The sequence below is a fragment of the Pecten maximus genome, chromosome 13 (assembly GCF_902652985.1).
Source record: "Pecten maximus chromosome 13, xPecMax1.1, whole genome shotgun sequence".
Taxonomy (NCBI): Eukaryota; Metazoa; Mollusca; class Bivalvia; order Pectinida; family Pectinidae; genus Pecten; species Pecten maximus.
The window spans coordinates 12,806,440-13,088,245 of NC_047027.1; the positions used below are offsets into that span (position 1 = coordinate 12,806,440).

The following is a 281,806-nucleotide window of genomic DNA, read 5'->3' on the forward strand; positions in this document are numbered from 1 at the left end:
AATGACCATCTAGATTTTAATTAGATTGCAATCATGTGAATTTGTCATTGCTCTAGCAGTTTCATTCCTTAAGTGATTTGGATCAAACTTCAGACACTTGTTTAGTTTGGTTTGGTTTATTTTGTTTAACGTCCTATTAACAGCTAAGGTCATTTAAGGACGGCCTCCCGTTCAAGAGAATAAACCAAACCAAACCAAACTACATTTCGTACTTAGTTATAACATTATGTATCTTATTCCACAAAAGTCTTAGGACATCTCATTTCTATAATCTGCCTTATTGACTTGTGTAATTCTAGTTCTGAGGAAGAAGCCAAAGCAAAGAATGTGTCATATCGAAGATGGATTGTGCTGACATCGGGGTTTTTCGTTATCTTTCTGTGCCATGGTTTTGCCTTCCATTTGTCCGTCCTCTTTCCTGAACTCCTCCGTACATTTGGGAGGAGTAAAGCAGAGACGGCTTTGGTTCAATCAATCACGGCAGGACTGCTTTTTGTAGCAGGTATGTTTACTACAACGATGACCAAACACATTTGTCCTTACTAGAGCGAACATATCCCATGATGCTATTTCATCAATTGATAAAATTATAAATATCCTTAGACTATTGATAGTATCGTTTGGTCGTGTTTAATGTTTTATACCGATGTCGATGTCGTTGTTGATCGAGGGTTGAGGGAGGTTTTACCAGATTTTGGAATCACTTGGTAGGACAAGAAAGATGCCATCTTCTCTGAAACCTGGGTACACTCAACTTACAAACTAACCTTGACAGATCCATCACTAAACCCAGATTGGCAGTGGCGTCATATCATCGACGATTCAATGGCTGTTTTTTTTATACAACTTCCAACCTTTTCATTGATGTTATCGAGGCACCTGTTAGCATAGTAACAGTCTCTCTCAATTTGAGTACCCATAAATATTAGAACATCAATACGAAACGCAAAGGATAGGGTGGGGCTGACAAAATATAGGCGCGCCTTAACGTTCAGAACACCTTAACTCTGCGTGTAAAAATTCTTATCAAGAAGGGCCAAGTCACAATTTGTCTAAATGCGACTGCGGATAAAATCATGTGGACTTACCAAATATCACTGCCATCTGGCTACATCAGTCAGCACTTCAATGATAATTGTAACTTAACGATATCTGGATATATCGGCACTCTTAGGACATCGTAGGATGTCAGATTCACTCATGGCACAGGAATTGTGTGAAGTACAATGGTTTGATACAGCATTACAGCTCTGACACCATTAATCAATGATGTTTATTTTGAACGTCCATTTAAATCATGAAATAACTGTGATATTAATTGCTGTTTTAGTAAGATTAACAATTATGTCTTAACAGTAACAGTGATACTTAGTTCATCTTTATGTGTTTGCTGTGATGCTACCATGTCTCTACCATGACTTTTACTAACAGAGGACGCTGTAGATGATTAGCTTTGCTCAACAGGTTTTATATCCGCAATTATAAAAGTTTATTATTATTATAATCCGATTATGAATTCTTATTTCCAATGTCTTACTACTGGACGGCGAGCCATGATGTATGTGTGAATCAACGTAAATCTATCATGTAGCATTCTTGTTAGAAAATTGAATCAGCAGGTGCATGAACATTTAATATCGGGGAACGTTGCGGCTGGTAGGGCGTAAGAATTGTACCTGCTGCCCCCATTGCATGATCGTAAGAGGCGACTAAATTTGGGATCTTCTCTTTTCTCTTCTTTCTTGATAACTTTCTTCTTCCTAATGTCTCCCTTGACAATGCCTCACTTTTTGCCTTTAGTTGAGCGTTCGCCGCTGTGAGGAAGGTTTTGGGTTCTGTCCCCTAGCCGAGACATACCAGAGTCTTTAAAAATGGTAGTTGCTACTCCTGCTTATCGCTCAGCATATTTGGAGTGGGACGACTGGTTGGCCCGTTGTCAGTATAATGTGACCGGGTGGGGTGTGCTGCTGGGTGTCTTCGGCAGTATGCTTCAGTGAGATAGCACTTTAAATCGGCAAAAGTTCCGGCCTATCACAAGGAGACTTAATACGAACATACCGCAGCCTTCCAAAGTTCACATACGCACTCACCACACTCATACATGTCGCACGTACGGGAGGCCGTCCTTAAATGACCTTAGATGTTAATAGGACGTTAAACAAAGTAAACCAAACGTTGCGGCTATTTTGAAAGTGGCAATGTCAGTATTGTGGGTTTATATGTGAAATATTCCCTGTGTACTAAAATAATAAGTATAAACATTGTATTTCGGTCACTTTCTATGCAAAACAAATGTTCCTCTATGCTCATTTCTTTTTTTATAATTACATAGCAACATTGTAAATCATTGCTGTGAGGAAGGTTTTGGGTTCTGTCCCCTAGCCGAGACATACCAGAGTCTTTAAAATTGGTAGTTGCTGCTCCTGCTTTGCGCTCAGCATATTTGGAGTGGGACGACTGGTTAGGCCCGTTGTCAGTATAATGTGACCGGGTGGGATGTGCTGCTGGATGTCTTTGGCAGTATGCTTCAGTGAGATAGCACTATAAATCGGCAAAAGTTCCGGCCTATCACAAGGAGACTTAACACGAACATACCGCAGCCTCCCAAAACACACATACACACTCACAACACGCATACATGTCGCACGCATGGGAGGCCGTCCTTAAATGACCTTAGATGTTAATAGGACGTTAAACAAAATAAACCAAACCAAACCTTTGCACAAAAGTCCTAATTACCTTTTTTGGCACTTTATTGTTTACTGTTTTGGGATGTTTTAAAGCACATTAGCACGAATGTTCTGCAATAGGAAGTTGCATTTTGACCTTCAGAAAAATTTACTTAAGTAAAAAGAGCATGTTTTTACTAAAAATCCATAATATTTTATCTCGTGTTCCTAATCCATTAAACAAGAGGCCCACGGGGCCTGTATCGCTCACCTGGTTGTGATTTGACCAAATGTCAAAATAGTGCTCATGTTCAATTCGTTTTATTTGTCAACCTCAAACAATGCTTTATATGCTTAAAGTATGGGGATCCCAACTGCTTTAAAAAAAATAACAAAGTCCAGACTCTCTAAGTTTGCAACATGCATTCATAACTCTATGACTAGTAGCATTTTAAAGGAATTACATTTATTTCCCCTATGGGGCCCCAGAACTTTGGCCAAAGTCATCATTAAATGCAAAATCTGTTTCACTTTCCCCAAGGATGTTTCTGACCAAATTGGGTTCAAATCCATTCATAACTTTCATAATTTCCCCTATTGGGCCCCACTCCTTTGGCCCCTCGGGGGTCAGAGTCACCATTTATGCAAAATCTGCTCCCCTTCCCCAAGGATGTTTCCGACTAAATTGGGATCAAATCCATTCATAACGTAAGACTAGTAGCGATTTTAAGGATTTACCTCTATTCCTCTATTGGGCCCCACCCCTTTGGCCCCTGCAGGTAGGGCGTAAGAATTGTACCTGGTGTCCCCATTGCATGATCGTAAGAGGCGACTAAATTTGGGATCTTATCTTTTCCCTTCTTTCTGAACAACTTTCTTCTTCCTAATGTCTCCCTTGACAATGCCTCACTTTTGGCCTTTAGTTGAGCCGAGACATACCAGAGTCTTTAAAAATGGTACTTGCTGCTCCTGCTTAGCGCTCTGCTGGGGTGTGCTGCTGGGTGTCTTCGGCAGTATGCTTCAGTCGGGTAGCAATATAAATCGGCAAAAGTTCCGGCCTATCACAAGGGGATTTAACACGAACATACCGCAGCCTCCCAAAACACATATACGCACTCGCGGCACTCGCCACACGCATGCATGTCGCACGCACGGGAGGCCGTCCTTAAATGACCTTAGCTTTTAATAAGACGTTAAACAAAATAAACCAAACCAAACCAAAGTCATGATGTTAAACGTCCATATCATGTTTACACAGGAACACCGTGGGGGAAGTCTGTGTCCAGGTACGGAGCAAGAATTACCGGGATAACTGGAAGTCTGTTGGTCACACTTGGTCTGGTCTTTTCTTTCTTTGCTAAAGGCATCCCTGATCTGATTGTAACGCTCGGTGTAGTTTCAGGTAAGTAACGTAGATCTAAATGATTAATATGTTCGTAAAAATATATTATTCGAGAAATATGGATTTATTCCTCTTAATTTCAACTAGCCCTGCTGATACAGCAAACACTTTGTTCTCAACAGCTTTGTTATCTACCCGCGTAGTAACGTAGGAACCTGTAGGCTTCTTTCACCATTAGCTCTCATAAAGCCTTCTTCATAAGGGTTTTCTCCAAAGTTAATTCTATTTCAGTTATCTCATTTTTAGCCCATGGTGATGGTGGGCTATTCAAATCGCCCTGCGTCCGTGGTCCGTCCGTCCCTCCGTCCGTAAACAATTTTTGTTAACGCTATTTCTCAGAAAGTGCTGAAGGGACCTTTCTCAAATTTCATATGTAGGTTCCCCTCGGTGCCTAGTTATGCATATGGCATTTTGAGACTAATCGGAAAACAACATGGCCGACAGGCAGCCATCTTAGATTTTGACAATTGAAACTTGTTATCACTATTTCTAAGAAAGTGCTGAAGGGATCTTTCTCCGATTTCATATGTGTTTGTTTATGTTTTACGGCCCATCGACAACTAGGGTCATTTAGGGCCAAACAATATACTAACATGTTTTATTTTTAAAATTAAAATCAGATAAAATTTGTCATTTTTAAAAGCATCCGTATTGTACATTTAAATCATTATGATAAAAAAGTTTGTTAAAAATGGTAAAATATGTATATGTACGAATAGATTATGTGAACTTTGTTATATAAATAGAACGTCAAAGACAGTAACGTAAAAGACATCAAAGTCTATAAAATAGATCGATTTCTTTCAAGTAGCTAAATATTGTTTTCGAATCCACGGAACTGAAAAGGGTTTTCATATCCGGGACTCGAAAGTATTTATCACGAATGTGCTTGAAATCGGATAATTCTATTAAAAAATGCTCCACTGTGAATTGAGCTTCACATGCATAACACACCGGTGGATGCTCTCGTTTCAAAAGGAACGAATGAGTAGGATATGTGTGCCCGGTACGGAGCCGAGATAGGACTACACTTTCATATGTAGGTTTCCCTCGGTGCCTAGTTATGCATATTGCATTTTGAGACCAATCGGAAAACAACATGGCCGACAGGCAGCCATCTTGGATTTTGACAGTTGAAGTTTGTTATCGCTATTTTTCAGAAAGTACTGAAGGGATATTTCTCAAACTTTTTTGTAAGTTCCCCTTGGTCTGTAGTTCTGTATATTGCATCTTGGGACCAATAGGAAAACAACATGGCCGACAGGCAGCCATCTTTGATTTTGACAATTGAAGTTTGTTATCGCTATTTATCAGAAATTGCTGAAAGGATCTTTCTGAAATTTCATTTGTAGGTTGCCCTCTGTGCCTAGTTATGCATATTGGATTTTGAGACCAGTCAGAAAATAACCTGGCCGGCAGGCAGCCATCTTGTATTTTGACAATTGAAGTTTGTTATCGCTATTTTACAGAAGGTACTGAAGGGATCTTTCTCAAATTTCATATGTAGGTTCCCCTTGGTCCCTGGTGTTGCATTTTGGGACCAATCCGAAAACAACATGGTCGACATACAGCCAGTATCGCTTAAATCTTAAATTTTATATATAGGTTCCCCTTGTTTGAAAAGTACTAGAGGGCTGTTTCTGAATTTACACAGATTAGTAAGACTTAGAGGAAGGGAAACGTAGAGAAAAGATCAATCTGACATGGAACCTATAAAGATCATTCAATGGTGGGCGCCAAGATCCCTCTGGGATATCTTGTTTCTATGAGGTCTCTGTACTCGCTTTTTCAAAGAACTCTTTACTCCCTCCACGGGATATCCCCTTTCCCTAGTCTGGAAAGTCTCCGTTGATGATTTGATTTAAACATATTTTATTTGTCAAAACACAAATAGGATTAGACACAAGTATAAAACTTATAATCCGTTTTTCCCGTGAATGCTTTCGTACTATTCTCACTTAATATATTTTACACTTATTGTTAATAATTTCCATTCTGTCACGTGCACTGCGAATATAATTAGAAATGGACGTAAGACCAGTAGCCCTTGTGTGCTTCCAAACACGGTGTCCTTAGCAGTAGCCTATGCATCAGTGAGATAGCGCTATTGAGTAAGCGCAAGTACCCAGATACCACAAGTAGGCAAACACGAATATAAAACAAGTATTCGGCACACGCATGTATTTCGCACACAGGAAATGACCAAAATTGTTGATAGGACGTTTGGTTTGGTTTACTTTGTTTAACGTCATATTAAAAGCTAAGGTCATTTAAGGACGGCCTCCCGTGCGTGCGACATGCATGCGTGTGGTGAGTGGATATGTGTGGTTTTGGAGGCTGCGGTATGTTCGTGTTAAGTCTCCTTGTGATAGGCCGGAACTTTTGCCGATTTATAGTGCTACCTCACTGCAGAATACTGCCGAAGACACCAAGCAGGACACCCCACCCGGTCACATTATACTGACAACGGGCCAACCAGTCGTCCAACTCCTTGTATGTTGAGCGCTAAGCAGGAGCAGTAACTACCATTTTTAAAGACTCTGGTATTTCTCGACCAGGGACAGAACCCAAAGCCTTCCTCACGAGGGCGAACGCTCAACTAAAGGCCAAAAGTGAGGCAGTGTCAAGGGAGACGTTAGGAAGAAGAAAGTTGTTAAGAAAGAAGAGAAAAGATAAGATCCCAAATTTTCAATGGGGGCAGCAGGTACGATTCTTACGCCCTACCTGCAGGGACTGATAGGACGTAAAAGTGCAAACCAACTAAACCTGTATTATGTTGGGTGTTTTTTGTCTAGTAGGGTTTAACCTCTGTTTTACCTAACCTTTTCTAGGAACCACAATTTATACAATATTGATAAAATCGCTAATCACAAAGGAGGACACGTTTTGACTGGAGCCTTACGACACTCTTCGATGTGGCATTGATGAATTGCGTGTCATCATCAAATGTCCACCTGAATCACGATCAAGGCCGGTTAGGGCAAGAATGAATTAGTGTTTTGCTTCGTCATTTATGTTTCCATGTTGCGTTTGCCTCAATTTCAATTGTGACTTTACTCGGATTGATACTTTTCAGGAAAATCAAAAAATCAATATTTATTTGTTTATATATTGACTTCGTTCTTAATATATTTTGAGTTTGAACTACGGTTTCGTTATCATACGGTATTCGGTGATGTTTGTTTGCATGCATATTAATCATATCTGAACAAATTACATCATTGTTGGTTCGGAGGCGAAACGCGTGAATTTGTTATCGTGATTGTACTGTGGCTTATACAATAATTCATGTATATATATATATCTTCATATTAATTTAAGTGGTTATTTATTTTGAAATAATGCTCCACATTTCAAAGCTTCTTATTCTTATCAATGAAATTTCATTTAAAACAGGAATTGGCTTCTCTGCGACTTTTATATCCGCATCAACAAGTATCGGAGAATACTTTGAAGGGAAATCTAAATTAACGGCTTTGGCTTTCCTTACATTTGGATCAGGATGTGGTGGAGTGATAATCCCATTTATGATGAAAACGCTCATAGACGAGTATGGCTGGAGAGGCTGTTTACTCATAACAGGAGGACTTATGGCAAACATGGTGTGTTTCTTTGCTGTTTGCAAGCCAGTATCGGTTGGTATTTCACATATTAAAGCAAATGACTTTGACGAGAACTCCAAGCAGAACAATTTTACTGCTTCGCTTAAATCACTGGTCGCCAATAAGGTTTATATCGTACACGTAATAGCAATGTGCTGCACAATTCCGGTTATCAACTCTTCATTGACGTTCATGATCGATTTCTTGATGACGAAAGGATTTGACTCGGAGACTCAAGTTATACTGTATATCTGTTTAAATGTAGGGGTTGCGTTTGGTGGAGTGTTACCAGGACTGCTTAAAAAGTACATACCTCACACCAGCGTCCTTTTTATTCCCGCATTTTTCACGCTCGTTGGAACAACAGTATATTCTTTCCTTCCTAGTGCAGAAACGTATACCCATCATGTGGTCCTCCTAGTCACTCTTGGGGTGGCATTAGGTGTCAGTGTCACCACAGTGACAATGACGACAATGAAACTCGTTGGACTACATGACTACACTGTTGGACTAGGAATCTTGATGACGCTCCTTGGTATCAGTAACAGTATTGCCGGGCCAATTGCAGGTAAAAACGACTTGATCGGATGCGTTAAACTCTTATATTCAGATAGTTCTTTAAAGATATTCTCTTTAATTACTGTTTGTTCGATAAATAGCATATCTAATGGCATTCTTACAAACCTATAAATCACTTTTCTGGTGCAATATTACAGACGTTATTTATTTGGTTATTGATATCATATTTTACATTGTAACCATTTTATTGTTCTAACAAGTGTGTATAAGATCTTAAAGGAGCAATTTGGCAGGTCGTACATATTTTATAAATAACAGTGTTTGAATATTGAGCTTTTTCATGCCAATTTATTTCAGCAGGTAAGCTACGCATGCGCGAAACAAGTGTCCAACAGTATGACCCTTAATACAGATGTTCAGTGATTGGTTATTTTATGTTTTCATATATTTGTTATTATTTTATATTGTAGGTTTGTTCGCAGATCTGACTGAATCCTACACTCAGCCATTCCACGGATTTTCCATAGGCCTTGGCGTGGCATCTTGTCTGTTTGTGTTTGCTGGTATACTTAAACGGAGGACAAGGACAACACATCACTGCGATAATGAACTCAATATCACTCCGGCTGTGATATCAAATATCTCCTCTGAAACGAGGACGACCGATTTCAATATTCATCACACTGCGTTCATTTAGGGAATAAAGCTCATGAGGCATGAATATCTATCATCAGCGTTATAAATAACCAAGTGTGATTCAATTATTAAATAAAGAGTCCAGCTCAACCTTTGTGACCTTTTTTATAAATCAAATTGTCCACATGATTTAACAGAAAACTGCATTAAGAATACACTTCACACACCTGTCTTATTACAAAGGATCAGAATGACCTATAGCCAGGTGCTTCATTCGTCGTCGTGCGCCGTCTGCGTTAAATTTTATCTTTTACTTCCAAAATGCTACTCCTCCCTAACCTCAAAGCTGATTACTGCCAAAGGAGCAGGGGCAATAAGGGTCAATTTTGGCCTATCCACTGAAAATTAGGTTATTGGTAATTCAAAAAGACGTATTTTTTTCAATTCATGCAAAAACAGACAGCGAGGCAGACATTCAAAACGAGGCTCTGATTTCTGATAAAATGGTCCTAAAACAAACCTAGCCTTCAACATTAACGATACGTATTTTACATATTAGTATTTATCCATTTCATTCAACCACAGTAGGTGATAGTTTTCTCCATTCTCTTGATATTTGGTGATTTCATGAGTCGAGTTGATGAAAAGATGTAATGGTAACCATGGAAACGGACACCATATTGCTATTTTTATTAAAATACATTAAATGCAATCTAATTAAAATATAGATGGTCATTCTCACTACGTTACATGTTCATGTAATGTAGTGAGAATAACCATCTAGATTTTAATTAGATTGCATTAAATGTTATCTTTTAGGACAAAGCACATCTATTTGTCATATACTGATATACAGTATATATATGTGTGTGTATAATCATAAAGCCCCAGGCAAATTACACCTTTGTGCTACATCAGCAATAACAATGCATGTACAGCATAATACGTAGTGGACTTACATTACCACAATGGTACAACAGGTGTTTTTCAATAACTTAGAGATATCCGAACTTTTGGTTGCACAAACATAAATAATGGTTTCCACCGCGACATTTTTGTCCCCCAGACGGCGCTGCTGCACTAGGGGGTATCACTCTCCTGTAAAGGAGGCGCGATCTTGTCTCTGTGATGTAGCCGCCGGTCCCTTTTACTATCGCATAGGCTTATAGGAGCCTAATCCTAGTCTAGATGGTGAAGTACCGCTGTGTACCCGAGTGTACTGGAAGCGGGGGACATAAATTCCCCCGTGATTCTAGTCTGCTGCGCAAGTGGAGGGTGGCAATAAAGAGAACCGACTTTAGAACGAAAGGGCTTTGGTCACCGTCAACGGAAGACGTTGTGTGCAAAGCACACTTTCAACAAAGTGATTACAAGGAAACCTTATTAGGTATGAAAAACGGCAATCATTCGATTTTCTTATTTTCTATTTCTGCAGCGAACAGTTCAGTCTCTATACGGTAGGACTAAATTAAATTGAGCTTGAGTTGTTTAGAAGTCCCAACTCCACGTACATACGATATCTTGACTTGGAACGAATATTCAATTCATATCCTATACTGAACACTGCAGTACAGTTTTGGTAAAACATCATGATTATGTAATAGTAAGATCTATGTTATTGAAATAAAACTGAACCCATTTAGACAGCTGATATCGCATCATTGTTCGTTTACACTGTCGTTTACACTGTCGTGACAAGAAGGTCCTAAATTCGTGGATCCTTCAGAAGGCCAAGCCAGATAAATATTGTTATCGCAGTAATAACTCAATTTTGAGCATGTTTTTACTGACAGAAACTATTTATAATTTACAAATAATGTGTCTTATGACTGTTCAGATAACATTATGACTGTCAAGTCATAATAAGGTTAACAAACAACTCAAGCTTAATATAATAAAAAAAACTGTTTGCGAATTGTAGAATTGAATAACCATATCCTGTAAGAATTAATACAGGAAATTGCTATACTTCTTTACTCGGAAAACACAAACAAATTTTGGATCTAGTTCCTGGCTTGCTGAATCTTGAAAGGATACAATACAAAGAGAAAAGATATGATACGAATACTTGATTTATTAATGTACTACCTATGTATACATGTATGGCACAGTCCAGAGTTCATGATGGCATGTACATGATAAGTAGTACTTTCACAATATATGATTTTTTTTAATACAGATAAACAAATCTGAACACAACTAATGGGTATACCAGTATAACATTACTATATATATAGATTGTTCATGAGGGCTTACATAATTAAATAAAAGCTATCCAACATAAAAGACATGCATGATATCCCCTCCTATATAAAATTCAATTAAAGACCCAGTGTGGCAATGAAGTAAAGTAAAGATACAGTTTTTGATAAACTAACATTAAACTGTTGTTGTTCTATGATTTATTTGTTATATTTGTTCGTGTTGCTTTGTGGTTTTTCTTCTTTTGTTTCCAGTGATACAGCAACATCATCAGAGAGAAGAGGTAGGTTAATCTACTATTGAATCAAGTATATAAAAGGTGAAAAAAATTGTCTAGCAGGTATGTTCAGGAGTTGAAATGAACATAAAATTTAGGAAGTGGTTGCAATAGATGGATGAGAATTTAGAACTAATCTGTGATGTTGCTGAAAAGTATACATGTATCAACACAACAAATACTGTAACCATTTGTCTGGCAACAGTGGATAAGTCACTGCTTTTATAGAAATAGTATATACTGGTAATTAAGAAGTCCAGATTTCAACTTCGCATTCCAGAAACTTATTGTGAAAAAAAAGTGTTACTACAATGTATATTTCTTTTGTAAAGTATGCAACTTTTTCAAAAGTAAATGTGGTAGCAAATCTGATTCAAGTGAAAATAATGCAAAGCAAATTATTTTCTGTTGGGGAAATGCAAAGAGTATGCGCATTCTCTAACTAAGATAATTGTACATATCAACACTTAATTCTAAACGAAGGCACGAGTTGGCATATTATAGGACGATGAAAAATTATTTACATATATGTATATGTATTTCTATTTGACATATGGGACGTATTGACGGGAAAATAGTGTGATAGCATACACTGATACTATTTCAGGAGAACGTGGCCGTCTTAAGGATGAAGTTGTGCCTTCAGTGTTCCCTTTTAGGCCTACATCTGTAGCAAGTCCAAGGGAAAAGCGACAACAAAAGAGGGTTGAGAACAGCAATTCCCCTGGTAACGGCACCATTTTGGACAGTTTAATGGGTGATGTACAGCAGGAGGTGGAACTGCCACCTGGAAATATTGATGGCATTATTGAAATTCCTGGTGACGACACTGTCACAGAAACATTTACTAGCACAGGGGCTCAATGCAACATAATTGGTGATTGTCGCATTCGGAACTACTCTAACAATCCAAAAGGTGTCCAGTATTGGACTGGCTTTGCTAACTATCATCATTTCATGTTTGTCTTTAATTGCCTTGATCCTGCTGCTAGATATCTAAATTACAAATGTACATCCCTCTCAGCAGAAGATCAGTTCTTTTTGACAATGATCAAACTACGTCAAGGCTCTGATGATTTTGAGCTTTCTGAGAAGTGTAGTGTTAGTGAGACAACTGTTTCCAAAGTAGTTATCACTTGGATCAACTTTTTGTACTTTCAACTAAAAGAGCTACCTATATGGCCTACTAGGGATACTGTTACAGAACACATGGCCATAGATTTTAGGAAAAAATTCAAAAGCACTGGAGTTATCCTTGATGCTACAGAGGTTCCTATCCAGAAACCTTCCCATGTACAGGCCCAGAGTTTGTCTTGGTCCAGTTACAAACATAGAAACACTGTCAAAACAATGATTGGCTGTACACCTCATGGTGCAGTTTCCTATGTAAGTCAATCATATGGGGGTTCAGCAAGTGATCGCCAGATAATGGAAAACTCTGAACTGTTAGATCCACAGAGAAACTTCTTTGAAAGGGGTGACAGTATTATGGCAGATAGGGGAATCATGGTTCAGGATTTGTTTGCTACTCATGATGTTCATGTTAACACCCCATCAATGTTGAAGGGGAAAACACAGTTAGAACCAGAGGAAGTGGTAAGAGATAGAAGAATAGCTTCTAAAAGAATTCACATTGAAAGAATTATTGGACTTGCTAAAAGATACAAAATTATAGGAACACCACTGCCAGCTAGCAAACTCAAACTTGCATCAAGAATTATATAAATTTGTTTTTCACTTCTAAGTTTCAGAGCACCCTTGGTAGACAAAAATGCATAGCTATAGCTGATACATATTTCTTCTTCCTTGACATAAACTACTGTCCATTTTCCAAAAAATATTGAAAAGGGCAATGTTCAGAAACCCCTAAGCACACCACTCATCCGATTTAAATAGACACTAGATTAGGGCAAACCAGTTGGCATTAAATACCATGAGGAGATATTTATGAAACTTACTTGAGCTAAGACAGTATATATTATTTTTAGAATCTAGGAGATCTTATCAACAATCATGATACATTATATAATGTTCATTATGATGAGATACATCTCATTGTTTGGCAATGTCGCTTTGGGAATTATATTTGTAAATGCATACTTTTGCTTGAAAAAGTGAGGTAAAATATTTCTAAAAGTGTAATCTAGTACATATTTTTAAGTATCAAGATACCTTAATCAAGGAAATATATACATGTATATGTAGTCTTGATATAGAGCTATGTGTCTGATATAATCATCACATTTCGGAAATTGTCAGTTTTCTTTTACATATGGGATGCAATGTAAGACCTGAAGTGTTTCACATAAAATAGGTGTAGTTTGGGTAATAGACTGAATTTACAGTACTCTGCATCAAATGCTATCTTCTGAACAAACATGTCTACAAAAGTAAAACCAACAAAATAGCAGTACTTCCTTTTAGAAAGCAGCATCTGTCCTTGAATTTGGTCATAATACTGGTCATAATGCATGTTTAAACAAATATGTTTGTTGTCATCATATTGAAGGAATGGAAACATCTTCCCAGGCAAGATAGGTGATGTGCGACCTGCATATGGACACTTAATTTCCAGGATGCCATCTTCATCTATAATTCCATCTGGTGAAGCACCAAGATATGGGTATTGTGTGTCCACAAAAAGTCCTGCCCTTTTCACCTTTAACATCATGGTGTTTTCAAACTTCATTACTGCCTTCTTTTTATAGTTTTTACCATGTTCCGTTGCTTTCGTATGAAGTACGCTAGATGAGAGAAGACTCTCGCACAGTTTTCCATATTCCTTCCACATGTTGCATGTGTAATATCTCTAAACCTAGATGCGGTCACTCTCCACTTTCTCTCTTCGACCCATTCTTGCATTTGGCTTGACATTTAGTGCTAGTCTCCAAATCTAAAGCATCTTCTTCAGTAACCTGCAATAGCAATTACATATACCCGGTATATATAGGTTTTTAACTATATCTATGTATATAAATTCTCATTTCTGTGAACTACAAAGTGGGTCATAATCATTAAAACAGACTTTAATAATGATATCATTCCCCTGTACCTCATGATCTTTGTCAGAAGGTGTTACGACATTATGACAATGTTAGAAATCTTTTACCAATTTAACTGATTTGCTCTTGAAAGTAGATCACAATAAACTTAATAACATAATCCCAGCATGCTACTGGCCAAATAGTATGACGCTGTACCTCTTCGATATCAAAAAATTGAAAGATAATAGTTGTACATGAGATGGATGCCAGATGCTGCATGTGTCTATACTTTTTTCTTTACTGTATGAAATCTCGCTCATTTTGAAATAATAAATGATTTTGAGAGATTTGGTAGCATTAAATTTGTCCCAAATGTCAGCAGCTATTAAAACTATATGTATAATTAAAAGCTAATTAGTACATTTGATTAATTGAATTGTAGTGAATATAGGACTGTTTTGATAGCATCACTGGACACTAACTTGAAGCATACCATGTGCATGCTAAGTTAAATGGATGTATACATTTTCTCAAGCCAAAACAGTAGTTGATACATACCTTTGTTGCTTTGTCTACTAAGTACTCTGTGAAGGGAAGTGGTAGATAGTCATGATCCAAAGCTGCTGCCTGCCATACAATGCAAATTTTGGTGATAATTATAGTAATAACTATTCATTGATTTTAATGATACAATGTAGTCAAATTTTCCATGAAGAGGCCCAGAGGGTCTGTAACTCTCATCTGGTAATTTAAAGTTATAAAAGTCATCTCCCTTTTCTGAACATTACCACTTGAATCTTGATAATGTGAGCTAACAAAATTGTAGTTTATTTCTATATCACCCATATCAAATGATAGCATTTTTTTTCACACTAACACAGTGAAACATCCCAGATATTTACTTTTTATTTACATAGTATTTGCCCAATTTAATACCTGTATATCAGCAGATGGGTGAAGAAATCTCATAGCCATGTCCTGTGAATGTTGAGCACAGTGATTTACCATCATGTTCCTTACAAAGTCAGGGTAGCCATCATTTTTGCGATATTTGTGGGGACGAGGATCTTCCAGAAGATCTTCATTAAATTTACGTTTAGTTGGCATGTCTTCCACAGGAACAGGTTTACCTATGCATTATATATGATTGTCATTCATTGTAAATGTTGTTTGATCACATACATTTCTAATCAATAAATCATGAAGCTTAGAAAATGAGATGTCCTAAAAAAGTCTTGGGCATAGAAAATTATGGTCTGTATAGGCATTTTGATAAATTGAATTCTGTATTTCTTTTTTTTTCAATTTCACGAATGATTCATCATATTCATCTTTGTCACTGACCATTTTGAATTGTAAAGTTCAGACATGGACAAAACTAGTAAATCCTTATTTCTTTTGGGTCATTTTATCTTTATCATTGTTGATGTATAAATGTTTGAATGAGATGCTTATTGATATTAGTCATTTTCTCAATCAATACTATTACACTGTACTTCATGGTATAAAGGGATGTGGTTGCACACATTCTTAATATAACTATGATTTATTTATTAAGTTGTTTAGTCAATTAAAACAAAAATACATAGTTAAGTGCAAATAAACACACTGTATACTATGAAACATTTCTTATGATACTTCTAGATCTGTGTACGTACTTACCATCATAGATGGACTTTGGCTTGTGAAAGCTCTGCAGGTTTTCTGTACAGGACATTTGTACTTGTAGGGTACCATTTGAAATAAAATGTTCAAGCATGAGAAGCACTGAAGCTATGTGCTTGCATCTACCATGTGGTCCTTTGCCAGCTGGACATTCACACGCTGAATTAACAGGATCCCCACTCGTCTCCTCGAGGCTTATCTTATAGTTGTATGATACCTATATATGCACAAGTAAATATAAGGTTATTAGAGATAAAATTGAAATACATGTACATTTCCTCTACAAGTCACTTTGTATACTTGACAAGAACAAATTATGTTCATGGGGCTATGAACACAATTGGATCTGTGTTTTGAACTGCAATCTAGAATGGCAAACAAACCATGATATGTCTACATTTAAACCAGATATAGATCTGTTCAATTTTACAATTAAAAAAAAGATGCATACATCTCCAATTTAGATAGATACAATTCATCTAATTTTGGTGAGTGGACCCAAATCCATCATCTAATTTTTACCTAATGATAATTTATTACAAATACATGTAAACATGTTTTGTAAGAATCTGAATAAAAAATTGCTGAAGATTTGAACTTTACTCAAATGATCACAGAAATATATATATCAAAAACAAACCCCAAAAATATTATGGATTTACAACAATACAGAAAATGCCAGTAAAATCTTGTATAATTAACTGGTCACTGGATCAATGGCTTAGAAAAACAAACATGTACTATACATATTTCTCCAATGAATGATATTACTGATTTTCTAGAGTTAAATACATTATACATTGTCTTGATATAATACAATACATAATGATGTGCTTTGTATATATTAACCTTGTTCTTCATGGCAGCACCAACAATTCCAGTAAAGAATATATGTCCATTTTTTTCAATAGGGAACATGCTAGGATTCTGTTTCCTGCCAACATGTCGCCTCCTTTCTGCAAGGCCTTCACGTCAGATGTGGCTTGTTTGTCTCCTGAAGATCAACAGATTAGAACAAATTTTGTTGCAATGCCAGTATTGGAATTATGAAGCAGAATACTTTTGTTTAACTGGCATTATTCAAAAGTATTTTACCATCAAGAAATACATTTATGTACAATTACATAAAGATATATAAATAAATTGATTAGACAACAGGCTAAGCCTATACATGTCCTTTAACTGGTATAAAAAAACTCACTTTTTTGTTAATTTAGGTACATTGCAGTTATAATACATTTCAATCATTTAATCTGAAGGGTAATATCATATGTACCTGCCAGTCTGTACAAAAAGTACTCCTCTATCTGCAGTTGTGTTAGTTTTGGCAGGATGATTTTATGATCTTTGACCAACTGCTGGAAGCCAACAAATGGCCAAAACACATCAATGGCATCAGGAATCTCCAATGCAGAATGCCTAAAGTTCCTATTTCTTTCATAGGACTTTAATCTAAAAATAAGGAGATGGATCTACATATAATTTAGTGTATGCAGGGACGTATCTTATTATATGTCCCTGGTGTATGTAATGAATTTGAAACGTTTTCCACAAATTAGGCATGATGGATGATAACAGAAATTATTTCTATATAAAGAAAAAGTGCACAATAGAAAAAAAACATTTGTCTACTTTCAGTATACCAATTGGAAATTTTATATCATTCTTTGTGAAATTTAGTTAGCGGTGTGAAAATAAATCCTAGAAACCAAATGTTCTGTAAACATGCCTTGTTCAACAAGATGAAGAGGATTTAATCTTTAATTACAATGCATGAATAAGAAATAAATATGTAACTAAATTTAATTTCAATTGTTCCTCTTTGATCTTCTGTAATAAATACTAAACTATAGCAGTTAACTGTCGTCTGTTCTACTATTTATTGTGTGCATTCAATGCTACAGTATTTAACTAAAATAGAGCAATAACATACTTAGTGAATATTGATAATATTTCAATAAATTAATAATAATATGAAACAAATGATATGACTATAATTTTACCATGTCTTATGTGTACGGAGCATTAACAGCCGTTTTTGAAGTTTAACACTGTAAATGCCACTTTTACGGCTAGATAATGTACTTCACGATGTAATTCTCACGATATATATAGACGTAACACTTCGCTCCCTGTGACAGCCAGAGATAATCATAAATACAATGTATCCGATTCGATCGTGTGGGTTGATAAGATTATTTGATAGGAGCGAAGACCATGTGAATAACGATACCTAGTTCCTACTTTAACTTTCTCCCGATGACGGACGGTCTGATTCGTCAGCCGAAGGATGAGAGAAATGTAGTCGGAAAAACAATAAATGGAGGTATGTATTGAATAGAAAATATGCATTGTGTTACCTTTCAACTAAATCAGTCTTTCTGCCATGGGTTGCAGCACTCCGTTTTCTCAACTCTGTCTTCAGTTGTGGTACCGACCAATGCTGAAAGCAGCCCGCCATCTTAAAAACTGGCGTCGGTAGTTACCCCCTAGTACACATGCGCCCCCTGGTGAGTAGTGTCGTGGCGGAAATCATTGCGATAATTTTAATCACAATCTGAATTGAAATTAAACACATTTGATGACGAACAGGAACAGTTGAGATTAACTCGTATAAAACCTAACTGTGTCATCTATAATCAATTAGATTGACTTGTAATACATGGTAAAGCAAATATGGTACATTCTAAGAGGAAACATGGTGGTTCACTGTATGCAATAAAACACGAAAATATAATATGAACAATCAAACATATTCTACAATACGTCTTTACATAAACACATTTCAGTAACATTAAAACACTATCAAAGTAAGATAATTACCTCATGAACTTTCAAACATCAAGCCAAATACATGTTTTGTATATTTTAATGATCGTCAAACAACATATATGTATTTATATCGTCAATGTACGTGACAATATGTGACCATTGTATCTGATTAGTAAATAATTTTAAAATAGTCATTGATTTATTTCTTCCAAGATTATCATGGTTTCTTGATACATCCTTCTAGGTCCGTATTTAAATCATTTTCTAGAGATTGTTTAAGTTTTACCAACTGAAACGTTCCTTAGGTAGATATGAGGTGTTGTTGTAATACAAACTTATTCACCTATCACATATAAACATTTAATCATGAATCAAATCTTAAAGTATTTAATGCTAAACTGCTAACCTTTTCTAAAACCATTAGGATAGCGTACACAATCGCAACAAATGCAAATCGTTAAAACGTGATGTCATTGATATAACAGATGAATAAATAACTATAAGTATACATTCGAGTAATAAAACAACACAAATAGATTCCGGAGGAGAGGAGAAAATGTTGAAGATAAATGGCACTCTCATGACTATCGTCCTTTATTGTTATCACTCCTCAGATATCTTCTCGTCACTCTCATCGACACTGATTGGTTCTGGACTAGCTGTACCCAGGAGGTATTGGGACCAATCTTTTCCTAAGTGAAATTCAATGTCTGAATGCCTCGCAATTCCTAAATACCAAACCACCGATGCAACATGTGCACAAGAACCTACTGTTCTAGCACCAGTGCGGCATTTGCAGTACCATCCTTGAACTGTACATTCATCAAACTGAATCCAGAGTTGGTGGACTTTCGAACTAACGTGCCTATTCTGTATTTTTGCACTGATAGTGTTACTCTCCACTTTACATACAAAAACTCCTTACCCGCCTGTGCCATTCAGATGCTCCTTTGTGTATCCTCTAGCCAGTTTTAGTTGGTACACACCAAGCGTGAGATTGCGCAAGTCCTCTTCTGATAACACTGGGAAATTGAGGGAAGCACTATCATCAATTTTGGCCCATATACTTCTTTTAGATGCGAACTTTCTTCAATCCTATTCTGGAGAATTTGTTTTTCTGTTTTGACAGAAAAAAAATCTTTGCTCCCAACAGCTGATCACTTTGTGCGTCGCATGTGCTAGGATCTGATTGGTACTTCTTGCAAATGGCACACACTGTCCTCACCATATCGCCAATGGAGGGGATCTGTGAGTTGGGTACTATTCGGTCCAAATAATTCCACGTCTTCATGCGACCTTTCACAGATTACACAACCCATCTGGAATTCAACAAAACATATCAAAATTAATTTCACTTTGAAGAAATTACCAAAAATATGTTTGTTGAAATGATTTCAATTTCGCATATGATGGAAATGTATTTTACTACAGTCTGGAATTACAAAGTTGAAAATGTGAAAATTCTGAAATCAGGTGATGATTAATTCAAAGTATATTGACAAGTGTGCTTTGGGGAAGGGTATAATAAAAGCTGTATTTAAATAACAGTTAAACGCAATATAATCTTGAAGAAACATTATTTATGAGAATGATTACATAATTTTTGTCACAATACGGGATGCGTTACTTTCCATTGTTGTGTGTTGTCTTTTCTTTGAAAATGCTGGCATCTCTGTATGGATCCTGAGCTCTTCCAACAGCTCAACAGAATCCCTGAACCCCCTATCAACTATTTCCACGTCATTTTCTGTCAGCCAATCAGGGATATCCTCAACATTTCTTAGGATATGATTGAGGATGCCTGCATCATTGTTTTTGCTGTCAGCAAAGTAGGGACCGATGACACTGACAATGTACCCAGTAGTTGTTACAAACATCATTGGCTTCACAAGTGGTTTGTGTTTATGCAATCTAATTAAAATCTAGATGGTCATTATCACTACGTTACATGAACATCTAACAACATCCCATAAGGGGTCACGTTCTGATGACCGCTGAGATGTGTGTATTTCACTTTCAGTGCGAATTGGCATTTTGTCGATGTCATCGAAGCAAAACATTTCGTCACAGCATGCATTCGAAGCAAACCATTTCGGCACAGTATATAGCTATATGCTTTATGGGATAGCTATATGCTTTTTGGGACGAAATAACTTGAAACAAATTGATAGATTATACAAGCTATGCACTCTAGTCATGCTAATTCGGACATATAGGGACCACGGAACCAAATGATTTCCCATAGACGGTAATGTTAACGTTTATCACTGTACTGCTTAAATGGAGTTTTCAACACTGGTCCAGTAGCCATAATTTTGAAGTATGTCATCTCGGAAACCTCTAAATGGAATTATAAAAAATTCTACCAATTTGAACTTTTTTTATATGGGGGCCGCCATCTTGTATTGAATTCAGCACCAAAAAGTCATCTAAATTAACAACAAAATACACACTTAACTCCCCCTGACAAATACAGGCTAGCAAAAAAATAACTGTTTTTCTATATATTTTACATCTACATGTATTGCCCAACCCACATATTAAAACTTTGGAAACTTCTCTCACCTAAATATCCAATCAGTAGGCCCCGATGTATTCACCTTCCTATTAAATCTTCTGCCGAAACGGGGAAAACCCACATTCTATTTTTGATTTGGTTCTGTGGTCCCTATAGAATTCACTTCCAAGATTCTGGATGTAGTCATATATATAGTATAGATATAACAGTGATAGATATAACATCTGGATGTAATTAAATGACTATATCACTGTTAGTGATTATCTCCCTTAAGTCTCAGTTCATTATATCACAGATCTCTGATTAAATACACTAGACGTATATTTTTTGTTATCTATCTAGCATATATAGTCTTAATGAACATATTTTTTTATTTACTTTTTTTATGGAGGAGACCGGTAATACCATATATACTTATTCTTTGTTTTGTATTACATGTAACTTATGTTTTGCTTTTGTTCTGTATTACTTGAATGTGTATGAATGTGATAGACATATATCTTGCCTTAAATCTTTTGTTAATATCAACTTAATGTTTTGTATTTTTGTGATCGAAATACTACTTACTTATTATGTCAGGTAACATACATATCAACCCAGTTCTATCCTCAACCTCTTCTGAACAAAAACACTACTTCTGTGATTTGTCATACTTACATTTAAATGTAAGATCTCTTCGGAATAAAATTGATCTAATTGATAGTGAATTCTATGATACTGATAGTTTCTGTTACTGTAACATTCTAGTATGAATGTGTGACTGAATGTGTGAGTGAATCCTTGTTGATCATTTTATTACATTCAAATCATCGTCTATAGACCTTACAGAAAGATGCTGTGCTTTTACTTCACTAAAGATTAATGCTACTTTTATGAATCTAAGCAATATCATTGGTGTATTTAATAAATTATACCTACTAGTTATGTAGTGGAAGGACGTATGTGGTTCCTCTCACCGTCTTACTCTTGTATAGATACATTTGTAATAGGACTGTATAACCACCTATAAGGTACAGTAATAGTTTTTCAACCCAGGTTCGGTATTTGACCTAAGGTTCCGTTGGAATATAGTGAGAATATAAGAACAAACACAAGAAATTTGTTACAGGGTGGTTTATTGCACCCGCAGATGCAGATATATGAATTGTAACGACGTCAGAACAATGGAAGGTACAATAATACTGAAATATATATACAAAATGACAACGCTACCGCTGGTTAACGCTATATCCACATGGACAACTGAAGTTTGGGAATACAGACCCCCCAACCCCACAGACGAAGTAACATAGAAAGTAGTAGAGAGAAGGATGGGCCTACCAGCAGGTCAGTGCTATGCAGACTGCCGAACAATCGAAACCCCGGGACTTAAATACCAGTTACACAATAGAGAAGGAACAGCCAATCAGAATCTCCGTTACGGTTACTAAAATGAAAGTAAAGGAAGTGAGTCTAGAGAAATGCCCGGATGACGATGAAAACCAGCGGTAGTAAACAAAGCTTATTACAAGGTAACATTAGATGAATTAACTACATTTTAACTTAACAATGACATGAAACTATACACTCACACTCTCAGACTTATACACGACCGGTTATCATTCAGAAACATCACTCCTTCCACACTCCTCCCCCCTTTGAAAAATAGACAAATGTTACCATACATTTGTCTGCATACAGCGATACTCCACTAAAAAAAATGAATAAATCAACAAGGATAAAAAAAACTAGAACATAGAACACAGATACATAGAAATATAGATGTTATATACATATATGTGTAACAAATCAATAAATAGATAAATAAATAAATGTAAAGTGCAACAGAAACGCACGTATAAAGTATGTATTATCAAAAATATGTACATATATATTGCATAGTAATTCCAAACACATGCAATTTAATTAATAACATACCAAAACAAATTACAATGTATATACAACATCACACATCCATTACATTTTACTACCAGGTAAATAGAGAGAAATATAGGTATACATATATATATATAGAATGAGTCCAAGGGAAGCATCTCAGTCTCCTTTAGCTATGCCTTGGACTAGGAAAACAAACAAATGAATATATAAATAAATAATTAACAACCCTAGCTCCTGTAAACATAGGTGAACACTTTATAACTACTTTAGATATTTACATTAACAAACAACAAAGAGCAAAGAGCAGTCAACCATTTATATTCACACCCTGCATTCATGTACCAATTTTTAAGCAAAAAAAAAAAAGAAACTTTATGTATATATATAAAAAAAAAAAGAGGTTGGACATGCCCTTGACATTTGAAATAACAAAAACCACAATAATTCAACAGCAACACCAACACAAACATACATGTAAATGTCACCTCTAATATTTTTATGAATATACTGTAATTACAATGAATAAATGAGATATGTTATGAATGTCTCTTAATCTTCAGGAAACATATCCATGATATCCTGATACTCCATGGAAGGCCATGAGCGGCCAGACTCCTCCCCTCGGAAGCGAATTCGTTCATCACGCGGCTGGTGCACTGAACTACGTCCAAAGTCTACAATGTTATTTCTGACTTCCTGTCTTTGCGCCTCCCGTACCCGCTCCCTGTACTGCTGAGCGCCCTCTGAAGGGGGACACACGGGCATCAGTATCGTTCCCGGATGAATTGCTGGTTCACCCTCTCTACTTCCTGTATGTTCCCCCATAGCTTCCGCCACCTGGGGTGGGCTTAGCCTGTGGCGACTAGCCAGGTGCCTTCTGATCTGGTTTCGCTGCCGATTCCAGAAAACACAGCGAGGACAAACGACTGCGGTGAATTCCGATTCATGTACCCTCCTCCAATGCCGGGCAAGTAATGTGTACCTCTGGAAGATGGTGTCTCCGCACCCAACCACAGGACAGGGCATACCCTGTGGTTGCCACATGGGGCGAAGGTCCCTATCCAGCTCCCGGACATCAGCCTGGGCAACCTTGATTTCTAGGAGATCCATTCTAGCTAAAATTAGAGAATGTACATAATAAGTTATTTTTTAAATAAATTATAATTGCAATTGTCCTTGATTTTTTTTTAAAGGTTAGTTATTTCAGAGATTTGTCTCCCTTATAAGTTATATTGCTTAGCTATACAATAATGTTTCATAAACCAAATATCAAAGTATTTACTTTAATTTGCATGAGTATAACTATAGGTAGATGACAATTACAGCAATGACATTACATGTTATACACAGATTTATATTTCACAAAGACAGGTTGACAGATTACAGACAGAAGGACAGAAGAGGTCTGTAGAGTTGGGGGCTATGGTGAATATATTTCCCTTGGTTTGACAACCCTCCCCGTTCTAGTTATTACTACTGGCTGAGGAGTTCCACTTCCCGACCCTTCAGTACTAGACTCTGCAGCCTCACCGGACACCGAAATATCCGACCATATGGAATCGGACTCCGTCCCCCCATGTGGAAGGTGGTAGTCTCCCCTGATACGGCTTCAAATGATCTACGTGAACGGAAACAGAATTAGCGGATGGGGTTTTCTGGACAATGTATGTGTACTTAGAAATAATTCTTATTATCTTGTAGGGCCCTTCCAACCCTTACCTAACTTGCAGGATAAGGCAGGTGGATACCACCGCCACGCATAGTCCCCTACACTGTATTGTCTGGGTTTTAAACCGACATCATAATAGTTCTTCTGCCGTTGTGCGGTAACTCCTGTATTTTCCCGAACAAATTCAAAGGAACCCCGCATGCTATTCCGTAACCATTCTACATACTGGTTTTTACAGACTGCCTCCTGTGAAGGGGGTAATCCCATCACAATATCCAAGGGGCAAGTTGTTATCTTTCTGAGGTTTAGCAGGGTTCGCTACGCTACCCCCCATTGACTGGACCTGAAGGTGAAGGCCACTGGACTCCACAGCTTGGTTCACCCCTACAGATGTAGCATTTTTCTGGGGTTCATTTGCTTTTACTATGCTATTCTCTATGGTAGATAACTTATACTGATAATAATGTGGACAATCAGATCTCTTACATACCCGACTTGGTTTCCGGGACAGAGCATCGGCATTGAGATGCTGACTACCTGGCCTATGTTCTATCTTATAGTCAAACATGTCGATGATGCTTATCCACCGAGCTAGCATGCCCTCTGGTTCTTTAAAGTTTCTAGGCCAGATCAATGCTGCGTGATCCGTGCGAATCACAAACTTGACTCCACCCAGATAGTGTTTAAAATACTTAAGGAAGGTGACTACTGCTAGAAGCTCACGGTGTGTGGTACAATAGTTCCGCTGAGCCTTACTAAGTATTCTACTGGCATAACTTATAACCTTTTCCTCCCCTCCCTGGATTTGAGACAGTACCGCCCCCATGCCCACATTACTGGCATCTGTATCCAAAATGAAACAATCTATCTCATTGGGGTATAAGAGTATAGGAGCAGTTGTCAACAGTTGCTTTAACATCCCAAATGCCTGATCACATTTATCATTCCAGTTAAAACAGCGATTCTTGCGAGTGGGCTTGGTGAGGGGTGAAGCTATATGGGCGAAATCTGGTATAAAGCGGCTATAATATCCCGCCAAACCTAGGAAACTCCTTACTTCCGATACATTGGATGGGCAAGGCCAGTTCTGTACGGCCTTGACCTTTTCAGGGTCACAACTGATCCCTGTCTCAGAAACTTTATGACCTAGGTAAGACACCTCTGTCTGGAACAGAGTACATTTCTTAGGCTTAAGCTTCAGATGAGCCTCTCGAAGACAATCAAAAACATCCCTCAAATTTGACATTGCTACCTCAAAAGTACCACCAAAGACAATTATATCGTCCAGGTAACACAGACACTTGGAATAAGCTAAACCACCAATGACAAGGGACATAAGTCTGCTAAGGTAGCTGGGGCATTTGACAGGCCGAAAGGCATAACATTGAACTCATAAAGACCAGCATGTGTTGTGAATGCTGTTTTATGTTTATCTGCCTCGGCCATGCGGCACTGCCAGTAACCACTAGCTAGATCTAAAGTAGAGAACCACTTGGCCCCTGCAAGCGCGTCTAATGCATCATCAATTCTAGGGAGTGGGTATGCATCTTTCTTTGTGACTGCATTACGCTTCCTGTAGTCGATACAGAAACGAATACTACCATCTTTCTTGGTAACCAGCACAACAGGTGCCGCCCAAGGACTAGTACTTGGCTTTACAACACCCTGTTTAAGCATGGTATCTAACTCCCGCTCAACTACCTCTTTTTGTGAGGGTGAAATTCTACGGGGATGCATTTTAATTGGGGTAGTACCCTGTGTATCAATGCAGTGTTCTGTGATATCTGTTTGACCTAACTTCCCATCAGGACCTGCAAATATATCCTGATAGTTCGACAATAGATTTTCTATCTCCACTTTCTGTAACTCTGTTAACTGATCAGAGGTCCTCTCCAGGACTTGTACTAGATGTGGAGGGAGTTTACTAGTGTGTTTATCCTCATCCATCACCTCTACCTGATGTACTGTATCCACTGGCTGTACTTTACATATGAATGTATTCTCATGTATTTTAATATCAGAACGGGTAAGATTCAGAACAGATAATGTGAACTTCTTCCCTTTCTGAGGAGAGATAAGTGTCCTGGCTAACAGTAAACCCTGACTGGTCAACAACTGAGCTGGTTCAACTAACCCCGATTCTCCCTCAATATAACCATCTAAATACCCAGAGAAATAACATTCTGAGTTACTGGGAATAGAAAGAGTTTCAGACATTCTTATATGTGCACACTTAGGATCTACCTTTGACCCCTGACTCAACTGCACTACTTTACTACCTAAACTCAGGGTCTTCTTACCAAAATTCAATTTCCCTTCATGAATAGTTAGGAAATCGATACCTACTATACCTTTAAGACCCTCAAGCTTAGCAACAATAGCTACCTGGGTACATATCTACACCAACTATGGTGACAGAGGAACCTGAGTCTATCAAAAACCTAACATCAGACTTTCCAACATTAACAGTTGCAAATAGACTAGGCTGAACCATACTCAAAATAACTGTAGGCCCTGTCTTCTGACAATTCTCCTCAGTAACAGGGGCTGTAACTCTGGGCCCGAGTTCAGCCCGTTCTAATTTCCCTGGGCCTGATTCCCATTATTGTTCAGACTGTCTTTCTTGGGACATGTATAACTCATATGGCCTGTTTCCCCACAACTATAGCACTTCCTCTGTGACACAGGGAAATAGTTTTTGCTAGAACCCTTGCGCTGAGACATTCTTTTATTTAACTGCTCAAATTGCTCCAAGATAAGAGCTGCTAAGTCTTTCTCAGCTGTACCATCGGTTGATTGTTTGGTACTGTTTACAGCGTGTACAAAGGCAGGAGCCTCAGGGTTTAGGTCATGGGGTTTCCTACTCTGTGTCTGTCTATTACTGACAGCTTCAAACTCTATTGCTGCTCTTACAGCTTGATCTAGACTACCGGAGTGACAAGGCTGTACATGTTTCCCCAACTCAAAATTGCAAACACCATCTACAAACTGATCCACAGTGTCACTCTCTAACAGTGCAGCATCTTTAAAAGGAAAAGCCTTTCTAGCTAACATTCTCAACCTTTCCCCGTAGTCAACGAGTGATTCCCCTGCCCCTCTGGACCTATTCCTAAACTCAGATTTGTATGCTGACTCCCTACCAGGTGGATCAAACCTCCTAAGTAAGGCATTCTTTACAGCAATATAACTGGACATTTGTCCAACTGTGAGTTCTGACAGAATGCGCTGAGCAGGACCTCTCAAACACATAACTAGTTGTTGGGCCTTCTCTAAATCATTCCACCCATTCCAGTTAGAAATATGTTCAAACTGGATAATAAAATCCTGAAAACTATGTTTCCCCTCAAATGTTTGCAGGCTCTTTTCCTTACGCCGTGCCTATGAAAAGCTTGGGGCTATATGTGTACCGAAGTTTGGAGTATTTGTGTACCCAACCCCCCTTCCCTCACTAACAGGGTAACCTAAGTCCACAGGGACCTCAGAATGCCTAGCATTTATGTCATTACAAAAATGTGTACCTGAATATTGTCCACTCAATATATTTCCTACTGGAGTACTTGTCCCTAACTCTCCTGGTTGTATCTCAAATGAAACTGGCCTACTGTTCAGCGCCCTAGTCAGCCGGCGTGCATGTGTTTATGTCCATGCTATGCTGTATCGGGGCCTGTGGAGTACACGGGGTCATCGGGGTCAAAGAGAATGCATGAATTTCCGGTGCACGTGCGCTCGCTTCCTCATCGTCTCGAAAGTTAATGAGATTATGACATTGCTCATTCGCCTGTGTTTCGACCCCTATGCTATCCAGAAAAGGATTTCTATTACGCCGCATTCTAGGAATGTAACCGGCAGTTGATGTAATGTGCCTAGGGCCCACGTGAGACAGGTACGTGTTAGTAACAGTGGACACTGTTTGTGTAACCGGCATGACCGGAGCAGGCAGTCTTGGGCCAGACAACCTAGTCGGAGCAACAAATGTACCCCCAAAAGTATTAGACATAATGAATTCAAAATATAGAAACGGATTACTCAGGTTGTTATCACGGCACCATTTTGTAATAGGACTGTATAACCACCTATAAGGTACACTAATAGTTCTTCAACCCAGGTTCGGTATTTGACCTAAGGTTCCGTTGGAATATAGTGAGAATATAAGAACAAATACAGGGAATTTGGTACAGGGTGGTTTATTGCACCCGCAGATGCAGATATATGAATTGTAACGACGTCAGAACAATGGAAGGTACAATAATACTGAAATATATATACAAAATGACAACGCTACCGCTGGTTAACGCTATATCCACATGGACAACTAAAGTTTGGGAATACAGACCCCCCAACCCCACAGACGAAGTAACATGGAATGTAGTAGAGAAGGATGAGCCTACCAGCAGGTCAGTGCTATGCAGACTGCCCGGGACTTAAATACCAGTTACACAATAGAGAAGGAACAGCCAATCAGAATCCCCGTTACGGTTACTAAAATGAAAGTAAAGGAAGTGAGTCTAGAGAAATGCCCGGATGACGATGAAAACCAGCGGTAGTAAACAAAGCTTATTACAAGGTAACATTAGATGAGTTAACTACATTTTAACTTAACAATGACATGAAACTATACACTCACACTCTCAGACTTATACACGACCGGTCATTCATTCAGAAACATCACTCCTTCCACACATTTACCTTCCATACTTTACAATTATACTTTAGCATCAAAAGAGGGAGTGTAACATCTTTCTGTCAGGTCTAACCCGATGTTATTCTAGAAAAAGACTAATATAGTTAACAAATTGAGGAGTTATCTCCCTTGATTGGAACACAATATAATTAATAAATTGAGGAGTTATCTCCCTTGATTGGAACACGATTCCTTGTCAAAGCTTTCGAACCAATTTGACGTGCTTTCATAACAGTATAAAAATATAGCACAAGTATGGTGTTAGGGAATATAGCAAGATTCTTGTTTCCCGGGACCTGGTCTCCTAAAGATAGCCAGTCTATTAAGCCAATCTAATTAAAATCTAGATGGTCATTCTCACTACGTTACCGTAGTGAGAATGACCATCTAGATTTTAATTAGATTGTCTATTAAGCATTAAGCAAGGGAAACCAGGAACTTGTTATTTATCTCTCCATCCCATACTATACGCGTTTTATTATATCCAGTCATTTAGATGACAATGAAACCAAACTTTCAAGTGAATTAAAATGTTCTTGCTATTGCGCTTACATTTCATTTCAAAAACTCGCAGGAATAACTGCATGCCCAGGGATTTAACTCGAGTAATTTGTCGGTGGGTATTCTGTTTTCATATACGAACAGGGACTTATGTCATTTCACTTTCCGAGTTTAAACTTCCCTTGATACTGAATTTAACTGTCTGATATATCTTAGTATCAAAACTGTGAAAGTACTAAAAAGGGAAGGAACTGTCGCTAAGCTCCCGTCTGCATTGGCAGATGATAGCCAGTTCTTTCACAAGATCACCTCTAACTCGATTGGTTCGGCAGAAACGGTTTGGTTTGGTTTATTCACATTATACTGACAACGGGCGAATCAGTCATCCCACTCTTAATATGCTGAGCGCTAAGCAGGAGCAGCAACTACCATTTTTAAAGACTCGGGTATGTCTCGGCTAGGGGACAGAACCCAAAGCCTTCCTCACAGCGGCGAACGGTCAAATAAAGGCCAACAGTGAGGCAGTGTCAAGGGAGATGGTAGGAAGAAGAAAGTTTTTAAGAAAGAAGAGAAAATATAAGATCCCAAATTTAGTCGCCTCTTACGATCATGCAATGGGGGCAGCAGGTACAATTCTTAAGCCCTACCTGCAGGGCAGTGGTAGAAACAGCCGAGCGCAGGTATGATTTAGTTCCCAGACTAACACATATGACCAACAACAACTAAGCGAAGGGATATAAAATAATTTAAATCAATTACTTTTATATAAAGTACAAATGTATGTTAATATACACACAATTTTAATCGGTCACTAATGAACGCTTGTGCTGTGACTATAGACCAATCAACCTATTGCGCGGAGCAATGATGTAAGCGGCCTTCCGGTTAAAACTTCCGCCTTCCGTAGTGATGTGTAACCAACATGGCGGTCAGTGTCTGCTAACAGCGTTTGTACCAGAGGAATTTACTATAATATTTGTATATTCGTACTATTTTGATATTTATTGCCGTTTGTTTATGTAAATCAAGCATTTTATATAACTTTACAATGGATGCTGGTGATCAAAGTCTCTCGTTAAATGAAGTATCACTGTGGAAAGTTGAAGCGTTAAAGGATTACTTGTCGCAGAGAGGTTTGGCTCGCAGAGAGGTTTGGCTACCAAAGGCAGCAAAGAGGAATTGACTGCGTTGTGTGTTGCTACTAAAAAACTGTGTATAGATAAACTACCACTGCTATAGAAGCGCAGGCTAGGACTAAGCTGGACTATGCAAAATTACTTAAGATAGGAGAGACCAAGATCAGGGACCCCTTCCAAATATTTGACGGGTGGAAAGATGAGAAGACAGCCTTGTCCCAGTGGCCCCCTGTGTTTTGCTCTGATATTGTAAAATTGTTCATGTTATCATCTGATTCAATTACCACAGAAAAATATCTTAATGAATATAAACTTGGTGAAGCATACCAATATTTTTCATCGTTATGGTTGAAGGAAGTATTTTATCAGCTAGTGACTGATGACCTTTGTCTCTTGCGTGCACATTGTACCCCGTCGCAGCGACTGAATAGCACAGACCATAGTGTGTGGGTGTGTGTACAACAGTCTACAGGAAATATCAAAAGTGCATATTGTTCATGTACTACAGGGTAAGTAAAATTATGAATTATTTTCATTTGATGAATACAAATAGGCAAGAAAGATAAACAATAAATAAAATAAATATTCATTTCACTAAACAAATGAATACAAATAATTTACATAGATAGATGGAAACTCCAGATATGTAAGTTGTAGGGTACATAAATAGTGTTACATTATAATGACTATTATGGTGTAGAAATGATATTATGGAGTAACTACCTGTCCCTGTATAATATGTACATGTACATGTAATTTGAATTTAATGTCTCGATAAAATGATTATAACCTAAACTGAGTATCGCACCCCAGTACCAATTGTATTGAGATTTGTACCTGCAAACATATAAATATACCGTACAATGACTTAACAGCATGACAGAGTATTGACATCTTCATGTGTGAGTTTGATGTAATATCATTGTATTAAAATCTATTTTAGGCTTGGTCAAACATGTAACCACATCGCTGGACTCCTCTTCAGAGTGGAAGCAGCAAATAAGATGGGGGTTACATCATGTACATCTGCCCCTTGCAGCTGGAACATACCAGGCATGGGCAAGAAGATAGTGCAGCCATTGCAGGTTAAAGACATGCAGTTAACTAAGACAAAGCATAACACAAAACCAGGTACATTTATTTTCCAAACAATACAGCATACCAAATATTACAGGTATAAGTTTAAAAAAAAGGGAAATTAATACTTCACAGATCTTCAAACTGCAACATCATGTATGTGTATTATAATGTGGTTCTATTATTTCCACGAAACATTGTGAGTGTAAGGCATTTGAAGAAAGTTCATTGCATAGTGAATCTCCCAGGTAAATGATAGAATATAAAAGTATGTTGAAGATTATTTTTTTACAATATAGGAAAGAGAAGACCATTCATTATGAATGCTACAAATACAAGCTTCAATCCAGTATCATCCACTCCAAATATATCACATCTACAGCCACTGACAAACCAATTGAGGAAGGAAATTCCAACTGCTTGTATTTTCAAAGGTAAACAACAGTACTTGTTAAATACTTGATAGATTACAATTTAAATGTGTTATGTTGTTTAGTCATTCTTATCAAGAAAGTTATGGTTTGTTTGATTTAGTGTGCTAATTGTATGAAAAGGAAAATAAAAACATTTTTATGGTTGGGAGAATGGAGATAGAATATGACAAGATGAAATTGATGTATTTACTCTGTCCTAAGTTCTAATGCAATTATAAAACAATTCCTGATTAATTCATCTTCGTTAACTTATGTACAGTACTAAAAAAAAATGAATAATTCAATAATTAACTTTTGTACAGAACTAAAAAAATAAATAATTCAATATCTGGAATGGGATTACTTACCCTTAGACCAATATGTAATGTATACACCTGAACCTTGACCAAACATCACATGCATGAATTTAAAAAAGGTTTTTGACCCTTATTTTGGGCCAGAAATTCCATTCCTAATGCAAAAATGATTGATTTTTTCTGAAACTTTTATCTGAAATCCTCATTTGGAAAATGTGAAAAAAGGTATGTTAGAATTTGAATGGTAATGTAATAGACAACAAAACAGTGATCAAATTGTTTTGTTCACTAAAATAAAGTGCAACAAAACTAACATGATGAACTAACTTTTGTTGTAAAATACTGTTCCTTATTTGTTAAGTCAAAAAGAATGTTATCATGTTATTTGTGACATTGGTTACAACTTATATGACCTACCACAGTTACAAGTGAGAGGTAGTTATACGCACAACACTATGTTATGGGACCTACCACTGTTACAGATGTAAGTGAAAAAATAAATGATTTCACCATATATATAGCAGGTGTATTCATAAATCAATCATGATAGTTTTTTAATCTTCAGGTTTGATCATGCAACCACACATTCTCATGTAAATTTCCACTTTTCAGGTTTAGATATGCCCATAGAAAACCCTGCACCACCTCAAAAGTCTTCATTTGACATGTCGATATATACCATGAACACCATTGCTGCAAACTTCAAGGCTATGGCTACACAACAGTTTCAAGGAGGTAAAAATAACAATGGAGAACATTATAGGTTGTCAACTTCCTTGGAATTATGTCCCTTTTGGATTCAGGAATGTTAAATCACAATAATTTTAAGAAGACAAGGTCTGATATTACTGTATTATAAGTATTTTTGGCTGTTGAAAAATCAACTTTCCACAAGTAATTGAATTGTTCACAAATCAATTTTAAAGGGCCATCCTTCGTTTGAATAAAGTAAATGTAATCAAAATTAAACATACTGGAAAATATGTATTATTCCCAAGTACTAAAAGTTATAATCTTTACGTTAATAAGGCAGTTTTACTTTCAAGATGAAACTAAGTTATTCGAGTATTATGTCCTGAATGAAAATTCTTAATTTGACCCGAAGTATCACTAATTACCACAAAGACATACAGTAATTGTATATATATGATACACCTTTTTCCTGTACATGTTGACGTTACTTTCATAACATGTAGGCACAAACACTCATATAATCATCGTTCAGACATTGAATTCATCAATAGAAAAAGTGAATGTTTCTGATGTGTAAAGGAAGGAATGCCCCTTAAGACATGTACATATGATAGCAAACAAACAAACTTTATCTCTCACAGGAATGAAGTCATGTAGCTATTGTACTACACCTATATACATGTAGTTACATTTGCAGACAGCTAGGTTAAAGTATAGATATAAAACACTTTTGTGTTATTACTAATAAGGATACAGCTTTGGTGTTTCTACTACATATGCATACCTGCTGACCTATAATGTGACCTTTGACCTACTTTTTGAAAATTTTGTTTTGAATTTCAACCCATTCGGTGACTTATGTTGTTTTCTTACAACTCTTGTTCCTTAACAAAACCTATCTAGATAAGCTGAAATAAGAGTGGCAGTTACATATAGTTAGTATACTTTGTTTAGGCTGGGTAGTCATACGGGGGCCGCGGTGGCCGAGTGGTTAAGGTGTCCCGACACTTTATCACTAGCCCTCCACCTCTGGGTTGCGAGTTCGAAACCTACGTGGGGCAGTTGCCAGGTACTGACCGTAGGCCGGTGGTTTTTCTCCGGGTACTCTGGCTTTCCTCCAACTCCAAAACCTAGCACGTCCTTAAATGACCCTGGCTGTTAATAGGACGTTAAACAAAAACAAACAAACCAAAGGGTAGTCATAAATGTACATTGGCCCTAAAACATTCATGACATACTGCGTATATTTGGTTATTATCTGACAAACATAAACATTGTTTAAACTATTTCATTGCAGGTGAAGACCAATTCATCAACTCCATTCCCAAAGTCTCTCCTTCAGACATCCATACAATAGAAGAAGAAACAAGAGGCCAAAGTACAAATGATGATTGGAAGGCCTTGCGCAAAGGAAGGATCACTTCTTCCAATTTTCATTCTGTTCATACCAAAATGAAAACATTACAAAGGGACCCAACTGCAGATGTCAATTCCCTGTGCAATACCCTTCTTGGCAATACTAAAATGCCCCTTGATCATGTAAGGTCTATTAAACATGGAAGAGAGACTGAACCTTTAGCCAAGAAAGACTTTGTGAAGTCATTTTCTCTTCAACATCAAAACATCACTTTAGGGAATGTGGCCTCATCATGTGTCAAAAATATCCATTTCTTTCTGCCTCTCCAGATTTGGTGATATCATGCTCATGTTGTGGGCATGGGCTTTTAGAAGTGAAGTGTCCTTTGATCACAAAATGTAAAACTTGTACACATTTTTGTGTATGCACTCTTCCTAAATACTTAGAATTTTCAGATAGTGAAATAGTACTGAAGAAGAACAGCGCATATTATGCCCAGATTCAAGGCCAATTAGCTATAGCAGAAAAGGAGTGGTGTGAGTTTTTTTGTATATACACCAAATGGAAATTTCTGCCAGAGAATATTTCCTGATGCAGAGTTTTTTCAATATATGTTATCTAATCTTGTTTTATTTTTTAAAAGATACATGGTCCCCAGAATCTTGTGTTCTAATGAAGCATCAGAAAAAGATTGTGAACCCATGGATATTGATGCTATTGAAGTTAAACCTACTGATTCAGAAGTGCATGATGAAGTAGGAGTTTGTTTCTGTCCAGTATGCCAGAACATTGTTCAAGAAGGGGAAAATGTACAGAGACTAAATGATCGTAGTGTTTGTTGTGATTCCTGCAACAGATGGTATCATTACTCTTGTGTGAAAGTCACACAGTCTCAGTTGAACCAGATGACCAGTGGCTGGTATTGCGCTGCATGTAAAAGTTGACCATGATAATTTAAGGACCCGAAAATAACTGTTCGGATATTTGTTGAAAAATCATTTTCAGATTTTGTGAAAGTTAATATAGATAAATTCCCCAAAGTTACTGTATATTGGCTTACCAATTTATAATGTAAATGTACTTATAAAATTGAACACATAAAATGCAAGACCATAACTTAGGAATTTAAGTATGGCATTTCATAATTATCAAATTTGAAATACAAGGTGGTTTTTTCCTTTATGGTCAGTATTTTTACTTAACTTACTTTAGTAGCAGTAAATATACCTTATGTCTACTTAGAAACATACCTTAGAAGAGGGGGATACACATTGCAAAGTCCACCTGCTATTTTGATAATATCATCAATGTGACATAACATGATCAGAGGCAGTTCATATTTCAAAACTCTGAAACATTTGAGTCGTCTTATTGCTTGCTCTACATATATTCTGCGATTGGCTATTTCTTTTGTACCTAGAACCTCCGTAGATGTCATCTGTGCCACACCTCTTCTCCCTGGAGGGATAAGAAGGTGGCAGTGACGAAGTGCGAGCTCCTCTCTTATGGGGAATCCTTTATCAGCCATAACTGTGTCATAGGCCTCCAAAATATCGAGAAACCCCCGAGTTTTCAGTAACAAACTTGTCGCTTGCCCTTCCTCCCCAAGCATTAGAAATGAAATTTATCATGCCAGAAGGGCTGATGCTAATAAGAATCTTTAATGTGTGGTGATGTTTGTAATCACTCCAAGTGACAGCTTGCATTTGAAAACTGCTAGGTTTCTCAATAAACACTTCGGAACAATCAATTATGTGGCGGACATTGTTGAATTTGTTACTTTTAAAGGAAGGTGGTAAATTGGCTTTAACAACATCTTTCTGTGGATTAAAAACAAGAGAGCCTATAACTTTCCCAAGGATTCGAAGCCACGTGGATATTATGTTTGAAACACATGTTGCAGAAACACCAAAGCGATCCCCTAAATCTTGATTTAAAAGACCTAATCTGATTTTCATCATTGTCATAATGAGCTCTTCCTTCTTTAGACTGCGGACCTTGACTCTTTTAGGTTTAAGTGGATTGGCTGCTACCCTACCTGGACCTTTCCAATATATGATTTCCTTGAATGTTGTCACTATATAAGTATAAACAATCATAAAAGCATTAACTGTTGGAAACCCTGTGTAAAATTTCATCTTTTTGTCAGATTTTGTCACTGCCTGAACATTGAAAGACTTCTTGGATTTCTTATGGATAATTGCCTTTAACTTCGCATTTTCCTCTTTCAGAGCTTCCATTTCCTTTTTCATTACATCTATTATCGAAGACTTCGTAAGACATTCATTACATTCTGTATACCCAGACTCTCCCTCAGGAGCAAAATAAGTATGGTCTACTTGTACATCAACTGGTGCATTTTCTGGTATATTTCTGAATACATTTGCTATATTTTCTGGTGTGGCAGAGTCATCATTCACATCACACACAGTCACAGGTCCTGTATCGGTGGATAGTTTTTGAAGTTTTGCTTGATCATTGGCAAATGTATTTGTTGGGACAAATAATCGACGCCTTGGTGGAGGTCTTGCCTTTGGCTCTTTTAGAGGGGTATACCCAAGATTCAGAGTTGGATAAGGGTTATCTCTAGTTGGAACTTTGTCAACAAAATGATCAGAACAAACTCGAGAATCTTCTTTTGGGAGCCAGTTTGCTGAATTATCTGAGCACTTTCGATGAATAAGTTGAGCCCATTTAAGTCTTGTTTCAGGATCCTTTTTATTTGTTGGAAAAGGAATAAGTTTAAATGGTCTTGGGCATTCACAATCACGTTTTAAACATTGGTGTGTTTCACAAGCATGATTCAACCACTTTTGTAGTTTGTACCCATTGTTTTTGCAAGATGTAACAGCACAAACTCTGTTTGACATGCTGCATGCCTCCAAAGAAATACAAATGGAAACAAACGTTAAAACTCTAATCATTGCTTTCCATACCCAGCAGCAAAAATCTGAAAAAATCATTAGGAACATTCACTTTCTAAGTTAGTAACAGCCCTTCACCATAAATTCTTTTTCTAATTAAGAAAAATAAAGCATTTTATCATGAATTTTTATGCATGCATTTATGTTAATTGATTAAACAATGCAAACAAATGTAATAAGTTAGTATCAAATGTAATGAAACAAAACATTTGTTATGGAAGTGTCAAGATTAATTTACATATTTGGAAGAATTTATACTTTGGATATACATGTACAGCTAAATGAATAAGAATGCAGATCTACAGGGCTTGATATAAATGTTGCTATTAAGCAAACATGAGAAAACAAGGAAATAAAATGTCTGAATACTATTTTAAATATAATATTTTATTACTGGTTATAGCAACAAATTATATGATCAGCATAGCAGGATTCATGAAGAGTCTTGCAATATCATATGAAGACAAAATAATACTCATCCAGAAAAAAATACATGGGTAATTAATAATATAATAAGTTTAAATAGAAATGTTAAGTAAACACATGTAATACACTTTGTATGTTACTGCTTTATACTTAATTAACATTAATCATTTGTGAATGTGTGTCCAAGAGACATAGTAATACATGTACTCAAATGTTTTTCTTTCTCAATTTTTCCCTTTTCATCCAGGCTTACAACTAAATGTAAATATTGTATGATGTTGATGTTCAAGAATTACTAAAGATGTTTGTACTTTGTATTTTGAATATAATTATCACACTAACATTTATGATAGAACATATGGTGGTACAATATTGTATGGGCTGTGTACATACAGCACAGTGACATGACTAAAACGCCAATATTTGTAACTATTTCAAATAGTCCTAGTCATTCATAAAATCAATGTGTATAATTTCAGAATGATATCAATTTTGTGTTGTCCACATGAAGGAAGAAATAAAAGATTTAAAATGAAAATTTGTATCCTGCTATCACATTGTGTTATGCTCACAAGCTGGTGTATGCCTATGTTATGGACATATGTAATTCCTGAGATGATAAGTGGTGACCTGATTAGTCTATATAAAATGTATGTCTCTGGTCATAGGCCGTTAAATAACAGCAAGACCACCATTGGTTTAAACTTTCGTTTATTCAGGCATTTCAAAACATGTTTAGTTACAAAATTGAATGTACAGAATAGGAAATAGAAACAAGTATCTCAGACACTAAACAGCAAATATATTGAGGATGGACAACATATTATTTGCAATATAAGACCACATAATAACAATGAATAACAAAAGTTTAAGCAAGGGGAAGAAAAGGAAAAGGGAATACTTGGTGTAGAGTTTAGGTTGTTGATACAGACAACTTGACTTTAAGTACAAAAACATGCTTTAAGGATAAATAAAATTTTATGAAAACCTGTTTGTTTTAAATATATAATCTTGAACAGCTAAGTTGATGACCTTATTTTCTTGTAGTAAAAGTGTTTGGTTCCCAAATAGAAAGATATCTGTTGTAATATATTAAAAGGTAAGGAATTATGAATACTGCCTTCTTATGTCGTTGTACCTGGAACATTCTAACAGGAAATGGGTAGCGTTTTCAACTTGGCAGCAGACAAAGCCGAGATTGAACAATGTTTTATTATATAAATAACTGCTTAGGGAACTAGATTCCATTCGTAGACAAGCTTGATAAATAGTGACTCTTGTCGGGTTCCAACTGTGTAGTGGATAGGTATTTGTCTGTTTTTAGAGCAGAAACATATGGGTTTGATCGAACGTGAGGTGGAAGTTTATTCCTTTGACCACCATTCGCAAGAGCAAATATATACAAGTCCTATAAGTTATCATAACTATAGCTTGTGAAATAAATAATACATCTATTTCAAAATACTGATTAGCTTGAAACAAAGAATATCCACAACAGCAGGCGGCAATGAAAAGTCCATCGGACACTAACACAGTAAATATTTCCTAATAAATGGTATGGAGGGACACGCCCCCTTTTGTGAACTACTGATGTTATTCGGTATAATTATTGTTCAGTCTACGAGTCACTTGTGTCACAGATGTGCAAGTTATGTAGCTTATATTGCTTCAACATGGTGAAAAAAAGTCCATACCAATTCATATTGTGTAGTATAATAGCCGGTTCAAAACATGCATGATCGTCACAGCATCAAGGCGTTGTTTGAAAAATCCCGCGGAATGACGCAACGCTGCTTTGGTTTTCACCGATTTTTAACCGAAAGGTCGCTTACGCTCACGAAGAAAACAAAATGGCGGCGGTTACGGTTGATTCGTCTATTAAGGTCAATAATCATGGTATATTGTAATGTATACATATATAATATTTTACATAGATATATTTCGGCTTATATTCTTTACCTATGTAGTAATTTAATCAAACATGTTACATTTTAAGATATAATTGATTTTGTGATAACCAGTAGTAATAATGTTTGTGACGTTCAGATAAAACATTTTGAAAATTTGTTTCCGAAACTTCCGTTTACAAACAATACAAAACATTTTAGGGATGGCAAATCTGTTAATTTTGCTAAATTGGCTCATTGCTTTTATGATTATATGCCCTAGGCTGGTTTGACCCCTTAGACCATGACTACATGTACAAACCCATTTTTGTTCTTATACTTTTACGGCGGCTCCCTAGAGCCTGAAAGTCAAATGGAATCGTTCTAGGACTTTTGGCGTGTTGGATAAAGTTGTTTAAATGATCAAACAAATTTGACCCGTTTGACTCTGAAAACTGGTTCAGGTCATTTATCTTCAATTTTTAGCTCACCTGGACCAAAGGTCCGGTGAGCTTATGTCATGGCGCGGCGTCCGTCGTCCGTCAACATTTGCTTCAAATCGCTACTAGTCAAAAAGTTCTTATTGGATTTTGACCAAATTTAGTCAGAAACATCCTTGGCAGAAGGGGATTAGATTTTGCATAAATGGTGACTCTGACCCCCAAGGGGCCTGGGGGGCGGGGCCCAATAGGGGAAATCGAGGCAATTCCTTTAAATCGCTACTAGTCATAAAGTTATGAATGGATTTGAACCCAATTTGGTCAGAAACATTCTTGGGGAAAGGGGAACAGATTTTGCATAAATGGTGACTCTGACCTCCAAGGGGCCAAAGGGGCGGGGCCTAATGGAGAAATAGAGGTAATTCCTTCAAATCGCTACTAGTCATAAAGTTATGAATGGATTTGAACCCAATTTGGTCAGAAACATTCTTGGGGGATGGGGAACAGATTTTGCATAAATGGTGACTCTGACCCCCAAGGGGCCTGAGGGGCGGGGCCCAATAGGGGAAATTGAGACAATTCCTTAAAATCGCTACTTGTCATAAAGTTATGAATGGATTTGAACCCAATTTAGTCAGAAACATCCTCCAGGGAAGGGGAACAGATTTTGGATAACTGGTTACTCTGACCCCCAAGGGGCCAAAGGGGCGGGCCTAATGGGGAAATAGAGGTAATTCCTTCAAATCGCTACTAGTCATAAAGTTATGAATGGATTTGAACCCAATTTGGTCAGAAACATTCTTGGGGGAAGGGGAACAGATTTTGCATAAATGGTGACTCTGACCCCCAAGGGGCCAAAGGGGCGGGGCCTAATGGGGAAATAGAGGTAATTTCTTCAAATCGCTACTTGTCTTAAAGTTATGAATGGATTTGAACCCAATTTGGTCAGAAACATTCTTGGGGAAAGGGGAACAGATTTTGCATAAATGGTGACTCTGACCCCCAAGGGGCCAAAGGGGCGGGGCCTAATGGGGAAATAGAGGTAATTCCTTCAAATCGCTACTAGTCATAAAGTTATGAATGGATTTCAACCCAATTTAATCAGAAACATTCTTTGGGAAAGAGGAACAGATTTTGCATAAATGGTGACTCTGACCCCCAAGGGGCCTGAGGGGCGGGGCCCAATAGGGGAAATTGAGGCAATTCCTTAAAATCGCTACTTGTCATAAAGTTATGAATGGATTTAAACCCAATTTGGTCAGAAACATCCTTCAGGGAACGGGAACAGATTTTGCATAAATGGTTACTCTGACCCCCAAGGGGCCAAAGGGGCGGGGCCTAATGGGGAAATAGAGGTAATTCCTTCAAATCACTACTAGTCATAAAGTTATGAATGGATTTAAACCCAAATTGGTCAGAAACATTCTTATGTGAAGGGGAACAGATTTTGCATAAATGGTGGCTCTGACCCCCGAGGAGCCAAAGGGGCGGGTCCCAATAGGGGAAATAGAAGTAATTCCTTTAAATCGCTACTAGTCATAAAGTTATGAATGGATTTGAACCCAATTTGGTCAGAAACATTCTTGGGGGATGGGGAACAGACTTTGCATAAATGGTGACTCTAACCCCCAAGGGGCCTGAGGGGCGGGGCCCAATAGGGGAAATTGAGACAATTCCTTAAAATCGCTACTTGTCATAAAGTTATGAATGGATTTGAACCCAATTTAGTCAGAAACATCCTCCAGGGAAGGGGAACAGATTTTGGATAAATGGTTACTCTGACCCCCAAGGGGCCAAAGGGGCGGGCCTAATGGGGAAATAGGTGTAATTCCTTCAAATCGCTACTAGTCATAAAGTTATGAATGGATTTGAACCCAATTTGGTCAGAAACATTCTTGGGGGAAGGGGAACAGATTTTGCATAAATGATGACTCCGACTCCCAAAGGACCAAAGGGGCGGGGCCTGATGGGGAAACAGAGGTAATTCCTTTAAATCGCTACTATTCATACAGTTATGAATGGTTTTTAACACAATTTATTAAGAAATATTCTTTGGGAAAGGGGAACAGATTTTGCATAAATGGTGACTCTGATCCCCAAGGGGCCAAAGGGGCGGGGCCTAATAGGGAAATAAGAGGTAATTCCTTCAAATCGCTACTAGTAATAAAGTTATGAATGGATTTAAACCCAAATTGGTCAGAAACATTCTTATGTGAAGGGGAACAAATTTTGCATAAATGATGACTGACTCCGAAAGGACCGAAGGGGCGGGGCCTAATGGGGAAACAGAGGTAATATCTTTAAATCGCTACTTGTCATAAAGTTATGAAAAGATTTGAACCCAATTTGGTCAAAAACATCATTGGGGAAGGGGACCAGATTTTGCATAAATGATGACTCTGACTCCCAAAGGACCAAAGGGGCGGGGCCTAATGGGGAAACAGAGTTAATATCTTTAAATCGCTACTAGTCATAAAGTTATGAATGGATTTGAACCCAATTTGGTCAGAAACATTCTTGGGGGATGGGGAACATATTTTGCATAAATGGTGACTCTGACCCCCAAGGGGCCTGAGGGGCGGGGCCCAATAGGGGAAATTGAGGCAATTCCTTAAAATCGCTACTTGTCATAAAGTTATGAATGGATTTGAACCCAATTTAGTCAGAAACATCCTCCAGGGAAGGGGAACAGATTTTGGATAAATGGTTACTCTGACCCCCAAGGGGCCAAAGGGGCGGGCCTAATGGGGAAATAGAGGTAATTCCTTTAAATCGCTACTAGTCATAAAGTTATGAATGGATTTGAACCCAATTTGGTCAGAAACATTCTTGGGGGAAGGGGAACAGATTTTGCATAAATGGTGACTCTGACCCCCAAGGGGCCAAAGGGGCGGGGCCTAATGGGGAAATAGAGGTAATTTCTTCAAATCGCTACTTGTCTTAAAGTTATGAATGGATTTGAACCCAATTTGGTCAGAAACATTCTTGGGGAAAGGGGAACAGATTTTGCATAAATGGTGACTCTGACCCCCAAGGGGCCAAAGGGGCGGGGCCTAATGGGGAAATAGAGGTAATTCCTTCAAATCGCTACTAGTCATAAAGTTATGAATGGATTTCAACCCAATTTAATCAGAAACATTCTTTGGGAAAGAGGAACAGATTTTGCATAAATGGTGACTCCGACTCCCAAAGGACCAAAGGGGCGGGGCCTGATGGGGAAACAGAGGTAATTCCTTTAAATCGCTACTATTCATACAGTTATGAATGGTTTTTAACACAATTTATTAAGAAATATTCTTTGAGAAAGGGGAACAGATTTTGCATAAATGGTGACTCTGATCCCCAAGGGGCCAAAGGGGCGGGGCCTAATAGGGAAATAAGAGGCAATTCCTTAAAATCGCTACTTGTCAAAGTTATGAAGGGATTTGAACCCAAATTGGTCAGAAACATTCTTATGTGAAGGGGAACAGATTTTGCATAAATGGTTACTCTGACCCCCAAGGGGCCAAAGGGGCGGGGCCTAATGGGGAAATAGAGATAATTCCTTCAAATCACTACTAGTCATAAAGTTATGAATGGATTTAAAACCAATTTGGTCAGAAACATTCTTGGGGATGGGGAATAGATTTTGCATAAATAGTGACTGACCCCCGAGGAGCCTGAGGGGCGGGGCCCAATAGGGGAAATTGAGGCAATTCCTTAAAATCGCTACTTGTCATAAAGTTATGAATGGATTTGAACCCAATTTAGTCAGAAACATCCTCCAGGGAAGGGGAACAGATTTTGGATAAATGGTTACTCTGACCCCCAAGGGGCCAAAGGGGCGGGCCTAATTGGGAAATAGAGGTAATTCCTTCAAATCGCTACTAGTCATAAAGTTATAAATGGATTTGAACCCAATTTGGTCAGAAACATTCTTGGGGGAAGGGGAACAGATTTTGCGTAAATGATGACTCCGACTCCCAAAGGACCAAAGGGGCGGGGCCTACTGGGGAAACAGAGGTAATTCCTTTAAATCGCTACTAGTCATACAGTTATGAATGGTTTTTAACACAATTTATTAAGAAATATTCTTTGGGAAAGGGGAACAGATTTTGCATAAATGGTGACTCTGATCCCCAAGGGGCCAAAGGGGCGGGGCCTAATGGGGAAATAAGAGGTAATTCCTTCAAATCGCTACTAGTAATAAAGTTATGAATGGATTTAAACCTAAATTGGTCAGAAACATTCTTATGTGAAGGGGAACAGATTTTGCATAAATGATGACTCTGACTCCCAAAGGACCGAAGGGGCGGGGCCTAATGGGGAAACAGAGGTAATATCTTTAAATCGCTACTTGTCATAAAGTTATGAAAAGATTTGAACCCAATTTGGGCAAAAACATAATTGGGGGAAGGGGAACAGATTTTGCATAAATGATGACTCTGACTCCCAAAGGACCAAAGGGGCGGGGCCTAATGGGGAAACAGAGTTAATATCTTTAAATCGCTACTAGTCATAAAGTTATGAATGGATTTGAACCCAATTTAATAAGAAACATCCTTTGGGGAAGGGGAAGAGATTTTGCATAAATGGTGACTCTGACCCCTGAGGGGCCAAATGGAAGGGGCCCCATATGGGAAATAGAGGTAATTCCTTTAAATCACTACTAGTCATAAATTTATGAATGGATTTGAACCCAATTTAATAAGAAACATCCTTTGGGGAAGGGGAACAGATTTTGCATAAATGGTTACTCTGACCCCCAAGGGGCCAAAGGGGCGGGCCTAATGGGGAAATAGAGGTAATTCCTTCAAATCGCTACTAGTCATAAAGTCATGAATGGATTTGAACCCAATTTGGTCAGAAACATTCTTGGGGGAAGGGGAACAGATTTTGCATAAATGGTGACTCTGACCCCCAAGGGGCCAAAGGGGCGGGGCCTAATGGGGAAATAGAGGTAATTCCTTCAAATCGCTATTAGTCATAAAGTTATGAATGGATTTCAACCCAATTTAATCAGAAACATTCTTTGGGAAAGAGGAACAGATTTTGCATAAATGGTGACTCTGACCCCCAAGGGGCCTGAGGGGCGGGGCCCAATAGGGGAAATTGAGGCAATTCCTTAAAATCGCTACTTGTCATAAAGTTATGAATGGATTTGAACCCAATTTGTTCAGAAACATCCTCCAGGGAAGGGGAACAGATTTTGGATAAATGGTTACTCTGACCCCCAAGGGGCCAAAGGGGCGGGCCTAATGGGGAAATAGAGGTAATTCCTTCAAATCGCTACTTGTCATAAAGTTATAAATGGATTGGAACCCAATTTGGTCAGAAACATTCTTGGGGGAAGGGGAACAGATTTTGCATAAATGATGACTCCGACTCCCAAAGGACCAAAGGGGCGGGGCCTACTGGGGAAACAGAGGTAATTCCTTTAAATCGCTACTAGTCATACAGTTATGAATGGTTTTTAACACAATTTATTAAGAAATATTCTTTGGGAAAGGGGAACAGATTTTGCATAAATGGTGACTCTGATCCCCAAGGGGCCAAAGGGGCGGGGCCTAATGGGGAAATAAGTGGTAATTCCTTCAAATCGCTACTAGTAATAAAGTTATGAATGGATTTAAACCCAAATTGGTCAGAAACATTCTTATGTGAAGGGGAACAGATTTTGCATAAATGATGACTCTGACTCCCAAAGGACCGAAGGGGCGGGGCCTAATGGGGAAACAGAGGTAATATCTTTAAATCGCTACTTGTCATAAAGTTATGAATGGATTTGAACCCAATTTGGTCAGAAACATTCTTGGGGGATGGGGAACAGATTTTGCATAAATGGTGACTCTGACCCCCAAGGGGCCTGAGGGGCGGGGCCCAATAGGGGAAATTGAGACAATTCCTTAAAATCGCTACTTGTCATAAAGTTATGAATGGATTTGAACCCAATTTAGTCAGAAACATCCTCCAGGGAAGGGGAACAGATTTTGGATAACTGGTTACTCTGACCCCCAAGGGGCCAAAGGGGCGGGCCTAATGGGGAAATAGAGGTAATTCCTTCAAATCGCTACTAGTCATAAAGTTATGAATGGATTTGAACCCAATTTGGTCAGAAACATTCTTGGGGGAAGGGGAACAGATTTTGCATAAATGGTGACTCTGACCCCCAAGGGGCCAAAGGGGCGGGGCCTAATGGGGAAATAGAGGTAATTTCTTCAAATCGCTACTTGTCTTAAAGTTATGAATGGATTTGAACCCAATTTGGTCAGAAACATTCTTGGGGAAAGGGGAACAGATTTTGCATAAATGGTGACTCTGACCCCCAAGGGGCCAAAGGGGCGGGGCCTAATGGGGAAATAGAGGTAATTCCTTCAAATCGCTACTAGTCATAAAGTTATGAATGGATTTCAACCCAATTTAATCAGAAACATTCTTTGGGAAAGAGGAACAGATTTTGCATAAATGGTGACTCTGACCCCCAAGGGGCCTGAGGGGCGGGGCCCAATAGGGGAAATTGAGGCAATTCCTTAAAATCGCTACTTGTCATAAAGTTATGAATGGATTTAAACCCAATTTGGTCAGAAACATCCTTCAGGGAACGGGAACAGATTTTGCATAAATGGTTACTCTGACCCCCAAGGGGCCAAAGGGGCGGGGCCTAATGGGGAAATAGAGGTAATTCCTTCAAATCACTACTAGTCATAAAGTTATGAATGGATTTAAACCCAAATTGGTCAGAAACATTCTTATGTGAAGGGGAACAGATTTTGCATAAATGGTGGCTCTGACCCCCGAGGAGCCAAAGGGGCGGGTCCCAATAGGGGAAATAGAAGTAATTCCTTTAAATCGCTACTAGTCATAAAGTTATGAATGGATTTGAACCCAATTTGGTCAGAAACATTCTTGGGGGATGGGGAACAGACTTTGCATAAATGGTGACTCTAACCCCCAAGGGGCCTGAGGGGCGGGGCCCAATAGGGGAAATTGAGACAATTCCTTAAAATCGCTACTTGTCATAAAGTTATGAATGGATTTGAACCCAATTTAGTCAGAAACATCCTCCAGGGAAGGGGAACAGATTTTGGATAAATGGTTACTCTGACCCCCAAGGGGCCAAAGGGGCGGGCCTAATGGGGAAATAGGTGTAATTCCTTCAAATCGCTACTAGTCATAAAGTTATGAATGGATTTGAACCCAATTTGGTCAGAAACATTCTTGGGGGAAGGGGAACAGATTTTGCATAAATGATGACTCCGACTCCCAAAGGACCAAAGGGGCGGGGCCTGATGGGGAAACAGAGGTAATTCCTTTAAATCGCTACTATTCATACAGTTATGAATGGTTTTTAACACAATTTATTAAGAAATATTCTTTGGGAAAGGGGAACAGATTTTGCATAAATGGTGACTCTGATCCCCAAGGGGCCAAAGGGGCGGGGCCTAATAGGGAAATAAGAGGTAATTCCTTCAAATCGCTACTAGTAATAAAGTTATGAATGGATTTAAACCCAAATTGGTCAGAAACATTCTTATGTGAAGGGGAACAAATTTTGCATAAATGATGACTGACTCCGAAAGGACCGAAGGGGCGGGGCCTAATGGGGAAACAGAGGTAATATCTTTAAATCGCTACTTGTCATAAAGTTATGAAAAGATTTGAACCCAATTTGGTCAAAAACATCATTGGGGAAGGGGACCAGATTTTGCATAAATGATGACTCTGACTCCCAAAGGACCAAAGGGGCGGGGCCTAATGGGGAAACAGAGTTAATATCTTTAAATCGCTACTAGTCATAAAGTTATGAATGGATTTGAACCCAATTTGGTCAGAAACATTCATGGGAGAAGGGGAACATATTTTGCATAAATGGTGACTCTGACCCCCAAGGGGCCTGAAGGGCAGGGCCCAATAGGGGAAATTGAGGCAATTCCTTAAAATCGCTACTTGTCATAAAGTTATGAATGGATTTGAACCCAATTTAGTCAGAAACATCCTCCAGGGAAGGGGAACAGATTTTGGATAAATGGTTACTCTGACCCCCAAGGGGCCAAAGGGGCGGGCCTAATGGGGAAATAGAGGTAATTCCTTTAAATCGCTACTAGTCATAAAGTTATGAATGGATTTGAACCCAATTTGGTCAGAAACATTCTTGGGGGAAGGGGAACAGATTTTGCATAAATGGTGACTCTGACCCCCAAGGGGCCAAAGGGGCGGGGCCTAATGGGGAAATAGAGGTAATTTCTTCAAATCGCTACTTGTCTTAAAGTTATGAATGGATTTGAACCCAATTTGGTCAGAAACATTCTTGGGGAAAGGGGAACAGATTTTGCATAAATGGTGACTCTGACCCCCAAGGGGCCAAAGGGGCGGGGCCTAATGGGGAAATAGAGGTAATTCCTTCAAATCGCTACTAGTCATAAAGTTATGAATGGATTTCAACCCAATTTAATCAGAAACATTCTTTGGGAAAGAGGAACAGATTTTGCATAAATGGTGACTCCGACTCCCAAAGGACCAAAGGGGCGGGGCCTGATGGGGAAACAGAGGTAATTCCTTTAAATCGCTACTATTCATACAGTTATGAATGGTTTTTAACACAATTTATTAAGAAATATTCTTTGAGAAAGGGGAACAGATTTTGCATAAATGGTGACTCTGATCCCCAAGGGGCCAAAGGGGCGGGGCCTAATAGGGAAATAAGAGGCAATTCCTTAAAATCGCTACTTGTCAAAGTTATGAAGGGATTTGAACCCAAATTGGTCAGAAACATTCTTATGTGAAGGGGAACAGATTTTGCATAAATGGTTACTCTGACCCCCAAGGGGCCAAAGGGGCGGGGCCTAATGGGGAAATAGAGATAATTCCTTCAAATCACTACTAGTCATAAAGTTATGAATGGATTTAAAACCAATTTGGTCAGAAACATTCTTGGGGATGGGGAATAGATTTTGCATAAATAGTGACTGACCCCCGAGGAGCCTGAGGGGCGGGGCCCAATAGGGGAAATTGAGGCAATTCCTTAAAATCGCTACTTGTCATAAAGTTATGAATGGATTTGAACCCAATTTAGTCAGAAACATCCTCCAGGGAAGGGGAACAGATTTTGGATAAATGGTTACTCTGACCCCCAAGGGGCCAAAGGGGCGGGCCTAATTGGGAAATAGAGGTAATTCCTTCAAATCGCTACTAGTCATAAAGTTATAAATGGATTTGAACCCAATTTGGTCAGAAACATTCTTGGGGGAAGGGGAACAGATTTTGCGTAAATGATGACTCCGACTCCCAAAGGACCAAAGGGGCGGGGCCTACTGGGGAAACAGAGGTAATTCCTTTAAATCGCTACTAGTCATACAGTTATGAATGGTTTTTAACACAATTTATTAAGAAATATTCTTTGGGAAAGGGGAACAGATTTTGCATAAATGGTGACTCTGATCCCCAAGGGGCCAAAGGGGCGGGGCCTAATGGGGAAATAAGAGGTAATTCCTTCAAATCGCTACTAGTAATAAAGTTATGAATGGATTTAAACCTAAATTGGTCAGAAACATTCTTATGTGAAGGGGAACAGATTTTGCATAAATGATGACTCTGACTCCCAAAGGACCGAAGGGGCGGGGCCTAATGGGGAAACAGAGGTAATATCTTTAAATCGCTACTTGTCATAAAGTTATGAAAAGATTTGAACCCAATTTGGTCAAAAACATAATTGGGGGAAGGGGAACAGATTTTGCATAAATGATGACTCTGACTCCCAAAGGACCAAAGGGGCGGGGCCTAATGGGGAAACAGAGTTAATATCTTTAAATCGCTACTAGTCATAAAGTTATGAATGGATTTGAACCCAATTTAATAAGAAACATCCTTTGGGGAAGGGGAAGAGATTTTGCATAAATGGTGACTCTGACCCCTGAGGGGCCAAATGGAAGGGGCCCCCATATGGGAAATAGAGGTAATTCCTTTAAATCACTACTAGTCATAAATTTATGAATGGATTTGAACCCAATTTAATAAGAAACATCCTTTGGGGAAGGGGAACAGATTTTGCATAAATGGTTACTCTGACCCCCAAGGGGCCAAAGGGGCGGGCCTAATGGGGAAATAGAGGTAATTCCTTCAAATCGCTACTAGTCATAAAGTCATGAATGGATTTGAACCCAATTTGGTCAGAAACATTCTTGGGGGAAGGGGAACAGATTTTGCATAAATGGTGACTCTGACCCCCAAGGGGCCAAAGGGGCGGGGCCTAATGGGGAAATAGAGGTAATTCCTTCAAATCGCTATTAGTCATAAAGTTATGAATGGATTTCAACCCAATTTAATCAGAAACATTCTTTGGGAAAGAGGAACAGATTTTGCATAAATGGTGACTCTGACCCCCAAGGGGCCTGAGGGGCGGGGCCCAATAGGGGAAATTGAGGCAATTCCTTAAAATCGCTACTTGTCATAAAGTTATGAATGGATTTGAACCCAATTTGTTCAGAAACATCCTCCAGGGAAGGGGAACAGATTTTGGATAAATGGTTACTCTGACCCCCAAGGGGCCAAAGGGGCGGGCCTAATGGGGAAATAGAGGTAATTCCTTCAAATCGCTACTTGTCATAAAGTTATAAATGGATTGGAACCCAATTTGGTCAGAAACATTCTTGGGGGAAGGGGAACAGATTTTGCATAAATGATGACTCCGACTCCCAAAGGACCAAAGGGGCGGGGGCCTACTGGGGAAACAGAGGTAATTCCTTTAAATCGCTACTAGTCATACAGTTATGAATGGTTTTTAACACAATTTATTAAGAAATATTCTTTGGGAAAGGGGAACAGATTTTGCATAAATGGTGACTCTGATCCCCAAGGGGCCAAAGGGGCGGGGCCTAATGGGGAAATAAGTGGTAATTCCTTCAAATCGCTACTAGTAATAAAGTTATGAATGGATTTAAACCCAAATTGGTCAGAAACATTCTTATGTGAAGGGGAACAGATTTTGCATAAATGATGACTCTGACTCCCAAAGGACCGAAGGGGCGGGGCCTAATGGGGAAACAGAGGTAATATCTTTAAATCGCTACTTGTCATAAAGTTATGAAAAGATTTGAACCCAATTTGGTCAAAAACATAATTGGGGGAAGGGGAACAGATTTTGCATAAATGATGACTCTGACTCCCAAAGGACCAAAGGGGCGGGGCCTAATGGGGAAACAGAGTTAATATCTTTAAATCGCTACTAGTCATAAAGTTATGAATGGATTTGAACCCAATTTAATCAGAAACATCCTTTGGGGAAGGGGAAGAGATTTTGCATAAATGGTGACTCTGACCCCTGAGGGGCCAAATGGAAGGGGCCCCATATGGGAAACAGAGGTAATTCCTTTAAATCACTACTAGTCATAAATTTATGAATGGATTTGAACCCAATTTAATAAGAAACATCCTTTGGGGAAGGGGAACAGATTTTGCATAAATGGTGACTCTGACCCCCAAGGGGCCAAAGGGGCGGGGCCTAATGGGGAAATAGAGGTAATTCCTTTAAATCACTACTAGTCATAAAGTTATAAATGCATGTTGTAAACTCAGAGAGACTGGACTTCATTATTTCTTTAAAGCAGTCGGGATACCCACGCTATAACCAAATATAGCATTGTTTGAGGTTAACAAACAAAAGGAATTGAACATGAACATTATTTTGACATTTGGTCAAATCCAACCAGGTGAGCGATACAGGCCCCATGGGCCTCTTGTTTAGGGTTTCTTTTCCAGACGACACTTAAAAGAGAGGAAACCAGATATCGTGATTCAAGGACTTGGAATGATCAATACAAGTCGTTTGAATATTTTGACATCTAGAAACCTACAAGACGAATATCGTTAATCGAGGCCTCTTAGTTTGAAAGTGTCCAGTCCTGTGGTATTTTAAAACAGGATGCAGTGTATACACGTCTGCGCAGATTTTTTTTAATATTCATCCATCCCTTCCTGTCACTGGCTGTTATTATACCATGACTTTCCATACTACGTCGAACCTGAACACCAATAACACGTAAGTACCAATCAATTGATATCCTTTTTGGAAGGTATGTGTATGGAAATCCTCGCGAGAGATGGAGGGCATGTGTAAGGATTGTGTGAGAATGTATGTGTGTTGTGAGTGTGGGTTCCATTTTCAGCTATAAAAAGAGGCCCTTGTTTGGCAAAAAAAAACAAAATCAATTCAAATTATATTTGCATGTTTTAACAAAGTATATTAACGCATGATTATAACGGTCAGAGTGATAATCAAGTGTTTAGTGGAAAATTGTTGGGAGTCAATATCTTGAAAAAGCAAATGAACATAACTCATCATGCGTCCTGTTTAAATCGACACAGCTAAACTTTTAGTCGTGAATACAGAGCATTTACAAGTGTATAACCTTAGTAACAAATATGTATATATGGGGTATGGGGTGGGTGTCTATGGTCCACTTGGATGAGGATGGTTCATAGTTGTATAGGTGGATTAATCTAGAATGCAAGCTGCGTGTTTAGGGCATGGGCTTTGAAAGTTAGTAAACAGGTCGAGCGAGTAAAATATTTATTCAAGTAACGTGTGCATCGTACTGTGCAATTTAGTTTGTTATGACCCCTACACGGTAACAGGATAGCTGTGTTCCAGTTAGCCCTTTGTATACATGATAATTTAGAACTGTGTTTGCGTTTGCTGTGATATTGGTTTGTACTGTAGTGTTCAGTGTAGATGAAATAGTCTACGTGTTCGTGTTCGTTTGGTTTGGTTTATTTTGTTTAACGTCCTATTAACAGCTAAGGTCATTTAAAGACGGCCTCCTGTGCATGCGACATGCATGCGTGTGGTGAGTGCGTATGTGTGTTTTGGGAGGCTGCGGTATGTTTGTGTTAAGTCTCCTTGTGATAGGCCAGCACTTTTGCCGATTTATAGTGCTACCTCACTAAAGCATACTGCCGAAGACACCCAGCAGCACATCCCACCCGGTCACATTATACTGACAACGGGCGAACTAGTCGTCCCACTCCAATTAAGCTGAGCGCTAAGCAGGAGTAGCAAATACCTTATGAACAAATGTACCTAATAATTTGAAGACTTATTTATCCAATTCAGGAATTTACCTGCAAAGGACGACATGAGAAATGAGAATGGAACATTCCACCCGGGTACGCGCATGCATCCTAGATTCCTCCCAGAAATGAGAGTTAACATTTTTGACAGTTTACATGAAAGCTATCATCATTTCCAGATGAAGCCATTATTAGACCCCTTTGTGGAGGCTATAAGGTCACCTCTCGGTCCATTCATTAGTGTACGATCATGCGAAGTTGCCTTTGATCTAGCGGTTTCATTCCTAAAGTGATTTGCATCAAACTTCACACACTTATAAAGGATCCTAACAGCTAGTAGGGTCGTTAAGGGACATTTTTTTACGTTATCAATACTAACGAAAGATCCTCTTTTGTACTTTCCGATGTATCACAATGTTTATTTTTTTTTATTGTTCAAGACTTACAATTTATTTATTCCGTCCAAATTTCATACCATTTGCACGGGCAGTTCATCAATCAGGCAAGTACTCTTATATTTCATACTTAGTTATGAAAGTATGTTTCCTCATTCCACAGAAGTCTTCATCTCATTTCTATAATCTGCCATATTGACTTGTATAATTCTAGTTCTGATGAAGAAGCCAAAGCAAAGAATGTGTCATACCGAAGATGGATTGTGCTGACATCGGGGTATTTCATTATCTTTCTGTGCCATGGTTTTGCCTTCAATTTGTCCGTCCTCATTCCTGAACTCCTCCGTACATTTGGGAGGAGTAAAGCAGAGACGGCTTTGGTTCAATCATTCACGGCGGGAATGCTTTATATAGCAGGTAGGTTGACTACAACGATGACCAAACACATTTGTCCTTACTAGAGCGAACATATCCCATGATGCAATTTCATCAATTGATAAAATTATAAATATCCGTCGACTATTGATAAAATCTAGTATCGTTTGTTCGTGTTTAATGTTCGATGTCGTTGTTGATCGAGGGTTTAGGGAGGTTTTGGCAGATTATGGAATCACTTGGTAGGACAAGAAAGATGCCATCTTCTCTGAAACCTGGGTACACTCAACTTACAATCTAATTAAAATCTAGATGGTCATTCTCACTACGTTACATGAACATCTAACAACATCCCATAAGGGGTCACGTTCCGATGACCTCTGAGATGTATTTCACTTTCAGGGCGAATTGTCAATTTGTCGATGTTATCGAAGCAAACCATTTCATAACAGCTTGCATCTGAGGCAAACCATTTCGGTACAGCCTGTATATGCATGTAGGTATATGCTTTCTGGGACGAAACGACTTGAAACAAATTGACAGCTTATGCAAGTTAGGTACTCTAGTCATGCTAATTCGGACCAATAAAATTCACGTCCGAGATTCTGGAAGTAGTCATTTGATTGGCTTATCCAAAAGGTCACCCCGACGTGACCCCTCATAGGAGTAGCAACTACCATTTTTAAATGTCGCGGCAAGGGGGCAGAACCCAAAGCCTTCCTCACAGGGGCGAACGCTCAACTAATGGCCAAAATTGACTCCTGCTAAGCGCTCAGCATATTTGGAGTGGACGACTGGTTCGCCCGTTGTCAGTATAATGTGACCGGGTGGGGTCTCCTCCTGGGTGTCTTCGGCAGTATGCTTCAGTGAGGTAGCACTTTAAATCGGCAAAAGTTCCGGCCTATCACAAGGAGACTTAACACGAACATACCGCAGCCTCCCAAAACACACATATGCACCCACCACACACATGCATCCACCACACACATGCATGTCGCACGCACGGGAGGCCGTCTTTAAATGACCTTAGCTGTTAATAGGACGTTAAACAAAATAAACCAAACCAAACCAAACCCCTCATAGGATGCTGTTAGATGTTCATGTAACGTAGTGAGAATGACCATCTAGATTTTAATTAGATTGACTCAATTTACAAACTAACCTTGACAGATCCATCACTAAACCCAGATTGGCAATGGCGTCATATCATCGACGATTCAAGCAATGGCTGGGTTTTTTACAACTTCCAACCTTTTCATTGATGTTATCGAGGCACCTGTTAGAATAGTAACAGTCTCTCTCAATTTGAGTACCCATAAATATTAGAACATCAATGCGAAACACGAAGGATAGGGTGGGGCTGACAAAATATAGGCGTGCCTTAACGTTCAGAACACCTTAGCTCAGCGTGTAAAAAATCTTATCCAGAAGGGCCAAGTCACAATTTGTCTAAATGCGACTGCGAATAAAATCATGTGGCACATACCCAATATCACTGGCATCTGGCTACTTCAGTCAGCACTTCAATGATAATTGTGGCTTAACGATATCTGGATATATCGGCACTCTTAGGACATCGTAGGATGTCAGATTCACTCATGGCACAGGAACTGTGTGAAGTACAATGGTTTGATACAGCATTACAGCTCTTGACAACATTAATCAATGATGTTTATTTTGAACGTCAATTTAAATTATGAAATAACTGTGATATTAATTGCTGTTTTAGTAAGATTAACAATTGTGTCTTAACAGTAACAGTGATACTTATTTCATCTATATATCTGTTTGCTGTGATGCTACCATGACTTTTACTAACAGAGGACGCTGTAGATGATTAGCTTTGCTCAACAGGTTTTATATCCTCAATTATCAAAGTTTATTATTATAATCCAATTATGAATTCTTATTGCCAATGTCCTACTACTGGACAGCGAGCTATGCAAAACAGATTTTCCTCTATGCACATTTTTCTTTTAATAGTTACATAGCAATATTGTATATCATTTTCAGTTACTTTACACAAAAGTCCTAATTACCTTTTTTGGCACTTTATTGTTTACTGTTTGGGGATGTTTTAAAGCACATAAGCACGAATGTACTGCAATAGGAAGTTGCAATTTGACCTTCAGAAAATTTTGCTTAAAGTAAAAAGAGCATGATCTTACCCAAAATCCATTACATTTTATGTCGTGTTCCTAATCTATTAAAATATGTAACTTCTTGTTTGGTAAATGATATGTAACATGTTATCAATAACATGTCCATGTTTAGTTTTCTCGAAAAAAGTGAAGAGCTGACATTGTCGGGTATCATACTTTTTTTTATTTTTCGCACAAAAAGGGCCTAATAATCCTGCGTATGTAAATGATTGGACTTAAAACATCTATTTGTAAACATAGCACTAAAGAGGCTTCCAATAACATACAAGCTATCGTATTTGCTTCTTAGGCCATTTTGAAAACCAACCTTTTGCTTCTTAGTGATTCCCTTTGGAGTCATGGTGTTAAACGTCCATATCATGTTTACACAGGAACACCGTGGGGGAAGTCTGTGTCCAGGTACGGAGCAAGAATTACCGGGATAACTGGAAGTCTGTTGGTCACACTTGGTCTGGTCTTTTCTTTCTTTGCTAAAGGCATCCCTCATCTTATTGTAACGCTCGGTGTAGCTTCAGGTAAGTAACGTAGATCTTAATGAATATGTTCGTAAAAATATATTATATTTAGTATTCCTCTTAATTTTAACTAGCCCTGCTGATACAGGAAATACTTTGTTCTCTACCCGCGTAGTAACGTAGCCACCTGTAGGCTTCTTTCACAATTCGCGCTCATAAAGCCTTCTTCATAAGCGTTTTCTCCAAAGTTAAACGCGGTGTGTCCTTAGCAGTAACTTTAGAGTAAGCGCAAGTGACCAGATACCACAAGTAGGCAAACACGAATAAAAACAAGTATTCGCCACACGCATGTATTTCGCACACGGGAAATGACCAAAATTGTTGATAGGACGTAAAAGTGCAAACCAACTAAACCTGTATTCTGTTGTTGGTTTTTGTCTAGTAGGGGTTAACCTCTGTTTTACCTAACCTTTTCTAGGAACCACACCTTCAATTTATACAATATTGATAAAATCGCTTATCACAAAGGAGGACACGTTTTGACTGGAGCCTTACGACAAACTTCGACGAGGCATTGATGAATTACGTGTCATCATCAGATAACAACCTGAATCACATTCGAGGCCGGTAAGGGCAAGAATGAACTAAAACTGTCGCCAGGATGGCTGACTAATACCCCCACAATCTGCACGAGTCAATGGTGAATTGGAACTGTTCATTAGAGGCTAACTAAGATAACCCAGTAATATAGTGACCAGTTGCCATAACAACTATAATTTTGAAAAAAAACAAAGTGTTTAGGAGGAGTTTTCCGGACAAACTTAAAGTTGATATGGTTCTTATCAGAAAACCTGTTTATAGTGACCAGTTGCCATAGCAACCATAATTTTGAAAAAAAAGAAAGTGGCATGCACATCTACACATTGTCCACTATATTTGTGTGAAGTTTCATTGAAATCAGCCCTTCGGTTTAGGAGGAGTTGTCCGGACAAACTTAAAGTTATGGTTCTTATCAGAAAACCTGTTTATAGTGACCAGTTGCCACAGCAACCATAATTTTGAAAAAAAGGCATGCACATCTACACATGTTCCTCTATATTTGTGTGAAGTTTCGATGAAATTGGCCATTTAGTTAAGGAGTTGTCCGGAAAAACTTAAAAGTTATTTTCTTATCGGAAAACCTGTTTATAGTGACCAGTTGCCATAGCAACCATAATTTTGAGAAAAATAAAGTGGCATGCACATTTACACATGATCATTAATATTTTTGTGAAGTTTCATCGGAATGGGCCCATCGGTTTAGGAGGAGTTGTCCGGTCAAAACGCGTCTACAAACGGACGGACGGACAGACAACCTGATTCCAGTATACCCCCCTAACTTCGTTGCGGGGGTATAATTAGTGTTTTGCTTCGTCATGATTTATGTTTACATGTTGCGTTTGCCTCAATTTTGTGACTTTACTCGGATTTATACTTTTCAGGAATTTACAAATCTATATCGGTTTGATGATATTTTGAGTTTGAATACGATTTCCTTATCATATCGGAATTCGGTGATGTTTGTTTGCATGCATAATAATCATATCTGAACATATTACATCATAGACAGTACGCGTTGTTGGTTCGGAGGCAAAACGCGTGAATTTCTTGTCGTGATTGTACTGTGGCATATACACTTATTCATATAAATATATCTTCATATGAATTTAAGTCATTAATTATTTTGATGATACGTTTTTGAAATAATGCTCCACATTTCAAGGCTTCTTATTCTTATAAGTGAAATTTCATTTAAAACAGGAATTGGCTTCTCTGCGACTTTTATATCCGCATCAACAAGTATCGGAGAATACTTTGAAGGGAAATCTAAATTAACGGCTTTGGCTTTCCTTACATTTGGATCAGGATGTGGTGGAGTGATAATCCCATTTATGATGAAAACGCTCATAGACGAGTATGGCTGGAGAGGCTGTTTACTCATAACAGGAGGACTTATGGCAAACATGGTGTGTTTCTTTGCTGTTTGCAAGCCAGTATCGGTTGGTTTTTCACATACTAAAGCAAATAACTTTGAAGAGAACTCCAAACAGAACAATTTTACTACTTCTCTTAAATCAGTGGTCGCCAATAAGGTTTATATCGTACACGTAATAGCCATGTGCTGCACAATTCCGGTTATCAACTCTTCATTGACGTTCATGATCGATTTCTTGATGACGAAAGGATTTGACTCGGAGACTCAAGTTATACTGTATATCTGTTTAAATGTAGGGGTCGCGTTTGGTGGAGTGTTACCAGGACTGCTTAAAAGGTACATACCTCACACCAGCGTCCTTTTTATTCCCGCATTTTTCACGCTCGTTGGAACAACAGTATATTCTTTCCTTCCTAGTGCAGAAACGTATACCCATCATGTGGTCCTCCTAGTCACTCTTGGGGTGGCATTAGGTGTCAGTGTCACCACAGTGACAATGACGACAATGAAACTCGTTGGACTACATGACTACACTGTTGGACTAGGAATCTTGATGACGCTCCTTGGTATCAGTAACAGTATTGCCGGGCCAATTGCAGGTAAAAAAGCCTTGATCTGATATGTTATACTCTTATATTCAGATAGTTCTTAAATACATTCTCTTAAATTACCGTTTGTTTGATAAATAACATCTAATTGCATTCTTACAAACTTATAAATACCTTTTCTGATGCAATTTAAAACACGTTACTTGTTAGGTTATTGATGTCATATTTTACATTGTAACCATTTTATTTTTCTGACAAGTGTGTATAAGATGCAAAAGGAGCAATTTGGCAGTTTGTACATATTTTGTAAATATCAGTGTTTCAATATTGAGCTTTTTCATACCAATTTATTTCGTGTCGAACAGTATGACCCTTAATACAGATGTTCAGTGATTGGTTATTTTATATTTTCATATATTTGTTATTATTTTATGTTGTAGGTTTGTTCGCAGATCTGACTGAATCCTACACTCAGCCATTTCACGGATTTTCCATAGGCCTTGGCGTGGCATCTTGTCTGTTTGTGTTTGCTGGTATACTTAAACGGAGGACAAGGACAACAAAGCACTGCGATAATGAACTCAATATCACTCCTTATGCGATATCAAATATCTCCTCTGAAACGAGGACGACCGATTTCAATATTCATCACACTGCGTTCATTTAGGGAATAAAGCTCATGAGGCCTGAAGATCTATCATAAGCGTTATAAATATCCAAGTGTGATTCAATTATTAACTAAAGAGTCCGGCGCAATCTGTGTGACCTTTTTAAATCGTATTGTCCACATGATTTCATAGAAAACTATATTAAGCATACACGTCACACGCAGCTGGCTTATCCCAAAGGTTTGGTTTGGTTTGGACCGGGTGGGGTGCCCTGCTGTGTGTCTTCAGCAATATGCTTCAGTAAGGTAGCACTATAAATCGGCAAAAGTTCCGGCCTATCACAAGGAGACTTAACACAAACATACCGCAGCCTCCCAAAACACACATACGCACTCAACACACGCATGCATGTCGCACGCACGGTAGGCCGTCCTTAAATGACCTTAGCTGTTCATAGGACGTTAAACAGAATTAAGCAAAACCAAAACTTCATCAACAGAACGTCAATGTATAATATTGATAATATCAAACGCATAGAAGTCATGATGCAGACACAAACGTTGGGTCTCGATGGATGGACAAAGCATGGCGTAGTTTGGTATTTTTTTTCTTCTGGATGATCATTAGCCGAATATGCCACACGAAAAATGGCTGTTTTTAGATACTTGGGCATCAAACTGTCTTTCACCATATTGTCTTCCTCGGTGTGTCTCTTGTAGCCCAGGTACCACTGATCATTGGCTACATGGACGCAGAATCCCACAACACGTGCCTCAACTGTGCACGTACAATACCACACAAGAAATTCTCTACATTCTGATGAGTACCTAACCAAAAGTGTGCGTGAGGTATTGTTTGAGTGGCGCGACTGAATTTCGACTCGGTAAATCTAATGTGGAAAATGTAACGAATACACTAGTCTGAGTACAACAATTGTTCGTACAACAATTGTTCTAATAAACATGAGAGTTTAAAGTATACATTCAATGATGTAAAACATTTTGAGATAATATTCTGATGTCCATTCAAAAAAGATATATTACTAAAGTGTAAATGACTACTCACCAACATTTTATAATTACTAACCATGATTTTAACTGCTAATTCACATCAAATCTTCATTTCTTACCCTTTAATTTCTATTTGTTCGTTTGTAAAAGATTGAGTCTGTTTGACCTCGTACACAAAATAAATCAAAGTAATCTTATAATGATAAAACATTTGTTTTTCATCTAAGAATATACCAGATATGTGTATTCCTTATTTTCTTTTTAATTAAACTAAGAAGCCATTGCAAACAATTTGCTGAAAACTTTTGTAATTTGTGTGGTATTCGTTGATCACATGGTTGAATTTCTCTTCCATTTACAAAATTAAGAATTGGAAATATATATAAACGTGTATAATTAACACAGATATCTGATTCAACATTGCAACATCTTGAGTATCCGGGTTTATGCTGGCTATTGGTCTCTGGTATCGGTTCAAAACTGCATTGGTAATTTTACAAAGTCCCCAATGCGGGGGACGAAGGTGTTTGGCATAACTTTATCAAACAGCCTAAACTGTTTTAACCTGCCGTTAACGTTTTCTACCAACCATCGAACATGTAACTATAGAAAATGCAGACATCAGTCAAATGTGGGATGTTAAGTTGTTTAGCATGATATTTTTCTATATTATCTACAGTTCACTTAAACTGAGGACTATGATCTACTTGATTAACTTTGACAAAGGCGTATACGTCAAAATAGTTTTGATATTAATTTTTTTTTAAGAAAAAAAAAAAAAAACCACCCAAAGTTAGGATTTGGACAGAGTTCAGTAGTATAAGGTGATAATGATTTAATGAAAAAGTGTAGGTATATGACTCTGGCTGTCATAGAACGTTAGTATAGAACAAAGTAAATCGAAAATGTTACCATAATCAGCCAAGTAGGGACCCAGAACACTCAACATGTACCCATCACCTTGTGTATGACTACTTTTGAAACACGACGTTGACACTTTGCTGTATACACAGGTATGTTCCTACAAAAAGTAACACTTGTATTACCCTTTTTGTACACTACGTATATTTAATTGGAACTATGATTTGGTAGTCGGGGTGTTTTGGTAGTGGGAAGACAAACTACTTTTTAAATGCAAACTAGGTTTTAAATAGAAGATTCTATTGACTGGTTCTTTCACAACTTTATAGTTCCTCATTTTAAGATTAAGTATTTACAGATTTGTTTTTGTTTCGTGTCAAGGAACATGAACACTGTTACTTTCATAGTAAGTAAAGCTGGACATCATTATGATCATAATACATACCTAATTAAGGTTTGGTTTGGTTTCGTTTATTTTGTTTAACGCCCTAATAACAGCTAAGGTCATTTAAGGACGGCCTCCCGTGCGTGCGACATGTATGCGTGTGGTGAGTGCGTATGTGTGCTTTGGGAGGCTGTATGTTCGTGTTAAGTCTTCTTGTGATAGGCCGGAACTTTTGCCGATTTATAGTACTATCTCACTGAAGCATACTGCCGAAGACACCCAGCAGGACACCCCACCCGGTCACATTATACTGACAACGGGCGAACCAGTCGTCCAACTCCTTATATGCTGAGCGTTATGCAGGAATAGCAACTACCATTTTTAAAGACTCTGGTATGTGTCGGCCAGGGGACAGAACCCAAAACCTTCCTCACAGCGGCGAACGCTCAACTAAAGGCCAAAAGTGAGGCATTTTCAAGGGAGACATTACAGGTGCGGATCCAGGAATTTGAAAGGGGGGGGGGGGGGGGGTCCAGAAATTAAGTGGTAATGCTCGCGCGACATTTTCCTCATCCGAAAAAGGGGGGGGTCCACTACTCTTGCTTTGCACATTTTGGGAGTGGAAGGACTGGTTTGCCTGCTGTTAATATAATGTGCCCGGGTCAGGTGTCCTGCTGGGTATCTTCGAACATAACACAGCCTCCCACAACAAACATCCGCACTCACCCACGCAGGCATATCACACGCACGTCCTTAAATGACTTTAACAGCTAATAGGACGTTAAACAAATAAAAACAAGCCATCTTCAATTAAAGCATGATTCTCAAATAAAACGTCATAGAATGCGTTTATATGGTTCTATAAAATGCAATTTTATGTCCATTTTACAAACATCTTAAAAAACGTTTACATGTCCATATATACATAGTAGGTCGTACTTATCTGCCGATATGAATTATTTAATTATCCTCATTTTAGATCGACGCTTGCGAAAATGTACATAATTTTTTTTTCCAACATCCGATAAAAGTATGTAAATATTGACAAAATTATAGTTGCATTATGAAAACCGGTAAAGGAATGAATATTACAATAAGTGATAAACATTGAAATAGATTTGGATACATTGTACAAGAGTATTTCGTCTGATATGTGCCTAGAGACCTTACAGGTGGTCGCGTGTCTATACAATAAGCTTTTTAGGTCATCTGACCCGAAGGGTCAGGATGACCTATAGTCATCATGTTTCGTCCGCCGTCCGCCGTGCGCCGTGCGTAAACTTTTCACATTTCAAACTTCTTCTCAAGTTCCACCAGTGGGATTGAGCTGAAACTTGCCTGAAATGATCCTGAGATGGTCCTGACCAAGTGTTGTTACTTTTCGGGTCGATCCGAAATCCAAGATGGCCGCCATAGCCGCCATTTTGAAAACACATTTTAAACTTCTTCTCAGGTTCCACCAGTGCTATTGAGCTGAAACTTGCCAGAAATGATCCTGAGATGGTCCTGACCAAGTGTTGTTATTTTTCGGGTCGGTCCAAAATCCAAGATGGCCGCCATAGCCGCCATCTTGAAAAACACATTTTAAACTTTTTCTCAAGTTCCACCAGTGCTATTGGGCTGAAATTTGTCTGACATGATTCTGAGATGGCCCTGACCAAGTGTTGTTATTTATCGGGTCGGTCCGAAATCCAAGATGGCCGCCATAGCCGCCATTTTGAAAACACATTTTAAACTTCTCCAGTTCCACAAGTGCTATTAAACTGAAACTTGCCTGAAATGATCCTGATATGATCCTGACAAAGTGTTGTTATTTTTCGGGTCAGTCAGAAATCCAAGATGGCTGCCATAGCCGCCATCTTGAAAAACACATTTTAAACTTCTTGTCCAGTTCCACCAGTGCTATTAAGCTGAAACTTGCTTGAAATGATCCAGATATGATGCCGACCAAGTGTTGTTATTTTTCAGGTCGGTCCGAAATCCAAGATGGCCACCATGGCAGCCATCTTGAAAAACACATTTTAAACTTATTCTCCAGTTCCATTGGTGCCATTGAGCTGGAAATAGGTGAGGATGTCAAGGAAGGCGAGCCAACATAGTGTTGTTATTTTTTCGGCCTCGTAAAAACTTTGAAATGGCAGCAATGGTGGCCATTTTGTAACATGATTGCGCAATCATGGTTTTCCTGAACAACACCTATTTCAAACTTCTTCTCAAATTCCATCAGTGGGATTCAGCCCTAACTTACTAGAAATTATCCTGAGATGGCCCTTACCAAGTGTTGTTATTTATCGGGTCGGCCAGAAATCCAAGATGGCCACCATGGCAACCATCTTGAAAAAACATTTTAAACGTCTTCTCTAGTTCCACTGGTGCCTTTGAGTTGGAAATTGGTGAGGATTTTAAGGAAGGAGTGCCAACAAAGTGTTAATATTTTTCCGCCTCATAAAATCATTGACTTGGCAGCCATGGCGGCCATTTGTAACATGATTGTGCAATCATGGTTATCCTGAACAATGCCTATTTTAAACTTCTTCTCAAATTCCCCCAATGGGATTCAGCTGTAACTTACCAGAAATGATCCTGAGATGGCCCTAACCAAGTGTTGTTATTGATTGGGTCGGTCAGAAATCCAAGATGGCCACCATGGCAAACGGTGCCACTATATACTTGCTACAGAGAATACATACTACAATTATATAAGGTTTTTAATTTAGAGTCAGATGACCGTTAAGGCCCCTGGGCCTCTTGTTATTTGAACTGTTGTGTCAACTGCTAGATTTGGAACTATTGGCGGGTTTTCACCTTCTTCACGACGGGGTATAGTGCAAGAGGCACACCATCATGTGCAACAAGCCAGTACATTGTTTTGTATCATAGAAACAATGAATATTAAAATTAATCTATCTCGTGATGCCGAACGGGATTGGGACACCTGTATCACTTCGACGTAGCCAGATATTGTTTGGGGAAACACATGAACGTTGAACCAGGATCCCGTCGGTATTTTACCATACTAACAGGACAGCCGTAAAGATGATAACCGCACAATTCCTGCTCGTTTTTGTGAGTATTATTGTATTACTACCATGTAACACTTTTTAACGCGAGTAAATTACCTCGTTTTGCACTTCAAGTTCATCTTAATATTAATTGATTCAGATATTTTAAACGCCTATACATCACTGCAATTTATAATAAATGTACCTTGATTAGTTGTTAGTATGAATCATGACAAACTGTTGACTTGCTTTTGACATGTAATCTGTTAAGTTGTTCAACAAAACATGAATAACACAATTAGCTCATGTGTATCATCTATCTATTGCACAAATAAGCATACTGTTATACTCTCGTGTATATATGTTCGACCGGATTTTACTTTATACAGTTAAGCACCGATTATATTTTGAAGCCATTTTATTTAATATTATCCACAACTGTCATTTGCATTTCAATGTCGAAATAGAATAAGTGTATCAAGTTAAATAGGTCGGGCAAATGCCCCTTTTTACATTATCTACACTTCGAGCATAACGGAAAGGTTATTTTGAGAGTTTTTATTAAACATGTGCCTTATAATTGTCCACTGCTATATCTCACCACAAATTAAACTTTACTGAAGAAACTGTCAGCATCAACAGCGGCAGTTGCTTCAGTGAGGTAGCACTATAAATCGGCAACAGTTCCGGCCTGTCACAAAGAGAAAACCCCAAACATACCTCCTAAAGCCTCCTAAAACACACATACGCACGCATGCATATCGCACGCACGGAAGTCCGTCCTTTAATGACTTTAGTCGTTGAAAGAACGTTAAACAAATAAAATCAAGCCAAATCCTTATTGGAAATTTTAAATGAAAGAAATTCCTTACGTTAAGGAACATTGGTGAAATTGGCCCAGAAGCAGAGATAGATGATATGTTAAAAATCCATCTCTTATCGATGTTCATGTTGTTACGTAAATACAATGTAATAAGCTGTCAGTACCACTTGCGTCGTTTTTTTTTTTTGTACAATGACATATTTAAATGGCCTTCGGTAAATACATGATAACATGAAGCACTCTACAAAACTAAATAAGTAGCACATTTCTGGAAAGTTTAGGACAAAGTATCTTTTTCACATGTCTGTGTTGTCAGCTTTCCCCCCGTCTCGATTCCTGCAGTCAACGGGTACATCTACGCCTGCTTTCTCGTTTGAATGTGTCACACAAATTTATGAAATGTGAAAAAATATCTTTATCTTAGATGTATTGAAAATATTTTCATCCATAACCATGATACTCAGGAATCTTTTAGAAACTCTTTAATACTAATTTGTAGAGATGTAGAGAGATAACTGCATATTTTGATAATTGTAATATAATGAGCCAGCTTCTCAATAATTATCTCGAAAATGTTGAGCCTGAGGAAACGATCCGGTTTTTTTCAATTAAAAAAAAATGCTTACAATGTACATGTAAGTGTAAAACGATTTTGATATTTTGTATAGTAGCAAAATAATTGCTTTTTCTTCAAACTCTTGTTATAAGATGGCTACTACAAATCTTTTAACAGGGAAGATTTTGTATTAATGCCTTGAATAAGTCAAAATCCTGAAAATATGTCTGTACTTCAACACTGAGTTATTCAGCTACCGTTAACAACCACTATGATCACTTTATCACAATTTATCTACGGTAAGGTATTGAAAATCCCGAAAAATGCATGTCTTGTTTTATCCATTTGGATAGCGGGTTGAGTAAATTATGTTTCTGCTGTTTCGGGTCCTTTACCCTCTGCCAAGAAGTTAATTCATCGTGCGTGTGCTGAAATTTACTTTCATTCGATACTAAACATCGGACCTCGATGACATACCGCAGCCTCCTAAAACACACATACGCACTCACCACACGCATGCATGTCGCACGCACGGGAGGCCGTCCTTGAATGACCTTAGCTGTTAATAGGACGTTAAACAAAATAAACCAAACCAAAATCAATGAAATCTCTTTTAGTGTATATGTAAACCGTTTGAATAATGCGAGGAATCAGAAAATGCTGAATGGAGAGGTGTTCGCTGCCATCTAAATTAGCGATGCTATGTTTTAGTTTAATTCAAATGTTGGGAGGCAATTGGGTATGAGCAAGTTTCAGAAATGCAGGGTTTATTTTGTTTTGAAGAACATTGATAATTTGGCGTTGTGGTGAAGGAAATGGCTGACTAGCGGAAATACTGCATGTACTAAGTTAAATAATACAAAACAAATTGTTGGGAAATTCGATATCAATATAGAGATGAGATACTGAAACAATATGGTATCTGATGAGACATGAACACAAAGAGAAAGCAACACTTAAACCGTGGGATGAGGTTTGTGTGTGTGTGTGGGGGGGGGGGGGGGGGGGGGGGGGGGGGGGAGATGTTTGGTTATGTTGGCATAACCTTTAACATGACAGAAAAAAACGAAACACATAAACTATCATAGATATGCATAGTACCTGGATACAAAAAAATATATAACTACATCGTACAGCAGTTACACCATGTATACTCAAGAATATCTAAAACTCGTGAGTAAAATATTGGGATGAACATTAAAACGTCGCAATCCAGAAGGACAGATAGTGAGTTTCTTTCGGCCTAGATCAATAGTACGGGTTCACCTATCACATAATATAAATTGTAATTCGCTAAGTTCAACCGAACATAAAGCATTTATCATATACATTTGTACATGTGCAACTCAATACATTTATATGGGAGTGGCCTTTGACAGTCAACCGTTCCATTGAAACAAAAGTTACATAAAATAGAAAGGGGCATACCTGATTCTCTTCTGGGTTTTTTTTATTCCTGAATCCGGATCTTGCCAAACGCTTGGAATTCCTAACCCATAATTTTCCGTTGAGCTAGTGCCTGTCTCGAGGGAAAATGGGAAATTCCATAATTATTGGACCTAACAAAAGGAAATGTACTTGCTTAACTACTGAGTTAAACCGTCAATACTCGAATGACTGTACCCCTCAGACTATCAGTAATGACACCCTGTAACCCGTGCGGCCACACGTTACCTGTCCAACCTCACGCCTAACGAACTCTACCACATCATCGAAAAATGGAGGCAGAATACAGGTGAACGACAATATGGAGTGTTGCCACCACGTTTACACCTGTTTTATACTTCAGTTTTCAGTAGGATTCGCTGTTGCAGTCGTTCCTACCGACATTTCAGGCCTTACGTATGGTAAGTAAACAAGAGAAAATATGAGAGAACATTGTCCGTTTTGTAATGTAGCTCCTCTTGTAGACAGAAGCAATAGATAACAAATACAACTGAGTTTATTATGTTTATTAAAATATGTTCATTACACTTTATATCATATATCATGAGGATTCCACTCCTACGAAATCAAATTTGAGTTGTCTTCGACTGAATGCCCCCATTCAATTGCTCGTTTGTGTATTCATGTCGAATATACAGTGTTGTACATTGTTGCAACTTAAACGTTCCGATGACGTCACTAAGCTTACTGTAAGGAAACAGGAGGATGAATAGAAAGAAAACTGCCAGCCATTCCTGTGAAAATGCCTGATTAAATGATGAATCTGGAAGGAAATGAGAAAATTAGGCAATTAGGTCCTCTTATTTACACCGCGGAATACATGTGGATTCACAAAAATATTTGGAAGAATCGACGAGAGACGGATTACGAAATAGGAAAATATCTGTAATGTGATTCAAATGATGCAGGACTTGTAGGATACAGGTTTAAGTAAGGACGAGATACATGTATATTCATATAGCCGTTTTATCCGGCACTAGGGACGAGATACATGGATATTCATATACCCGTTTTATCCAGCACTAAGCTGTTACTTGGGAGTATGAGCATAAAATGGCCATTTTCATACACAGATCAGCGCGTCCTATTTTACATTATAACGTACGTATTAACAATGTTATCACGATTATCTTGCTAATTTATTGTTTTCTGTTTCTTGTCAGATTGCTTGCCCGACGGAATTATCCATATCCACGGAGTTCCTAAAGGATATACAATAACAAGCCTCCTTGGGGGATCTAGCTGTCACGTGACACAGATAGACACACATGACTATGCCTTGGGTCGTTCCTGCACGGTAATCTCAACTTTAGAATCAATTAGGGATTGTTGTTAGTTAATTGGTTGATGAGCTGCTACTGCATCGTTATTAAAGAACAAATTTCAATCACTGAAAAAGTATGTTTTAACCAATGATCTCAAGTCACCTGAGGTTTCTTCTAATTTTATTTTCTTGAACGGAATCTTACCTCAGAACTACTAGATTACTACTACATTTTCTGGTTAATCAATGGTGACGTTGTAGTCTATGACGAATTTTTAAAATTTACATATGAGCAATAAGGTAATTTGGGCTAACTGCTATTAATCTTGTATAATGGAGTTTATTTTGATACTTTATACATTTTACATAGTAATCTACTTTAATAATACAAACACTTCAATTATGTCGTTGTCTTTTAATCTGCACTGCTGTTGCGCTCAAACGTTTTATACGCTCGTCAAAATTATATGGGTGTGTTATATGGTGTAAGTCCGTCTGTCAAGTGTACATTTTTGTTGTTCCGGAGATCTACAGTTTTCAAACGATTTTTGACGTTTTTTGGCACTGTAGCTTCGTTTCAGTTATATTGGTACCACAATCCAAGAGAGTATAAAAATGTTGATTTTTTACCATACGACTACATGTACAGTTTAATATCCAATATACTGTGATATTGAAGAAAATATTGTTTGCTGTGTGTTGATATCGGTTTGTTACATATAATACGTTTTAACAATCTATAATCTATAAAGTTCTTCGACACCATGTATTGAAATATGCATCACTTATATAACATGCAATAGGCCAGTTTTGCAATAACGTTTATAAATTATGGTTTCATAAAGAAGGACTTACCACAGTCGATGAGCATACACCTGGCAACAGAGTGCGTCAAGTAGGCTTTAAACCAGTAAATAATTAACTTATTGTTTAAGAAAAACAAGTAGATTTAGAGAAATAGAAGAAAGGGAAAATGCCTAGAAACATGTTTAAGTGAAATGGGCTATCGGCAGTGATAGAAATACATATCAATTTCATAAATTAAGTATAATAAAAGTTTTAAAATTATTAAACAGCTTAAAAGTGAAAATGATGTTTTTGATTCATTACTTGGTGAGTTTTATCAAGAAATATTTATTACATAGTCGAAATTACATTATTAGTTGGAATTTGATTATGATGTTCAACATATTTAACCTACATATTGTAACCCTGTGGTTATTGTATAAAAACGAAGTAAAAAAATCATTACATATTTTTTTCACATATGCAGGTTAAATATTGTTTAACATTTTACTTTTACGAATGTGTCATTGGGAAGGATACTTTAATCATCCGATGCTTGTCGTTATTGAGATATTTATGTATTCCTGCTAATGGGAAAAGATGTTTGACATACTAGAAATGTTGATAAAACATTTTTTATTTATATGTGATTATTTATATTGTTATACTTAAAGTGGAGCTGGTACCTTATTTTCCGAACTAATTACTGTAAAAGGAAGTTTTTTAGCATTGGTATTATACATATTAACACCCCATTTAGGTATCAGTAGAAATTTCCCACATTTTGTAACCGAAACTTGCTATGCTTTATTACCATGATTTATAGTTGTCTAATTTGTTCTTTGTTTACTTCAGTATTATGATTAATCATCATACATTGTATGTAGTTATTTCCCTGAAGGCATTTCCATTCAAATATTTTTGAAAAGGTTATTGTTTATTTCCATATTTGAATCTTTCAAACGGTTTACTCTGAAATTAACAGAATATAAAATTGTGTTTTCAAGAGTGGTAATTTGATTCCAATATGATGAACAGTATTGTTTTCCTAGCAATATTTTGATTTGTCGAATTCTGTAACTGTTATGATTAATATCAATTGTTTAACTTATAGAAGGTTGTTGAATTACAGCAATGGACTTATCATAGCTACCCGGACTACACATATATGTACCAGGCGGACGTACAACTCAGTCATTCTTCTTCTCACGTCGTCGGAGGCAGCGGGTTCAGTCCATTCCGCCTGATATGTGACAAAGTACACTCCGGGGGACAGGTGTTCAAAGTCCGCGACATCATAACTGTCCGAGATAGGTATGATGCGATTTGATATTGGCGTTAAATAAATCCTGCGCCTAAAGGACATCCAGAACAATACTATGATTTCGGAACTTCACTGAAGTAGTCAGCAGTTACATTGTTCATTGCATGTATACCTGGACAGAATCTTGTCTGGACAAATCTTTCAACTCTTTCCAACTAACTGTCTCAAAACCTATGAGGTCAAATCATTGATATTGTGTATCTGTATGTACTGTTCGATATTCTATTTTGACCCTTTTCTAAGTGTTAATGCTTGAGCCAGAGTGGGCCTCAGGGTATATTGCGGAATGGGAATTTTAGCAATCCTTCTAGTTTTGTTTATCGTCCTATCAACAGCTAGGGTCAGTTAAGGACGGCCTCCCGTGCGTGCGACATGTGTGCGTGTGGTGAATGCGTATGTGTGTTTTGGGACGCTGTGGTATGTTCGTGTTAAGTCTCCTTGTGATAGTCCGGAACGTTTGGCGATTTATAGTGCTACCTCACTGAAGCATGCTGCCGAAGACATCCAGCAGGACACCTCACCCGGTCACATTATACTGACAACGGGCGAACCAGTCGTCCCACTCCAAACATGCTGAGCGCTAAGCAGGAGTAGCAACTACCATTTTAAAGACCCTAGTATGTCTCGGCTAGGGGACATAACCCAAAGCCTTCCTCACAGGGGCGAACACTCAACTAAAGGCCAAAAGTGAGGCATTGTCACCTGAGACATTAGGAAGAAGAAAGTTGTTCAGAAAGAAGAGAAGAAATAAGATCCCAAATTAAGTCGCCTCTTACGATCATGCAATGGGGCGTAGCGGGTAGAATTCTTACGCCCAACTTGTAAGGCATGGCGTTGAGAGAGCACTAAACTGGCCTTTACAAATCATGTATTTGAAGCTTTTAAAAGTCGCACAAAACGTCATTAAAAATGTTTTATTTTGAAAAAGACGTATAGAAATAAGGATTCTTCTCCAACGATTGTAGCGTAACTGGATTTGACTGAGCGCCAGTAGCCATGTAGTTCAAATGTTGAGAGTGTCCGTCTAGAATTGTGTGTTCGGGCTCCAAATCTTTGTCAAAGGATTCAATGTATCAAAACTGGACTGGGCTAAACGCCTGAGGGCAGGTACCTCAAAGGTTAGAGAGTCCGTTTAGAGTTTGTATGTCCCGTATTCGAGTGCTGGTTAGGTTGTTATTTCTCTCCTATTACACGATTACTAATTTACACACGATTTACATAATGCTCCTCCTTACAGGTCAATATATTCGAGTGCTCTACCGACATTAGCGTATGCCAGGAAATTGGAAAACAATAGAAGATACTATAACTCGCCGCAAATGTCTTTCTCGCGATCACAATATTCAACTCAAAATATTTATAGTGACATTTACTCGGGAAACCTCATTTATCTTCATATTCGTAGCGGTGACTCACGTAAGTAAATAAATGTGTACATTTCTTTATTTATTACATAATGCATTTGTATTTTTCTAAGCACAATCTATGTGTTGAACTATCGCACGGTCACGTGCGAACTATTGAACACTTGTGACGTGTCGTAATTTCTTCCTATCCTTTCAAGTGTCTCAAGTCACTCAGATGTCATAACTGCTGACGACAGTCGTGGTGACTTCTAGGCCTACAGGAAAGTGGAGATTTTAGTGATTCTAAGTGTGTTTAGTGATTATGTTATAAAACAAGTATATCATTGGTGTCTGTAATATAGTCCAGAATATTGCACAGACACCTATGATATTTGTATGCTGTTACTATCCTTGTTTTGTACTGGGGTTCAGATAAATCAAATAGTATTGTCATCATTTAAACACTTACAGAAACTTTATTCTCTCATATCTCGCCATGTTGGATAGAGTTTGCCCATGTATGATAGCTATGTATGATAAATCTATCTTACATAGCATTTCACGCGCGCGGAGCAATCTGCGTTCAAGGGGGACAACTCTTACAACGTCGTCTGCTTGTGTTTAGTTATATCCGACAGTCCTTATGGTCGGTGTCAGAAATACATACATTCTGAGATAAATATATATCATACCAACAATAAACCGATAGGGCTACACACTTAAACGATTAGACATTTCATCTGAGCGAAAATATAGCCTAACTCCGTTACTGTAAACTAGGGCTACAGTACGGCCCTGTTATAACACTAACAGTTACGACTGTACAGTACAGTACTGTACAGGCTGGTCTACCCTACAGGTTTGTCATTTGCCATTAAAACATGCTAATACACAATCACCTGACAATGATAAGAAGTTGACTAAAAGGCCATAAATAAAAAAAAAGTTTATAAAAAAGAAAATGTCAAACATCACAACCGATGAAATGGTTCCGTTTGCGTCAGCACAAGGGGCCTGGAATTTGTTTACTCTACAGTACAGTAGGGCTACTCATTACCTTTGTAATTGGAAATTGGGAATTGGCTCTTAAAAGAACAAACATTCGGTAAAAATGACACCCCTCGATGTTCATATAAAAATAAATATTTATTTTAATTGTAACACATAGTCTAGTCTCTATTTGTGTAGAGTAACCGGGATAACTAGCTGTCATCTTAGCCTTCCATCGTTATCGACGGACCTACCTTCATCATTCCATCAAGAAAACCGGTTAAACACATATAATCCTACATTTGTATGTCACAGAAAAGATCGAATACTCGTATCGAGTCACTGTTCGCTGGTTCACACATGAAGTTGCCAAAATCACTGTGAATTTAAAGCTACCACCCACGAAACATGGCGATCGAGATCGACATCACTCTCAATAGCCTTGAACTATGAATGGAATTCCAATGACAGTCGTGACGTCATGTAGTGACGTAGTATTTTATAAAAGAATGTGACTTGGCAATAAAAAGTACATTGTGTTCCGTGAAATGATCAAATATGTCGAGGTGCAAATCAAATTATATGTAAAATTGGAAAACTCATTTCAGAGTTGGATTTTTCAAGTTATTGTTGTTAGAACTACTTTTTCTCGGATGTTGACAATTTGATCACGGCCACGTCAAAAGTCGGTCAAGTTAAAGCATTTTTTATCGGCGAATTTTGCATTCGTTCATCACTTAACCACAAAAGGAATGGAATTTGGGTGCAAACTTAGTTTGCCAAAATCGGGTATGATCTTTCAGAATATCATAAGTATTTTTAGTAAAAACGTCAAATAAAGAACCCTCGGGATCCAAAATGTGGTAAAACCCTCGGCAAGCCTCGGGTTTCACCACATTTTGTGACCCCTCGGGTGGAATATCCCTATCCTACATACACACATATGAAAGAGTCTTATAATATTCGTATCATTCTTTTCATTTTTCGTTTAAACGCATTATGACAAAGTCAGACATTGACGATGAAATTGTAACGGTGTTGTGATCAAATGTGTATTTTTAATTTGTAGACTATGCGGTACGACCAGAAAACTGTACTGCGAAAGATAAAAACTCGTATTATGGTTACCATGGAGAGTCAGTTGAACTATGGGATGTAACACAAGACAGGTATTTATTTATCCTTTATGGAAATTTAATTTCTGTAAGATAATTTAATATGTCCCACAAAGTTTGGCCACAAATTGCTTTTTTACTCTCAGAAACTGGTAGGCAGATCATCTTGAAACTACGCAGACATACTCCGTGGGGTGTGAATTTGCGCAACGAGCTGTTTATATTGACTGGAAATCAAAGATGACCGCCAGAGCCACACTCGGTTTAGATATGAATTATAATGCCTGTTCTAGTGAACCGATTCTGATCAAATTTTGAAGTTAATAAAGCCTTGTATATTAAATGAACAAACTTATGTTTGATTAAGGCGAAAATTGGTACATGGAGGATCGGGGAGATGAAAAATGCTGTGGTAGCTTTGTCTCGATAACAAAATGGATTCCTCTGATTGGTCGTAATTTATATAGTATTTAATTTGTAGTAAACATGATGTATAAGGGCTTAGGAACAATATTTCCACATTCTCCCAGCATGAGGTTTCCAATATATGTCTTGAAACTGTACAGCGGAATTCAACTTTTGGCATGAATATTTGTGTATAACGAGCGGTGCGCAAGTGTTTTCATTTTTCGATCGGTCGACCAGGTTGAGTCATCTGCCTGCATGGTCGATTTTTTATAAAGTTTGGTATATATGTGTAATTTGCTATAACTAAGGGGAATATTCAAATATTATTAATACATAAGACCGATTTTCTAAACAAATATGGTATTCATTCCATCACAGTTAGGCACAAATATGAGTGAAAGCATATTATACAATATATATATATTTCATAAATTACTGTGCAACTCCTATCTGTAGTCCATACAAAGGGATGACCCTTAAAGTGTTTTTCTGCAGTTGTGTTATTTCTAACATTGAATCTAAAAGATTTTCGATATATCCTAATAACATAAGATTATTTAAATAGGTAAAATCTGTTACAAAGACAAAAACTACATTGAAATTTTCGTATATTTTCTAGATGTGTGTTGGAACCATATCTCATGAACAAATTCAGCAGCATGGACGCGGACCAAACTGTGGTCACTGCTCCTGTGTATGCGTTTCACTTCGGAAACTATCCCAGCAGCTATTACTCTCAAGGTGTCTTTTTTGAGTGTTCTGTACGTGTGTGTAGTCGAGGATCATTCAGCTGCACTTTGGTAAGTATATACTCCCATGACAGTTTAACTAGCTATGTGAAGATATATCCGATTTACACTGTCTTATTCAGAGTATAAGTCATCGCCTGTGTGGTATTATCTCGATATAGGTATTTTGCCGATTTTTTGAATAACTAAAACGTTATTACCCTTAATGCATCAAAAGAGGTCTTCAATATGTGTATGTCTCGGTAATTGGTGGCAGACCTGAGGCCTCTTTGTGCATTAAAATCCTAAAATGTCGCTAAGATAACAAAAACAACAATTAAAGTTTGTTTTTTTTAGTTGGTCTGCGCTAATCAAATATTATAATTAGTTCTTTATCATTGTTGTCTTTTTCTGCTATTTGATAGTTTTGTAAAATAACAAATTAACTTAAACTCGGCGTCTCGTTCCTTCCATGTAAGTTCATTAGAAGCTCGAATACTTGTAAACCTCTTATCTGTGTTTTCCTGCTTTATATTCTCAAGGATGTTTTCCTTAAAAGAGCCTTTATTTAAATGAATTGGTCTCTAGTCGCCCCCCCCCCCCCCCCCCCCCCCCCCCCCAACCACCGCCATTTGGTTTCTGTTTCCTCAATAGAAACGCAAAGATGTTGCGTATCCCCCATTCTTGAACGTTTGCCCCCTCTGAGGAAGGAATTGGTTTCTGTCCCCTAGCCGAGACATACCAGAGTCTTTAAAAATGATAGTTGATAATCCTGCTTAGCGCCCAGAATATTGGAAGTGAGACGACTGGTTTGCTCGTTGTCAGTATGATGTAACCAGGTGGGGTGTCTGCGGCAGTATGCTTCAGTCAGGTAGCACTATAAATCGGCAAAAGATCCGGCCTATCACAAGGAGACTTGACACAAACATACCGCAGCCTCCCAAAACACACATACACGAATGCATATCGCACGAACGGGAGGCTGTCCTTAAATGACCTTAGCTGTTGATAGGACGTTAAACAAAACAAACAAACAAACCCTCTGGCTGATTTCTACTTTGTAGTGCTACCTCACTGAAGCCTACTGATGAAGACATCCAGCAGGACATCCTACCCAGTCGTATTACACTCATAACGACAAACCAGTTGTCACAGTCCCAAAAATGCTGAGCGTTACGCTAGAGTAGAATCGCTCAGACGCATAACTTATGGACAAATGTGAGGAGCAGAGTCGAGGAAGGACAAAGTTGTTTAGTATGAAAGAAAAGTTCAAAATTTAGTCGCCGTTTACGATAGTGCAATGGAGGTAGTAGCATAATTCTTACACCCTACCTGCAGGGCTGTCTGAAGGGGGTTGATTGGCGGAACTTAATAAATGAGGTCAAAATAGATAATATATCTTGAGTTCTTTCTCCTTCACCCAAGTCTACTTTAGACGAAATCATTTCATTTCTACAGATGATTAAAAGAATTAGAATTATGAAGAACGCGTATTTGTTTAAAACCACTGACCTAGGTTGACCTATATAGACAGAAAATGGTATATGGTAAAGCCTCATAACCCTTTCTTTGCTTTTTCATACAGGTAAATACCAAGGTTATTATTATGAGACTGACATCTAGATGGACAGCAAAGAAAAAACAAAAGAAAGGCAAAAATGAGAATATATACGTACAATTCAAACAACAGATTTTGCTCTCTGTGTCACGTCAGCAGCTCAGTTTGTTAGATTGTTCGTTTTGCGTTTGGACCTTCCGATTTTAAATTTCGATCGGATATCTGTTTAAGGGTATTTTGTCATTGGCTTCGAATGGATTGGATCTTTTCCCCTCATTTCGTAAGAGTTTAGCTTAATAAGTATGAAGCCATTTCATTATCCGCCCTGAAAAGCATAACTTTGACATGCATACCGTATTACGACTTTATTTTATTTTTTCATCTGAACAAATATTTCAGGATGTCTGTGACGACGTCAGGCGGGAAGGGAGAAGTGCTGAAGAAGAAGACGGGGATGACTATGATCGTCACCTGATCTCGGCAACACTTACAATACGACAGAGTGGCTCAGTCAGAGGTAGGTACTGTGGTCAGTCAGAGGTAGGTACTGTGGTCAGTCAGAGGTAGGTACTGTGGTCAGTCAGGGGTAGGTACTGTGGTCAGTCAGAGGTAGGTACTGTGGTCAGTCAGAGGTAGGTACTGTGGTCAGTCAGAGGTAGGTACTGTGGTCAGTCAGAGGTAGGCACTGTGGTCAGTCAGAGGTAGGTACTGTGGTCAGTCAGAGGTAGGTACTGTGGTCAGTCAGGGGTAGGTACTGTGGTCAGTCAGAGGTAGGTACTGTGGTCAGTCAGGGGTAGGTACGGTGGTCAGTCAGAGGTAGGCACTGTGGTCAGTCAGAGGTAGGTACTGTGGTCAGTCAGAGGTAGGTACTGTGGTCAGTCAGAGGTAGGTACTGTGGTCAGTCAGGGGTAGGTACTGTGGTCAGTCAGAGGTAGGTACTGTGGTCAGTCAGAGGTAGGTACTGTGGTCAGTCAGGGGTAGGTACTGTCTTCTATATCTGGAGACGCTCAAATGGATATTAAGTTTGAATTTCTAGTTAGCCCTTGCAAGGAAAAAAGAAGGGTTTAATCAAATTTCGTTCAGAAATCTGAAATGGTAAAACAAATTGCTTAAGTCAATAAAATCTGCATGGTTTTGTTTAATGCTTAAAAGAATATTCTTAACGATAAACAACTTAAAATGTCTTAAATCTTCACCCAACACGCTTATCGTCGCTAATGGCCTCAGCAGTTTGCAAGGTTGTTAAGACGGGGGAAAAAAATCGAGAAAAGTTTGACTCACTCCAACATTTTGATGCGTTGGAAGATTATCAAAGATTTAGGTGTGACAGTGAGGGTATTCATTTCATAATCGATAATGTTAAAGAAGACATTGTGCCTGCCATGGGAAGAAACCATATCTTACCTCCACACTTATAGTGATACCATTGATATATTTATATCATTGCTGTCTACTTCCTGAGATCGGATCGCTCTGACTCCCCTTTCATGTGTAGGTTGTTTCTTTTTGTTTTTACTTCATCCGAGTGGCTGACATTGATAGCACTAGCGACCTTTCTCCACGTCTCCCGTTTCTTTTGGGTCGTGTTTTTGGATCCAAACTTCGACCTCAACATGTCTTTATTTTCCTCAACCAGCTTTGTGACGTACAGACATTCGTCGACTCCATATTTTTGTTTCTGTTTTTTTTTTTCGTCAAGCACTTTCTATTGGATTGCATTGATCTACAACTTGCAAGAGAGAGTTTTTACAACAGCATGGCAAGTCTGAAGACTCTGTTCGAGTCTGTTAGTATATACACAATTTTGAACTATTTGAAAGTTATTGGTCTTTATCACAAGATTTGACTAACCATAGCCACTTTTTTATTTTAAACCTATCGTGAGTGTACCAATATATATCTACATTTTTTTTTAAATTTCGTTGATTTATGTCATTTTGTCTCTTACCCTTTTTGCTCGTATTTTTAATCACTTATTTTGGTCCTAATGACCTTTGTAGTGTTGATGGGCCGTTAAGCATTTTAACTAACTTTTTCATGGTGCCTCCCTAGTTATGAGGCCATTTTCGCAAAATTTCTATTGTGAAGGCCACATACGACCGAGCACGTGTTTTTATCCACATGAATTGGTATGCCACGTCATTGGTAACAAGTATTTTAAGAAGGTTGCAATATACTTCACAAAGAACAACCAAGTACGGTACTACTTAAAATATTGATGCAGCGGAAATTAAGCAAAATGCTTATGAAAACAGATTAAAAATGAACTTAAGAAAATACTTACATATCGTATGCATACGATTCCTGCTCCAAAATTATATCGTGCTTTTAATAACTTTTTTCCCCAATTTTATGATTTTATAGTTGTATTTTATCTTGTAGAGCGGTTCTCTCTCACCACAACCCTACTAGGAGGTCTTGCTGTGATCTTTTGCCGGAAACGTATATCCATGTGATGCATTGAAAGGTCTGTCCAATACGTGAACTATAAACTCATTCCCATACAGGAACGACCACTTGTGTGAGGAAATTGGTCAACTAATGCATTCTGCGACGTTATATTAGAGCGCAACAAAGACAAAATGTAATAAATAAAATATATGGCAATATTGACTAGTTGTTCTTGAATCAACACGAAGGCACACTAGCTCATTGGATAGATCATGGGACTATGTTAACTCCTGAAGATCCGAGGTCAGTGTTAATAACCCTATCCGAACGGTTTGTGTTTACCATGGAGGGTGATATCGAGTATTATGTCCGTAGGCATAAAGTGACCAAATTGGTTACGTTGAAGATTACCAGCAGCGTTCAAGGTCTTATGAACGCCGGTTTATACTCTTAACCTGCTGATCAAAGATACTCGAACACATCACAAATAATACAAGCGCAGTACATTATTTCAATGTTCAAAAGAAAATGTCTGCTTTTCAAAAAACATTCGACGAGACGAAAGAAAAAAAAGAGCAAATCATTATTCATCGTCACAAGGGAAAAATTAATTTCATAATTTAACTAGAATGGCCGATAAAAAGCGAAAAACGAGTCAAAGAAACAGTAACAAAACATGATTAGGAACAAAATATTAAGTTCAACTTAGACTGGCTGGATAATTGAAGGAAATATGGAAAAGTCGTAATAATACTTTAGTATAATAGTATTGTTTCAGTGTAAGAAAATTTGAAGAAAAAAAAGTTATTTAGGAAATGCCCGAAATGGAAGAAGCAATAAATCCCTCCCCTAAAAATAGTAATAGTGACCATCACCTTGACCCTGAAACTAAACTCAAACTCTTATGGGATATTATGGTCTGTTTTATTTGCGTAAAGTTTGATGAAAATCCCCCGCTAGAATGCTGACAACGATTTTCTAAAAATAGTAATGGTGACCTTGAACTTGCCCCAACAATCCTGAAACTCAAACTTGTCCAAAAATATTATGGTCTTTTGTATTTGTATCAAATTTGATCAAAATAGCTCAAGGAATAAAGCTGTTTAGTGTTGTTTTAATGTCGCGTTACTTATGTACATGAAGTCTGAACAACCGAAAAGACAATTTAATAAAACATGAGATCGCTGAGGGATCTTGGCGCCAGCCACCGACTAACTTTTACTGGATCTCTGTCAGATTTATCTTATTCTCTACCTTTCTTCTCTTCCTCCTTATCTGTTGAAAACAAGCTAAACCAGCATATCAAATCCAAGATCCATCAAATACTCTCTATGAAGTAGGGTTAACAAATATCAAGGCCGGGCGGGCGCACGGACGAAAAGTGATTACCGGGTATATCAGCCCACCATCTGATGATGGTGGACTACAAAATGTAAAAGGAAATCTTCCCATATTGCTGAAATTCAATTTAACATTTGACATTTGAACTTCAAAAGTAATTGCATGTGGAAGTAATATATATATATTGATGTTACTCCTGTCTCATTTTGCCTCCACATAATTACATGTTATACTTGTTTGTAAAGCTTTATTGATTTGTTTTACCTACAAAAATCCAGTGACATCTTCAGAAATTAAGTCTTTAACCAATCATCAGTTGACTTAATGTTTAATGCCAACCATCTGTGCTTATTATGCATATCTTCATAAAATGTTTATTAGTGAAAAGATAAAAAAAATTAGCCCTCGACTTGACAAAATGACCTTGACCTGTTGTCAGATATATACAAATATAATTCCCACCAAGTTTGCTTTATATTTTATAATAAAAATGCAATATTTGAGACCATGACTTTGACTTCTAATCAGTTGACATGTTTAAATCCAAAACAAGGATATATATACAAAATCAAGCCCCGTTTACCCACGGAGACTTCAGGATACATTGTTATTGAGTTATCACGTAGATATCTACCTAGAATTCAAGAGATGTGGATGAAAACCTTAGTATCAGAATGAAGTATCTATAAATAATTATGGTAATAAGCGTCCAACGATAAACAGTTATCTAGCAATCTGTATGTAATTGATATGTCTAATGCTGAGTAGTATTACTGTAAACTTCACCTACTGCAACTTGTCTTACAATTTGTAATTTTGCAATTGTTTATGTACCACTCAGTCCTTTAAGTCAAAGGACTTTCACTTGATAAGAATTATGATAATATGTCTGTACATACAGTTCAATGTAGACTAACCTCTACACCCTAGTGGTAGTAGTGCAAAACAATGTTATCAATGAAAGTTTACCATTGACCTGCTTGCTAAACATGTTTCGCCAATCAGAATACACAGACGTTACGTACTTCATATTCTTGTAAGATAACCCAATGTCCCAGATGTAAAGAAACGGTTAAATTCGGGGTTACTTCGCCTACTCAACATTTACTTATGAGAATTGACACTGTTGGTCCTTAGCGTTACCGACGACTCACAGAATTACAGAGAAGATGTCACACTTGTTTAGTGATTACCCTTCGATATACCAAGTAGTTCCGTTGTCACCACCTTAGTTTTCATTTTGAGAATGATATTAATCATGATTCGACCGAAGTTTATATGGAGAGAATCGTCGAGGAAGAATTAATAAGACGCTCACTCTACCGGAACGTCTGGTTGTATCATCCTTATACTTGTTAAATGGTACCCACACAAATCTATATAGTTTGCCCTCGATTATCGATTTCTAAATGATGCGATAAATATTATATCGCCATTCTTTTATTTTAATATATAGATATATATCTGCGTTTAAAATGTATTCTTTAGCTTATTTCATATTTAATTCACGAGGGTATCCGATATGAAATATCCCAGTGTGTGAAGTAATTACCTTAGATGTGGATAGAACGTTATTAAAATAACACTAAACCAAACATTTTTGTCATTACTTGGTTTGAATTAAGTCGGTATGATCCCACCAGAGTCACCACGACTGGACTTCTCCTACAGGAGTACTCAGTCACGTTAAACATCGATAAAACGGGGATAGTTTTAATGATATGAATTGGAATCAAAATTAACTTGTAATCATCCATCAAAATTTAATTAATCGATCTCTCAGATGTGAAATATGATGAAATGAACTGCATGTTGTTTTTCATGTGTAGATTTTAGCTCGTCACATCGTAAACGAAGGGGAGTAACTCTGACAGTCATACTCTACACGAGGAATACAAGAATTGACGGTAGAAACATGTTGCACAGTGATGTAATTATATCGGAAGTAGCTGTATATATATATATATAATTATGTAACCACTAGTAGCTACTATTAACATACTAACAGGTCTACACAATACATGTTGTTGTCAAAATAAATTCAATTCAAAAATTATTTTATTATTCCAAATATATACAAATACATGTTCAATATACATACAATCAATAAACCTAATTATATTAGAAATTTAAATATTATTTATGTATAATATTATCATTTGTTAAGTGTTTTTTTTTTAATATTTATATATGTGAAATAATAGGATCAGACAACAGGATTACCCTATATTAGTCTTTTCCATAGACCGGTTGCAGATAGGTATAATTATTATACATAGTCTAAACAGCACACCTTTCACACTCACTTCCACACAATTTCATAAAGGAAAGACATGGAAAATAATGATGAGCAACATAATCATAATAGTTGAAATCTTTTAGTGCTCTTTATATATAAGTAAACATGATTTAAGATATATAGGTTAATTTCTTGAGATAAATCTATATCGCCACATAAAAGTATATGTAAATTAATAAATCCCACACGATTGTATATAGAAGTGATATGATGCCTAAAGGTAGAATATAGTGGGCACTGGAAGAAAAAATGAACCAAATTTCCAAAGTCTGCTCCACAAATGCATGAGCCATAAAGAACTAGATGATCTATTAGCTTATCAAAATTTAGGTTACTGGCATTATTACGCAACTGACACAATAGAATATTTAATGCTCTAGGCTTACAGTCAAGAAAAACATCAGAAATAAAAACAGGGAATACATTTTAAAGCTTATTTTCTAGGCTAGAGATAGATACAGAATCTCTAATAGAAGGATCTAAAGAGTTCCATAAGTTCATAGAACAGGGGAAGAGACTGTTTTGATAGGAGCTAGTTCTAGAAGCAGGTATATTAAAGTATCTTTCATTTCTAAAATTGTAGTTAGTATTAGTATTAATATATGGTTGAATAATGTCATGGAGGTAGCTGGGAGTGTAGTGATTAATAATTTTGAATAAAAATAATATTTTTTGACATTTTCTCCTTGTTTTTAATGTTTCAAATTGAGTTTCATAATATAGTTTATAATGAGAAGTGCCCCTTCTAAGACCAGTGATTATTCTCATGGCTTCCACCTGGACCGATTCAAGTAGGTCAGATTCAGTTTCCGTGCAATTATCCCAGACTATAGAAGAATATTCAAGAATAGGTCGAACATATGATAAATATAGAGTTTTCAATGTATTTCTATTTACTTAAAATAAATACGACCACATATATCGGTACACCTGTGCGAAATAAGTCACACACTGGTAAATACAATGATCGTCTATAAGCGACTTTGAAGAAAACAGAAATAAACCTTTCCGTTCTTATTATGTGTTGGGTATAGCATTTCAAACGTAAAATTAATTAGGGACGCATTATATCAGGGACGAACACATCTACATGTACGTGTACGTCTCTGATTAAATCGGTGGGTCCCCGTATCCGTATGCTAATAGGCCTAGGCCTAATATGCGTTTTAGTTAGACATGCAGGTATTCTGTTTTTAGTATAATAGACTATAAATGCCTATCAATACGTGTTTTTATTTGCTCTCACATTTATAATATGTAGAAGCAATTAATTAAACCAGCACGTCAATCTTAAAAAAAAAATCAAAAACTTTTAATCACACGAACTCAAATGTTTCAACATGTTCTTTATAATTAGAGTTCCTGCTGTTTTAAGTTGGCGAATAATGTAATGGTAATCAGATGCACATTAGACTTTTTTAAATCTAAAAATAAACTTCAATCGATTTGGGAAATTCCCTTGCCTCGCTTTGACATTGACGGGAGTCCCCCAATGTCAATTGGACGAGGACATCCCCTATGTTGACGTAATAATACAATCCTGGGGTATACCCTCTGCAGAGATTTTGAGCTGAGTAGCAAATATGCAGCTCTGTTCTTCGTGCTTGTGAGTGGCTGCGTTGGACTCAACGCCAGGCAGTATATGGGAGAGAAAACAGGCGGAGGGGAGATCGGTTTACATGGTGCAGCCTCTGATTGGTTAACTGTATGGCACATATCACATTGAAGTTAATTTGGTACCGGCTCGGCGAGACTTTCGACAAAATGGCTGCCGCAAGCGAAAACATCACGGCCTGGCTTGACTGGGATGACCACCTTTTGGATTTTTTGTTGATTGGATGGATAGGATGGGCAGCTTTAGTTGTTGTGGTGGTCAACTCTGTACTGACCTTTTTCGGCCCCCTCCAGCCCCGTGGAGACTTTGTAGTTCGGACCAAGGAGGGGGCGACTGGGGCGAAAGTAGTAGCTGGAACCGGAGGTGCGGAATCGTGTCAGTGGCTGAACTCGGCACTCAACTGGTTCTATCTTCACTATGACAAATTTCCGGAATTTGTTGATGTGTGGGTGAAGGCACTCAATGATCAGAGTGTGAAGTTAGGGGTAAGTTGTCACGTGTATTTTTTTTTATAAACTGCACATGCAAAGACTAAAAACCTCAAAATTGTCACATGTCATTAAATTTCACGTGCATTTATTATGCATAAAAAAATCCAGGTGTGACATCATTTCACACCAGAATGACAGCATGGTTTTGAGGTAAACAAAGAAAGCAATGTCACCACTAGCATTGCCAGGCAATTATAAACACTGTGTTGACCAAACATATTCTGTAGTGTCAAATCGGGTCATGATCAATCTCCAGAATGAAACCAGTGAGTGTGACTGGTAGAAAGTGACTCAATTTCAATAGTTCTGTGTTAAAATTCCTTGTTTATAGCATTATTTCTTTAAATGCCTTGCCCCTTAGTTATATATAAAAGCATTTTTCTGTATATATACTAGCAGTCCTGTTCCACTGTAGTATTTTCCTTTTAATTTCAATACGAGGAGTACATGCATGATCAATGATCAAAGCACTTTGAATCTCTCTAGCAGAGATTTATATGACAATTTAAGTTCGTATATAGATCTCTGTATCTAGTAATATATATAGGCCTATATCTTCCCCAATGTCAGAAGGAAATGATGGAAAAAATATATAAATGTCTAACAGGTTTAAAAAGTGTTATTAAATAACTAGTGTCCTTTTTGTTGCTTCAATTTAATCAGAGACATATATTTGTAACCACTCAAGCATATCCCTTATCGAGAGCGCCTTGTCCCCTATCAAACACACGCGAGCACAGGTAAATCGGGCTTTGCGCATGTGTGTATCAATGTACTGGAACTTATTCGACATGTTCTTGTTAATCCGCCATTACGTCAGATCAAAACATCGTCAATTTTAAATACACACAAAAAGCACATCGTTTTATTTAGGCCCTATCTAAATGCACACAAAAAGCACAACGTTTTATTTAGGCCACTACAAAAGTTACTCCATTATCCAAAAACTATCATACTTATGGGATATGGTCTTGTTTATCATGCACATTGTCATGATCATTTATCAGTATTTTCGAAAACCCCATAGGGAGTTTTCGAAAATTGGAGATTCCCGCTGATCTTCCCTGTGGTGGTGCTTGACTTTCATACTCAAAATACAAACACTTTGACAGCAAATTGTGATATAATTCATATTGTTGACACTTCTGCACTTTGATATTAATCAAATTAAAGCACATCAATGGATCTTGGTGATGATTTCAAATAGAAATTATCAATAATTATGTGTCTGGTTTTCAAGTTTTCTCCAATATGGCTTCAGGAGAAGACTGAACCGAGCGACCGCAAAGGATTGTGGGAAGGTCAGGGGCCACCACGTAGACATAGGGGCAAATAGAGAGCTGCCAATCTCTCCATATGTCTCTGATTTTATGCATACCTGAAATTGTAAGAAACTTTTAGTTAAAAATCCATGAACATATAACCAATCACATTGACTGGATATTTTCCAAAGCCTATGTTCCATGATTGTTATTCTTGATATCTGCTGCCTGCAAAACAATTAAGCTTTATAATACCTTTGTATTTGTGACGGAAACTTCCGATTTTAGACTTGACTAAGTTAAATTAGTAAAACCATTAAATTAAATCTGCTGCTTTGTTCATATTTCAAAAGTCTGTTTTATGTCAAACAGAAAGAACAGGTTAACTACGTAGGATCAATTATGTTTCCTTAAATATATAATAACATTATCGGTTTTAATTGAATGTATAATGAAAAAGTGTATTCATGATCAGGATCCAACTTTTTTAATTGAATGTACAATGAAAAAGTGTATTCAGGATCCAACTTTCTTTTACCTTGAATGTCATGCGAGATGTGGTATTTTATATGAGATTGTGTCCAACTAAAATGAAATCTCGTCCATCTAAGATGAAATCAGAATTCAGCGCTGATGTATTTAAATTTTTAATCTGCACTGATGTATTTAAATTTTGAAATTGACAATACCCCCCACCCCCCACCCCTTCAAGACATGCACTAACATTTGTGTGCATTAAAATAAGATTGTTTATGATTACATGTACGGTAGTGAAGTTGTTTTGACATAAATAAAATGGAGAGAGTAAACACTGGTATAGATATATACATGTAACAGGCTCTCAATGTTCACAAATAATTGACTTAGCAGAGTTGGCATTGAAGCCATCCCAATAGCCTTTTGAAGCATGGAAAACGGAAAGGACCCCATTTTTTTTCTGAAAGTCCATTTATATTATATAGCGACTTAGCGAGACTCCCATTTTCGTCTGAATAGGTCAACCCCTTTTATAGAATACACAGCACAAATTCCTGAATTGTCTTGTAATATATACACATGTAAGATTGAAGTATACACTGTATAGATTAATTCAGTAGTAATTGATTATCAGACAAGTACAATATACACTGTTGTTTTAGGGTTGAAATCTTATCTCTTCAACAGACTTCAAACAGAAAATCTTTTGTCACTTTAAATGTTGATTTACAGACTATTAAACATTGAATTGGTATAGGTCATATGGTCTATATATAGATCTGAGGTCTAAAATTTCCTGATGCTTTATTATGGCAGTCATTGTGTGATCGACATAAACTCGTATAGAGCTCATACGTATCCTCTTTGTACAAATACGTACTTTTAGGCTATAGAGTTCGCCCCTCCGCTCTCTTGGATAAGTCCAGTTCATGACGTCTCAAACATGGCTGCTTTCTTTGTGAAGTAAATTTAACTGTTAGACCATATTTACTGTATACCTCTGTAAAAATTACATAATGTACAATACCAAGCAAAAACAATCTTTTATGTATTAGAAATACACTTTCACAGGGCGAGAAAAAAACCGATGTCTGGTGGCTGGAGTAGATTTGGTCAGCGAGCAAGTAAATATTGGTGACTACATTCCCACTGCAAAATTTCTTGTCATGTTTTTACCTTTTCCTATAAATTAATTCAAAATACAACGTAAATTTCTAATTCAGTTTAATTGGACCACGTGCACCATGTTTCAACTTTGGGCAAGGACTTAATTTTGGACCCAAAAGTGCCCGATCAGTGATATATATCGATGCTGAAATGTTTTTTCCTGGCTCTTTTATTCTCATTAATTGAGATTGTAGGATGACACAGACTATCAGTTTCAAGATGAATTTTTTACCTGATGTTTAGTCGGCACATCCAGTTCGACCCTTGCTTTTGAGCAATTACTGAATTCATTCATCACTTTTTCTCAGAAAACTGAAGGGTCATAATTATAATTTAACATGCAAATATAGACATTTCCCTTCAATCCTAAAAGTCAAACTTGATTTTGGGGAGTGGAAAACATTATACACTCAAAGATCTGATAAATGTCCTGTTTATGGACAAATGTTTTTTTTTCTTGTGTCTTAATCTTATTGTAACAAATCTAGAATATTCTTACAAATCATCCAACTTTAAAGATGTGACAAATCGGCTAGATTTGAAGATGAACCAGTGGTAGATGTTGACTAAAATGACCAGGTTTTCAAGTTAAGTAGTTTTACATAGGAGCTAATTGACAAGCTTTTAAGGCAAGGCGGTGATAATGTGGACTAATTGGTTGAAGTAGTGGTACCTTGCCAATCAATCGGCTGGCTTTGAAGGCCAAAGGTGGTACTACAGGTTTTTAATATGGAACTGGTGTTAATGGCGGGCAGTAAGGTGACAGAGGCAGCTGTTTCTTACTGATGTTATCTTCATCAACCCACAGCTTTTGTGTAACTCCAACTGTAGTTTAGTACAGTATATATACACCTATAGATTTTTAGTGGGTTGAGAAAGGTTTCCATCAGTGACATTTGTATGCTAAACCATATCTAATTTTACTGATGTAGGTAGCAGAGGTCATCTTTAACTTTGTTTATTTTAGTGCCTCTATAAGTTAGTATTTACTAGGGTTACATCTGTAACACTTCGGATTTCCTAAGAGCTTTGGGGGCAAGAAAGGGACACTGTGTAAAAGATTCCGGGAGCAAGCAAAATGCTTGTGCTACTTATCCTAAGAGCGTACTATATAAATATGTAATTAGGAACAAAAAATTGTGAACTCTGTTTTTTTGCAGCAATCGAAAACAAATTATAATATATCACAAGCTTATATATAAATCATACTTATTGGCCCAGACTGAGGCATGTGATGGATCATGATCATATTCTGTGAGGAAACCAGAGTTGGTGGAAAATCCATGATGTGGTCAGGCAGGTGATGTAATGGTCTGGCAGGTGACGTAATAGTTGGGCAGGTGATGTAATGGTCGGGTAGGTGATGTAATGGTTGGGTAGGTGATGTAATGGTTGGGTAGGTGATGTAATGGTTGGGTAGGTGATGTAATGGTTGGGTAGGTGATGTAATGGTTGGGTAGGTGATGTGATGGTCGGGCAGGTGATGTAATGGTTGGGTAGGTGATGTAATGGTTGGGCAGGTGATGTAATGGTCGGGCAGGTGATGTAATGGTTGGGTAGGTGATGTAATGGTTGGGTAGGTGATGTAATGGTCGGGCAGGTGATGTAATGGTTGGGTAGGTGATGTAATGGTCGGGCAGGTGATGTAATGGTTGGGTAGGTGATGTAATGGTTGGGCAGGTGATGTAATGGTCGGGCAGGTGACGTAATGGTTGGGTAGATGTAATGGTTGGGTAGGTGATGTAATGGTTGGGTAGGTGATGTAATGGTTGGGTAGGTGATGTAATGGTTGGGTAGGTGATGTAATGGTCGGGCAGGTGATGTAATGGTCGGGCAGGTGATGTAATGGTCGGGCAGGTGATGTAATGGTCGGGCAGGTGATGTAATGGTCGGGCAGGTGACGTAATGGTTGGGTAGATGTAATGGTTGGGTAGGTGATGTAATGGTTGGGTAGGTGATGTAATGGTCGGGCAGGTGATCTAATGGTCGGGCAGGTGATGTAATGGATGGGCAGATGATGTAATGGTTGGGTAGGTGATGTAATGGTTGGGTAGGTGATGTAATGGTCGGGCATGTGATGTAATGGTCGGGCATGTGATGTAATGGTCTGGCAGGTGACGTAATAGTTGGGCAGGTGATGTAATGGTTGGGTAGGTGATGTAATGGTCGGGCAGGTGATGTAATGGTCGGGCAGGTGACGTAATGGTTGGGTAGGTGATGTAATGGTTGGGTAGGTGATGTAATGGTTGGGTAGGTGATGTAATGGTCGGGCATGTGATGTAATGGTCTGGTAGGTGATGTAATGGTTGGGTAGGTGATGTAATGGTCGGGCAGGTGATGTAATGGTCGGGCAGGTGATGTAATGGTCGGGCAGGTGATGTAATTGTCGGACAGATGATGTAATGGCCGGGCATGTGACGTAATGGTCGGGCAGGTGATGTAATGGCCGGGCATGTGACGTAATGGTCGGGCAGGTGATGTAATGGTCGGGCAGGTGATGTAATGGTCGGGCAGATGATGTAATGGTCGGGCAGGTGATGTAATGGTCGGGCAGATGATGTAATGGTCGGGCAGGTGATGTAATGGTCGGGCAGGTGATGTAATGGTTGGGTAGGTGATGTAATGGTCGGGTAGGTGATGTAATGGTTGGGTAGGTGATGTAATGGTTGGGTAGGTGATGTAATGGTTGGGTAGGTGATGTAATGGTCGGGCAGGTGATGTAATGGTTGGGTAGGTGATGTAATGGTCGGGCAGGTGACGTAATTGTTGGGTAGGTGATGTAATGGTTGGGTAGGTGATGTAATGCTTGGGTAGGTGATGTAATGGTCGGGCATGTGATGTAATGGTCGGGCATGTGATGTAATGGTCGGACAGATGATGTAATGGTCGGGCAGGTGATGTAATGGTTGGGTAGGTGATGTAATGGTCGGGCAGGTGATGTAATGGTCGGGCAGGTGACGTAATGGTTGGGTAGGTGATGTAATGGTTGGGTAGGTGATGTAATGGTTGGGTAGGTGATGTAATGGTCGGGCAGGTGATGTAATGGTCGGGCAGGTGATGTAATTGTCGGACAGATGATGTAATGGCCGGGCATGTGACGTAATGGTCGGGCAGGTGATGTAATGGTCGGGCAGGTGATGTAATGGTCGGGCAGATGATGTAATGGTCGGGCAGGTGATGTAATGGTCGGGCAGATGATGTAATGGTCGGGCAGGTGATGTAATGGTCGGGCAGGTGATGTAATGGTTGGGCAGGTGATGTAATGGTCGGGCAGGTGATGTAATGGTCGAGCAGGTGACGTAATGGTTGAGCAGGTGACGTAATGGTTGAGCAGATGACCTAATGGTCGGGCCCGGGCAGGTGATGTAATGGTCGGGCAGGTGACGTAATTGTTGAGCAGGTGACGTAATGGTCGGGCAGGTGATGTAATGGTTGCGCGCAGGTGATGTAATGGTCAGGCAGGTGACGTAATGGTCGGGCAGGTGACGTAATGGTTGAGCAGGTGACGTAATGGTCGGGCAGGTGACATAATGGTTCAGCAGGTGACGTAATGGTCAGGTAGGTGACATAATGGTTGAGCAGTTGGTGTTGTAACGGTTGGGCAGGTGGTGTGATTGTACCTTTTCACATCCATTGTATTTTTATGGAAATTATGATGGTTTTCCTTTTTTTTCCCTCATTGTATGAACATTTTTGTCTGAGAATTTTTTTTTGTAAAAGTAGAATAGTTTGGTTTGTTTTGCATTGTTTAACAGATCCTATCAACAGCTAAGTTCATTTAAAGATGGCCGCCCGTGTGCATATATATATATATATATGTGCGTATTTTGGGAGACTGCGGTAAGTTTTTTTGTCACTTTGTGATAGTGCAGAAGAGGTGCCGACTTTATAGTGTTACCTCACTGAAGCATACACCCTACCCTGTGACAGCAAACCAATAGTAGATCAGATTCATTTTGATTTTGGTCCCCTTTGAGTGTAAGCCTCTTCAGTATGATCAGAGTGATTTATTATAAATTTGTAGTTTACATTAATTTTTGCTATGTTCTCTTGTTTTATTGTAATGTTCATAAATTTTGTTTGAAAAATTTGACACATTTATTTTCAACAATATTGCATGTTCCTACGAGACCATGTAGTGTGTAAGCTGTTCATACATCGATGAACATCACAGACCAGATGTGACAGAAAGATTAGTATGTGTAGAGAGGTCACAGATTGTATGATAGTGGAAAATTTTCATCAGGAAAATATGTTGTAAAAATGAGGTGTGAATTGCTGTATGATAAGAGATGGGATATTGTAAGAATCTGTGTTGTATCAGTGAATTAACGGAACAAGGAAATCAAGGACGGATGTTACACATATACTGAATATATAGATATAACATAGATACTTTTACCTTCCAAGTTCCAGTTTCAAATTGAAACTCTGAATTTGAAAAGTATTTCCTGTTGTCTTTTTGTACCTTTATGTAACATTTAAATTCTATACATTGCCTGATATATAACTACGTACATAATGTATCTCTATGCCAGTGACAGAATATTGATATTGCAACATAATTATATACAAATATCACACACTTTTGTGAATATAAAAAAGATATCTCTATTGAACCAGTACACAGAGAAACAGCTGAATACACATACCCGGTAAATAAATCTTTGGGCCAAATTTCGGAATTGCAAACTGTTCAATTTGATTGATGATGGCTATTCATGTAGCTTAAATATAGTCCTGGTGTTATGTACATAAAAAAAGTCACAAGTAGCCTTATCATAATCAAAAGCCAATTATATAATTGGTGTATTGATGGTTGTGGGCTATAGCACATTGAAATATATATATTTATAAACACATCCAGATTTTATGAGCATTTAATGCTAGATCCCAAATATCATGAATCTTAATTAATTAATACAAACACATGTCACTCAGCCACTGTATCAATTTCTAATATAGTTTAATAAACTCCAAGCTCTTACAAGTCTTGTACTACGGTGTTGTTTGCTTATCATTTAAAGTTTATTTAGAAGTAAATATTTCCAAATTTTCCCCCAAAACCAGTAAAAGTGTGATGATGAGTTTAACATACCCTGGTAGTGTGCACATCAAAGCTAATTAAGGGAAGTTGAACATTATGTTGCAATATCCAAAAATACATTCACCGGGAACAAAAATCCTGATATATTTTCATTTGAAAATTGATTTAAAACCTTTATGTGTGAGTATTGACCTTGTAAGTGTGCATTAATGGTGTAAAACTGAGCGAGGTAGGCTTTGTTGGCTGAGGTAGGCTTTGTTGGCTGAGGTAGACTTTGTTGGCAGTGTGAAGGATGACACCATCAGTACATGTTTCTCAGCAGGTGCTGACGTGCACATGGTGATGGAGATCTCGGCTGTTCCATCTCATCTCTCTACCTTTTGCTACAAATAAGACTAAAAATACAACTGTGTGCAAAGCATACTTTGGTAAACTTTGCTGATCTTTTATATCAAAGTTTTACTGCCAATCTATTTTGTATTTTATAGAGCACAGTAGAACGATTACAAATGAAGTGGAGTTTATTTAAGTCTATATCACAGGAAAATATTTTGAAAAAAAAAAACAAAAAACAAAGATGAAAATTTAACACTTTAAGACACTATTATATTGGTTGAGATTTTTCTGACTTTTTAGGGTGGTCAGCTGGCTGTGGTAACACACACTTGTCTTCCACCTAGGCGACTGGGGTTCGATTCCCGTTTATATGTGAAAACATATGGGGGTCACCTGCCCGACCTGTTGTCTCGGGTATTCGGGTTTCCTACCACACCGAGACCACTCACATCCCAGCCAGCTAGAGAGGATATAACTTGTTTCGCGATAGTTATTTTCCAGGCTCAGAAAAATCATAAATGAGAAATCACCAATGATATTAATCACAGAATCCGTAAAACTACAAAAAACTTGATAAGGAGTAAAATGTATTTGTTGTTTTAAGAATGTTGAAACTTAGCTTTTGAAATTACGAAAATACAGTTAAAGAAATTACGAAAATACAGGAAAACAATATAATTTGCACTGATTTATCATTTAAAAAGCCAAAGATTTTTTTCTTATTATCGAATGATATCAAGAGCTGTTTCTTTCACATGAAATTTAGAATGAAGATCAATTACAATATTTTGGGTCAAATAAAATGGGGTAATGTGAAATGTGAAATTTCTCCCAATTAAATAAAATGAGACTTAAATTTGCTGCAGGAAACTGTCTGAATTTGAATGAGCTCTCATTTAGTTTTAATTATTTTCTGGGAATTTCTTTAGGCTGTTGTAATGTCGGTGTGGAATAACTTTTATCTGGGGGATCTCCTTTAGGGACTTTAAACTGAAATCAATTTAATCATCGGAAATAAAATGGATTGAAGTTGCAATTGAATTAAGGTATTTCACGCAAAAAAATTTAATTATTAAAAATGTTAAATATAGTTGTGTTGATTCTTAAAACTGTGTTTGACCCCTGTATCAAATCAATATGATTTAATGTTATATTAACATATAAATTCTGTACAGGAAACTGTCAGATACAGAAAACTAATGCCCTATTCTAAATGAGAGCGATGGACTGTTTATGTCGTTACTTATATAGGGTTGATAGTTCTTATGTACAGGTTTAAGTGACACTTCTATAACTAGCTCAGGAGAGGACTCTGTCAAGTACAACTGATATATATACTAGCATGTAATCCATGTAATACAGCTAATTCTCATAATATCGTATCTATATATATATGACATCTGATGACATGACTGTCTCAATTAGGTGATCAGTTTGAAGTCTTGAGTGAAAATGTGCACATCCTGTATAGAAATTATTTTGAAAGTTATCACTTAATTTCTCATAAAAGCTAAATGAGTCGGAGTCAAATTAAATTTGCCCATCCTTTACGGAAATTAGAAAGTTTAATATCAATCATTTTGACATGAATTAAGCATGAATTTTGTGATAAATATAATTCCTTTCAATGTAATATGTAATTTATTAAAATCATCAGTTAAATTGATGAATGAAATATCGTTAAAAATAATATTTACATGTATTACCGTGAAACCCCAGAGACATCGTCTATTAGTACAAGCTATAAGGATGTCTAACAGGGGCCAAACTTACGAGACATTGACTATTAGTACAAGCTGTAAGGACGTCTAACAGGGCCAAACTCACGAGACATCGACTATTAGTACAAGCTATAAGGACGTCTAACAGGGGCCAAACTCACGAGACATCGACTATTAGTACAAGCTATAAGGACGTCTAACAAGGGCCAAACTCACGAGACATCGACTATTAGTACAAGCTATAAGGATGTCTAACAGGGGCCAAACTCACGAGACATCGACTATTAGTACAAGCTGTAAGGATGTCTAACAGGGCCAAACTCACGAGACATCGACTATTAGTACAAGCTGTAAGGATGTCTAACAGGGCCAAACTCACGAGACATCGACTATTAGTACAAGCTGTAAGGACGTCTAACAGGGGCCAAACTCAGGAGACATCGACTATTAGTACAAGCTGTAAGGACTTCTAACAGGGGCCAAACTCACGAGACATTGACTATTAGTACAAGCTGTAAGGACTTCTAACAGCTAGGGGCCAAAGTCACGAGACATCGACTATTAGTACAAGCTATAAGGATGTCTAACAGGGGCCAAACTCACGAGACATCAACTATTAGTACAAGCTGTAAGGACGTCTAACAGGGGCCAAACTCACGAGACATCGACTATTAGTACAAGCTGTAAGGATGTCTAACAGGGGCCAAACTTACGAGACATCAACTATTAGTACAAGCTGTAAGGATGTCTAACAGGGGCCAAACTCACGAGACATCGACTATTAGTACAAGCTATAAGGACGTCTAATAGGGGCCAAACTCACGAGACATTGACTATTAGTACAAGCTGTAAGGACGTCTAACAGGGGCCAAACTCACGAGACATCGACTATTAGTACAAGCTGTAAGGACTTCTAACAGGGCCAAACTCACGAGACATCGACTATTAGTACAAGCTGTAAGGACGTCTAACAGGGGCCAAACTCACGAGACATCGACTATTAGTACAAGCTATAAGGATGTCTAACAGGGGCCAAACTCACGAGACATCGACTATTAGTACAAGCTATAAGGACTTCTAACAGGGGCCAAACTCACGAGACATCGACTATTAGTACAAGCTATAAGGACGTCTAACAGGGGCCAAACTCACGAGACATCGACTATTAGTACAAGCTATAAGGACGTCTATAGATCTAACTGGGGCCAAACTCACGAGACATCGACTATTAGTACAAGCTGTAAGGACTTCTAACAGGGCCAAACTCACGAGACATTGACTATTAGTACAAGCTATAAGGACGTCTAACAGGGACCAAACTCACGAGACATCGACTATTAGTACAAGCTGTAACGTCAATCTAGCCCCCTTTCTTTGGGTAAATTTCCCTAGAAGCACTGATTAACGACATTGACATATTGGTGGGTTTATAACCAGGCAAGGAAATGTTTTTGAATAAACACAATAATCTTGACTACCTGTATCTTGGTCGTTATTTATCTGCAAAAAAGCTTAGCAGCTTCTGTCTACATTAATGAACCCGGGGCCCCTGCCCACAAAAATAAGCACCACCCACAAATAATCTTCCTTTAATTTATCACTTTTACTGAATAATCAGTTTAAGAATAGCTAGCTGAAAATGGTTGACAAAAAAAACCCTTCCCAAACTTGAATTCTCAACTTTAACACTGGGGGAGGTGCATGTCTTTGAGCTATATACGATAATTTGAAACCATCGTTTGGTATTGACCTTGGTTAAATGGTAACATTAACATCACTCGAGATAGAAAAGAGCCTTGTATTTAAATTACTTCAGGTGTTTGAAACATTGTTAAATATTACCCTGATGATGATTCTTCTTTGGAGGCAAAACTAACTTTAACATGATTTTTGAATTTCCCAAACCCAAGCCGACATTTTATAAGTGGTTGTGATGTAGTGTTTTAAGTGTCATCCTTGAGAGTGTGTTGTACATACATTATGTCTTCACCATCGGCCATACATGTCTGTATCAACTCTCAATTGAGTGTATTGTTTACAACCCAAACATCTGTAACTGGTGTTAGCTCACATTTTATTATCAGTTGATACATCCCCGTCCTTGTACCCACTTGAGAATCTAAATACAGAGCCTTGTTTGGAGTTGTGTAGGGGTGAGCCAGAAATAGCCATATATAATTATATTATTTTTTCCTTGTTTATCGCTCTGTGAACACCCCAGGGTCAATTATATTATTTGTTTCCTGCATTACCACCCTGTGAACATGCAGCCAGCTAGGATCAATTCGGGGAGCCCCTGTAGTAGCAGGTGGCTACTTAATAGAAGAACATACAGGAGTCTCTTGGCATGCTATTTAGAGTCGAAGTTAAAGGTCCTTTACCAAGGTCACACAACATTGGCACAGAAAAGTCTGTCAATCTATTCTTATCTCCTTAGTCTAGGGATCAATCCAAACAACTGAGAAAATTGTATCATTTAACAATTTGATTAAAGCTACAAACATGTACCAATATCTATTAGGGAAATATACCTGCAGATTTCAAATCTAGGCCTGTTTCTTATGGCTTTTTGGGGCAAATAATGGGCCCCATATGCATACCAATTTGAAATTATTCTCTATTTCAGCCTAAATTCCCTTGTTTCTAAATTAAATGATTTTCTTCCGAAAAATGAATGCAGAAAAGAACCCAACAAAAAGACACATTCCAAACCAGAGACAAACACTTTTGAATTCACACTAAAAAAAGTATTTTCCAATATCACATTTTGCAAGAAAGGGGAAATTATTGATTTAATCACATACAGTTCTTGAATATGTTAAAAACACTGAAAGTATTGAATGATGATTGTGACCTGAAATTCCTGGTGAGGAAATGACTTAAATAAAGTGAAATAAAGTCTTTGAATGTGTGTATAGCTGAAACAATGACATAGAGAGAATTATATTGACATCCAGAGACTGTGTATTGACATCCAGAGACTATTTATTGACATCCAGAGACTATATATTGACATCCAGAGATTATATATTGACATCCAGAGACTATATATTGACATCCAGAGACTGTATATTGACATCCAGAGACTATATACTGACATCTAGAGACTATATATTGACATCCAGACTATATACTGACATCAAGAGGCTATATATTGACATCCAGAGACTATATATTGACATCCAGAGACTATATATTGACATCCAGACTATATATTGACATCCAGAGACTAAATATTGACATCCAGACTATATATTGACATCCAGAGACTATATATTGACATTCAGTTACTATATATTGACATCCAGAGACTATATATTGACATCCAGAGACTATATATTGACATCCAGAGAATATATATTGACATCCAGAGACTATATATTGACATCCAGACTATGTATTGACATCCAGAGACGATATATTGACATCCAGAGACTAAATAGCAACATCCAGAGACTATATATTGACATCCAGAGACTATATATTGACATCCAGAGACTATATACTGACATCCAGAGACTATATATTGACATCCAGAGAATATATATTGACATCCAGAGAATTTATATTGACATCCAGAGACTATATATATTGACATCCAGAGACTATATATTGACACCCAGAGACTATATATATTGACATCCAGAGACTACATATTGACCGTCTGATGTCCTAGAGATAGTTGCTCTCCTATAAATCCGGAAAAATTCTACCAGTTTTGGCTCTTCCTAACACTTCCTGGATTCTATAGCTGGCAGTAGCTGATCAGTTATAATAGGTGGTGAGGTGGGCGGGGTATCATTATATGTGTAATGGTCCCTGTAATCAGAGTGTCTACACATGAGTGAGGTGTACCAAACAAATCGTGGAATCTTGTACATGCTGCTACAGCTAGCCAACAATAAAAGTTTTGCATAATTTTTGTTCAGAATGCAATACACTAATGCCAAATGGAGCAATTTGGAAGAATTAATTTATAAGTACAGAACTTCCAAAGGCCTAAAGAATACCAAAGTTCCCACTAACTCTACTGACTCTACATTGTTGTTCCTGACCCTGAAGGTTTGTGGCCATTTTCAAGAAATCTTGGACTATACTATAAAAGTCAGATTCTTTGTCTTTAACATTAAAATGAAATCTAATAAGAAATATATCTGACTTCTTGACCAACATTTATTACCAATTCTTTTTTGTCTGGCATATGATAATCCAAACATGATGTTTTATTTTTTCAGGCTGAAGCCTGATAAATATCACTCTTAATTTTATAATTAATAAAGACCCTTTTTGTCAATTGGGTAAAGTACAATGTCTTGGGGTGGGGCCGGGTTGCAAGGGTGGGGGTTGAAAGGGTGGAGGTTGAAAGGGTGGTGGTTGCAAGGGTGGAAGCAGAAAGGGTTGGGGCTGAAAGGGTGGGAGTTGAAAGGGTTGGGGCTGAAAGGGTCGGGACTGAAAGGGTCGGGGCAGAAAGGGTCGGGGCTGAAAGGGTCGGGACTGAAAGGGTTGGGGCTGAAAGGGTCGGGACTGAAAGGGTCGGGACTGAAAGGGTCGGGACTGAAAGGGTTGGGGCTGAAAGGGTCGGGACTGAAAGGGTCGGGGCAGAAAGGGTCGGGACTGAAAGGGTCGGGACTGAAAGGGTCGGGGCAGAAAGGGTTGGGGCTGAAAGGGTCGGGACTGAAAGGGTCGGGACTGAAAGGGTCGGGGCAGAAAGGGTCGGGACAGAAAGGGTCGGGGCTGAAAGGGTCGGGACTGAAAGGGTTGGAGTTGAAAGGGTGGGAGTTGTAAGGGTTGGGGCTGAAAGGGTCGGGACTGAAAGGGTCGGGGCAGAAAGGGTTGGGGCTGAAAGGGTGGGAGTTGAAAGGGTGGGAGTTGTAAGGGTTGGGAGTTGAAAGGGTTGGGGCTGAAAGGGTCGGGGCAGAAAGGGTCGGGGCAGAAAGGGCAGAAAGGGTCGGGGCAGAAAGGGTCGGGACTGAAAGGGTCGGGACTGAAAGGGTCGGGGCAGAAAGGGTCGGGGCTGAAAAGTTTGGGACTGAAAGGGTCGGGACTGAAAGGGTTCGGACTGAAAGGGTCGGGACTGAAAGGGTCGGGACCGAAAGGGGTGGGCTGAAAGGGTGGAGTTGTTGGGAGGATTATCAAACCTGAAATGCTCTAAATTGGTTAAAATTTGATTATAGATTGATCATTACAAGAATGTATGATTCTAAAAAAAAATCTAATTTACCAGGAATCAGGGACATAGATACGTATGTATGTACATCCCTCACATAACTTCTAATGAAACCGAACCATCGATTTCCGACTTCACTGTGTGGCTGTCTGATGTTATCAATATACTGTTTCATTTGTAATGCTCTCAATTCAATTGTTTCTGATATTACCAATGAGCAGACAAAAATGTATTGAACACACAATCGCAGACTAGTACCACAGTACAAGGTCAGTTTATGATTTGATTATTATATTTATAGGTGTTGGTTGGCTTTTATAAGGAAGCTTCAATGATTAAATGACGTTTGTTTTGGTATTGTTTAATATCCTCCATCAACACAATAGGGTCAGGAAAGGTCACATAAACAAGGAAACTAGCTCTAAACTGGTTAAATATTCAAGTGGTATGGTTTATTACAAACTGTTGCTGTGAGTTGAATTGAGATATTTAATTGTTTTTTCTCTGCATTTACAAATGCACATATTCATTGTATTGTTAGGAACAAACATGAGTCGAGAAGTGACATTTAGTAAAAGGGATGAATCCAAGTCCTCAGATGATACTGGGGAAATAAGAATGTTTTTGTTTTGAAAATTAGTCAGCACTTCAGTCCATTAAAACATGATACACTTACCTAATTCATGTATTCCTGTTATCACAGACTTACCTAATTCATGTATTCCTGTTATCACAGACTTACCTAATTCATGTATTCCTGTTATCACAGACTTACCTAATTCATGTATTCCTGTTATCACAGACTTACCTAATTCATGTATTCCTGTTATCACAGACTTACCTAATTCATGTATTCCTGTTGTCACAGACTTACCTAATTCATGTATTCCTGTTATCACAGACTTACCTAATTCATGTATTCCTGTTATCACAGACTTACCTAATTCATGTATTCCTGTTATCACAGACTTACCTAATTCATGTATTCCTGTTATCACAGACTTACCTAATTCATGTATTCCTGTTATCACAGACTTTAAATGACATGATTACTGTAAACGTGGAAATTTACTTTTTGATCAAAAAACATAATAAACTTACCTAATTCATGTATTCCTGTTATCACAGACTTTAAATGACATGATTACTGTAAACGTGGAAATTTACTTTTTGATCAAAAAACATAATAAACTTACCTAATTCATGTATTCCTGTTATCACAGACTTTAAATGACATGATCACTGTAAACGTGGAAATTTACTTTTTGACCGAAAAAAAAATTCTCCCATGCATATCATTTCGATATCAATTTGTATAACCTCAAACTAGAAATGAAGGTGGATGGATCGTGAAAATTACCCAAATGCATATAGTTTACATATATAACGAAATCTCAAAAATAACCCCCCTATAAAATAACCACGTTTACAGTATGGTAAATTTCTATACATCTTAATTATCCGCGTGATGAACTGGTGTAATGAAGTCCACCATTGTATTATAGGGGCCTCCTATAGCTTAGAGTGCCTGCCACATAAACTCAGGGGAAGATCTGAGATGAGTGGTTCAATGCTCTGTACCAGTGTCAGTTTGTGTTTCTCTGGAAGTTGAGAAAATGGCTGGTCTGTGTTGTCATGGTTGTGTCTTAATTTGGGTAAGACACTTTACCCTAATTGCTCTGGATGGAATGTGATGGGCTTCCTATTTATTTCTCATACTTCATGTGTAAGTTTCCTTCGGTCCATAGTTGTGCCATTTGAATAAGGTTTTTGATGAGAAAAACAAAATGGCTGACAGGTGGCCATCTTGGATTTTGAGAATTGAAGTTTGTTATCACTATTTCTTGAAAAGTACAGCAGGGATATTCCTCAAATTTCATGTGTAGGTTCCCCTTGGTCCCTAGGTGTGCCATTCGAATTTAGATTTTTGATCAGGAAAAACAAAATGGCCTAGAGGTGGCAATATTGGATTCTGAGAATTGAAGTTTGTTATTGCTACTTCTTGAAAAGTACTGAAGGGATGTAAACATTTATTAAACTTCACATGTAGGTTCCACTTGTTCATTATTATCAGGTTAGCAACAGGCAAAAAAGAAAGAAGGGAAAAGTAGAAGATCAATCTGACATAGAACCAATAAATATCATTCAATGTTGGGCACCAAGATCCTTCTGGGATCTCTTGTAGACCCGTTCTGATCACTTTCAGACTGAAATTTGGTTTTAGCTCTTCCACATTAATTGTAGGATAATTATGGTATTAGTAAGGTTTCTAAGCAACGTCTTGTCTGAAGTACTCTAATGTCAATACACCCTGTAATGGGTATCGATACTTCAGTGTACATGTATATTCAATGGAACTGTTTTTACACCACATCTGTATATATTAAAGCTTCTGCCAGACAGGTCTGGCTGTCAAGTATTGCCTTTAATGGGTAAAATAACAATGACTGGAGAGGGAGGGGAGGGGGCTTGTGAATGGAGAAATGATCAGGAATCCAGACAAAGGCTGGAGAGAGGGTTGGTAAGACCAAGAGGCTCCTGGGAATGGGGTGAGAAACAGGCTGAGGAAACGATCATCAGACTTGAAATGACTGAGTGTTGGTCGGTAAGAATGGGGCGAGAAGGAGGTTTAGGATGTAATTTTTGAGTTGTGTATAGTATAGGGTAAAATGATGGGGCGAGTAGAGCATCATGGGAGAGAGAACATGGTACACAGGGAGCTCGAGAGAACAAGGTACAAAGGGAGAGAACTAGATACAAAGGGAGAGAACATCGTACAGAGGGAGAGAACTAGGTACAAAGGGAGAGAATAAGGTACAGAGGTAGATAACTAGGTACAAAGGGAGAGAACAATGTACAAAGGGAGATATCTATAGGTACACAGGGAGAGAACAAGGTACAAAGGGAGAGAACAAGGTACAAAGGGAGAGAACTAGATACAAAGGGAGAGCACTAGATACAAAGGGAGAGAACAAGGTACAAAGGGAGAGAACTAGATACAAAGGGAGAGAACAATGTACAAAGGGAGATATCTATAGGTACAAAGTGAGAGAACTAGGTGCAAAGGGAGAGAACTAGGTACAAAGGGAGAGAACATCGTACAGAGGGAGAGAACTAGGTACAAAGGGAGAGAACAATGTACAAAGGGAGATATCTATAGGTACAAAGTGAGAGAACTAGGTACAAAGGGAGAGAACTAGGTACAAAGGGAGAGAACATCGTACAGAGGGAGAGAACTAGGTACAAAGGGAGAGAACTAGGTACAAAGGGAGATATCTATAGGTACAAAGTGAGAGAACTAGGTACAAAGTGAGAGAACTAGGTACAAAGGGAGAGAACTAGGTACAAAGGGAGATATCTATAGGTACAAAGTGAGAGAACTAGGTACAGAGGTAGAGAACTAGGTACAAAGGGAGAGAACAATGTACAAAGGGAGATATCTATAGGTACAAAGTGAGAGAACTAGGTACAAAGGGAGAGAACTAGGTACAAAGGGAGATATCTATAGGTACAAAGTGAGAGAACTAGGTACAGAGGTAGAGAACTAGGTACAAAGGGAGAGAACAATGTACAAAGGGAGATATCTATAGGTACAAAGTGAGAGAACTAGGTACAAAGGGAGAGAACTAGGTACAAAGGGAGAGAACAAGGTAAAAAGATAAGGGGATTAATATAGATTTAGATTGTAATATAGGGAACACAATAGGTCCAGCAGGAGAGAAGATATAAAGAGGGACAAATAAGAAGAAGGGAATGAAACAGGAAGGAAAGGATGATAATGAAGAAAAAGATGTTGAGAAGAAGAGAAACAGGAAGGATGTGAACTGTCATATGAGGAAAATTGAAAAAGGGTGGAGACAGAGAGTGCAATATTAATGATTTCTGTAAAATAATAATTATACAGTATACATTTGATGCCTTTATCAACTGTTAATTCATTGTACAACAATTGTTAAGTTACAACACATCATTAGTGGGAGACTGATCATAATAACTATACATATTATATTCTTGACTTAGTTACAATATACAGCCAAATGTGTCTATACACTGTCTTCTATATACAGCCAAACTTGCCTATACAGTCTTCTAGATCTATATACAGCCAAACTTGCCTATACAGCCTAAGTTACAGCATACAGCCAAACTTGCATTGTCATACAACATATTCCAGGAATATCAGAGAATAAACAGTATTTATATACAGCTGGTCTTTATATAAGGTTCATATACAATGAGTTACATTGGGAACCAAAGCAGCTCAGTAACCCTGGAGACTGTCCTTTGAAATACATATACATGTATAGCAGGGCTTTTATAAGACAGCTACATTTGTAGGTTTGGACTTGTATACAGGGAAATAAATACATGTTGGTGGATACAAAATGACCAGCTGAGCCATTAGTAATGGAATGGTAAGGTAAAAGGCTTTGTCAAAAATTACATCCACTAAAATTGGACGGACACTTACATCCAATTATTTGTAAATTTGATTTCTTTTGTAATGATCAGGAATTTTATTGGTGAAGTCTGTGTATAAAATATATTAGGGAGCCTCCCTGGTTAATGCTGAAATTTATATTGTATATCCTAGCTGTAGGATATTCCCTGTGCAATTAACCAAAGGGAGTGTAGACAGATGCATAATTGGCAAGATGATTTTTCCTGTTGTCATGGTCACCGGAGTGCTTTGATTTGTTGTCATGGTCACTCGAGTGTTTGGCTATAAATCTTGCAGATCACTTTATTTGGGAAAAGTGTAAAGAGGCATTGGTAACTCCATTGGGAATGGAGTCAAGAAATGTTAATTTCGTTTGGGGAAGATATACAGAATTGTTGTTAACCTTTTTGACATTTTCATTTAATTTATTGGCCATATACTAATGCTGTAGGACATCTTCCCAATAAAGTTTGCTGAAAGACTGTTGTAAGCTTAAGGAGATTATCACGATTCCACTCACTATTCCATTCAAAGTAAAAACTAGCTTTACTATCATATACCGTATTCCACATAAGAAGTGCACCCCCTGCTTTTTCAAGAAAATAAAATGGACGCACTAATTGAAACATATCAAAAGTTGTTTACCCAACTGTTCTACCAATATAATCTTCAGTCTTTTAACTGAAAATTCAGGATTGCTTTCACCACATCAAGATATATATATATATAAATAGGGGGGGGGGGGGGGGGGGGAAGGGGGGAAATACCAAGATTTCTCACAGAAATTTTCCCGTGTACATCTGGTTTTATTGTATTTTGGTATTGTGTTTTTATGTTTTTGTAGGTGCGATGTGCACTTATTCAGTCAAATACAGTATTGCTTCCAGCCATTTAATTATGATCTTAGAATATTATCGTTATAATGCGTTTTTATTGACAGTAACAGGAAACTGATGGTTTATCATAATATCTGTAATGTGAAAAATATACAATTATGTATATGTCTTGCAAAGGAGGAAACATTAATTTCATCTTCATTTTAAGAATTTTAATTTTAACTCAGCAAGATATGAAAAAATATGAAAACCCAGGAATGTTTGAGTGTGGATTCTTGTCCGTATCTCTATATCAGTAATACCGTGCAAGCTGAGATGTTACATTTAGAATTGCTTTGTATTTGAAATAATCACTAGAATCCTGAGTCGTTCACTCATCCCCGCCAGGCAGAAGTTTTGCTTCATATATATATATCAGATCATCACAATTAGTTAAAGCGCTCGACTTCAACAGTGTAAAAAATTATTTAAGATAAACAGCTGCTTCAAATTCAATATTTATGTGCTATATATTATTTAAGTCATATAAAACGGCTCATGTGTCATCGATCATCTCTATTTTATCAACACAGAATCATTTCAAAATATTTTCACTATCATGATGCCTCAGTTATTAATATGGAACAGTTTAAAATTAATGAATCAATCTAACTTCAGTTAGGATGCTGTCATGATTTGGACATCAGTTCAAAATAATTAATGATTTGGACATCTGTTCAAATTAATTAATGATTTTGACATCTGGTAAAATTAATTAATGATTTTGACATCTGGTAAAATTTACAAATGATTTGGACATGTCAACGTCAGTTGAAATTCATTAATGAATCTGACATGAGGTATTATTTATTTATGATTTTGATATTTGTATAATCAATTGATTTTAATTCCTAATATAATTAACCATCAAGAAATAATAAAAAAAGCACTGAGTGCTTATGCAGTGGAATTGTATAAAATATTGTAGAAAACTTGATGTGTTTACTATATCTGTGATTATAAATATCAAAGAATTATCCCTTTAATGCTAAATTTTCTTTTCTTCATTTACAGGGACCTGTACAAGTGAAGTTTGAGCGGGTCAAGTCCGGCAGCCTGCCCCCAAAATTCAGCGAGGTCACTTTTGAGGCCGGCCCAGAGAACAAATATGTAAGTTAAATGATACACCTAGGTAATTATAGTCATACTTATTGGTAATGACGAAATCAAATCATTATAGGTAAACTTAGGTAGTTAAAATGTCTTCAATATACAAGTAGTGGAGGTCATTTTGCACTGCTGATTCCAAAACTTTCTTTGGTCTTTCTCAAGCTTTCAACTAAATTTCATGGAAATTCTTAAAGTTGTCTTCACAAAGAATTATGGATGAACAGACAGATGAACAGTAATATATGATGGCAGCAATACCCCATTGGCCAATTTTGGATGAGGATAAAAGCTATATAGCATGCTGGTCATGTGCACAGGCATGCTGTGTAGTTTTTATCCCTCATCCAAAATTGGCCAATGGGGTATTGTTGCCATCATGTGTTATATTATACTGTTCGTCTGTCTTGTTATCCATAATTTTTTGTGAGCACAACTTTAACGATTTCCATGATATTTGGTTGAAAGCTAGAAAGCTTTAAGACAAAAGATGTGCATGAAGGAAGGAATTTCCGTTTTGACTATTTGTGTGAGTTTTATAGCTGTTAACATTGTGAATCAACTCCTCCATTACTTATTGGAAGTTGTTACAAAAGGAAGACCATGAGACATATAAGGTACTCATGAACCAAAGAAATTTGAGGTTTTAACATTATTATGAGTTTAATAGTCTAAGAAATTTTTACACATCAGTATGTTTTATACTTTCGAATGCAGAATCAGAAAAATGTACAGTTCTGACTCGATGCCAATATCCTTAGATTTTGTAAATAGAAGTAGCTGGCTCCAATCATACTGCTGAATTGGTGATGTAATATTCCATTTTAAAGTTGGTATCAGTCTGATATATCGGATGTGTTACCTAACTTAGGTCGTGGTCTCTCAGCTAGTGTCAGCTTATAACCCTAATTTACTTTACCACCTTGGCTTATAGCCTAGTGTTTGCTACCTTAATGTATATAAAGTTGCATCTAGAATGTTGATGTCTTCAGCAATAATGGATCCTGTGATATACGTATATAGAGTTGTGTGTGTGTTGTATGTGGTTGTGTGTCACGGTGGTTGTGTGTGTCATATGTGGTTGTGTGTGTCATATGTGGTTGTGTGTGTCATATGTGGTTGTGTGTGTCATATGTGGTTGTGTGTGTCATATGTGGTTGTGTGTGTCATATGTGGTTGTGTGTGTCAAATGTGGTTGTGTGTGTCATATGTGGTTGTGTGTGTCATATGTGGTTGTGTGTGTCAAATGTGGTTGTGTGTGTCATATGTGGTTGTGTGTGTCATATGTGGTTGTGTGTGTCATATGTGGTTGTGTGTGTCATATGTGGTTGTGTGTGTCAAATGTGGTTGTGTGTGTCATATGTGGTTGTGTGTGTCATATGTGGTTGTGTGTCATATGTGGTTGTGTGTCATCAGTGGTTGTGTGTGTTGTATGTGGTTGTGTGTGTCATGTGTGGTTGTACATGTGTGTGTCATGTGTGGTTGTGTGTGTCATATGTGGTTGTGTGTCGTATGTGGTTGTGTGTGTTGTATGTGGTTGTGTGTGTCATATGTGGTTGTGTGTGTATTACATGTGGCTGTGTGTGTGTCATATGTGGTTGTGTGTGTCATGTGTGGTTGTGTGTTATATGTGGTTGTGTGTCATGTGTGGTTGTGTGTGTCATATGTGGTTGTATGTGTGTTGTATGTGGTTGTGTGTGTATTACATGTGGTTGTGTGTGTGTCATATGTGGCTGTGTGTGTCATATGGTTGTGTGTGTCATATGTGGTTGTGTGTTGTATGTGGTTGTGTGTGTCATATGTGGTTGTATGTGTGTTGTATGTGGTTGTGTGTGTCATATGTGGTTGTGTGTGTCATATGTGGTTGTGTGTGTGTTGTATGTGGTTGTGTGTGTATTATATGAGGTTGTGTGTTGTATGTGGTTGTGTGTGTTGTATGTGGTTGTGTGTGTCATATGTGGTTGTGTGTGTCATATGTGGTTGTGTGTGTCATATGTGGTTGTGTGTGTCATATGTGGTTGTGTGTGTCGTATGTGGTTGTGTGTGTACATGTGTCGTATGTGGTTGTGTGTGTATTATATGTGGTTGTGTGTGTATTATATGAGGTTGTGTGTGAATCGTATTTTCATGGTCATGTGTGTATTTTAATTTCCAAGACAACAGATGCCCTGGTCATTTGTCTGATGAAGGTGACAGCTGTGTACATATATGGTACTAGTCATCGAAACATAATGTATGCATTTTTTACATCAACTTAATTACCTCCCTTGGTGGTTATGTGTCAAAAAGACAATCAGTTATTTTATGAGACATAATTTTAATGATGACATCACTTTGCACCAAATGTAGCCTTAGGTAAAAAAAAACCCAGAGATTTCCCTGTCGCATGTTTTAAGTTTATAAAATCAAATATGTTCTAGTATCGATGTACATGAGAATATTCTGTCTGATGGACAACTTATGGAACCAAAAAATCTATGTTCTAATACACTAGACTCAGATGGAGGCTACAAGATAACGTATAATCTGATTACTAGGGGATATGTACATCAAAACTGTATTACTCCCAACTGTTGTTTAAGGTCTGAGAGACTCTCAAGGTTTTTATGTGGAATTGGTGTGTAATACTCCCTAGTTATTCCTAATGAAGTAACTAACAAACATATAACAATTCTGTATACGCTTGATCTGTAACATAAAACAAGAATTGCCCTGATGAAAGGCTGTTTGTGAATTCTCCCACGAATATGATGAATAACCTTACTCCACTTATATATAATACCATACTTACTGGGGATATAGATATATATATATATAATACCATACTTACTGGGGATATAGATATATATATATATAATACCATACTTACTGGGGATATAGATATATATATATATAATACCATACTTACTGGGGATATAGATATATATATATATAATACCATACTTACTGGGGATATAGATATATATATATAATACCATACTTACTGGGGATATAGATATATATATATATAATACCATACTTACTGGGGATATAGATATATATATATATATAATACCATACTTACTGGGGATATAGATATATATATATATAATACCATACTTACTGGGGATATAGATATATATATATATAATACCATACTTACTGGGGATATAGATATATATATATATAATACCATACTACTGGGGATATAGATATATATATATATAATACCATACTTACTGGGGATATAGATATATATATATATAATACCATACTTACTGGGGATATAGATATATATATATATAATACCATACTTACTGGGGATATAGATATATATATATATAATACCATACTTACTGGGGATATAGATATATATATATATAATACCATACTTACCTGGGATATAGATATATATATATATAATACCATACTTACTGGGGATATAGATATATATATATATAATACCATACTTACTGGGGATATATACTAGTGTTTCTTCAGTATTATACTGGATATCAACACAATCTTGGTAATTACCACACTGATCTGCATATAAACCTGTCCAGGAATAAACTGTCTCTACTATAGTTAAAATAGTGATACAGATAAACCCCTGTCCACAGATAAACCCCTGTGTACAGATATAAACCCCTGTCTACAGATATAAACCCCTGTCCACAGATATAAACCCCTGTCTACAGATATAAACCCCTGTCCACAGATATAAACCCCTGTCTACAGATATAAACCCCTGTCTACAGATATAACCCCTGTCCACAGATATAAACTCCTGTCTACAGATAAACCCCTGTCTACAGATATAAACCCCTGTGTACAGATATAAACCCCTGTCTACAGATATAAACCCCTGTCTACAGATATAAACCCCTGTCTACAGATATAAACCCCTGTCCACAGATATAAACCCCTGTCTACATATATAAACCCCTGTCTACAGATAAACCCCTGTCTACAGATATAAACCCCTGTCCACAGATATAAACCCTTGTCTACAGATATAAACCCCTGTCCACAGATATAAACCCCTGTCTACAGATATAAACCCCTGTCCACAGATATAAACCCCTGTCTACAGATATAAACCCCTGTCCACAGATAAACCCCTGTCCACAGATATAAACCCCTGTCCACAGATATAAACCCCTGTCCACAGATATAAACCCCTGTCCACAGATATAAACCCCTGTCTACAGATAAACCCCTGTCCACAGATATAAACCCCTGTCTACAGATATAAACCCCTGTCCACAGATATAAACCCCTGTCTACAGATAAACCCCTGTCCACAGATATAAACCCCTGTCCACAGATATAAACCCCTGTCCACAGATAAACCCTAGGCCTGTCCACAGATAAACCCCTGTCCACAGATATAAACCCCTGTCTACAGATAAACCCCTGTCCACAGATATAAACCCCTGTCTACAGATATAAACCCCTGTCCACAGATATAAACCCCTGTCTACAGATAAACCCCTGTCCACAGATATAAACCCCTGTCCACAGATATAAACCCCTGTCTACAGATATAAACCCCTGTCTACAGATATAAACCCCTGTCTACAGATATAAACCCCTGTCCACAGATAAACCCCTGTCCACAGATAAACCCCTGTCCACAGATATAAACCCCTGTCTACAGATAAACCCCTGTCTACAGATATAAACCCCTGTCCACAGATAAACCCCTGTCCACAGATATAAACCCCTGTCCACAGATATAAACCCCTGTCTACAGATATAAACCCCTGTCTACAGATATAAACCCCTGTCTACAGATATAAACCCCTGTCTACAGATAAACCCCTGTCCACAGATATAAACCCCTGTCCACAGATATAAACCCCTGTCTACAGATATAAACCCCTGTCTACAGATAAACCCCTGTCCACAGATAAACCCCTGTCCACAGATATAAACCCCTGTCCACAGATATAAACCCCTGTCCACAGATAAACCCCTGTCTACAGATATAAACCCCTGTTCACAGATATAAACCCCTGTCTACAGATAAACCCCTGTCTACAGATATAAACCCCTGTCTACAGATAAACCCCTGTCCACAGATATAAACCCCTGTCTACAGATATAAACCCCTGTCTACAGATAAACCCTGTCTACAGATATAAACCCCTGTCTACAGATATAACCCCTGTCTACAGATATAAACCCCTGTCTACAGATAAACCCCTGTCTACAGATATAAACCCCTGTCCACAGATATAAACCCCTGTCTACAGATATAAACCCCTGTCTACAGATATAAACCCCTGTCCACAGATATAAACCCCTGTCCACAGATATAAACCCCTGTCCACAGATATAACCCCTGTCTACAGATAAACCCCTGTCTACAGATATAAACCCCTGTCCACAGATAAACCCCTGTCTACAGATAAACCCCTGTCTACAGATATAAACCCCTGTCTACAGATATAAACCCCTGTCTACAGATATAAACCCCTGTCCACAGATATAAACCCCTGTCTACAGATAAACCCTGTCTACAGATATAAACCCCTGTCCACAGATAAACCCCTGTCCACAGATATAAACCCCTGTCCACAGATATAAACCCCTGTCTACAGATAAACCCCTGTCCACAGATATAAACCCCTGTCTACAGATAAACCCCTGTCCACAGATAAACCCCTGTCCACAGATATAAACCCCTGTCCACAGATATAAACCCCTGTCTACAGATAAACCCCTGTCCACAGATAAACCCCTGTCCACAGATAAACCCCTGTCTACAGATAAACCCCCTGTCCACAGATAAAACCCCTGTCCACAGATAAACCCCTGTCTACAGATAAACCCCCTGTCCACAGATAAACCCCTGTCCACAGATATAAACCCCTGTCTACAGATAAACCCCTGTCTACAGATAAACCCCCTGTCCACAGATAAACCCCTGTCCACAGATATAAACCCCTGTCTACAGATAAACCCCTGTCCACAGATATAAACCCCTGTCTACAGATAAACCCCTGTCCACAGATATAAACCCCCTGTCCACAGATAAACCCCTGTCCACAGATAAACCCCTGTCTACAGATAAACCCCCTGTCCACAGATAAACCCCCTTCTTCATTTTTGCAGGATCATCAGTAGTTGAAATAATTAGCTTTAAGCAATGATTAACAAATAAGCCCTCCCCAAATTTCATTGAAATGGGTGGTGCTTATTTGAGAATAATTTAAAACTCGTTTGAACTCAATTCTCTTTTTTCAACTCTGGTTACAAAATACATTGTCCTAAATCATATATATGCATGATCATTAAAAGAAACCAGTATTTGTTCATGTGAAAACTGTAAAAGGTAACATCTAACCATACTATCTAACTGTAAAAGATAATATCTAACAGTAATAGACATCTAAATGTACTTGATAATATTGAACTATTACAGAAAATGTAATTGTTGTGATGAAGCTCAATTTTTCGCTCCTGCAGGATTTGAGTACAAAATCACCCTCCCAGTACTGTACATATAACCAGTCATGCTCTATAAAAATGAAATTAAATTAAGAAGGGAAAAAATTAGGAGGAAAAGAGCAGTGCCAAATATTGTAGGTACAGGTTCAAGCCTTGTTTCATACTAATTGGTATGTCTCAAATATTCCCTTTGTTTGTAGCTGATGCCATTTAGCATTCTATATCTAGATATGACCAATTATCTTCAATTAGCAAAGTATGAATTCTTTATCATAGCAAAGACCTATGTTATTGTTTTCTGGTAAAAATAGTTCTTTTTATTGCTTTTTGATAAAAATAGTTCTTTTTATTATTTTCTGATAAAAATAGTTCTTTTAATTGTTTTTTGAAAAAAAATGCTTTTAATGGGTTTTTTTTATTAGAAGTTCTTTTTTATTGTTTTTTGATTATTTTTATTGTTTTTTGATAAAAAATAGTTCTTTTTATTGCTTTCTTAATATAAATGATTCTTTTAATTGTTTGTTGATGAAAAATTGTCATTTTTATTGTTTTTTTGATACTTTTTTTTATTAAAATAGTTCTTCTTATTGTTTTTGGATAAGAATAGTTCTTTTTTTGTTAATTGGTTTAATTGTATGTACATGCAAAGTGTGTAATTAGGGAAATATTGTTTGCTTTCTTGTAGATTTTGGAAATATTGGATATTAAATCAATACATTGTGTATTAGCAGAAAGAGAATGCTGAATTTTCAGCTGTGATGAAGATGGCTGTGTTTGCATTTAAATTTACATTGCTCAAATTTGTTTTAAATTTCTTGGCACTACAAAGAAAAATTGCTTAAATTTGTCTTGGAATTCTTGGCGTCAAATGAAATGATGAAGAGTCTTGTCAGTTCTTCCGATTCTATCTACATATTTTGATGAGAGCTGTTCATGATATTTATCAGCACAAATGCATGTGCCAAGAATATGATGTTCTTTTCAATTTGTCTCAGCCAGTAAGTCTTATGCAAAGATAAATGATGGTTATCAAAGCTGGGGCTTGTTTTATGAAGAAAACTGGGCCAATTACAAAGGGAATAAAAATGTATAGGTATTTGTATGTTGGAAATTTGTGCCTGCATGGACGGGAGTGATATTGAAATATGGGAGGAGGATATATGAGATGAATAGGTTGATTTGAAATGAGAAGAGTAGCTGGATAATATTGAGATGAAGGGAAGGATATGAAATAAGGGAAGATATGAGATAAGGGGAGGGGGATATAAGATAAAGAGGAGGATTAGTGAAATATGGGGAGGGGGTATGAGATAAAGGGGAGGATATGAAATAGGGGAGGGGGATATAAGATAAAAGGGAGGATATGGTGAAATAAGGGGAGGGGATATGAGATAAAGGGGAGGATATGATGAAATAAGGGAAGATATGAGATAAGGGAAGGGGGATATAAGATTAAGAGGTGGATTACTGAAATATGGGGAGGGGGTATGAGATAAAGGGGAGGATATGAAATAAGGGGAGGGGGGTATAAGATTAAGGGGAGGATATGATGAAATAAGGGGAGGTGGATATAAGATAAAGGGGATGATATGAAATAAGGGGAGGGGGATATAAGATAAAAGGGAGGATATGAAATAAGGGGAGGGGGATATAAGATAAAAGGGATGATATGATGAAATAAGGGGAGGTGGATATAAGATTAAGGGGAGGATATGATGAAATAAGGGGAGGGGGATATAAGATAAAGAGGAGGATATGATGAAATAAGGGGAGGTGGATATAAGATTAAGGGGAGGATATGATGAAATACGGGGAGGTGGGGTGATATAAGATTAAGGGGAGGATATGATGAATAAGGGGAGGGTGGTATATAAGATTAAGGGGGAGGATATGATGAAATTAAGGGAGGGGTATAAGATTAAGGGGAGGATATGATGATGAAATAAGCGGAGGGTGGTAATAATCTATACGGGAGGGAGGATATGATGAAATAAGGGAGGGGGGGTATAAGATAAAGGGGAGGATATGATGAAATAAGGGGAGGTGGATATAAGATTAAGGGGGGGATATGATGAAATAAGGGGAGGTGGATATAAGATTAAGGGAGGATATGATGAAATAAGGGGAGGGGGGTATAAGATAAAAGGGAGGATATGAAATAAGGGACTGGAATGTGGCTACCTCAGGCTGAACAACATTCAGCAATTCAGGCCTGTCATCAGGTAAAGTAAATATTGCATAAATAATTTCACATCTTGGTTTATTTGTGGGCAGGAGCTTATTTGGATTTTGAATCTTCTGTAGTTGTTTTGAATTTTGGAACCTCCGTTAGATGTTTTGAATTATTTGGAACCTCTGTTAGTTGTTTTGAATTTCAGAACAGCTCATATTTGTTTTGAATTACATGTATTTGGAATTCGTCTTAGTTAGTTATTTGTTTGTGATTTTAAATCCTCACAACAGCTATGTTCATATGATTATTGTGTTGAGGAAGAACATCAAACAAGACCACTTAGGGGTAAATCTACGTAAATCTAACATGTATGAAGGATATTAATAGTTGTGTAACATTTTACAAGGAACACGATTCACTGCTGATATTAACAAAAGTAAACCGAGCTAAGTTTAATCCAGCAAATTGCTCCTGTAGGAATCCAGCAAAAAATTTCCCATGCAAATCTATCTCGAGGAATGCTGGGGGTATGTTCAATACAATGTTATTTGATGGTTTTGATTACTTTGAGCTTTACAAGTCATAACAGAACAGTAATCAAAAGGTTTGAGGAGATTGAGGTACAGTAATTCTGGTAGTTACCATGGAAATCACTAAGTTGTTTAGGAACAAACGATATGGTGAGTGGGTGCACCACATGGTCTGTATGTATAATATAATGTTGGTAAGGCTATTAGTCAGATTCTGGGAGGAGGACATAGATAGTGTCAGACAGGGATTCTGGGAGGAGGTTACGACATAGATAGTGTCAGACAGGGTAGAAGTTCTGGACAATAGAGAGGAGGGGTCATTTTAGGGGTCGGAGTGATATGATGTGTCATAATGATGATTAGGGGAAGGTTTATTTGAGGAGATCCTTAAGATAAGTACTATAAAATAACAGAACTGGGTATGGATGGGTCTAACAGTTTATTGTACAAAACTGGGTATGGATGGGTCTAACAGTGTATTGTACAAAACTGGGTATGGATGGGTCTAACAGTGTATTGTACAAAACTGGGTATGGATGGGTGTAACAGTGTACTGTACAAAACTGGGTATGGATGGGTCTAACAGTGTACTGTACAAAACTGGGTATGGATGGGTCTAACAGTGTACTGTACAAAACTGGGTATGGATGGGTCTAACAGTGTACTGTACAAAACTGGGTATGGATGGGTGTAACAGTGTACTGTACAAAACTGGGTATGGATGGGTGTAACAGTGTACTGTACAAAACTGGGTATGGATGGGTGTAACAGTGTACTGTACAAAACTGGGTACAGATGGGTGTAACAGTGTACTGTACAAAACTGGGTAGGTATGGATGGGTGTAACAGTGTACTGTACAAAACTGGGTATGGATGGGTCTAACAGTGTACTGTACAAAACTGGGTATGGATGGGTCTAACAGTGTACTGTACAAAACTGGGTATGGATGGGTCTAACAGTGTACTGTACAAAACTGGGTATGGATGGGCCTAACAGTGTATTGTACAAAACTGGGTATGGATGGGTGTAACAGTGTACTGTATAAAACTGGGTATGGATGGGTCTAACAGTGTATTGTACAAAACTGGGTATGGATGGGTCTAACAGTGTATTGTACAAAACTGGGTATGGATGGGTCTAACAGTGTATTGTACAAAAATGGGTATGGATGGGTCTAACAGTGTACTGTACAAAACTGGGTATGGATGGGTCTAACAGTGTATTGTACAAAACTGGGTATGGATCGGTGTAACAGTGTATTGTACAAAACTGGGTATGGATGGGTCTAACAGTGTACTGTACAAAACTGGGTATGGATGGGTCTAACAGTGTATTGTACAAAACTGGGTATGGATGGGTCTAACAGTGTATTGTACAAAACTGGGTATGGATGGGTGTAACAATGTACTGTACAAAACTGGGTATGGATGGGTCTAACAGTGTACTGTACAAAACTGGGTATGGATGGGTCTAACAGTGTATTGTACAAAACTGGTATGGATGGGTCTAACAGTGTACTGTACAAAACTGGGTATGGATGGGTGTAACAGTGTATTGTACAAAACTGGGTATGGATGGGTGTAACAGTGTACTGTACAAAACTGGGTATGGATGGGTGTAACAGTGTACTGTACAAAACTGGGTATGGATGGGTGTAACAGTGTACTGTACAAAACTGGGTATGGATGGGTGTAACAGTGTACTGTACAAAACTGGGTATGGATGGGTCTAACAGTGTACTGTACAAAACTGGGTATGGATGGGTCTAACAGTGTATTGTACAAAACTGGGTATGGATGGGTGTAACAGTGTACTGTACAAAACTGGGTATGGATGGGTGTAACAGTGTACTGTATAAAACTGGGTATGGATGGGTCTAACAGTGTATTGTACAAAACTGGGTATGGATGGGTCTAACAGTGTACTGTACAAAACTGGGTATGGATGGGTGTAACAGTGTACTGTATAAAACTGGGTATGGATGGGTCTAACAGTGTATTGTACAAAACTGAGTATGGATGGGTGTAACAGTGTACTGTACAAAACTGGGTATGGATGGGTCTAACAGTGTACTGTACAAAACTGGGTATGGATGGGTCTAACATTGTACTGTACAAAACTGGGTATGGATGGGTGTAACAGTGTACTGTACAAAACTGGGTATGGATGGGTCTAACAGTGTACTGTACAAAACTGGGTATGGATGGGTCTAACAGTGTACTGTACAAAACTGGGTATGGATGGGTCTAACAGTGTACTGTACAAAACTGATACCTGGGTCTAACAGTGTACTGTACAAAACTGGGTATGGATGGGTCTAACATTGTACTGTACAAAACTGGGTATGGATGGGTGTAACAGTGTACTGTACAAAACTGGGTATGGATGGGTCTAACAGTGTATTGTACAAAACTGGGTATGGATGGGTCTAACAGTGTACTGTACAAAACTGGGTATGGATGGGTCTAACAGTGTACTGTACAAAACTGATACCTGGGTCTAACAGTGTACTGTACAAAACTGGGTATGGATGGGTCTACATATGTAACAGTGTACTGTGCAAAACTGGGTATGGATGGGTGTAACAATGTATTGTACAAAACTGGGTATGAATGGGTCTAACAGTGTACTGTACAAAACTGGGTATGGATGGGTCTAACAGTGTATTGTACAAAACTGGGTATGGATCGGTGTAACAGTGTACTGTACAAAACTGGGTATGAATGGGTCTAACAGTGTACTGTACAAAACTGGGTATGGATGGGTCTAACAGGGTATTGTACAAAACTGGGTATGGATGGATCTAACTGTACTGTATAAAACTGGGTATGGATGGGTCTAACAGTGTACTGTACAAAACTGGGTATGGATGGGTCTAACAGTGTACTGTACAAAACTGGGTATGGATGGGTGTAACAGTGTATTGTACAAAACTGGGTATGGATGGGTCTAACAGTGTATTGTACAAAACTGGGTATGGATGGGTGTAACAGTGTACTGTACAAAACTGGGTATGGATGGGTGTAACAGTGTATTGTACAAAACTGGGTATGGATGGGTCTAACAGTATATTGTACAAAACTGGGTACGGATGGGTCTAACAGTGTATTGTACAAAACTGGGTATGGATGGGTCTAACAGTGTACTGTACAAAACTGGGTACGGATGGGTCTAACAGTGTACTGTACAAAACTGGGTATGGATGGGTCTAACAGTGTACTGTACAAAACTGGGTATGGATGGGTCTAAAGTCTGTAACCTTAACAATTCAAAATTCTAAAATGTTTTAATTTAAGAATTTTAGATTTTTAGAGTTTTGACCAAAAACCTAAAATATCTAATTTTAAAACAAAATTGACTTTTTAGATTTTGACCAAAATTCTAAATTTTCAACTTTCAAAATTGTTTGAATTTTTAGATTTTTATGTTTTTAACCAAAATCCAAAATATCAAATATCCAAAACTGTTTCTCGATTTTGAGTTGTTGGATATTTAGAAATTTGCCGTTCAAAGTTTCAAAACATCAAAACTTGTTCATCTCTTCAAAGCACCCGAAGTGGAACAGTGAGCTTAAGTTGTAGAACATTGTTGGTCTTGCCAATTTCGACGTCAGGTTGTCTATGAAGCATCAATTATTCCCTTTGAACAACTTCTCAATAACCAAGAGCCCCCTGGTTCAGGGTCAAAATAATGAGCCAGTATATAGCATACTTGGATAAAGGACTACCAAATTGGTATACAGTATAACTCCTTTATAACGCCACCCGTTATAGCGCCAAACTCACTTATCGCCACACATTTAGAAAAAACAGATTTCTCTCCACGTTAGTACACCCGTTTTAGCGCCAAACGCGCTTATCGCCATCCGCCACACATTTTTCAAAACAAATGTTCAATTTCCCCTTACCGCACCCCCGATAGGTCCGCCAGGTAATTTCACTCGGCTAAAAATAGAATTGTGTTTACAGGAAACAACAATTGACACACCTTGTCGACTGCATAGACAGAAAGGAAGCACCAGTTTTACTATTAAACACTGCCATCAGATTTCTAAAAAATGCCTGGGATTACGTGACCCCTCAGACAATCATGAATTGTTGGTATCACAGCGGTTTAGTCACGCGCAACGATGAAGCAAGTGAACGTCAATCACTTGAGGTCCCGGATGTAGAACTTGGGAATTTATTAAACACCGTGCAAGATGACCTGGACTTAGATCCAGAATTACGTCTTACAGTAAGACAATTTGTGGACATGGACAAACATTTACAACCAACAGAGGTCATTCCTGAAAATGAAATCGTGAAATCGGTAACTGAAACTAATGACAGTGACTCAGACGACGAACGACAGGAAACACAATTGACCCCGCCCCCAACATTCACGGAAGCAAAGCGTGCTATAGAAACTGTAATCAAATTTTTAGAATACCAAACGAGTACTGTATCAAGTGACATAGACAAATGTGTATCTATCCAAAACAAAATAAATAATATTTCACAGTGTTCTGCAAAACAGAAAACAATGTACGACTTTTTGAACGTAAAATATTTACAGTGACATGATCGTTGTTATTGTCGACGTCGGACGCCTAGCCGTGACTAATTTTGACTGATTTTACTGATGTGTTTGATGCAATCAATCTATTTCTAGATATATTTAAAATGTCAAATTGTATGATAATAAAAACATATTTTGTATATATTTTGCGAAATTTTAACATCATTTCTACAATATAAAAGGTACACGTTGATCCAACACTGCCTTCTTAAATCATGTCGGGCCTATCTATTATTGGCTCAAATTCGTTATTTTGCCAAACTCGATATAACGCCAAAATCTCCCAGAACAAAAGATGGCATTATAATGGGGGTTTACTGTACATTTATCATGTTGACCTGCTTTCAACAATGTCAAAGGGGACAAATGTGTGAAATCTTTTGATAATTTCTTCTCATTAACTGAGAGGCCTAGGGACAAGATGTATGGCCAGTAGCATGCTGGGATGAAGGACAACCATTTTTGTTCAAATGATTGACCTTGACCTACTTTCAATGTCATATTTGGGTCAAATGTGTTATTATTTAAACAACATTTTCTCATCAACCAAGAGGTGCAGGGCCAGTAGCAAAATTATTGCAGGTTCTGTATGAAGGGTTCTTACTAAGTTTGTATAAGTGAATGACCTTGACCTACTTTAGAGATCACTAGGATCAAATGTCAAAAAAATTTAATCACTTCTGATTCAAAGAGAGGCAAGGAGTTATATATTGGTCCAGTATTATACTGTAATAAAGGGTTTTTTTTTCAAATAAATGACCATGACCTACTTTCAAGGTCACAGGGGTGAAATGTATTAATAACTTTAGATGATTTCTTCTCAGTAAACAAAAGGCTCCGGCCAGGGTCATGATATTGAGCATGTGGTCAGTATGATGGGATCATGAAGGGCTACAACATTCATTTAAGTGAATTAGTAACCTTATTGATAACTTGCTCACATACTGGATTGAAGATGTATAATTTACATAGCATCATATTGATCTAGATGAATTTTAAAGTTGCATTAGTAGCAGGTGAGAGGAATCCATTGGGCCTCTTGTATTAGAAGATATGTGCCTGTATGTACCTTAACATGTTCAAAATAAGTTAATGAGGCTTGATGCCAGCATCATAAAGGTGTCAACTGCTCTCGTCAATTTTATCTAATTCCTGACTTTGAAATCTTCCGTACATTTGCCATCATTACCATTTACACAGATTTAGATCACATTTCATTGTGTAACAAATAATTACAGTTAATCCAGTAATAGTTTCTCTGTCATTATAGTGATTGGGTCTAAGCTTTCAAAACCACTTCCAGATGATGATATTGGAAACAAATGAGTTAAAATACCCCTGTGTCATTAAATAAATACAACTATAGTACAATTAAAGTACACGTAATCTCTGAGGAACGTTGACGACATGTTTGTCGACAACATTGGTGTTCAGATCGTAATGAAACACCCATTGATATGTAGATTATGCATTTGAATTCCACATGTCTTTAGTTATATACAGACAGGTACATTTTTACTTTAACCTGTATGTATGGCAGGTGGTACATGTTGTTACTATGGAAACACAGGTGCTATCTACTGGCATCATTGTTATACTGTCTGCCTCTTTTGTCTACCACTACATAAATTATCGGCCTGTGATTCTTCACTTTCTTGTATATCAAAGAAGAACCAGTCTAGGATTCAAGTCTCTAAACATAACATCTCTGCCCTATCCCATCTCTGCCCTATCCCATCCTGTCATATCCCATCCTGTCATATCCCAGTTCTGCCATATCCCATCTCTGCCATATCCCATCCTGCCATACCCATCTCTGCCATATCCCAGTTCTGCCATATCCCATCCTGCCATACCCATCTCTGCCATATCCCATCTCTGCCATATCCCATCCTGCCATATCCCATCCTGCCATATCCCATCTCTGCCATACTCCCATCTCTGCCATATCCCATCCTGTCATATCCCATCCTGTCATATCCCAGTTCTGCCATATCCCATCTCTGCCATATCCCATCCTGCCATACCCATCTCTGCCATATCCCATCCTGTCATATCCCATCTCTGCCATATCCCAGTTCTGCCATATCCCATCTCTGCCATATCCCATCTCTGCCATATCCCATCTCTGCCATATCCCATCCTGTCATATCCCATCTCTGCCATATCCCATCCTGTCATATCCCATCCTGTCATATCCCATCCTGTCATATCCCATCTCTGCCATATCCCATCCTGTCATATCCCATCTCTGCCATATCCCATCTCTGCCATATCCCATCTCTGCCATACTCCCATCCTGTCATATCCCATCCTGCCATATCCCATCTCTGTCATATCCCATCCTGTCATATCCCATCTCTGCCATATCCCATCCTGTCATATCCCATGCTGCCATATCCCATCTCTGCCATATCCCATCCTGTCATATCCCATCCTGCCATATCCCATCCTGCCATATCCCATCTCTACCATATCCCATCCTGTCATATCCCATCTCTACCATATCCCAGTTCTGTCATATCCCATCTCTGCCATATCCCATCTCTGCCATATCCCATCCTGTCATATCCCATCCTGCCATATCCCATCCTGCCATATCCCATCTCTACCATATCCCATCCTGTCATATCCCAGTTCTGTCATATCCCATCTCTGCCATATCCCATCCTGCCATATCCCATCTCTGCCATATCCCATCCTGCCATATCCCATCTCTGCCATATCCAATCTGTTATAGGGGAGACAACAAACAAAAAATGGTCCTTGATACAATGGTTGGTTAATGTATAACTGAAATGTATTGAATGAAGGTCTTACTTAAGTGTTTCTGTTTTAACTCCTTCCTGACAACTTTGTCACTGTTACTCTCGGCTTTCTTATATTATATCAAACCTCTAGCTTTATCTTTTTCTGATTCCATGTTTATAAATTCTTTGTAGTCTTGATTTAGAAAACCAGTATTGGTATCAATTCAAGTGGCCATAAAGTTATTGTTTGTTTTTTTGTTTTTTTATTGATTAAAACATTATTTCTATATCCATTAAACCAAAGCAAATAGGTTTCAAAGATTTGGTGGCAACCAAGAGCAGACTGTGATCTCTTATCTACATTTCTACAACAACACGCTGTGTTATTCCACTCTCAAGCCATTTTATAAATGTACCAATGGTTGGATATATTATATATGTTATATTTCCATTAATGGAATATGAATTCGAACATTGACCCGAGCTGCAATTGTTATTGACGTCATCAATAATCGAATGATGTCACATCACCGGGTTCCGGCCGTCACCTTTACACCTTATTTGCTTACGTGAATGATACTTGGCCACATTTCCCTTTGATTCAAGTTGATAATACTTTGGTAAAAAACAGGTTACGCGACTGGAGATTTTTGGATATTGAATTTATTCCACACGAGTAAGTATTTTTAAAAAGTTACAAAAGCTAAAGGTCATGTCTTTTGTAGTTTCTAAAAAATAACTTACTCCTGTGAAATAAATTCCTTCTCCAACAGCCACTTGTTGTGTAACCTCTATATATACTCTGGTTATATATGTTCCCTGTTAGTTTGTCCACCATTTGATAAATCGTTACATGAATTCTATAGCCACAAGTTGATGTCAAATCCTCCCTTGATAGTGGTGTTTTGATTGGAGATTTGGTGTCATTTCCGTGTTGGTGGTGATATGGTGAAGCAGACCACCAATTTTCAGGAACACAATTATGTGTAAAGCTGATATAAGTCCACAGGGGAAACATGTTGTAATTTGTTTCAGAAATGACTTCTTTCTCCTCATTCTCAGAACTGTTAGGTTCATTTAGCTATATGGCCTGTGTTAACTCTGTTGAGCTAAGTCTGTGTTCACTCAATTGAGCTTTTTTGTCTGTGTTCACTCAATTGAGCTTTTTTGTCTGTGTTCACTCCATTGAGCTATTATCTTTGTTCACTCCATTGAGCCATTGATTGTGTTCACTTCATTAAGCTTTGATCTGTGTTCACTCCATTGAGCGATTTTCTGTGTTCACTCGTTCCATTGAGCTATTGTTTATGATCATTCTATTGAGCTATTGAATGTGTTCACTTCATTGAGCAATGTTCTGTGTTCACTCCATTGAGCTAATTGTTCTGTGTTCACTCCATTGAGCTAATTGTTCTGTGTTCACTATGGCCTGAGCTGTGACACTTCATCTATGGATATTCAGTGTATAAGATATAAATTTTGAGTCACCAATGTGAAGTATGACAGTGAGATTCTAACGTGTGGCTTATTGTTTGAATGTTACAGTGGAATATAGTCATGGTTCATAAAAAATATTCCACGTTACATCATTACTTTCTATCGCCTTTATTAAGTTTGGAGGGAGAACTTTTCTGCACTATTTTATGATAATCTTTCCACTAACTCAATCCTTTTCTATTGTCAAAGGTACAAATATAATTCCATTATCTTACATTTTAAGATATTTTACCGAAGCCAAGTACTTACTATATATTAGGGTAATGGTAAATGAAGCGTTATAAACATCTAAAGTAATGTATTTATCTAGCAATAAGCTAAGCCCAAGTCAGTGATGATAAAGCCCACGTTTGTCATTCTAGTTCAGTAAAGATGCTTACAAATATAATTATCGTCCCACTGTATGTTACGTTCACCACCTACGTCCAGGAGTTATGTATATATTGGTTAGTTGATCTCATGAGCTTTTTACTGGATAAACATGGTAACGTGAAAGTATATATATCACCTACAAGGATGTGTTGTTTTACAAATATGGTAACATTGAAATATGAACGTTTCATTTAGCTGTGGGTGGTTGGGTGGTTGGATGATCGGGTGGCAATTCATTGACATTCCACTCAGGCAACCCTAGGGTTCGATTCCCCAGAGGTGAAAGCGCAGGGTATGGGTTCACCTGTCCGACCACGTGGGTTTTCTTGGGGCGATCCAGTTTCCTCCAGCAATAAGACCCCTCTGTACGCTTCTGTCAGGGCCAACATGAGTGTGTCCTGTAAACATACATATTTTAGTGGTTATCTTGTTTTAGGGCTTTTTGCTCTTTAAGCATTGTGCTAAATTATGATTGTGCTAATTACATTATCTATTGTGCTATTCCTTCAGAAAAATGAGAATGTGCTAATTTGTGATAATTTCGAAATGTGCGAAAATTTGAGTGCACCAAAATGAATACTTTACAATAGTATATTAAGTTTGTATAACTTAATTTTTTGCAATCAGTATCAAATGAATAAAGTTTTATTAAAGACTGTCTTAATAAGAGTACATATATATTTCCAAAGACTTAGTGGTTATTACTATTGCGGACTGGTAATGATTCATACAGTTGATCTCAATAAATGATATCACACGGTATCTGGGAGAATGACAATAGCATGTAATGGGTTATTGTTACGATACATTACAGGAACTGGTATTGATCAGGCTAAAAAGTAAAGGCTCTTTTGGCAGATGTAAGTGAGGACAAAAATCGTCTGAAGTGTTATGGAACTGTCTGAGAGACATCTCAAGATCACAGAAGATTTCTCCAGGGGTACAGCTATCAGTTGTGTTTGTATGGTGGTTAAATGCCATCACAATGGCCAGGGTTTAAGATATGTTCTGTATTTAAGGTATGGTTAGATGGATGTAGTCCAAATACTAAAGTAGGGGAGTCAGCATATCCTAATGTGGTCAATTGGATAGTCCAAATACTAAAAAATAAAAAAGAGGGGGGTCAGCATATCCTAATATGGTCATGCAGTTAGATGGTCATTAAAATATAGTCCTTAATATGGAAGTACTTAATTGCAGGGATTGTGAGCCTGTTATTTTTTAATCAATTATTATTTTTTAACTTTCAGGTGGTCACATGTAAGACCGACTCACGTGATGTCTCGCTGGCGGTGTTTGCCTCACAGCAGACGGCGGAAGGTGTTAAACTGACCAATCTTACTACAAACATTCTCAAACTCAAGGGAACAGTAAGTACCACAATTTGCTTAGACACACCATTCACATTCTGATTGTTTAATCCTCTGTATCTAATGTCATAACTCATTTGTCCTCTCAACCCTCACTTTGCCTCTTTAACTCCTCTCTTGACCTCTTCCCCCACTTGACCTTTCACCTCTCTTGACTCTTCACCTTTCAAGTGACCTTGCAATTCCCTCGCTTTACTTGCAACTTTCACAACCTCTCACTGATAACCACAATTGATGATATCGTTTTTTGATTTCAGTTGAAAATGAAGTGCTTTCGGGAGGGAAGTGACATGATGGTCAACGTCAGTTTTGAAGGTCGCCCTGATGTCAAGGTTGTTGGCAAGCCGGTCAACCCATATCAGGTATGCTTGTTGATATAAGATTTACAATTATTACTTCATCATTGCAGGATTCCCATCATGTAGAATACTCAGTACTCTAGCAGGGATTTTTCGAATTCAAAGATAAAAAATTAAAACATTGTTCTTTCACAATTTTAGTGCAAAGGTAAATTAGACTAGATAATTGATCTAAAAAATGACCCACTTCTGACTTCAAAAGGTTTTACTGTAATACAAATTGACCAGAAGAAACATTTAAATCGGTTCTGGTCTGAAATCTCTGTGGTAAGGTGAGCAAGTTACAGCATAAACGGCTGCTCTGGAGACCTCTGTTAGAATATAGACAAGCTTGTGTTGTAAGTACCATTTCTCCTGCTAAGAACATACACATCTCAATAGAAAATATGAAGCAAGAACATCTCTATAGAGGTGTAAGCCCTAAACATTTTGTGGTGTACCTTTTTAGCATGAACAGAAATACATTTTCAAGTATGAAGATCCCCTCCCCTCACCACAGCCTGGGTGTGTACCAGTATTTGTTTTAGTCTTGTTCCATGAGCCCAGGGGGATTATAGGTTTTAATTTCCCATCTGTCTGTCTGTCAGTCCGTCCACTCAGTTTTCTGTACTTTTCTCAGTCATACTTCAAAGGAATGTTGGTGAAAGTTATAACCTTAGCATGGTTAGCTAAAGATCAAGTTCAGGGTTTTTAGGTCAATGTCAAGGTCACTGTTACTATTTTTAGGGGGGCCAGTAGGGGACATGTATTGCTTTAGCAATACCACCCAGCATGCTTGTTGATCTGGTGAAACCTTTCATTTATGAACAAAAATACATAAGAAGTTATGTGTTAAGAAGTATCAAAGATAGCCTTCCGGATGCAGCCTCCGCGTGGACCAGTGATGTGCCTTGTATAACTCTACTACACCATAATATATCTTTGGTGTGAGTATAAAAAGTACAAAAACATGTTAATCTGTCAGGCTTTAGACAGGTAAGCCAGAGATCCTATCTCTGATATACTGAGAGCTGACTTGTACAGACCCTATCTCTGCTAATACTGACTTGTACAGGTTTTATCCCGTAAACCTTTGGTACTATACCATAATGTGTTTCTTACGCCTGATACAAATGACACTGCATGCTAGGTAGATATTAAGGTTATGAGATACAAAATGATAAAACCTCCTACATGATATTAGGGTGCAGATACAATTGATAATACTTCCTTCATTATCATCATATTCACGGTGACTGTTTAGTAAAAGTACAGAAACTGTACGGGTTCTTATCTTCACGCATGCATTAATGTTTTGTCTGTTTCTTGTATCTTTTCCTTCGACTGTAATCATTTCATCGTTTAAAGCTGTTTTTCGTGGTATAAAAGCTGAGTCTGATATTCCAGTTTTTACCTGAATTAAGATAATTTACATTGATAAGGCAGTCTCCTTGACAGACAGTCGCTGACGATGGTAACATATTATAAGCGGTAAACATTCTGTATGTTGTATAATAAATGGATGTTATCACCTTTATATCTCAAACCTCGTGCAGTTGTAAAAAGTCACTCTGGCAAATTGGTTAGAATTTTCATATTGAAAAGCAGTGCTCTTCAAGCAGCATGAAATTACTATGATAGAAATAAGGAAAATATTTGAAGTGGAGGAGGTGAGGATGGGTGGGATATGAGGTTGAGGAGGCCAGAGGAGAGGAGGATTGAGGAGGCCAGAGGAGAGGAGATTGATGAGGATTGAGGAGAGGGGATTGATGAGGATTGAGGAGAGGTGTTTAAGGGGGCCAGAGGAGAGGGGATTGAGGAGGATTGAGGAGAGGTGTTTAAGGGGGCCAGAGGAGAGGGGATTGAGGAGGATTGAGGAGAGGAGATTCATGAGGATTGAGGAGAGGTGTTTGAGGAGGCGGAGGCAGAAGAGAGGTGGATGAGATGAGGAGAAGGAAAAGGAGGAGGGAGAGGGGAGGAGAGTGGAGGAAGAGATGAGGGGGAGGAAGAGTTAACGAGCTGTTTGTACTGAAACTAACACTAAGGAATGTGAACCAGGAACAGATGTCTGCTGCCAGAAATTATTGATGTAATGTTAAAAAAAGATTGAAAATACGTCATCCAGTATGAAGATTCACAACTTGAGCCAGGGGAATATTGTACAGGAAAAAATTGGCTATACTGCCATAGTCTGTCAAGGAAGACGTTGGCTTAGTCAAATTTGGTTACGACCCAGTATTCTGTCAAGGAAAACGTTGGTCAAATTTGGTCACTGAATATTGATAAAGGAAATCGTTAATGAAAATCAGAAAAATGTGTTTGGGAAAGAATAAAAAAAAAAAATAAAAAAGATATTTATTACCTATAATCTACTGTTTAGATGTCAAATTTATATTTGCTGTGCACCAAAAGCTGCTGTTTTATTGTAAATAAACATCTTAGAACTATGAAATTTCTATTTAATTGATCAATTTTTAAAAGAATTATTGAAGTATTTTTTCTCCGTGAGCTATTTGCCTATTTTGTGGTTGAATGGTCTGTACATGCTGAGAATATTTTGAAGTGTGTAATGAAATTTTGGGGGATGTGAAGGCTAACATTAGGTGTTTTATTGAATATTATACTGCAATATTTCTACAGCATCATTCAACAGACCCTGGAACCTTCAACTCTGCTTCATTATCACTCCTTAATGTAAACCTCTATATGAAAGATGGCTAAATATTTCGACACAAATGTGAAGCATGTATATACATTGGGAAAGCAGGTGTATTCCATCCTGAATGCTTGGAGGCTGTTTTTATCTTGTTTTCTTTATCATAAATCTAGACCAGATGGAATATTCCAAACTTTTACAGCCATTATTGCCAAGAGTTCCTGGGCACCTGATGTAGCCAACATCAGCAAAAGGCGCTATCACAGTCACTGAAAGTCTTGTGTAGTATATTAGTTAAAAAACCAACTCGGGGAAGATCCAGAAATACCAGATTTATTGTATGCATTGTTAGCTTGTCAGCTTTGTAAATTATAATATTGATATTTGCTTCAAGTTTTGAATATTGATTTCAATAACTTGATATTTTTTTAGACATTAATTGTAAATTCAATTTGAAATACTTGGAATATTTCAAAACAAATGTATATGTTCTTTGAAAAATGAAGTAACAGTTTGATATATATACATGTATATGCTGAAGTACACTAGGCCTTGAAGAAGTTGTCCAGTTCTATAAATACTTGCTGTTTCCTCCTCCGACTGTTGTGTATAAAATTGGAGGAGGGCTGTTTTGGATGATCTAGTCTTATAGCTGCACATATGTTGGTAGCACACACCGACATGCTAGATAGACAGGTGAAACAGAGCTCCCTATTCCTCCTTCCATCTCAAGGTCAACATCTACATTGTGAAGGTCACACTTATAAGGTAGTACCATTGAGCTCTACCCAACATATGCCTATTATAAGTCTCCCTAGAAACAAACACCAGTTAACATTGGATGCCTTAACACTTGTGTTTCCCAGAATTTTTTATTAGGTTTTCACAGTTGGTAGTAAATGTCGGTGGAAACATATTATTTTGGAAACAAACTCTTTATTGAGAGCTAGGTTTAACATTAGATTTGATAGGATAAACCTGAACCATTATTCAAGTTTGTTGTTTTCTTTTATGAATTTTTTTTCTAGATCTTCAAATAAACAAATTCTTTGAATATTTATATTTAACAGACTGCCTTATTAATACATTTATAGATTCACTAGCAAGTCAGTTTAATACAATTGCTTTTGTGTTATTAAAAAATGTGCATACTAGGTACTAGCCCACCGTCAATACATGCATCAAATGTTCATACAAAAAACATATTGAAGAAGTAGCAGACGCAGAATGGTTAAGGTCAAATTTTAGGCCACTTTGTTGTGATAGGGATAGAAAGTTTAAGGTCATCTTGTAGTGATGGAGACAGAAATGTAGAGGTCACCTTGTAGTGATGGAGACAGAAATGTAGAGGTCACCTTGTAGTGATGGAGACAGAAATGTAGAGGTCACCTTGTGATGGAGACAGAAGGTAGAGGTCACCTTGTAGTGATGGAGACAGAAGGTAGAGGTCACCTTGTAGTGATGGAGACAGAAGGTAGAGGTCACCTTGTAGTGATGGAGACAGAAGGTAGAGGTCACCTTGTAGTGATGGAGACAGAAAGGTAGAGGTCACCTTGTAGTGATGGAGACAGAAAGGTAGAGGTCACCTTGTAGTGATGGAGACAGAAAGGTAGAGGTCACCTTGTAGTGATGGAGACAGAAGGTTAATTAATATCAAACAGAAACCCTTAGACCATTATACATGTTTGTGTTGGCTTAAAAGTCAAAGTCAAACAGTCATTTGGTAGGAGTTTTTGCAACAGAAAGGTCAAATCAAATGTATTCTATTGTTGGATGCAAAAAGCATATAGCTAAATATGTTAGTGAAATTGGTTCATGATGTAGGGTCATAATGCATCAGTCTAGTAATGTAAAAAATATTCCATAAATATTTGTTGATGAGTTTTAAAGCACGTACAGTTTACCTTTGTTGATGTTTGTCAAGAATGTTATATAGGGAAAGCTGGATGGAGTCACATGGATATAAGTCATGAATTAGCACTGGGTTCTGCTTACGGGTGGTAAAATATGCAGTTGTGTAGGACCTACCGAATAGTAATGTTATTGTTTTGCACTAGCTGATCTATTTACAAAACACAATTGCCAATACTTCTAATATTCGTTATAAAGGAAACGTCTTGATTTTATGATATGTTTTTTTGAAAATATTTCATCTGGTGATATTTTTCAACAGTGATTTCCACAGTTATAGTCGCTTTAAGGGATAATGATACATAAAGGAAAAATCAAAGTTTGTGATTCATAATGTAGATGTGAAAGAGAGCAGTATAACTATGTTCTAGTGTAACCAGCATGAGTATGGAATCTGGTGTCAATGAACAGCATCGACCAGAACATCAGAACATGTGTTATACATGGTTACATACAGATTAAGTGAGACAGATTATACACATAGGCAGCCATTTCTGGAAGGTGTGAAGGTCGTGATGTAACCTTGATAGTATCAGTGTTAATTTGTATTAACATCCTGTAGTGTTTATCCCTAAGGTATTCCTCCTGTAAACAGTGGGGATGGGGAACACAGCCTGCATATAATACCCCAGGCCAGGGATACAAAACACAAGTTATCTGGGTGAATGATCATCTGGGTGAATGATTTTGGTGAATGATTTCGGTGAATGATCTCGGTGAATGATCTGGGGAATATCTGGGGAATATCTGGGTGAGTGATTTCGGTGAATGATTTCGGTGAATGATCTCGGTGAATGATCTGGGGAATATCTGGGTGAATGATTTCGGTGAATGATCTTGATGAATGATCTAGTTGAATGATCTGGATGAATGATCTGGTGAATGATCTAGGTGAATGATCTCGGTGTATGATCTAGGTGTATGATCTGGGGAATATCTGGGTGAATGATTTCGGTGAATGATTTCGGTGAATGATCTCGGTGAATGATCTGGGGAATATCTGGGTGAATGATTTCGGTGAATGATCTTGATGAATGATCTAGTTGAATGATCTGGATGAATGATCTGGTGAATGATCTAGGTGAATGATCTCGGTGTATGATCTAGGTGTATGATCTGGGGAATATCTGGGTGAATGATTTCGGTGAATGATCTTGGTGAATGATCTAGTTGAATGATCTGGATGAATGATCTTGGTGAATGATCTGGGTGAATGATCTCGGTGTATGATCTAGGTGTATGATCTGGGGAATATCTGGGTGAATGATTTCGGTGAATGATCTTGGTGAATGATCTCGGTGTATGATCTAGGTGTATGATCTGGGTGAATGATCTGGGTGAATGATCTGGGTGAATGATCTCGGTGTATGATCTAGGTGTATGATCTGGGGAATATCTAGGTGAATGATCTCGGTGAATGATCTGGGGAATATCTGGGGAATATCTGGGTGAATGATTTCGGTGAATGATCTCGGTGAATGATCTGAGGAATATCTGGGTGAATGATCTAGTTGAATGATCTGGATGAATGATCTGGGTGAATGATCTAGGTGAATGATCTGGGTGAATGATCTGGTGAATGATCTAGGTGTATGATCTAGGTGTACGATCTGGGGAATATCTGGGTGAATGATTTCGGTGAATGATCTTGGTGAATGATCTAGGTGAATGATCTAGTTGAATGATCTGGATGAATGATCTGGTGAATGATCTAGGTGAATGATCTCGGTGAATGATCTCGGTGTATGATCTAGGTGTATGATCTGGGGAATATCTGGGTGAATGATCTCGGTGAATGATCTTGGTGAATGATCTAGTTGAATGATCTCGGTGAATGATCTGGGTGTATGATCTTGATGAATGATCTAGTTGAATGATCTGGATGAATGATCTGGGTGAATGATCTAGGTGAATGATCTGGGTGAATGATCTAGGTGTATGATCTAGGTGTACGATCTGGGGAATATCTGGGTGAATGATTTCGGTGAATGATCTTGGTGAATGATCTAGGTGAATGATCTAGGTGAATGATCTGGATGAATGATCTGGGTGAATGATCTCGGTGAATGATCTGGATGAATGATCTTGGTGAATGATCTCGGTGAATGATCTGGGGAATATCTGGGTGAATATCTGGGTGAATGATCTGGATGAATGATCTAGGTGTATGATCTGGGTGAATGATCTGGATGAATGATCTAGGTGTATGATCTAGGTGTATGATCTCGGTCAATGATCTCGGTGAATGATCTGGGGAATATCTGGGTGAATGATCTTGGTGAATGATCTGGATGAATGATCTAGGTGTATGATCTGGGTGAATGTTCCTGCTTTCGAAAGTAATTGTGTTGAATTTCATGTTTTGAGGAGTTGGTCGAGGTATTTTTTTTAGATTGTTTCTGTAGGAGGTTTATGTCAGTTTTTAGCTGCCTTGGCCTGGCCTGAAGGACCAAGTGAGTTAAATATGTTGGTATGTGGTGGTTGTTATCCTCCATCTGTCTGGTGTTACAACTTTTTTCTTTAAATGAATGTAAAAAAAAAGGCCGTTATTATAGGAATCCTAATATTTGGCTGGAACATTCCTTGGATGACACTCGACCAAGTTAGTGAACAAAAAATTACCTTGATCTACATTCAAGGTAGTAGGGGCATTCTTTTAAAAATAGTCAATGGACTTCTTAAAACTGATTAACTTAAAAGTCCTAGAATCATATACATGGCTGGATGGTTCCAGGGAGAATACCTGACAGAGCTTACGAAATGAGTTTTTTTTGTGTTGTGTTGCAAAGAGAAGGAAGCTGGCCTGGGTGAATGTTTGTATTGTAGCCATTGGTTGTGTTCGAAATTTTAGCTTGTATATCCTCTATGGTCTGCTGTCTATCAAGCGTAAACCTTTTCTTCTTAAAGACAAGGCATTGAATAATGAATGTTCCTGCATTAAATACTCAATCTTGGTGAATATTCTTTTTGTGGAGAATTCATTGTCTTCAAGGATTTATGAATGCTGAAAGAATGTAGTGGATGGCTGTATTACGGACTGTAAACATTGGTAAACACATATAGACTGTGTATATTATATATAAGCCTACTACATTATCTATACATACCTACATCCCCCACACTTACTGTGTACATACAGACATGTTACTCTGGAAACAACAACAATGATTGTCGGTGATGTTGCCTTACCTAACCTACCAGCAGAATTTATGTTATATACCTGCTTGTCATTCTCCTGGACGCTCGCTCGTACCTGCTTGTCATTCTCCTGGACGCTCGCTCGTACTGCTTGTCATTCTCCTGGACGCTCGCTCGTACCTGCTTGTCATTCTCCTGGACGCTCGCTCGTACCTGCTTGTCATTCTCCTGCATGGACGCTCGCTCGTACCTGCTTGTCATTCTCCTGGACGCTCGCTCGTACCTGCTTGTCATTCTCCTGGACGCTCGCTCACTCGCTTGGCCTCAGTGGGCTTACAGCAGGAAATTTATAGTATGAAGTAATATTAATTAATTAAAACATCACAAAATTCTCCTAAAAAATATCAGCTTCATCGTCACATTTTGAAGACAGAGATAGAGCTCAAGCCCCTTTGGTAAATCGCTTAATACCATTTGTATCTTTAACACAAAAGACTTCAATGGATTTATTTTAAAAAATTTGTATGAAAATAACTGAGGTTTATTACCATTATGGTTATAGCATTAACAAAATATCAATATGCTAATGTATCCTGAGACCACTGTGCCTCCTGAGTATTTGCCAGTTGTAGTGAGAGTCACTTATTGGATCTGACAAATCTCTGTCATTACGCAGTATTATATCATGTGGTCGTGGTTAATTTTGATGATGATAAAACATCACTTGTAGTCAGAAAATATGTCAGTAATGACAAGTCGCAGACAGATCACAAATGGTTTCCAACTGATGGCCGACTTCAGTGGCCAATTAATTCTTCTTTATGCTTGTCGGTGTCTGTGGGTTTGTCCCTGACACTGCCAGATGTAATGATAACCTAGGATTAATATAATATCAGTTTTACGTTCTTATATAATAGAGCTAGCATGTTGATTTATTGTGTAATATTTACTTTTCTGGTGAGTGTTTGTTATATAACATTAACTAACAAATACACATCAGATTTGACCCTCATTAAGGTCTGCACACCTGATTTAATTGTAGTGGTCATCAGTCAACGTTGTAGGTCAACAGTCAAACTTGACCACTTTTAAAATAAAATGTGTACACAATATATTACCGGGTAGTTCAATTTCACACCAACACATCACACCATCATAATCTATACTTCTGATTAGATTTTAGTGTTCAGACCTTGGTCAAGGTTGAAGGTGAAAGTTTACACTTGACCACTTCGAAATGAAAACTGTGTATAGAAATATGGTATTTCATGAAACCCTGGACATATTAAAAAGTTCATATACACAATAGCATCACACCGTCAAGGTCTTTAACACCTTAACTTAACATCATAATCTCCACAGATAAATCATGTGACATCAGTAATGTTAAAGATGCTTCAGAGAGAGATTTCACTGTAGAATTGTATTCGGTAGCTTTATTTGTCCATAGTTTGGGAAAAGAGGGTATGTGATTGTAGCCTCTGGAGTATTCAGAGGATGCATGCTGCTAAATAGCTCTATACAAACCATCCAGTAATTGCTACAATTTGAATTTTTTTTATGTTTCGTTTCCGTACTGAATTAGAAAAGTACATTTGTTGAGATGGATATAAGGCTTGTACTTTAGGGATTTACCAACATATATATCTACCTAATCTGTATACAGGACTGAGTATAGGAATAGCCATCAATATAGACCCTCCATTACCAATCATTGTTGATAGAAACACACAATATCTTTACATAAAGGATTTTACACCAAAAAATGAAGTAGCAGCCATAGACGGCATGCAACCATGGTATAATATTGTTGGTATGGTATTAACCTGTAGCCAACAAATAACCCCGGCCAACAGATAAACTCCTGTCCACAGGTAAACTTACCCTCAGATAAGCCTGTCCTCAACATTGTTTGTATGGTATTAACCTGTAGCCGACAAATAACCCAGGCCCACAGATAAACCTAAACCCACAGATAAACCGAGATATTGATGTGAGGATAATTACGGTATTATCATACTTCAGAATATGGTACTGATGTGAGGATAATTACGGTATTATCATACCTCAAAATATGGTACTGATGTGAGGATAACTACGTTATTATCATACCTCAGAATATGGTACTGATGTGAGGATAATTACGGTATTGTCATACCTCAGAATATGGTTCTGATGTGAGGATAATTACGGTATTATCATACCTCAGAATATGGTACTGATGTGAGGATAATTACGGTATTATCATACCTCAGAATATGCTGTACTGATGTGAGGATAATTACGGTATTATCGTATCTATTTTCTCATCCTCAATATCATCTGAGTTCCAGGATATGATAATTACGTAGTTAGTTTGATTTAACAGCGTCTAGCTGTGCCATATTACGTGCGAAGATGTATACATATACGTCACATGCCTGACATGTAAAGCATGTGTAGACTAGCACCCCTAGCTGTTATGTTACTCCTTCACAAATCATCTGTGATGTGTTACATATTACATTCCCTATAGGGTGTGTAAATACTACATCTTTAGTAAATATATTTCCAGGAGATGTTATGTACTTACCTACCCTGCCAATTCACAACTGATTTTTTACAATAAGTTTAGACAGAAATTATTAGTAAAACTTCTTTAGTATACTTTTATAAGGCTTGAAATTTTTTCCGCAAACTCTACCATGTTAATTCATACATTAGTATCTTAGTTAGATCATAGTGTTGCCATAGAAACACTTTATGTATTTTAGTAAACATATTTGTATATGTCAGTTCCTTCAAAGAACGAAGGAATATTTGCCTTTTGGCTAAAAATACATTATTGTCATTAAATATATGATATCATTATTATTCACCATATGTTAAGATATACTGCAAAAACAATATGCAAACCCCTTGAACTATTATTTAATATGTCTTTGTCAAAATGTATATACCCGTCCCTATGGAAACAAGCAATAGTTATGCCTTTATATAAAAAAGAAGACAAACACTTGCCTTCGAACTACAGATCTATCTCCCTTCTTTCAGCCGTAGGGAAAGTTTTTGAACGAGTCATCGTTAAGCATATTCACAATTATTTTTTGGAAAATTTATTGTTCTATTCAAGACAGTCAGGTTTTATGTCAAACCATTCGACTGTGCACCAACTTATTGAAATTTATCATAATATCTGTTTAAATCTAGAGGAAAAGAAACATACTTGCGTTATATTTTGTGACATTTCCAAGGCATTCGATAGAGTTTGGCATAAAGGTTTGATCGAAAAGTTAAAATCTTATGGTGTTACAGGACAGTTTTTGAAATGGATAATTAACTACCTTCATTCCAGGCAACAACAAGTGTTTATAGGTGGATCGTTTTCTAATAGTCAGGTTCTTAAAGCAGGCGTACCACAGGGTTCAGTATTAGGCCCACTTTTATTTTTAATATATATAAATGACATATCAGAAAATCTAATCAGTGTATCAAGGCTTTTTGCTGACGATACATCTTTGATTTTTGGCTCTAGTTCATGTAATGAAATTAAACAAGTCATGAACCACGACCTAAATTGTATAAATGAATGGTCTAAGAAATGGTTAGTTACTTTCAATTCAAATAAGACAGACGTACTATTTATTTCAAATATTTTAAAAAATCACAATTTAGAACTTATGTTAGGTGATGACGTTTTAAAATTTTCAGATAAACATAAGCACCTTGGAATCACATTTAGTGCTGATGCGAAATGGAGTGATCATGTTGAAATTATTTGCAAAAGTGCTTCAAAAAGAATAAATGCTCTAAGACAAATCAAATTTTTGGTAAATAGGAACATTCTTGGCAAAATTTATAAATGTTTTATCTTGCCTTTAATGGAATATGCTTGTGAACTTTGGAGTGGATTAACCAAAGCAAACATCGAATCACTAGAGAAACTTCAATTAGAAGCTGCCAGGGTGGTAACAGGTCTACCAGTATACGCTAGTAAACATTCTCTATATTCTGAAACAGGATGGGAAACATTAGAAACAAGACGAAAACGGAGAACTTTAACATTATTTTATAAAATGCATAACAAGATAACTCCTTCATATTTATATACATTACTTCCAAGATTAGTAGGTGACAGAACTCCATATCCTCTAAGAAACAATAATAACTACACAATGCTAAATTATAATCTTACCAACACTAGATCATCATTTATACCAGCAACCACAGAAATATGGAATAACCTTCCTGAGAATACCAGAAACCAGACAACAGTTAAAAGTTTTAAAGGTGCTATAACACCTCGTGAAAATAATCTAAATAATACCCCAGATTTCTTTAGTTACGGGACTCGACGCCTTAACATCATATTAACAAAACTTAGACACAATTGCAGCCAGTTAAATTATGACCTATATCGTGTTAATCTTGTAGAATCTCCATCATGTGCTTGTGGTTACCCTTGTGAAAACTCTTTTCATTATTTTTTCAATGTCCAAATTACACGAATATTAGACATATAATGTTTAATCAACTCTTACATCATCAGCCTATTCGCTTGCATTTATTGTTGTGTGGAAACGTAGACCTGACGACCGCTGAAAATGAATTCATTTTTCGAACAGTTCAAAATTTTATTCAATTTAGTGACCGTTTCTAATTCATGCATTCGTGTGAACATCTATATCTCTATGTTTATTCTAACTTTAACCTATGTCTTACTTAGAATATGTAATTTGATAATGTTTATATTGTAATATGTTCATATGATGATATGTTAATTCACCAGTATAATTAATTTCGAATGCGTGGTACACGGACAAGAAACCTAGGAAGGAAAAGCTTGATATAAGAGAATGTTCCATGGATTGTGTTTACTACGAACAATTGATAAGTGACCTGTTTTGAATGTGTAGCTAGATAGTGCCACGTATTATTATTTATTATTACTCTGGCCTAACAATTAATAATTTGTGCACATTATTCATGAACATTTCACTTAGTAAATTTATAAAAAATATCAATTTTCATCTTCTCATCCTGATTTCTTTACAACTGTCCCTTTTCCTTCCAACTATTTGCTATCTTTCTATATCAATCAATGTAATCATTTTGTGTCGTTATCACACTTTCTGTAACATATATTTGTGGAGAGGGCTTTTTCTAAGTTGTAATAACTTGTGCCCGATCCTTTTGTTTATAACAATAAAATATTTTCAAATCAAAATATCATTATTATTATAAAATTTACATTACATAACTCTGTATATGCTGCAGTACCATGTAATCATGGTCACATGGGATCTTGGTTTTGGAATCTTGGTCCCATGGAATCTTGATCATGGAATATTGTTCAGATGGAATCTTGGTCACATGGAACCTTGGTTTTGTAATCTTGGTCACATGGAACCTTGGTTTTGGAATCTTGGTCACATGGAAACTTAGTCACATGGAACCTTGCTTATTATAAATGACTTAAGCTTGTAAATGTTTTACCTGGATTTTTACTATCTGCAACGGACAATGTATTAAAAACATCAGGTCTCTTAACTAGGACACTATCCAATCATCTCTGAACTCGGTCAGTGTAAATCTAGATTAAATTAAAACTAGGTTTAAACATTTTAAAAAAGTCATTTAAAACTGGGTGAGTTATATAATTTTTTTTAAAAGTAGGTCATCATTAAAGTTGTTAATCGAGGTCTTTACTAAATAGGTCATTTGACCTAGATCATCACTTAAGAAAAGTTCACTGTTCATCTAGGTAATCAATAAAGTAGGTCACTGTTCATCTAGGTCATAACTAAATAGGTCATTGTTAATCTAGCTATAGGTCATTACTGAAGTAGGTCAATGTTAATCTAGGTCATTTCTGAACTAGGTCAATGTTAATCTAGGTTATTGATGAAATGTGTCACTTACTTACTTGCTGTCTTGTCAGTATTAGCACCTGAGGGATGAAAACAGAGAGGTGACTCAGACAAGGTGAGACACAACTGGTAGTATATATTACACCATATTAAATGTCAGTATCTTTACAAGACAGCAAGCCTCACAAATCACCTATAATTAGATTATTCTGCAGTAGAAATTCAGTCACACATTGGCTTTAGGGAGAAACCAGCCAGCCAAATTTGTAGTGCCATACACAGCTGAACAAAAATCAATGCTTTCCATCGCTGTCACTGACCCTTAAAATTGGTACATCTCCGTGAGATTTGATGATCGTCACCATCATAATTATGTCTACAAGTTACTTTGATCCCCATAGCTGTAATCCTATCAATGACTCTCTCAGTTCAAACATATTTATAATGTTATTGGCTACATAATGACATCTCTTTAATCCATCTTTCAAAATTTGAATCTGATTCCATTCCTGTTGATGAAACTTAATGACTGAACCCAACAGTTCAGCTTTGGCTGTGAAACTCATGAAGACTATTTACCAGCTCATTCTGGCTGCAACCCAACAGTTCAGTTGTGGCTGTGAATTAAGATGGCTATTTACCAGCTAATTCTGGCTGTAACCCAACAGTTCAGTTGTGGCTGTAAATTAAGATGGCTATTTACCAGCTCATTCTGGCTATAACCCAACAGTTCAGTTGTGGCTGTAAATTAAGATGGCTATTTACTAGCTAATTCTGGCTGTAACCCAACAGTTCAGTTGTGGCTGTAAATTAAGATGGCTATTTACCAGCCCATTCTGGCTGTAACCCAACAGTTCAGTTGTGGCTGTAAATTAAGATGGCTATTTACCAGTTCATTCTGGCTGTAACACAACAGTTCAGTTGTGGCTGCATGTAAATTAAGATGGCTATTTACCGGAGCTCGATCATTCTGGCTGTAACACAACAGTTCAGTTGTGGCTGTAAATTAAGATGGCTATTTACCGGAGCTCGATCATTGTGGCTGTAACCCAACAGTTCAGTTGTGGCTGTAAATTAAGATGGCTATTTACCAGCTCATTGTGGCTGTAACACAACAGTTCAGTTGTGGCTGTAAATTAAGATGGCTATTTATCAGCTCATTCTGTCTGTAACCCAACAGTTCAGTTGTGGCTGTAAATTAAGATTGCTATTTATCAGCTCATTCTGGCTGTAACCCAACAGTACATTACAACAACTTTGACTTTGAAACTACATGACGACTATAAACCTGCTCATTCACGGTTGTCACGTTTTTGACAAAGCCTCCAATAAAGTGGTTTCATTACCAGACACAGGCTCCAGTTAAAAAATAGTTTCATAGTGAGACAGAGGCTTAAGTAAAATGGTTTCATAGCGAGACAGAGGCTCCAGTAAAATGGTTTCATTACTAGACACAGGCTCCAGTAAAATGGTTTCATTACCAGACACAGGCTTCGGTAAAATGGTTTCATTATTCAACACAGGCTTCGGTATTACTAGACAGAGGCTCAAGTAAAATGGTTTCATTACCAGACACAGGCTCAAGTAAAATGGTTTCATAGCGAGACAGAGGCTCAAGTAAAATGGTTTCATTACCAGACACAGGCTCAAGTAAAATGGTTTCATAGCGAGACAGAGGCTCCAGTAAAATGGTTTCATTACCAGACACAGGCTCCAGTAAAATGGTTTCATTACCAGACACAGGCTCCAGTAAAATGGTTTCATTACCAGACACAGGCTCCAGTAAAATGGTTTCATTACCAGACACAGGCTCCAGTAAAATGGTTTCATTACCAGACACAGGCTTCGGTAAAATGGTTTCATTATTCAACACAGGCTTCGGTATTACTAGACACAGGCTCCAGTAAAATGGTTTCATTACTAGACACAGGCTCAAGTTTCATTTTAGTGTTAGGTAATTATGTAAGCAATTATTTGTAATATTTATAATGTACAAATATTTTCTCTTTTTTTGACAGGACCCTAATGATTTGGTTGATGTGGGAGTGGTAGAGACAGTGGTAAGAAACGCCATCTGTCTGACCTCCTCAAACTTCAACATCTCCAAGCTGCTGCTGGGAGGGTCCTATGGGAACCTGAGCCCCAGGGTCGTGGGAGACCCACCCCTCTCCCCTTCAAACCTGTCTCCCAAGAATGAGGCGGTTTTCGAGCCAATCGAAGTGAAGGAAGTGCAACAAAGTGCCGTAAATATAGTTTTTATAAGAAATTCTGAATTTGTGTGAAGACACAGTTTTATTATAATGTTTGATTCAGGTATTATTATAATTTTTGGAATCACTTTCATGATCGAATATCATCATTATCACACTTTTATCATCATCGCTGTCAAGGATAGGCATATATGTTTTAAGGTATCTAGATATATTTTTTGGTATCTATAGATATGATTTAAGGTATCAAGATTATTTTAAGGTATCTAGATATGTTTTAGGATATCTATAATGTTTTAAGGGTATCTAGATATGTTATAAGGTATCTAGATATGTTTTATGATATCTAGATATGTTTTATGATATCTTCATATGTTTTAAGGGTATCTAGATATGTTTTAAGGGTATCTAGATATGTTTTAGGATATCTAGATATGTTATAAGGTATCTAGATATGTTTTATGATATCTAGATATGTTTTATGATATCTAGATATGTTTTAAGGTTATATAGATATGTTTTAGGATATCTAGATATGTTTTATGATATCTAGATATGTTTTAGGATATCTAGATATGTTTTAAGATATCTTGATATGTTTTAGGATATCTAGATATGTTTTATGATATCTAGATATGTTATAAGATATCTTGATATGTTTAAAGATATCTAGATATGTTATAAGATATCTATATATGTTTTATGATATCTAGATATGTTATAATTATAGATATCTTGAAATGTTTTATGATATCTAGATATGTTTTAGGATATCTAGATATGTTTTAGGATATCTAGATATGTTATAAGGTATCTAGATATGTATTATGATATATAGATATGTTTTAAGATATCTAGATATGTTTTAGGATATCTAGATAGGTTTTAAGGGTGTCTAGATATATGTTATAAGATATATAGATATGTTTTATGATATCTTGATATGTTTTAGGATATCTAGATATGTTTTATGATATCTTCATATGTTTTAGGATATCTAGATATGTTTTATGATATCTAGATATGTTTTAGGATATCTAGATATGTTTTAAGGTATCTAGATATGTTTTAAGATATCTAGATATGTTTTAGGATATCTAGATAAGTTTTAAGGGTATCTAGATATGTTTTAAGATATCTAGATATGTTTTAGGATATCTAGATATGTTTTAGGATATCTTCATATGTTTTAGGATATCTTGATATGTTTTAGGATATCTAGATATGTTTTATGATATCTAGATATGTTTTAGGATATCTTCATATGTTTTAGGATATCTAGATATGTTTTATGATATCTAGATATGTTTTATGATATCTAGATATGTTTTATGATATCTAGATATGTTATAAGGTATCTAGATATGTTTTATGATATCTAGATATGTTTTAGGATATCTTCATATGTTTTAGGATATCTAGATATGTTTTAGGATATCTAGATATGTTTTAAGATATCTAGATATGTTTTATGATATCTAGATATGTTATAAGGTATCTAGATATGTTTTATGATATCTAGATATGTTTTAGGATATCTTCATATGTTTTAGGATATCTAGATATGTTTTATGATATATAGATATGTTTTAGGATATCTTCATATGTTTTAGGATATCTAGATATGTTTTATGATATCTAGATATGTTTTAAGGTATCTAGATATGTTTTAAGATATCTAGATATGTTTTAGGATATCTAGATAAGTTTTAAGGGTATCTAGATATGTTTTATGATATCTAGATATGTTTTAAGGGTATCTATGTTTTAAGGGTATCTAGATATGTTTTAAGGGTATCTAGATATGTTTTAGGATATCTAGATAAGTTTCAAGATATCTAGATATGTTTTAGGATATCTAGATATGTTTTATGATATCTTCATATGTTTTAGGATATCTAGATATGTTTTAAGGGTATCTAGATATGTTTTAGGATATCTAGATATGTTTTAAGGTATCTAGATATGTTTTAAGGGTATCTAGGTATGTTTTAGGATATCTAGATATGTTTTAGGATATCTAGATATGTTTTAGGATATCTAGATATGTTTTAGGATATCTAGATATGTTATAAGATCATGTTTAATGTATTTAAATTTTTTAGTAATTCTGTTTATCTAATCATGTTTAAAGTGTGTTGCATCTTTCAATAACCCCAGAAAACTTCCATGTTACAACCAAACCATGAGTGATTACAGAAAATCATTATTTATTATTCATATTAAGAGGTAAAACATCTAGTCATCGATTAAATTAATTAGTTGGAATAATACCAGTTCATCATATCCTAACACAGAGTATATATATATGGTATCAAAGTGCCACACAATTTGTCTGTCTGTTCGTCTCCTTTCTCAATTAGATATGGTCCAGAACTATTGCAGAGTTTACTTTTAAATCATTCCGTAGTAATGATAGGATGTTCAGATGTTTTGTTCTTATTGTATAAAACAGTATTGACGTAAAATCACATTGTTAATCATATTTATTTTGTTTCACTCTTTTAAGATGTCTTTATTGGTCTTAAGCTAATTTTTGCATTGTACACAAAGGGAGGAAGGGCGTACATGTTTAACTGATTAATTCTGAATCAATCTGATTTATCTAAGATTGAATAATAAATCTCTTTTTAAGATCACCTTTATTTTCACAATCATTGTAAGTGGATACAGTTTTGAATTTTTTTCTGCAAAAGATATTTTTTTGGGACAACTGGAATTAAGGACATGCAGTTAATAAATTCAGGGTGTAGTTTTCATTAATTTTCCATTTTTATATTTCCAGTTCCATGCCCCTAGTCTGGCCGCGGCCCCACGGACCTCTCGTCCCCCTCCCGGTGAAAAGAGGCTCCTAGTCAAGGTGATCAAGGCTAGTGCTCTGGGCAGTCGTGATGTTGGTAAGTTTTCAAATGTTTTGGATTTATTTAAATACTTGTACATGTTTAGGGCTTAATTATACATAATTGGGTCCTTATCAAATCCTCATGTAAAATTTTTATTCTGATCTATAGAGGTTCACATTAGAACTTTTATATTTATATTATACATGATGATAAGGCGTTTGGTAATCCCTTACGATGGAGTGTTGAGGCGATACGATATATTACTGTTAATCCCTTACGATGGAGTGTTGAGGCGATACGATATATTACTGTTAATCCCTTATGATGGAGTGTTGAGGCGATATGATATATTCCTGTTAATCCCTTGCGATGGAGTGTTGAGGCGATACGATATATTCCTGTTAATCCCTTGCGATGGAGTGTTGAGGCGATACGATATATTCCTGTTAATCCCTTACGATGGAGTGTTGAGGCGATACGATATATTCCTGTTAATCCCTTGTGATGGAGTACGGAGGCGTTATGATATATTCTGTTAATCCCTTGTGATGGAACCCTGAGGCGATATGATATTCCTGTTAATCCCTTGCGATGGAACGCTGAGGCGATCTGATATATTCCTGTTAATCCCTTGTGATGGAGTGCTGAGGCGATCTGATATATTCCTGTTAATCCCTTGTGATGGAGTGCTGATCGAGGCGATCTGATATATTCAATTTGTTCTTATATTTGTTCCTACATATGTAAGATCACTATTTGTCACTCCAATGACTTCATTTCTTAGATAATTTTCATCAAACTTCAAAATTAGTCTAGTATAAGAATGTATTGCATACCTTGAACGATTACATGTTGGCACACAAGGGACTTTGTATCGTCTGAGGTGTCATCAACACTGTTACTCGAGCAGGTGTCCTTCTCTGTCAGTGACTTATAAAGTCATTTAGGCATTTTGCCTCTGTGTTACTGGAAAGGAATTTTTAGGTCATCTGAGACAAAGTCTTAAGTAACATATGCTGCAATCGTCTGTTGTCGTATGTGCGTTATGCTTCATGCGTTGTATTTGTCATCCGTCTGTCAGCAATTCAATTTATACCTTCTGACTGAAATTTCAAAAAAATTCTTCTCAACTCCTAAATAAAGAAAAACTGAACGCTGTCCAAAGATGGAATGGTCTTAAAGGTACCAAAATTGTGAATTTCATTATTCTGGTTGAGCTATGGGATCGGGGATTAAAATTTCTATGATTTTTATATGATTATCAAATTTTGAAAACAATTTGTTGAATTGCCATCGGAAATAATTCAAAAGTTGTTATGATAAACTGTTTTGGATGGTAGTTAGCTGATATGACCATATTGGCCCTGACTGACCCCCAGGGGCGTATGTGTTGGGTCAAAATGAGTCAGATTGATTTAATTCAGTGAGCTTATGATCAGATGACTGTAAAGGCCCATAAGCTACTTGTTAAAATTGTGATTCAGCTGTGAATGTCATAAGTCACTACTCTTGACAATTGACTGTATAAGTCACGTCACTCAGAGACCTGGGATATATGTAGTATATATATACATGCTCAGGGACTTTAATTGAATTGTTAACTTTTGTCACTAACATCTAAGACTTACAAACTGTCATATAAGATATTATACTAAACTTTTGTTGATTAATTGTCAAAAGCCTTGTCATTTTAACACTTTCTGCTCAATTAACAAGATTTGTCTCCCCTTGCAGGCTCCATTGACCCTACCTGTGTGGTTATTCTGGACAACCCACCTCAAACCCAGGCCACCAGTGTTGTCAAAAGTACTGTGAACCCCTTCTGGGATGAACAGTTTCTCTTGTAAGTTGTCATTAATTATTCTACATGGGATGAAAATTATTGTTAGCCCCTTCTGGGATGAATACTTTCTGCTTGAGATGAACACTTTCTGGTTGGGATGAACACTTTCTGGTTGGGATGAAAACTTTCTGGTTGGGATGAACACTTTCTGGTTAGGATGAACACGTTCTGATTGGGATGAAAACTTTCTGGTTGGGATGAACACTTTCTGGTTGGGAAGAACACTTTCTGGGTTGGGATAAACACTTTCTGGTTAGGATGAGCACTTTCTGGTTGGGATGAACACTTTCTGGTTGGGAAGAACACTTTCTGGTTAGGATGAACACTTTCTGGTTGGGATGAACACTTTCAGGTTGGGAAGAACAATTTCTGGTTAGGATGAACACTTTCTGGTTGGAATGAACACTTTCTGGGTTGGGATGAACACTTTCTGGTTGGGATGAACACTTTCTGGGTTGAGATGAACACTTTTTGGTTGGGATAAACACTTTCTGGTTGGGATGAACACTTTCTGGGTTGGGATGAACACTTTCTGGTTGGGATGAACACTTTCTGGTTGGGAAGAACACTTTCTGGTGCAAGTTGTCATTATTATATGTAAATGGGTAAAACTATTGTGAACCCATTCTGGGGTGGAGAGTTTCTGGTATTAGCTGTCAGAAATTATATTTACATGGGTGAAAAATGATTGTGAACCCTTCTGGGATGAACAGTTTCTGGTGTAAGTTGTCATTATCAATCAATTGAACATTTGTTCTTTTAAGTTATTATTCATTCTATCAACACACATTACCTAATTGATTGACAACCTCATTATAAGGGAATAATAGAATAGCTTAATTGTTGAAATATTTCAAAAAATAAAATAATATATTTTGCTCATTGTTCAAACTTTTCTAACAAGTGAGTATTTTTTATGAAAAAATGCTACTTTTAGAACAGGATTCACCAAATTTACTAACTACCTCATTATTTGTAAGTAATATGATAGACATGATGATGTTTTATATGGTAGGAATTAACTGTACATATTAATGGATAAATCCTATTTACAGTGATGTGTCCAGCAACACAAGGGAGATGAAGTTTGAGGTCCGCGACAGACGGCGACCAGCAGGGGGTATGATTTGATTTTCTAAATGATAAACAAATCGATAAAAAATATTTCTACAAAGAAAATCTTCAATAGTGACAATTTTTGTATCCTCTTGTCTCTCCAGGGCAAATTAATTTTTTATCGTTGCTAAATTTTAGTCGTGTCATGAGAGAAGAAGTAAGAAAAAGGGTGGGGGTGCATATTTTTTGGAGGGAAACTGTTGACAGATGATAGAAAGTGAAAATATCAATTGATTAATGAACTGTATAGTTTTAGGGTTTCTAAAGAAAGATGTTTTTAATTGAGATTTTCAGGAAGATAGTATTGCCATACTACAAAAATGTTAATTATCCTTTAGCAAAGTTGAAAAGTTTTTTGTGCTGAAAATTTCACGTGAAAAGCATTGTTAATCAATAAGTTGCCAATTTACTGCTTATATGACCCTGCCTATCCTTAGGTTTTGTCTCACTGTCAGGAATGAAGCTGCCACAATTTGATATGTAACATAAATAGAGTAATCTCCCCTGGTTTTGTGCAAATAGAGAATTTCCTGGGCGAGGCATTTGTTTACTACGAGGATCTCAAGAGGACGCCAAGCAGTCGGCAGATTATCCCGTTACAGGGCAATCCTGACATCCGGGGTGACATGGTCACCTGGTTCCCTCACAGTCGAGGTAAGGGAGGCAACTCCAGCATGCTTTCAACTCACCTGTTCGACTATAAGACCAACTTGTTCGTTTCCTTTACAAGAAACCTTGTTTGTGAGATGATTTTCTTACCCTAAAAATATTAAGTTATGATCTCTATCAAAAATGACTTGCTTGCCAGAAAATTTTGCCAGAAAAAATAAGAAAAGAATGATTAAGGGTTTAATTTAAAACATCAAAACAAATGTATTCTTACTTAGCTGCCTTAAAATGTCTGCTGGGCATAGCGGTTCTATTCAAATTAGATGCCATATTTCATTAAACAAAGTTCTCTGTGCTCATCATTAAGCTGGCTTTCTAAGATATTCAAATTATTATTAAAATCTAATTATTTCTTGGTTTTAATTGTTTTATTGAAATTAAAAAAAAGCAACATTATTATATATCTTCAAAATGTTAATGTCAGTTATATAAAATGGCTGTCAATATAAACAGCATTTCATTTCATTAATTCTTTGGAAAATTATAATATAAATAACAGTTTTGAATTTTAAGAAATTGAGAATAAACAGTAATGGGGACAGATTTAAAACTACATTGGCACCTCTCCATTCCAAACTGATATTCCACAAATCAGTTAGTATGAGCAATATATTGTTGTGATGCCTTTGTAAAAATGACTGCGAGTAAATAAGTAATGTAATTTGTAGATAAATAACTTTTAGGAAGATAAATTGGTGTATTTTGTAGATAAATGATTGAAATTAAAAATAGTTTTATTTGGTAGAACAATAAATTTACATAGATAAATAGTTGTATTCTATAGGTATATGACTTGAAGTCTTAAATAGGTGTCTTTTGTAGATAAATAACTTTAGGTAGATAAATAGATGTATTTGGTAGAAAAATAACATTAGGTAGATGAATAGATGTATTTGGTAGAAAAATAACTTTAGGTAGATAAATAGATGTATTTTGTAGATAAATAACATTAGGTAGATAAATAGATGTATTTTGTAGATAAATAGCTTTAGGTTGATAAATAGATGTGTTTTGTAGATAAATATATTAACAATTTTAACATCACTTATATAGAGTAAATGTTATCTAATTTCTTATGCATTTATCTACTGAAATTTAATTGTAAGAATAACTGTCAATAGAGAAAAATTAACGTTTTCCCTTTGTAACACTAATGTGAACAGTACATGATGTCTATTTCACTTTATATCTCTCGAAATTCAACTTTTATAAGAAAACAAAAAAAACTATTACCTTATTGGAAACCAACAAGCTTTAAAAGTTTCAGTTTATGGCTGGTACAATATAGACTTGTAAGTAGAAAATATATTTGTTGTAACAAAAAAAAAAAATAAGATAATAATAGTACAAATGGGTGTCAATTTCTAGATTTAACAAAAGATTAATTATGCTGCACACTTGGGGTAAAAGAACAAAAAACTAAACATCAAGTAATTATAAAGCACCCTAATATTTGCTGCATCCCAGTAAAATAAATCATACCACCAATATATTCCCAGGTAAATCTGTTCCACTGAGCCAATACCTTCAGGCTTCCTTCCACTTGTTCTCGAGACTCAAACTTTGTTGTGATCATAGATATTGTATTTTTTCTTTTTTTCCTTTTTTTGGTAATTTTAAAGTTGTTTTGTGTGTGGCTTGATCTACAAAAACATACAGATAGAACTAAGCACAGATGATCCTTGTTGTGTTATGCCTCTGGTTGCCATGGTAATTAAGATTTTGTGAATATTGATGTAGGTCAAGGTCATTGATTGACCCTACTGTACAATGGAAATCTTGCTCAATGTCAATGATTGATTTTGCTGTTTGAGAGTGTTTTAAAATCTTTGAGGTAGATATTGTTTGCTTGAGTGGTTGGGTTGACTTTTGGACAGGTTATATGTACGTACGAGTGTTTATAAATCATAGTGATCGGTGTTGTGTTAGACTAGTTTATGATAAACAATCAACACATGTTACAAGTATGGTGAAATATCTTAAACATCTATGTTGTTGGAAAGTTTTAATTCTAAAATCTTTTAATATTTACAGAAGTGTATACACTTTTCATTTAGGCATACACCAAAACATTACTGTGTTTTCAGGCCCTCCTTCATCTGTTTAAAAAAAAAATCTCATACTTTTCCTTGTTTAATAAAAACAAAACAAATCTCCCTCATCATTCTTCGGGAGAAGAATGTGCAGAAAAAAAACATAACCAACAAATAGATAAACAAAAATACATCCCTCACTTATCTTTTTTTTTTTTTAGAAAAATTGGCCTGAAAAGCAAGTAATTAGATTTATTTAGCCTTATACAAACAAGCTATATCCCTTTGAAGAACCATGTCAGTGATGGAATGTCTTACATACTGTGTTAGACTGTTAAGAGATAGTAATAAAAAGACAATATGAACATTTTGGTGTAGCATATTTGAAAAATTAACATTAAAAGCTAGATAATCTAAGGGTCGGAACATGAGTGTGAAAGAGCTGTTGTGTTATAGTGGGTAGAAATTTTGTTTAAATTTGTCTGTGTGCATAGTGTGTTTTGTACCATTCTCTATGTGGGAGAATTATCATTCTGTGTGGTATCTGTGTGTGTTGCCAAGACATTAACCAGATATTTTCTGTATTCTCCTGTTTTCAGTTCCGCTGTATGACGGAATCCTACTGACTTCTGACCTCTGACCCAGCTCAGCTGACCCTTGACCCTTTGTTCCCTGCTGGTTTTTGGATAGGAGTGAATTTCAGTGTGTTTGACATAGTGTTAGATTTTACTCATTCTTCATCTTCGCTCAGTGTAGATCAATTTATCCATCATTTCACATACTCAGTCAACTTCTACAACTCATCAAACTTATTCTTGGAGGTGAGTTGCATCCAGCAATTCTATTGATCAGTACCAATCATGTGATTTGCATCCCGTATCCCAATTGAGCAGCACTATAAGTCACATGATCTGCAATCAAAATTTTGATTGGCCAGAACAAGTCATTAATGTATTTCAGATTTTTTTTTTTTCAAACAATGTTTTGTGATTTGTATCCAAAAATTTGATTGGTCAGAACAAGTCATGTGATTTGCATCCCAAATTTTGATTGGTTGTCAGTATAACCTGTGACAATCAGTGATATTTTTTTGCATCCGATATTCCCATTAAATGTTGGTTGGTTTTTGTCTTTAGATTAGAAGCTAATAATAGTTAATCACTGCATTGGGCATTTTCATTGGATGTTGACGGTCATGTGATCTGCTTAGATGCTCATTTTATGCTAATTTTGGATGATTTTTATTTTTCCATATTTACAAATGTTTGTAAAGTTTAATTCTTTTAAACAATGGATGCCTTTTTCATTTTAACTTCACCTCCAGTTAAGTTTGATGCTTAGTCCTTTCCTCAGCAAATTTCACTGTAGATATTTTATGGAACAATCACATGATACAAGCTGCGTAAGTTAATTATTTTCACCGTTCTCTCACAGAAATAACAAATACAAATTCTACAAAAAGGATGGTAATAGATAACTAGGTAAAATTTAATTTATTTTCTTAACAAGAAAGTTTAATATTTAAACCATAAAAAAACCTTTTTTAAAGTAATACATATATAGTACCTGGACAGCAATCTTGTTAGAGTGGAATCACATTGAATTGTGTTGATATGGAAATGAACATTATATACTAGTGTCTGTGGTTTGTGTATGTAAATGGACACTGAAATTCACTCCAGTCTTTTTGTTGTTTAACTGAAAATTAATCACATGCTCATCAAATTCATTGCAGATTTTTTTTTCTTTTCATTCATTCAAATATATTTTATTGAATGTAACCAAAAGGAGCAGGCACATTTTTTTTTCTTAAACATCAGTAATTCTTAGAGGAGTTGACATTCTTCTTCCATACAAGACTTCCTGTAAGCTCTGTTCTGATTGGCTGCAGGCAGATTCTCAGTACTGATCAATCTTTGAGACTGCCAATATGATTGGCTGGAGCAAAAGTCATGACTTGGATTGCCTGGCCCGTTAGAAAAAACATACTTAAGGAAACAAAGTGTGGGATATGGATGTTTTGTATGTATTTTAAAACACAAGATTTCACAGTATCACACCAGCATACTAACATGTACTAAGTCCATCATTTCAAATCAAAATATTTATAATATTTTTATTTGATAATTTTCAGTTGATTATTTAAATTGTTTTACATACAGCTAATAGGTCAAGATTGCTATGGAAAACTAAGGCTGAGGGGAATGAATTTCTATCTTTTCTATCACACCAGCAAGAAGAGGATGAACTTATGCCTTTGTTTTTCACTTCCTCTTTTTTGTCTTTCCTTCCCTTGACTGACTCCCATCTCTGTTACTTTTTGTTTGTTTACTAAAGTCTTCCTTTCCCTGGACTGAGTTCTGTACAACTGTTTACTAAATGTCTTGTGATTGTACATGTACCTCATACTAACTCTACTCCTTAATTTTGATTATTGAAAAATATATTTCAAGGTACATATATATCCACTGAATGTTTGTGAGAGAGTTTGTACTTTATTGTTTGTATTACAGAGATTTCATAAATGTTTAAAATCACACCAAGTCCGGTATAGATTGGAATATCAAAAACAAGTTGTAATCAGAAAGTTAAACAAAAGTACTGTAGTCTGTACAAAAGTATTAATTCCAAGCTTGGTGTAATTGTAAAATCTCATTTAACATTTTAGGAGGGTTTTGTGAAAGGTAACCTTATGGCTCTGTGTATACAAGTACTGGACAAGAACTTGTTAGTTGTATTCAAAGGGAGCTAACTCTGTTTAGACAAACTGAAAATTGTTTTGCCTCTTGGTTTTCCCCCAATTGACTATAGATACGATGTATTATTCATTTGAATGGCTTGTTCTTGAGGTTCAGCTAAATGCAGCTTCAGATGACTGTTGCAAACTTTTTTTGTTGTGAAATTCACTCACTGGTGATACTTATATTGAGAATTTAGACTTTTAATCCTCCTATACTAGAAAAACAACATAATAATTCATTAGTGAAATGTTTCTGAAAATAACAGACACCCAAATATTGTTTTATATAGGTATTGAGTGATAGAAATTTTTTTGAATAGACACATTGAAGTTTATTTTGAGGACTGTTTTTGTTTTTTCAGTTTCTTTTTCTGGATCCGGTGGAAGCAGAAGCTGTCCGACAAACCATCGCTGCGATGTCACCAAAAAGGACTGTTGAGGTAAACCAAGCTAAAACACCAGGGGGCACACTCGTCACCAAGACAACCACAACAACAGAAAGATCCCGTCATGGCCGACAAGGAGCAGAGGTAGATGGTAAGTACATTGTATAAGAATGCATTTATAAAAAAATTATCTTATTTTTATTGACATTATTAAGAGTTTTTTATATTGTTTTTTCATTTTTGAATTTTAAACATGTTTTAGATTGTTTCTACCATATCAAATACGGTGTTTATGATATCATGGGGTGATGTCTCTTACAGAAGGTGATGTCCAGAAAAAGAAATATAAGTCTGTCCTTCTCCAATATCTCTCTGACTGACTAAGTATTTTTGAGATTTTACCCCAAGCAGTGTTTCCCTGTCAACCAAAAGCTTTGCACTGTACCATACTCAAGTATATAAGCAAACTCTGAGGTGATTAAGAGTTGAATTATAATTTGATTCACTATGCACCTGTTTGATGATCTCACTGTAAAATCTTGTCATTAACAGTGTGGCATTTCATCATTTAACATTGTTTAAATTATCATTGTTCTGCAAATTATGATCATTAGCTGTTAATTGGTCTATTAATTGGCATGATTTTAAAGTAACAAATTTCTTTTGGCATTGTTATTGGAATTTTGCAGTTAGACTTTTAAAAAGGCATCGATACAACAAAATATTCATTTCTTCTAATATGAATATAATTTTCAAAATTGTTGTTCTTTAAAGATTGATCTTGAACATTTTTTTCACTTATTTGATAAATTGGTATCTGTATAACTTTTTGAAATTTGAAAGCTGAATTTATAAAAAAAAATTGAAAAAGCTTTATAAGGTTATACAGTTATTATACAGATTAACTGATATTCTTGTTTAATAATTATATATATTTTTTACTTTCTTAAATTATTTCCGAAATCCAGAGAAAATGAGTCATTATAGTTTACTCTAAGCAAGATAACTTTGTTGAAATACACTTGTTTTGAAGCTGTCTTAGTTCGTGTTAGATTTGGTTGGGGAGAAAATGGGTATTTTAAACATATTTTTGGTGTTTCACATCTTTGTTGATTTTTGTAGGATCACCCAATTACATCGAGAAGCATACCAACATTTATGATTACGATGGCTCAGACTCTCATTCTCTCAACACCAGTACGATCCCACAGGAACGATCAGTCTCATCTTCATCTGGTAAGTCAAATCACCACGACTTCATATCACAATCGAAACCATTAATATCATCATGGAAACTATTATCACATTAGAAACCATTAATATCACCCTGGAAGTCATTCAGATCACCATAGAAACCATTAATATCACCCTGGAAGTCATTCAGATCACCATAGAAACCATTAATATCACCCTGGAAGTCATTCAAATCACCATAGAAACCATTAACAGTCCCCTATAAACCGTTTACACAACCATAACAAAATGGTTCACAGCTTAAGTGACGAGTACTATAACTATGAATACAGCACAGTGCACAAAACAAACACATGTTTGGTCATTATTTGTACTACATGTACAGTCAAACCTCGATGATTCGAACTTCGTTGATTCAAATTTCTCGCTGTATCGAACTTTTTGCTTGGTCCCCGAATTTTCTCACTATATAACACTACTAACGAAACTATGTATGATTCAAATTTTTATAAATCGAAGTTTTCGATGTATCGAACTTTTTTCATGACCCGTTAGCTATGATATTATAGGTAATTGACATCTCATGATTCGAACAAAAAATTTACCTGTACTGACCACTGGACAGGTGTTTGTCGTGACCCCTGCGGCAAGATTTCACACCTCTCCCCCAAATGCCCTGACTGACAATAGGGATAACGATAGCGTGTGTTGTCACTCCCGGTCATGGGGTTTATTAATAATCAGATCAAATTGATAGATAAAAAGTGTATTTAGAAGCCATGACATTTAATCACTCCGGTAAAACATTTCAATAGTCGTCTCTGATAATCTCCGCCGCCATTGAAATCAGCGTTCGGTGAGTAAATTTTACGGAACTGTAAAACAACCGGACCATTTTTAAACACAAACAATTAGCGATGGCTTCACTCATATTCAAAGTGTCACGTTTCAAACTTATACATAAATATCCAAGTAAATCGATTATTTGTCATTCAATCATGCATTCTCCAACCGATCGGCATTCCGTATTTTATATGCACATACCGTAAACGCACGTGTCTTTAGCAGAAAAGCCTAACGACTTACGTAAGTGTGCATTGTACTTCTTTTGTTTTATCTGTTAAACGCGATATAAGTGTTTTGTAACCGATACATATTCTGTTTAATTATCAAGAAAACATCGATCTATTGTCAACCATGAATAATTCGAAGTCCCGCTGTATCAAAGTTTTTCTGTTAGTCCCTTGAACTTCGAAACATCGAAGTTTGACTGTATATGTTTTATCATCATTTTGTATCGCAATAGAAACAGATAGTTTTATCACAGAAATGGTACATGTATAGCTTTGATTATTGATTCTTGGACATTTAAAAGAAACCATCATACACTAATCATTTGAAATATTGAATCTCACAAAAACAGGAAATTTCCATAAAAGCATGAAAATCATCAAGTCAGAAAGGTGCCTGAGTGGTACAAATGAGTTTGATGTTTTGGTCAGTTGTGCATGCAGATCAGGTCCTCATCGGTCGGTGATGAGTCAAGGTCATGAGTATCTAAAAAATCCATTTTCAATCTAAAGGAAATATGCTATAAAAAGATCTGACATTTTTCAGACCGAAAATCATATGGACAGGTGAGTTTGTTATGCCTAAAATGAAAGTAGAATTGATTGCTGAAATAAACAGACCACAAACATTGTATGAATGCATCATTATTTGAAATTCCTGTCATGTGACAAATAAGATCATGTGTTATGCTTGACCAATCATTTTATCCTTTTTATATTGTTTTATTCACCAATCAAATCATAATATGAATGCGCCATATCAACCAATCATTTCAAAGGAATGTTTGAAAAATCATTTTAGTGTTTTTTTAACTGTTGGACAAATCAAATCATGTGACTGTTTGTGATGATCTTGTTCATGTGAATGCTTGGTAGACTGCCTGTTAATAGTGTTACTACTACTGGTCATTTTAGGAAAAAAAATCTTCAGTAGGGATACATTTTAATACACATAATTAATATTGTTTTTTTTTTAATCTGTACAATTTCAAAAGGAATTATAATTAATTCATCAATTGTATGATTGATGATATTTCCCGATATTCTTATCATTGTTCACCAGCCAATTTTGTTAAGTTTTATTTATTTTGAATTGTGCTCATGAAATTTTATCGGAGCTGATTAGATATAAATTTCTAAAAAGATAAATATATGAATTTATTAATCAGATTATTATTGAACCTTATTGATTGCATTAGGTTATAGATATTGGACAATTTTTACAAAAATTAATATAAATAATAAAATATAATATACAATGTACATGGTTAGATATATATCTCAGCACAGTTTTATCCATGTTTCATTAATTGAAAAAGAAATGTATTCTATTGCCATTTCAAAAAAAAACATTTAAAAATAATTGTATATGAAGACAATATGATATTGGTTATTATGTATTACAAGCAGAACACTTGAATTTGCCCCTAAAACTTATAAAGAGAGATTAGTTTCTGATTAATACAATAGGGACAACTCAAGGGAGATCTTTTTTCGCAAACGTTGAAAATGAATATCTATAAATAAATAGCATGATAGTATTATTGTAAAACTGTTTACCAATTACATGTATAACCAGCATGCATAAAATTTGGCAAGGGGGATAATCTTATCTAAAGATAGTTTTTTTATTCAGAAATATTTTGATATTATAATTATTGAGCTCACTGTTGTAACCTTGCACATAGAATATATATATACATGTATTTAAAATTGTAAAATAAACCTGAAAATAATTAATGCTAATGAAGAGTATGAAAATCCCTTCAAGACTAAATATTACTTCAGATTATTGGCTTAACTAGAAATGAAATAATTTTGAGTTGAATTCATAAAAGATCTTTTGGGTACATATAAAAAAGTTTTTTTGAAAATGGAATAAGACTTTAAGAAAGTTAGATATTAAATGCTTTAAAAGTAGACAAGAAAACATTCAAAATCAAACAAGAGTATGAGAATTTTAAAAGTTTTAAGTAGCTCTGAGAATGATTTGTGTGCCTGCTTGTTATTTGTGTATTTGGTTGTCATTAGAGTTTGTTTGTGTGTGTTTCCACAGAACATTTGCACATTAATGGTGTTGAGTCTGTAGCGGAAACTGCCATTAGAGAATTGATGGACCGCTCACGCAAACCACGCACCCCCACCAAAACCAGTACCCTGATAATCACAGGGGTCAAACGGGTAAGCAGAAAAAGAGGAAAAATAGCTTTAAAATACAGACAAAACCTGATGATTCCATTGAATTATACAGATATGCTCTTAATCCTAATGGTGGATAGACAATGGGATGTTATAATGAGAAGCATGCAAACTATATTCACATAATTTTTATGAAATTCTTTGCAAAAGAATTAAACTGTTGTCATTTTAGATCAATTAGCTTAAATGATTAGAGAATGAAATTGTAAGCAAATCCTACTGAAAAAAAGCAATATCTACTGTTGAATATTTCCCTATTTCATCAATCCTAGATGCTTAATTTAACATTAAGTTTAAATTTTAGTTTAAACATATCAAAAAAGAATAAAAATGGCGATTTTTCCAATAATCAAAATTACAAAGTTTTCTAATTCATTCAGCATTAAAATGAAGTTTTTGTTTCAAAATGAGTGTTTCCTTGTGATATGATGAGGTTTGTAACCAGAAATTATCATAAATGCAGTAATTCCCCTTGGAAATGAATTAAGTAAAAGTGTAAAATAAACATTTTTTGTTTTCTATATTTGAAAATAAACATAGTAAGAAATTAAATGTTTGAAATATAGATTTAATTTCATAAATGTTTTAGTCATTGTAATGTAAGTCCATGATATTTTTAATGTCAAAAGGATAGGAAAGACTATCAAGATTTTGGAATTTGAACTGGATCAAATACAAGTGAGACATGGGCAGTGTTTGTTTATGAAAGAATGAACAAGCTCCTGGTGGCCATTTTATCTATAATTGTAGGAAAATGATACTACAGATGCGTACTATAGACCATGATTCTAACTAAAAATAGATTAAGAAAGGGTAAAAAAAACATATGAATGGCATTAGTTTCATTTTCGGTTTTTCTAGAATGGAATGCTTTTACTTTTACATGACTAACCTCAGATGCACAAATTAATTTTGTTTATAGTTGTTCCTTTAGGATGCCAAGACTTTACAATTTGTCCCGACAATTTAATTATCTGCACCGTTTTAAAACATCATCACTTTATTGCATTTCCATTTTATCCATTTTAATGAGTTTTTTTAATGCATGGTGTTGAAAAATAGTAAGGAGTATGTGTTACATGTTTTACCAGAAGAATTATTTTAGAATTGTCTCCCTTTGGAATCCTCCAGAGGGAGCTACATGATAGTTATATTAATGCATGTTTTCTTAAGATATATTATTCAAAAGTTTCTAGTCATTGAAACATATAATGGCCTTAAAGCCCATTTGATGATGTTTTCAGTCAGAAAAGATTGCTTACTAAAGTTTGATGCTATGAAAGGTGCACCTGACTAATCTGATAAATTCAACCAATGTCGGGCAACAGATTGAATAAACCTATACAGCATCAAACTTGAGCCAGTAATCTACCTGTCTTTATTAGGTCATCTGACCCGAAGGGTCAGGATGACCTATAGTCATCATGCTTCGTCCGTCGTCGTGCGCCGTGCGTAAACTTTTCACATTTCAAACTTCTTCTCAAGTTCCACCAGTGGGATTGAGCTGAAACTTGCCTGAAATGATGCTGGGATGGTCCTGACCAAGTGTTGTTATTTTTCGGGTCAGTCTGAAATCCAAGATGGCCGCCACAGCCGCCATTTTGAAAACCCATTTTAAACTTCTTCTTAAGTTCCACCAGTGCTGTTGGGCTGAAACTTGCCTGAAATGTTCCTGAGATGATCCTGACCAAGTGTTGTTATTTTTCGGGTCAGTCTGAAATCCAAGATGGCCGCCACAGCCGCCATTTTGAAAACACATTTTAAACTTCTTCTCAAGTTCCACCAGTGCTTTTGAGCTGAAACTTGCCTGAAATGATCCTGATATGATTCTGACCAAGTGTTGTTATTTTTCGTGTCGGTCCGAAATCCAAGATGGCCGCCAAAGCCGCCATTTTGAAAACACATTTCAAACTTCTTCTCAAGTTCCCCCAGTGCTTTTGAGCTGAAACTTGCCTGAAATGATCCTGATATGATTCCGACCAAGTGTTGTTATTTTTCGAGTCTGTCCGAAATCCAAGATGGCCGCAATAGCCGCCATCTTGAAAAACACATTTTAAACTTCTTCTCAAGTTCCACCAGTGCTGTTGGGCTGAAACTTGCCTGAAATGATCCTGAGATGATCCCCACCAAGTGTTGTTATTTTTCGGGCTGATCCAAAATCCAAGATGGCCGCCATAGCGGCCATTTCGAAAACACATTTTAAACTTCTTCTCAAGTTTAACCAGTGCTGTTGGGCTGAAACTTGCCTGAACTGTTCCTGAGATGATCCTGACCAAGTGTTGTTATTTTTCGGGTCGGTCCGAAATCCAAGATGGCCGCCGTGGTCGCCATCTTGAAAAACACATTTTAAACTTCTTCTCAAGTTCCACCAGTGCTGTTGGGCTGAAACTTGCCTGAAATGATCCTGAGATGATCCCCACCAAGTGTTGTTATTTTTCGGGCTGATCCGAAATCCAAGATGGCCGCCATAGCGGCCATTTCGAAAACACATTTTAAACTTCTTCTCAAGTTTAACCAGTGCTGTTGGGCTGAAACTTGCCTGAAATGTTCCTGAGATGATCCTGACCAAGTGTTGTTATTTTTCGGGTCGGTCCGAAATCCAAGATGGCCTCCGTGGCGGCCATCTTGAAAAACACATTTTAAACTTCTTCTCAAGTTCCATTGGTGCCATTGAGCTGGAAATGGGTGAGGATCTCAAGGAAGGCGAGCCAACATAGTGTTGTTATTTTTTCAGCCTCGTAAAAACTTTGACATGGCAACAATGGCAGCCATTTTGTAACATGATTGCGCAATCATGGTTTTCCTAAACAACATCTATTTCAAACTTCTTCTCAAATTCCACCGGCGGGATTCAGCTCTAACTTACCAGAAATGATCCTTAGATGGTCCTTACCAAGTGTTGTTATTTATTGGGTCGGTCAGAAATCCAAGATGGCCACCATGGCCAACAGTGTCACTATATTCTTGCTACAGAGAATGCATACTACTATAATATAAGGGTTTTAATTTAGAGTCAGATGACCGTTAAGGCCCCTGGGCCTCTTGTATTCTAATATATTGGCCCAGATGTCTTAAAATGTTGATTATTGGTGAGTTATCACACAAAGCAAAAGAAGACATACATAAGTAATATATTGGTAAAGTTTTACACAATGTGAATATAGACAGGTTTTGTTTGATATTTTTATAGAATTGTTACGTTGTATTACACCAGATGTCAGAATACTCAGCTGTCTGGTTAAACTTATTTAACTTGATACAGGTGTTTGTCCATGGAATTGTGTTTTCAGTGTCAAGGTTATATAAACAAAATTGAACTTTTTTTAAGTGACAAATTTCATATTGTTAACACGCATTTTCTTTTTGTCTGAAGGTGATAATTTTTTAACCAAAAAGTATTTTCTTTTCAAGTCTTTTTCAAGATTTAGATTTTAAGGAAATGTTAATTTACACTTTTCTGTAAGCACTGTTTGTCTGGTAGGATTCTGACAAGGCTTCTGACAAGGCCTCTGAGGAGAAAACAGAATCACCTAGCACAGTCACTGTCCCACAGGATGAATCGCCCCCAGTCGAAGAAACAACTGTCTCTTCCGACGCTGTGGTAGAGCAATTTCAAGAAAACTCAAATCTGCCTTCTCTCTCTGTTCCTTCATCTGAATGTGGCACTAAACCTGAAATGTCTGACCAAGCAGAATGTTTTCTAGAATCCTCTTTCCCGAAATTCACTCCCATTGGAATGCATCCTGCAGCAGAGGTCAAAACTTTCCCTGACAAAAAAAAATCCCCAACCCCAAATTTTGAATCTGAAAATAAAATTACAGAAATGCAGCCCGAGCCAACCCCTACTATTGATCTCCTTGATGAGAATGTTATCTTTGAGATTTCCTATTCTCTGGGGGAAGTTGAACTAACAGAATCTCAGCTTGATTCTTCTCCTGATGTCCTTCCTGAAGACAATCAACAAAAACCAGATTTAAAATCTGACTCCAAAACTAAATCTGGTCTTGATGATTTGACTGAAACCTCTGATGCTGCCACATCAGACAAAATTATCCCTAGAGAGGTATCTTCTGATACTGCCCCTGTCTTATCATCCGATGAAGATATCAGTAAAGAGGTGTCTTCTGAGGCTGTCCCTGTCTTATCATCCGATGAAGACATCAGTAAAGAGGTGTCTTCTGATACTGCCCCTGTCTTATCATCTGATGAAGATATTGGTAAAGAGGTGTCTTCTGATACTGCCCCTGTCTTATCATCCGATGAAGATATTGGTAAAGAGGTATCCTTTGAGACAGCCCCTGTCTTATCATCCGATGAAGATATCAGTAAAGAGGTGTCTTCTGATACTGCCCCTGTCTTATCATCCGATGAAGATATCAGAAAAGAGGTATCTTCTGAGACAGCCCCTGTCTTATCATCTGATGAAGATATCAGTAAAGAGGTGTCTTCTGATACTGCCCCTGTCTTATCATCCGATGAAGATATCAGTAAAGAGGTGTCTTCTGAGACAGCCCCTGTCTTATCATCTGATGAAGATATCAGTAAAGAGGTAACTTCTGATACTGCCCCTGTCTTATCATCTGATGAAGATATCAGTAAAGAGGTAACTTCTGATACTGCCCCTGTTAAACAGCCTGATGAAGACATCAGTAAAGAGCAAACCCCTAAGGCAGTCACTTTGTCAGATGAAGATAGTAGCACACAAGTTACCCCTTTAAGTTGTAAGACTGAAATTGAATCTGGACAAGACATTGAATATGACACTGTTCCTCAGCAAGACAAAGACTTAGTTACAGAGGGAGTATTATCTCCCATAGAACAAGAAAGATGTCAGGAAGTTGTCATCGATTCTACATGTGTTGAAGTTGTAGCACATTCAAGGTCCCCTTCCCCGTTTGCAGATGATAGTTCATGCTCATCATTTCACGATGAGGAGTATATCTCGCACTCATCCACTGAAGATCTGACAGAAGGTACTTCTCCTTACTACTTCAGATCTGAAAAGGTTGAAATAGAGGCCTCAGAATGTCCTGAGATATCCACTGACTCAACTTGTGTAATGTCTGAAGCTGTCCCCACAGAGACATCCATTGATGAACCTGCTGCAATTGAAGAACAAGTCAAAGAGAAAGATTCTTCAGCAGAACAAGTAGAGAGAGTTCACACAACGGATGAATATGTTGCAGTCACGTCAAAGGTTTTCACTCCGGATACCTTTTATGATGACAAACATGAGCCCAAACAATCAGAACAAACTGGAATTGACAGAATAGAACCTGAATTGCTAAAAACAACTGATATTCAACCATCAGAGGAAACTGAGACTGAACAGGTAGAATATGCAGCAATAACTACCAAGGTATGCACACCAGAACCAGCTGATGACCTTGAACTTTCACCTGAGCCAGAACCTATAGCTGATGCTATTCCAGCACAGCACTCTGCAGTAACATCCAAAATAATCTCTGAATCTGTGGTTCACACAGGTGTTCACAAAGGAGAAGTGGAAACAACACTTACAGAGCACACCGAGTGCTCAAGTGCAGAGGACCTTATTCTTACTGAAGTTGAGCCATCAAAGCAATTTGTGCTGGAAGAGACAACTACAACATGCCCGTTGTTGCCACAGGAAAGAGTATTACCTGCTCAAAAGATTCCTTCAGCGGAAACTGCTTTATCTTCAACAATGCCTAAAGAAACAACACTCTCTGCAGATGATATGGTACAAACTGAAACAACAGAAGAGTGTATTTCTGAAACAGCACAGATTGATGATGAAATTGTTTTAACTGAAGTTGAGCCTTCTGAGCAAAAAGCGTCTGAGGAAACAACTACACCATGCCCGTTGTTGCCACAGGAAAGAGTATTAGCTGCTGAAAAGATTCCTTCAGCGGAAACTGTTTTATCTTCAACAATGCCTAAAGAAACAACAATGTCTGCAGATGATATGGTACAAGTTGAAACAACGAAGCAATGTATTTCTGAAAATATTGATTCTCCAATTTTATTAACTAAAGTTGAACCATCTGAGGAAATGTCTTCAGAAGAGACAACAACCTCGTGTCCTTCATTCTCCTCTGAAAGATTACTGGCTGCTCAAACATTTACTGCAGTGGAATCAGTCTTATCTGAAACATTACCCAGTGAAACAACGTTGCAATCAGACCAGCTTGTTGCAGAAACAGCATCTAAAGATGAAACTGTTTTAACTGAGGTTGAAAGGTCTGAACAAGTCACTACTGAAGAGACAGTTGTGTCATGTCCATCTATGCCAGCCGAGAGATTACTTGCTGCACAGAAAGTCTCTGCAGCTGAGGTAGCATTGTCTGAGACCATGCCTGCTGAGATAGCATTATCTGAGACCATGCCATCTGAGGTAGCATTGTCTGAGACCTTGCCTGCTGAGGTAGCATTATCTGAGACCATGCCTGCTGAGGTAGCATTGTCTGAGACCATGCCTGCTGAGATAGCATTATCTGAGACCATGCCATCTGAGGTAGCATTGTCTGAGACCATGCCATCTGAGGTAGCATTGTCTGAGACCATGCCTGCTGAGATAGCATTATCTGCGACCATGCCTGCTGAGGTAGCATTATCTGAGACCATGCCTGCTGAGGTAGCATTATCTGAGACTATGCCATCTGAGGTAGCATTATCTGAGACCATGCCTGCTGAGGTAGCATTATCTGAGACCATGCCTGCTGAGGTAGCATTATCTGAGACCATGCCTGCTGCGGTAGCATTGTCTGAGACCATGCCTGCTGAGGTAGCATTATCTGAGACCATGCCTGCTGAGGTAGCATTGTCTGAGACCATGCCTGCTGAGATAGCATTATCTGCGACCATGCCATCTGAGGCTGCATTGTCTGTGGATAAGTCTGCTTCCTCTTCAGTGGTATCTAATGGGGATGAGGTTGTAAGTTCTGTGTCAGTTATTGAGGTTACAGAAACACCTCTTATATTTACAGAATCTGAACAGTCTGCAGATTTTAAAGCAGAGTGTTTAGAAGACCGAGCTGAAGATATCTCAACAGAAGACAAAATTATATCTTCTGAACAAGATTACAAGGGAGAAGATGATCTCTCAGATTATGATGATCTTCCAGAAGATATTCCATCCGACTTTTTAATAGAAGAGATGTCTGAAGAACTGGAAGTAGAAACAGAAGAACTGGCTAAATTTCCCGTATTAATAGATGAAACAGCAGACACACATTTAGGCTTTGTAGCAGAATATTCCAAGGAAGAGAAAAAAGGAGATAAAACACCTGCAGAATCAGCGGATCATGCTGAAGTGAGAGTAGAGATATGTGTCGAGACTGATCTTCCTTCCAGTGATTTAGTGTCAGTAGATCACTCCAGTAGGGAAGTCAAATGTGAATCAGAGTCTAAAGACGTGGATACAACAGCAGAATCGGTGCCAGATAAAGCACTTAAGTTGGATTTGGTGTCATCTCCCCTATTACAAGAGATGGATCAAATTGCTTCTGATATGTCATCACTTGCAGAAGACATATCAAAGAGTCCTGTTTTGGCAGCAGATGAATCACCTAATATTGCTGAGCAGTCTATGACAGAAACAGACACTAATGAGATATCTTCACCTGTTACTTGCCATTCAGCTGATGTTTCGATGACAAGTGACAGTGCACAGGAGATGTCAACAGAGGATCCTGATAGTAGTCCTGCTGTGTCTTTGACTCCAACACCGGATGATCTTAAACATGCAGATCATGGTTTAGATACAACCACACTTAACATTTCTACAGATGAAACTACATTACAAGCTGTGGACCCTCAGGCTACAGTGGAAACTGCCCTGGAATTCTCTTTAGCCTCGAGGGAGAAACTGGCTTCAATTTCATCGGTTTCAGAAATCATTCAAGACCTACCTGCACATTCTACAAAAACTGAACAGGATTCAGATATGTTAAAATTGTCTACTGTTTCTGTTGATGATGTTGCTGTATCAGATCCAACACGTGATGAACTGTCTGCTGCTAGTGACCTACTTCAGGAAGTCTCTGAATACTCCAAGTCACAACAGGAAGTAAGTGGTCCTGATGAAAGGGAAGACGTTATTTTGACTGGGCAGTTTGTTAGCGAGCCAGTTGATGAAGCTGAGCTAGCAAGAGAAGTTTCTTTGGTAGAAGACACCAGTTTACAGGCTGTGGAAGGTCTCAAAGTAAATGTGTTTGTAACAGCAGATGGTGAATCCTCAGAACCTTCTTCTCCACTTGCTAAATATGATGTTGTTGAAGACTTGTCAGTTTCTGTTGATGAACCTTGTTATGTTGGAAGTTCAGTTCTGCCAGCTGAAGCAGAAACTGAAGACATATCTATAGACTCTGATGCAACATTTACCCTAGAAGATGTCCCAGCAACTGAGGCAAGCTTTGACTTACCAGTAAATGATGAAGAATTAGAAACAAAGCCAGATACATCATTCACACCTGGAAGCCTCCCTGCAGAGGAAGTGACATTTCCTCTCCCTGGTACAGAGGCAGAAGCACCAGATTCCACCGAAGCAGAATCTGAAACACAAGATGACTCTCCAACAATGCGTGCTCTTCTTCGAAGACAGAATTATTTGGCAGAGCAAGCTAAAAAAAAAGAACTTTTCGAGGGTTCTGGGCATACTGAGCATAATGGTGCTGTCGATTCATGTAAAACCACTGTAGAAACATTGCCAAAAGACAATAGTGTGTTACCCCAGATCTCAAATGTAAGTTTTCCAACTGAGTCAAAACCAGCAGTGCTAACTTCTTCAAAGCATGTAGACATGAAATCGAGTGCACAACCTTTTGATAGCAAGCCAAAGACAATTATAGTCCAAGTAGAAAGTACAGAGATAACTGGTCCTCCTAAAGAACTTGTGTCTGATTTAATGTCTGGTCAAATAAGGGCAAGCTCCCCAGAAAGATACGGCTCACTTAAGCGTCCCCTTAGGGTACATAAACAAGTTAGCAGTGATATAGAGGATGATACCAGCAAGGCTAATCAGAAAAGGGTTGATGACTGGGTAACGGCTACTACTGATGATTTGATGGTGACAGCTCCCGAATCATCAACTGTCCAAACACAAATGTCTCTCTCAGAATCTGTTCAACATCCTCCAGCTGAAATGCACCCACAAATGACTGAAAATGTTCAGGTTACCCAACAACCTCTGTCAGAAAATGTTCAAAGTGTTTACAAATCTGGTTTTGTTATTCGTCCTCAAGCTTCTGAAAATGTTCAACCTCCTCCAGAATACATCAGAATTGTCCAACGTCCCGGCTTTGCCATAAGTAGACAAACAGCAGAAACTGTTGACCCTCAACCTCCTTCAGAATTAGTCAGAAGTGTCCAACGTCCTGGTTTTGCCATTAGTCGACAAACCGCTGAAATTGTCGAGAGTGACCCTCAGTCTCCTGAAAATGTTCAAGTTGTCCAGCGCCCTGGTTTTGCCATAAGTAGACAAACAGTTGAAACTGTTGACCCTCAACCTCCTTCAGAATTAGTCAGAAGTGTCCAACGTCCTGGTTTTGCCATTAGCCGACAAACCGCTGAAATTGTCGAGAGTGACCCTCAGTCTCCTGAAAATGTTCAAGTTGTCCAGCGCCCTGGTTTTGCCATAAGTAGACAAACAGCTGAAACTGTTGACCCTCAACCTCCTTCAGAATTAGTCAGAAGTGTCCAACGTCCTGGTTTTGCCATTAGCCGACAAACCGCTGAAATTGTCGAGAGTGACCCTCAGTCTCCTGAAAATGTTCAAGTTGTCCAGCGCCCTGGTTTTGCCATAAGTAGACAAACAGCTGAAACTGTTGACCCTCAACCTCCTTCAGAATTAGTCAGAAGTGTCCAACGTCCTGGTTTTGCCATTAGCCGACAAACCGCTGAAACTGTTGAGAGTGACCCTCAGTCTCCTTCTGAAAATGTTCAAGTTGTCCAGCGCCCTGGTTTTGTTATGCATACACAAACTGTAGAAAATCTGCCCTATAACCCACAACCTACATCTGACCAAGCTCAAATTCAGTTTGAACCTAAATCTGTAGAAAAACCTCAATCCAGTATAGAGGATGCCCAAATCTCCCCTGAATCCCTCCCAGATGTTGAGTCTGCTCCCATGCCTGGTCATGTGTTTCGCCCCAGAAAAGACTACAATACCCTTCCACGTCCCTCAAAATCATCCAAAGATGTGAGTACTCCAAAACGGGCTGGCTCTCTGCCTCGGAGCTCCTCTTCTGCTGATAGGCAACATAAGGTAGGGTTTGGCACTGCTGGTTTTAAGGTTTATGAGCTGTGTCATACATGTAAAGCCCATGGAGAGTACTCCTAGGGGTTCAGAGGTAAATCCTCTACACTTGATGAGAAAATTTAAAATAAAATAACCAAATATCCCATAAAAAGTAAACATTGTATGGCAGCAAAGTTTTCATGATTAACCAAGCTTGAGATCTATCAAAAAACAAATACAGGTAATTGTAAAAAGGTTTCTTAACTTTATAGAAAACCATTTATAGAAAACCATTTCTGATTTGAGACTATGGGGAAACTCTTAACAAATAGCAAGCAAAATCATCTTTGCTGTTTTGTATACTTTTGTATTTATAAGTATAACAGGTAGTTTGTTTCCCTTTCACAAGAAGAATTTAGATATTTGTTAATATAAATATTGAGCCCCCAGAAATATCTCTCCCTTGCTGCTTTGCTAGACCTTCTAGGAGTACTCTCATCTGCTGTCTTTATCCCCTCTGATCTCCAAAATATGTCTTCTTGTTCAGTCTGCATCTATCTACATGACTGTGATGTATACCATCGCCTAGTGTTAAAATTCCACAGTCTAGTTGGTTAAAATGTTACCACAACTGGGCTTTTCCTGTTGAGAGAAAGTTGGCTTGCTGTTTGAGGTTTGAGATCTCTTTCTTCCTCTTTGCTGTGAATGTTATCCTGGCAGTCTTTCCTGTACTTTGTTTGATTTCCTATCATTCCAAGGAGTTCCTTAAGTTTGATGCCACATTTCCAAGACAATCCTTCCAGAACATTCTCTTGTCCTTTGTTTTTGCAAAGGTTTCCATTGCTTTTACATGTTTTGAAGTTTTTTTCTGTTTTAAATCTCCTGTGATTGAAATGGTCCTGTGTTTTTAGCTTTATAGATACAAATATATAAGATGCAGATTGTTCTACTTGTAAGGAAGTAAGATTTAATCATACATTGAAAAAAGATAGCTTTTTTTTCTGTAGAAAGTTTTGCAATTTTTTCTGCAGAAAGTTTGCAATCTTTTCTGCATGATGTGCTGCAATCTTTTCTGCAGAAAGTTAAGAAATCTTTCCTGCAGAAAGTAAAGCAATCTTTCCTGCAGATTTAAAGTGAAGCAATCTTTTCTGCAGAAAGTTGATCAATTGATCTTTTCTGTATTTAATACTTTCTGTAAACTACTATTTCCTGCATTTGATGCATTTAGGGTTGAGGTATCAGACTACCATAGTGATTGACAATTAGGTTTTTAATCACATGACATTGTGTGTGAAATAAAATATTATGAAGTACAAATATATAGAATTTGACTCTTAGAATTTACCTGGTTATTCTTAAAGACATGTAATATTTTTATTTTATTTTTTTTCATATAGTAAAAGGAAAGACTTAACTTATAGAAAATATATTCTTACCTCAAAATTTCAACTTTATCTTATGGAGGGAAGAGGGAGGGGTGTAATTAAATCAATACTGTCCTTAATTGTTATTCTATATAGGAAAGTAAACATCAGATACAATTTTACAAGGCAATGAAAGAAATGATCTAAAAAAATGTGCCCTTCCATGGTGAAAAGCATTTCATTCTATAGGATAGATAGCCTGTTATACAACCTCTGATAAAATGTAACCAAAGCAAGGAAAGTAATGGTCAGAAAAAAGTGCTTTGCCATGGTGAATAAATATATTTCACTTATTAAAATATTTAGATCTTGAGTAATTTTGATTGGTCAATGCTGGCCTTACTGAAGCTTTCACACATTGATTACTTATAAAGACTTAAAAAAAAGATATTTAGAACATGTTTAAGGTTTTACAGCTCATTCAAAAACAGAAACAAAACAAGAAATTAATGAGTTATTAGTATCACTGTTCTCGTTTGGTTATATAATTCAGATGTCACAGCTGGTATAAACCTCATCACTTACTGTGATACAAGTAATCTTTTTATCACAATTCTGAAAACATTCTGACAACATAACCATGGAATACCAAATCTTACTTCGCATTAATCTTCCGCTAGCTCACATCTTTTGTCATTATTTTTTTAACATGTAAGATAATGTTAAGCAATTTTTTTTTAATTTTTTTTTTTTAAATACAGTGAAACTTTTTTACACACAACCAGAGGAAATAGCTTGTTGTATCCAAAATTTCTTATAATTCTGATTGTAAAGTTAATAACATTTAATCAAACTCAGGAATATTAATGCTTTCTTGGTATAATGAGCAGAAATTTTCATCAAACCTGTTAACTTTATTAGAAAGATTAACCATAATTAAAAATATATTTTTCAGATAGTTATTCATATTTTTATTTTTTGTTTAACCAAAAGTTACATTAAATATAACTTCAGTAAGTAAGTTACATTGTGTTTTATTTCACACTTGGATGCTGACAGGAACCTGTAAAGTCTTTACCAACTATTAAGGTAAACAAAATGGTGTTGTAAGTCTTCATAATCCAACCACATCAATAATAGCCTCCTCTGATTTCATCAATGTTCCTTAGATTGAATAAATTAACTTAAAATTTTCCATTGGAAAACATAACAACACAATTATTTTTAAGAAAAAAGGAAATTTACCTTAACCATGTAATACTTTTCTATGGGAAATGTTTTCTTGTGAAGGAACGTTAGTGAAACCAGGGTCTGGTCACAGTTTCTCAGGTTTAAATCTTCTGAAGTCTTTTTTTTTTTTTTTATTGATTGATGATTAATTTGTACATTTTAATTTAGCTCAAATCAGGTGAAGGCTTATATAGCTATTGGGGCAGCATCTACGCCGTGTCTTTTGTAAATTAACAAATTGACCTGAAATTTCTTTCTGTGAGATTGACCTCATTTCAGGTCAATATTTTTTCAGATCATATTTACCTCGAGAATTTCGCCTGTGTAGGATCATATTGGGATGGGTGTCAAGAGTTAGCAACATAAATAAAGAACACACAGGATAGAGCAGATTGATAAAGAACACACAGGATAGAGCAGATTGATAAAGAACACACAGGATAGAACAGATTGATAAAGAACACACAGGATAGAACAGATTGATAAAGAACACACAGGATAGAACAGATTGATAAAGAACACACAGGATAGAACAGATTGATATAGAACACGCAGGATAGAACAGATTGATAAAGAACACAGGATAGAACAGATTGATAAAGAACACACAGGATAGAACAGATTGATAAAGAACACAGGATAGAACAGATTGATAAAGAACACAGGATAGAACAGATTGATAAAGAACACACAGGATAGAACAGATTGATAAAGAACACAGGATAGAACAGATTGATATAGAACACAGGATAGAACAGATTGATAAAGAACACACAGGATAGAACAGATTGATAAAGAACACACAGGATAGAACAGATTGATATAGAACACAGGATAGAACAGATTGATAAAGAACACAGGATAGAACAGATTGATAAAGAACACACAGGATAGAACAGATTGATAAAGAACACAGGATAGAACAGATTGATAAAGAACACAGGATAGAACAGATTGATAAAGAACACAGGATAGAACAGATTGATAAAGAACATACAGGATATAACAGATTGATAAAGAACACATGATAGAACAGATTGATAAAGAACACACAGGATAGAACAGATTGATAAAGAACACAGGATAGAACAGATTGATAAAGAACATACAGGATATAACAGATTGATATAGAACACACAGGATAGAACAGATTGATAAAGAATACACAGGATAGAACAGATTGATAAAGAACATACAGGATAGAACAGATTGATAAAGAACACAGGATAGAACAGATTGATAAAGAACACAGGATAGAACAGATTGATAAAGAACATACAGGATAGAACAGATTGATAAAGAACACAGGATAGAACAGATTGATAAAGAACACAGGATAGAACAGATTGATAAAGAATACACAGGATAGAACAGATTGATAAAGAACATACAGGATAGAACAGATTGATAAAGAACACAGGATAGAACAGATTGATAAAGAACACACGATAGAACAGATTGATAAAGAACACAGGATAGAACAGATTGTTAAAGAACACAGGATAGAACAGATTGATAAAGAACACACAGGATAGAACAGATTGATAAAGAACACAGGATAGAACAGATTGATATAGAACACAGGATAGAACAGATTGATAAAGAACATACAGGATAGAACAGATTGATAAAGAACACACAGGATAGAACAGATTGATAAAGAACACAGGATAGAACAGATTGATAAAGAACACAGGATAGAACAGATTGATAAAGAACACAGGATAGAACAGATTGATAAAGAACACAGGATAGAACAGATTGATAAAGAACACACAGGATAGAACAGATTGATAAAGAACACAGGATAGAACAGATTGATAAAGATCACAGGATAGAACAAATTGATATAGAACACAGGATAGAACAGATTGATAAAGAATACACAGGATAGAACAGATTGATAAAGAACACAGGATAGAACAGATTGATAAAGAACACAGGATAGAACAGATTGATAAAGAACACAGGATAGAACAGATTGATAAAGAACACAGGATAGAACAGATTGATAAAGAACACAGGATAGAACAGATTGATAAAGAACACACAGGATAGAACAGATTGATAAAGAATACAGGATAGAACAGATTGATAAAGAACACACAGGATAGAACAGATTGATAAAGAACACAGGATAGAACAGATTGATAAAGAACACAGGATAGAACAGATTGATAAAGAACATACAGGATAGAACAGATTGATAAAGAACACACAGGATAGAACAGATTGATAAAGAACACAGGATAGAACAGATTGATAAAGAACACAGGATAGAACAGATTGATAAAGAACACACAGGATAGAACAGATTGATAAAGAACACAGGATAGAACAGATTGATAAAGAACACAGGATAGAACAGATTGATAAAGAACACAGGATAGAACAGATTGATAAAGAACACACAGGATAGAACAGATTGATAAAGAACACAGGATAGAACAGATTGATAAAGAACACAGGATAGAACAGATTGATAAAGAACACAGGATAGAACAGATTGATAAAGAACACAGGATAGAACAGATTGATAAAGAACACAGGATAGAACAGATTGATAAAGAACACAGGATAGAACAGATTGATAAAGAACACAGGATAGAACAGATTGATAAAGAACACACAGGATAGAACAGATTGATAAAGAACACAGGATAGAACAGATTGATAAAGAACACAGGATAGAACAGATTGATAAAGAACACAGGATAGAACAGATTGATAAAGAACACACAGGATAGAACAGATTGATAAAGAACACAGGATAGAACAGATTGATAAAGAACACAGGATAGAACAGATTGATAAAGATCACAGGATAGAACAAATTGATATAGAACACAGGATAGAACAGATTGATAAAGAATACACAGGATAGAACAGATTGATAAAGAACACAGGATAGAACAGATTGATAAAGAACACAGGATAGAACAGATTGATAAAGAACATACAGGATAGAACAGATTGATAAAGAACACAGGATAGAACAGATTGATAAAGAACACACAGGATAGAACAGATTGATAAAGAACATACAGGATAGAACAGATTGATAAAGAACACAGGATAGAACAGATTGATAAAGAATACACAGGATAGAACAGATTGATAAAGGACACACAGGATAGAACAGATTGATAAAGAACATACAGGATAGAACAGATTGATAAAGAACACAGGATAGAACAGATTGATAAAGAACACAGGATAGAACATTGATTTGTGAAAAAGAATCCTTATATGATCAGTTAAATTGTACAGGAAACACCTAATATTGAAGATTTCCTATCTTCTTGATTTATATATGGTCTTTATATTATAGCCTTTGTTTTTTATTTTATTGAACTATATGTCATTCCAAAAAATCTTTTTTTTCAAAAATATGTCAATTTATTTTGATGATTTATGCCTTGCATGTATGATACTTTTGAAGTAATGTTCTTTTTATATTTATTTGTTCATGGACTTGTATATTTTTGTCAATTTTCTGTTACAGCATTTAGATAGTTTTGTCTTTCTCATGAAAAAAATTACCATTATCAGTTTTTGATTGATGATATTTATAAGGATTTATATGTATAATGTACATGTACTGTTTTTAATGAAACATTGATAAGATTTTAGCTGAAACTTGTAATAATACAGTTTTTCAAAGTAATAATAATAATGATTTTTATTGTACACAATTCATGGTCAATGTTTGTAATTAGATCATAAGTTTTCTATTGTCTCTTAATAATTCAAATCTTCTTTCTTCAAAATTGCATTTAACTTATAAAAAATTGTTTTCAGTTTAAAATAATGTTAATGCATTTGGAATCATTGGAAAATTCATATCCCATAAAAGACTTGTTATTCTCTTATAAATTGATGAAATCCCTTCCCGATGTAGTATTGTGACAGACACTACCTACACCCTAATCTTTGCTTGCAGCCCCATGTGTATCAAGCCTATAATTGATTGTTTTCATGACCCGTTTTCCTTTTTCTGCCAGCAGACAACACAGAGCTCTCCAACAGAGGAGGTAAATACTGACATCCCTACTGTCAGGATGGACCCTCCGCCATCTGGCCATGATGAAAAAGGTATGAGTCTCCTTAAGTTTTTTGTAATTTTATAAATTATAGTGAATTTATCGACTTTACCAGTGCATACAAAATTGCAAGTTTTCAGTTAGATTTTTAGGTCCACTGAGACAATGGCTCATGTTGAAGGCCTTTTGTCCATTGTCTTGTGAAAATGATAACTTGGTTTAAAATGGACAGATTTTCATTACACTTGGTATACATATTAGTAGGGTCTCAGATGACTTGAACAATTGTAACTGTAAGTTGCACTTAACATTTACACAAAGGGGAGGGGGGTTCTTTAAGGATAAATATGGTACTAAACTTATACTAGTGGAGGGGCCTTATTTAAGGATATAGATATGGTACAACATATAAATATCTTAAGATTATTGTTATCTCATTCACCAACAAATTTTGGATGTTTGTCAAATTAGTTTCATTTTACTTCTACACTTTCTGCTAAATTTTCTATTTCCACAAGGCTGTTTTTTCTGATTCTGTAAAAGTTTTATTTCATTTCCTTGTATTAGAAGCAACACGACAAGCTGTTATTGAATGAAGCAATTTTAACCATTTCAGTTTCATACGGCTCAATTCATGGCAATACACATTAATTAGCATTCTTTTGTATACCAGTGATGAATTTGTGATGCTTTTTAGAAGGAACATTATGTGTACACATGCAGCACACTGCTATGAATTACTATGTATTACAGCTTAAATATTTCTTGTAAACTGATGCATTATCCAAGTAAACCTCTGCTTTTTGTCTGCTCTAGTTAACATTTCATTAAGAGCACAATATATTTAACAACTCTGTAGTAAATTTCATCTGCTAAAGCCACATTTGTTTAATATCTTCAATTCCTTGAATCCATATTCTGTGCTCTGAAGTGCTTGTCAGAGGGGCCACGATAGCTCAGTCAGTTAGCGTGCCAATTACGTAACCTTAGGTGAAGATCCAAGGTGTGTAGAGCCACGCTACTTAACCTGTGATGGTTTGTGTTTCTCGGGAAGCTGAGAAACAGGTAATATGTGCTGTTTTGGCTATGTCTTGATCAAGACACTTTACCCTAGATGGCATGCATTAGGTCTCCAGTATGTTAAGTGAGGTAATCACCAACTACTACAAGGAGATCTCACCTCAAAATGATTCTCACTGTTCATGGGATGATAAACAGCACAAAAAACAAACAGCATTTGTCACATAAAACAGTGGCTCTAATAGGCTTGGTCTGTTATTGTGTTACAATACTCCATATGTGTAATAACAAAAAAAAATGAATAAAAAACATAAAAATAACAACAGTTTTGTTAATCTTCACAAAATGTGAACTTTGTGGAGAAAACAAGCACTCACATTGCCAAAGTTAGTGTGTTTCGACATTTGTATGTACATGTACTTATTTTGTAAAATAGATTTAGTTGTATTGTTTTATGATATTGTTTTCTCAAATTGATTTCTTTTTCCAATTCCCCATTTTTTAAGTTATATACAGTAATTTTGTTATGCATTGGTGAAACAACAAAACAAAAATTCCTTACAAACATCGTAACTTTTCAGTTTTTACATGTACATACTAAGAACATGTTGTGATTTTTCAGTTTTTACATGTACATACTAAGAACATGTTTTGAAGGAGATTTTATGTTCTGATGTATATGATCTGATATTACAGAGAAAAAGAAAGGCTCATCCTTAGCCCGTACAATTAAGAAGAGATTTTCTCGTTCTAAAAAGCGATCTAAAAGTGCGGAGCGTAGCCGTGACGACTCGCACCTCCAACCACCAGATCAGTCATATGGGCAGGCTCAGTCGAAAGGTCAATGTTTATGATGCTCGAGTATTAGTTGACTGCCTCGTTGCTCCCCTGCCTTATAGATTATCTGTCAGTATTATCATGTGGTAATCTTTTGAGATAATTCTTGACACAGTTATTAAAAATACTATTTTTTGAAAGTTTTATAAAAAAGAAAAAAAAATTCTGAAAAAAATGACAGAAAATGTCATAAATGATAGAAAAATGATTTTAAAAAGGTAGTTCGATTAGGCTTATTTAAATGTATTTGATATTTCACATCAAATAATTTTTTTTTTTTTTTTTTTTAATTTGAAATAATTCTGCATAAATTATGGTGAAAATGGCTTATATGTAAACACTAAAAGATGTGATTCATTTGGTAATATTTTACTAAGAACAAAAAGAACATATTTTTCGGCTTTGACGTGGAAAACATGATAACAAATATGACTCTACTGTTAGGTAATACTGATGGAGTCGTTACCCCGTGTATGATGTAGTGGAAGTCCCCTCCAAGTTTGGTGTATACCTATTTATACTGTTCCTTGTCATTGTTACATTGTCATTTCATAGCTTCAAATCATGCTTTTGTTTCATTTCATTTTTTTTTTAATTCAGCATCATTTGAATGGGAAATTCATCATTTATTTCAAATAACCACATTTTTACTTTTAGTTTTACCATCCTGCTATATTTGGCTGGCATAGCTTTAATTTTGTTCTTAACTTTCAGATGCTAATTCTAGACTAAAGAGAAAGACATTTTTAATGATGTTTTTGGCAAGGGAGGTAATCCAAATGAACTATAACAAAAACAAGTTCAATCAAGGGTTATGTTGTCAAATTTTGTTAGAGAGACAACTTTGGGCAGTGTTAAGAACAATAGTTTAGTCAGGGGAAATAACTCTGGCTACTGCAAACACAGTCTGGAAATACTCTCTTCAAACAACAGCTACATGTTAGTTCAGTCAAGGGAAATAACTCTGGCTACTACAAACCCAGTCAGAAAATACTCACCTTAAACCACAGCTACACGTACGTTGTGTAACTTTTGTTTGAATGCTCACGATCTTACATTGTTTTCCCACGATCCATACAGCTGTCTTGTGTAGTTTTAAGAAAAATGTCACATCTAAAGCAAAACGTAGTATCAGCTTAACTTAAAACATGACTGATTTTCCCTGTGATTTGTGAACAGTCTCCATGTTAGCCTTTTGCCTCACATCAACAACTTTGCAGAGTTAATGATTATGATTTATTTAACATATACACACATATTCTTGTTTTCTAGTTTTTATATTGTTGTATCATCATGAATACATTTACATTTAAGGTCTGACATTATTTTATACTTCAACAAACTTCTTAATTCTATTCTCCGATTTCATCATGTGTCTGCAAATGAGAATGAGTTTTTTTGTAAAAAGTACGATGTACATTCGATAATTTAGAGAAAAAAAATATGAAAAGGTTTGGTATAATATCTTGAGTAATGTTTGATTCTTTCTTCAGAGGCTGATTTTCTGACACGTATCAATATCAACAGCCAATAGGAAAACAAACAAAGAGACAAAATAGACGTATCAATATCAACAGCCAATAGGAAAACAAACAAAGAGACAAAATAGACGTATCAATATCAACAGCCAATAGGAAAACAAACAAAGAGACAAGTTAGACGTATCAATATCAACAGCCAATAGGAAAACAAACAAAGAGACAAAATAGACGTATCAATATCAACAGCCAATAGGAAAACAAACAAAGAGACAAAATAGACGTATCAATATCAACAGCCAATAGGAAAACAAACAAAGAGACAAAATAGACGTATCAATATCAACAGCCAATAGGAAAACAAACAAAGAGACAAATAGACGTATCAATATCAACAGCCAATAGGAAAACAAACAAAGAGACAAAATAGCACACAATGAAAGTGTTTATTCAATGTGTGACGTATAGATAAACAATTTTAAACTCTTTGGTACAGGTATCATAACCTTGTACACATTTCATACAAAGTGCACAAGTACACATTATTTTGCCACACAACCTGACTGCAATGGAATATGTCAATATAGTTGAATCTATTTATAACCACCAAGTTGACACAAAAACAGTACAAATCAAGTAAGCACTAAACATGAATATCGGAAGAATTATGTCGCAAAAAAAAATCTAAAAGAAGAAAAGATATACACATACATGTATGTGGTCAACTTTGAAAATAATTATTATGTATTATAAGAAAATACAAAAAAAAAAAATTATGTTCTTGGCAATGTATGGAAAAAATGTTATCAGTCAGTTTTGTCTATCAAAGTGTGTGGGATTCCTCCAGATATGTCAAAGTATTTATGATCACCAGGAAAACTTCAGTGTAATCCTTAAAATTATGGTGAAATTGAAAAAAAGAAAAATGCTATCCTAGAAATATTTAAAATCATAAGGACATATAAAGCTGATCATAGTGAGTAGGTTTCCAGGACCAGCTGAGGGCTCGTAGAGAGCCTTATAGATATGAAATTTGAAAGCATCTATAGGGACCTATAGGTTCTAGAATAGGTTTCAAAGACCAGTTCGAAGAGAGCCTTAATTAATATATAAAATTTGAAAGCATCTATAATATGTTAAGGTTTCCAGGACCAGCTCATAGAGTGTTGATATGTAAGGTTCTAAAGCATCTATAGGCTCTAAGGTAGCTTTCCAGAACAAACTAGTTTAAATCTTATAGAAATCTACAACTTCAATCTGTAAGGACATTCCTGAAAAAATAGGTTTTAGCATGGTTTTGTATATAAACTTTAAAAGTTGTCTGCCCTTGTGTTGTAATGTTATTGTGTTGATATTTAATGTTGTTTAAAGATTTTTATTATACAATAGTTATTTATTATCATATGAACAGTTATTTTAAGTTATACAGACCTTGTTTCTACATATTGCTCACTTAGAACATAACATTTTTTAATTTCCTGGAAAAAGTTTCTTCCTCTGCTTTGAAGTTCTTGCAATGCTATCTTTATTGATTAATGATCTCTCTGTTTTAATGTGATTTTGATAAAAAGCTAAAAATTGACAACACGGATAAGATTTAATTCCATTTGTAAAATAAAAATAATTTTGCAAGATTAAATTTCTTTTAAGATTTATTCTTAAAATGTGTTGAAATTATATGGAGTTGATAACACAAGAAAGAATAAATAGAAATATTATATGAGCTTCCATGGTCTGAAGAATTGAAATGGAAACACACACATTTCAGTTTATATATGACAGATATTTTGCAAGCATTTAAAGAAGCTGCATTTTATCAGACTGATCAGTCTTAAATGGTAATATTTCCACGTTCTATGCACTGGCATTCTAGTGAGGTCATTTAAGCATTGAACGGCTTTCAGTTGGCATTCATAGTCAATATGAATGCCAACTGAAAGCCGTTCAATGCTTATATTTACCATCTGCGATTTTTTATTTGTCGTGCGATTTTTTTTTGAAATTTTCAAATTCAAATTTCAGTTGGCAGTTCATAAGCTGGTGAACTCGCAACTGAATTGGTATAGGGTTATATAGTGGCAGTGCCATACAATGGTAAATATAAAGTAATGACATCATGATTTGAACATCGAGAACCTACAAACAGTCGCAGCTATTCCTAGGTGTTATCACTAATATGTTCATAACACAATTTATGTTATTAACGTTAACACTGATATTAAGGCAAGTATTTGATACATTTGTTGACTTGGTGCAAAGGTTTATTGCTTTGATTTATCAACCCCGGAATCATATTATCAGGCTATTGGCCAGGATCAGTATAACATTCTCGCATTGATCAGTCCTGGTGATATCTCAAGCCAACAATTGTTTTGTTAGATGATTAATTGAGAAAAAGCACTTAATATGTGTTATGTGATTCTCTTCCTCAGTGTGTGATACATGAGTTTTAAAAATGTCAGGTGGGTTTCCCCAGTTTTTATTTCAGGATACTTGGCAACTGAATTAAAATGTTTTGTTAACCACATGTGCATTATTGCATGAGGAACGTTGCATTTTTAATTGTCAATGCCTGTCTGGCCAGTCTTGACTTAAATTGGAAAATGGAGAAATTCAGTCATGTAATAAATATTGGTATACTTTATTTAAAAAAATAGCCTTCAAAGTATTTAAAACTTAAAGAATATATTAATGCCTTGTATAGAGATGTCCGCCCTGACATATGTTGGTGGCTGATCCCTACCTGGTGTTGTTGATTAAAGATGCTTTTACCCTCTATTTGTCCTTGTTTTTCATGCACACCTTTAGAACCCCTACACAATCCAGGTACGCAATATATTTTAGCCAATGATTCTTAGCTATCTATTATTTCAACAGTAAAATCATGAGCTTAGACTCCTTACTTGATTTAGCCAGTCTCCCGATTCTGTTTATCATGTAATCAGTAGATTTAGCCAGTTTTCCTAAGCTGTTTCTCATGTCTTCAGTAGATTTAGCCAGTCTTCCTAAGCTTTTTCTCATATCATCAGTAGATTAAGCAAGTCTTCTCAAGCTATTTCTCATGTCTTCAGTAGATTTAGCCAGTCTTCTAAAGCTGTTTATGTCATGTGAACATTTAGCCACTCTTCCTAAGCTATTTCTCATGTCATCAGTAGATTTAGCCAGTTTTCCTAAGCTATTTATCATGTCATCAGTAGATTTAGCCAGTTTTCCTAACCTATTTATAATGTTTTCAGTAGATTTAGCTATTCCTCCTAATCTATTTGTTATGTCTTTAGTAGATTTAGCCATTCTCCCTAAATCTGTTTAATGTCATCAGTAGATTTAGCTATTTATAACCAGTCTTTAGCTACCTTTTGTGTCTGCAGTAGATTTTGCCAATGCTTTCTACTTTTCAGGAATTTAGGAAATATATTCAGCCAACCCTTTACAGCTGCCAGCCTATACAATCCTTTTTAAGCTAAAAATGTATGATGTAAATCTATACAAAACAGATTAATTGTTGTTATATTGAAAAAAAAAATCACCTTTAAACATGTCCTTATGTTTCATAAATGGTTAATTAGCTTTATAATAACCTAATGTTGACTGGATAATGCTATATTTCATGAAAAAAACAAACAACACACCAGAAACTGACTTTCTACAAAACCTATTGTTATGTATGTATTGGATTACTTAATGTAATCTATCCACAGTTCCTCAGATTTCATCAAAATCAATATACAACTATTCAGTGAAATAACTTTGAGATATATATATGATGTGTCTATGCATTAGACTGGACTAATTATTGTGAGCAGTATGGTTCCTATATAATACAAAATTGATCATGACCTTGTCATAAGATACTTCGTACAGAAACATTATACCACTGACGTAGAATGGTGTATTCTTCTCTTTAGAATCCACAGGAACCAACCGTGTCCTGAGATACATGATTCCTTTGTTATGTATAAAACACATGTTTTTTTAGGTTGATTAAAAAGTCAGTACAAGAAATTGGGTTGAAATGAAAGAATACTAGATGCTCTTGTTTACTTGGGGTAACCAGAAATTACCACAACAGGTTTAATAGCATATTTCCAATGAATGAAAATATCATGTTTTACATTATGCTATGCTCTGAGACATCAAATAATTATAGATTAAAAATCACATTATTGTACCATTTTCATCACCTAGTATAATCCATATATTTAATGCATTGTATGAATCACAAATGTAGCCTAAATTACCTCGTTTTTAATATGGTACATCAGGTATTTACAGAGGCTATAGTCACTAATATTTGCCATTAGATAGCAGTTGCATGTTTCATGCATTCCTTCAACCCTTATTCCTGTTAAATTTTGTGCTTGATTGCTATTAAGTACTTGCATTGTACACCAAGGAATTTGGATGTTTAAAGTTGCAGAAAAAACTTTTTTTTTACAATAGTTCATGTATTATTTAAATATATTATGTATTTTGTGATGGATTAATTGAACAAAAGAAATTTAAAGTATTTATCAAATAATATAATGTGTTTTGTAGCGGTTTGTAGTATTTCCATCTTTTGTGGGTACTGAGGTCTGACAGTGTTGTCGAGGATATAACATAGTACACTGGGGATGAGAGTATACTATTCCATCTCAATACAACACTATCAGATCATAGTGCCCTCAAAAGATGGCAATAATTTGTTTTTCGTACTTCACACTTCATTTTGATTTGCTATTTCAATATTCTACTAAACATTTCACCACCAGGCCTAGGGGTTTGCCTGTCTCAGCCATTTTCGTTGTCTGTGTTCAGCACAACAGTAACGGTTACATCAAAATAGATTCATGTTCATATCTTATACCAAATCTGATCAGTAGGCACTTTCCATACCTGTCAAGTTTCCCGCATTGGACTGGAGACTCCCGAATATTCAATACAAAAATCTAATTCTCAAGTTTAAAATTAATGACCCGCACGGGTCCCGAATTTGATTAAATTCTCCAGTTTTCTCCCGCTGGGCCCAAGTACCTCGGATCATTGACGCAGCATTGTGACATGCGTCAATTTGATGCTTAAAATTCTAACTAAAACTAGTGTGTATATAAGTCTTAAAACGTTGTCCAATATACAGACTCAACAAAGGGCATATTAGCTATGGTCAGTGACACTAATTGACCCCTAGGGGTTAATTAAAAGAGTCGGTCAACTGTGACAAACCCCGACTGTCACCAAATTGGGTCTCAGGTGAAAGTCTTTCCCCTCATAGTACTATAGAATTCTTCTGGCACACTATCTTACATATAGATTAATTTGAAGCTTTCCTGATCTATGTTCCTAAATATCAAATGGAAAATAATCCCAAGGTTATCAAAATGTAGAATAGAAAGGGATTTTCTAGGTTACCTAAATATAGAATAAAAAGGGTTTCCCAAGGTCACCTAAATATAGAATAAAAAGGGATTCCCTAGCTTACCTCATAATATTTTGGTCAAAATAGAAGGAAGTCTCATTCAAACATGTACTTCCAATAAATGGAAGGGAATTAATATGTACATGTATGTGATGTGTCCAAAATTGTTTCCATTTTCAAGCCTGGTTCCTTGTTCCATTCTTTACTGGGTTCAATTGCTGTAGAATTATTGTTGACACCAGTCTCTATATTACCTAGATTCTATATTCATGATACATCTGAAAAATATCATATTCAGCATTTTAAAAACAGTTTTGTTTTATCTGCACACCCTACTTATTTCTTTCCTTAGTCACTTTTGTATTACCTGTGCTTTTCCAGATATATCTTCTGATTTTGTTTACATGATTCTTACAGATCCCTTATTTGTGTACAGTATTTGTCCTTAATCCTCATTGGCTGTTGCTGTTTCTATTACAGATGACATAGAGCTTGTACGAGCACAGCCAGATACGCCAAGCCTGAAGAAGTCCCGATCCCTAGGTGGAAGTTTGAAGAAGCTGTTCAGGAGAGGAAGGAAGAGATCAAGGGACCGTGGTGAAACATCTCGAGAGAGCTCTTACTCCAGATCATCTACACGAAATGCCTCCCAAGGTCCATCCAGGGAGGGGTCAATCACCCGTGGAGGTAGTGCCTCCTTGACCAGGAGTGGTCAACTTCCCGACCAGAAGGGAGAGGTAGGGCGCAGCCACTGGAGCAAGTCGAACACGCAATCTACCTCTAATGAATATCTGGAGAGAGGGGTAGATGTGTCACCGCGTCATCAACCAACAGATACCACTTACCCAGTGCTACAACAGGAGCCTACGGTCCTACAGCCACGGGGTATGTCCTCTCATGAACCAGATGTAGGGAGGGGCCATTGGAGCAGACCTAAATCTGGAGAACAAATGGATATTGTAAGACAGAGCTATGATACAAACAGTGCACCTCCAGAATCTCAAACAGCATCAGAGGATGTTCGGAGGGGTCACTGGAGCAAATCAAAGTCACCCCCAAGAGCAGGCGCTGTTGTCATCACAACTCCGAAGAATGAGCCATTAGATGTGGTAACACCAAGCTATGACACAATGACATCGCCACCAGAGGATAAACTTGAGGTCAGACGAGGTCACTGGAGTAAGAGTAAGTCTCCGAGCCGTTCAGTTGGAGGGGTTGTTATTACAACACCTAGACAGGAAGTGCCAGATGTAGTATCCAGCTCCAGCACGAAGGTCATATCTCCAGAGGTGAAAGAGATCAAAGAGGTTAATGGCAAAGCAAAATCTGTGGAAAAATTAGACAATGGTCACTCTGCTGAGAATAGTGTGTCTTCTGCCGAACCTGCAGAGGATGTCGGTAGGAGGCATTGGAGTAAATCCAAGACGCCAGTTCAATCTGGGCCAGTTATTGTAAAGAAGAGAGAGTCAACGGAGATAGATACAACTGATAAACCGGAAGTCATCACAACTACAGCAGAAGTTAGTAGTGTTCAGCCTGAGGTACGCAGAGGACATTGGAGTAAATCGAAATCACCTAGTCGTGAGCGTGATCGTGAACGCATAGGACAGATCATAGTGTCCAAGGACCCAGTCACCGCTGCACCTCCTGCAGAGGCTGATATACGCAAGGGTCACTGGACCAAAAGCAAGTCAAAGTCTCCTAAACAAGAGTCGTTTCCCAATGTTGGTGTTGAGACATCAGTGCCTGATAACCAAACTTCCAGTCCTGCTCGAGTTGAATCTCCCCCTGAAGTCAAGCCTTCCCCAGTTACAGAATCATCAGATAGTGTTAAAGTAAAAGCGAAGCCTACTAAAGTCGAACCTGTCAAGTCCAAACCAGTTAAAGTTGTACCCATTAAAGCCAAACAAACAAAAGTTGAAGCGACAGTTGAGGAGCCTGCACAAACGGTTCCCGATGATCCTATAGTAACTCCACCACCTAGTGCGAAAAAAGGGCACTGGAGCAAGTCAACAATTGACTCAAACCAGCCATCAGGTGGAGGAGTGGTAGTAGTTACAACAGAAATAGCAGAGGTACCTGTTGTGCAAGCGGAACCCTTAGACGTCCGCCGGGGTCATTGGACAAAACCCAAGTCAAAGACATCATGATTTTATATCAAGACTTAAAACTTCTCTTGGTCAACAATTACTTTATATTTATCGGCTAACTTATAGGAATTGTGTAGCGGGATCCTTAAATACTGATTAAAATAATGTTTACCGGGAGTGGTAGTGGTGTATTAGTAAACCTCAGACAACTTTCTGACTTTGGGATTATAAAGACACGATAAAGACTGAAAGGAGCAATGTTTATGGAAAGGTTTTGTCATTCTCTGCACGAAAAGCAGAAAATAAATTATCTCTGATTTAATGATTGTGCCATTACACGTTTATATTAATATAAACAATATCTCAATCTTTTTTCTTATTAATATCTTTTTGATGTCAGCTAACTGGTCATGACTGATTTTTTTTATGTCAAAACAGTTTTGCTCAAATGGAAACGTTTCATAGGTTGAAACCATTCACTAACTATAAGAATATTCTTTCCATGATGTTTTTCGTCTTTCGTATCTTTTGAAGTACTTGCCACGTGATCTGCTCCTCATTGATATGACGGGAATAACTGCTCGGTGAATTAATGCTAAACTCCAGAAATATGTCATCAGTTCTTTTTTACCTAAAATACGCATGTCTGATGGAAAACCAAATTTGTAATTGCACACCCATAGCATTTTATAAACAATATGAAACATCGTCCTTTATATATGTTTTGTTAACGAATTCCCGAATCATCCCGTCCAATTGTTTACCTTTATTATTTAAAACTTGTTTTAACATGAATATTGATATATGACATTGAGAAATATACGAAATTGTTATGATTAATAGTTTTTAATTCTTTTGCTTGATTGATAAACGTTTTATTTTGATATTTGATAAGAAGTTCAAATTATTATTATTACAATTGTTGTACTGGTGGAAATCCATATTGCTTCAAGGTAATCAGCGATTAACAATCGGAGCGACACGTTGTATAATCATTATCCATTCTTTTGTTAATCATTGTTAAAGATCCGTTGTATTGTTATACAATGTATGGTGAAAGATGAGACAGATTGATATACAGTACATCAGTATGCATGTCGTGATGAAATTCATTAGATATTTCTCTTTGTTAAATACTCATTATTTGCTTTATTCCTTTTAGTTCCCATTTGTTATAACTGATTTAAAAGGAATAACGAATCATGTTGTTTTGTTTCGATTTTGTTGACATATCCTTCCATTTTGTTGAATTATCATTTCCTAGTTTACTTCCCTGGTCTCATTATAATTGTCCCGTAAGTGTATGTTGATTGGTTGGACCTTCCTCTCAGGCCTCAGTTTAATGGTTTGTATACATGTGTGTGATTTTAAGTAATAGAAGTTTGAAAGTAAAGATGTTGTTATTGCTTTGAATTCATAGTCAAGATAGTGGTTTTAATGTCTATATAACATTTGTGAAAAATTGAAATAAAAAAAAGTATTTTGTATATAATGAAAACACTATTTAGAAAATAGTCGCATGCTTATAATTATGGCATTTGGAGAAGTTGATTCAAGCAAGTTAAGAGATGATTCGAAGCTTTGTGATTGTAGGAAAGAATATTCATATCAATATAGTTAGAAGAGGGTGATTTTTTTCTGGACGTGCGCATAGTAACAAATCGACTACATGTATTTAGTAAAAGCCCTGGGGATAAAACGTGAGATCAGTTTAAAGAACAATACTTAAGTGTGATTAACAGACAGTTTGGTTCAGTGTCTTCTACGACATCTCATTAAGACATGATTATTCATACTTTTCAAATCATGAATATTCATCAGTATCTATTGATAAAGTGAATACATATTCATGATAATGCAAAATAGGAATAATGAATACATTTTTTCATCATCTGCAGTTGAAAAATCCCATAACCTGCATGTTTGTCTCAATAATTAGCATGCAAAGCCATAAGATTCATTCACATTGTTTTATTGAACGATTGTCAGAATAGTGAAAAATCATCTATACATTTTTCCATATTGAATTCCAAATTGATAGAGTATTTTGTGCTATATGTTTGATGATGGCATTTTATAATAACGACAACGTCTTGGGTTTCATGTTTGATCATGGCTTAACATCTATACAGAAGTTTAACTTCTTGTTTCTTTAAGAAAACAACAAACCTGTCTATATTATGCATGATTCAAAATCGTATTCACCGTCTATTCAAGAATACTAACAAGCCCCAAGTCTGTTTTTTTATAAACTTGGATCAAAATCCGTTCAAAAGTAAAATGATAAAGACAGCTGTATTTTAAAGAAGTTAGAAACATTCTTTCGGACCCTGTCTCGTCTAGTCCTGTCTCACATTGTCGATAAATACAGCATAAAGTTCATTCTGTTACTCCCTGGTGATATAAGTCAAACTTCATTATCTCAAATTCTGATTATTTGAAGTTCCTGCTTAACTGAATTTAAATCTGAAGTATTACCGTAAAATGCATATATACTTATATATATAATAGACTCGGTTACCTCGAATACTCGGGGAATGTTGAGAACTCTCCATGATCCCACTGACTTTGAGATAACGAAGTTTGACTATATATGTAGACATAAATATTTATATGCTTCAATAAGTGGTTCGTCTTCCTCCATATTATTTCGCCCATACCTCTGGATTGTGCAATATTTTCGCCAGCATAATTTATGTTAGATTCGTAGAGATTTGTAAAATCTATAGAAATGGTGATAGGTTTTGTTATATTAGTTAAAAAAATCTTTGAATCATCGTTTCGAAGATCTATATTACTATGAGAAGATGGTTTTGGTAATGAGAAAAAATGTGAGATTTCCCCAAATCGGTCTTTCATATATGTTGCATAACTCGTATTTTTTCAAAGTCTGCTTTCTTATTTTAATGTATGTCCAATGATCAAATTGTAAGATTAATTCAGATGCAACACGTTGAAGGCAAATCTGGGTCTTTGTAGAGGAAAATTATTAACATATCGAAAATTAATTTTAAAAAAGTGTCTATTTCTAGATGATGTACTTGGTGCAGCATGCTGTTCACGAGTTAATGTTTGATCCGTTTACATATGATAGTGTTAAGATGTACTCAATATCTGCCAATCATACAACGAACGAAAGGAGTCTCAAAGTTCAATATTTTTTAAATATACAATTTCTATCAGAAACATTGTATGTATGATATATATAAGTTATACAGACTTACCTGTATGTTTATCGAGATATCTTGATGTGTTGATAAAAATGAACTTGTTTTGAGTTATTGAATTAAATTCACCGACGCAATGGATAACATATATTTTTTTCTAAATGTATAAATGATAGATCCATTACTTATTTATATTATTAAATAAATTATTCGAAATTTGAAGCTTTGTCAGGCCAGCAGAGAGAGAAAATAAATAAGTTTAACACGACACATCTATTAGAAATACTAGTATCTAATGACGAATCTACTAACAATGTATTTACTGATCAACGATTAGGTCCAAGTTCTTAACATTGCCGCCACTAAGGTTTTATCACCATTTTATTGACGGATCGGTGGTACATTCAACACATCATTTTAAAAGTATTTGAAAACTATTACAGGGATATTTATATTTATTTATTTATAAATTTATTGCAGCTAATGAACAAAATAAAACAAATGTTTCTAAAGAAACCCTTAGTAATCAAAGCTGGCATAACCTAACAGTGCTATATCTAGCTGTGAATTGATAAGAGCGTTCTCAATATAGGTTTATTCATATAGGAACATTTACACTTAAGTCAATAGATTAATTGTTGTACAAAGATATTAGTACCTTTCAATACAGATTTAGAGTTGGATACAGCAGAGCCAGAAAATGAAGGAAACTACGCCATACAACTGTTTCGTTCTTCTGCTATCCGTCAGAGATGCCTATATGTGTTGATACCAAATTTACATTAGCTATGGACATCGTGCTAGATTTCGATAATATATTACGTGGAATATGCTTTTTATTCAATAATTTTATACAAGATAAGGTCTGTATTGATTGGTCAGATTCAAGTGATGTTGTGTAGTGCTATACATTTTGTATTCGGTCTGCTGTCTTCAATATAAATTATATTTTTCTCATTTTTGTACATCAATATGTCGATAGAATTGGCAAACATTTCAAGATAGTAGTTTTTGATCGAGCTTTATTCAACATTTAATTATATTTGTTCTTGAAGTTTGGTTGATTACTGCTTCAGATTTTTTCTTGTTCAAATCAATTTGATTTATTTTATTTAAACATTCAACTTTTTTTCAATTTCAAACTTTTTCATAGAATGCGTTCTCTCGATAAAATATGTTTGAGTACCTCCTGGGAAGTTGATTGTGTGGTTTATTAACTCCCTTTGGTGATTTAGATTTAGAATGATTAAATTATCTTTGTATTTATCGCAGATTATAAGATATTCAAAAGAACGTAAATGGGTTTCAAATGGGATAATTTTTTTGGTGTTTATTTTGATTTGAATACCAAATAGTTTACATGGCTTTACTAATGTGTAATTTCTTCCACTGTGTGGGGAAATGACATTTTCTTTACATTGTGTACAATGTGATCTAAAATTGTTATCTTTTTATTCCTCATAGATATTTATACAATTAATTGTGTATATTTACGTCAGATCTAAATGGTATAAAGGAGTGTGAATACAGTTATTGTATCGCTGTTTTATTTGATATCATTAGTGTCTTCTCAGTGGCGATGTAGAGTCAGAAACGTTATTCATTAATAAAACTAGTCTTAACTTCTTAAGAACGTGTATGTGTTCACTGTGTTCACAAGCATAAAAAAAGATAATATCTCACCTCGCAACACAAGGTATCCCGTATCTGAAAGCGGTCAGTATTTTAGGAGGTGGAATAGCTGTTATAAGATGACCGAGTGGGCTGTCCTGCAGTCGGCTTCAGTGGCGTCGCACCATACGGTCGGGATCAGTTCCACAAGGAGACAAACAAAGAAATACCGCAGCCTCCCGATTCACACATCTCGAATACAGGGGAGGCCATCCTTAAATGACGATAGCTATCGATAGGGCGTGAAACAAACCAAACCAATCCACCCAAGAGCCCTGTTTGTATACTTGCCTAGTGGGATTCCAGTAGAATAACAAGAAAAACGTCAATGTCCTCTAGAAGGTAACGAGAAAATGATTCTACTTTAAGGAGATCACATTTCAGGTAGTGTTGCAAACATTGTGTTGGTACCATTTGGGATACAGACAACCGAACAAGATTTGTTTGCGACAGATTCATAGCCGAGTATGAACGAGCTTCACAGTATTTACTGGACTAATCCACCAGTTCAATCAAACTACAAAATGTCAAACGAATGTCTGAAAAACTTTAGTGTAGTGCATAACCAAGCTACAAGAAAAATGCTTACCATCGAAGCCTTCATGATGACTGCATTAATGAAGAAGCGCCGAAAAGGGTATGTGTCGCTCACCTGGATATTTCAATGATTAAAGGAAAACATTGCCATTAAATTTTATTACAGATAATGTCCGGATTTTGGATCTGCCAAGACTTTGTCATCACACTAAACAAATTGTCGGTTAGTATCCGTTCATCGTGAGTGTGTTTCATCTTAGGCGTATGTGAAACGCTCCATTCGGGGTCACAACATTGCGCTGAACTCGCATACAGTTTACCTTTCTTATACTGGACAGTTCTCATATTGATGTTAAACAAGCCCTCTACGAAGAAAAAATGGGAGTGTTATGGATTCAGTAATGATTGATAAAGTATTCACATAAGAAAACCGAAATATATGTATCCAAAAATCAATTATTGGGCTTCAGGTTAGAGTGGTGTTAATTTACATAATACAAGAGCTGTTAGCAGAGACATATATACATGTGTATATGTCTCTGCTGTTAGTCATGATATCACGACAGAATCATACAAATGAAAGGATAGCCTGTCTCAAAGTCTTACATGTCAATCTATTTGTAGTGCTTTGGTTTGGTTTGATTTGTTTAACGTCTTATCAACCAGTGAATATCAATTTATAAAATGTACAGTAATTGAGCTCATGTCAAGCGCAAGGTCATACGGGTGTAAGTTTTTGTCTCAGAAGTTTATATACCACACACAGTAAGAACAAACAAGTGTACCCTCGTGTTTCGTGGGGGCGTTAAAACATAAATCACCACATCATACATGGACAGTGCCAGTTTATTATGTATAAATAGGAGGGGAACTCAATATGCATGTAAGGGATAATGTTAGACATTTTTTCACGAACAACTTTTGCAGAATAATATGAAAAATGGCATATTTTTTCGGAGTGGAATCCAATGTTAGCTAGATAGATCCATATCATTATCACCAACCGATATTTTGAAATATTGTTGCATGTATACCGAAGAATGATTTACCAGCATCTCATCTTAAAATACAATATGAAGGAAAAAATTGCTGGTTTTCAGGCAGGCCTAGCTCCTTCAACAAATAGTTAATGCAATAGTGTTTGCAGACGAGTATTGTTTAATTATATACTACATCTGCAGACACCACCATAAACCTGTCATATTAATTGGCATTAAAATGTTGTTCTTGTTTTATTTGGGATTTGAAACCTTACAAGTTAGTGACCTGGTGGATTTATTTCAATCTGTTAGGGAATCCTAAATTCGTTTTTCATTTATTTGCAGGAGTATGCTGTAAACGTAACTCACTTAGCGAATGCCAAAAACATCCAATGTGGTTGACCCCTACTAAGCATACCGCGTTCTAAGCGTAGACGTACTGCCTACTCGGACGCTTGTACATGTACACACTATTTTGATCTGGTAAATGTTATATTATGATATAAAGATAATAGAGCGAAGTATTAAAGTGTAAGTCAGTCGACATATCTAAAATTTGGATGCTATGATCATATTGTTAAATTACAAATTCCCATGATTATATGGAAAATAACAAAAAAAAAAAAATAGAAATAAAAATAATAATTATCATTATGCTGGGAATAGGAAGGCAACTAAATGTGAACTACAAGGTTTTGTAGCCACTTGTAGAATTGTTGTGTATGGTGTAAGAGAGGAAGACGGAGTCCAAGTAGTTGTATCTTGGTTTATTTACGTGTGTAGAACTGCTCAGTCCAGTCCTTGGAAACCGACTAAATGGTACAATAATATCTAATCTTATATAGTCCTAGGTAGTCCTAGGGATGAGTATGATTGATTGATACATGATAATACATATATAGCCTGAGACAATATTAGATAACCATGTACAACATGTTCTGTTAATATCAGATCAACTACGTCAACAGGTAAACAGAGTTGGTGCCAAAGGGCATAACTATGGTTAATAGAAACTTTTTCTTTCACGAAATCTAAGATGGTTACCTGAAAATTTATTCACATGTCATTAAAAAACTACCTTTCGTCATTCAATATTGGCGTACTACTGGTTCAGACTCCGTCTGTAGACAAAACGATGTACCGGCTACTCCTCCTAAACTACTGAGGTCACTATACTTCGTTATTTTGGATGAGGGGGGAATATTGTCCAGTCAACTCCTCATAAACCTGTGAACTCGTTCAAGTCAAACTACACAGGAGTGATAGGGACCATGTGTAAATGTGCACGCATGGTATTTTTCTACAGAATTTTTGTTTTCAATTGTTACCATGTTTTAATACCCATATTCTTGTGGAAAACTTAGTCAAGACAACTCGGGCAACTCCTATATAGCTATCAATCGATTTCATTTGAAATACACCTGAATGTTAGGGACACATAATGTGAACATATGCATGCAGGATTTTCCCCACAAATTCAGGTTGCCGTGGTAACCCGTTCACTAAAAACAGTTTTTGTTGGAAAATCTTCACCAGAGGGGCGGGGGTATGAGTTAGCCCTCAGGATGACAGTTCTAGTTTGTACGGTCAACGGTTTAGAGAGTAAGGCATAATCTTTAGGATGACACAAAGTTATATATACTTATAGTGACGCCAGTCACGCAATAGAGGATCCAAGATTTCAAGTCTAGTTCCAGACATAGCTTATATACTACCAAGTGTTTAATTCCATTTTAAGCTCTGTCTAAATTTGTTTGCTCTTGACTACAATGTCTAATGGGTTGTCTAGCTTTCTGTAATGGCCAAGGTAATATAGTATGTTGGATATGTGCGCACACATCCCATCGATCATTCACCTACTTGGCACTGGCCGTTGTAGTCTTTAAAATTGCTATTGTAAGATACAGTATACATTTAAAACAAAGCTTTGTACAGAAATAAGTAACTTTATTGAAAAATACAGATAACCACGCATCTTCTGATATATAATGATCTATTAGTATATTTTTCATGCCATTTTTGTACCCAAATTTTTTATAATCAGGTTTATTGAACCATAAGCAGTCACTTTTGGATGCCGTTATTATTCGTTGGTGTTATTAAGAGATATATGTCTACAACATGCATGTCATTGTCTACAAGTCTGAGAAGTGTATACGATGTCAGCGGTGTAGCATTGTAAGTATTAAAAAGTTACTGGTATACAGTCGATAGTAAAACACAATATGAGCAATAAATGAATAAAATATTGCAATATTCAAACCACAGAGAATATCCAAATTGAAATAAAACCGTAATTATTACCCAAAATCGACGGAATAAGAGCAATATTTCAGTATCGATCTGTTACCAAATGGTAGTACACAGCCGTTATGAATACCATTGTGACATCAATAGAATGTCGACATGAAATCTGTCACCCGAATTGTATTCATATTGACTGTATTCTACCATTTGGTAAGAGTTCAATGCTTATATTTACATTGTTAAAGATTTTATTATATACTTTAGGTTATGACGCGTCTTCATTTGCCGCTTACCCTATCACTGACGTCATCAAGTTCAAATACAGGAACAGCCCGAATTTCGTGTTGTCGTGCCTTGCATTTGTGAAAAATCGGATACGAGCCCCTGTGAGTGTGACGACATTGATAATTTGATAATTTCGTATAGGCTTAGATCAAGAATGGTTCTTATAGTAATTTTGTGTTGACTACATTTTTTAAAATTATAAAATGTTACGCTCATTACCTGCGAAGTTACTTTAATTTTTGTTGTAGCTTATTCAAATCAAAGATTCGAAAGTTCTCTAGGCCGAAAACAGCCATTGCTTTGTCCTGCAACACATGGGACTGTATTCCTACATTGACTGAATCGCTGTAAGTTGTAACATAGAGTCTCATAAATACAATTTGGTATACTTACGACATATAGGCAAATGCAACACAGAATGTATATATATATATATATATATACAAGTTTGAATGACAACCACTGAAAATATGCAACAAGACCAGGTGTTCTGCATGTTAGGCGCCATCTGCATTATCGTTGAAGTATTTACCGATGTGAGCAATACATGTAACCAGATATAAACATAAATCAGGACCATGATATGAACAGATCCATTGGGATAAGCGTCCATGTCCATTTTGTTTACCTCCGATACTTTTATTTGCATCTCAGGATTTTTCTGAAATCTTTCATAAGAAAGGCATACATGAACGGGTTTGTCAGAGTGGTGGACATGAGCAATATAGAACATCCAAACTCAACACTTTTCGGCAAAGGAACAACTGTCATTACAAGACCAGCTACGATATTAGGTGTAACTGATATCAGAAAAACAACAAAAACCACAGAAACGGTCCTGAAAGCTTCCGCCAGTACATTTGAATCTGGTTTTGTTTGCCTCACAACGTTGCCTGAACTTGAACAGGAGGACGTATTAGTAGATGTGTTGGGTGATGGCCTTGGTATGTTCTTTCCGAATGAAATGCTTTTTGTTTGATCCATTTCAATATTATCCTCTTTTTGTTTTTTCTCATACTGGTCGCCATCAGCTTTGGCTTTGAATTGCATATTGCCTGTGGTATTTGCATCTCTTTCAACGGTTTGTATCTTGTTTTGAGGAACTGATTGGATCGCGTCGTCAGTCTGACCTGAATTTGTAAATTTGATATCTTCGGACTTTTGAGCATGTCTCACTTCCATTTTGTCCTTTAAGTTCCGCGCTCGTTTATTAACAACTTTACCGTAGGTGTTATTCTGTGTGAGATGACTTTCCACCAAACGGTCCGTTCTTCGCACAGCGTTTCGAAAATTCTTAGCAGTTCTGACATATATCACGACCGTACACATCCATAACAGAAAGGAAATTGACCTAACTGGAACAAGTGCATATGACATGTTTCCCCGAAATAGAGTAACTAATGTGCATTGCTCTACCGTTGGTTCTCTGACTGAAAACAGGTAAGGTATTCCAATCAGCAGAGAGCATATCCCTGTATTAACTAATATAAGAGCTCGGCGCTTGCGTACAGAAAAGTCCTGCATCGGTATTGGTCTTGTCAGTAGGTATCGTTCCGTGCATATGATCAAAGTATGGCCCAGGGAGCTAACAAATCCCAGTTGTAAGAGAAAACATATCAATCCACATAGCCAAGTCTGTCGCAAAGATGCCAGGTTGAACAATGCGTATAGAAACATTCCCATGCTAAATACAATATCACTGCTGCTTAAAAGTAGAATTGAAAGAACGTATGGCTTCTGTCGTACAGTTTTGTTCACACATGTAATCAGCAAAACCACAAGATGCTCCCCGAATGCGGTTATTGATATTAGGCAGACGGTTGACAACATAAGGATCTGTGGGAATGACAGTGATTCGGGGTCTGTCTTCGTGTTATTATGGATATCCTCCATATTCCTAGTAACGCCAACCTGTCGGCAAAGCAATAAAGTAACATTAAAAACTTCTCCCCTAGCAATAGCAATGTAATCCTGATATAGTTTTGCTTTGTTTCGTTAAACGCAACATGATATTTACAAACTCAAGTAACAGTGCTTGGAACGTTGTTAATAATTTCCTAATTGGAATATTACGTGAATTTAATATTAGAATTTAAACAAAAGGATATGCCTTTAGTTAGTATTACTCTTATATTATATAACACTGAACTTTGAATCTCCAGAATTTTACGGGAAAATTAGAACGAAACAGTTTCGGATTAATTATTTGGCAGCGAATATAGAAAAACATACATCTAAGGTTTTTTGTAAATATCTGTCTAGTTTTGGCATCCATCATCCTCGTCTCAGTACCACGCACGGTCATCGACACTTTCCTTTAAGATTCAAACACATTTAGTTGACGATAATTAAATTAAACTTTTTCTCTATTCCATTCTGCATACAAGGGTGGATCGAATTTTAATAATGACATTTAGTTCCATTCACCCAATTATACTACAGACCGAACTTGGTTATCTATTCCTTGATTCAGGACTAGTAGCGATTTAAAGCAGTAACCTCTATTTTCTTATTAAGCCTACCCTTTCAGGCCTGATCGGAGCCACGTACTCCATTTGTACAGAATTGTGTTCCCATCACCAAATAAGTCTCCAAAACGAACTTGACCATAATTCTTTCAGCGATTCCGGATTGGTAATTGAGGACGGCCTCCCGTGCATGTGATATGCATGGGTATGGTACTTGCGCATGTATGTTTGTGTTAAGTCTCCTTGTTATAGGCCGGATCGTTTGCCGATTTATAGTGCTACCTAACCGAAGACACCCAGCAGGATACCCCACCTGGTCACATTATACTGACAACAGGCGAACCGGTCTTCCCACTCTAAATATGCTGAGCGCTAAGCAGAAGAAGCAATGGGAGACATTAGGAAGAGGAAAGTTGAAAGGAAAGAAAAGAAAAGTCAGCAAATTTAGTCACCTCTTACGATCATGCAATGGGGCAGCAGTTATAATCCGATTCAGGACTGTCAGCAATTGAAACAGTTTACGTCTTTTTTACCTATAAAGCACCGTTTTCGATGATCGTGTTCGCAATTTTATTCTTTTTCTTAAATGCACCTTAAATGTGTTGAAATATGATATTACTTTGTATAATTGTTTTGCTTTATGAAAAGGTCTGAAAAGACTGAATTGTAACAAAATAGTATAAGTTGATCATTTCACCGCCCTTCTTATAAAATAAGCATTGTAACTGGACATAAAATATACATGATGGCACAATAACTTTACAGGATGACTACACATTGGCTTACCTTGTCTTTGTTGATAAGGTTAAGATCTGTCAAACAATGATCCGTGATGGGAAGACAGGGACTATACAAAGAGCCCTTGGTGATGTCTGCTCGGTGACGCAGATGTTACTGGAGCTTAAACATGTGGTAGAAGTAAAGGCATGCGAATGTCAATTTACTAACAATGCGCAGCAGCATTCTATCATCCAACTGTCTTTGATTAGCCTTTGTGGTCGATAGTAATTACAGAGCTTTGCAGCCAAACATGATTAATATGGACTATTAATACCATTTCACGACGGTTCATACTTACATTAACACTCCTGTTTATTTCGCTACAAAATAGATTGAAAATAAAACAAAAACAAATCAAATTCATCATCTTTTCACTTTATCAATAGCACTTACATTTATTTTAACGATTGTGCTAGCATGTTGTTTTGTTACATGCATATTGGTAAACAAAACGTGTAAGAGACAAATAAAAATAATACAAACATCCGATTCCTTCATCACTCTTTTGATCAGTGGCATTATGTTAATGATATACTCGTGTTGTTTTGTACACTGTAACTACATTGTACTTTTTTTCAATTTCACAGCTATTTCGATAACCTTGGTTTGAAGTACCTTTATCCATGCGCATAAATACATTTAAACTGTCCAGCCGTCATTTCCATACAACCGGTCAATTAAAAAAAACTGTATCAGGGATGTTGAGGTTATTATTTCTGACGGGAACGAACACGTAGGCTATTTAATGATTCTGACGTTTTCTAAATGCAGACCGTGTTTCAATTTTTAGTTGGCACATCAGAAAAAAGTCCATATTGATTATGTTCTGTTATGCAACAGCAAGAGACATATTGACGTTTAACACTATCTGTGTACAATAGTAGTGGTAATCACATGAAAAGTCGCCACAAAATATTAATATCATGAAGTCGTGAAGGGTCTTCCCTGTTGACAATATCGAACGCATTGGTCAGATAAATAAATACTGAAAAAAAAGTGTTTATGTTTCTTAACCCCTTATCTCCCAACTACGTCAAACTACGCCAATAGCACGTCAGTCGTATCTCCCTTATTTGTTTATCTTTTGAGATACCGAATATACCTAGTAAAACAGAAAACATCCAACAACATTTGTTCTTCGTAAAATTCCATTTGACAAACTTTTCTGATGCATTGTATGAGTTGAAAAAACAAGCCAACTTTTTTTCGACTATTTTGAACTGTTGACGTGTTTCAGCCGGTGTAACGTTGAAAATGGACCCCGTGGAAAATGTAACCCGGGTCCATTTTCAACGTTGAAAATGGAACCGGGATGCCGTGGAAAACGGAACCAAATATTAAATTGTCTTTACATACCCGTTGAAAATGGACCCCGTTGAATATTGAACCAAATACAAGTATTGGATCTCGGTACCAGTTTATATTGTCATAGACGTTGCGATAAGATATGCTTGCATGCTACAATGTATAGACGATATTGAAGGACAATGGTAAAATAAAATGGCCCGTGACCTTAGGTGACCTTTGATATCACATTATGCTGTTATAAGAAGTGTATATAAAATGTATATAATAATTATGTACATTGATTAACACTTTAACTCGTGACATCTGGTGACCCAGATAATGACCATTAGCATCACTTTAAATAAGATGTCCCTATACATGTATACCATTTATCGACATTGATTGATATTTTGACCCGTGACCTTATTTGAACCTGATAATGACCTTTCGTATAACTTTACACTTTTTTTAAAATATGCATATAAAATGTATACGACATTGATCGACATTGATTAACAATTTGACCTGTGACCTTTGGTGACCCATATAATGACCTTTGAAATAACCCATTACTGTTCTAAGATATTCATTTAATATGTACACGATATTGATCGACATTGATACACAATTTGAACTTTGACCTTTGGTGAGCCATATAATGACCTTTGCTATAACTCATTACTGGTATAAGATATTCATTTAACATGTACACGATATTGATCGACATTGATTAACAATTTGACCTGTGACCTATTGTGACCCATATAATGACCTTTGCTATAACTCATTACTGGTATAAGATATTCATTTAACATGTACACGATATTGATCGACATTGATACACAATTTGAACTTTGACCTTTGGTGAGCCATATAATGACCTTTGGTATATATTCAATCTGCAATAGGTTATACATATGAAATGTATATGATATTGATCAACATTGAAACACTATTTGACCTTTGACCTTCGGTAAGCCATTTAATAAACTTTGGTATAACTTATCACTGCTATATAATATTCACATAGCATGAAAACGATATAGATCGACATTGATAAACATTTTGACCTATGATCTTTGGTGACCCATATAATGACCTTTTGTGTAACTTTCAACTATATACGAATATGGCATGTTCACGACGTTGGTCCATATTTTTGAAAAATCTGACTTGTGACCTTTGGTGTCAATTTTGATGACCTTTGGTATAAACTTCAAACTGATATGCATACTCTTACGTATACGATGTTAATCGACATTGACCTTTGAAGTTTGGTGACACATATAATGACATATTGTATAAATATTAACTATCATAAGCTACATAAAACATGTTTACGATATTGATCGACATAGATTTGTCCAATTATGTTTTCGGTAATTTATTCATTAACCAAGATCCACTGTAACGTTTGAACATGGAACTGAAGTCACTTTGAAAATCTAATAACCGGAGTAATTTTCAGCAAATAATATGGAAATGGGTCAGTATATCGTGGGGTCCATTTTCAACGTTGAATATGGAAACGGGGGCATTATCAGTAAATGATATGGAAATGGGCCAGTATATTGTGGGGTCCATTTTCAACGTTGAATATGGAATCGGAGTTATTTTCAGTGAAAAATATGGAAGTGGGTCAGTATGTCGTGGGGTCCATTTTCAACGTTGAATACGGACCCGGGGTCATTTTCAGTGAATAATATGGAAGTTGGTCAGTATGTCGTGGGGTCCATTTTCAACGTTGAATATGGAACCGGGGTCATTTTAAACTAATGATATGGAAATGGGTCCGTATATTGTGGGATCTATTTTCAACGTTGAATATGGTGCCTGGGTCATTTTCAGTAAATAATATGGAAGTGAGTCAGTATGTCGTGGGGTCCATTTTCAACGTTGAATATGGAAGCGGGGTCATTTTCAGTAAATAATATGGAAGTGGGTCAGTATGTCATGGGGTCCATTTTCAAAGTTGAATATGGAACCGGGGTCATTTTAAACTAATGATATGGAAATGGGTCAGTATATTGTGGGGTCCATTTTCAACGTTGAATATGGAACCGGGGTCATTTTTAGTTCTCTGGGGCTATTTATAGCCCCGAGAACTATAGCCAGCGGTCGGAAATTTTGCTGCTTTGCACCTTGTAAACATATTTTAGCCGAACTATGCGTTCATGACTATATGTTGTGATGCCAGATTACAGGTATTATGTAGTTGCTGTGTTGATAACAATCACAATATTCGATATCAACTTGAATTCTGTTAATCTAAGAAAACTTTTAATGTCTATTTTTAGTAACATGCTTAGAATATAATCAGTCAAAGTGTCACTGAAGACATCGTCATTCAGCTAGTATTTAAGATTCATTGTATCTAATCCAACAAAAGAAGGATAATGTGGGTCATGTTCATCCTTAAACATTTACATTGGAATATGATATTCAATACCATAATTACTCCCAATGACCGGGTGTAATATTCGAAACGTAGAAAAAGGGCCCCCGTAACGTGTCGAACCATTTACGTATCAAATATTAAAAAAATGACACTGGTTTCGTATTCAACGTTCAATGGGTTCCCAAGTTAGGATCATCGAAAATAAAATATGATCAACCTTTACCAATTACATAAAAAAAAATAACCCGGTTCAATATTCAACGTTGCAAATGGACCCCACAACATACTGATCCATTTCCATATTATATGTTTAAAATGACACGGTTCCATATTCGACGTTGAAAATGGACCCGACAACATACTGATCCATTTCCATATTATATGTTTAAAATGACACGGTTCCATATTCAACGTTGAAAATGGACCCCACATTATACTGACCCATTTCCATATTATATGTTTAAAATTACACCGGTTCCATATTCAAATGTTACAGCGGATCTCAGTTTATGAATAAATAACCGAACGTTTAATAGGACAAATTGTTTATCCGTGTCGATCATATCATACGTTTTATATGCATATCCTATTACAGTTTGAAGATATACCAAAGGTCATTATATTGGCCACCAAAAGTCAAATTATCAACCAATGTCGATCAATATCGTGTACATGTCATATACATATCTGATAACAGTGATAAGTTTTACCAAAGGTCATAATATGGGTAACCAAAGGTCAAAGGTCAAATTGTTTACCAATGTTGATCAATATTATATACATTTTATATGTATATCCTATTACAGTTTGAAGATATACCAAAAGTCATTATATGGGTCACCAAAGGTCAAAGGTCAAATTATCAACCAATGTCGATCAATATCGCGTACATGTCATGCATATCTGACAACAGTGATACGTTATACCAAAGGTCATTATATGGGTCACCAAAGGTCACTGGTCAAATTGTCAATCGATATCGTGTACGTGTTATATGAATAATTTATCATAGTGATAAGTTATATCAAAGGTCATAATATGGGTCACCAAAGGTCAAAGGTCAATGGTTTTACCAATGTTGATCAATATTGTATACAATTTTTATGCATAATATACTACAGTTTGAAGATATACCAAAGGTCATTATATGGGTCACCAAAGATCGAATTGTTAATCAATATCAATCAAACTTGTATGCTTGTTTAATTGTATACAGACTTGTATCTTATAACAGTGCTGTTATTCAGAGAAACATGTACATGTGGCTCACTTTTCAACGGGTTCCGTTTTCAACAGGCTACACGTGAAAAAGAGAGACCTGGTGGGGTCCATTTTCAACAGGAGGGTCAGTTTTCCACGGCATCCCGGTTCCATTTTCCACGGGGGTCCATTTTCAACGTTACACCGGTGTAATCGTCCAAGCGCGGATTCGATTTTGTATCTCATTACTTAAAACATAGCGAGAACTAATGCCTGTAATTCACAATAGTGGTAGTCAATACTGTTAATTTTATGTTTATTCCACTATTTTACTGGAATCCTCCAAAAAGTGATGTATTTTGTTAATAAAGTACATGTGATGTATGGTTTTATACCGCACGCAGCAAAAATCGACAACTTTTAATATTTTGCATAAATATAGTAATAATTATATATACAATTGAAGCCAAGAAAAACATGATCAGAATACACAATTCGAACATTCATAACGTACCAAATAAATGATTCAAAGTTTCCACAAATCCGTATTATTTGAACGAAACACCGCGGTAACTTGAAGTCGTGCAAGAACGAGTCAATACACAGAAGCACCTGCGCGCATACGATCGACAACTTTTAGTTTATGCTGTTTTCATAACGCAATAAATGATCTTGGTTTCGTCAGGAAACATTGCTTTTGGACGAAAATAGATAAAGTGATAGCACATAATTATTTTGAATACAAATAAAAAAATAAAAATAAAGCCAACGACAGCAAAAGCTTTGATAAGTAATGGGATATTTCCTAGATGATCACTTTCGGTTTCTAAATGGAGACATGTGCCTGGTGCCGATTGTTTTCGCGAACCTCACATATTACCGATACAAGTCGTCACCAAAACAATATGCAGTGAACACTGTCAACTCAACTAACAAACTCTGAAGTGACACTGAACATTATGAAGAGCTGCGGACGTTCAGTGTTAATGGACACAAACAGACAAACGATCAATTGTGTTCAGATAGGCCTACAGATATTGGTAGGGTAAGTACATAAAGTGAAGTTCTATGAACACGAGAATACAAAAAGTACCAGCAATATCTTATATGTAAATTTTACAAATATATATATATATATTTAAATATTGATTTTCAATTTTATTGCTTGCATGGACTGATGAAGGGAAGTGAACCTCGTGCAAAAGAAGTGAATTGCGAAGCAGTTCATGTACCATTTGCACGAGGTTCACTTCCCTTCATCAGTCCATGCAAGCAACAAAATTGACGATCAATCCTTATATTTACGTTAACCAAATTAAAAACCTTTTCACCAGATTGCAAAATTCGGTCGTAACAGTGTGGCGTACAGTTGAGTGTAGACTAAAGGTTACACCCAAGTGCACTCCGAGTGCACTCCATTGGACTTAGAGTGCACTCCGTTTGGACTCCAGGTAAACTTGGAGTGCACTCTAAGTGGACTCCGAGTCTACCTGGAGTCCTTTAAGACACCATGTCTACTCCTGGTCTATAATCAGACTACATTTATATCATATACATGTACATTCATTAATACTTTGATGCTTTTAATATAATTTACATATAAATGAATAGATTTTTACAAATTACTTTTGTTCTGTTAATATTACTATTAACATTTGTTTAGTCTACTCGGAATATTTTATTGTTAATACATGGTAATAATGCCTACATGTTAAATTTATATTTATCAAGATCCATAAAAGACAGTTATACAATTTATGCTATAATCAGGTTTCTATGAAAGTTAATTGCTTACTATTTCATATTTTATTAAGATGTAAGCAAATTGTATTTCATTATATTAAGGAATTGAAAATTATGTTCATTAGAATATGTATTAATGTACATATATCATGACTGTAAAGGAAGTTTAGATAATGTATCTATATTATGTTATTGATTATTCAAAATATTGAAAGTTTACATATTTTAATGAATAATGTGTTTTTTTTCTCTACATATATGTACTCAGTTCAGGCAAAGTAATTATAAAATAAACATAATCATTTTAGTTTATATAGGTTATATATTTAAAAGTATCATTAGAAAAATATACATTTACAACTGTACATATTTACGAGCATTACCTGGTTAAATTAATGTTCTGACATAATGTACCACATAAGTATATAGTTCCGGACTACCCATAATGAATGACAGTATCTGTTTATTTGCTATTATTATTGGTCATGTATGACTGACTCTGACCTGACACACCTGAGACCTGTGCCAGGTGAGTTTTAGGAGCCAGCTACAGGTACTGTCCTGGGTTCACAGAAATAATTCAATTCTTTTATTACCTTAGGCCTTTCGGCCCATCAGTTTTTAACAAACATATATATACATATACATAATACATTCACACAAAATCTCACACTCTACAGTGTACATGTTACATAATACTAAAGCGGTACATATTTTCCACCTAGAGTAATGCTATGAAATTTCATACATATAATAATTAGATAATACTTTGAATTAATATTAGTTATACGTACTAAGGTATATCGAAATTGAACGGTTAATCCTTACACCTGTACAGGTATCTAAATAATGGAACAGGCGGACGAACGGGCAGATTGAACATAAACACATAAAAATATCTGACAGAGAGGAGCACTTTGAAAAATACATTGCAGTAATAATGTAGTTACACAATTCTACGTTTATAGGCTTCTGAAATAAATCTTCCTAACAAACTCAATTCTTTCTGACTTCTTGAGTTTAATAATTCGATAACTTTGAGAACTGATGGCTTATGCCAAAAATATTTCTTTATATATTTCTTCCTAATATCAGTATAACAATGACAGACAAGTAGAAAATGATATTCATCTTCAACATCTAATGAATTACAATATGGACAATATCTGTAACACCTTTCTATATTCCTGTATCTTCCTGATTCTACAGCTAAATTATGGGCAGATAGACGAAATTTAGTAATCATAATTCTTCGTTGTTTTGGTAATGATTTAGTCAGATAGAATTGTAAGGCCACCTAATCAACCATATGCCTATAGAGTTCACATTTACTCGAAGTTTGTATTGAATTAAATTAAATTTTGATTGGCCTGATCTTCAATTCTCTGTTTAATTAGAGGCAAAAGATAAATGTCGGTGGGTGTCTGTCTCGCCCAGACATAACCAAAACCTAGCTCAAATAATTTTCGTTTTAGAAAAACTAACCAATTTTGCTTAGGACGTTCCTTCTTCCATTTTCAATGTCAAGAAAGTCATACGCCTCAGTTAAGATACAATTATCCGAATTTAATAATTCAAACCAATATTTCAACATCCTAAACAATTGTGTATTAGCTAGCGGTTGGCGACCAAGTTCAATGTATACCATAGCGTTACATGTAGATTTCTTTACACCAAGTAAATTTTTGCAAAATTCCAAATGAAGTTTTTCTACTTCAAGCGCTTTATTAATTCCCCATATTTCACAGGCATAAAAAAGAATACTTCCGACATATGTATCAAAACAGTGCAACATAGTTTTGATATTCAAACTCATATTATTACATTTGGAGCGAAGAGCAAAAAGAGCTTTTCGTCCTTGTTCAGCCACATGTTTAGACATAAAACTAAATTTATTGTTGAATCGGAAGAGGGCGCCTAAATAACAAAACTGATCAACTACTGAAAGCATTTCCCCATTGAAAGTCCAAGTTTCGTTTACTTTAACTATGCCGCCATTACGAAAAATAACAATCTTAGTTTTTTCTGTATTTACTGTTAACTTCCATTTATCTGCATAGGTATTTAAACTGTTTAAAAGCCCTTGCAACCCTTCTACTGATTCAGAAAACAACACCAGATCATCAGCGTACAGAAGAAGGAATAGACTCAATTCTCCAAAATCATAACTAGGAGCACCATTTTCAATAAAACTATTCTCAAAATCGTTCATAAACAAAGAAAAAAGTAAAGGGGACAACATTTCCCCTTGCATCAATCCGACGTTATTAGAGAAAAAATTTGAACAATTTCCATTTACTAAAACACAAGATTTAACTGAAGTATAAAAAGATTTGACCGTTGCCAGAAATTTCCCCCGAATACCTATTTTGGACAGCTTGTACCAGAGACTTACTCTATCTACATAGTCAAACGCTTTACGAAAATCTACGAAACAACAATAAAGACGTTTTTTCTTAGACAAAGCTTTCGAAATTATAGTTTGCAAAGCGAATATAGCATCAATTGTACTAACACCAGGTCTGAATCCGAATTGAGCGTCGGTTAAAATGTCATGTCTGGTACAAACATCTAATAATCTTTTGTTGAGAATTGAGGTAAACAATTTGCATAAACAACTAATTAGGCTGATACCCCGATAATTGTTAGGATCAGTTCGATTCCCTTTCTTGTGAACAGGTACAATAACAGCAGTAGACCATTCAGACGGAAAACATCCAGAGTTTAAAATATCATTAAATAATGTATGCAACATGGGCAATAAGAACGCTTTACCTTCAATAAAACATTCATTTAACAAGCAGTCCAAACCGTGTGATTTACCATGTTTAAGGTTACTAATTGCACATTGGATTTCATTAATAGAAAAATCAATATCTAACTCTTCAAAAATTACAGCCTCATCGACTTCAGCCTCGTTCTCGATTGTAGAAACGGAATTAACACCATTGTTAGCTACATTATTGAAATGATCGTGTAACATGTATTGTCTTTTGTTCTTTTTTTTCAAGAATTTTATAACGCCTTTTCTTTTTAATCAGCTCAGCGTGCGTCACTGAATTTTTATTTTTGTTAAAGGAATAACTATGTCAATTTTGTCACTGTATGGCTTCAAATGATGAAGCCTAAGCTGTGCAAAGCAGGGTATGTTATAACCTCAGGCCAATTAACAGAACAGTAAGATTATCTCCTGACTTGAAGAACGATTGTTACAAGCTCTCCATCTGAAAGGCCTTAATAAGACCAAAATTACATATATAAATGAAATACCAGTGTAATTAAGGTGGACATATATAGATAAGCTGTAGAACCATTAACAAATCGGTTAACAGGTTTAAGAAGACCAACTCTATTGAAATGAAGTCTTTCTATACTGAAATTAGAAAGTAAAAATAAGCTGTTTCACATTACATTTTAACCTGTCTAAACCGCGAGTCATTGAGACCAAACGTTTTTGCCGGTTTATGCAGGTGTCCGGTATGTAGAGGTACAACGTTAAATGATATAAGTTCAGAAAAAAATAATGCAAATCAAATTAAGAAATGATGCAGTTCTTATCTTGTTATATTCAAAAATATTAAGACATTGCTTTAAAAAAACACTAATTGTAAAGAAAGAGATTAAAGTGAAAAAAATAATAATTTCAGTGTAATTTCAAATGGTATAATGAATGTAAATTCACCATTTCCCAAAACCAACCTATAGCCTTATACCCGTAATTAGTACACATTGTTCTCGTCCAGGAAATAAGATTATAGAGCCTGAGGTACAATTTGCCTCGGGGCAGTTGGACACGGCAACCTATGTACCATTTACCTGCAAAACTGACCTGTTGGAAATACATCGTTTTCTTTTCCCATTCAGTTAATATCTATCATGATATATGTCACTCATACATTGTATGTAACAGATACATTGTACAGGTCATGAATGTACAATGGTTGTTCAAGCCAATTATAAAATCATCAATTTAAATGTTCAAACTTTAAAACAAAAATGACATAAGGCCAGCTGCAGTTGGTGTATGGAATGTATTTACTTAACTCAAACATGAAAATTATATTAATCTATATTGATTTCCATATTGACTTCTAATGCTCTATACATACTTCCATTATAATATCAAAGACATAAGTAATAGTACCAGTTTGAATTTTTTTTTTTTCAAATTTTGTTTTATAACAATGACTTATAACTGTTTTGATAATACTGTAATAGGAATGGACAATCATATAATTTCAAAAGTGTCAGATATTGACAGTCACAAGTCTGTACCTATATTCTATATGACCTTGGTGTAGGTCAGGCTGAGATTCCTCTAGCCCTGACACCATACCAGACATGGTGTCAGGGCCAGAGGAAACTGGGGCTAGGTAAAGGTAAGGTGTGATGACCAGTTTCCATCTAACAATTAAGGGGGTCTTTATGTAGTTAGATGACCATGTGTACACCTGTTCAGATCTTCACACCTTATGAGGTAAACTTGGAGGAAGGGGTCATTATTGGGGTCAGTGTAAGTCTGTCTGTAAGGAGTTAATTGCAAGATGGCGCCTGGACATGTTGTCATACGCAGCTCCAGAGGTATGGGGGTCTTTATTGCCCATTTCCATTACGAGTATTACCCATGTAAATGATATTCTGTGCTGATTTTATGTGGAGATTTCTTTGGAGTCATCCGTGTGCGAGTGACTCTCTGGAATTGTGCATTTTAGAGACATTTTCTTATGGTCCTACATAGCCATATACACGGTACTATTTATAGATATTGACTTGTTATATACTCACGCGCTTACCTGGATAACTTACACCTGTAGAAGGTCCTTGTCGTCGGCGATTCGTCACGCTCTATTGAACAATTGAATTGTGGAATGCGCTGCGATGTGTACTGTGTGTGGATTATTTTATACTAATATGGCCTCTGTACCCGCAACGGAAAAATCAGAGATATTGCGTAGCACCGGTACATTGAGCTTAAGACTTGACAGCATAGAGAAACATGTAAAGAAAATAGATAATACAGAAAGTTGCCTGAACAACTTGACAGGCAGAGTGCGTGTTTGGGAAAAGGAAGTTCGTGAAACAAATGAAAAAACAGTTGAATGTGAAAGAAGTGCTGAAATTATCAGTTATTTTTATGAACAAATTAAGAAAACAACAGAACAGAACACCACAGAAATTAAGCGGTTACAGAAGCAACAGGAATTAGCAAAGCATAACGCGAAATGTGCAGAAAACAGATTGATGGACTCGGTGGAAACACAACAAAGACTGAGAGAGAAAATTGAAGATCTTCAGTGTAGGTCAATGAAACGTAATCTAATTTTCCATGGTATTCCTGAAACATACCGAGAGGATACAGAGACCCAGCTTAAAGACTTTTTTAACCGTTACCTGAACATTACTAAATTTGTAGATCTTACAAATGTACATAGGTTCGGCAAAAAGTATAATAGAAACCCTAGACCTATTGTGGCAGCATTTCTTTTCCACAAAGAAATGGTGCGTGACAGTGGCAAATTACTGAAGGGCACCAGACTCGGTATTAACGAGCAATTCCCCAAGGAGGTGGAAGATAGGCGAAGATCCCTGTATCCAATACTCAAGGACTTTAAAAGGGCTGGTCGTAAAGCCAAGCTGGTTAGGGACAAGCTGTTCGTAGATGGAGAACCATACCAACACCATAACCATAACAAAATGCCAATTCAGAAGAAAATATACAGTGATGTGGCCAGTACACCGGCAGCCGTTACTCCTGTGAACGACAAGAGAGGCATGAAAAGACATCGTACTCCGTCCACACCTTCAGGACCGAACCATCGTGATACCACACCCGCTCCTGTGTCATCTAGACAACGTCATGAATTACCACCGAGTGTGAATGTGACCATTAACTGTCAATTCCAATATAGTAACTGTAGTGACATTAATGGTGTAGGAAGCAGTGCTAACTGCCAATTCCATGTTTTTACTGAGACCTGGACCTATGTCCAAGTGGTTGAGCGTCCCTCCTAGTACTCCTGGCCATGTCGATGTGACCATGCCAGTTGAGGAACAGAGGAGCGCCGGGGTTAGCCCTAGTCTGTTGCCGTGTGCACTCAATCTCCCTAGTACTTCTGGGCATGGTGGCAAGGCCAGGTCAGTTGACGAACAGCGTAGCGCCGGGGTTAGTTATGTGAAGTCCGTATCGGAACACCTGGCTGATGCCAGAGAGGTATTAGATATGGATTCCAAGATGCCGTCCTCGAATACTACTCGCAGCGAATCTGAGCTGGATTCTGATGTAGATCAGACTTCAGTGAAGTGCGTTGATTTATAGGGGTCAGCGGATATCATTTCTTCTCTTAAATTATGCTCTTGGAACGTCCAGAGAAACTTGAACATAAAGCTTGATAATGAGGGCTTTCATAATATGTTCAAGGCGTATGATATCGTGTGCCTAACTGAGTGTTGGTTGAACGATGTTGAAAACTTTACTGTAAGAGAGTTTGAATGTTTCCCGCCTTTTCAGCGAGCTAATTGTAAAGGTGGCGGTATTGTTTGTTTACTTAAATCTTGGCTTAAAGATTATATCAATTTTGAGGCTGTTGTAGCTGATAGCATTGTGTGGATAAGGATACATGGTAACCTATTTTTTTGACGGAAAAGATTTATTTATTGCATTAATTTACTTACCGCCTGAAAGGTCTACATTCTATACTGTTTACGAAGAGGATATTTTTGACCTCCTTGAAAGTGGTATTGGGAGATTCAGTTCTATGGGTCATGTCTTTGTAATGGGTGATTTAAACAGTAGAACCGGGAACATACCTGATTATATATCCCATGATGTTCTCCATGAAAGTGTACACCGTATCATTGACAATGTTGTGTCTTATACAAGTGAAACCCTCAGTAATCGTAAGTCTGAGGACTTTCAAGTTAATACATTTGGTCGTCGCCTTCTGCAATTATGCAAAACAACGAGCCTTCGTATTCTGAATGGTCGTACTAAAGGCGATATGGACGGTAAGATAATTTTTTACAATGCTTTGGGTACAAGTGTGATCGACTACACACTCTGTAACAGTGAATCTATTGATCTGGTCGATAGTTTTGAAGTTGGTCCTTTTAATGAATACTCTGACCACGCGCCATTATCGCTAACATGGAAAGTAAAAACTAAGGGTTGCTTGTGTTGTAACGATAGTAAAACCTCTTCGATAAAGTTTGTATCTTGGCCTGGTGTTGACAAGGACAAATCAGCGAAATTTGTCAATGACAATAGATGCATGCTCTTTAACTCATCCAGTGAGCTTGTGAATACGCCTGAGAGTATTGATCTTTGTCTGGACACCTTTACAGAAAATATTCATTCTATATTTGACCGTTTTTGTATTCAGAGAAGAACTGTTATGAACTGCAATTGCTCTTGTCATGAGTCTCATCTTAAAAAATCCAAAGAGCCAGATAAACCTTGGTTCGACCCTGAATGTAAGCGATTATATAACAAATATAAAAGTGCCTTGTATCATTTTAATAGATGTAAGTCTAATGAGCAAAGAGCCATTTTGGCCCGTTCAATAAAGAGCTATAAATGCTATGAGGCTTAAATTGAAACGTAAGTACCTCCTAATGGAGGGGGACATGATGGTCGCCTTGAAACGTAATGATCCTAAGGCTTTCTATCAACATTTTCGAAACGCAAGTCTGGTAGCACTGGTGATCTGTCTCTTGACGATTTTTTGGAACATTTCATGAATTTATCTGATAATCCGTCTGAGTCAGAAAGTGATGATGTATATATTGATAACAATGAGTGTGTCTATCACGAGCTGGATGTTGTATTTAATCTCAAGGAATTATTAACTGTTATCAATAGTCTCCCTTAAGGTAAGGCTGCTGGTATTGATTTGTTGCTCAACGAGTATTTTACCGAATACAGCGATCTATTCGCACCAGTTTTATTAAAACTTTTTAATACTATCCTTAATGTAGGATATTTTCCCAAAGTTTGGACGCAGTTTTACTTCTCTTCTGAATAAGCGTTTATTGGTGTGTAGTGAAAGAGAAAATGTCATTTCTGACGCACAGTTTGGGTTTCGGCTAAAATGTGGGATCAGAGACGCAATTTTCGTTTTGAATACCTTAATTACCAAGACTTTACAAAATAATAAAAGACTTTATTGCGTGTTTGTTGATTACAGGAGGGCATTTGATAGTATATCTCATAAAATGTTGTGGCTCAAATTATGGAAAGCAGGGGTCAGAGGTCGTTTGTTAGATATTATTAGATCGATATACGATAACGTTAAATCTTGTGTTAAGCTAAATGGTAAGTTATCAGCATTTTTTTACTTACATGTCGGATTATTACAAGGGGAATCGTTGTCCCCGATTTTTTTTCGTTATTCATTAATGATATGGAATCTGAATTAATTAATTCTAATTGTCAAAGTTATCAGTTGCAGTTGATTAACTTGTTCATTTTAATGTACGCTGACGATACTGTCCTGTTTTCAGAAAACATACAAGACCTTCAAAATATGTTAGACTTTTTGCATTCGTATTCTTTACGATGGGATTTAGAGGTAAACCTGGATAAAACTAAAATTGTTGTGTTCACGAAAAGTAAAAGAATTTATCCTATTGAACGTTGGACATACAATGGTATGCCAATTGAGTTGGTAGATCAATTTTGTTACCTTGGTCTGATTTTTAATTATAATGGTAAATTTACTGTTGCTTTGAATAACTTTGCTATGCAAGGCAGACAAGCTTACTTCTTGTTAAACAGGAAAATGAAAAGATTCATGTTAAATTGTGAAACCAAATTGTCATTATTTGATACATATATCTCATGTTTACTGAACTATGGATGTAAAGTTTGGGGATTTTGCCCGGCACCACAGTTAGAGAAAGTACACTTACTTTTCTTAAAAAATTGTATTTGGTATAAAAAGACCGCCAATTCTTCCATGGTCTACTCTGAGCTAGGGCGTTTCCCGTTACAAATTAGTCGCAAGATTTCTGTTCTAAAATATTGGATTAAACTTCTGAATACGGATAATTGTGTTTTAAAATCATGTTATAATGAACTTTTAGAGCTTAACGTAACAAAGCAAAAAATGAATATCATGTATCATGTAAAGCATGAGCTTACTAGTTTCGGATTCTGTGACGTCTGGTTGTCCAAGTGTGCTCCTAATGAAAAACATTTTTTGCTGTTATACACACAACGGGTGCATGATATTTTTATCCAAGAGTTGAGAAACAATTTCGAAAATTCTTCTAAATGTATTTTGTATCAGCATATTGTAGATCGATTTGAATTGCAGTTGTATCTCACGAAGTCTTTTAAATTTAGAAATGTACTTACTAAGTATAGGATACAAGCACACGATTTAAGTGTTGAAACTGGTAGATACTAAGGTATTCCCAGGGCCCAAAGACTGTGTATTATGTAAAAGAAGGGAAGTTGAAGATGAAACTCATTTTATATTATTATGTCCAGTTTATTCAGAGTTGAGAAGTGTGTACATCAAGCCGTATTTTTATCTTATATAACTGTTCCAAGAACTTCGTCTTCGTTTATGTCCAGGATTTAATGTTTAATGAGGCAGGTATAACAAAACTAAGTTGGTTTACCAAATGGAAATGTAAGTTTGTCGTTAACGTTTAAACTGTAAATCAATATTAAACATTGGATCCGGAATATGCTATCAAGGTGATAAAAAAAACTTTTTTATTGTATGTTTGAAATAAATTTAAACTGTTGGAAGAAAAGTATTTGAAATATTAAAAACAGTAGTACTTCCAGTACAAGATATTTCCAGTACACAATCCAACTCTACATTTTGAGAGGCCACAAACAACTTGCAAAATATTTTTTTGTTTATTACCAATTTCTATTAATTTACGTGGCTTTTTAAATCTCTTCAAATCAAAGAAATGCTATAATACTTTTTTCAACGAAGTGCCAGATCTATTAATTTGATATAGTTTACTATTAGAAAAAATCTATTATATTAGATAGTGTTAGTTAACCAACTAAAAAATGAACCAACACAATAATAAGATGATATATACAAAGATAAAACAGTAACACATATCTTGTTACATGTTTAAGGAGTCTAAATGTATAAGAGTATACATCTAACTATAAACATTTATGTAGCGGGGATAGGTTTTACTAGTTAAAAAGCTATAGTTGGGTTATAATCTATTGATACACGAGGTCTCTGGGTGGTTATTAACGTACCTATGTTACATTTATATGGGCAACGTTCGTAATAGTTCTGACATTCTGTCATACTTCATGGTATTTCTTTTCCGTAAGTGACATGATCACAGGTGTGTATTTTTTTACCGGATGTAGACGCGCTTCTGCTTCTGCTGGTAGTCCCTTATCATTGGTCAATATTTTTACATACATGTATTTTCATTGGTTCCGTTTTCTATAGCATTAGGCCATGATCTAGTATATCAGTCTCCGCACGCAATTTTCGTTGTAGGGCAACTGAGTATAAATTCAGGCGTTTTGTAATTGTTTGTCCGTCTATAGAAGCCATTGGCTGGTAGGCTCACTTCTTTCTTTCTCTCTCCCTCTCTCTTTGTATTTCGTTAAGTAGGAGCGGGACGGTGACTGTGGGACGGTAAGTGTGTAGGATGTTGTTATGTTAGGTACTATTCTAGCGTGTAGGTTAGGGTTTATTTACATGTAGTTGCTGGTATGGAGCTTGTGTGAGGTTTGTAGCGTTGTATGTTTCTACCTTCGCCTATTTGTATTTAATAAATGTTACTTGTATTCAACATGGCTTGAGTTTTACTTTGTACCCGTGTGGGACCTTGGTATTTTTGACAGTACGGGACGGAACCGCGAGTATTCCCCTGAACCTGGGTTGCTCAAGGTTGAACACATTGGACACGACAACACGGAACCGTTACATATATATGTACTTGGTTACAGGTACATGTGATACATGTGGACAGGTAGGATTGGGGCCTGATAGGACTCCAGGTAAACTTGGAGTGCACTCGGAGTGCATTCCAAGTTTACATGGAGTCCAAACGGAGTGCACTCGGAGTGCACTTTGTGTAACCTTTAGTCTATATCACGTGTATATGGCGCCGGTACTGGTTACACCTGGCCGGAGGAGCTCCTGACCTTCAGCGGCCTCATGCCTGAAATAAGACTATGTTTTTGCTGAAAATTGGCACAATGATGGGTAAAAGTTGTGTGGTCAAAATGATGAATTAATACCTGTTGTTAATTGCCGTTTTTCCAGACTTTCAAGAAGTTTTGTTAATACAATAGACTACATGCACGTGAGCTCTACCTGTGTGTCTCATTTCCATTGTTTGAATTCCACACCTGTACGACCGACCTGTCGTCACGCACTATTTCACTCCTATATTCACCCTTATCAAACTTACTGTAACTCTCATGTGTTTTATTGGATGAATGGTCTATATTAACTTAAAAAAATATTTACATGTAGTCCATGGGTAAAACACGTAAACAACACAAGGCCACAAGTAACGTATTGGCTATGGCTCATAGAGATCTTTATGGCCCCCCTCCACATGGAAATGTGACAGCCACACAACAATTTTTCCAACCGGTTCCACAGTTTCCAGTACAGAGTCCGTGTTTACAACCAAGTAGCCCTGTGAACCCCCAGTATACATAGATGACCCCTCCCTCACCCTTACCATTCAATGATCAAATTCTGCATGACATTTATCAAAAATCAACTAAGTTGGATTCACTTGATCAAATTCTATCACAACTTGGTACCATAGAAGGACAATTCAGTAAGATGAAGTGATCATTATTGGAGGTTAAGCGTGAACTTCGAGTTCACAACGAAAAGTTAGAGGGTGTCGACTTCGATCATTCGATACTGGAAGAGATAATCAGTAAAGTTGAAAAAGAACGAGAAGATGTTAGGGAAGAAAATCGGTTACTTAAAGAACAGATACTTGAGATACAAGACAAGATCAATGAAAGACAATCTCTTGATAGGGGGGATCCCTGATGGTAACATAGCGGAAGATACAGAGGCTGTGGTGAAGGAATTTATAAAAACTGAGCTCGGTATATCGGATGATATTCAGCTTCACGTCGATCACCGTCTTCGGAAGAGGACAGATAATAAGCCAAGATCGATTGTGGCTAAATTCTCCAGCAGGAAAGATAGAGAAAAAGTGTTGAAAGCTGCCCCAAAGCTAGCGGAGAAAAAAGAGTTTTCAGTCTTTGAACAGTTCCCTCCAGAAATCAATGAACGGCGGCGGTTACTATATCCTGTCTTTCAGGAAGCAAAACGACACGGAAGGCACGCTCGACTACAGGGAGACAAACTGTATATTGATGGTAACCGTTACATTCCACCAGGTCACTCTGATGACCGGTATTATTCTGATTCCCATGCTAAAAGAACAGGATGGAGTTCAGCAACAGATGGAGCCCGATCTGCAACGCCCACTAGTGGACCACGTCATTTCCGCGATGGTCACCATATACCGGACTTGCGTAGTGACAATCATCCCCGTTAGGGAGACACGACAAGAGGTCAACCTCGAAATCAGTATGTCCCTTCTAGAGACATTATAACGTTTACTTTTCTTAATGTCTGTGGCATTAAGTCTAAAATACTTTTACCGGAGTTTGAGGAACTTATTCTATCACACCATGTTCTTGTTTTTACAGAAAGTTAGATAAGTTAGATAAGTTAGATCAGTTAGAATTACCGTTTGGTTACGACTATTGCTCTAAATGTAGAGAAAATGTAGACAAACAATCTGGTGGTATTGTAGTTATTAAGTCAAATCTGAGCTTCCCTTATACTAAATCAGAGTATGTGTTGTGGATAAAATTTTCAAAGCAAATTATGAAATCTGATGATGATTTTTTCCTGGGATGTGTGTATATACCTCCTGAAAATACAAGGTATGCATCACCTGAAGCGTTTATAGAAATAGAAAGTGAAATGATAGCATCGCTAAGAATAGTAAGAAGATCGCATTAGTAGATGATTTTAACTCAGAAATGATTACGTAGAACCGGATGATAATTTTATTCACTCGCTCAATCTAGATGAGACTGAAGAACTATACTTATATCTGTATGCTTTTGAAAAGTTGAAATCATTTAATGCTATTTTACAAAGAACAAGTCAATGTAAAGCCAAAGTCAATAATTATGGTAATAAGTTGCTTGAATTTTGCAAGCAAAATAACACGTATATTGCCAATGGTCGAATTGGTAAAGAAGCACAAATTGGCAAAACTACATGTAGTGATGTCAGCAATCTAATTAAAATCTAGATGGTCATTATCACTACGTTACATGAACGTGACCCCTGATGGGATGTTGTTAGCTGTTCATGTAACGTAGTGAGAATGACCATCTAGATTTTAATTAGATTGTGATGTCAGTGTTATTGATTCTTTACTGCTGACGTCTGATATGTTTCAATATACGACCGATTTCGAAATACCAGAATTTGATCCGTTGATATCTGATGTACATTGCAGAATAGCTTTTAGCTTTTCTATTTTTGATAAGGCAGAAATAGATCATACAGAATGTGACACGGATGAAGTTGTATACACTAAATGGAAATCTTCCAAAAAGCAGGAATTTGTAAATCATATTGTTAATGATGAATCGGGAAATCTACGAAATATCAATGATAAATTAGATATACTTTTAAATAAACAAAGTAATGTAACGAAGATTGAAATTAATGATACTGTAGAATTGATCTGTGAATTATTTCCGCGGAGCATGTTTTTGGGGAAAAATCTCTGCGCAATAACACAAGTTTGAAGTGTAGTAACAAGCCTTGGTTCAACAGGGAATGTGAAATAAATAGAGTGGAATTAAATAAGGCCAGGGCCAGATATCATAAAGTTAAGAATCATGTTAACAAACATAATCTCAACAGAACCAGTAAATCATATAGGAAAACTTTGAATAATAATTACCGAAAATATCACGAGAATTTGTCTGATGAGATGAGGCACCACCGCTAAAAATGATTCAAAAAGTTCTGGAATATTTTGAATAAATGTGAACGGTCAGTGAAGAAAGGAAATGCTGATATATGCATTAAAGAATTATACGAGTACTTTAAAAAGTTGAACGAATCCGCTCATTATGATGACTTTGAATTGGAAAATCCTAATGATAGTATTTTTGATGAGTTTTTGAATGGGGAAATAACGGCTGATGAAATTAAGTTTACATTAGCTAACTTGAAAAATAACAAAGCTTCTGGTGTAGATCAAATTTTAAATGAATACCTTAAGAGTACTATGGGTGTTTTTATACCAATTTACCAAAAGGTGTTTAATCTTATATTAAATATATTTTTAGTAAATGATATGGAAATGGGTCAGTATGTAGTGGGGTCCATTTTCAAAGTTGAATATGGAACCGGGGTCATTTTCAGTAAATAATATGGAAGTGGGTCAGTATGTTGTGGGGTCAATTTTCAACGTTGAATATGGAGCCGGGGTCATTATCAGTAAATAATACGGAAATGGGTCAGTATGTCGATGGGTTCATCTTCAACGTTGAATATGGAACCGGTGTCATTATCAGTAAATAATATAGAAATGGGTCAGTATGTCGTGGGGTCCATTTTCAATGTTAAATATAGAACCGAGGTCATGTTTAGTTTTCTGGGGCTATTTTTAGCCCCGAGAACTATAGCCAGCGTTCGAAAAAATTGCTACTTTGCACCTTGTAAACAGATTGTAAGCCTAGTTGTGCATTCATGGCTGTATGTTGTGATGCCAGATTATAGGTATTGTATAGTTGCCATGTTGATAACAATCACAATATTGGATATGAACAGGATTCCTTTTAATTTAAGAAAAAACAAGTTTTAATGTCCATTCTTAGTTCTCTGGGGCTATTTATAGCTCCGATAACTATAGCCAGCGGTCGGAAATTTTGCTGCTTTGCACCTTGTAAACAGATTTTAGCCGAACTATGCGTTCATAACTGTATGTTGTGATGCCAGATTATAGGTATTTTGTAGCTGCTGTGTTGAAAGCAATTCTGTTAATTTAAGAACAAGGGCCCAATGGGCCCAAATCGCTCACCTGCAATGCAGTGATCTTTTCATATATGGATCCTGCAGTTATTTGAAAGCATGCTACAGGACCAATATAATGTCTCTCTGCACTTTGGCTTTTCACTAAAAGTCATTTAAAGATTTAAGCATACTTGATCGACGTGACCTTGAATGAAGGTCAAGGTCATTCATTTGAACAAACTTGGTAGCCCTTCACCCCAGCATGCTACAGACCCAATATCAACTCCCTGGGACTCTTGGTTATTGAGAAGAAGTTGTTTAAAGATTTTAGCCTTTTTGACCCCTGTGACCTTGAATGAAGGTCAAGGTCATTCATTTGAACAAACTTGGTAGCCCTTTACCCCAGCATGCTACAGACCCAATATCAACTCTCTGGGACTCTTGGTTATTGAGAAGAAGTCGTTTAAAGATTTTAGCCTTTTTGACTCCTGTGACCTTGAATGAAAGTCAAGGTCATTCATTTGAACAAACTTGGTAGCCCTTCACCCCAGCATGCTACAGGCCAAATATTAGGTCTCTGGGACTCTTGGTTATTGAGAAGAAGTCGTTTAAAGATTTTAGCCTTTTTGACTCCTGTGACCTTGAATGAAAGTCAAGGTCATTCATTTGAACAAACTTGGTAGCTCTTTACCCCAGCATGCTACAGGCCAAATATTAGGTCTCTGGGACTGTTGGTTATTGAGAAGAAGTCGTTTAAAGATTTTAGCCTTTTTGACTCCTGTGACCTTGAATGAAAGTCAAGGTCATTCATTTGAACAAACTTGGTAGCCCTTCACCCCAGCATGCTACAGACCCAATATCAACTCCCTGGGACTCTTGGTTATTGAGAAGAAGTCGTTTAAAGATTTTAGCCTTTTTGACTCCTGTGACCTTGAATGAAAGTCAAGGTCATTCATTTGAACAAACTTGGTAGCCCTTCACCCGAGCATGCTACAGACCCAATATCAACTCCCTGGGACTCTTGGTTATTGAGAAGAAGTCGTTTAAAGATTTTAGCCTTTTTGACTCCTGTGACCTTGAATGAAAGTCAAGGTCATTCATTTGAACAAACTTGGTAGCCCTTCACCCCAGCATGCTACAGACCCAATATCAAGGGCCTGGGACTCTTGGTTATTGAGAAGAAGTCGTTTAAAGATTTTAGCCTTTTTGACTCCTGTGACCTTGAATGAAGGTCAAGGTCATTCATTTGAACAAACTTGGTAGCCCTTCACCCCAGCATGCTACAGACCCAATATCAAGTCCCTGGGTCTTTTGGCTATTTAGAAGAAGTCGTCTAAATTTTTTTTAGCCTTTTTGACTCCTGTGACCTTGAATGAAAGTCAAGGTCATTCATTTGAACAAACTTGGTAGCCCTTTACCCCAGCATGCTACAGACCCAATATCAACTCCCTGGGACTGTTGGTTGTTGAGAAGAAGTCGTTTGAAGATTTTAGCCTTTTTGACTCCTGTGACCTTGAATGAGGGTCAAGGTCATTCATTTGAACAAACTTGGTAGCCCTTTACCCCAGCATGCTACAGGCCCAATATTAGGTCTCTAGGCCTTTTGGTTATTGAGAAGAAGTTGCTTGAATGGAAAGTTGACGCCGGACGGACGGCCGGACGGCCGGACGGACGGACGACGGACGGACGACGGACGCCGCGCCACGGCATAAGCTCACTTGCCCTTCGGGCAGGTGAGCTAAAAATTGAGTGAAATATGAGCTGTAGTATGTTGACGTTATCTGGACCATTGACAGTTTACAGTTGTTTCATGCCTCATCAGTCAAACTGTTTTCACGAGGTGTTACTGACCAGGTGAACTGTTTCCCAGAGGCCGAAGCATTCACGGTAAATGATGTGACCGGGCAACAGTTCTAAGGTAGCATGTTTTATAGGAAAACAGTCAAATTTGGTTAATATCCATTTATAAAGTGAGTCAGATAACAATATCAATTGATTTTGTCCTTGCAGGGCTTTAACCACTAACTCCGTAAGATATAGTTTACACTGAAGGGGAAACACACACGTGTACCTGTGGTCTACAGTGTAGTGAAGGGACAAGTCCTGAATGTTTGGTTTGGTTTATTTTGTTTAACGTCCTATTAACAGCTAAGGTCATTTAAGGACGGCCTCCCGTGCGTGCGAAATGCATGCGTGTGATGAGTGCGTATGTGTGTTTTGGGAGGCTGTGGTATGTTTGTGTTAAGTCTCCTTGTGATAGGCCGGAACTTTTGCCGATTTAGAGTGCTACCTCACTGAAGCATACTGCCGAAGGCACCCAGCAGCACACCCCACCCGGTCACATTATACTGACAACGGGCGAACTAGTCGTCCCACTCCTAATTTGCTGAGCGCTAAGCAGGAGCAGCAACTACCAATTTATAAAGACTCTGGCCAGGGGACAGAACCAAAAGCCTTCCTCACAGGGGCGAACGCTCAACTAAAGGCCAAAAGTGAGGCATTGTCAAGGGAGACATTAGGAAGAAGAAAGTTGTTAAGAAAGAAGAGAAAAGATAATATCCCAAGTTTAGTCGCCTCTTACGATCATGCAATGGGGGCAGCAGGTACAATTCTTACGCCCTACCTACAGGGCAGAGTCCTGAATGTGTTTGTGGACGAATACCTGTCTTGGTACATACAAATGCATTGCTTTATATCATCAAATGATCAGATTAAATTGAGGAATTAATGAAAATAAAATACATAAAGTTATATATAGCAAATTTATATAATGTATGTGACAATGTTACAAAGCGCAAATTCATAATCTGTGTGACATACAGTTTTAAATAGCAAATTTATTGTATGTGGTTCACATATAATCAGTATCACACATTACATTAATTGATTCTATACTACGAATATTCCATACAATTTTCATCAGAATAATTGTATCACACTTAGAGCATAACATAGTATAATTTGTATACAATATTTGTATTATAATACGTGTTTACTACAAGTTCTTAGTGAAATATAATCGGATATATCTTCAATTATTACTCAACTCCTAGTATTGTTGTCAAGGGAAATATTGGTTAAATGTGTAAATCAACAGATATCATGCAATAATGTAAAGTATAATCTGTCGAAACCAGATAGACATGGTTGGTAAATGGCAATATATGAAATATGAAGGTTTGCATCAAAATATTGCGACGGGGTTCAATCCACAAACAAGTGTTAATACACTATTTATTTACAGACATTTAGTACATATCCACATTCACCGGAGTGCGCACATCAACAAGTCCTAATCAGAACATCAAAACATACAAAACTTCGTACTTTTGTTTGTTTGTTGGGGATGGGGGATGTTACACTAAATTTCATCACTACTGTATATCGTATCAGAATTATCAATATTTATCTCTATGAATCTAATTAAGACTTTTTACTTTGCATCAGTATATTATTTGGTTATCTATTCATCGATTCAGGACTAGTAACGATTTAAAGCAGTAACCTCTATTTTCTTATTAAGCCTAACCTTCCAGGCCTTATCGGAGCCACTTACTCCATTTACACAGCATTGTGTTCCCCTCAAAAAATCTCCAAAACGAATTTGACCAAAACTCTTTTAGTGATTCAGGACTGTCAGCAATTGAAACAGTTTACGTCTATTTTCCCTATTTCTTTTTTCTCAAATGCATCTCAAATGTGTTGAAAATATCATATTACTTTGTATAATTGTTTTGCTTCGTGAAAAGTTCTGAAAAGACTGAATGGTAACAAAATAGTATATGTTGATCATTTAAACGCCCTGGTTATAAAATATTCATTGTAACACAATAATATTACAGGATGACTACACATTGGCTTACCTTGTCTTTGTTGATAAGATTAACAAGATCTGTTAAACAATGTTACGTGATGGAAAGACAATGCTATACAAAGAGCCCTGGTGATGTCTGGTCGGTGACGAGACGTAACTCGAGCTTAGAAACGCAGGTGGTAGAAGTCTAGGCAAGTGTCAATTTTTTAGTAATGCGCACAGCATTCTATCATTTAAATGAACTGAATATTTTTTTTGTGATCGACATTAATTACAGAGCTTTGCAGGCAGCCATGGTTATTATGGACTATAAATACCATTTGAAAACGGTTCATACTAAACAGTCCTGTTTCTTGTTTTATACAAAATAGATTTGGAAGTAAAATAAAATAAAATCATCAACTTTTTCATTCCATCAATAGCTCTTACATTTGTTTGATCAGTTTTATTAACCTGTTGTCTTATAACGTGCATGTTGGTAGACAAAATAATGTAATGGTCAAATAAGTATAAAATAAGCATCCGATTCCTTCTTCACTCTTTTGATCAGTGGCATTATGTTAATGATATAACTGTGTTGCATTGTACAATGTAACTACATTTTACATTTAGAGTGTGGCGAGTTGCTATAGACCTGAGGTGATACGGGCATATATTTTGTATTTCAATAGTAGCGGTATAAAGCGTGGTTCTGTGTCCGGTGGTAAGCCTGGTTGTTCTGTTGTCACTACCCGGGTTCGGTGTTTGGTTGTATGTGTGGTTGTTATATTGTCACTTCCCCGGTTCATGCTTAGTGGTATGTCTGTTGGTTCTTTTCTCACTACCTAGGTTGGTGCCCTGTGTCTGTGTTTGCACACTTTTTGTCTAAACAATAGCTCTAGTTCTGAGTTGTTTTCGCTTTTTTTCTGTTTTTTTTTAACATAAAGTCACGAAATAAGGGGATGGGAAAATAACATTGTGTGATCTCCCCTGATCTTCAGACTACATGATATGTATATCTCACTTGTTTATATTTCACAGTAGTACGATATCTATGCTAGAATTTAACCAAGTCTACGGTCAAAATTGATTCAATCCTTTTTTCGTAGGAATATCCATCTCCTGTTCCAGTAGAAGACCCGACCTGCCAGCCCAGGACTTCCTGCCAGCCACGGACTTCCTGCCAGCCACTTCCCATTATGTTATCATACACCATGTCCCTATCCTGTTGCAGAAAGGGTAATTAAAAAAAAAATATAAGGATCACAGAACCAAGTCAAAAATAAAGTTGTGGGGTTTCTCCGTTTGGGCAGAAGATTTAACTAGAAGGTATATTCAGGTGAGATAAGTTTCCAGTTTATGTATTGGCTGGGTAATACATGTAGAAGTAAAATTCATGTTTAACAAAATAATTTTTCCAGTCGGTTTTTGTCAGGGGTAGTTCATTGAGTGTGTAATTTCTTGAAATTTTAGGTGCATTTTTGGTGCTAAATTCAAAACAAGATGGTGGCCACCTTATAAAAAAATTGAACAGGTAGAAACTTGAAATACTTTATTTACAGGTGTGTGGCATTAAATTCTTTAAAATTAGGGTTCGTGGGCCAGTGTTGAAAACACCATTTCATCAGGTCAGTGGCAAAGGTCATCGTATATGGGAAATTATTTGGTTCCGTGGTTCCTATAGACGCTTCATCGCCGACAAAGAGTAATTATGACATATTAAACACAAGCAAGGGGCGCTTTAAACCCTCAATACCAAAAAAATTTAAACGCTATAACCAACCTCAAAAGTTTGCGCTAATGTTTTGTTCATTCTAAAGCGAAAAAAAATAAAATAAATTGCATACCTAAGATATCTTTCTCTGCCATTTGTATGTACAGAACAATGTAACTTCCGGTCTAACAAACAATCCGTTTCAGAATATTGTAATCCTTTGTTGATCTTATGTTTATTTGAGAAGTCTTCTATACGCTATCGGCGATGAAAAGTCTATTAATACGAAAAAGAGGCTATAATTATGTAGGTGTTGGGCTTTTACGCGATGCTTATTTGTATATAGGTGAAATTTCGTCCTATCAAAAGTAATAATACAACTGAGCAGTACATACAGCGAAATGTATTTACATTCTGTTTTGCATTTGTCTATATGTCTTTAGTTAACCAAATTGTATTCATGAGAGTGTATACTATACTTTACAGTGATTCGGTAAGTGTAGGAATACAGCTCCAGGTGTGGTAGGTTAAACAATGGTCGCAAGTCACTTTCGGTCTAGAGAGCTGTCTTGATCTATACGAAATTAGCAAACTGTCAATGTTGTCAGGCTCACAGGGGCTCGTTTCCAAATTTTCATAAATGCACGACACAACAGTAAAGTCAAGCATTCATATAAAAAAGATTTTGTATCGACATAGTTTTCGATTGTGTATGTATACTGGATTTTAGTTTTGTTGTTGAAATCGTCTGCTAGGTTAGCGAAACTGATGCTGTTAGACTGGAATCTATTTCGAAAAAAAATATCATTGGAATCGTTTTCACCTACTGTCAAGACGACTTTCATTTAGAATTTAAGAGATGATATTCTTATGAAAATAACGAAAATCCAGTCGATAGACACATAAATGTTTCCGGGGAATGGAGTCTGTCCTGTCCAATGCCCGTTCAACGCCGCAACACTTCTAAATGTTAACCATATATCATTGCGCAGTAAAACGGTTTCGATATTAAACAATCAGAAATTATGCAATTGTGAACAATTTGACGATACCTGCACACGTATATGAAAAATAAAATAAAGCCAAATTTGTGCAAAAACCAATTTATGTGTTTGCTATTAATAACGTCATGAGGAACTATTTTATTCCTTCTGGAAATTTCGGCTGTTCTGGTTTTTTGAACTTGATGACGTCAGTGATAGGGGAAGCGGCAAATTTAAACGCGTCATAACCTTCAGTAAATAAAAAATCTTTATGGATGTAAATATAAACATTGAACTCTTACCAAATGGTAGTATACAATCGATATGAATACAATTGGGGTGACAGATAAACATTTTAGGGCGACATTATATTTATGTGACACCCAAATGGAATTCATATTGACTACCATTCGGTATCAGTTCAATGCTTAAACAGACATGAATCATAATATCAAACCGGTCACTGGGGATAAACATTTTGACTTTGAAGACATTATGCTATGAAGACAGGCGATATCGATTATAAAACATTTATTTATTTTATTGAAAAACAGTACAATACAACATAAATAGAACAGAGTAACTTCAACTCCCACACTACATCAACACTTCTAAAACTAAAACTAGATAAGGCTTCTCGTGCTACATATATCCTACATTCCCGAAAAAGAATGCGAGCTGAAGAACACCAATAAATTCTGTATGCATGTTATCTGATAAAACACTTTCATTATGTACAAAAATACACATTTCTAACAAAGGGGGATCACTCACAAAATCATCTCCTGCTAGAAATGTCCATGGGAATTTCGTTTAATTCTAGTACGTTTATTTGCACCTCAGAATTTGTCTGAAATCTTTCAGCAGAAAGGCATACATGAATGGGTTTGTCAGAGTGGTTGAAATGGCTAATACAGCACATCCAAATTCAACACTTTTCTGAATAGGAAAAAATATCATTAGAAGTCCAAATACGGACTGAGGTGTCATCGATATCAGAAAGACAACAAAAACAACAGAGACAATTCTGAAGGCGTCTGTCGATCCTTGTGATTTTGATTTTATCTGCCTCACAACCTTGTCTGGACGCGAACTCGGGGACATATCAGTATGTTTGTTGGGTAATGGTCCTCGTATGTTGGTTTGTATCTTGTTTTCATGTACCGAGTTGAACGCGTCATACGACGGACCCGCATTCGTCACCGTTACATCCTCGTCCTGTGTAGCATTCCTTACTTTGATTTTGTGTTTTGAATTCCGTGTTTCTTGATTTGTTTCAGTAGATGGTTCACTTCTTTCTCTGACAATAATCAAACGTTTTGATGAACGAGACTTCAATGCAGTATTAGATTTGGACTGTGTTATATCTGGCGCCTTCACAACGTTTCCTAAGGTGTTTTTCTGTGTGAGATGACGGCCTACCAAACGGTCCGTTCTTCGTACAGCATTTCGAAAATTCTTCGCAGTTTTGACATATATCACGACCGTACACATCCATATCAGAAAGGAAATTGACCTAACTGGAACAAGTGTATATGGCATGTTTTCCCGAAATAGATTAAATAATGAGCATTTATCTATTGTTGATCTTCTCACAGAAAACAGGTATGGTACTCCAATCATTAGAGAGCAAACCCCTGTGTTAATAAATGTTAGCGTTCCACGCTTGCGTGGAGAAAAAACCGGCGTCGGTATAGGTCTTGTCAGTAGGTATCGTTCTGTGCATATGATCAAAGTATGGCCGAGCGAGCTAGCGAATCCTAGCTGCATGAGAAAATATGTCAATCCACATATCCAAGTTTGTCGTAAAGATGCCAGGTTAATCAATGAAAATAGGAACAGAGCTATGCTCAATAAAATATCATTACTGCTTAAAAGGAGAATTGAAAGAACGTATGGCTTCTGTCGTAGGGGTTTGTTCACGCATGTAATCAGCAAAACCACAAAATGTTCCGCAAATGCGATGATTGAAACAAGGCATACGGTCGACAACATAAGAGTCTGTGAATATGATGATGAGTTGTGTTCTTTCTCCATGGTGAAGTTGCTATGGATATTGTCCATTCTCCTGGGATAGCCGATCTGTCGAAAAGCAATTTGCAAAATTGAAAGCTTGTTTTTAATAAAAAGTAACGAAATAAATGCAGAACATGATTTGTTTCGCCAAATATGATTTGAAAATAGAAACGTTATTTCAAGGTAATATCAAAATATAGGTAAAATGATATATGCATGTTATTAGTTTCACCTTTATATTTTACTGAAGCCCACCCTCTAAAGAATTTACTCGACTAAGACGCATCCTAGGTACCAACACTTTAGACCCTCAACATCACTGACGAATCATAGAAGGACGAAACTATTATGTTATCTAGATTAACTATTCTAGATCAAATGTATCTATAACTCTTGATTTGTGTTGAAAATTGTTGATATCTAGTGTGACATTTGTACAATCGTTTCAGTTGAAAATTACCTTACCATTTTTACCTTATAAATGCATTCTGATGTACATGTTCGTATGACAAGAGGCCCAAGGTGCCTGCCTCGATCACCTGGGAATTTTAGTGACATTTAATCAATGTTGTCCATTTTTACATCAGATCAAATTCACCACAGTTACCAGACCAAATATGACCAAAACCCTTACAATGGGTTAGGGTTAGGGTTAGGGTTAAATCGCGATTTCTATGCTATACATACATTTCCCCTTTCGGGCCCGCCCCTCTAGCCCGTGCATCTATGTTAATGTTGTCCTACCTTATTTAAGCATCTGAAATACAAATTTAGCGTTCTTCTGTTTTAATTTCCTAGTTGTATGTTGCATGTGCTCAATACGCATGTAAAATGAAAGTATATATCGTAGGACGACTGCACTTTCAAGTGAATCGTACATTTAATAAGGTCAAGTGACTGGTAAAGGAGCAACATTAATGCCGTTAGGAATTTTCGAAAAGTGCAACATCTAGATCACTTTTTTTCAACGGGGTATCTCGATTCAACGGTAAGAGTACATCAATATTGACCTTAAAAATCCTGTGCATCTGATCGATTTTAACTTTCTCTTTCAAAAAGTCGATTTATAATCGGGGAAAGGCCAAACTATTGCATTTTTGGCTTTAAAATCGAATGTTTCCCCTATTTGCCACAGAAATCATTCAGGTGCAATTTACATTAACGAGTTGACTTTTTATCCAAAAAGACCCATTTCATCGTTTATGTTAGATACAAGGTTTTTGTTTTGGAATAATTGCGATCGATGTTAGTGTTCAGTGTTTTAGTATCGAAAGGCGGCATAGAAACTAACAAATATGCGAATGCAACAGATCGTAATTGATTAAATTAATTATTTGCCATTAATTTTCAGAATGTTTTGAGTTAAGACTTTATGAGACTTATGCGTAACTTGCCGTTGTTGGTGAAACTTTATTCAGTTGATATTATTTTATGTTGAACTTTTCAAACATAGAAATCTAATAAAACATTTGAAAATACAAAATGCAGACTTCATGTTAGGTAAGTGAAGACACAACGCGGAGCCTGTAATTAATGTGACGTCATCGGAGTAGAGAACAACAATGTATTATTTGACATCAATACACTAATGAGCAACAGAACTGTAGTATCGTGATAATAGATTATATTCTAGTCAAGGGAGATAACTCCAACAGTCTTATATAACACTTAGTACGGTCAGCGTACAATCTATGTAGAGTTATCCGCCCGGAAGTACTCTGGGATAGTTTATAACAAGATGGCTGAATAAACCTGTTGAGTTAAATCTGCTGGGTCAAGTTGTGCGTACAGATCCTACAACTGGCGACGAGGTGAACAAAAACCGAGAGAAAAACAAAGGTAGAACTGTCTTTAATGAGTTTATGGCATTGTGAAGTGATAATTCGTGACAATGTCTAAAGCAATACTGTTAAATGGTCTAAACCCTTTCGAACCACGTGGTGACCCGAACACGCTAAGACAAACTTGGGATAGATGGTTACGAAGTTTTGAACTATTTGCTGTGGGGAAGGGAGTAAAAGACAAAGACCAAAAGAAAGCATTATTACTGCATTGTGCAGGCAATGAAGTGCAAGACATATTCTTTACTCTTCCGCCTGGTACTGGAGATGATGTTTATGTTCAGACAGTTAATGCATTAGATACATACTTCAAAGGAAAGGTAAACGTCCCATACGAGAGATATTGTTTTCGCAAACTAAATCAAGAAGATGAAAGTATAGAACAATTTATCGTCAGACTGAAACAACAAGCACAACTGTGTAATTTTGACAAATTAGACGATGAAATCCGTGACCAAATTATTGAGAAATGTAAATCTCACAAACTCCGAACCAGATTATTGGAGCAAGGTCAAGATCTCACATTAGATCAATTACGAACAATCGCGTTAACGTTAGAAACGTCACAGAGTCAGGCCAGGAAAATGGAAAATCCGCAAACCTCCACTATCAGTACATCTGTTCATAGTATACAGCAGGCTAAACAGGGAGGGAGTCAACAACACAAAGGATCATGTTACAGATGTGGTTTAATGGGACATTATGGAAGAGATCCCCAGTGTCCAGCAAAGGGTAAGAAGTGTAAGAAATGTGGTCAAATTGGGCATTTCTACAAGTGTTGTAAAACCAAAGGGAAGGGAGACAGCCCTATGAACTCTCACACAAATAACCCCTATAAGAAAACACACCCTAAATGGAAAAAAGGAAAAGTACACGCAGTCGAAATGAAGAGTGACAGCGACGCAGACAGTGATGAATATGCTTTTAAGGTGACCCATACGTCAAGGCCCTCCGGATGTTTTACGTTGGAGGTGGATAAACAAAAAGTAGAGTTTGTGATTGACAGTGGGGCAACGGTAAATATTGTGGACAAACAGATGTGGGAAAACCTTAAGGTGAATCATATTGAGTGTAGGTCACAGAAGACTGACAAGAAATTATTCGCATATGGTGCTAAAGATCCGCTGAAGTTAATTGGAAAGTTTACTACCAAAGTTCGTGTTCCGGATACAAACAGTCAAACAGAAACAGACATTTATGTGATGGACGGGCATGGACCAGCACTATTGGGAAAATCCACCGCTACTAAACTTGGGATTTTGAGAGTTGGGGTCAATGCTGTCATGGATTGTTTGACCAGTACAGATGAGGAGATATTTGATGGTGTAGGGAAACTTAAGGAATATAAGTTGAAATTACACATTGATGAGACTGTGAATCCAGTAGCTCAACGCATGTATCGAGTACCTTACAGCCTTCGTCAAAGGGTTAGTGACAAGATTGAGGAACTAGAGGCTAAAGATATCATCGAGAAAGTCAACACTCCATCGTCGTGGGTGAGCCCTGTAATTGTCGTGCCTAAACCAGATGGTGACATTCGTCTCTGTGTTGATATGAGACAAGCGAACAAGGCAATTGTCCGAGAACGACACCCCATTCCAACTGTGGATGAGATCATGTACAACATGAATGGCAGTCAAGTATTCAGTAAGTTGGACATGAGACATGGGTACCACCAGATAGAATTGGACGAGGACTCACGTGATATCACAACTTTTGTCACACACACAGGATTATACAGGTACAAACGTTTAATGTTTGGAATTAGCTCAGCTCCTGAAAAGTATCAACAGGTAATTTCACAAGTTTTCCAAGACTGTGAAGGTGTTCAGAACATATCAGATGATATAGTCGTACATGGGAGGACAAAGGAAGAGCACGATATAAGGTTGAGGACAGTTTTAGATAGAATCCGAGAGAGAGGTCTTACACTCAACAAAGGAAAGTGTCAGTTTGGACTGAACAAGATAACATTTATGGGACACATGCTATCGAGTAATGGTATTGGACCAACATCAGAGCGTGTTAAAGCTGTTGTTGAGGCGACAGAGCCTACATCCGCGTCGGAAATAAGGAGTTTCCTCGGATTGGTGAATTTTAGTGCTAGGTATATCCCTCACTTAGCAACTGTATCGGAACCTTTGAGGAAGTTAACAAAGAAGAATGTTGTGTTCACATGGGGAAAAGAACAACAGGACAGTTTTGAAAAGTTTAAGGGAAGTCTAGTCAAGGCAGAGACACTAGGACATTTCAAACTTGACGTGAAAACACAAGTGGTGACAGATGCTAGCAACGTTGGACTTGGTGCAGTACTCATTCAGTACGAAGGAAATGATCCAAAAGTAATTTGTTACGCCAGCAAAGCACTGTCAGATGTGGAACGGAAGTACTCGACTACAGAGAAGGAAGCACTTGCTGTAGTATGGGCTTTGGAGAAATTTAGGTTATATCTCTACGGAATCCAGTTTGAGTTGATCACAGATCATAAACCACTTGAGGTATTATATGGACCCAGGTCGAAGCCAAATGCAAGGATTGAGAGATGGATAATGCGTTTAATGCCTTACACATTTACTGTAAAGTATCAACCTGGAAAGAGCAACATCGCTGACGCCTTATCACGACTTGTTACTAAGGACAGAGATGCTGAACCCGTACGAAACAAGCTAGAGTCTGAAACTATAAACTATGTTCGGTTTGTAGCAAGGGAAGCAACTCCTACTGCATTGTCTACTAGAGAGGTAGAAGAGGCCTCCAAAACAGATGATGAACTGTGTGCTGTTAGGAAGTGCTTGAGTGCAGGTCGATGGGACAAGTCATGTACACAATACTACCCAATCAGAGGTGAGGTATGTCAACTAGGCTATTTAGTGCTACGAGGTACGAGGCTAGTAATACCACAAGTGTTACAGCTGAAGTGTATCAAATTGGCTCATCAAGGACATTTAGGTATTGTTGGGACCAAGCAACAACTGAGAACAAAAGTATGGTGGCCGCACATGGACAAGGATGTCGAGAAATACGTGAAATCGTGCCATGGGTGTCAGATTGTTGACGGCAGTACACGTCCAGAAGAAATCACACCAACACGATTGCCAACAGGACCGTGGCAGGATGTGGCAATAGATTTCATGGGACCACTACCATCAGGACATTACATACTAGTTGTAGTTGATTACTACAGTCGTTATTTTGAAATTGATGTCACGAAGGACACTTCAACTGAGAAAGTTGTTGATATTCTGGAGAACATGTTTAGTCGACATGGCCTACCATGTTCGATCACTTCAGACAATGGTCCGCAGTTCAAGTCCGAGATGTTCAAACAGTACGTGTGCAATAACGGCATAGAACACAGGCGCGTCACACCATTACATCCCGCGGCTAACGGTGAGGTAGAGAGACAGAAAAGGTCGCTACTCAAAAGGATAAAGATCGCGCATGCAGAGTCCAAGAACTGGAGACATGAACTCCGTACTTATCTATTAGCGTACCGTAGTACCCCACACAAGGTAACTGGAGTTTCGCCAGCTGAACTGATGTTTGGACGAAAGCTCAGAACGAAACTGCCTCAGATCGAGGAAATGGGAAGAAATACGGTTGATGAAAGTGTACGCGATAGGGACACAGAAATGAAGTATAAGAACAAGCTGTATGTAGACAGAAAGCGTGGTGCAAGGGAATCAGATCTCGCGATTGGAGATGAAGTTTTGTTAAAACAAAACACACGACAAAACAAGCTTTCAACGCCATTCCACAATACACCGTTTAAACTGGTTGAAAAACGGGGAAATAGCTGTGTAGTTGAATCACAGGGAACTGGAGCGAGATATAAAAGAAACAGTACTTTTGTGAAACGTTACAACCCACCTATGGAATCACCAGAGACCCCTGGTATGGATACACCAGACACACCAGTGGAGACTAAGGAGGTAATGGATGCGTGTAATGATGCAAACCCAGTATTCCCAAGCGTCGAGAATTCTGAACAGCCTGAGGTTGTGGAAATGGACCAGAGATCAATGGAGAGACCAGCAAGATCTCGAGTGATGCCAAAGAAATTTGATGACTTTGTTATGGGCTAAATTCTTTCGGTTGCCCATCACAATTCGCGTTTTGTGTTAAATGTTATCAAGATACTTTAACGTTAATTATTTCTTAACTTTACTCTAAAGTATAGGGTTAAAAGTTCAAGTTTTATTATTATTATTTCTGGAGATGTTTAGTGAAGAGACATTATTCCAACAAACATTTATTACGTGAACAGTGACTATCAAGTGACTCGTGCTAGAGTATACTATAAGAAATCAAGAACACTGATAAGTTAAATACAATTTTATTCAAATAATTACTTGTGACATTTTTCTTGTAAGGATAAATATAACTCTTAGGAAAAGGGGAGATGTAGTATCGTGATAATAGATTATATTCTAGTCAAGGGAGATAACTCCAACAGTCTTATATAACACTTAGTACGGTCAGCGTACAATCTATGTAGAGTTATCCGCCCGGAAGTACTCTGGGATAGTTTATAACAAGATGGCTGAATAAACCTGTTGAGTTAAATCTGCTGGGTCAAGTTGTGCGTACAGATCCTACAAGAACGAACGAACATTAATGTTCATCCGCAGTGGAGTCATATCCTCCATTTATATAACAGAGGATCCCCTTTACCCAATTATAATTGGTTTGGTTTGGTTTGGTTTATTTTGTTTAACGTCCTATTAACAGCTAAGGTCATTTAAGGACGGCCTCCCGTGCGTGCGACATGCATGCGTGTGGTGAGTGCGTATGTGTGTTTTGGGAGGCAGCGGTATGTTCGTGTTAAGTCTCCTTGTGATAGACCGGAACTTTTGCCGATTTATAGTGCTACCTCACTGAAGCATACTGCCGAAGACACCCAGCAGCACACCCCATCTGGTCACATCATACTGACAACGGGCGAACCAGTCGTCCCACTCCTATTTGCTGAGCGCTACGCAGGAGCAGCAACTACCACTTTTAAAGACTCTGGTATGTCTCGGCTAGGGGACAGAACCCAAAGCCTTCCTCAGAGCGGCGAATGCTCAACTAAAGACCAAAAGTGAGACATTGTCTAGGGTGACATTAGGAAGAAGTTGTTCAGGAAGAAGAGAAAAGATAATATCCCAAATTTAGTCGCCTCTTACGATCATGCAATGGGGGCAGCAAGTATAATTCTTACGCCCTACCTGCAAGACAGACCCAATTATGATCCAGACAAATTTGACCTAAACCCCTATAGTGGATCAGGACTAAGTAGCGATTTATATGATTTACCTATAAATCGGCAAAAGTTCCGGCCTATCACAAGGAGACTTAACACGAACATACCGCAGCCTCCCAAAACACACATACGCACTCGCCACACGCATACATGTCGCACGCACGGGAGGCCGTCCTTAAACACGGTGTTAAATGACCTTAGCTTAGAGTCGTCGGCAAGCGTTATTTCGCCAGAACCAACTCCGTTCTTTTAATAGACGTATTAGACGATACAGAGTGTATGTAGAGCATATAATTTATCAACTTAAAATCTTTGCAGTCATTTCTACATTATATAGACACAGAAGAGAAGATATGAGTGAGATCGCTGTTCTCTGTGCATGCCTTGCACAGAGAAAGGCTGAATTGTTCTTCCTAGAATAAATATCGTTTTAAAACATAGTTTCTTTTCTGAATTTACAACTTGCATGGCCGTAATGCATGGTTCGTTTTCACATAAATGTTCATCCATACTTTGTGGATATATCGAGGACACATAACAGAGGTACCGCGTGCTATCCACGACCCGTCCCACGTGTCACACGGGCTCAAGTTTGTTGGCAAATGGTTACGACACAAGCGGGTCTATAAGTATAGTTCCAACTCTAGTGAATGGCTTTATTTATTGACCAAACTATAATTGTAACTAATACTTTACATAGACTATGTTACAATTGCTTTATTCAACAGGGAATTAAATTATTAATATTTAGCAAATCAAGTACATGTGTCATCTTACTGAACCGCATTACGTACGAGCGTCGTACAATTTTGCTACTAAGCCTATACACGTGGTGTAAAAGTTGACCGAGGTACGCCGATTGTTAAGTAATATATTGATAAGTCCGACGTGCGTTCGAGGTCAACCAGTAGGAATTGGGGGATTGTATACACAAAACAGATTCTTAGAGCACGTACTTCATTTGGGATTCGCTTAATTTAGATACAAACGTAGAAATAACTGTTGCCATAGGTGAATAATGACCGCTCCCCTCCACATACATATGCGTATTCGTATTCTCATGCGTATACGTCTTATTGTAAATACCCCTAATAGGACGTTAAACAAAATAAACCCCATACTCCATTTATAAAACATTAGGTCTACCTCGCCCAATAAGAGTCCAAAACAAATTTGATAAAAATCAATTCAATGATTCAGGACTGTAGGCGATTGAAACAGTTGACGTGTATTTTCTCTATTGGGCACCGTACTTCGTTTAATTGTTCGATGATCTTTTTCGTAATCTTATTCTTTTCTAAAATGTATCTCAAATGTGTTGAACATAGTATATTACGTTGTATTATTATTTTGCTTCATAAAAACTTCTTAAAAGACTAACTTTGACGAAAATGGTATTTGTTGATCATTTCACCGCCTTGGTTATAAAATAATCATTGTAACTATATATATAAACATGATAACATTACAGGATAACTATACATTGGCTTACCTTGTCTTTGTTGATAATCTGTCAAACAATGTTCCGTGATGGGAAGGCGAGGCTTTACATAGAGCCCTGGTGATGTCTGCTCAGTGACGGAGATGTAACTGGATCTTGGAAACGCATATGGTCTAGGCATGCGAGTGTCAATTTACTACCAATGCTCAGCAGCGTTCCATCATTCAACTGTCTTGAATTAGTTTCTGTGATCGATATCATTTACAAAGCTTTGCAGGCAAATATGATTAATATGGACATCCAATGTTATTTCAAGACAGTTTATACTTACATTAACTCTTCTGTTTCTTTGTTCTATAATTAAACAAAATTAAAATCAAATTCATCATTTTTTCACCGTCGACAGCTCTTACATGTTTTCATTTGTTTTAACGGTTGTATTAGCCTGTTGTCTTGTTACGTGCTTTTGGTTAACAAAATAGTGTAAGGGACAAATACAAATAAAACAAACGTCCGATTTCTTCATCACTCTTTTTGTACAATGTAACTGCATTTTACTTTTTTTCAATTTCTCACAGATGTTTTGAAAACCTTGGTTTGAAGTACATTTATCCATGCGCATGAATACATTTAAACTGTCTAGCCGTCATTTCCATACAACCGGTCAATTTAAAAAAAACTGTATCAGGGATGTTGAGGTAATTATTTCTGACGGGAACGAACGTGTAGGTTATGTAATGATTGGGACCTTTCCTGAACGCAGACCGTGTTCCAATTTTCCGTTTGCCATACATCAGAAAGAAGTCCATTTTGATCATGTTCTTATATGTAAGAGCAAGAGACATATTGATGTTTAACGATATCTGTGTACAATAGTAGTGGATAATCACATGAAAAGTCGCCACAAAATATTAATAAAGACCTTTGTTTAAGTACGAATACTTTGAAAGCCAAGCCACAACTATCATGAAGTCGTGAAGGGTCTTCCCTGTTGACAATATGGAACGCATTAGTCAGATAAATAAATACTGAAAAAAAGTGTTTATGTTTCTGAACCCCTTATCTCCCAACTACGTCAAACTACGCCAATAGCACGTCAGTCGTATCTCCCTTATTTGTTTATCTATTGAGATACCGAATATACCTAGTAAAACAGGAGAAAAAAAATCCATTTGACAAACTTTTCTGATGCATTTTATGAGTAAAAACAAGCCAACTATTTTTTCGACTATTTTGAAGTGTTGACGTCGTGTTTCAGCCGGCGTAATCGTCCAAGCGCGGATTCGATTTTGTATCTCACATTACTTAAAAAATAGCGAGAAATAATGCCTGTAATTCACAATAGTGGCAGTCAATACTCTCAATGTTATGTTTATTCCACTATTTTATAGGAATCCTCCAAAAAGTGACGGTTTTTGTCAATAAAGTACATGTGATATATGGTTCTATACAGCACGTGCACGCAGCATTAATCGACAAATTTTGATGATATTTTGCATAAAAATAGTAATCATTATACAATGTATATACAATTGAAGCCAAGAAAAAACTGATCAAAATACACAATTCTATCATTCATAACGTACCAAATAAATTATTCAAAGTGTCCACAAATCCGTATTATTTGAACGAAACACCGCAGTAACTTGAAGTCGTCCAAGAGCGAGTCGATAAACACAAGCAAGTATTTTGAATACAAATAAAAGCCAACGACAGCAAAAGCTATTGATGTTAATCGGGTATTTCCTAGATGATCACTTTCGGTTTCTAATTGGTGGGGCAGACATGTGCCTGGTGCCGATTGATTTCGCGAACCTCACATATTACCGATACAAGTCGTCACCAAAACAATATGGAGTGACCACTATCAACGCAACTAACAAAATGTGAAGTGCCACTTATGAAGAGCTGCGGACGTACAGTGTAAATGGACACAAACAGACAAACGATCAATTGTGTTCAGATAGGCCTACATATGTAGGTAGGGTAAGTACATAAAGTGAAGTTCTATGAACACGAGAATACAAAAAGTACCAGCAATATCTTATATGTAAATTTTACAAATATATATATATGTGTATACACGAGTATATGCATGTAATGGTGCTTTAATTTCATTTATTATGTTACAAGACAGGCCTACATTTGTATATTGGGTCCAAATGAAATATGACCAGTTAAAACAATATTCACATTAAAAACAACAATTTAGTTCTTGTTTTATTTATTTTTGTTTTTCTTTTTGCTTTTGTTTGTTTGTTGGGGGTGGGTGGGGGATGTTACACTAAATTTCATCATTACTGTATATCGTATCAGAATTATCAATATTTATCTCTATGAATTTGATTTAGACTTTTTACTTTACATCAGTATATCACATGCGTTTGTATGTAATCATACTGGTACACATAGTAAAAAGGTCTTGATGTGTTTGCCAAATGTCTGTACATGCATGTAACAACTAAAATTGGATACATTTGCTCTTATTGCATTTTACAAAATGAAATAAATGGGAGATGAAAGAGTGAGACCTATTCATAGAATTTCAGTTTTGCATCAGTGGTATATATAATTCAGAAAAAGTGTCACATGGTATGGTTGATAATAGAGGTGATAAAGGATTACTGAAAATACCAAATAGCTGTTCTTGAGTTTAGCTGGTTGTGAATTCTACAATGTTTGAATCATGGTGTGCTGGTATAGGTTGGATTTCTACATATGGAATCATGTTAGGGCTCATATCCCCACCCCTATATATATAAAGTGTGTATAGTGTTACTGTACTTACTACAAATGGATGAGGATCAACATGTGACACCCCCCAGCTTTTGTCCGAATTCAAACATATCTGTTGTGTCAGACTTTTTTTTTAATGTGAAATAGACTGATACATGTACATGTATAAATGTATACAGTTGTAGAGATAAATGTAGATGTACATATTCCAGCAAGACTTCTATACCAGTAAAGGCTGGGAACATTGTTGAAAGAAAATAATTTGAATAGATCAAAGATAGATAGATACTTGTGTTGGCAGATATAATGCTGGTTAGCTAGTAATTATCGTTTTATGCTTCATTATGATTAATCCTCTAAGGATGCACACAAGACAGAAAAAAATAAGTAATTACAAGTTTTCACAGTTATTATTAGTGAGGAGTGGGGCACTGAAGCAGGGTTATAACGTGTATTCCTCTGTTTGAGAGTAACCCGAGTTTCCTCTGACCTCAACACCAAACATAAGACACTTAGATAGAGAGATGTCCTTTATGAGACATATTGATCTAATGTCTGGCAGTAGGGCAAGAAGAAACCCATTGGTGTGCTTATTTGGGTTTTCAGAACGTTGTTATGAGTATTTGAAACGCAGACTTGGTTGGTGGGATGGGCGAGTTTGTTTAACTTTCTAAAAGTTCATTTCAAGGCTTTTTGAAATATTCCACATTAATAGTCTCTGACGTTTTTTTTTTGTTTTGTTTGTATTTTGTTTTAAACAGGACCATGGGAAACAGGATTTTGATGTGAAACAAGCAATAAAAAACATTTGAATAAAGTTTATTTTGTATTTCAGGTATTCCCCATACTTGTAAGGTCTGGAGCTGTCTCAATTTACCAGCAAGCCTGGCTTAAACAATTTAATGTAAACATTGGGTTATGGATGATTCTGCCTAATATATGACATCAAAGGCAAGCTAATGGATTTATCTTAATGATTAATTCACTACAATTAAAATGTTCATTATCTTATAGCTTCTGAGGATTTTTGGTTTTGTTTAAATAGATCATACTTATCTGCTTTGCTATCCATATATGTGAGCTCATTTCCTATACTTCATTATTGCCTTTTCATTTGAAATTTTGAAGTGAGCATTATATATTACCATGTTCTTTAGAATTTTGTAATGCCTTGCAAATGAAATATTTTACTAGTGTATATACATGTATCTTGATGCCTATGCTATTGATTTTCTCCCATTTCAAATTTCAGGTACATCAGCTTTAGGACTTATATATAATATAATATAATATTTGAATGGATATTTGTGGTGTGACCAATACTAGAATATAACTGCCATCCCCTGCCACCAGAGACAGCAGATTTAGGCATCTTTTCCCTATAGCTACTCTCCCCCACTATTCTATGTCATTGATTTAAATTACATAACTTAATATTTTTGTTGGTATTGCTTTTTAACTGCTACCAAGTTGAACAATGCAATTTTGATCATAAGTAAATTATTATTTTTTAAAACAAGGTACATCAATATATCATTTATAGCAAATATGGCTTGCCTGGCCAATCATACTAAATATATTTCAGAATTCTTTATAATCAACAATAAACATGTAACCAACCAAGTTCAAGCGTTTAAATCCATCAACTTGTTCGTCTGCCAAACTGGATTATTCAAAATGAAAATATCATCAATAGCATATGCTTCTTTGGGGAACTGTCTTCACTTCTATTCACGTTTATATGTTTACATGTCTATTGTATATGAATAAAGTCTCGGACTTCTCAAACAGGAAGACATACACACATAGAATGATGAGCAAAGATAGTTATAACCATTTGACATGTATGCCTTCAATAATCTTAATATTTATCAGTAAAATCTGTTTTTAGTATACTAGTAATACCAGATACTAGTTATTATGACGTTTTTGTTAATCATCCTATCTCTGTGAACAAATGTCTAATTATGATAAGTATTGAGAAACTAGAACAAATACAACAAGTGAAGTAGATATGAAACATCAGTATGGTCACCTGCTAAATTGGTAGCCATGGCAACTAAAAATGGATACACAATGTACATACATGTTGAAGAGAAAAATTGCAATTTTACATTTTCTACATAATTAGAAAGTTCGCATTGATAAAATCAGCTTCAATATCATGATTTGGAAACACGTGTTAGCTGTTGACTAAAACCATAAACTAGGAAAGGAATAAATATAACTAAATATAACTTTTGAGAGATTAATTATTAATGTTAAAACCACGAAAACAACAACATAATTATAAAATATGATTTATGATTAAAATTTATAATACTAATACAGCAATCTAAGCTGCAAACAGTTTTACATTTTATCTTTTTTAATTCAGATGGGAGCACATGCGCATGTTTTTCTAAGCAAAAGTATTTTCACTTCTGGTTACCATGGTAAGGTTTTAAATCCAAAAAATGAAAGTTTTGCCATAAAATCTGGATAGGTCCTCTTTACAAGTTTCAATACATATATAGACTGCTGACTAAACCATTATACCTGTAATACAAAACCAAATTTCTTACAATGAAGTCTAGGCAGATAAAACGGAAATAAAAACTCAACAAAAATCACTGCTTTTAATTTCAGTCAGTAACCATGACAACAACTGCAAATAGATAGAAAATACTACTTTTATTTGTGTAAATCCTCCTTCCTCAAGAATCTGATATATCATTAATTTCATAAATTAGCACTTAATTCACTGTCATTGGCTTAAAATGTAAAAACATATGAATTAAGTAGCTTTTTTTTCATAAAATCATAAACTTTGGTTACCATGGTAACGTCAATAATGCAAAAACACCAATTTTGTTACTGAATCTGAAAAAGGTTATATTCTCAAGTTTCTTAGTATATATGGGTTGTTTACCAAAAATGTTGACGTAAAAGTGAAAAATTATGATGAACCAAAATGTTGGATTTTTTTCAGTTCCATTAAAAAATCCTGGGAGTTAAGGGGTTAAAGAACACCGTGGACAGATATGGTCTCCATCATGACATTGTTAGAACATATGATATTTCCTTTATCGGTGAATTTCAATTGTTTCCTAATTACAGATGATGGTATGATGACGTTCCTACGAGCAGATAATCGGCTTTATAGTGTATTCATACTGAAATACCACACTAGGGCATGGTTTTATGTCACCTTATCCGTTATAATGTCAACAAGCCTCTACAGTGATCTTATTAAAAGTAGACGTCAGACACGATACACTTTGATGTACATGTAGCTACTAGCAATAGGCTATCATACCGACAATACATTTCTACGAATTATAGAACAACGCAAACAATTATCATAATATCATAATGTCTGCCTTCATTTTTTCGTACTTGTTACTATATTTACAAAAATGTGTGCGTGTACTAAAACGATAACGAAACTATAATAATATAATGAAAAAACCTGTATAAGAATATAATTATTGTATCCACCACTCGTTATTCTCTCATATACAACTGGAATATAGAAAAACAAACCGACTGACTTACGTATACTGCCACGTTGATTCTTTATATACTACTACAATCAGAATACTGACACCCCTACAGTACACAATGGAAGATTATAAGACACTTTCATATGTGTATATGTCGGATAGGGATATTCCACCCTAGAGGTCATAAAATGTGGTGAAATCCGTTTTACCACATTTTGTGATCTATAGGGTGGACTATTCATATCCTACATACACACATAATGAAAGTCTTTTTCTCTCATATCGCTACCAAATTTCTGCCAAAGTGTACCTCAACCATCCATTTTCTTCAATTTGTTAATTTGTTAATTTGACGTTTTTACTAAATACACTGATGATATTCTGAAAGATCCTTCCCTATTTTGGCAAACGAAGTTTGCACACAAATTTCATTCCTTTTGTTATTAAGTGATGAACGAATGAGAAAGAAGTTCTATCAACAATACTTTGAAAAATCCAACGGTGAAATGAGTTTTCCAATTTTACATATGATTTGATTTGTACCTTGACATATTTGATCATTTCACGGAACACACTATACTTTTTATTGCCAAGTCACTTTTTTTGCAAAATACTACGTCACTGCATGACCTCACGACTGTCATTGGAATTCCATTATAGTTCAAGGCTACTGAGAGTGATGTCGATCGCGATCGCCATGACGCGGCGATGTTTCGTGGGAGGTAATATCAAATTCACGGTGTTTTGGCAACTTCATGAGTGAACCAGCGAACAGTAACTCGATACGAGTATTCAATATTTTCTGTGACATAGGATTATAAGTGTTTAACGGGTACTCTTGATGGAATGACGAAGATAGGTCCATCGATAACGACGTTCATACTGGAAGGCTAGGGTGACAGTTAGTTTTCCTGGTTACTCTACACAGATATAGACTGTGTTACAATTCAAATAAATATTTTCTTATATGAACATCGAGGGGTGTCATTTTGTACCGACGTTCATTCAAGAGTCAGAAAACGAATGATAAATAATTCCAAATACACAGGTTACTGAGTAGGCTCTAAGCTTAAATAAGGTTTAAACAAATTTCATCGGTTGACATTTTCTTAAAACGTATATAGTACAGTGACGGAGATATATTTTCGCTCTGATAAAATGTCTAATCGTTTAACCGTGTAGCACTATCGGTTTATTGCTAGTATGATATATATTTATCTCGGAATGTGTGTATTTTATAGTAAAGTCCAACTTTTTCAAAACCGACCCCGCCGACGAGGACTGTCAGATGTAAACACAAGCAGACGACGCTGTAAGAGTTGTCCCCCTTGAAAGCAAATTACTCCGCGCGCGTGAAATACTATGTTAGATAGATTTATCTTACATAGCTATCTTACATGCGCAAACTCTATCCAACATGGCGAGATATGAAAGAAAATATATCTTAAGATGCTTCTTCGCTGAAAAAGAGTAATTATGATCATATATTAAACACAGTCACGGGCTGTTTATACCTTCAATAACACAGGTAGATAGTTGCTATAACCAGCCTATAAAGATTCCGCAATTTTTTTTTATTTTTTTTTTTTATTTTTGTTAAAGTGCAACCGAAAAAAAATCCTTTGTATGTACAGAACAATGTAACTTTCGGGCTAATAAACATTTCGTTTCAGAATGTTCCTATCATTCTGTTGGTGTCAAAAATGATGATAGGGACCGCGGAACCAAATGATTTCCCATAGACGATAGTGTTAACGTTTACCACTGTCCTGCTTAAATGGAGTTTTCAACTCTGGTCAACTAACCATAATTTTGAAGAATGACATCTCACACACCTGTAAATTAAATGTTTAAAAGTTCTACCAATTTCAACTTTTTTTATATGGGGGCCACCATCTTGTATTGAAATCAGCTCCAAAAGATCACCTAAATTTACAACAAGTTACACACTTAATGAACTCCCCAAGACAAAAACAGACTGGAACAAAAAAAATGTTTTTTTTTTTTATATATTTTACATCTACATATATTGCCCAGCCCACACAAAGTTTTGGAAATTTATCTCACCTGGATACACTTTCCTATGAAATCTTCTGCCCAAACGGGAAAAGCCCACAATCTATTTTTGATTTGGTTCTGTGGTCCCTTAAGCACCACAACCAAAACCCACACCTCTCACATTCCGTAACAAATACCACATGTTTAAAAAATGTTTAGCAAACTCCACAGCTCTCACATTCTGTAACAAACACCACTACTCTCACACTCTAAAGTAAACACAACAGTTATCAAACTATGTCACTAACAAACACAACTCTCACACTGTACCAAACACCTAAACTTTCACACTCTCAAGCAAACACAACTTTCACATTATGTACTAATCACACAACTCTCACACTATGTACTAATCACACAACTCTCACACATTCTTACAAGAACTCTCACAGACTACTACAAATATCACAGCTCTCACACTACAACTTTCAACTCTTTACTAAACACCTAACTCTCACATTCTTTTACTAAACATCACAACTTCCACACTCTTTACTCAAAACCACAACTCTCACACTCTGTTACAAATGTCACAGCTCTCTTGTGCAACACATACCACAGCCCTCCTATCCTGAAATTTATCTCACCTGGATATCCAATCAGTAGGCAGCGTCACATTCACTTTCCTGTTAAATCTTCTGCCCAAACGGGGGAAACCCACAATCTGTTTTTGATTTGGTTCTGTGGTCCCTTTATCACCTTGGTGCCATTTTATACTTTTTGTGTGAAAAGTCCCGAGAAAGTAGTAATATGCATGAAGTATTGAATATTCACACTATGCTAGTTTGTATCAAACTGAAAGATCGCCCTGTTTAAGGTAATTTCATAGAATTGAGCCAAAGATGCAACCAAATTTAAACATGAATCATGCTTTTAAATCGATCGCAGGTGATTAACTTGTAACGGTTTGCTTTTACTTACAACCCTTGTTCGTTTAACGTGCAATGAGGACAGACGATATCGAGTTTAAAACAAATTTACTTTATTGAATAACAGTACATTACATTACAATATAAATAGAACAACAGAGTAACATCAACTTCAACACTTCATCAAAACTTCTAATATAACACTATTGCGGGAAGTATAACTAAAACGCCTACCAATAACGTGTCAGTCAAAACTTCAACATTCAAACTTCAACTACCTTACCCGCTTACTTACAATACTACAAGTACATTCACACTTTGGCAATCGCAATGGTGCACATGGTTAACCATGAAATCACAATTTCTATATATACAGTAAATATAAAATACTCAGATATTATCACCAACAACTCTCCCAAAACTAACACTAGATAAAGATTCTCCTGCTACATATATCCTATATTACCAACAAAAATGCTGAAAAACACCAATACTTTCCTTATGTAAGTAAGATGTTAAAACATTTGCATTATGTACAAAAATAAACATTTCTAACAAAGGGACAAAACTAACAAAATCATCTCCCGCTACAGATATCCATGGGAATTCCCTTTAATTCTAGTACGTTTATTTGCACCTCAGAATTTGTCTGAAATCTTTCAGCAGAAAGGCATACATAAATGGGTTTGTTACAGTGGAGCAAATGGCTAATGAAGCACATCCAAATTCAACACTTTTCTGCATAGGAAAAATTATCATTACAAGTCCAACTACGGACTGAGGTGTCATTGATATCAGAAAGACAACAAAAACAACAGAGACAATTCTGAAGGCTTCTGTCGATCCTTGTGAATGTGGTTTTGATTTTGTATGCCTAATAACCTTGCCTGGACGCGAAGTGGAGGACGTGTCATTAGATTTGTCTGGTAATGGTCCTCGTATGTTCGTTTGTATTTTGCCTTCAGGTACCGAGTGGAACGCGTCATACGACGCATTCGTCGCCGTTACATCCTCGTCCTGTGTGGCATTTCTTAACTTGATTTTTGGGTTTGTATTCCGGGTGTGATGATTTATTTCAGGAGAATGGTCACTTCCCTCTTTGACAATACATAAACCTGCAGATGAGCAGGACTGACAAGCAGTATTTATGTCAATGTGGACATTGTCTGGCGCCTTCACAACTTTACCTGAAGGTGTTATTCTGTGTGAGATGACTTTCCTACCAAACGGTCCGTTCTTCGTACAGCATTTCGAAAATTCTTAGCAGTTCTGACATATATCACGACCGTACACATCCATATCAGAAAGGAAATTGACCTTACTGGAACAAGTGCATATGAAAGGTTTTCCCGAAATATTGTAACTAAATTGCATTTTTCTACCGTTGGCTCTCTCACTGAAAACAGATAAGGCAATCCAATCATAATAGAGCATATCCCCGTGTTAATCAATGTAAGAGCTTGACGCTTGCGTAGAGAAAAAGCCGCCATCGGTATAGGTCTTGTCAGTAGGTATCGTTCTGTGCATATGATCAAAGTATGGCCGAGCGAGCTAGCGAATCCTAGCTGCATGAGAAAATATGTCAATCCATATATCCAAGTTTGTCGCAAAGATGCCAAATTAAACAATGCGTATAGAAACATTCCCATGCTAAATAAAATATCACTGCTGCTTAAAAGTAGAATCGAGAGAACGTATGGCTTCTTTCGTAGAGTTTTGCTTACACAGGTAATCAGCAAAACCACAAGATGCTCCCCGAACGCGGTTATTGATATTAGGCAGATGGTTGACGACATAAGAGTGGTTGGGTATGACAGGGATTCGGGGTCAGTCTTTGTGTTATTATGGATATCCTCCATTTTCCTAGTAACGCCAACCTGTAGGCAAAGCCATAAAGTATCATAAAAAACCTCTCCCCTAGCAATAGCAATGCAACCCTGAATAAGTTTTGTTTTAATTCGTTAAAAGTGAAATGATATTTACCAACTGAAGTAACAGTGATTGGATTGTTAATTGGCTAACGAAAATATTACGTGAAGGTAATATTAGAATACAAACATAAAGATATACACGTAGTTAGTCTTACCGTTATATCGTAATTTACTGAATTTTGAATCTTCAGAGTTTTACGCGGTCGTAGAAAATCATACTGAAGCGTATATAGGACACGCGAGATAACAACATTGTGACGTCTATTTTCCCTATTGGGCACCGTTTTCGATGATCTTGTTCGTAATCTTATATTTTTTCTCAGTTGTATCCCAAAATTGTTAAATATATTATATTACTTTGTATCATTGTTTTGCTTCCTGAAAAGTGTTGAAAAGATTTAGTTTTAAGAAAATGGTATATGTTGATCATTTAACCGCCCTGGATAAAAATAATCATTGTGACTTGACACAGCATATACATGATAACACAATCACATTACAGGATAACTACACATTGGCTTACCTTGTCTTTGTTGATAAGGTTAAGATCTGTCAAACAATGATCCGTGATGGGAAGACAGGGCTTTACAAAGAGCCTTGGTGATGTCTGCTCGGGGACGGAGATGATACTGGATCTTAGAAACGGATGTGGTAGAAGTCTACGTAGGCGAGTGTCAATTTACTACCAATGCTCAGCAGCATTCCATCAATGAACTGTCTTCAATTATTTTTTATGATCGATATCAATTACAGTAGCCATGATAAAAATTGACAAAAAAATGATGACAGTTCATACTTACATTAACTCTTCTGTTTCTACTATTTTACAAAATAGATAAATAAAAAAATAAAAACCCTATGGGTGTTTTGGGGGGGCTGCGGTATGTTCGTGTTAAGTCTCTTTGTGATAGGCCGGAACTTGTGCCGATTTATAGTGCTACCTCACTGAAGCATACTGCCGAAGACACCCAGCAGCACACCCCACCCGGTCACATTATACTGACAACGGACGAACCAGTCGTCCCACTTGTAATATGCTGAGCGCTAAGCAGGAACAGCAACTACCATTTTTATAAGACTCTGATATTAGGACCGAGACCACAATTAGCTTCGCTATGTTTCATGTAACATTAAAATTCATAATAAATTCCCAAAATCTCATATTTTCAACTTTCCATCTCACCTGCCTAAGACCAACATCTGAGAAGCAAAATATAAAAGTTTCAACCCAGCAAGTTGGGCATTTTCTGTAGATAGCTGTCAAAATGTGTCACCAACGTGGATTATATACATCCGGGTCAGGGGTAGAGGTCAAATCAGGACTCATCACACAGGGTCCTGGAGCACATATAATTATCAATATTATTATTTTACATCACAAAACCTAGATTGACATCTCTACTATAAATCCACATTAAATTCATCAACAGAAATCAAGTTCAAAGAGGCATTTGATTTGTTTTCCTGAAATACATACATTTTTGAGGGGACTTCATTCGTGGGGCCTGAACCCGGAAGTACTTAATTGTGGTCTCAGTCCAATTATGTCTCGGCCAGGGGACAGAACCCAAAGCCTTCCTCACAGGGGCGAACGCTCAACTAAAGGTTAAAAGTGAGGCATTGTCAAGGGAGACATTAGGAAGAAGAAAGTTGTTCAGAAAGAAGAGAAAAGATAAGATCCCAAATTTAGTCGCCTCTTACGATTATGCAATGGGCTATCAGGTACAATTATATTTAAATCAACACAAAATCACACTCTGGACTGAAAGTCCCTTAAACCAACTTTACGATATGAGCATAAACACACGGCATACTGAATGTGCAGTGTTACTTTACAAGCATATCGGCTTGTCATCTTGAATTTAGCTAACATTGTGCATATGATTAATAAACATTTAATAAGAAGATGGCATTTTATAATTTGAAAAAAATAACCATGTTAAATAGTAATCTGAACTGCTGGTCAGATGAAATTGGAGAGTCCGGAGGTCAACTCGATTTGCAATCTTCTCGGTAGAAAAACCCTCTCCGAAGTTCGTGTGAACTGAAAGTGTATACCCCAAAACAAACAATTTTTTCAGTTTTCTCAAACACTGACACAAACCTGTGCACGTTTGTGCCATAAACCTTTCTCTAGTGAAACTAATCACTCGCACACTTAAACATGGTCGCCGCCTTCTTGGAAGATAAATCTTCAAGCTTCAAGACTGAAGAGGTAGATCTTACAAAATCAGAAGAGCTACAAATCGTGTGACCGGAAGTTATATTCTAGAAGTAGATGAGTGCAAATCGAGATAGCTTAAACAACAAGGTCCGGTGTATCCAACTTATGTTGATCGTATAGTGATCCACTGTAGGCCCTCTTAGAAATAGGGGAGTTTCTTTAATGCGTTTTATTTAAGGGATATTGAAGAGACAACAATATATCATTTTTCCCTGTTGAAACACTTTTGATCTTCAATCTTTCCTTCCTTTCCTCATTGTTATCTTTTTATCCGTTTTGTTCTTCTATAGGTTTTTCTTGACATCCGTCCTTTTATAAAATGGGTTGTTACGAGAACTTAAATCATTTAAAATAAGCATGCAGATAGCCAGTCAGTTTTGGAATGGAGGGTGCTGCTTTAAAAGGCGGTATAAAGCGTGGTTCGGTGTCCGGTGGTATGCCTTGTTGTTCTATTGTCACTTCCCCGGTTGGTGTCCCCTCGTGTTGCTCTAGTTGTAAGTTTCAGTAGAAGACTTGACCTACCAGCCCAGGACGTACTGTCAGCCACTTACCATTATGGTATGATACCCTATATGGTCCTATCCTGTTGCAGAAAATATAAATTGGAAAAAATAGGACCACATAAGCAAATCATAGTAAAATTAGGGGTTTCTCCCTTTGGACAGAATATTTAATAGGAAGGTGGATTCATCAGGGCCTACTAATTGTATATTCAGGTGAGAGGAGTTTCCAAAAGTTAAGTATGGTCTAGGCAATACATGTAGAGGGAAAATGTACATAGAACATATTTTTTTTCGGCATAGCTGTCTAATTTTGTTTTGGCCCCGGATATGACGCGATAGGTGGCGTTACAGGTCAAGATGAAGTATACGATTGGTCAATGTAGCGGTCAATGCAAAATGCAGATATGCAGTTAAAAACGAAACAAAGTTAAGATTGAATGCAAGCTAAATAAGTGGATGTATCTTTTCAAATGATACATTGATAAAATCATATTCCTGATTCAAATGCAGTCTTACCATTACTAAAAATGATTCAAACTGATCTGATTTTGTTATCCGTGCTGAAACGCATTAGTTCGTTTATTTATCTCACAAGCAGTATTACATTATAACCACCAGCATTAAAACTATGCCGTTTATCTTTTTTAAAGATATTTCTTGTTTCTATTCCTTTTTTTTGTCGGGCGAGTTCCTTGAATGTGTAATTTCTTGTAAATTTCGGTGAATTGTTGGGGTCAATACAAGATGAAACATTTAACTGTATGTGGATCTTTAGTGCCTTCTATTAAGGGGACATTGAAAAGACAAACATAGGTATTCTTTTCCCATTGCAACACTTGCAATCTGAAGTCTTTCCCTTCTTTCCCTTCTTTCCTTCCTACTCTGCCTTTCTTGGTTCTTTTCTTCTGATGGTGTCTCCTTGACACCCGTCCTCGTATAACACTGGCTGATACGATAACTGATATAATTCAAAATAAGCATGCATACAGGACGACGATTTGGGAATTGAAATAGCTTAAATAGCTCTAAAGGATCATACAGATGATACAAATGTTACCATTTGTCTGGGCACGAACATGTAGGCGATGTGAAATTTGAGTTTTGATCAATGCAATGGTTTCTTACTTGATATTAATTTTTATGATTTATAATTTTTATTCCTGAGCACAACTGTATAAAACAGTAAAATGTACATTTTTTTTAAACAAATTACATGTCAACAACAAGTCCCCAACAAGCAAGTAAAGATGCTGAAAAAGACTAGTGCTAGGATACTGCCCTGTTCCAGTCTGTTGGAGATCATAAACTCTTCAGTCACATCGCCCTTTGAGAGCAATTATCCTGCCATCACGTCATAAATGGCAAGGGATACTTCTGCTGGCATTCGATACCTGCTAAGACAGTTTAATTGACTTCCCCGATAACAGGCAAATGTTCGAAAATGTAGACCACGGGAGAAAAACGTTTCCTATCATAATCTTGTTGGAAATTATGATAGTTCGCCGATCAATGGATTTTAATTGTTTAGCAAATTACGGTGCCGGACTTGCAACTGACACGACAACATAGCATAGGACGAGTTTTATAGTATCATCTCACTGAACTGTCATATATGATACCATTGAGAACAAGTCCTCACAGTCATCTTATTGACAAGTAGACGTCAAGCAAACATCATCAAGTGACAATTCAATAGAATTGTGGTTGTTTCAATAATAAATGTATGCACCTTTACTCGCTCTGTCTTACGCTCGACACTTAGACAAAATGGTGACGTTTTCCTGATTGATGCATTCAGAAATAAAAAGGGGCCTTAGAAAACAATTAATATCCTAAATATCAAATTTGTGAAGCTGATATATAATGGTCGCGTTTGTGTCCCAGCTTCAGAAGCAGCCCAAGGGCACGATATCAAATTACCGGTTCTACAGAGCGGATCCTGTCCTTCCCTATTTATAGAGGTGTATTCTAAACCTAAGACTTTCATGTGTTGTGAAGTATTCAGCCAGTAGGTAATTACTTCTTGTGTTCATATTTTCCTTTTTTTGTATTTAGAATATCTGGGGTAAATTAGTTTTAACTTGGTTTACTGATATCGACCTTATCTTACCATTACAAGTATAATTTGCTACTCGGGCCCCTGTCCTACTTCAAATGATGGTAAAAGATCTGTGCAAATGACCTTCATTAAGTATTCAATGTGTTCTACCTTTGTCTCAGATCGTTGTTGTCATACTTCCCTGAATCATGTCAGCTGTCGTGTTATGATCGATTATATCATAACGAGTACCACATGCAGTGACTGGTGACATCATAACGAGTACCACATGCGGTGACTGGTGACACAATAACGAGTACCACAAGTGGTGATGACAGATTTATCGACAGATACCACACGTGCTGTTTAGAGAACTGACGTGCACCAGTGTGGAAACGGAAAGTCTGCCTCTGATTTACTTTTAAAATCTAAATGATCAGCCAATAAACCAGCCAAGTCCAAGCCTATAACCGCGATACGTCACGTGTTTTTGTATACGTAACTATACACAATACTGTTAGGTACACACAATGTGTATAGATTGGACCGATCGGATATTGAAGTAAATATAACACCAGGTATATACCCGGTATAGCTGTAGTAATTGCTTTATCTCACTGACTAGTCGACCGTGACTCCGCGCCATATTGTCAAGCCTGGTTGTCAATAGACAGTCCAATCTGTGGATCTGTTCACACAGGGTACGTGTAGGTAATACTATATGGTCACCAATATATCTACAGATATCAGTTTGGATTAGCCAACACGGGAGCCTGTCACGGTAAGTGTTATGTCGATATCAATATTCCTCTCGGTCGTTAAATTATATATAAAATACAATGTAAAGTTTACTAACCAATGTATATCATACACTTAGTATTTAATGTATGTATCCGCCTTTTAATAATTTTATCTGGTTTTAAAATAAAAATATCCTGTGTCTATATTTACCTGGTGGCTATAACTACCATATGTCTGTAACTTCCCTGTATTGTACCTAATGTCTATCGCCTATACCGGGTGTTTATAACTACCGCTGGTCTGTAGCTACAGATTTTTGGTAATTACCCTTGCTACATAACTTCCTCTCGTCTATAACTACCTCTCGTCTATAACTACCTCTCGTCTATAACTTCCTCTCGTCTATAACTACCTCTCGTCTATAACTTCCTCTCGTCTATAACTACCTCTCGTCTATAACCACCTCGTATATAACCACCTCTCGTATATAACCACCTCTCGTCTATAACTACCTCTCGTCTATAACTACCTCTCGTCTATAACTACCTCTCGTATATACATAATGTAACCACCTCTCGTCTATAACAACCTCTCGTATATAACCACCACTCGTCTATAACTACCTATTAACTACATTTAACTACCGTGTTTAGCACGTGGCTCGTTAATTCTCCCTGTCTGTAACTTCTACTTAACTATAAAACTACGTCACCTTGACTATCTACATGTAATTATAGTGTATAACTATCACAAGTCTATAATTATCCCCTGTCTATAACCATCACATGACTATAATTAGCCACTGTCTATAACCATCACAAGTCTATAATTAGACCAATGTATCTATTAATAGCCACAATTATCCTCTGTCTATAACTATTATCAATATGTAAGTATAATATATCTATAAATAGTATCTATCTATAACTATCATTTATCTATAACTATCTCCTTCCTATAACTATCACTTGTCTAGCATTCTAACCTGTCTATAACTATCCGATATTTTGTAAACTTTATTCTTCCATATGTTAAAAATGAGAGTGCCAAATGTCATATATGGCTTTTGTTAATGATTATGATTATATACTTTTACCGTTGACATTCGTTTGATATTGAGATTTTATATGACCATACTTCATACCAATAAAATGATAATCGTACCTACAATCCCATGGGGTATCCTAAAGAATAACCGATTCGATGACGACTTATTTTTGCGATATATTTGGGTGCAAAACCAACGGCCTATTTAACATACAACTAACGACCTAATTATGAAACAAAAGATAACCAAAAACAAAACGAAAAAATCAAATCGACAAACGAAAATATGAAACAAAAATAGAGATTTGCAGGGAAACTCTTCAAGATTCCAACCCGAAGACCAGGTGTTCCGGTAGAGTTAGGGTCTTTTGCTTCATCAACGACACCTGTCATACGAATCTAGGTCAAATCTGGATAACGACACATTCCTAAAATAAGAACCAGTATGGTGATAAAGAAACTGCTAGCCATATAAGCTGTCCTCTGACATGTTTGACTCATGTCACATGAAAAATATGAAATATTTCATAATGAACATGATGTCGAACATAAAATTTCAAAGGTTGTCCTATATTTGAAACGGACTTATTTGTATGATTTTAGGGGATCCTGATCAATTTGAGAAACAGCTAAATATAATATAATATCTGAGGGAGATTAGGGAGCTAAAGAAATTATTCCACAGTTGTGAAGGAGTATATGTTTACACTGTCAGTGTGGCAGATATTAGCGCGAAGTGTTATTCTTTTAGCAGGGATAGTTTCATGTAAACTATATTAATGTGTATGCACACACCATGTGACATTAAACATGATTAATGTTTGTCCTAAATGTAGTCCGCCATTTAATTTAAAAGTCCTTATCGCTCACGTAAAATCGCCACGCTCATTGATATGTTGATCAGATAAACTTGCCACTGAGAATGAGAATCATGAAACATATTCCTGAGACACAAAGTTAATAAAATAAAAATAGAACAATAGAAAGATAAATAAATAACAATAATTAAAATCAATACCGTATATAAAAACAATCGTGATAATGTAATTTACTTTATTTAGATCCATAATTTGTTTGAAAAAAGTGATATTACAAAAGAATGGCTGATATTCTAACACATACACTAAACGCGCTATAACTACATATTAGAGTGTTTATAATTACAAACAAACCCTCTAGTCCCCATTTGATGCATATTACCTCCTGGTCGAGTGCATGTATTGCTAAAATGTTTATCGAGATAGGAAAGCTCCGAGACGTATAGATATTGCAGCCAGTTCAATATTATACACATTATACACATTATACATTATACACATTATACACATTTTCTTTGATATTTAAGGTGAAATAACATAATTAAAATTCCACCGCAGTCTCTTCCTTGCTAGACAACAGTAATGTGGGTCGATAAACATGCTGGCTACTCTCAATGACATAACGCCGTAGATAGGTAAAATATACACACACCCTCTCAAGGTTATTGAAGTATTGGTTTTTAATACACCTCTGCGCCAGGTAAACTAAATTCAAATGCCGCTTTACGCGTACTAAGAGTTTAAAATCACATACTTCCTCCCATATCAGCATGTACACGGTACCCATGAATTATTTATATTTTGTTAGCTATGCATTTTGAGTGTGGAATACTCATATATATATCATTTAGCAATAGTTGGTTAAATTTGATCATCTTTACTACATCACTACTATCCTGTTTAAATATGGATAACTAGATGGTAGTTTATAACATTATTTGACAGTTTTTACTTTTATCACACAAACGTATATTAAGGCCAAGGTATTTAGCAGTGAAACTTAAAATGTAAAGTGATGATATAACGAGGGTCGAAGGTCATGTCAATCGAACATCTTGCGTACTTAGTGGCTAAAGTCTTGCTAAAGCAGTGAAAGCGAGTCGTGGTTCTACATGTTATACAAGACTGAATTGAAGATGAATTTAATCTACATATCATACTAGACTGAATTCATTGACATTACGTAGTGTATAACAATAAATAGAGATGTAGAGATATGCATTGACATTACTGTACATTAATCTATAGAGGTGAGTTTTGTTATACCGGCCTCATTAAATCCTGGTCATAAATGGAGTTCTTTTAACAGTTATATAAGATACAATCTCGATCCCCCCCCCCCCCCCCCCCCCCCCCCCAACTTCCAGGTCAATATTTACCTGCATATCATGATTACAGGGGTGTGGAGAAAAGACAGACTTACACTGACCCCAATAATGACCCCTTCCTCCAAGTTTACCTTATAAGGTGTGAAGATCTGGACAGGTGTACATGGTCATATAACTAGATAAAGACCCCCTTAATTGTTAGATGGAAACTGGACTCAGGCTGACCTATACCAAGGTCATATAGAATATAGGTACAGACTTGTGACTGTCGATATCTGACACTTTTGAAATGATGTGATGGTCCATTCCTATTACAGTATTATCAAAACAGTTATAAGTCATTATAAAAAAAATATTTGAAAAATAAAAATTCAAACTGGTACTATTACTTTATGTCTTTGATATTATAATGGAAGTATGTATAGAGTATTAGAAGTCAATATGTAAATCAACATAGATTAATATAATTTTCATGTTTGAGTTAAGTAAATACTTATCAAACATTCCATACACCAACTGCAGCTGACCTTATGTCATTTTTTTTTAAAGTTTGAACATTTAAATTTATGATTTAATAATTGGCTTGAACAACCATTGAACATTCATGACCTGTATCTGTTACATAAAATGTATGAGTGACACATATCATGATAGATATCGACTGAATGGGAATAGAAAACGATGTAGTTCCAACAGGTCAGTTTTACAGGTAAATGGTACGTAGGTTGCCGTGTCCAACTGCCCCGAGGCAAATTGTACCTCAGGCTCTATAATCTTATTTCCTGGACGAGAACAATGTGTACTAATTCCGGGTATAAGGCTATAGGTTGGTTTTGGGAAATGGTGAATTTACATTCATTATACCATTTGGAATTACACTGAATTTATTTTTTTTTTTTTACTTTAATCTCTTTCTTTACAATTAATTTTTCAAAGCAATGTCTTTATATTTTTGAATATAACAACTGCATCATTTCTTAATTTGATTTGCATTAATTTTTTCTGAACTTATATCATTCAACATTGTACCTCTACATACCGGACACCTGCATAAACCGGCCAATACGTTTGGTCTCAATGACTTACGGTTTAGACAGGTTACAATGTAATAAGAAACAGCTTATTTTTACTTTCTAATTTCAGTATAGAATGACTTCATTTCAATAGAGTTGGTCTTCTTAAACCTGTTAACCAATTTGTTAATGGTTTTACAGCTTATCGTTACATTTCTACCTTAATTACACTGGTATTTCATTTATACATGTAATTTTGGTCTGATTAAGGCCTCTCAGATGGAGAGCTACAATCCTTTCCTTCAAGTCAGGAGATAATCTTACTGTTCTGTTAATTGGCCTGAGGTTATAACACACCCTGCTTTGCAAAACTTCATCATTTGAAGCCATGGCTAACAGTGAAAAAATTGACATAGGTATTTTAGAACAATAGACAGAGACATCAAAGGAAGGGTAATTATAGTCTGTTTCATACATGTTCTGTATTTACCTGAGATATTTTACCTGTATTTTACCTGTAGAAATCACTTGACAACTAAAGAAAACCAAGACACTAGCATATAAATTTCAACATCTTATTTAAATAGAATTGTGAAATTTATAGTATAGTATTAATCACATTGATATATAAGTTATTAGAGCATTAGAATTCTGCAAGTTAATATATCTTTATATCTTATTTTGAAAACAACACTATGAGAATCTTAATAATATATTGAGCACTTGAAATGTACATGTACATATATGCTAATACATTTTGGAATATCACTATTATAATCTTAGAATGTTACATGTTTTTATACTATAACATATTTTGATAGGAATAACACTATTAGAAACATACTGTAACGTTACAGGACGGACAAAATTAAAATCAACAAATAGACACAGAAACTGTAACGGGCATGTAAATATACATGTACGCAGTTGGAACAAATTAACAAATACATTTTCACAGTGTAATAAAATACATTAAGATATAGATGCAAAACACATTGTACCAATGGCAATAGTACTTGCTGAGAGGCGACGTGCATGAAAATCGCATATTGTTGACAGCGTCTTTGATACATACACGATAAAGCAATGTCCATATGTTACATCACTACACACATTTTACTTAAATGGAGTTCGGAGGCTGCATCGGCGTAAGATATGATATCAATAGTTTGGTTATCCAGTCTCTGTTTAAGAACAAGGCGAGTGTCGATGTTTCTGTACCTTCAGCGCGACGTTGAATTCTAGTTATCTCATTAGTAGCCTGTATGTCCTTTAATGTCCGTATAATTGTGAAGATGTTGGGATGTACATGCATGGTGTATGATCTTTTTGAATTTCCTGTGCCAGGCTTCTAAGTGGTTGGTCGTCCTTGGTCGTTGTCGTAGTGGTTTCAAACGGTTCCGTCTCCCTCTATCCTTTTGTGCTCGGAACCTTACGTCTTTTCATTGGTGTAGTGGTACAAGTGGCAATACAGCTGCGGGGCAAACCAGTCTCCTAGTGTCGTCGTTGTATTGGGTGAAATGGAAAAGCATCCCTTGATGTTGGTCCACGGGAAGATGGTGAGGAGTGCAAACTGGTGATAATTTTGAAGTTTATATAGATACATACATGTAGCTCCGGTATTCATCTTCAAGTGTTATGCCATCCCGTAGCCAGGGCTACATCACAGCTCACCGTTTTAACTGATCTCGATCAGTAAAATGAGCGATTTTTACTTATCAACATCATCATCTTCAGTCTTTGTGATATCAGAGAAGTGTTCAAATGAGAAAAGAGAGCCGTTTGAGTATAACTTGTAATTAAGAACAAAGCAAAGTATTTGATTTACGTTTTGGTTTGATGAAATTGATAATTAAAGAATTATTAATGAATATTTTACAATATTAATTTCAATGAATTATTAATTTATATTTTATGCATGTGAACCCAGGACAGTACCTGTAGCTGGCTCCTAAAACTCACCTGGCACAGGTCTCAGGTGTGTCAGACCAAAGTTAGTCATGCATGACCAATAATAATAGCAATTAAACAGATACTGTCATTCATTATGGGTAGTCCAGAACTACATACTTGTGTTTACATTATGTAAGAACATTAATTTAACCAGGTAATGCTCATAAATATGTACAGTTGTAAATGTATATTTTTCTAATGATATATAAACTAAAATGATTATGTTTATTTTATAATTACTTGCCTGAACTGAGTACATATATGTAGAGAATGTCTTATTAAAAAAAACACATAATTCATTAAATACTGTAAACTTTAAATATTTTGAATAATCAATAACATAATATAGACACATTATCTAAACTTCCTTTAAAGTCATGATATATGTACAGTAATAAATATTCTAATTAAAATAATTTTCAATTCCTTAACAGAATGAAATACAATTCACTTACATCTTAATAAAATATGAAATAATCAGCAATTAACTTTCATAGAAACCTGATTATAGCATAAACTGTATAACTGTCTTTTATAGATCTTAATGAATATAGATTTACATGTAGGCATTATTACCATGTATTAACAATAAAATAAATATTCCGAGTAGACTAAACAAATGTTAATAGTAATATTAAGAGAACAAAAGTAATTTGTAAAAATCTATTTATTTATATCGGAGTCCACTTGGAGTGCACTCCAAGTTTACCTGGAGTCCAAACGGAGTGCACTCCAAGTCCAAATGGAGTGCACTCGGAGTGCACTTGGGTGTAACCTTTAGTCTACACTCAACTGTATATGGAGGGTGGTAATACCATAAAGTATGTAAAATTTGGAATGTAAATCATGGTATCACCTTAATGTATTATACACCGAAAACAAATAGAACGTAAAAAATCACAAACACAATCTGTATTAATGACACATAATCTCTGACCGATCAGAAAATATCTGTGAATAAAACAGCTTATCTACGAACCGACACAACCCCTTACTGTTTAACTAAAACCCTGATCCTATCAATTCTCGGACAGTATAATCCAGTGTTTATATCGCTCTAATTTTAACAGATGGTAACAATTAGCCGTGGTGGCAGACTATTATTATGTCCCCAGAACTAAGTTTCGAGTATTATTGTTTTGCTCCATTTCATCTTCTCTTCCGTCTGCGAAGTTTCCGATGTGCTTCACGAATACCATAGAGTATCATCATCGTGAGTGTGACGGTATGACTGGCGGTGCGCAAGAGTAGTTTTCGTGTTCCGATCGGTCATCCAAGGTCTCCAATATCGGCTACTTTGTTTACGACTGCGGGGGTTGTTTGGGGGGACATATGTGTTAACGGTGCCCATGGAAATTGTTACTTGTTTCAACGGAATTAATTCATACGGATTAAGGGTGGCATTTATTTATTTATCCAATTGATTGCTCTGTTTCCTTCCCATTCGAGATGAACGTATGCGATACTAATAGTAGATGAAACACGATAAATATCACGGTTGATTACGTACATTGTCTCCAATGGTAATTGTTAAAAAATGATTAATTAATCGTACAATTCATACTCTAAAATACTATTCCTTGACTCAGTTTTGTAAAACCTTTGAAATTAAGTATCAGACTTTATGGAAATAAAATTGACATTATGGGTAATTTGCATCTCCTAATCCAGATGTTTGCATTCCTTTTTACCTATGCTGGTGGCCTTCTTAGATCACTTTTAATATGTTTAGTTTAACAATATTTATTCAAATTATATACACACACATTTATATACATGATATGTATCCTGTGACAACATATCTTAACATAATCAATAATGTCTTGATTATGTCTCTTAGGTCTGCATCCTGTGATAATATATCTTAATATAATAAAACTGTCTTAATTATATGTCTTATGTCTCTATCATGTGATAATATATCTTAACATAATAAATACTGTCTTAAGTTTATGTATTAGGGTTGTATCATGTGATAATATATCTTAACATAATAAATATTGTCTTAAGTATATGTATACATGGTATGTATCCTGTGACAATATATCTTAACATAATAAATACTGTCTTAAGTTTATGTATTAGGGTTGTATCATGTGATAATATATCTTAATATAACAAAACTGTCTTAATTATATGTCTTAGGTCTCTATCATGTGATAATATATCTTAACATAATAAATACTGTCTTAAGTTTATATATAGGGTTGTATCATGTGATAATATATCTTAACATAATAAATACTGTCTTAAGTATATGTATACATGGTATGTATCCTGTCATAATATATCTTAACATAATAAATACTGTCTTAAGTATATGTATACATGGTATGTATCCTGTGACAATATATCTTAACATAATAAATACTGTCTTAAGTTTATGTATTAGGGTTGTATCATGTGATAATATATCTTAACATAATAAATACTGTCTTAAATATATGTATACATTGTACGTATCCTGTGACAATATATCTTAACATAATAGATACTGTCTTAATCATATGAACACAACACAAATTGTCTACATTATTTGTCTGTATTTTCTCTCTGTATGCCGATTTTATCCATAGGTATTTGTTATTGGCATGTTAACAGAAATGTATCTGTGACGTATAACACTGATATAAACAGCATTATAAAAAATATATAGATTAATTTTGTATGACACGCGCATTTTCATTGGCTGAAATAATTTTGTTATACCTCCATAACAAAATTTTTGACGTTGCGAAATGTAACGTCATTTTTGATTGGCTGATGACGTTGCGTAATAATTTATCACAGAAAAGAGTTCGCCAAAGAAAGTGAAATATCTTGGTGTGTATAAGACGAAATTAAATTATAAGAATTAACATTAATTATTTTTTCTGTTATACAGTCATAACATAAAAAAAACTGGAGTGTACTCTCTTCATAAACCGCTTCGCGGTTTATTTAGAGTACTTTCCAGTTTTTTCTGTTATGACTGTATAACAGAAAAAATAATTGATGTTAATCCTTTAATATTAAAACCAGGTGGTATATATTTATATGTTATATGTGGACGAAACAGGATACAATCCCGTACTAACAGTCCAGCTGATTATATAGTGTCCACAAAATCATATAGTACATCTTAGTTAAATATTGATGACCACTTATTATAGAAGTACTAATCACACACTGGTATTTTAACTGTGTCATTGATACTACAGAGATACTAATTACTATAAATCAATACATGGATACCTCTGTAATTACACAGTAGAAAGTCAACACAACAAACGCAACAAGTGTACCATTTTGTCTTTGTAGTGACGGGGCCGTGTATATTGATACAATAGATGTAAAACAGTAGGAAAAAACCTGTATCAGACATTGATGTCAAATTCAATGTCTGTATTGAATGTGGGCCGGACGGCCCCATACGTACATATTATAAACAACACAATACATAGTATTGGTTTAGAACAGCAATACAAATACAACCTGGAGTCCTGGTTAAAGATACAGATCGGATTTTATTGGCTTCGAAAATAAATTTGACCAAACGACTTTACTCTTTGATACTGTTTACACTTAATAACCGTATTAATTTGAACATTGAATGTTTTTGCCAACATTATTTCCTAATGATGTGACTTCTTAAATTGTTGTACATATTACATATTAGTATAAAGTTGTATTAATCTTCTACCTCAGTCGTTGATTTAAAAATTAAACAATATCTCACATTTCGATCAATATTTGGTCAGTTTGATCTCTAACGAATGCGCAAGCATACGCAGTTTTGATAAACAACTTCTGTATTTCAAATGTATATACTTGGTTAAATAAAATTGAGTGGAAAAATTGTCCACAATATGTTTATATAAAAAAAACATTTCCATGACCCTTCTAATAATTCTCTCAAAATCTGTTGGGTTTGATCAAACAGTCTTTGCCGAATACATGATAAAATAGCTCTAGAGTTGTTTGGTGATTGGCCGGGCCAGAACTCATAGAAACCTAAAGAACATACTAATTTTCCATTTGTTTATCAACCTCGAGCTTTACAGCTCATCAGTACATATAGCAATTGATAGGGATATAGTTAGCATTTAAATACGGGAACGTAAGTCAAAATATTGGTAAGTATAGTTATCGAATTATGAAATTATTCAAACGTAGGATAAAATGCAAAAAGCTATAAATAAAACGAAAGAGGTAGAATTAGGTCCCTAAACGTGTTAGACACAACGCTTAACGTAGCACTACACACATAGAATCTATAGTGACACACACAGAGTATCAAATTGCGATATTATTTGACAATGGATATTGGCGTGACGTTCAATAATCTTCTGATGGTCAAAATCCCTTTTAGATTCTTGCTTGGGGTACTCATGTTGTGTTTAAGACATAGTCGTTGATAAATCAATTCACGACATATTTGATTTACGATAGAGGTGGGAAATATTTAAATATATAATTAAAAGAAAACAGACATGTTCTGTCTGTTATTATCTTGTAGCGATTTATTGTTAGCTTTTCTTGTACTTCGAACTTTTATCTTTAGTTTTAAATTCAGAACTTTGTCGTAAATACACTTACACATGCCGGTTTAAAAATCACCTCCAATGGACACACCATGCTGTTTCATAGCAAAATTAAAAAAAAATAATGACGAAACTATTTCTTAAGATAATTTAAATCAAAATATTAAGCTGACAGGCTACTGTCGGACACAGAGAACCAGTGCCAGATCGTTTACACCCGAGATAAGCCCGAGTGCTTGACCAACTGTTCAACACAAGGATTGGGTATCGGATTTCTATAATATTAGACAAGCGGTAGGTCTATATATGTAATAGGTTAACACATAGGGATTTACTACAGATTGTGGATTGTGTATCTTGATATATATATATCACTATACTCATTAATAGCCAAATTGACAACTTCGTAAGAATAGTTCATAAGTTTATGACGATTGTATTGCACTATGACTAAAGACATTGACGTCATTTATAAAGATAGGACTACCCGAACAGAATGACGTCAAAATGATACAATAAACATTAGAAATTATTGTAATTCATACGCCTTTTACTAGTTTTATTAAGATATTCTCAAATGGAAAATTTGAATAAATGAGATGTGACAAAGAAATGAATAATAACAAAAGGAAAAAATCTATTACAGAATAGAATGCATTTCCCTGAATACTACAGAATCAAGGACCGCGGTGGCCGAGTGGTTAAGGTGTCCCGACACTGTATCGACCAGGTACTGACCGCAGGCCGGTGGGTTTTCTCCGGGTACTCCGGCTTTCCTCCACCTCCAAAACCTGGCACGTCCTTAAATGACCCTGGCTGTCAAACAAAAACAAACCAAAAAACCTCAGAATCATGCACGAAAAAATCCCTGGATACATTACAGTACAGTAAACACGACCCTGTACGAATCATATACAGTAATTCCACCCTGTATATCGACCAGTGATTATTGGAACAGTACTCTGATATTTGTAATGTGATAAATTATTGTACTTTACAGCACCTACCGAACCCAAACTGATGTCTGTGTAACAGAAACTTCACACTATGGCGGAGACGACTTTCGCGGGCCTGCCTGTGTTCCCTGCGGCCAGAATTGGTAGGTTAAAATTGCATATAATATAGCTATAATGTTTATCGTAATCATAATGTCTATTATTTAGATTTTCGAGTTTCAGTAACAGGCTGTAACTTCGTGTTCATAACGTTTGAAATATTTAATGGAACATCTACCTCCAAAATTCAAGGGTTCCGGATGCAGTTTCATTTATTCTTCAACACAATTTGAATACACTAACGATTTATATCTAGGAATAAGCACTTTTCTAAAGCGATTAAGATTAATCAGCACATGCTTATTTTGTCTTATCCTTAAATATATTTCATATCATTTTATATAGTATATGCTTATTTTTATCTATCAGATCAATTCCGAGCTATGGAACCGGCGATATTCCACGAGAAGGAGCTTGTGCTGGACACCGCTAGGTGTCGACAGCTTGTCCATCAACTCAAGCGTGAACTCATGTTAGGGATTTCCGGCGAAGGAATACATATGGGTGGAGATGGACCCCTGACCTTATTCCAAATCGGAACCTTTCACGGAAAAGTCTATATCTTTGATACGCTTGTAAATCTGGAGTTATTCGATAAAGGAGGTTTACGTTTCCTTCTGGAGTCTGAAGATATATTGAAGGTAATATAAAAATGACATTGATTCTGCTAATATATATACTGCGAAAGTTGGCAATATTTGCAAGGGATTTAGCTATATTCATGCTCATAAAATGTAGCGGTAAAAAAATAACCAGCGAATATTTATACAAACAATTAAGTATAAATGTTTATTGTGGAGTGTAGACAAAGCGATGTTGCGCCAAGTGAATACCCGCGAACTCGGACCGACAGGGATAAACGCGAAATATTAGCCCAATTCAAGAACTATAAAAGGTCATTATATCAATATTAACCTTGATATGGATATTAAGTACCTGATTTTAAGAACAGAGCATCACCTTATCAGTTATTCCTTTGGTATATCTTGCCAATATCTTTGAAATGGTTGTTTGATTATATCGGCGTTAATTGAAACTCGCCTATAGACAAGAAAACGATAAAAATACATTTAGTTACAAAATATAGATCACTGATTTGTTTTTTCATTGAATTTGTTATATTCGAAATAGTGCAACGAATCAGTTGACGCAAATAAAGTGCCACTTACTTATTTTTTTTTTTAATTTTAAAGTGCTGTTTGTAGTACATACATGTATATGCATAGGTAGGTGTTATGTATTTCGGGACATCACACACAGCGAACAACATGGCGGTCTCAACATGTGCTTTTATTACCCATCATGCAATTACATATTACATCCGTCACATTAATATCTGACTAAGTGATGGACATTCTAGGAACATCAAATAGCGACAAGATCTACATTAACTGATCTAAACCAATACATTACAGTAGGTGTCTGCATTCGGTTAGTATCTATATAAGAAAAAACTTATCCCTACTAAATTAACCCGTTGGTAGAGTAGGAGTAGGGGCTAATAGTTACGTTTATATATACTTACTAAATGCAGACGTACAATTTTATGTATGTGGTATATGTATTCGCGGGGGATATAATTTCGCAGTAGTCTCTGTCATTGAATATAGCACAAAAAAGAATTCCTAGCGAGTATTTAAATATATACATTTTGTATACGTATACAACTGCTTATTGTGATAACACTATATCATTAAGTGGTCCCATCGTTTAAGTACAGTGTATATGGACATTGCTGTTGTGAATCGAAAATTTCCGCAAAAATTAATTTGTATTTAAAATACAGATCCAGCAGAGATTATTACAATAATAGTTCATACATTCATGCTTTCTAAATTAGAAACAGCAACCGAATACCCAGGTTTGATATTTCAATGTCTCTCTGTAGGAGAAGACATTGTGGATAAGGCTATAAGCTGTAGACAGTATTTAGTAGGAATCAGACTGTTACTAAGACAGGCTTGGTCGTCCAATCGTTAGTAATTAGACTGGCAAATGATTTATATTTCAGGCTTATTAAATCTGTATTAATTAACGTACGATGTCTAAGGCATATCTTTGCTTTTGTTATACATTGAAAGGAGAATCTTTAACAACTATTGGAATTCTAAGACAATCTTTACTAATCTAGTTCTTAAAAAAAACTATTCTAGACATGCTCTTCATTGTAGGAATACATTCCGCCTAGCTATGATAATAGCGTCATTTATATCTTTTAATTTGATGTAAGGAGTCTACTGTAAGAAAAGGTCAAATAAGGTGAAACTGTCCTAATGAAAGTCTTTGTTGGAGATTAGAGTGGCCCTAATATAAGGCCAGAATATGCGTTATATCCGCTCTTTAACATTGTAATCGCAATACAACCTGAGCTAGGCCAGACAAAGGGTATTTGGTTCTACAACAATGTCTCTGAACTTTGAATAGAATGCGAAGTCATGTTCACAATATAATGATGAAATGTACCACGGTAAAATATCACGCTATTCATACAGACCAAATAAAAACTGTCAATATTGTTAATTTGCTGATAAAAACCGACGATGTTTCTAGGTAAACATACGTCGAAGGTATTCTAATTCCAAAGTCAACTCAGGTAGAGTTGTTACAGAATTACTTGTTAGAGCGAATTTTAGATTTGCTAAATTGCAGTGTATTCATTAATAACGACTTCATTCTTGAGATTGTCTGTCATTTCCTCACAAGAGTAACATATTTTAATTAGATTCTCCTGTGTAGAAACACTTTTTATATGTAACAGTAACTATCATCGCCGTTTTCCGTCGTGTTTATTTTACAATAACAGCCATCATCGTTGTCCGCCAACCTTATTTTACAATAACTGCCATCGTCGTTGTCCGCCATGTTTATTTTACAATTACTGCCTTCGTCGTTGTCCGCAATGCTTATTCTACAGTAACTTCCATCGTCGTTGTTCGTCATGGTTAGTTTTACTATGTTAACGACTCCTTGATTCATATGAGGGCGAATTTGTCTGTAACAGAAGAGAACAAAACAGATAGACCAGTCAATAAGCTATTGTTTTACATCATAATTTGCTGCGACATATTTTTGTTTAGATTCCGACGTAGACTGAGGAATAGTGTTAGGTATGACACAGCTAAGTAACAGAGAATCCCATTGTATGGTTTTGTATTGTCTTGTGGTTTGTTTTATCAAAACAATCCTAGTGAAGGGAAATGAGAGTATGACATGTATATTATATATATTGTATTTATTTACAAGCGCGCATCAATAAACACATGTGCTGACAATGTCTCTTACGTCATGCAATGAAGGAACGACGAATTGTATGTTTACAATGCCTATAAACCTGGGTCGTGATCATATTGTGAGCTCTAGTCCAATTACTTGTTCAAGTGGTCAAGAACCTTGTACAATTTGATAAAGTAGTAGGCACTGAACTTGTATCTCAGAACCATTTCAAGTTCTTTGTCAAAACCGAAAAAATCCCTGCTGATCCCTGACACAAGCGTATGGCCTATTTATAAGATATGCTAGTGAATAGTAAACCTTCCAAGATTCTTAGCTCATGTACTCTATTTATATTAGAACTTAATCTGTACATTAAAATTGTTCGGTGGTATGTTTAAAAGCTTAAAGGGTACTTACGTTTGTTTTCCTTATGACGATATATAAGATCATTTCAAGGAGAGGTAAACCATTTAAAGCCTTACAACTGTACTCCGAGCTCGCCTGGTATTTCGTGACAATATTGTAGGGTTTTGTACCTGTAAATTGGTGTCAGTGGATGTTGATATCATTGTTTCGCTAGGTAGTACCATTCTCTAATCTAGGTATCATTCCTAATGTACCCTACTTTTTCATTGTACATAGCCTTCTCTGCGCTGTGTCACTATATAAAACTGTCTTCCCCCCTTCTCTGAATGTATCCGTTTGTCTATATCCCTTTCTCTGAATATATCCACTTGTCTATCTATCTCTCTCCTTCTGTCGATCTTTCTCTCCCTCCTGTCTATCTATATCTATCCCATTCCCTGAATGTATCCGTTTGTCTATATATAACTTTCCTTCTGTCTATCCATCCCTTTCTCTGAATGTATCCGTTTGTCTATATATCTCTCTCCGTCTGTCTATCTATATCTTTCTCTGAATGTATCTGTTTGTATATATATAACTTTCCTCCTGTCTATCTATCCCTTTCTCTGAATGTATCCGTTGTATATATATAACTTTCCTCCTGTCTATCTATCCCTTTCTCTGAATGTATCCGTTGTATATATATAACTTTCCTCCTGTCTATCCCTTTCTCTGAATGTATCCGTTTGTTTATATCTCTTTCATTCTGTCTGTCTATCTACATGTATCTCTATTTTCTGAATGTATCCGTTTGTCTATCTATTCATCTGTCCCCTTCTGTCTGTCTGCTTGTCTGTCTATCTATCGATCCCTTTCTATGAATATATATCTGTGTCACTTTCTCTGAATGTCTCCGTTTGTCTTTATGTCTGTCTATGTCTCCCTTTCTCTTACTGCCTCCGTTTGTCTCTCTTGTCAGTCGGCCTATCTGTCTACTAAGATCAAACATTTTTACATATACCAGTCTAAACTAAATCCTTCCTGGACATTCATTATTAAACATATATCGTTACGTTATTGGTATCACAGACATTAACACATACAGGCTACCAAACGATTTTTTTATTATACATATAAACAAAACATGCCATTATGTTAATTTTAATCGACAGGTAACGCACTCCTCATGCCACCTAAGCGCTGCCCTGTTCTACCAGTTCGCCGTCAGACTGAGGAATGTGTTTGATACACAGGTGAGTATCGTCCTCCATTGTTTATATTGATATTGTGTGAAAGAGTGTATAAATGTCCAATAGTAAGTTATACGGATTTATAAAGAGTGTATGAATGTCCAATAACAATTATTCGGATTTATAAAAAGTGTATATATATCCAATAGTAAGTTATACGGATTTATTAAGAGTGTATGAATGTTCAAAAACAATTATTCGGATTTATAAAGAGTATATAAATGTCCAATAGTAAGTTATACGAAATTATAAGGAGTGAACACATGTCTAATAATAAGTTATGAGGATTTATAAAGAGTGTTAAATGTCCAACAGTAAGTTATACGGATTTATAGGGAGTGTACACAATTTCAATAGTAAGTTATGTTGATTTATTTAGAGTGTATACATGTCCAACAGTAAGTTATTCAGCTTTATAAAGATTGTATTAATGTCCAATAGTAAGTTATACGGATTTATAAAGAGTGTATAAATGTCCAATAGTACACTGTAGGTTATTCGGATTTATAAAGAGTGTTAAATGTCCAATATAAGTTATACTGATATATAAAGATTGTATACATGTCCAATAGTACACTGTACGTTATTCGGATTTATAAAGAGTGTATGAATGTCCAATAACAATTATTCGGATATATAAAGAGTGTATGAATGTCCAATAACAATTATTCGGATTTATTAAGAGTGTATAAATGACCAATAACAATTATTCGGATTTATAAAGAGTGTATAAATGACCAATAACAATTATTCGGATTTATAAAGAGTGTATACATGTCCAATAGTAAGTAATACGGATTTATAAAGAGTGTATGAATGTCCAATAGTAAGTTATACGGATTTATAAAGATTATATACATGTCCAATAGTATGTTATGCGGATTTATAAAGAGTGTATATATGTCCAATAGTAAGTTATGTTGATTTATAAAGAATGTTAACATGCCCAATAGTAAGTTATACGAATTTTGTTGTCATTAGACTTGTAAAATATTCATATTGTAATCGTAGTGTTTTGATAAGGTCGCATTGATCAAAATGAAAAGGCTATGGTAGCTTTATGATAAAATAGCTATTCTGATTTTAAATTTTCAATAAATTCAAGCAAAAATTGTATATTTGTAAATATTTGATTATATCTTACCGCAATATCAAAACAGTAAATATGTTCATTAAAATAAATCCAATACACTAATTCATAAATAACACAATAACTTTCAAAATCAGAATTAGTTTTCGGATATGTAATGCAAGATAATGGTCGTTGTGTGACAGATGGGGAAGTAATTCATGACCTATTTCAGAAAACATTCTTTCAACAAGCTTTATCCAGGTTTTATTGAGAATCCCCGACACTTTTAGCCCATCTGAATTGTGAAAAACGTTTTGTTTCAACGTGTATATCGCAAGTCCCATAGTTCAGTACACAAAATATCTATACACTACTCTTATTGTTACAAACATGTTAACTTTTCCGAGTTTCTTAATATCTGAACATCTAACAGGATATCGTTAATTAAGATGAATTAGTCCGCAAACAGTTGGTGGTATCCTTAATCCTAGCTCACTTTCACATTTGCTGAAAACCATGAGAAAGTTATAGGATCGACATCGTGATATTATTTAGGAATTATATTTCCTTTGTGATTGATGCCTGTTGATACTCCTAGTTGTTATCACCAGCAGTTTTAAGAGAGTGACCCGGATTTGACCTATATCTGCGTGACGGGGATCATTGGTGAATCAGAAAACTCTTTTCCGTCCCTTTCCCAATGGTCTCCATGCAAATCTTTATCTTATTCGTATTTTCCCTCGTTTATTGATTTAGAAATAGAACTACTGTTCTGTTTTGATGTGTTCTCTACTGTTTTTGTACCGTCACAGATAGGACACCTGCTGATACAGGAAGACAACGGACGTCGTCTACCCAACAGGATGAATCTATCCGAAGTGTGTCAGTCTTACTCCGAGAGCGCACACCCGTACGACTGGCGAGCTGATGTGAAGGTAACTGTAAATTGATTCGTTGAACGAGGAATTGTACATTTCAGTTCAACCAATCACAATTGATGTAACAGTGGTGAAACTACAATGAATAATTATTTGCTATACTGACCTTTCCAGACAACATGAAAGAAAGTTGTTTGAGCAGCTGTAACGTAAGTGAATCAACGTAATACAAGTCTTTCAATTGTCCCAAATAAGTCTATTCGCTTGTTATTGTTTTACTAATGTACTATCAATACGTCGCAATCACCTTACTGCTGTAAGGTGATTCATTACTTCAATCATTTGTTTTTTTTTCTCTTTACATTTTCCAAATTTAACGGTGTCACAGAATACCGCGCACTTATTTGAAAAGTAACGCATATTTTACCGGATAGGACTTATCTTTAATATATATAGAACACACTAACTCGATCTTATATGAATCATTACCACTGACCAGCTGATAGGTGGTCATCATTAATACTGTAAACATATAGGCACTTGAATCTGGTCATTAACACCAGAGCTAAAATTATCCTCGATATGTGCTTTATACAGAAAGGTATTCAGCTTCCGTATTTTGTAATAACATTTATCACTTAAACATTCTCAACTGACCTTAAGGTAACATCCCAAACATAATTAAGCCACATGTGTTTTACTCCGTATATTTTTTGATTTTCCAAATTTAACGGTGTCACAGAATACCGCGCACTTATTTGAAAAGTAACGCATATTTTACCGGATAGGACTTATCTTTAATATATATAGAACACACTAACTCGATCTTATATGAATCATTACCACTGACCAGCTGATAGGTGGTCATCATTAATACTGTAAACATATAGGCACTTGAATCTGGTCATTAACACCAGAGCTAAAATTATCCTCGATATGTGCTTTATACAGAAAGGTATTCAGCTTCCGTATTTTGTAGTAACATTTATCACTTAAACATTCTCAACTGACCTTAAGGTAACATCCCAAACATAATTAAGCCACATGTGTTTTACTCCGTATATTTTTTGAAGCAGAGATCGTCTCTTCTATGAGACGGAATTGCTTTTGTTTTCAAAAAAGTTTTTGTGCGGAGCTGTCTGATTGGCTCGGTAAAATAGGTAAGCCAATCAGATAGCTCCTTGCAAAAACGGATTTGATTTCAAAGACACTTCCGTCTAACAGAACAAACGATCCCTGTTTCAGAAATATATGGAGATAAATTTATGTCAGTAAAACACGTGGCTTATGTTTGGGACGTTACCAAAAGGTTAGTTGAGATTGTTTAAGTGTTTTATGTAACTGCAAATACGATAATATGTGAAAAATGTCGAGTTTTCTAAAAAAAAAAAAACGAGGGTGTTCGAACGATTTTTCGATGATCTCGAACGGAAGCTGAATACCTTTCTGTATACAGCGCATATCAAGGATAATTTTAACTCTGTTGTTAATGACCAGAAACAAGTGCCTATGTTATATCATAGTTAAATAATCCTTCGAACTTATCTGTGGATTACAGGAAATGTGGATGTCGCGTATTGGTGACTACTGGTCACAGCGCCCCCTCACGGACGAAATGGTAGAATATGCAGCAGGGGACGTAATGGCAATCATACCGGACGTCTTTAGAAACCAGATGGAGTAAGTTACAGTAATTTGTTTTAGCATGAAGTCACTTTCACACGAACTATACATTCATCAACACGGACATTTACTCGCAAAAGACAATACATACAAAAATTTAAGAAACTGATTATTAAATCGAAAAGAACAATTATATATCAATTGCAAGGATATCACTTTAAGCCATTCCATCCGCTATTTTCCGAATCTTGTTTTAAGCCAGCATCATTGCCAAGGCAAATGTACTCAATATATGAATCACGAAAAATGCTGAAAATCCAAAACGTGAATAAATATATAGATAAAATAAATAAATAAATAAATAATACTTTTGCATATTGTGCCAGAAGTTTACTTACGAAGATATCTTTTGCATATTCTCTATTTATTTGAGGGACATCAAAGTTTTTCCACCAACTTATTTCTTATTTTAAACACATGACATAACTCCGATTTGACCTAGATTTGCATGGTAGATGGGGTCCATAAAACAAAAGACACGTCCACATCAGGAACACACTGTCTTACTCTCCTTTTGATTTTGGTTACAATGGTTTGATGCAAATCTAGATTTTTTTTGACATTTTTGTCCTTGTTTTATTCGTTTAACGAAGATTGATCATATGTATTATTTCATCACTATAACGAACATTGATTAATCTCCGGTTTATACCTTGAATGGAATAGCTGTTATAGGAATGTACATTCATGTTTGGCGTTTCGCACTAAATATTACTTTGTACTTCTCTCGCAGATATATTGAAAACAGAAACTTGATGAAAAAGTTCAAGCTGCTCGTTGAGGAAGAGATCCTTAGCGAAATCAACCAAGTCGTAAAACAGCTCCGCGGAGAGAGAATCGAGAAACAGACGCGCCAGGTCCTCAAAGAGGTCACCGAGAAATACGAGGAGGATTGCGATATCTTCAAGAACTGCACAGAGGATGAGTTTCATGCATTGATGCTCATCCCATACAGCGACGCGGAGTCCGTTTCGTCCAAAATAGTCAAATTCAAGACACGGTTAGTCGAAAAGGAGTTGGAAGAGATTCAGAATGATTTACGACTCAAACAAGATTTGATACGCTCTAGACCTCTTTTGGATTTGGACCTGCAAGCGTACGAGGTCCATCCTGATGCAGAAATACGTGTTAAGGCCAAAGACATTCGGAAGGCCTTGCACGAATCAATTCTATCTACGATAGGAAGGCGGTACTCCGGATTGGCGTCCCCACAAATCATGTCGGAAACAGAACGGCAAGCTCTACGTTCGCTCTATCCGAAATCAGAATTTGATACCTCGATAGACGGTATCGTACTTGCCCTGCACTGGCTCATTATTGACTTCGATATTGAGCAGGCATTGTTTAATATCAAGTATGGGCCCCCCGAATACAGGATAACGGAGGAATTCGTTTTCAGAGTCGAAGGATACGTGTTAATAGACTCTAAAGTATCAGATGGACTCAAGCAGAAGGCTAAAATGTTACTTAAAGTGTTGGAGAAAAATAGTGAGAAAGTAGCCAGGGATATACCCGACAGGAAAGTTACGTTTAATGAGGATACTGGGTTTTAATTTAGTGATTTATCAAATCATACCTGTTATCAAAATGTTATCGGTTATTGACAATGACGATTATTCCGTTTTTAGTGTTATTATACAATTATCTATTGATCAAATCTCAAATAACATACGAAAACTGAAAGAAAAAATCGACAAAATCCGCGAAGGAAATGTTGTCAAGAAGGACTTTTATTCTGACATATTTACGCAAACAATTGTTAACTTTTGACTCCAGTTGGAAGAATTAATTGCCTTATGGTGTTAAAGTACCAGTCTAGTCGTTTTTCAAATAAAACGTATCATGATTACTGTTTAATCTTGTACAGAACAGCTCCCAGGAAACTTCTGATATTTCTAAAAGGCTAACAAATATTATATCACGATTATCTACCTTCACCATCGAGAAGATTGTTTTGACTTGCATGTTGCTGTCACTGAAAAAAGGGTGATTTTCAGAAATATCTAGGGAATCGTGGAGGTTTCGGGATACTTTGATGTGTGAATGAATGAGTACAATTTGCTTTACTTCAGATTTGTTTCTTTTGATTCATTCTTATTTAATTATATGTTTTACTTTTAAATATTGTGATAAACACTTTTAATTATTGATTATATAATGGTCAAGCGATGCCGTCCAGTTGCACATAAACAGATCTTTTCTGGAAAGCATAAGTTTAAGTGCTTGTCAGAAAACCCCCAAAAGATTACCAATTATATATTGTTTAGTAAATGTGACAGAACTGTTTTAGTATTGTCTTTTTTTTTAATTGCCCTGCTCAGTATATCATCATGTTTCTTTTATATATTAGCCACATTCTCATAATTATACAGAAATGGTGCATATTAAAATCTTGTTAAATTATTTTTTTGTTTTGTTTTTGTTCAATATCTTCAATTGGATTACAAGATAAGTAATAGTAATATATTACTAAAAGGAACCAGGAGATAGAAACAGTAGAACAATTCATGAAATAAACTGCGTCATACAGATTTTCAACCTTTCTAGGACTCGTCAGTGATGCTATGAGTCTAAAATGGTTGGATAATGAATTTGTTTAATATGGGGGAAAACAAACAAACGTGGTGTCCTCCAAAATGGTCACAAGATATTAGAGCCTTACATAACGGACCAAGAGGTAGATACAGTAGAGCCATAGATTTAAACCGCATCAAACAAATGTTCGTCATTCTTGGACGCGAAGGTGATGCTTAGGACCTAAGTGATGTAAGTATTTGTTTTAAAATGATGAAAAAATTACCGGAAAGTCCTCCAAAACGGCACTCAAATCACTACCAGCGCTACACAAGTTCATACAACTGTTTCGTTTCAGATTTACTGCAACGTACTATAAAAAGTATTTATCTATAATGCAAATATATCCATTATTAAAGTCGGTCGTCGGAAGACCATTGGAAAAAATGATAATAAAACCAAGTCTTCTGGGACGGCAACCGTCATACAGATCTACCGAAGTCACGTCCTCAAAATAAGAACAAGGGTACATGTAGTAACAACGGGATAGCCACGCAAATAAAATTAACAGAACACAGCATTTAAATACTTGTTTTCTGTATTCTATGTTTAGTTTAGTTTTATAAGAAATATGACATTTTCAGCACTCTTTGTTTACACTTAATTAAGCGGCATGTATTTGTTTATTAACGAGAAATATAAACATGTACATGGATATCTAAACATAAAAAAAGTAATGTTATTTTCTGAAATTCTGGTACAAGTAACATGGAAACATATTTTGTAACATACAGGAACATATCCGTATCATTGTGGCGACAACAGACACCTCGATATATTGACGTCACTAGTCACAGCATATCAAATATCATCGTTTCCTAACATGTACTATGCGTGGTTTTAGGTGATTCAGGCTGTGAAGTTTCCTGGCATCACATTCTCAACAGGATCTCTTCCGGATATGAAGACAAAAATTCAAATATGAAGCTGTCGGCTAATGATATAGGAGTCGTACTGAGTCCGTGTCTCTAACAGTTCATCATTCTCTAAGAATTTAAAGTCATTTCTATATCAGTGTTCGCAATATCATATATTCAGGAATAAGACCGATACGGTAAGTTCGCGAAATAAAGTATTTCAGTAGTGTAGAAAAGTTTTTGTTGTTGCGATCAGAAAATGTGGCATTATCTGCCTTGAAGAGTCTTCATAGCAATCTTTCGTAATTTTATCTGAGTTCTATTGTTTTGAAATACACTATTCACTGTTTCATCTGCATGTCGGATGGTATTCTCTTACAGCTGATTAATGGTTTTGATTTAGTATTGTTTAACGTCCCATCAACACGTCATTTAAGGGCGACATGCTCTCTGTACGAGATGCATGCGTATGGTGAATTCCTGTCTTTGAGGCTGCGGTGTGTTCTAACCCGAAGGCTTCGGATGTTTTATCGGCATTTTAAAAATCTTTCCTTTTGTAAGCGAGGATCTGATTCCCAAAAATGATGAGCGATAAGCAGGAGTAGCAACGACCATTTTATGGACTCTGATCTGTCTCGGCAAGGGGACAGAACCCAAAACGTTCCTCAAAGGGACGAGCGCTCATGAAAGGGCTTGACTTTTTACTCAAATACACTCAAATATACTCAAATACACTCAAATATACTCAAATACACTCAAATACACAAAATAAATACTCAAATACAAATAAAATTCACTTCTATGACATCAATTTGTATGTAATGTGATCATTAATTTGTAAATATTACGACATAAGGCCTGATAAAAACCAAAACCAAACAAACAACTTTGCAAGGGAGGTAACTCCTTTTCCTATACAACCTATCATACCTATTGAAAACGTCAGTCTGGTTTTCTTTAATATTTTTTAAGGCCTGACTCTTTCCTACAAATATATTTGATTATTACTATTTTTTTTAAGGATGTTAGTCTGCCTGTCTCTTTCTACTAAATATATCAAATTACATGTAATATTGTTACTCAATCAAAATACTCTAGATTTCAATACATAAACTATAAAATGCCATGTATGCAAAGAATATTTACTCATGCACAAATATTTTTTTTAGTTTAGGAAATAGATTTTTTTGTCAGGTTATAGTCACTTTCAGCATTATACGGAATTACCGTGGATTAAAGGAAAAGTTTCCGTTCGTCCTTGTCCAAGTATCACTTATACTCAAAATATAACAATACATGTACTAATGACTGTGTTTGATGCACTATTGTTCATGTGTTTTATCGTATAGATTTTAATTCCCCTTATCTCTCTATATCTATATCTGTGTAAATTTATGTGTGCTTATCATATCTATTCTGATGCCGATGGCAAAAGAGAATCAAATTTCCAGGAGGCATAGGAAGCGAACGGAGAGAGCTAACCATGGCACAGGATATGTGATGAACTTTAGAAACAGCAGATCAGAGTGTTTTGAAAAGTGAATAGTATGAACTTCTGCTATCGGCATCGGAATAGTTTATTGGAATAGTTTACTTGAATTGTTTATTCATTTGATAATCTATAGTCATAATGATTTTTTTTTAAATTATTTATGTCATCTTGTAAAAATAAATGTATTAATATGTATGTAAAATTATATAGGGAAAGGGCTTAATATAAGTTTGATAACTTGTGCCCAATTCCCATGTATATATCAAGAAACAATAAAATATGTTTAAATCAAAATGTGTTTTATCATTTTCTCTGGCATTAATGACAAGGATTTTATTAGAATGAACAAAAACATTTATGCAGTCTCATCTATTTTTATGGCATATTGTAGCACAATTATCCTCAGTAAAATATTTAGATTTTAATTTTCTTCAAATCTAATTGGCAAATTTCCTTCTATTTCAAATTAGTGATAGGTTTTTGTCCAACTTTGGTCTGAGCTGTCTTTGAGTCATGTAAAGCCGCCAATTTAAGGAAATTAATTATGGCTTCATATAATGTGTTCTGTGACCTATGGAGCCCTTAGTGTTGAGCCCAATAGGAAAAATTCCTTAATATTTTCTTTTAATGTAGGAATGACATGGTTTTTCTTAATCAGGTCCATACAGGTGCCCTATAGTAATCACTGTCTGTCTGTTTGTTTGTTTGTCTGTCCATCCACAATAGTTCCTTAACTTTCATACTTATTGATCATGACCAACTCCTGACCAAGACAAAGCTACATTTAGGTCACTCTGGGTGAGAGGTCAGGGTCATTTGGATCAAAAGGTGAAGGACAATGTAGATCTTTGACAATAATTCTGTCTGTTTGTGGGAAGGTAAAAGCTAACGTGTGTTTTATAGTATACTGTACATTTTGTATTTATATTTCCATTAGCACAGATAACTGTGATTATAACTGCTAAAATGAATATTTTATAGTCCTTCCTGTGAAATCTAAAGCAGGTCAGCATTTTCTCAAGCCTAAGTTGAGTATAGGACACACATTCTTCAAATGTATATTTTCATATAAAATATGAAATTCCAAAAATAGAATGAAACCTCTAAACATTTTTATAATTTTTGTAGAGACCAGTAGTCTTTCCCATTTTTTCCAGTCCTTATTAAAGAAGTTCAGATGATTTCCCCTTTTACTGGTTGCAATATCTTAGAGTGTGGTACGTTTCTTTGATGTAATTTTTCAAAGCTGATAAACACAGACTCTTTTCCTGGCATCTTGTGTTATATAAGTATTTTCATTAAAATCAAACAATACTTCCCATTTCCTTTTTCCAGTAGATGCTATATTATTTTTACACAGACAGTTATAAAATTATCTTGCTCCTCTTTTCTGTTTGAAAAAAAATCTAAGTTGGCAGGTATGTAAGATAGTTTTATGAATTCAGTGGAGATATCTTTGGAAATTTTTTTTTGTATAGCACTTTTGACTCTTTGATAAGTGAGAAAGTTAGTATGAATATTGAATTTCTCTATTAATTCTGTATAGCTGTAAAATCTACCATTGCTATTTCCTTTGACTTAACATTTTTCTATGTAAATCCTTTTCTATACCAATCTATATAAAAAATGCTCTTATTTTCTATTGTTACTAAAATAAAAGATTGTAAATGTTTCATTTTCAGATTGCTTTCACTACAATTCTTAATAATTACATCTCTTTTTATCTTGTCTGATGAACTTTTCCATAAGAAATAATAAATTTCTGTATTCAGTTTCTTAATGAATATCACCAGGATTTTGTAAAGTTATAAAAAGATGATTTAACAACTTTATGAACAGATGATTTAACAACTTTATGAACAGATGATTTTGCAATCATGAACAGATGATTTTTGCAAATATATATACATGTGTATACATATTATAAGTATATTCAGGCAAAATGCAACCTCTCAAATAAAATTGAATAAAATTAATGTATTGCATTTTTTGTATTTTTTTTGCTTTTAGTTTGTTTTTAGATGATATGCCTATACTTCACACAGAAAAAAAAATCATCTAAATATATAAATGTACACATATATATTAATATACAATCCTGGTGTATTTCTGTTTTTGATAGGAAATTCAAAAAGTTAAAAAAAAAAGGTATGTGTTAAGTCTTTACCTATAATTATGGAAAACGTAAACA

The 281,806-nt window shown here is 36.4% G+C and overlaps 9 protein-coding genes across 10 annotated transcripts in view; 8 read left to right on the forward strand and 1 right to left on the reverse strand.

The window, feature by feature from the left end:
* Positions 1 to 8,978, forward strand: part of LOC117340446 (monocarboxylate transporter 12-like) — a 9,608-nt gene extending 630 nt beyond the window's left edge. The window contains exons 2-5 of the mRNA XM_033902206.1: positions 300 to 502; positions 3,928 to 4,071; positions 7,468 to 8,241; positions 8,663 to 8,978. Coding sequence (XP_033758097.1) covers positions 300 to 502; positions 3,928 to 4,071; positions 7,468 to 8,241; positions 8,663 to 8,889 — 1,348 coding nt within the window. The 3' untranslated portion in view covers positions 8,890 to 8,978. The remainder of the gene's footprint in view (positions 1 to 299; positions 503 to 3,927; positions 4,072 to 7,467; positions 8,242 to 8,662) is intronic.
* Positions 8,979 to 10,016: 1,038 nt separating this feature from the next.
* LOC117340447 lies at positions 10,017 to 13,032 on the forward strand. Its single transcript, XM_033902207.1, has 2 exons — positions 10,017 to 10,215; positions 11,915 to 13,032. The coding sequence occupies exons 1-2, from the start codon at positions 10,017 to 10,019 to the stop codon at positions 13,030 to 13,032; spliced, it is 1,317 nt and encodes a 438-aa protein (XP_033758098.1).
* Positions 13,033 to 28,716: 15,684 nt separating this feature from the next.
* LOC117340448 lies at positions 28,717 to 35,306 on the forward strand. Its single transcript, XM_033902208.1, has 6 exons — positions 28,717 to 28,779; positions 29,188 to 29,333; positions 32,055 to 32,242; positions 32,488 to 32,622; positions 33,531 to 33,653; positions 34,909 to 35,306. The coding sequence occupies exons 1-6, from the start codon at positions 28,717 to 28,719 to the stop codon at positions 35,304 to 35,306; spliced, it is 1,053 nt and encodes a 350-aa protein (XP_033758099.1).
* Positions 35,307 to 36,503: 1,197 nt separating this feature from the next.
* LOC117340449 lies at positions 36,504 to 37,838 on the reverse strand. Its single transcript, XM_033902209.1, has one exon. The coding sequence runs from the start codon at positions 37,836 to 37,838 to the stop codon at positions 36,504 to 36,506; it is 1,335 nt and encodes a 444-aa protein (XP_033758100.1).
* Positions 37,839 to 52,616: 14,778 nt separating this feature from the next.
* On the forward strand, positions 52,617 to 60,380 carry LOC117340450 (monocarboxylate transporter 12-like). The gene is made up of 6 exons (XM_033902210.1): positions 52,617 to 52,657; positions 53,732 to 53,977; positions 54,298 to 54,500; positions 56,992 to 57,135; positions 58,876 to 59,649; positions 60,039 to 60,380. Exons 1-6 carry the CDS (start codon positions 52,617 to 52,619, stop codon positions 60,263 to 60,265), a joined length of 1,635 nt encoding a protein of 544 aa, XP_033758101.1. The 3' UTR covers positions 60,266 to 60,380.
* A 5,004-nt stretch (positions 60,381 to 65,384) lies between these two features.
* Positions 65,385 to 80,417, forward strand: LOC117340169. The gene is made up of 9 exons (XM_033901929.1): positions 65,385 to 65,528; positions 68,633 to 68,690; positions 69,453 to 69,586; positions 71,472 to 71,653; positions 72,901 to 73,079; positions 75,069 to 75,168; positions 76,142 to 76,322; positions 78,208 to 78,325; positions 80,191 to 80,417. Exons 1-9 carry the CDS (start codon positions 65,499 to 65,501, stop codon positions 80,262 to 80,264), a joined length of 1,056 nt encoding a protein of 351 aa, XP_033757820.1. The 5' UTR covers positions 65,385 to 65,498; the 3' UTR covers positions 80,265 to 80,417.
* A 4,979-nt stretch (positions 80,418 to 85,396) lies between these two features.
* Positions 85,397 to 191,904, forward strand: LOC117341066 (phospholipid transfer protein C2CD2L-like). The gene is given in 18 exon segments (XM_033902898.1): positions 85,397 to 85,939; positions 107,453 to 107,548; positions 127,117 to 127,236; positions 127,494 to 127,598; positions 143,147 to 143,371; positions 146,124 to 146,235; positions 147,916 to 148,024; positions 149,080 to 149,144; positions 149,663 to 149,745; positions 149,747 to 149,794; positions 154,945 to 155,119; positions 156,091 to 156,204; positions 159,289 to 159,413; positions 162,913 to 163,032; positions 172,074 to 172,103; positions 176,249 to 176,339; positions 178,004 to 178,147; positions 185,498 to 191,904. Coding segments are annotated over 18 exon segments (3,825 nt in total). The 5' UTR covers positions 85,397 to 85,546; the 3' UTR covers positions 187,168 to 191,904.
* Positions 191,905 to 231,293: 39,389 nt separating this feature from the next.
* Positions 231,294 to 235,328, forward strand: LOC117340451 (uncharacterized protein K02A2.6-like). Its single transcript, XM_033902211.1, has one exon. It carries the CDS (start codon positions 231,294 to 231,296, stop codon positions 235,326 to 235,328), a length of 4,035 nt encoding a protein of 1,344 aa, XP_033758102.1.
* A 19,060-nt stretch (positions 235,329 to 254,388) lies between these two features.
* On the forward strand, positions 254,389 to 277,095 carry LOC117341021. Of its 2 annotated transcripts, XM_033902828.1 has the most exons (8): positions 254,389 to 254,554; positions 265,843 to 265,926; positions 266,197 to 266,295; positions 266,621 to 266,892; positions 270,982 to 271,062; positions 272,944 to 273,066; positions 274,568 to 274,689; positions 275,426 to 277,095. In XM_033902828.1, the coding sequence occupies exons 3-8, from the start codon at positions 266,244 to 266,246 to the stop codon at positions 276,243 to 276,245; spliced, it is 1,470 nt and encodes a 489-aa protein (XP_033758719.1). In that variant the 5' UTR covers positions 254,389 to 254,554; positions 265,843 to 265,926; positions 266,197 to 266,243; the 3' UTR covers positions 276,246 to 277,095. The 2 variants fall into 2 exon arrangements, with proteins under 2 accessions (XP_033758719.1, XP_033758718.1); XM_033902827.1 differs by lacking the exon at positions 265,843 to 265,926.
* The last annotated feature ends 4,711 nt before the right edge of the window (positions 277,096 to 281,806 follow it).

Excerpts from the sequence above, each read along its gene's own strand:
- LOC117340447 (XM_033902207.1), top strand. The coding sequence starts at position 10,017 with ATGGTGAAGTACCGCTGTGTACCCGAGTGTACTGGAAGCGGGGGACAT. Across the intron at positions 10,216-11,914 it reads TTACAAGGAAACCTTATTAG|GAGAACGTGGCCGTCTTAAG; the intron begins GTATGAAAAACG and ends ATACTATTTCAG.
- LOC117340448 (XM_033902208.1), top strand. The coding sequence starts at position 28,717 with ATGACCGGAGCAGGCAGTCTTGGGCCAGACAACCTAGTCGGAGCAACA. Across the intron at positions 28,780-29,187 it reads CAACAAATGTACCCCCAAAA|GTCAGTGCTATGCAGACTGC; the intron begins GTATTAGACATA and ends GCCTACCAGCAG. Across the intron at positions 33,654-34,908 it reads TACACAACAGTTTCAAGGAG|GTGAAGACCAATTCATCAAC; the intron begins GTAAAAATAACA and ends ATTTCATTGCAG.
- LOC117340449 (XM_033902209.1), bottom strand. The coding sequence starts at position 37,838 with ATGTCAAACAGAGTTTGTGCTGTTACATCTTGCAAAAACAATGGGTAC.
- LOC117340450 (XM_033902210.1), top strand. The coding sequence starts at position 52,617 with ATGACTTTCCATACTACGTCGAACCTGAACACCAATAACAC. Across the intron at positions 52,658-53,731 it reads AACCTGAACACCAATAACAC|GAATTTACCTGCAAAGGACG; the intron begins GTAAGTACCAAT and ends TATCCAATTCAG. Across the intron at positions 53,978-54,297 it reads CTAGCGGTTTCATTCCTAAA|TTCTGATGAAGAAGCCAAAG; the intron begins GTGATTTGCATC and ends GTATAATTCTAG.
- LOC117340169 (XM_033901929.1), top strand. The coding sequence starts at position 65,499 with ATGATAACCGCACAATTCCTGCTCGTTTTT. Across the intron at positions 73,080-75,068 it reads TATTCGTAGCGGTGACTCAC|ACTATGCGGTACGACCAGAA; the intron begins GTAAGTAAATAA and ends TTTAATTTGTAG. Across the intron at positions 75,169-76,141 it reads TGGGATGTAACACAAGACAG|ATGTGTGTTGGAACCATATC; the intron begins GTATTTATTTAT and ends TATATTTTCTAG.
- LOC117340451 (XM_033902211.1), top strand. The coding sequence starts at position 231,294 with ATGTCTAAAGCAATACTGTTAAATGGTCTAAACCCTTTCGAACCACGT.
- LOC117341021 (XM_033902828.1), top strand. The coding sequence starts at position 266,244 with ATGGCGGAGACGACTTTCGCGGGCCTGCCTGTGTTCCCTGCGGCCAGA. Across the intron at positions 271,063-272,943 it reads GGAATGTGTTTGATACACAG|ATAGGACACCTGCTGATACA; the intron begins GTGAGTATCGTC and ends GTACCGTCACAG. Across the intron at positions 274,690-275,425 it reads GTCTTTAGAAACCAGATGGA|ATATATTGAAAACAGAAACT; the intron begins GTAAGTTACAGT and ends CTTCTCTCGCAG.